This window comes from Cetorhinus maximus, chromosome 3 (genome assembly GCF_964194155.1).
Source record: "Cetorhinus maximus chromosome 3, sCetMax3.hap1.1, whole genome shotgun sequence".
In the NCBI taxonomy this organism is placed as follows: domain Eukaryota; kingdom Metazoa; phylum Chordata; class Chondrichthyes; order Lamniformes; family Cetorhinidae; genus Cetorhinus; species Cetorhinus maximus.
Window position 1 is genome coordinate 185,171,498 of NC_135881.1, and position 267,925 is coordinate 185,439,422.

At 44.7% G+C, this 267,925-nt stretch overlaps 1 protein-coding gene across 1 annotated transcript; it reads left to right on the forward strand.

The window, feature by feature from the left end:
• Positions 1–79,954: 79,954 nt before the first annotated feature.
• On the forward strand, positions 79,955–225,938 carry LOC144674385 (collagen alpha-6(VI) chain-like). The gene is made up of 43 exons (XM_078535786.1): positions 79,955–80,618; positions 86,864–87,484; positions 90,805–91,365; positions 93,222–93,782; positions 95,192–95,767; positions 99,571–100,137; positions 102,405–102,992; positions 105,161–105,781; positions 112,596–113,135; positions 123,275–123,829; positions 126,352–126,927; positions 128,824–129,375; positions 132,004–132,350; positions 140,315–140,393; positions 148,892–149,037; positions 149,343–149,435; positions 150,240–150,293; positions 151,465–151,536; positions 151,634–151,660; positions 151,770–151,814; positions 151,892–151,945; positions 152,660–152,722; positions 163,294–163,359; positions 168,785–168,838; positions 173,840–173,875; positions 175,752–175,814; positions 178,622–178,684; positions 191,695–191,757; positions 194,645–194,707; positions 195,271–195,321; positions 196,461–196,496; positions 196,593–196,655; positions 197,053–197,115; positions 198,608–198,643; positions 198,738–198,774; positions 201,841–201,855; positions 201,972–202,465; positions 206,415–206,496; positions 209,530–210,198; positions 216,467–216,566; positions 216,648–216,694; positions 221,853–221,906; positions 223,701–225,938. The coding sequence occupies exons 1-43, from the start codon at positions 79,955–79,957 to the stop codon at positions 223,880–223,882; spliced, it is 10,299 nt and encodes a 3,432-aa protein (XP_078391912.1). The 3' UTR covers positions 223,883–225,938.
• The last annotated feature ends 41,987 nt before the right edge of the window (positions 225,939–267,925 follow it).

Consider the following 267,925-nt stretch of genomic DNA (forward strand, 5'->3'; position numbering starts at 1 on the left):
GGCAAATTATTGATCTAGTTAGGAACTTGGCTGAGTGATGGAGAATAGGAATATTGGACAGGCACTCTAATTGGCAAGATGTGATTCTTGGTGTTCCACAGGATCTGTGTTTTGACTTCAACTATTCTGTGCATTTATTAACAACTTAGATGATGGGATACAAAGCCGCATATTCCATGACCTGGATTCCTTTCGTCACAGCCAGTCATTGTCTATCATTGATTTAGAATTGAAAACATTAGGGTTATTCAGGATGTTTGTAGAAACTATAGTGAAGTGTTCCTATGGTCCCTAGGGTAGAAATACAGCAACCAATAAGAGTTTGCAGTCTGGGCAAGTAAGCTGCTTGTGCAGTCATATTGCAAATGGAATTTGAACTTGGAGTTTGAACCCTATCCTTTCACATTAGAAAGAAAACATGGGGGAGAGGTTTTCTCTGTTCATTCTGCTTAAATAAATCATTATTATTTTTAAAGACCATAGGAACTGGCCTTTTCCATTCAGCTCTTTGAGCTTCTGCCATTGAATTATATCATAACTGATTAGTATCTCAACCATTTACCTGCCTTGGTTGGATATCCCTTGATATATTTACCGAACAAAGTTACCAATTTAAGTCTTGAAATTTATTTTAAAATGTACTTAGACAAGCTACTCATAGAGAACAGAGGAAATCTTCACCAAAACTAATGTGTATGCTTAGTATCATGCTCAGTAAAAGGTATGACTGTGCTTCTGGAAGCTTCTGGAACTACCCTTATTTATTTAAAACTGGACACTGATGAACTGTTAATATGGCTACCAAGGAAGTCAGGTGACCGTTGCAACTTCAACCTAGACATTCAGGCTCCCATAAAGTTCTGAATTGGATCACACTGAATTGAATCCTCCCTTGGCAGACATGCCTAGACAGCAACCCTTTGTGGAATTCACATCTGTCATTGTTCATAGCTTTTTCCAAAACACAGATGGACTCCTAGGCTCTGTCTAGACTCCAGGTTTGCAATGTAACCAAGGAAAGCTGACAAGGCAAGTAATCCACAAGTTAATTTTGAAAGGCCACCATCTACCTTCTATTGTATATCAATGGCCATTGATCATGTGACTGAAACTGATTCTCTGATACTAAAATCCTTCTATCCCAAAACTCAGAAGAGACCTGGGGCTGTGTGCAGAATAACACTGATGAGACATCAGCTGCAGGAGAAAGGTTATGTCACCTTTACCTTCTAAGAACCAAAAGGTTTACAGGTAGTCATCTGGTAATGCAGAATTTGAGTATTGCTGAAAAAAGAGACATGTAAAAACTTTTCATCTTGCATTCATCAGGCCACTTCACAAGGTTAGCAATGCAATTAATGTACATGCATTGTGCCTATTTCAGATAAACAAACTAAGTGACAGCCATTCACTGACTTATTCCTCAGAACAATGCCTTGACCAATCAGGGTCAAGCAGCTTGATTTAAATTTCAAACAACGCATGGCAGTTAACTATCAGTCACCATCACTGATGCATTCTCCATGGCAACACCTCTACCAATCAGAGTCTACTTTCCAACCAATCAGCAGTCTCTTCACATACAGTATAAACTGTTGTTTTCCCCTGATAGTAGTCTTCTTGCGAAGTATCCTGATGAGTGCAAGACAAAAAACTTCGACATGTCTCTTTTTTCAGCAATACTCAGGTTTACAGGTCTTTTTTTTAAAAAAGCCTCCCAGCTGATTCCAAAGCTTCAAGTTCACCTGCAAAGAAATTGGATCTCCCCAATAGCCATGAGTGCCTGGCTTCATAACCTGCTGAAAATTATTCTCTTCAAAGTAATCCTTGTATCTAACCCCCAGCCATCTGAACTTACCTGAACTACTATTGAAGGGTGGGAAAAGCTGCCTTCTTCACTGGACTCACAAAGACACATGAACTGTTAACTATTCTTTTGGCTTAATATTTGTAGAAATGCACTATCTTTTTTAATTGTATCTTGCTTGAGTGTGCGGCAAGTGACTGACATAGCACTTAGGTCTTTTGGGGTGATTGGGTGAATAAATAATCCTCTATTTAAACTCACTGAAGTCTGCTGTTGGTACTTTTAAATTGACCACACACTTACGGGGGCTTAGAGACACAAACATTTACATTTTCAAAAATAAATACACTGATTACGGACAGCAGGGAAGGGATTTGAGTTTATCTCTCCTCCCCTAGTCTATAACATTAGCAATAAACCTCTAATAAGTTTAACCTTCATGGGTATTTTAAAAAGGAAAGAAAAAAATAATTTGGTTAAAGTATCAGAGACCACAACATTCTGTAAATATGTTTACTGGTATTTGGGCCGAATTTTATGTCCCCCACACCCCCGCCGCCAGGTGGGTTATGGGTGGGGGTTGGTGGAGGCAGTGGTGGGGGGTGGGGGGGGGAGGGGGGACAAGTAAAATACAAGGATTGGCAAGCCTACTGCCTTCCTGCCCAACCCCAAACTGTTCCCCATAACATGGCAGATGGAAGAGCGCCAAAATGAGCAGCCTACACACCATATTAAAATAAATAATTAATGGCCAATTCAGCTTGTTAACAAACCAACTGAGCTGTATAATATGCTGTCCATGCCCTAATACGGTGGACATCGGCAGGCAGGCTGGAGTGGGCAGGCTGTTTTTAAAAGCATTTTTGTAAAGGTGGGAAGGAAGTGGGGAGGACATCATCGAGGGGTAATGCCCTTTGTGCGTTAGGGGTACCTCCCTGAAGGTATTACCATCCTCCCTTTATTCCTCCCCGCCTGACCTCCAAAATGCACCCTCCCATTGTCCTTGGACCCTTCCTGGGCTGACCGATCCCTTCCTGCCCATGACCACTGACTTATCTGGGTCCAGACACCATTGCTGCCTTCCTTATAGGCAGGTTTGGAGTCCCAGCAGCACCTTCTTCTCAGTTCTGGCACTGCTGGGAGTATTAGAGCTGCTGGCCAATCAGATTGACTGACAACTCTCGACGGGGGGACTTTCTGCCACTTCCTGCCCGTTATGGCTGTGGGCTGGGCTTCTTTTCCATGCTAAGATAAAAGCAAAATAGTGCAGATGCTGGAATTCTGAAATAAAAACAGAAAATGCTGGAAAAACTCAACAAGTCTGGCAGCATCTTTGGAGAGAGAAACAGGGTTAACGTTTCGAGTCTATATGACTCTTCTTCAGAGCTAAAGAGAAGTAGAAATGATCACATTGGCAGCAAGATTAAGTACAGCTATGGCATGGTGAACAGCCTTAGATCATGCTACATTGCAAGAGAAAGCCCTCGATGTTTTGGTTATACCGCAACAAAGTCGCAACGAAGACAAGCATTGAAGACACAGCACTGAGACAGTGCTCTAATAAAGCTCTGGTAAGCAGAAGGGTCCTTCGCGGTGAGACCGCAGTATATAGCCTGTCAGTTCCATGAGTGGGACAGAGCATCGAGAGGACCAGCACTGGGTCAGCTCAGTCGAGAAAGACGAGCGACCAGGGTGTGGACTGGATCGATAGTGAGCATGGGAGACTCCAACCAAAAAAAAAGTCATAAAAATTGGGCTAGAGAAGGTTGCAGTTATAACGGCTTTGGGAGTTTCTTAACAATAAATTGAACAAAAAGCAAAGATGCCGTTACTCTGTGGTGCGTTCCCACCATAACTATCCCTTGTGGGTGGAGCTTCAGAATGGTGCATGAAAGTGGCTTCAATGACACTCATTCCAGGTACTGCAGAAGAAGGAATGTTAAAGGGGTATTGTCAGAATGTCCACAAAATTCCCCAGTTTGAATTGGGATGCAGCTGACCTACTGTCCGTGTCCAAAATGTTTAAACAACATACAGAGCTATGCTTTCTTGATTCAAGTATGTTTGAATCAGGCAAGCAACCCATAAAAATTTGCCTAGTAATTGGGAATGACTACATAGGCTGACTGCATCAGGATTAACAGCTGAAGAGCTAAAGGATCCTCAGAAGATATGGACTACATTGGAAGACCGGTTAAACTTCCATATTCATTGACTAGAGTTTGTGTCATTTTGACAACAGTCAATAGAATCCAAAGACCATTTCATCAGTCGATGCAGAGAAAAGGGTTTGTACTGTGATTTTTCAAACGCAGGGCTAGCAGACAGAATTGTTGGCTTGGTGTTTGCATCCACTCCTACGGGAGTGTTCCAGAACAATCTGCTCGGCAAATCCAAAATGGATAGCATCTAGGATTGACATAAGTGCGAAGCAATCCTCATAGGTTGGCAATGCTTACAGGTCCTAAGTACAACCCTAATTGTAGAAGCATTCACTAAAGCACCCAAACTTAGCAAGACATATGGAAGGTGTGATCTACTACATGCAGCAAGGAAATGCCCAGCTTTTCACCAATCCTACAAGGCATGTGGTAGAAATGGCCATTGGCAGCGCAGTGTGCTAGAGCAAAGGATGATGCAGCTATAAAGAGCCATGCATTGATCCAAACGGACCATACACAATGGATACCTTAAAGCAATTAGAATGACCATTCAGTATCCCATCAGAAACATATTCATGAGGTGACTGTCAAGCCAGAAAATGACGATAATGTACACAATCAGACAAAGGACAGTGAACACATGTTTCACACCGTCAGCCTTGTGAAAAGCATAGGTCCATTATATCATTTGAAGTATTTGCCAAGATTTGAATTATCTGCCCCAAGAAAGTTGATAACTATTCATAATTGGCCAAGATTGACACAGGAGCAAGTGCCAAAATACTACTTCTGCAAATTATAAAAGACATGTGGCCACAGACGTGGAAGGCCATGGTGAAACCTACTACTGTGAAACTTTCAGTGTACAACATTTCATTATTGCATGTGCAATATCCATTGTCTTGGTGTGTAAGTGCAATCAATCCATCTGAGTGTCACAGATGTTCTACATCATGGATGCTGGCAGCGCAGCAGTTGCAGGTCTGCCAGAATGTCATGACCTCACATTAGTAACAACCCATGGAATCAAACATAACATGCCAGATAAGCCTCAGAAACTACTCCTATCACTTCAGTTCATGACCTAGCATTGAAATATCCAGAATGTTTTGACAAAATTGGCAGTTTCAAGACAACTGCAACATTACACTGGCAGGAGAATGCCAGTCCATGAATTGATCCACCACGTAAGTGCAGCATCCACACACAAGATAAATTGAAGGTCAAACTAGACAAAATGGAGAAAGATGAACCATTAGGAGAGTACAAGAGCACACAGACTAGTGCAGCTTAATCATATGTGCCCTAAAGAAGGATAGACCATTGAGAACATGCCTCAATCCATGACATTTAAATGCAGCTTTGAAACATTGTCCTTACAAAATACCCACATTAGAAGACTTAAATCGAAGATTTACAAGTGTAAAGCTTTTCTCGAAGTTTGTTTCCAAGCATGGTTGCTGGTCAGTGCATCTCACAGAGAAGTCCCAATAGCTTACTACGTTTTGTGCCCATTCAGACAATACTGTTTTCAATGACTTCCTTTCGGGCTACCTGTTAGCCAGGGTCTCCTTTAAGCGCACATGGACTGCATTACATGCACTGTGCAAGGATGCAGCTGTATTGCAGATGATATTGTTGTTGTGGGAAGAACAAAGCAAGAACATGACCATAATCTGCACACTTTGATGCAAGCTGCATATAATGGAGGATTGGTGTTCTACAGTCTGAGATGTGACATCAATATGCAGCAGATCAATTTATTCGGTTCTATTTATTCCAGTGCTGGCATATGTCCTGATCCAAGTAAAATAGAGGATATTAAAGCTATGCCTGCACCTCAAGATAAGGACGATCTTCAAAGATGTCTGGGTCTCTTTAATTTCTTGTCTCCATACATTCCCAATTTCTAAGGGAACTGTTGAGAAAGGTGTGCCTTTACTGTGGTACAAAGACTACCAATACCTCTTCAAAGCATTGAAATCATCATTATCAGAAGCACCAACATTGCAATTTTACCAACTTAGGGAGACAACAACCCTGCTTCACAGAAAGGTCTGGGAGCATGCTTACTACAAAACTAACTCCTGTCCATAACACAATCCAACTACTTCAATATTGAGTGGGAAACATTGGCTTTAGTAATTGGAATCATGCGTTTTCATATCTATCTATTTGGTGAAAGATTTGTGGTGGAGACTGACCACAAACCACTGGAGATGATTCGGCGAAAACCATTGGCCAGTGCACCGCTGTGATTGAAATGTGTCTTGATAACGATTCGAGGTTATGACTGTGAGATTAGGTCCAAGTCAGGTAACTTGATGGTCACATCTGATTGCCTAAGCCATTGAAAACATGTAGATGTAACCTTAGATCTACAAATTGACTTAATTCCCATTGAACTTGAAAATGTTCTCCAAATTGATCCGGTGCGTTTGTGCAATGCAAATGCCAGCAGTTACAAGAAGCAACGGCAGAAGGTTCTACACTGCAGAAACTGTGGAAAACCATCAACGGGTGGCCTGATTCAATTCAGCATGTCCACAAACATGTAAGGCCATTTTGGCCTTATCGAGATGAGCGAGGCATCTCCCGGGGAGTCATTTTTAAAGGCAGGCAGGTCATCATGCCAGAATCTTTGTGACCTGAAATTCTTCAATAACTTCATCACTCACACATGGGCATAGGCTGGATGAGAAAATTTGCAAGAGAGACAGTCTATTAGCGAGGTATGAACAAAGGTATTAAAGTCATTGTCAAGAAATATGAGGCATGTCAAGAACATATGCCAAGTCAGCACAAAGTATCACTGATTTCACATGAAGTTCCTACCCATCCCTGGCCCAAAATCACATCAGACCTCTTTCATGTCCATGGCACTGACTTTATCATCATTGTCAACTACTTTACCAAGCACCCCATTATTTGACAATTTCCCAACACATCAAGCACAACTGTTGTGCACCCTCAACGTGCTATTTTCAGTTTATTTGGTGTGCCTGAAGAGATCATTATGGATAATGGTCAGCAATTTATTGGTAGTCATTTCAGGATATGTGTGAGGAGTGGAATATCGATCACGCCACTTCTTCTGCCTGTTATCCTCAATCTAATAGCCTAGATACCTCTATACTGTTTACGGACACGGTGGGCCTCACCCCGGTTAACGCCCCACCCTCCCCCCACCCTCCGGGAATGAAAATTCAGGCCATAGTCTTCTCCCTAACCAGAGAGAACCTGGAGGAGTGGGCACATGATTAAGTCAGGGTAGCAGCATTCCAAATTGGGCAGGGAGCCATTGACAGATGCATGGCTCTGTGAGCACGACATGCTAATGGGGAGCTACATCAGAGCCTCAAGTGCTACCACTCCCTGAGCACACAGTTGGTGTGTGACCACACACAGAAAATCATGTTGATGAATGTCTGCCATCTGGACAGAAGCCATGCTACTTTCATCCCACCCCAGTCACCTATCCCTATGAGAAAATCTTTCCATAACAACTTCATCCATCAACACTTCCAATGATATATGCAAACCTCCACTATATACCCTCATGCAGAACATAAAAACAAAATATTGCAGGTGCTGGAAATCTGAGCTAACACCAGAAAGTGCTGGAAATACTCAGCAGATCTGGCAGTATCTGTGAAGAGGGAAAGAGAGTTAACATTTTGAGTCCAATATGATTGTTCTTCAGAACTGAAGAGAGGTAGAAATGAGCTAGGTTTATGCTATTGAAAAAGTGGGAAGGGAGAGGTAGGACAAAAGGGAAGGTGAGGGATAAGTTAGACGGTGGGAGAGATTAAGTAACAAAGTTTTCATGGAACAAGGTGCAAAGAGAGTGGCAACGGTTGTAGCAAAGAAACAAAACATGAGTTCAGAGTAAGTGTTAATGGCAGAATAAAGGACAGCTGTTCCTGAAAATAAAACATGGAAACAAGATAGGCTGGTGCTTGGCAAATAGAAATCAAAATGGAGTACAGGGTTCGCAGTCTGAAGCTGTTGAACTCAATGTTGAGTCCAGGGACTGTAAAGTGCCTAATCGGAAGATGAGGTGCTGTTCCTCAAGCTTGCATTGGGCTTCACTGGAACATTGCAGCAGGCCAAGGAAAGAAATGTGAGCATAAGAGCAAGGTGGTAAATTAAAATGGCAAGCAACTAGAAGATCGGAATCATGTTTGCAGATTGAGCAGAGGTGTTCCGCAAAGTGCTCACCCAGTTTGTGTTTGATCTCCCCAGTGTAGAGGAGATTGTGTTATGCGTAGTGAATACAGTAGACTAAATTGAAAGGAGTACAAGTAAATCACTGCTTCACCTAAAAGGAGTGTTTGGGGCCTTGGACAGTAAGGAGAGAGGAGGTGAAAGAGCAGATGTTACACCTCCTGCAATTACATGGGAAGGTGCCATGAGAAGGGATGAGGTGTTGGGGGTGATAGAGGAGTGGACCAGGGAGGGAACAGTCCCTTTGGAAAATCCAGGAACTCCCTCCCTAACAACACTGTGGGTATTCCTACACCACTTGGACTGCAGAGGTTCAAGCGGTGAGGTTCCTTGAAATTTCAGATCAGCAGTGCTTCAGGATGGTCAGGCTGCAGCCTCCTTGCAGGTCCTGATGGTCACACGGTACCAGTGATTGTCAAAGTGAACATTGCCCTCAACATTTTTATCTCTGGATCCTTTCAGGACTCTGCCAAAGACCTAACTAAGATCTCTGACTCAGCGGCCCACAAGTGTTAAAGTCAGGTCATGGATGGGTTGTTTGTCAATTGCAAACTTCGGTCCTTGGTCAGAATGAGCATCTCGGGCTTGCTTTTCTGGCTGGCTTCCTACAGGTATAAGGCTTTGTCGTCTGCATACACGTGGCAATCCGGCCACAGTCCAGATCAACCAGGATCATCAGTCACAAGGGCTTCCATTCCATCAATATGGAGCTGCAATGCAACCACAACAAGATATTTCTCTTGCTGATACTTCTGCTCTGAAGGAGAGTCATACGGACTCAAAACGTTAACTCCATGTTTGTCTCCACAGATGCTGTCAGACCTGCTGAGTTTTTCCAGCATTTTTTGTTTTTGTTTCAGATTTCCAGCACCCGCAGTATTTTGCCTTTATATTAAGATATTTCTGTGGGTGTGCACAAGATTACCAAGGCGTTACCGTGATGGTTTCATCCTGCAGCAGTTCGAGTTTTCTGAGGCCTTCATACCTACAAACAGGGGTGGCTGCTAGGAGATGCCAATTAACCAATTCGAACTTGGCTGATGACACTTGTAAGAAACTCAACCAATGACGTCCTACAGCATCCATGTTGAATGTCATATGGTCATCAGATACGTGACAAAAAAGTCATTGGCTACCAGCCCAGCCAAGGTGCCCAGAATGCTGCATTCTGCACCACATTGCACAGCAGTGAGGTTTGGATCTGCAGGATGAACCAGGCACATCGTCTGCAGATGATTCTGTGGAGGAGGAGGAGGAGGAGGCAGGTGCCAGCTATTCACCTTGCTGTCTGGGCTGCCGGGGTGCCTTTATCAATGCAAGATTCATTTAGCTTGCAGTGGAATGATGACAGATCCATGGGCAACAGCCATCCTTCCTACCCCCGTCTGTCTTAACGCCCCTGGCGCAAAACAGTCCTGCAAACAAACAACCGCCCCTTACCCCTTCCATTGGGCCCTATGAAATTACCTCTTCATCAAGCAAGTCAAAAGGTGACTTGTCACCCAACAACCAAGAACCAGGCAAGGAGAGAACATGTTACAAATAAAAATTATGTGATTCTACTAAAGAACAGAAACTTTACAACAGTACATTTTCTCCCACAACCATGTGTATAGCCTTATGCAACTACAAAGTCTTATTCTTCCTTTCTCTACTGCTCCACTCACCAGGGGCACAGACAGAATTCTCAGGTCCCTGCTCTGACTGTTGAGATGCTCTTAGCTGATAACCTTGAAATTTTGGAGCCTCTGAGGTACCCAGCAATGACAGTTCTACCTGCAACTGCGCAGAGGAAGACTAGGTAGTCAGGGCATGAGGAAGCATGCCAGGTACTGACTTAAGAGGTGGTGGGGGGCGGAATGTCTGGAGGGGCGGTGGATATTGGCAACTGTGAGAAGTGGAAACGTCTTGAGTGGACTTCCCGCTTACAGCTCCCCTTTCGCCATCACCCTCTCATGGACAAGCTGCCGTTCACTGCTGTCACTGTGCTGAACAACACTTCAGTGCAGATAGTGAGGCAGTTTAAGGTCATGGCTGAGGTATCGGTCATCCTATTTAGGGTGGCAAAATTGTTGGCATCCAGATGTGCATGGTCATGGTGGAGGCATACATGGAGTAATTTGATTGCAGCATTTGATGGTTCACAGTGCTGCCCACTCTACCCATGCAAGAAGACATCATCACAATTCCCTGTGGCACCAACCCACTCATGCTTGAGGCAAATCCTCCATTCTCTATGCAATCGTGGTCAGTGTACATAGTACACTCTCTGCTGTTATCAATAATTATCCATTTTATCGCCAGCTCCGGCATGCAGCATCCATGTCCTGCTGAGCAGAGCTGGGACAGGGTTGCACCCTCCAACACAAACTCTCCACTGCTGTCTCTACCAACACCATGTACCCTTGCTCATTGTGAAGTGTGAGTCACTCCTACCACCTCCCCAGTTATCCCCTCCCCCAAAATTGAAAATCTAGCTGCCTTCCACTGAAGTGTGAGTATCGGAACTGGTACATGGTACAATTCTGTGATCTCTAATGGTGCACCCTCAGAGTAAATTAGCTCTTCTGAGGGCTCAATACCCATAAGATCCCTGGACTTCTGCTGCAGACATAAAGACCCTAACAGGGAGAAAAGATAAGAGGCAAGGTGATTGCAACTTATCATTATGAAGATGATCATACCTCACTTGATTGTTGAAATCAAGTTAGGATGATTAACTGTTGTATGACATGGTGGGCCACTGATATTAACTGTTTCACCAGGTATCTGGGAGAACCCATCTCGCATGGCCATGAATGCTGAAATGCCAATCTTCTTCAGCACTTCCTCCTCTGCAGTTGTTAGCGGCAAAAGCTTAACTGTACCACCTCTCCCTCTCCCGCGTATTCTGTGCTCTTTCCTCCTGGAACAGGGATAAAACTAACCTATGTGACTGTATTGGCATATTTTCCCCCAGTGGATGCCATGCATTTGATGAGGATCATGAAGAGGCATGAAATTGCAGAGGAATCAGGATAAGTGCTGGATGGACAGATGGGGATGTGAGTGAGAAGTGCACGGATAGAGTAGTATGGGTGTAGGTGCAAGACAAGTGGGCGTGAGGAGTGATATGATGGAGTAGGACTGATGGGTAAAGTGAATGGCGGGGTAATGTGCAGGACAAGCTGTAGGTGAACGTGGAACTGCACTCACTCGTCCTGATCTGGTAAAGTCATTAAAGTGCTTCCTGCATTGAGCCCAGAAACATGGCACAATGCTCCTGCTGATGGCCTCCGGGGCACCTCCAGCCATGTCTTCATTGCAGTAGCAGCAGATTTGTTCCTGCTCTTGCTAAGAAATACTATCTCCATCCAGTTTCGCACAGCCCCAGCAGCACTTCAAATTGGACTGGTCCTTTAAATACTGGAGTTGATATTGTGCCACAAGGGTCCTGATCATGCCTGCTGCTGAACAATTGACACCAAACCCACAAATAAAATGATGATGAGCTGGCTATGTTCAAATGTCACTGACAGACATGTTTACCAAGTTTCCACAGTAATATCAGAGCCTCCCCACTCCCAAAGTGTCTGCAAGTTAATATTGACTTCAGTTTTGGGATCCATGCTTACATTTACAGTTGCTGAGGTAGTTCTGTAGCAAAATGAAAGATAAATGCAGTTGCATTCACCCAAATAGTAGAGGTTGGAGCAAGTTAATCCTTTACATAAGTGGCATAAACCTTTATGCCACTATCAGCACCTTCTTTAGCCTTTAACACTACCATTAACATATCCTTTGGTGATGTGTCCATGACCTCTTTGTCAAATTTCTCCTTAGCTCCCATCTATTCTACTCCTATTTTCTCTAGCTGCTCTACCCCTTCTTAAATAGTATAAAATCCATCACATTTCTATTTTTCTTCAGCTTTGAATACGGACTCGAAACATTAACTCTGTTTCTCTCTCTTCAGATGCTGTGAGACCTGCTGAGTTTTGCCAGTATTTTCTATTTTTATTTCAGTATAGCCAACGTGCAACTTCCAAGCTGTATGTGCGGAGAGACAAAAGAGATTTAAGGGCTTCAGGGTGATGGCCTGCTGAGTATTTCCAGCATTTTCCATGTTTATTTTTAGATTTCAATCGCAGTATTTTCTTTTTGAAGCAGCTGGGTTGTGTGAGTGCAGTCAAAGAGTCCATTTTTACACCACAAAAATCTTTCCTCATTTCACAATGATTCAGTCAGCTGTCACATTGTTCAGATTATAAACATGTTTTTTTTGTGTTAATAAGATTGTTTATGAGTTTTATGATGACATTTCCGCACCTACTGATTTGTTCAACCACACTCCTCACTTCCACCTTTGATGTCCTGGACCCCAGTAGCTGTTCTCCCTAAAATGGCCCTCTTCTCTGCCCCCTTAAGCCAAAGGGACACAGACTTGAAAGGATATGGCAAACAACTGGTTAAGCCATCTACTGCCAGATCCTGCTCTCATCTGCTAAAACTGATCACTATTGCTCCAGGGTTATCCTGGAATGCAAAGATAATCCCCAGCTGCTTTTCTCTACTGCAAACCATCTTCTTAAACCCCTTTTCCCTGATTCCTTCACCCTCACCTCCACAATAAGGGCAAGAAGCTCATGGATGTCTTTGTCACTAAGATCAAGACCATACAATCAGCTGCCTCTGCTTCATCCCTCCTTTTGACTAGTCCACCCGGACAAGCTTCCTTTAAAATTCTGCCCTACCCTTGCCCTGAAATCATTTCTTTCTCTGTTTTTTTCTCACTTCTCCTCTCATGCCCTCTCTGAACTCATCTTTTCCATGAGACCCACTTCCTACTCCCTCAACTAAATTCCCATTAAACTGCTGACCACCCAACTTCCCTTCCTGGTTCCCAAGTTAGCTGATATTGTTCGTGGTTCTCTCTCTTTTGTCTCTGCCTCCTTTAAAACTGCTGTTAACTCCCCTACTCATCAAAAAACCAACCCTTAACTCCACTGTTCTTGCAAACTACCATCCTATCTCCAACCTCGCTTTCCTTTCCCAAATCCTTGAACATATTTCCCTCCCAAATCCATGTCCATCTTTCTCAGGACTGAAAGTTTGAATTCACCAAACCAGATTTCCACCTCTGCAAAGATAGTGAATCAGTTCTTATCAATGTCACATTCTATGTGAATGTGACTACAAAGGTAAACTTACTTCTTTGTCCTTCTCAACCTGTCTAAAGCCTTTAATACGGTTGACAACACCATCCTCCTCCAAAGCCTCTCCATTGTCATCCACCTGGGTAGGACTATTCTCACCTGGTCTCGTTTTTTTCTATCCAGAGTATTACTTCTTGGTCCCATATCATTACCTCTGGTGTCGCCCAAGGATGTAACCGTGAACCCCTCCTATGTCTCATCTACATGTTGCCCATTGGTGATATTATCTGAAAACACGGGTTAGTTTTCACATGTGAGCTTACAACACCCAGCTCTACCTCACCTTCGCCTTGCTTGACTCCTCTGCTGTTGCTAAATTATAAGACTGCTTATCTGACATCTAGTACTGGATGAGCAGAAACTTTCTCCGATTAAATACTGGGAAGACTGGTGCTATTTTTTCAGTACCCACTCCAAACTCCATTCCCCTGCTATTGACTCCATCCCTCCCTGTGGCAACAGTCAGAGACTAAACCAGTCTGTACACAAACTTGAAGTTAAAAGGCACAGACAATATTTATATGTTCCTTTTTGTTGCCCATGATCAATATGTTTGTATGCAAAAGGTGTGTGTTTTCTTACCCTCAGTGTGATTGTCCCAATTTAAATAATCCCAGCAGCAAGCTGTGTGTGAGTTTAAAAATAAAGAAGGTTATTTATTATCACACACTTGCCCTGGATGTTTGAAACGCGACATCTCACTCACTCAACTCACATGCACAATCACACACACAAAGATTAGACACAGATGAAGGTAAACAATACAATTACAATTTAAGATTATCTCAGTCTCTTTCATGGTAGGCCTATAGTTTCTTAGGTGAAATTGATAGTTTATCTGAAGTGAAGGTCTTGTAAAGCAGAGGGTTCTCAGTAAGCCACGAGGCTTCTTGTTAAAGTTCCAGGATGTTGGTTCTCAGGTGAATTAAAAGTTGGAAAAGGTTGGGGGGAGTCCTTCTCCCACTTTTAAGGTATTGCTGTTTACTACCTTGGCTGCTTAGATGCCTCACAGCTGGCTCAATGGTTCTCCGATGGAACTCTGTCTGCAGAACAGCTTCTTGCTGTTATTTTAAAAGCTTGCTTTGGATGAGGGAAACAATCATAATACAATGAAAGGTCTATGGGATCCATTCAATTTTGAAGTAATGACTGAAAGTTTATAATATATAGAATGACACATATTAAACCCAGAGATCAGCTTCCAACCATATGTACCGCCATCACTAAGACTGTTTCCATCACTGTAACATCGCCTGACTTTGCCCCTGTCTCAGCTCATCTGCTACTGAAACTGTCAATCATGCCTTTGTTACCTCCAGACTCGATTACGCACTTGCTCCAATTCACTGGCTGGTCTCCCACATTCCACTTGTAAACTTGAGGTCATCAAAACTCTGCTGCCTGTGGCTTAACTTGTCCCTATCACCCCTGTGCTCACTGACCTACAATAGCCCCCAGTTAAGCAATACCTTGATGTTAAACTTCTCATCCTTGTTTGCAAATTCCTCCATGGCCTCACCCCTCCCTAATTCTATAATCTTTTCCAGCCAAACAATCCTCCATGATGTTTGTGCTTAACTAACTGTGGCCTCTTGAGCATCCCCAATTTTAATCATCCCACCATTGATCTCGCACCTTCAGTTTTCTAGGCCCTAATTTCTGGAATTCCCTCTCTGCCTCTCTACCTCACATTCTTCCTTTAAGGCACTCCTTAAAACCTACTGCTTTTGCCAAACTCTTGACCATCTGAGCGAATGAGATGAAATTTACAGCCCGCTGGGGCTGGTTGTTGGGGGGCGGGGAGCATAAAATTGGGAGCCATTTCATGGACGCTGTTCCCGGTACTTACCCAATCGTCCCCACCACATTGCAATTTTACCAGGGCAGGTATGGTATCAGAAGGCCTGCCCACCTACGGGCTAATTGAGCCCTTTAATTGTCCATTAATGGTCAACTGGGGGCCTTCCCCTGCTGCTGCTGTTATTTTACCAAGTGTCCAGATTGCCAGATTTCACTGGGCAGACTGGTGGCTGGTTAAAGGAAGGTTGGGGGGAGGGGGGGGTGACTCCATTACTGGTCTTCTGTGCCTGGCGGAGGCCCCCACCAAGTTATTCCCACCCCTATGCTTCCCTTCCCCACATGTATTATCCACCCCAGTCCCCCATTCCCCTGATCCCCCTCATCAAAGCCTACCAGCCTGGTCCTGGCAAGACTCTGGACTTACCTTAAAGTCCAGCTCCATCATAGCTCACTTTCCATTGGGAATGCAGCAGCGGCCACTGCTCCCAGTGTCTGAGACAAGAGGGGTACCGGCCATTAGATTGGTCGTTAAATGGCTGCAATGGTAGGATTGCCTCTGACACTTACGCTGGGTGGTGTGGGCCCCACTCTCTGCGTTAAATCCAGCCCAATATCTCCATATGTGACTCAGTGTCATATTTTGGTTGACAATGTTTCTGTGAAGCACCTTGAGATGTTTCATTATATTAAAGGCACTAGATAGATAGAGGCTGTATGCAACACTAGGGGGAGCACTTCCTGCACATGCACAGATGCAGTGTCAATCAGAGTAACCATTTTAACCACAATCCCTCCACCTAGACCCCTCCCTCTGGATTCTTACCTTCTCTTGATCTCCCCCCCGCCCCCAACCCTTAAACCAGCTTATATTTAACCTCTCTTCCATTTTTACTTAGTTCTGTTGAAGGGTCATTCGGACGCGAAGCATTAATTGTGTTCCTCTCCGCAGATGCTGCCAGACCTGCTGAGTTTTTCCAGGTATTTTTATCTTTGTTTTTGTTTGGATTTCCAGCATCTGCAGTTTTTTGTTTTTATCTTAGTGTTTAATTGACTGCCACTCTCTTCAAGGAATGCCTACCTTGAAGAAGTATTGCTCTTCTCTCCGTCAGGATATTCTCCCTCCACCTGGACCCCTCCCTCTGGATTTTTACTTTCTCTTGATCTTTTCCCCCTCTTAAACCAGCTTATAATTCACCTCGCTTCTATTTTTACTTAGTTCTGTTGAAGGGTCATTCGGACTCGAAACGTTAACTGTGTTCCTCTCCGCAGATGCTGCCAGGCCTGCTGAGTTTTTCCAGGTATTTTTGTTTTTGTTAAACATTTTAACTATTTTCCTTAGTTCTGTTGAAGAGTCATTCGGACTCGAAAAGTTAATTGTATCCTTCTCCACAGATACTGTCATACCTGCTGAGTTTTTCCAGGTATTTTTGTTTTTGTTAACCATTTTAACAGACATCTTATTGTGGCAAAAATAATGATTGTCATTTTTAAAAATTGTTTGTTTCAAAATCTTTCTTCGATGTTTATAATTTGCCTTGTTAAGTTGGGCCTTAATTTTGGAGATTTATTTATGATGAAAAGATTTATGATGTATGGGTAACCTCAAGTCAAATTATTAAATAAAGCAGTACTGCTTTTGAGAAAGTTATTCAAGTAGTGAATGCAAAATGCCTGGGAGTGACAGGTAGATACTGTAGAGTTTCAACATTGGTGAAAACCAATTAAAAATTATTTTAAAAAACAAACAAAAAATAAAATAATCATCCCCCAATGTCAGGCTCAAAACCATGTCCCTAGGATTATGACTCCCATCATCTACTAGCTGAGTTGTTAGAGCTCCTTGCACAAAGACCTTCCAACCTGTTCACTTATTATTGTAATGGTGGGTCTAAAGACAGGTGCAGAAGTAACACCTCTTAAGAAGGCTGCACTCATGTAGTGTAGACCAGGGCTGGGGTGCATCATCACCCCTGGAAATGACATTTTGATTTGATTTTGTAAGTTCCCTTTCACATTTTTGTTGAAGTTACAGTGCCCCACCAGGGGCTGTCACCTCGTCCGATTTATTGATTTTTAGTTTAATTTGTTGATTTTGTTCCTCAAAAGAGTCTATAATGTAGACATAATGGGTGGAATTGTCCCAGGTTTGCACTAAGTTCAGTGGCAGACAGGAAAAGGGATGTTTTACCCGGCGGCCACAATGGCAGCTTTTCACCCTGTATCATCCCAATCCTGCCTCATTAATCATGCATTCTTGGGAAACACGCTGTTTCCCTGGCGGGCGCCCTCCCATTCACCCACCATGCCATCACCTCAGCATTTCTTCATGCCGGGCACCATATTTAAAGTGCAGCCACGCGTACGCCTCTCAATGCTTCCAGCCCAGGACTGCTGCACAGAAGACATGGCCCCGAAAGGTAATCAGGCCCCCAATTCACTGATGTTCCCTGGGAACACATTTTGGACACCATGGAGGCCCATCATGATGTCCTTTACCCCTGCTCTGGGCGAAGGCTAGCAAACATGGTAACAAATCCAGCATGGCAGTGCCAGCACCCTGCAATAGACATCAGCCACCCAGCATCGAAAGAGGATGAATGATCTCCTCCATTGCGCCAGGGTAAATCAAACTTCTCATCACTCTCAACTCACACACTCACAAACCCATCACACATCCACAGGGATCTCACTCACTGCCAGTTTAATGGATATCACCATTCACTCGCTCACACACACTTTCATTGTCCTTATTCCGTCCGTGGGATCACTCATCACCCACCCATGCCAGGCATATTTATCATCTGGCCTGGCAGGCCTCCATCTTACACCCTCCCTGTCTGAATTCATGCAGGACAAGCTGGCACACAACAACAGGGAGAGACTGCAGACCGATGGAGGAATGCCTGAAATCAAGGTCCTCACGGACTTTGAAAATCGAGCCATCCAGCTGGCCTGCAAAGATCTGGATCATTCTAATGCTGACGGTGAGGTTGGCGTTGCTCTAACAAATAAGGATCCAGCAGTGCAACATTCATCAGACAACCATGCTGTGAGCGATGTCCTGTTTCGTAGGCCACTGGCCTGCACTAATTATCTCCCCTTGCTCTTGCAGGCACATCTGGGAAACAGCCAAGGGGATCCCCGACTCAGGTCCTCTACTCAAACCCCAAAGATACCTCAGAAGAGGAATCTGCTAAAACCTTGATTGAAGACCCGTCACAGCGCAGAGACACACACCTCGGTGGGACCAAGCTTTAAAGTAGCCTTGGGGTCACAATCTGGTGAGCACATCGCACTGTCTGATCCACAGCAGGTGGCAGCAGGGACTTCCCAGGTTTCCAGCACTTGGAGGGCTACACAGTAAGTCCAGCCATCCCTTCTTCCTGAGGGTGCTGCTCCTCCCTCTTCCCAGCTAGGAACCTCCACTGCTCTTTTCTCCTTCATCTCCACTCTCTGCAAGCCATGAGGCTTATACCTAGGTCACCAGGCTCCTGATGTGCTTGTCCAGCAGGATGAAAGAGAGAGGCGTGTGGGTTAGCTTGGGTGTTCTAAGAACCTTGTTTGGTTAACTCAGCTTAAGGCATCTTAACGCATCCCGGAGAGTGCTGGCCACCACTTGGATGGCAAGAGTTTAGTGCGCTGCATGGCTGCCCGAAACCCCACCCACCTCTGCCCCACTCCACTTGACCAAATGTGTGGCAGCTTTGCCCATTGGATTGCACGCTGTGCTCTCAGCTCGGGTGCAGTGCATTTTCCTAACCCGCACTGCAAAGCTGGACTGTTAGTCTGAACCATTGGGGAGACTGGTTCAAACCTGAAGGATCATATTGCAAGGGGCTGTGAGCACCTACACCAGTGACTGCACCATGGCCAGTTTTCACAAAGAGATTATACTATGTGCCCAGTCATCAAACTGTTCTGCAGTCCACTAAAACGCTCATTAGTTTGCAGTATGTGTCTGAGGGGTGAAAAGCTCTGGAGCATTTAGTGGCACTTTCAGGTCTCTGCATTACTTGTGTGGGTAGATAAGCTAGAGGCCTGACTCCAAATATGTTAATGTGGCTGCACCTGAACTGTCTTAGCTGCGGAGGAATGGTTATTATATACAAGGTTTCCTTAATGCATGGCTGTTTCCCTCCTTCCCCCCACACCGAATGCTTGTGCACTATATTAAATGCAGTGCAGTCCTTGCACCCCCCCAACTCACCTCAACCGCAGTGCAGCCCTTGCCCGGGCACCATACTGTCAGCCAGCTGGGAGAATGCGACTTGCATGTGCCCTAGCCTGAATGCCCGGCACCTCAACCTTGAGGTCCAGCAGGCAACCCTCGTGAGCGCTGCACATTACTGTGCACTCACCTCCAAGTTCCCCTTGAAGTGCAGCTCGCCAGGTGAACGCCTACTAAATGTTATAGTGAAACACATGCTCAGATGATCCAGCGTGGGGGGAATGATTCCGACAAGCAGGGATTATAATGATATGCAGATGTATTAAAATGGTGTTCCCGATGCGCGGTGGTGGGAAATGTGGCCCACCGTTGACAGGCAGAGAAGGCGATTGCAAACTGGTTTCATGACATCGTGAAACTGATTTTTGACCTTCCTGGCATATTGTCCTCTCGCGCCTGCCATGACACCTGACACCAATGGGCGCAGAAAATTCCATCCAATGTCTCATCAATTAAAGGAATATTTCTCTACTCTGCCACCAACCAGAAATGTGTTGGGAACAATATTGCTTGCGCTGGCAGCCACAGGAGTTACAGTGATAAATGTAAGTTGTTGTTGTTGTTGATTCAACATTGTAATAACTCAAACTCTCCAAACTGGGTCACCAATTTTCCAACAAATTCGACTCTGTACTCACAAATGGGCCAAAGGCTGCCACTTTCGGACCTGAAAAGTGCCTTGTATGTCTCAAATTACCTGGAAAGGCAAAGTATCTCAAAATATTTGAACAGGGTAAGGAAGTTGTTCCGTGCTATAACTCTGCAGTGGCTACCCGCATGGTATTTTCCACTAACAGGATGCTGTTGTCAGTCCTACCACACAATTAAGCAATCTTGTGTATGAATTTCAGTGCCGGTGCAGTGACAGGTGCATAGCCCATACATCCCAATGATCGGCTGATCAAATCAAGCAGCATGTTCCTTCAGTTGCTGAGGCAGAGAACAGGCTACCTTCAGCAGCCTGCACTTGCAAAACCCAAAACAAAATGTCGACTGTTAAATGTGTTTCCACAATTGGGCAGCACTTGCTGAACAATTCTGAGTGCGCTAATAGCTACATTAGCAATCAATTTAAAGGTTATCAGTATAGTTCGTAACATGGTTCATTTAGTCTTGCTAGAAGTGACATATATTCATATCCAGGGACCAATTTTCTACAAACAAAAGTAATATGTTCAAGTCTTGTGTCTTTTTCAAATTACCCAGGAGCTTGGGGAACCTGTAGTTCCTCATTGCTTTCTCCATGGTGAAGCTGCAACCAATCAGAGTTGATTTGTTAACCAATCAGCACCCTTTTCTCTTGTAGTATAAATTGTTGTGGATTATCTGAAATTTAGCATTCTTGCATTTGTCCTGATGAATGCAAGACAAAAACATGCCTCTTTTTCAGCAATAATGAAGTTCTTTACCACCAAAAAAACAATTAAATGTTACTTTAAAAAATATTTCTGGGAAAGGCAGTTTGACTGAAGTACAGGTAGGGTTAACAAACCTCCCAGATTGACTTGGAGTCTCCAGGAATTAAAGATAGATCCCCAGGACATTACTGTGTGCAAACCTGGAGAAAAATCATAGGGGCATTAAAAATATGGGGGTTTTCTTCATTTTCTTTGAACATTTCCCTTTACCAGATATAAAAATATTATAAATGGGGGAAAAACACTGTTTGGCTGACAGTCAAGAATCATTAAATTGGGTAATTAAGTCGTTTTACTTTCCAACTGCGTAGGAAGGCAGTGCATTGCAAGCATGGATGTGTAGGCTGACTAATGACTGGAGCATGTCATTTGGTGAAATGTCCAAGAAAAATTTAATCACAGTTGGCAACTCTAAATAAAAGCAGTAAGTAATATGCTTTTAAAATCAGCAGTGTTATAAAATAAATATGTATTGTCATGCTATATAATGATTTTTTAGCGTAACAAATTATTACCATCAAATTCTTTAAGCTGCAATGTGCAGTTTCATACATATAAGTTGTGGATCTATCCACTAGATTTCAGACTGCGCCGAGAGAAATGTTCGCCTTTAATTTACGCTTTGTCTAAGTTTTGTGGTAAACAGTGGTGAGTTAATGTCTTGCTAATTGCTTAGTGTCCAGTAACATTTTATCCATGCTCTGGGACTATATAATTCTAAGAAATCTAACAGAGAAATATCATAAAGTCTTCATTGTTGTCATGACTACTTGTGAACAAGCAATTCTAAAGAAATGTGCCTGTGGTCCTTTATTCCATTCCAAAAGTACTGTTTTTTTAAAAGCTGGGAATAAAATGCTTATAATCTCAGTAGGAAAGGGAGCAGGGGTCATTGGTTAAAAGCAAGTGGTTCCAGGAATTGTGCAGCAATGCAGTACACCCAGTTTATTAAGATTCTTATGCGAACAGACAGTGCCACTTGGCACTGCCTGAAAGGGTTTTGTTACGAACACTAAACTTGGCAAGACGATTATGTTTTAAAATGTTCCATTAACTCAAAGTAAACACTGAAAGGTGGTGGCGAATTCCTGGTAAACACCTCAACTCAGTGAGGCGAGAAGATTTGGCGTGAGTGGAGAAGTTGGAGATAGGCATTGGAAGATTTGGTAAAAGCAAAAAACTGCGGATGCTGGAAATCCAAAACAGAAACAAAGATAAAAATACCTGGAAAAACTCAGCAGGTTTGACAGCATCTGCGGAGAGGAGCACAGTTAACGTTTCGAGTCCGTATGACTCTTCAACAGAACTAAGGAAAAATAGAAGAGAGGTGAAATATAAGCTGGTTTAAGGGGGGGTGGGACAGGTAGAGCTGGATAGAGGGCCAGTGATAGGTGGAGATTGCTAAAAGATGTCATAGATAAAAGGACAAGGAGGTGTTGAAGGTGGTGATATTAGCTAAGAAATGTGATAATAGGTGACATTAAGGGTAGAAAGCAGGACGAGCAAGGTACAGATGGCCCTAGTGGGGGTGGGGTGGGGGGGAAGGGATCGAAATAGGCTAAAAGATAGAGATAAAACAATGGATGGGAATACATTTAAAAATAATGGAAATAGGTGGGAAAAGAAAAATCTATATAAATTATTGGAAAAAAGGGGATCGGAAAGGGGGTGGGGATGGAGACTGGAAGATTTGACTTGGTGTGGCAAGGGATAATAGAACTCTGTTGGAGAGATGGGAGAAGCTTTTGGACTGCCCTTTAATACTACATGCATGCCCAAAGCAGGGAGTAAAGTGAAAGAATTTTTCCTTTTATTTTTGCTGATGTCAATTTGTTTGTTTCAGTAAAAGCCTTAAAAAGTGAAATCTTGTCTTGTGGTTATTTCCGATGAGTTGTTTGCAAAAGTCATCTCTTCCAAAAGTTACCGATCTCTATGGGGAGCATAATGGTTTTGAAAGAAGATTCGGTGGTAACTTTCAAAAGAGAATTGAATATATACTTGTGAAGGAAAATATTTCAGGCCAATGGGAAAAAGCTGCTGAGTGGGACTAATTGGATAGTTCTTTCAAAGAGCTGGCACAGGGACCGTCGGCTGGATGTCTGTCGTCTGTGGCATATGTTTCTATAGGCCAGAATTTTGCCCTTGACAGGCGGGCGGGCAGGCCCGACCGACTTGGCGGCCGGCGGGTGGGCAGGCGATTACCACTGCTGAAACGGGCCACGCCGCTATTTTCCGCGGGCGTGCCAATTAAGGCCCGCTCAGCGGGTTAGCGACTCCCATGGAGAACAGGAAAATCGTTGCGGGGGCGGGCATGCTCAGACTGCCGGTTCCAATAGGGAACCAGCAGCCTGTATAAAGAGTGGCCAGGCAGCCTGCTTGAGGCAGTGCGCCATGGCCACTCGGGGAGAGAGAGAGGCAGCTGTGGTTGGACAGGAGCATGAGCAGGAGGAGGGGGGCAGGCTGCAGGAGAGGCCAGCGAGGGGCCACTGTGCCTCTCGATTCTCCCATGCATGCCTTGCTGTCCTCCTCCCAAGAGATTTCCAGCCGTCGGGATGTATTGTATCTGGATGACGGGAGGAGGAGGGCCCCCATGTCACCAGCCAGGCGTGGGAGGAGGTCGGTGATGCTGTGCAGCACATGATGCTGTGCGGCACATGATGCTGTGTGGCACATGGGCACCCAGTGCCGCAAGGGCTTCAATGATTTGTTGCGCTCTGGAAGGGTGAGTACCATGTCAGCCTTGGTCATTTGACCCAACAGGTAGCCTTAGCCTTTGAGACTGCCCCCCACCACCCCCACCTCCCTATGTCTTAGTGTCGTTACTGCACTGGGAATTTGGCGCACGCTGGGTGGGCAAACAGATAGTGACCATACTTACTTCAGCCTTTGTCGTTGAGGAGAAGATGGGTTCTCCCTGCAGCATATGTTGGTGTTTGTCACATTTGAATAGTCTGGGGGCAACCTGCAGGGGAGGCAGCTCGACACATACTCAGAACTCCAACACATATCTTATTGATGGTGATGAGATGGTGGAAGGGGAGCCTCAAGGTGTCATGGCCAAGAGCCATCTGCTGGCCTCGGCGCCACACCTAGTTGTACCTCCTTGCCATGGGTGCTAAGACCCGTGTGTTATTCAAAGTGATGGACGCCAAATGTGTCCAAGGTGGCCATTGGGGGAGGGGGTTGGGACCAGCCGTACTATCTTCTATGGACTGATCACCAGTAGTGTGGACAGAGTTGAAACTTACAGAATACTGAAAGGCCTGGATAGAGTGGACGTGGGGAAGATGTTTCCATTAGTAGGAGAGACTAGGACCCGAGGGCACAGCCTCAGAGTAAAGGGAAGACCTTTTAGAACAGAGATGAGGAGAAACTTCTTTAGCCAGAGAGTGGTGAATCTATGGAATTCATTGCCACAGAAGGCTGTGGAGGCCAGGTCATTGAGTGTATTTAAGACCGAGATAGATAGGTTCTTGATTGGTAAGGGGATCAAAGGTTACGGGGAGAAGGTGGGAGAACGGGGTTAAGAAGCTTATCAGTCATGATTGAATGACGGAGCAGACTTGATGGGTCGAATGGCCTAATTTCTGCTCCTATGTCTTATGGTTTTATGGTCTTATGGAGCTGCTGGAGGCCTCAGATGGGCCACTGTGGTTGGGGTGCGGCGTGCGCGTGCAGAGTACATGAGCGATCAGCCCCAATAAATCCTCTTCTTTGTTCTGCAGGCAAAAAGTGATCACAATCAGCGGGAGTGCCAGAGGCCCTGCTCCAGCGCCTCACGATATTCAAGGAGCAGGACATGGAGCTGGGGAGGAGACAGGCGGCCAGGGCGGCAGGTGGTGGTGAGGTTGGGTCCAGCGGCCAGGTATTTGAGGTCCACAGTCTCATCCACTCTGTCTCCCCACCATCCAAACCACTGATGGTTGCTGCAATCGTTAATGCAGCAATATTGCTCATTCACAGACTGATACACTCTGGCGTGTGGGTCATACACAAAGGTCCCTCAGCCCCTTGAGGATGTGCTTCTCTAGCACCTTCCAAAGTTGCCTTATCCCATTTGTGACCACTATTCCCATGGCCTAACATGCCATGGCATCGCTGCTGCACAGCCAAAGGCTTATTGCATCTTAGGGGGTTTGGAACTTTCACCACCCTTTCAGCCAGTGCGCCCCACATTACTCTGTCCAAAAGGTCCTCAGCACCTCAGCTGTGAACCTCATGGCGCTCAACTTAAATAAATGCCACCACATTACTCATCCCTGCGCCAAGGGGAAATGTCACCTTCTGCCCACCCGGTCTATGCCCCTCCTAATGGAATGAAGGTCAATAATGTCACCTGTCAATCTCCTGTGATCCACGGCAAATGTCACAACTGTTTGCGATGTTTCCTCAGCACCACAACTATCCAGGCCAGCATGCATCCAGGTCAGGTACCTCTGCACTCTCCCCACTCCAATGGCGCATAACATGCCATGTGGCATTCCTGAGGCCATCTGACCAGCCTGTCTGTATGCGCAACTAATGTTTGGGCCAACTCTTGACTCTTTTCCACTCCACCAATGTTTGTCTCCTTAGGGTCTTGAAAGGTGAGTGACTTATGAGGCTGGGGGGGAAAGGGATTAGAATAGTTAGGTACTTGTTTGACCGGCGCAGACTCGATGGGCCGAAGGGCCTTTTTCTGTGCTGTAGACCTCTATGACTCTATGGCACTAAGATTCAAACTGGACATTTAAACTTGCCATACGGCAACTAGTGCCGCAAAAATGAGCGTGTCCTGTCTTCCCCCGATTCTACTGCGATCCGATGGAGTTCTCCAAGGGACTGTGCTCCCCATTTCTGTCAAAGCTAGGCTTTGCCAAAGAAATGCACAGTAGTGTCCAGCTGAGCGAATTTATGGGTGCAGCAGCAATCTGATAATCATTGCCACTGCTTGGAAGATCCGGGTCAATATTTCATTTATTTCGTGATTTTCATGACCTCAGGTTGTGCTGAAACACTTTACTGCTAATCTAAATACTTTTGAAATGTAATCACTGTTCCAAAATAAAAACGCAACAGGAGCAGCAGTAGACCAAACTGTCTCCTGAGACTGCTCTGCTCCTGTTGTAGGAAACAGCAGATAATTTGCACACATTTGTTTTAATAAAATTGTCGACAGATAAATATTGACCAGCAGGTCAGCATTATGAATACTGCAAATTGGCAAAATGACAGACAAATCATTAACACTTAAAGTGCTGGGGCAGGATCCTCCGGTCGGCAAGTGGGGGCGGGGCCTGCTCGCCGACGTGTAAAATGACGCGGGATGATGTCGGGTGGAACTCCCAACGTCACCTCGCGTCATTTCCATTTTCAAGTCGGCGGGGGTGCAGCCAAGTCAGCTGCGCGCCCGCCGACCTGTCAATGGCCTTTTGAGGCCATTGAGAAACTAATTAAAATCATTAATGGACCTGCCCGCCCAACCTTAAGGTTGGCGGGCAGGCCGGGAGCCCTGATGGGCTTCAGAAAAAGCATGAAACCTCATCCACGGGCGGGATGAAGTTTCATGAGGGTATTTAAATTTTTAATGAAGGTTTCAATAAAAGTTTCGAACATGTCCCAACTCATGTGGCAGAGTCACATGAGGGGACATGTAAGGGAAATTTTTCTATCACTTATGTAACAATTTTTAACTTGGAGCTGATCTCCCTGAGGCAGCACTTAGCCTCAGGGAGATCAGTGTGCTCTTTCGCTCACATGCGCCAAAGAGCGCACTCCCGGCTGAGGGAATCCGCCCCCCCCCTCGCCTGCACAGGGAGAGCATAGCACTTCCTGCCGGACTTCACACTGGGCGGGCCTTAATTGGCCCGCCCATGTAAAATGGCGGTGCGCCCCCAATTGGGGGCGCGGATCAGAGGAGCGCCCACCCACGCCTGCTCCCGCATTCCCCCCCCCAATGGTGGGAAAATTTTTCCCCTGGTGTGGAAAAGAGGTATTCCTTCTCATGGGACACTGGGACAGGAATGAGCTGTATCACTGGGATGGGCTCAACCTGAACGGAAATGGGACCAGTGTCCAAGCGGAAATGTTAAATAGGAAGATGGCAAGAACTTTAAACTAGCCTGTAGGGAGCGATCTACAAGAGACATAAACAGCCTAAATGCAAACAAAACAAGAAAGGAGAGCAGAGGAAAGAATAAAGTAAGGGAAGACATTGATGGAAAGGGAATAAATACTCTTGGTATGGGTGAATGTCTAGTATAGCATATTCTTGGAGATGTGGCCATCTTCCATCCTGCGCTCAAGCCAGTGTAGATTTCTTTGCTAGCATGCTTGGCACAATACTGCTCATACATGCCCCCAGCAGAACACCAAGGCAGCCAGCATCATTGCAGGTGCCTGGACCTACACCACAATAATGGTAAGGAGGTGGCGGCACCAAATTTATCCACTACCCACTTCCAAAGCAGGCAAATTGTGAATCGCCGCCCTTGTGCCTGAAAAATAAGGTAAGCCAATTTTTAGGCTAATTGTTTTTCAATCTGTAAAATCTTTTAAAATGTGCCTTTTAATGTTTGGTGCCTTAAAGAATAAGCTTAATTTGAAGACCTCCCTTGAATGACAGCAAACGCACACAATCGTCAGAAACTCGCCTGCAAGTTCCACCATGCTTACTTCTGCAATGAAGGGTTATTAGTCCTTCAACTTTCAGGTGGCGCAAGTTCTAATTGTTTATTCAACAGCAAGCTTTCATATATTGATCAAATTAACAATGCTATAATACAACTTGGCAGGGGGGAAAATGTTAAGCAATAATACAAGCTGCTCCTAAGCCCAAAATGATCATTTGTCATTCTCTCAGCTGCCTGTGCAGCTGTGGACTTCTGACCATTCTGAAAATTCTAACTTTCAAAGGTTGGAGATATGTGCCTCCTTATCTTCCAGTCATAAATGGTGCCATCATTCTAGCTATGGAATAGTTATTGCCTCCTGTCTATTTTTTTGCTGGAGATGCAGTCAGTACCTGTCATGAATTTACACTGTCAAAGTGCTACAAGCGAGAACACTTCCCCACGTTGGGTATGTGGATCTCTTAATGATCAGCTTTCTATCTAAATATTCAGATTAAGCATTAACTCTGAGGTAGGTGTTATGCCCAAATGGAAACTCAGTATTTTCTGTTTCTACCCAGAACAACATTCTGTCAACACCCGCCTCTATCATATTTCTTTCTGGCTAAAATATTAACGCAAAATCCACCGGGATACCTGACTATTTAAACGACTTTAAAACATTTTAACATTCCTTCATTTAAGCCTAGGTGGAATCTGTTATGACCTTGGACCAGACCCCTATGTTTTTGATACAATCCAGTTAGAAAGCTTTCTGTTTGAAGCAGCCAAAGTTTAAGATCCAAAGTACTTACTGGGGAATAAAGCCACACCATGGTGTCTGAAGAAAAAAAAACTTTACTATACAAATGTGACCAAGACAGATTTCTCAGTGACTCACCAAGATGTCAGTAAACACTATGAGGGTCAACCAACCTCGTTGAAACTCTGTCTCCTTTATAAGGGATTGCAAGCCTTCACTTTTGCCTTTCAAACATCTAGCCTCAGAATTCTTTCCAAAAGCCGTACCAACTCAGACTTCCTAAGTGGCCGCTCAGAGAACCGGGGCGAGGCCCACTTGCCGAGGCGTAAAATGACGCGGGGTGACGCCAGGCGTGTGTCCCGACGTCACCCCGCATCATTTAGATTTTCAGTTCGGCAGACACGCAGCCAACTCGACTGCATGCCCACCAAACTGTCAAAGGCCTGTTAAGGCCATTTAAAAAGACAATTAAGCAATTACCTGAAGCTGCCCATCCAACCTTAAACCCAGGCGGCCTTCACATTTTTCATGGAACCTCATCCACGGGCGGGATGAGGTTTCATGAATGATTTTAAAGTTTCACACAAATTTTTATTAAAATTAATGCACATGCCCCAGCTCATGTGGTAGTTTCATATGAGGGGACATGTCATAAAAATTATTTCTCCACTTATAAAACTTAAAACTTATCTCCCTGAGGCACCTCTGTCCCTCGAGCACCTTTTCGATGCCTTGGAAGCCCGCTGGGATGTCCTTTACGCTGCTCTGGCCGCAAGACAGGCAGCAACAGCACTAACCTGGCTTGGGAGGTGGTGGCAGCAGTGGTCAGCACCAACGCCCTTCAAAGTGGACTGCCATCCAGTGCCTCAAAAGGATGAATGATCTCCACCATTCCAACTCACGTACTCTCAAACATTTCACACATCCACTGGGCCCTCACTCACTGCTGGTTCAAGGGAAATCACCATACACTCTCTCACGCTCACAGTAATTGTCCTCATCCCATCCATGGGACCACTCACCACCCACGCACCCAGGCATACTTACCATCTGGCCTGACTGGCGCCCTGCTTACACTTTCTCCTTCTCTATTCATGTAGCACAAGTTGGCACACAACCATGCTGTGAGTGATGTGTCCTGTTTCACAGGCCACTGCCAGGCACTAATTATCTCCCCTTGCTGCCAAACAGCCAACAGAGTCCATGACCCAGGGCCTCAAATCAAGCCCCAAAGGAGCCTCTGGAGAGGAATCTGGAGGCAACCTCCCTGAAGTCCTGTCACAGCGCTCACCAACACCCCCCATCAGCGCGGAGACACACACCTCGGTGGGACCTAGCTTTAGAATAGCACCAGGGTTACAATCTGTTGAGCACATTGCACCATCTGATCCACAGCAGGTGGAGGCAGGGCCTTCCCAGGTTTCTGGCACTCGGAGGACCGCTGGAGGCCAGAACTTTGTTGGGTTCAAGTCAGAAGAAGAGCCTCCTCACTCAGTCATGTCACAGTTGCTGGAGCTGCAAAGGCAGCCTTGGGAACATCAGGAAGGGATGTCCGCTGCACTCCTCTGATTGCAAGGCACGATGGAGGAGAAACATATGCATACTTAATCACTCTCAAAGTCTATCTCATACAGCTATGCTCTTTATCAATCCTGGTACCCAGGTAATTCTGACTGGAGTTAAATTCTGGACAAAGCATCTGCTACACCTAGTTTGTTCCTGCAATGTGGATGACCTTTAAATGATAGCGCTGTAATAGAAAACTCTACCAAAATAACCTGGCATCCTTGGTTTTCAATTTTTCCACAAAGGTTAGGGGTAGAATATTGCGCTTGTTGGGCGGGCGCGCACCTGACCTGAACGAGCGTAAAATGACGTGCGGTGATGTCGGACCAGGCTTTTAGATCTCTTTTCGGCAGGGACAAATGCCCTGTACACCTGCATGAGAAGAACCAATGTGAAAATCTGATCACAGGACCCCGGAGTGGGGTGCCATAATACCAAGGAGCCCCGGGAAAGGGGACAGGGAGAGATCCCAGAGAGAGAGGGAGAGAGAAAGAGAACCAGGGAAGGAGCCACTGAGAGGAAACCACCGATAGGAACCACCAGGGGGAGCAGTTGGCAGGTTTCAAGTAGTGAGGACTTTGGAAAAATTCAGCAGTGTTGGAAAAGCAGCAGAAAGTTGCTGACTCCACGCTGCAGGCCATTGAGGCAAAAGTACCCCTTTGGAGCAATGGTGTCCTCCTTGGCTTGGCTGAAAAGCTGGAATTACGCCTGTATATTGGTGCTGGAGTGAAGACTTGGGAATCCAGGGGAACGGAGTCTCAGGAGACAAGAGTGAAACTCTATGGGTAGAATCTTCCCCCTGTCGGTGGGGTTGTGCGGGGGTGGGCATGGGCGGGTGTGGGTGGGCGCGGACCCGATCGACGCACCTAATTGGGTCCGCGCTGCTATTTTATGTGGGCGGGCCAATTAAGGCCCGCCCGGTGTGACACGCACCCAGAAGCATTGCCCAGTCTCTGTGCGGGTGGGAGGTGCGGGGGGGGGGGGGGGGTGGGGGGTGGGGGGGGAGAGTGGTTCCCTGAGTTGGGAGCGTGCTCTTTCGCTGAACCTGAGGGCTTCAGTCCTCTTTGGTTTCAGGGCCATGTCTTCCATGCAGTAGTGGTGGTCTGGAAGCACTGAGGTGTGTGCTTGCGGCTGGACTTTTAATATGGTGCCCGATGTGATGCAGTGATAGGGTGATGGTGGGTGAATGAGAACCGCCATGGAAACGGTGCATTTCCTGGGAGTGGCAGGTTTGGGACGATACAGCATCGCCAGCTACCACACTCAGTGCCAATCGATTCGCCCAATGATTCCATGAGGATGACTATGTCAGGCTGTTGCTTGACTAGTCTGTGAGGCAGCTCTCCCAATTTTGGCACTGGCTCCCAGATGTTGGTAAGGAGGACTTTGCAGGGCCGACAGGGCTGAGTTTGCCATTGTCGTTTCCAGTGGCTAGGCCGATGTCGGGTGGTCCGTCTGGATTCATTCCTTTTTTTGAGACTTTGTAGCAGTTTGATACAACTGAGTGGCTTTCTAGGCCATTTCAGAGGACCTTTAAGAGTCAACCACATTGCCGTGGGTCTGGAGTCAATGTAGACCAGACCAGGTAAGGATGACAGGTTTCCTTCCCTAAAGGACATCAGTGAACCAGGTGGGTTTTTTTACAACAGTCGACAATGGTTTCATGGTCATCATTGGACTTGTAATTCCAGATCCTGGAACACAGGTCCCCAGAGCGTTACCCTGGGTTTCTGGATTTCTAGTCTAGTGACAATACCACTACGCCATTGAATCCCTTTCATTATTAGCTCAAAGAAAAGCAGGCCTGAATTTTGTAAGTGCAAATTAAATGTCCTTCTTTACTTTAATTTCAATTCCTCTGACGGACAGAGTGAGTTTAACTCTATCCTGATTGTTTCCTTAATCCCTCTTGGGGTGAACACTTTAATCACAGAAAATGGTTCATCTTCAAGGGTTAAGAACAGTCTGGAAGAATTCGTGTTTTAAAAGACACTGGTCAGAACTTTCCAGTCCCTCACGCCAGATGGACCTTCCAGTCTCGGGGATTTTGATGGCTCACCACAGCCGGGGGGGTTGGAAAATTCCAGTGACTGTTCCTTAAAGAGTTAGTGCAAGAACTCTTGGAAGAGGCGCCCATTTACAAGAAAAGGGAATTAAGCAGTTGTAAAGAAGCTAGAAAATCCTTGACTCTGCTGGACTGTGTACGTGGCAGTTTATGGCTCTGAGGGAAAAAAAGAAAATCCACGCCAGGAACTGAGTTTCAAAGTTTGGTTTTGGTTTTGCTTTGAGAAGAAGAGCTAACAGCTTGTGAAAAGAGGACAACAGCCTTTCTGCAGTCCAGAGCCAGTCGACAGCCGGAAGTGAGAATAAGCTGCTCCTAAGTTGCTATACGTGCTAGAATTGAGTACCTGCAAGTGTTCCTCAAGTTCGCCTGAAAAACAGTGCAAGAGTCATTGATTGTTTTGCAGATCAGTGCTGAGGGACCAACTGCATGACCCGGACGCCATTTCAAGGACTCCATCAACTTTTCTCTTAAACCATTGACTTTTAACCTTTGGCAGAATTCCTCCATTTTTAATTTATAATTTCTGTGTGTGCGTGTGTGGATATGTAAGAGAGACTTAGGGCATCTCAAAATAGTAATTGGTATACTTTCATATTTCATACTCTATCTGAAAAGCTGATTTTATAATAAACTAAGAAGTTTGTTGTTCATTGAAAGAAGTCCAGCTGAAGTCTTTTTTTATTCCTGATAACAGTATCGAAAATCGGTCATTTTGGTGAATGAATCAAACTTTTAAACTAATGCTGCAACCTGTGGAGTAGTGGAGCTAGTCAAAATGTGCTCTCCTCCCATCCCGGTCGTAACATACTTCTTAGGCAGACACTCAGGATCGAGGATGATTTGCTTCCACTCTGATTTGATGGGTTCTAAGATGGTTGATCGGTCTATTACGTGATCTGCAGACTCTGCTCCATGTAGGGCAGGTGGTGCTTGGAGCTTCAGGTAGATGAGTTGTGGGAGACCAGTGCTGTTATGGACAGGAGAGAGAGAAACTGAACTTCTTTATCGTCTCCCCATCTGTCCATAAACAGAGGTGCTTTTGACTTAGTTTTAAAGTAGGCTTTGGCGTGTTCCCCCAATCCCTCAGTTTGTTTGATCCAATTTACTAATAACTCACTGTAAATTGAAGTTGAAGGGTCAGTCACAAGGGGGCATAAGTTCAAGGTGAAGGACAGGAGGTTTAGTGGGGGATGTGAGGAAAATCTTTTTTACCCAAAGGGTGGTGACGGTCTGGAATGCGCTGCCTGGGAGGGTGGTGGAGGCGGGTTGCCTCACATCCTTTAAAAAGTACCTGGATGAGAACTCGGCATGTCATAACATTCAAGGCTATGGGCCAAGTGCTGGTAAATGGGATTAGGTAGGTAGGTCAGGTTTTTCTCACGTGTCGGTGCAGACTCGATGGGCCAAATGGCCTCTTTTGCACTGTGATTCTGTGAAATTCTGGTTATGATTAACTCAGGAGGTTAGTTTATTCACATGAATAGAAAAGGGGAAGATTTACAACTACAGGCAGCAACAGTAAAAGAACCAATGAAATGAATATTAATTCACATAATTTCCAGAGTCTGAGAAGTTGAAGTCCAGGGGGTGTTTTCTTCATGGTGGAGTTCAGTCAGATGAGTTTCTGAATGGAGACAACAACATGAAAATCCCTGAAATGAGTGATGCTGCAGCACGATGGGCTTCCTGTGTTTAGACTGCTTGGCAGGTGATGATCAGAGACTTTGAAAATCAAAGAGGCTTTAAGGAGTTGCGAGATGGTGGACGGCGCTTTGCTCAGCCGGAAGCTGCTGGATTTCTTTCCAGTTGGTGTTAAAGCAGCAGTCTGAGCAGTGAGGCTGGAAATATAAAACTAAAGGGCAAAATTTTTGGCTTGGCGGGTGGGCACACGCCCGACCCACTTGAGCGTAAAATGACGCACGTTGACATCAGGCGAGCGTCCCAACATCGACGGACAGTTGCGCGATATTTCTTGCAGCCGGCACACTGCTAACTCCTGGTAAGGCCATTAAAGGATCAATTGAATAGAATTTTTTGCTGCCTGTCCAACCTAACAGTTGACGGGCAGGCGAAAAGGCCAAGGGACCTTTGCACTTTTTAGGAAACCTCATCCACGGGCAGGATGAGGTTTCCTAAAGCAAATAAAAATAAAATTTAAAATTTAAAAATTATTTAATAAAATGTCATTGCTCGTGTATCAGAGCCACCCTAGGGGACATGTTTTATTACATTATTTATTTCATTTTTGTTATATACAACTCTTCATTTCCCTGAGACAGCTCTGTGCCTCAGGGAGATTATGAAGTGTGCACTTGCGCACCCGCCCACTCGCACGTCCCGCCCCCCCAGCCCGCACAAGCGCTGCCACTCACGTTTCACGCTGAGCGGACCTTAATTGGCCCGCCAGTGTGATATTGTCCTCCGGCCCTGATCCCGGGTGATGATCGGCTTCCTGACCGCCCCTGCCAAGCCTGCCCGACATGGGTGAAATTCTGCCCAAAATGATCCAAAAGGCTAGAGGCATGAGTACATGCATCATGGCACATTAATGAGTTAATTGCAGCTTCGCAAGCAGTTTCTGTGCTCCTGGCTAAAATCCATTGTTTCCAGTAGGAGCGAAATGGAGGCTGTTGACACTTCTTCAAGTATAACGAGTATCAATGTCTCTGTCTTTGATATCACCCCGGCTGGGGTAGTCAGTTTGTCTATTAGTCATCTAGTTTTGTTATTATAATGTGACCTTACAATGGGATGTGAGATTCCATGTCACGGAAATCGGAGTGAACACTCAGACCCAGGAGGTTTGTCTCGGAAGCCTTTATTAATCGTGATATCATGGAGAGCCCAGTAGCATACAAGGTAGCTAGCTGACACTCTGAGGAAGCATCAGAGCACACACGTATTTATAGTAGAAGTTGTACATATCAAAGAGCTTGAAGGTGATAAGGCTATCTAACTTTCAATGATCAATTACATTGAGAATCATTGTCACACAATTAGTCTATTCTAAGTTTATGACTATACAGGATATTGGGGGAAGCTCACGTAGTAATAAAAGTGAGACAGAGAATAGATGACCATTGCTTGATCCTGGGGGCAGACATCCCGTCTCAAGGACTCCAGGAAGCCTGCCCATGACACTCCCCTTTCTCCCCTCCTGCTCAATTAGCTGGCAGCTGCAGGTGTGCCTGCTAGAACAAAAGAGGGAACTGTGCTGTAGTATTCCACCATTGTGCTAACGAGAGAGGGAACTAGTATTCCACCATGGTGCTAACCCTTAGTTGACCTGTAGATGTATTTTATTCTTCCACATTCCACAAGGATGGAAGTGGAATTATTTTGTTATTCTGGTCTCTGCTGGAACTTTCGAGAACAGCTGGCCAATATTGTGAGTCATTTGACATGTAGCAGCCATTTTATGGTTCAGCAGATGTTCATTTTGAAACAGCAAAAATAAATATATTTTTGATGCATAGAGTTTTTATTTCTTTTCATGTCTTATTAACATAACAATGCGCTCTTTCTGATGCCTCGACTTTGCCTCTGTGTCTTCATGACAAAGACTCTCAATGTGTTTGGTGCCTTTCCAAATGAACCTTCTCCGTTAGGCAGTCACAAGCCAGGATCTCCTACGAGTCAATGGGGATGATTGACCTCTTCAGCAATGCTTTGAGGGCATCCCTAAAGCATTTCTGTTGTTCTCCTGGGAGCCCCTTACCAGGACCGAGCTCAGAGTAGAGCAGTTGCTTTCAGGAGTCTGGCGTAGGCATGTGAATGACATGTCCTGCCCAGAGGAGCTAAGTTAGAGTGATTAGCACTTCAATGCTGGGCATGTTGGCATGGGAGAGGACGCTGCTGTTGCCACCAGATTTGGAGGATCAACAATGACCATTTTTTGATATGCCTCCAAAAGCATATGTGGAGCTAGGATTGCAGATCAAAGTGGGAGGACCCCAGTGTATGGTGGTGGAGTTCTGATTGTGGGAAATGAAAGGATTGAAAATCTTACTGGTCATCAGTTCTCTGGAAGAAATCCATGGACACACATGTACACATCTCATCGCCTGCCTTATTTGCACAGGTAAATTGCTGGAATACCAATGGGTCTCATGCACCCAATATTCCTGCAACTGAAGAAGCAAAGGAGAGGATGCAACAAAGGAAGGCTCTTGCTGGTCAATCAACAACAGAGGCCACAACTCCAGCAGCAGGCAGCACCAGAGGGGGAGGTTGTTCAGGATGCAGTGCCAGGGAAGGCATTGTAGAAGATGGGCACTGGCATATTTCAGCAAAGTTGTGGCCATGATGCAGAGCCTCCCTTTCCCCCTGGAGGCTCTTTTATCACCTGCCCATATCCGCTGCATTGTCGGCTGGAAGCGGGTTGCACCAATGGAAAGCTTCCCTGGCCGTGTGATCGCACATGTCTCCCATGCAAGCTGCCGCACTTCAATTTTTATTTAGAATAGTGTGGGAAATGGGAAAGAGAAAGAGATCAGAGGTGGCGCACAGTTCCAGGTTTGCTGTCGGGAACACCACGCCACAGTTAAAATTCCGCCCATTCTGTTTGCTTATCTTACCTAACTGAACCTCTTCTTGTATCTTTTATTTCCCAAAATACATCAATATATATTGTTCCTGCTGCCAATTAATAATTTTAAAATTTCCCCAATTCCAAAGAATGTGACTGTTAGACTGATGGGGCTTGTCAATGTTCAGTTTTAGGGTCACAGAGTCATAGAGTCTTGGAGGTCAATAGCACAGAAAAAGGCCCTTCGGCCCATCGTGTCTGCACCAGTCAAACAAGTGTCGAGCTATTCTAATCCCATTTTCCAGCACTAGGCCTACAGCCTTGTATGCCATGGCATCACAAGTGCACATCCAACTACTCCTTAAATGTTATAAGGGTTTCTGCCTCTACCACGCTTTCAGGCAGTGAGTTCCAGAATCCCACCACCCTCTGGGTGAAAAAATTATTCCTCACATCCCCTCTAAGCCTCCTGCCCCTTGCCTTAAATCAAAGCCCCCTGGTTATTGATCCCTCCACCTAGAGGAAAAGTTCCTTTCTGTCTACCCTATCTATGCCCCGCATAATTTTATACACCTCAATCATGTCCCCCCTCAATCTCCTCTGCTCCAGGGAAAATAACCCCAGTATATCCAATCTCTCCTCATAACTAAAACTCTCCAGCATAGGCAACATCCTGACAAATCTCCTCTGCACTCTCTCGAGTGCAATCACATCCTTCCTATAATGTGGATTCCAGAACTGCACGCAATACTCAACTGTGGCCTAACCAGTGTTTTATACAGTTCCAGCATAACCTCTCTGCTCTTATATTCTATGCCTTGGTTAATAAAGGCAAATATCCCATATGCCTTCTTAACCACCTTATCCACCTGTCGTGCTACCTTAAAGGACAGATGGACATGCACATCAAGGTCCCTCTGATCCTCGGTACTTCCCAGGGTCTTACCATTCATCGTGTATTCCCATGCCTTGTTTGTCCTGTCCAAGTGCATCACCTCACACTTATCCAGATTAAATTCCATTTGCCACTGATCAGTCCATCTGACCAGCCTGTCTATATCCTCCTGTAATTTAAAGCTATCCTCCTCACTATTTACCACCCCACCAATTTTCGTGTCATCCGCGAACTTACTGATCAACCCTCCTACATTCAAGCCTAAATCGTTTATATATACCACAAACAGCAAGGGACCCAACACCGATCCCTGTGGAACCCCACGCGACACAGGCATCCAGTCACAAAATCACCCCTCGACCATCATCCTCTACTTCCTGCCACTCAGCCAATTCTGGATCCAATTTACCAAATTGCCTTGGATCCCATGGGCTCTTACCTTCGTTATCAGTTTTCCATGCGGGACCTTATCAAAAGCCTTGCTGAAGTCCAAGTAGACTGTGTCAAATGCATTGCCCCCTTCTACACATCTGGTCACCTCTTCGAAAAATTCAGTCAAATTGGTCAGACATGACCTCCCCTTAACAAAACCATGCTGACTGTCCTTGATTAATCCCTGCCTCTCCAAGTGTTGATTAATTCTGTCCCTCAGAATTGCTTCCAATAGTTTCCCCACCGCTGAGATTAGACTGACTGGCCTGTAGTTCCCTGGTTTATCCCTTCCTCCCTTCTTGAATAACGGTACCACATTGGCTGCCCTGCAGTCCTCTGGCACCTCTCCTGTGGGCAGAAAGGTATTGAAAATTAATGCCAGCGCCCCTGCTATCTCCTCTCTTGCCTTACTCAACAGCCTGGGATACATTTCATCTAGGCCTGGAGATTTATCTACTTTTAAGCCTGCCAGACCACTTAGAACCTCCTCCCTTTCTATGCTAATTTCTTTAATTATATCACAGTCCTTCTGCCTGATTTCCATACCCACGTTGTCCCTCTCACTTGTGAACACCGACACAAAGTATTCATTTAGAACCCTACCTACGTCTTCCAGCTCCACACACAAATTACCACTATGGTCCTTAATGGGCCCTACACTTTCCTTAGTTATCCTCTTACTCTTAATGTACTTGTAAAATAACTTTGGATTTTCCATTATCTTACCTGCCAATGTTTTTTAATGCCCCCTTTTTGCTCTCCTCATTTCATTTTTGAGCTCCCCCTACACATTCCATACTCCTCCAGGGCTTGTGCTGTTTTTAGCCCTCGGTATCTGCCATAAGCCTCCCTCTTTCTCTTTATCCAATCCTGTATGTCCCTCGACATCCAGGGCTCCCTGGGTTTGTTAGTCCCACCCTTTGGCTTTACTGGAATATGTTGGCCCTGTACTCTCCCTATTTCCTTCTTGAATGAGTCCCATTGCTCTGACTCAGATTTACCTAAAAGTAGCTGCTCCCAGTCCACTCTGGCCAAATCATATTTGATCTTTTAAAATTGGCCTTCCCCCCAATTTAGAACTCTGATTTCTAGCCCATCCTTGTCTTTTTCCATAACAACCCTGAATCTAACGGAGTTATGGTCACTGTCTGCAAAATGCTCCCCCACTGATACAGATAAAAGAAAATCCAAAGTTATTTTACAAGTGCATTAAAAGTAAGAGGATAACTAGGGAAAGAGTAGGGCCCATTAAGGAGCATAGTGGTAATTTGTGTGTGGAGCTTGCATGGCTTCACTCCCTAAAATTAAGTCCAGGACTCTCTTGTAGGACCTTCTATGTACTGGCTTAAAAAGCTCTCCTGGATGCATTTTAAGAATTCTGCTCCCTCTAAACCTATCACACTATAACTAACCCAGTTAATGTTGGGGAAGTTGAAATCCCCTGCTATTACTACCCTATTATTTTTACACTTCTCTGAAATTTGCTGACATATCTGCTCTTCTATTTAGCTCTGACTGTTTGGGGGCCTATAGTACACTCCCAGCAATGTGATTGCTCCTTTTTTGTTTTTCAGTTCTACCCATATGGCTTCATTTGAGGAGCCTTCTAAGATGTCATCCCTCCTCACGGCTGCAATTGATTCCTTGATCAATATTGCGATACCCCCACCTCTTTTACCTCCTTCCCTGTCTCTCCTGAAGACTTTATTTCTCCAAAAAACTTTATTCCTTGATATGCAACATTGGGGTTGGAATCACTGAGCCTGCTTTCCTCTCTTCTTTTAATGACAATTAGATTATCTTCATAAAGCTCTCAAATGTTTGAAACAACATGAGATATCAATTCATTTTATCAGTTTCAATTTCAGAAACAAATGATCCCAAGTTTGATAGTTTTGCATTAGACGCTATTGCTATTTCTTCTGGGGCTATCTCCCACATTTCCCTCCACGCAGACACTCTGCCTTGTAAGATAACAAATGATCTTGAATGGGTTAAGGCCATTCTTTTGAAAGGCAAAATCTCAATCATCACCAGGCTATTACATCTAATGCCTGTCAATGTCTGCAAAAAAGTATCAGATTCTTAAAACTTTTGGAGCTCTTGCTTTGTAACTCTATGAAACCACTTTTATATCAAAGAACTACTTTAATTGATCCTGCCCCATTAACATTCATGTGGTCCTGAAATACACGGTCCCTTGTTTAAATTAAAGAGAAACAGGGAATTCATTTTGCTCTTCTTGAAAATCAAAGGTCCATTTGTCAATTCAAGATATTCTTCTATCACTGTGGAGAAATATTCACTTAAATTTAATAATATCCAATAAATGTTAACATTCAGCAATACAAAAGTTGGGTGGTGAATTAAAAATTAGCTGTGGCAGAAAGGGTTAACTTCTTTGCATGGCTATTAGAATATATTAGACTAATTTGCATTACTTCATGTAAGTTTTTTAAAAATTTGCCAAAGAAATAGAACCAAACTTCATTTTACTTTTTTTTTTCCAGAAGTTTTGTACTTCTAAAACTTCCTTAAGAATTAACTCTTTGGTTAGTGAGTACCGTACAGTTACAAAATGTCTCTAGATTGTTGCTGTAGGGATAGGAACTTCCACTTCAAATCATTAAACAGGTTAGAAATTCAAAACTGTCAATTTTTACATGCGCTAGCTTCATGTCTGGAATTAGAAATCTCCACATAATTTAAATCAGCCAGCATTTTACTACGGTCACAATGGAAGTCAGGTTTCACAATTTAATAGGTTAACCAACCTCAATATATTCCGTCTAATTCAGATCAATATTTTATTAGTTAAGCACAAAACAGTGCTTAAAAAAAGCAAGTGCTAGCAAATTACAGCATCATTATTTTTATTCTTTTTGCATGCGCTTTCCAAATGGCTGCAAAAATATTGAATCTAACTGAAGGCAAAAATAGTCTTCACAACTCTTTGTAACATTCTTAAGCATTAAAAAAAAGGGCACTGAAATACAGAGAACTTTTAAAGAGCTGAAAACGAAAGAACTGCTGCCACTTCTGACAATAGAAAAGGGGCAGAATCTTCCCCTTCTACTTCTTTCATAGAATTACAGATCACAGTGCAAAAGAGGCCCTTCGGCCCATTGAGTCTGCACCGACACGTGAGAAACACCTGACCTACCTACCTAATCCCATTTACCACCACTTGGCCCATAGCCTTGAATGTTATGACGTGCCAAGTGCTCATCCAGGTACTTTTTAAAGGATGTGAGGCAACCCGCCTCCACCACCCTCCCAGGCAGCGCATTCCAGACCGTCACCACCCTCTGGGTAAAAAAGTTTTTTCTCACATCCCCCCTAAACCTCCTGCCCCTCACCTTGAACTTATGCCCCCTTGTGACTGGCCCTTCAACTAAGGGGAACAGCTGCTCCCTATCCAACCTGTCCATGCCCCTCATAATCTTGTACACCTCGATCAGGTTGCCCCTCAGTCTTCTCATCTCCAATGAAAACAACCCAAGTCTATCCAACCTCTCTTCATAACTTAAATGTTTCAGCCCAGGCAACATCCTGGTGAACCTCCTCTGCACCCAATCCAGTGCAATCACATCTTTCCTATAATGTGGCAACCAGAACTGCACACAGTACTCCAGCTGTGGCCTCACTAAGGTTCGATACAACTCCAACATGACCTCCCTACTTTTGTAATCTATGCCTCGATTGATAAAGGCAAGTGTCCCATATGCCTTTTTCACCACCCCACGAACATGCCCCTCTGCCTTCAAAGATCTATGGACACACAAGCCAAGGACCCTTTGTTCCTCAGAACTTCCTAGTGTCCTGCCATTCATTGAATACTTCCTTGTCAAATTACTCCTTCCAAAGTGTATCACCTCACAGTTTTCAGGGTTAAATTCCATCTGCCACTTATCTGCCCATTTGACCATCCCGTCTATATCTTCCTGTAGCCCAAGACACTCAACCTCACAGATAACCACCCGGCCAATCTTTGTGTCATCCGCAAACTAACTAATCCTACCCCCCACATAGTCATCTATGTCGTTTATATAAATGACAAATAAGAGGGGACCGAGCACAGATCCCTGTGGTACGCCATTGGACACTGGCTTCCAGTCACTAAAGCATCCTTCTGTCATCACACTCTGGCTCCTACAACTAAGCCAATTTTGAATCCACCTTATCAAATTACCCTGTACCCCATGTGCATTTGCCTTCTTTATAAGTTTCCCATTTGGGACCTTGTCAAAGACTTTGCTAAAATCCACATAAACTACATCAACTGCACTACCCTCATCTACACACCTGGTCACCTCCTCAAAAAATTGAATCAAATTTGTTAAGCATGACTTCCCTCTGACAAAGCCATGCTGGCTATCCCTGATCAAACCTTGCCTCTCCAGGTGGAGATAGACACTCTCCTTCAGAACTTTCTCCAATAGTTTCCCTACCACTGACGTGAGACTCACTGACCTGTAGTTCCCTGGATTATCTGTACAACCCTTCTTAAATAACCACATTAGCTGTTCTCCAGTCCTCTGGCACCTTCCCCGTGGCCAGAGAGGAATTAAAAATTTGGGTCAGAGCCCCTGCGATCTCCTCCCTTGCCTCCCTCAGCAGTCTGGGACACAAATCATTTGGACCTGGAGATTTCTCCACTTTTAAGCCTGCCAACACCTCCAATACCTTGTCACTCCCTATATCAATTTGTTTAAGAACCTCACAGCCTCTCTCCCTGAGTTCGATACCTTCATCCTCATTCTCTTGGGTGAAGATGGATGTGAAGTATTCATCCAACACTCTAGCGATGTCCTCTGGCTCCACCCATAGATTGCCCCATGGTCCCTTATGGGCCCTAATCTTTCCCTGGTTATCCTCTTCCCATTGATATACTTATAGAATATCTTGGGATTTTCCCTAATTTTACCAGCCAGAACTTTCTCATATCCCCTCTTTGCTCTCCTAATTGCTTTCTTAAGCTCCACCCTGCACTGTCTGTACTCCACTAATGCCTCTGCTGATTTGCTTCCCTTGTATCTGCCAAAAGCCTTTCATTTCCTTCTCATCGTAACCTGAATATCTCTGGTCATCCATGGTTCTCTGGGCTTGTTACTCCTTCCTATCATCCTAGAGGGAACACATAGAGCCTGTACCCTCCCCATTTCCTTTTTGAACACCCCCCACTGTTCCTCTGTAGATTTCCCAAGTAACTGTTCCCAATCTACCTTGGCCAGATCCTGCCTTATGTTACTAAAATCCACTCAACCCCAATCCAAAATATTTTTTTGCAACTTGTTGATTTCTTTGTCCATAACAAACTTAAACTGTACCATGTTGTGGTCGCTATCGCTAAAATGCTCCCCCACCACCACCTCAGCTACCTGTCCGGCTTCATTCCCCAGAATTAGGTCCAGCACTGCACCATCCCTTGTTGGACTCTCTGCATATTGACCTAAAAAGTTCTCCTGTACACATTTCAAGAAATCCACTCCATCCAAGCCCTTAACACTATGTCTATCCCAATTAATGTTGGGAAAGTTGAAATCACCTAATATAATTACCCTATTGTTATTGTTTTTACATACCTCCACAAATTGTGCACATATTTGCTCCTCAATTTCCCGCTGACTATCTGGGGGTCTATAATAAACACCTAATAATGTGGCTGCCCCTTTTTTATTCCTCAGCTCTACCCACAAAGCTTCATTCGATGCCCCCTCCAAGATATCATCTCTCTTTACTGCAGTAACTGACTCCTTAACTAATAATGCAACGCCTCCTCCTCTTTTACTGCCTCCCCTGTCGTGCCTGAAGATTCTATATCCCAGAAGGTTGAGCTGCCAATCCTGCCCTTTTCTCAACCACATCTCAGTGATTGCTATTATATCACAATTCCACGTGTCAATCCTCACTCTTAACTCATCTGTTTTACCCGTAATACTCCTGGCATTAAAGTAGAGGCCATCCAGCATTGCCTTACTCCCTTGAAGCTTACTACAGCTGTACTCCCTCTGACTTGATTGTTTTACATATTATGATGTGTCCCTATTCTGCTCTGCGTTGTTCCATCATATTTCATGAGTTTCCTCTCAAGCCAATTTACAATATCTGACGATTGCTACTTAGACCCATTTATAAAATAAATTATTATTTTATAGCTAACTGAGACATGCTGGTTATGCTTCCAGACCCTTTGAAGTAAGCCCATAGGCTGGGGAGCGGTGATGTCACTAGGGCAGCTAATGCTTTGGGGGCATGGGTTCAAATCCCACCACAGAAGCTGGTGGAATTTAAGTTCAATTAATAAAATCTGGAATTGAAAGTTAGTCTCAGTAATGGTGACCATGAAACTATTATTGATTGTCATAGAAACCGTTGTGGTTCACTGGTGCCCTGTAGAGAAGGAAACCTGTGATCCTTACCTGGTTTGGCCTACACATGACTCCAGATCCACTGCGATGTGATTGACTCTTAACTGGCCTCTGAAATGACTCAGCAAGCCACTTAATTCAAGGGCAATTAGAGTTGAGCAATAAATGCTGGCCTTGGCAGTGATGCCAAACCCCATGAAAGGATATTAAAAAAAAGTAATCAATCTGCAAAATTCCCCATGGAACATAGGTGCTGAGACATGGCCAAAGAGCTTTCAACTTTGAACCTAAGATAATGTTGGGCACACATGAGCCAATCATCTATTCACTGGCCTTTGCACCAGGTTGTAACCCTTCTAGTGCCCACTAGAAGTGTGGGCCAGCAGACCATTATGAAGTAAATGAATGATGACCGATTTGCACTATTAAAATAACCTCATCCTGTTTTTTTTGTGTTAAAGGCATCTTTGGGCTATGAATCCTCACTTTCAATGTCCTCACTCTGCACCCCAGCAAGATCTAAATGGGAGGTGACAGATGGTTCCCTCATTTCGAGAGCAATCCTAAACTTCTTGACGAGCTGATCTGACTTGCTGTTCCTACTGGTCCACGGGATGATTTAAGAAGCTGGTCTCAGACATTCCGCATCAAATTAAGAAAACTGTACATCGTGAATTTTTGAATTTACTTAAAACAAGACCATGCATCTTTAATTTAAGCTACATAAAACAATAACAATTTTTAGCTGTAATCAAAGTAAAAGAAAGTTGTGTAAAAATTCAAAAGCGCCAACCATCAGACACCATCACACTTCTAACTTGTAGTCCTTCAAGGCTGAACCTTATCCCCCTTTTTTAAAAATAAATTCCTTCTAGTTTTTCACAGCTGCAAGCGTAAACTTCTTTCATGGGCTGATGTTACATGTTTCCTTGTTGTCTCTTTTGAGATGTGGGGTGTATGTATTTTCTCACACTCAGAGTGATTATTCCAATTTAAATAACTTCAGCAGCAAGTTCTTGTGAGTTTAAAAGCAAATAGGTTTATTTATTATCCCATGCTTGCCCCAGAGGTTTAAAAACACAATGATTCACCTACTCCACCTACACACACACACACACACACACACACACACACAGACACACACACAAATACACTCTTATATAGATGAAAAAAATATATAATTACAATTTGGGAGTAGTTCAGCCTCTTTCATAGCAGGCCTGTAGTTTCTTAGATGAGTTGATGCTTTGGCTAGAGTGAAGGTTTTGAAAAGCATTGTTTGAAAGTTCACAATATACTGGAGCATGACACTACAGTCAAATAAATCCCCACCGGTGTCTTAAACTTCAATTGAAAATCACAAAATTGTCCCCAGTTCTGGATGCTGTTCAGATTGACCAACTCTTGTGAACTAAAATAAGGGATGCATTGAAAGTGGGACCAAGATGTTGGGTGGTGAGGGTTGATTTTATGTCTTGGGTAAATCAGTTCATTGGCCAACCGAACTCTAACTGCAAGCCTTCCTATGTTCTCCTCAATTGCTGCTTGCAATCAATAATGGGGAGAGATTGATATAAGAATAAATGGTTTGGTGATGGTTTATTGAGACAAAGGGCAGAGCACTCAGAAACCTCCTGAACTAGGCTTACCGTTCCCAGTTGCCCATGCTGTACAGTCATTCATCAGTGCTTTCACATGATCAGTACACTTGCATTCTCTTAAAGGCACAGTGTACCTCACTTTACCACATCCCTCCCCCTTTACTTAAAAGTACAGCTAAAAAGCTTAAGACACATTAACTATTTACACAATAACTATTTACAGGTCAAGTCTCTTAGGAGGCTGTCTTGGACGTTTTGAGCGTCTCAGTTCAACAACCTCCTCTGGTTTTTCCGGGACCTCCTTTTCAGGGGACAGTTGTCCACTAGGTTCCTTAGTGGAAATTGGCAGATTTGTCTCCCTGACCCCCTTGAGTCCCATAGGCCCTGCCAGTGCTTCCAAGCCATGTGACCTGTCCTCTACATGCAGCACAAACTCAAGCGTAGGTGAGGATTGCATTTCCTCTTGTGGGATTAGTGTTCATATGCGGAGATGATCCAAGTGTCATCTAATTATTCAGCTGCTTACCGATACATTATAAGAGAGGGGTCCAGTTACTGCACTCACCTCGCCTAACAGCCAATTGGGCCCATCTCCAAAATTTAGCACTAAGACCAGTTCTTTCGGAATTGGAGCCTCCCCGTTATTAGCTGTCAGCATTTGCAATTTGAGTTCCCGACCGGTGAACAAAAGTGTATTCATAGGCGGCTAATATTAGTGCCCATCTCTGGATGTGAGCCGATGCAATGGGTGCAATCGCTTTATCTTCTCCAAATAATCCCAGTCGGGGCTTGTGGTCAGTTATAATATGGAAATGGCAGCTGTGGAGATATTGATTAAACTTCTGGATGCCGAACACAATAGATAAGCCCTCCTTTTCAATCTGGGAATATCATCACTCTGTGACACTGTGTGCCCGTGATGTATGGGTCATTTGGAGCCATCCGCAATCCAATGTGAAAGGGCAACCCCTATTCCATAGGGAGACACATCACGTTAAAATTAATTCCTTCTTGAGGTCAAAGTGGACCAATAATGCTGACAATCTTAACAATCGCTTCACTTTCTGGAAGGCAACCTGGTGCAGGGCTTGCCAACTCCATTCCTGGTTCTTCTTAAGCAGGCCGTACAATGGGCCAGCACAGCCGAGAGGTTTGGGGAAATTGGCCAGGGTAGTTTATCATGCCTAAGGAGGCCTTAAGCTCTGTGGTATTTCTCATGGTAGGTGCCTCGTGAATGGCCTGGACTTATTCTCACACAGGATGCAAGCCCTGTGCATCAACCTTGTGGCCCAAGTAAACTATCTCCTTAGCTTGGAACAGACACTTCTCTCATTTTAAATGCTTGTGCGAAGCATTTGTGCACCTCTTCTAGATTTACTAAGTATTCATCATCGATCAGTCCTGTGACCAGTACATCATTCAAGTAAACGATAACATGGGGCAATCCTTGGAGCAAGTTTTCCATCACTCTTTGGGAAATAGCATGCCCAAGGGGTAGACGTGTGTATTGATACAATCCTTGGTGTGTATTAATGGTGACTAATTCCCTAGAGTCCTTTTCCAACTCTATCTGCTGGTAGGCATGGCTCATGTCTAATTTCGAATATGTGGTGACCCCTGCCAACTTCAAATACAATTCCTCAATCTTGTGTATTGGGTGTCTATCAAGTTTGGCCGCCTTATTGACAGTTAGCTTATAGTCAACGCATAAATGCATGCTTTGGTCCAGCTTCAGTACAGGTACAACGGGTGCCGCCCACTCAGAAAATTGCACTGATTGTAGGATGCCCAATTTTTCCAGCTTGTCCAGTTTGGTTTCAACCTTGCCTCATAGAGCATAAGGGACTGGCCTGGCTCTTATAAATCTGGGGGTTGCATTTGGGCCTACATGGGTCTTGGCCTGTTGCCCACGAATCCTCTATAACTCGTCATTGAAAATGGAAGCATGCTTTTGCAACAATCCCTGTAAGCCTTTCAATGTAATTTGAAGAAATTCAGCCCATTTCAATGTAATCTTTTCAAGCCAGTTACGGCCTATTAAGCTGGAGCCCTGCCCAGCTACCATTAACAAGGGCAACCTTTCAGATTGATCTCCATATGTTGCCGAGGCTCGACATAACCCTTGCATTCATATTTCTTTGCTCGTGTATGTCCTCAGTTTTGTTTCCAAAACTTCTAACTTCAAAGGATGGGTTCCTTACTTTGATATCTAATTGTAAGCTCTCCAATGACAGACATCGACGCTCCCGTAACAACTTCCATCTTAATGGATTGTCCGTTAACTGTAATGACTACTTGGATTGGCTTGGTTCTACCCGCTTTGAGGTTATATAACAAATGGATGTCTGATTCTATTTCTTCTGGCTCTTCCAAGGGGCATATTTCACGATGTTTCATTCTGCCTTTATAGCGTTGTTTTGGTCTTTCTCTGCGGTGCCAATTTATGTGGCCATAGCAGTGGCAGAAAAAGCACTTGATTTGTTTGAGTTGTCGTTCGCTCACTGGAGACCTGGATATATTTCTATCATTCTTTTTTGTGGGTTTTTTACTGTAGTACCATTGTTTTTCAATGGTCTGGGGCTGGAGAGTATTTCCCACCTTTCCGTGGAGTCCGAAGTTTTCACGCCTTTTGTTGCCAAATTGTCCCATTTGACTGGATAGACAGTGCCATTTTGTGTATCGTTTATAACTTCGGAATTTCTAACAGCACTCTACATCGTGATAGCTAATTCTAATGCCTTTCTGAAGTCTAGACTATGTTTGGCTAGCAAACACCTTTGGATGGTGTCATCTCCAATCCCGCATATCAGGCGGTCTCTCAACATATCGCTAATGGAGATCCCAAATTCGCAATGCTCAGTTAATACCTTTAAAGCAGCCACATAGTCAGCTATTGTCTCCTATGGAAGCCTGTTCCTTGAATTGAACTTGAAATGCTGCATAGTAACTGAGGACTTTGGTCTCAGGTGGCTCTGCACAATTTTTATTAACTCATCGAAAGTCTTCGAGTCTGGGGTGCTAGGTGACGTGAGGCTGCGGATCAGCCCGTACGTTTTGCCCCCGCATGAGGACAAAAGATTTGCCCACTTCTTCTCCTCCCCGCAATGTCGTTAGCTGTAAAAAAAGAACGCTAGGCGTCCGACATACTGAGACCAGTCATCTGAAATGGGGTCGAATGGGTCGACACACCCGAACTGCAGAATTGTGAATGGGTGCAAGGGGACTGCGCTTCCGATAAGCTTTCCAGGTGATGATGAATTTAGGTGTTCTGCTTTCCGCAGAGTCGGCCTCTCTCTGGGGTCTTTTATAATTTTCTGTCCATCGCCATTTTTCATGTATTTACCCTTTTAAATGTATTGCCGCTTTAAGAGCAGTCACCGTTTTTTTTAACTCTGTCTCTGCAGCCGTCGGCTTTTCTCTGCTGGGTTTCACACTCTTTTCGAGTTTTGGTGGGATTCCCGCGATTGCGATGCTTCAGGATTTAAATTTTTTTTTAAACTGCAGCGCTGCTTTCTGCTCCGATTGCCAGCTGTCACCTATTTTAGAAGATATGTACAGATGTTCTTTCCAATGCTTTGTTCACCCCTCTTGAAATTCATTTTCTTTTGTCATTTATCGTCGCCACTTTTATGTCCTGGGTAAATGAGTTTGTTGGCCAAGTGAACTCTAACTGCACACCTTCCTATGTTCTCCTCATTTGCTGCTTGCAATCAATAATGGGGAGAGGCTGCTGTAAGAATAAACAGTGATAGTTTATTGAGGCATAGGGCAGAGCACCTAATCATACGTGCTCACTCAGAAACCTCCAGAACTAGGCTTACAGTTCCCAGTTGTCCGCACTGTGCAGCGATTCATCAATGCTGTCACATGAACAGTACACTTGTAATTTCTTAAAGGGACAGGGCACTTTACTTTACCACAATTGGGCAGGGGGATTGCTGGTGAGCAATTGAGTGGGGTGGAGGGAAATAGGTGTTTTTCTGGTGGCCAAAAGAGCCAGGAGGTGGGGCAGGGTGGTTTAAAACAACTAAAACTTACAGCTTATTTTGTGGAGTCACTCTGTCCTGAGGAAAAGTCATGCTTGTCTCAAAACATTGACTCTGTCCCTCTCTCCAAGATGCTGCCAGGCTGCTGAGTATTTCTGTTTTTATTTCAGATTTCCAGCATCCACAGTACTTTTCTTTTATTATCATCTGTCCGCTGACCAACTCACAGATTTGCAGTCCCGCTGAAACCACTCAACTCTTAGGCTCATTCTCCTACAGGCTGTGCGAGAAATATGGGACTAAAGGTGTCCTTTAAGTGACGCAGAGCAAACAGTTCGAAATATTGGACAATCCCTTAAAATCCAGGATAGTTGGTCACCCTGGTGCACAGGAAAAAGAGACAGGTGGAAACTGCCTAATTCTACCTTCTCTCCATAATCAGTCTGGTTTAATTTAGATAATGCCAATGTGTGTTCCCAAACCCCTATTTGTGCGTGGTCAGTTTTTACAAAGTCACCAGCAGCAGCCATTCATAGATTATTAAACCAAGATCATTATTTATTCATACACACTTTTCACAGAAAAGTTTATCGTTACTTCACACACACCGCAGATAAACAAGAAATATACAATAAAAGAACGGAGTTTCACTTCTACAAATATAAAAGCCATACAGAATAATTAACAAATAGTCATTTGGTAGTACAGGACTTGAGTATTGCTGAAAAAAAAGCCATTTTTTTGCCGAAGCTTTTCATCTTGCACTCATCAGGACAATTCGCAACAAAATACAATGTCAGGGGAAACAACATATTTATACTGCATGAAAACAGAGTGCTGATTGGTTTGCAATGGACTCTGATTGGTAAAGGTGTTGCCATGGAGAATGCACCAATTGATGGTGACTGACAGTTAACTGACAAGCATTGTCTGAAATTTAACCAAGGCAGCTTGACTCTCAATGGTCAAGGCATTACCCTGGGGAATGAACCAGCGAATGGCTGTCACTTACTTTGTTTAGCTGAAACAGGCACTTTGTGTGTACATGTTCTTTCTGTCTACAAAGAACAGGGGCCTGTGTATTAACATATGTAGCTGCCAGTACATGCATATGCATCACACTGCGAGCCCGAATGACAATCTTACATTGGCTCTCAGTGCAATTCTTAGCACACTGAGCATTATTTCGCAAATGTTGTCCAATCACAGAGCCACATCTGATATTGGACACAGTGTTTTGAGTTTTGCAAGCATGGGCTGGTTGGGTACAGCCCACGCCCTGCCCACTGCAAATAGCAGAAGGGACATGCTGTTTGACATGATCTGCCAGTCTTTGGGACCTGTGGCCTACATAGCTAGCATCACACTGGCACTGAAATTCATACACCACGTTACTCATTTGTGTGATAGGCAGAATGTTTTTTTGGCTTGACAGCAGCATCCTGTTAGTGATACCACTCGTGTTGCTACTGCATAGTAGCAACATGAAACAGCTAGTTTAAACCTTGTGCTCAAATTTTTGAGGTACCTTGCTCTTTCAGGGTAATCTGAGGTTGACTGGGCACTTTTCAGGGCTGAAAGTGATGGCCCCTTGGGCCCATTCATGAGTTTGCGCTATATACAGCATGTAATGATCTGATCAGGGTTGCCATTATCCTGCAGTATGTCTTTGGTGCACCCTATTTCAGCATAAAGCTTGCATGGTGATCAAATGGCTGAGGCCCTAATTATGAGGTTGCCGATAAGGCTAATCTTATAGTGCGTGGAATTGTAGGAGTCCCAATGCATGTATTGACGAGTGAAGGTACAATTGTGGTAGTCCGTGATAGAGACCCCCCGGTAGATTTCACAACTAGTACGTCAAGGAAAGGGAGTTCATTTGACTGCTCCATTTCGAAGGTGAATTTGAGTGCAGGATAGAGCCCTTTAAGACATTTAAGGAAATTACATATTTCTGACCTGTGAATGATGCGTTTGCTATATTTAAATCTGCAGCTGCATGTAATAATTTCCTTGGACTCAGGGGTGATGCCAGAGGACTGGAGTATTGCAAACATGTTCAAAAAGGGGTGTAAAGATAGGCCTAGCAACTACAGGCCAGTAGGCTTAACTAAGGCGGTGTAGAAACTTCTAGAAACAATACTTAGGGACAAAATTAATAGTTCTGTGAAAAAATGTGGGTTAATTAAGGAAAGCCAGTATGGATTTCTTAAGGAAAAATTGTGTTTAACTAACTTGCTGGGGTTGTTTGAAGAGGTAACAGAAAGAGTTGATGAGGGCAATGCTCTTGATGTGGTGCTAATGTTCTTCCAAAAGGCATTTGATACAATGCTGCACAACGGACTTGTGACAAAAGTTATAGCTCATGGAATAAAAGGGAAAGTAGCAACTTGGATACAAGATTGTCTGAGTGACAGTAAACAGCGAGTAGTGGTTAATGGATGGTTTTCTAGCTGGAGGAAGTTTTGTAGTGGACTTCGCCAGGCATCAGGATTGAGACCCTTGCTTTTCCTGATATATATTATGACCTAGACCTTGATGTACAGTACGCAGTTTCAAACTTTGCGGATGATACGAAACTTGCAAGCATTGTGAACTATGAGGAGGATGAAGTAGAAGTGTAGAACTTCAAAATGACAAAGACAAATTGGTTAAATGGGCGGACAGGTAGCAGATGAAGTTCAATGCAGAGAAATGTGAAATGATTCATTTTGATATGAAAAACATGGAGAGACAATACAAATTAAAGTGTATACCTCTAAATGGGGTGGAGGAGCAGAGGGACATTGAAGCTAGCAGGATAGGTTAAGAGAGTGGTTAATAAAGCATACAGTGTTCTAGTCTTTATTTATAGGGGCATAGAGTACAAAAGCAAGGAAGCTATGTTGAACTTTTATAGAACACTGGTTTGGTCTCAGCTGAAGTATTGCATCCCGTTCTGGGTACCACACTTCAGGAAGGATTTTAAGGCACTAGGGAGAGTGCAGAAGAGATAGAAGAGATTCACAAGGGTGGTTCCAGGGATGAAGAACTTCAGTTATGTAGAAAAGAAGGTTGCCTGGAGGTTTGACAGAAGTATTCAAAATCATGAGTGGTCTGGAAAGGGTAAATAGGGAGAAACTGTTCCCACTCATGAAAGGATTGAAAACAAGAGGGCACCGATTTAAGTAATTTGCAAAAGAAGAACAATGGATATGATACAAAACTTCTTCACTCAGCAAGTTGTTAATGTTTTAAATTAATTGCCTGAGAGTGTGGTGGAGGCAGGTTCAATCGTGGCAGGGAATTGGATTGATATTTGAAGAGGAAGAATGCGCAGGGTAATGGGGAGAAGGTGGGAGAATGCAGTAAGTGAATTGTTCTTTTGGAGAGCTGGTGCAAACGCGATGGATCGGATGGCCTCCTTCTGTGCTGTAACAATCCTGTGATTCTGACAAAGGCAGTTGCAATATTCCACAAGAATGTGGTCTAGGCATGTTCATTATGATCCCCTTCTTATAAGCCTCCAGAAGCTTGGCCAACTTGCAGTTCCAAATGTCAAGTGACCTGTGGCAATCATCTTAAAGGTCAACAGTGTCCCTTTAAAAGACGGCATACGTGTTTTCAAAAAAATTGTAATGCCTCGGTGCCCTCTTGTTTTTAATCCTTTCATGAGTGGGAACCGTTTCTCCCTATCTGCTCTGCCCAGACCACTCATGATTTTGAATACCTCTATCAAACTTCCAGTCAACCTTTTCTTCTCCAAGGAAACAGACCAAACTTCTCTGATCTTAAGTTGAGGAAAAGATACTCAACAATCGTATTCACACCTTCATACACCTTAAAAATAATGAGCCCTGTAATGGGTTATAAAATCAAAGTGCCAAATTTTATGTAACGCTCCCTCGTTTTGAGCATAAGAACGGTTCACATAGTTTAAATCAATTCAAAATGAAAATTGTGACTAAAAGTATCTTAAAAATAATACATCTGTATATACATACATAGAGAAAGCTATTAGCAAACTTAAAATAACTTATGGTTAAAGAAAAGACATTGAGTAAAATGCTTAAAATGCTCAACTCCAAAAAAGGGTACAAGGATTAATTAAACTGTTTTTAACTTATTTGAACATTTGTAGGTCAGCATATGCACACATACTTTCACATGGGAAAGCCTAGGGTATGTCACAGAACTACATATCAATCAATGCCTGCCATGTCCTTTTCTGGTACAGTACACACAAGGATCTCATCAACACTTCAGGGGATTGGTGTGTGTCAGAAGGCTGTTTACACTGGTCTTTCTGCTCCCTGAGAACCCACCCATTTTGGCTCTGCTTCTAGCCCAGATATAACTGATCCTCTCTGAAATGGAAATGTGACATGTCTCCAGGAAGGCTGTGTAATTTTGGACTCAAAAATAGCAAGAAATGAGGGGTGTCAAATGGCTGCAATATGACCACAGAAGATGGAGCCGTGGTTGGATGGCAAATGAAAGTGGTCGCCTCATTTTGGGGGTAAATGCTCATGGAGTCCCATCCTGTCTCATCCTGAATCCTGGGACTACATCCACTTTCTGAACCTAACAAGAGATGTAAACTAAAAAGGATAGGAAAATACTGGAACCACTGACAAGTCCAAGAGAAAGATGAAGATCTCAAGGCTTTTATTGGACCGGGGCGGTAGTGCACCAGGCTTCTGTTATATGTATAGGTCTTTTTATACATTGATTTAAATTTATCTTAATATTTAATTATGCAATTATCAGACTTCAAATTAACCCAATAAAATCAATTAAATGTTTAGGTTTGAACAAGACATAACCATAAGGCAAGATGGAATCTTGAACAATAAGTTAAAAGGGAAGGTTTATTTTAGAAAGGAAAAAGTTTACTTAAAAACACAAAATAGAGTTACAGCTGCAAACTAGTGATCAGGTCACTGAAGAGTAAGGTTGTGTTCCTGTTCCTTCGTTGAGGAGAGGAGAGTGTGAGAGGAGGACCCTGGGACAGGCTGTCAGCAGCACCAAGAGGATCTAGTCCATCTGGAGGATCTAGCATCTAGTCTATACTCAAGTAGGAGTAAGGGTAAAAAAGAAGCAAGGGTCCATATTATATTTCATTAAGATATGTCCTGGGAGCTCAGTCCCGTGATTTGCACATGCTGTGCTATGTGGGAAATCCTAGATGCTCCTGGCAGTCTGGATGAGCATGTGCGCAGGAAGTGCCTTCGACTGGAGCAACTCGAGCTCCGGGTTTTGGAGCTTCAGCAGCAGCTATGCGCACTACGGTGCATTCACGAGGCTGAGAGGTTCGTTGACAGCACATTTCAGGACGTGGTCAACCCGCAGCTTAAGGAAGTGCAAGCAGAGAGGGAATGGGTGACTGCCAGACAGAAGAAGGGGACCAGGCAGGTAGTGAGGGAATCCCCTGAGTGCACCTCACTGGCAAACCATTTTTCGGCCTTGGAAAATGGTGAGAGAGACGGTTCCTCTGTGGAGGCCAACCAGAACCAAAGCCATGGCACTATGGGTGGCCTAGCTGCTCAGTGGGGGAGGAAGAAGTGTGAAAGAGCAATAGTGATAGGGGATTCATTAGTGAGGGGAGTAGACAGGCGCTTCTGCAGCCATAGACATGACTACAGGATAGTATGTTGTCTCCCTGGTGCCAGGGTCAAGGGTGTCATGGAACGGCTGCAGGGCATTCTGAAGGGGGAGGGTGAACAGCCAGAGGTCGTGGCCCATGTTGGGACCAATGACATAGGAAGAAAGAGAAATGAGGTCCTGCAAGCAGACTTCAGAGAGTTAGGTAGGAAATTGAAAAGCAGGGCTTCAAAGGTAGTAACCTCCAGATTACTCCCGGTGTCACACAGTAGTGAGTATCGGAACAGAAGGATAGGGCAGATGAATGCGTGGCTGGAGAGATGGTGCAGGAGGGAGGGCTTTCGATTCCTGGAGCATTGGGACCATTTCTGCAGGAGGTGGGACCTGTACAAGTTGGACACGTTACATCTGAACAGGAACGGAACCAACATCCTCGCAGGGAAATTTGCTAATGCTGTTGGGGTGGATTTAAACTAAGTTGGCAGGGTGGGGTGGGGGGGGTGGGTGAGGATCCTGAAAAGTAGTTCAGAGCGGGGAGAAGCTGAGATGGAATTAAAAGTTATAACGCTAGTAACTGAGCCTGAAAGGCAGAGGAAACATAGGCTAGATAAGAAAGAAGTGAGTTTAGCAAGGCTAAATGGAATATATTTTAATGCAAAGAGCCTGAGGAATAAGACAGATGAGCTGAGGGCACAGATAGGCATGTGAGAGCATGATATCATAGCTATGACCGAGATTTGGCTAAAAGGGCATGATTGGCAGCTCAACATTCTTGATTATAGGGTATTCAGACGAGATAGAGAGGGGGATAGAAGAAGAGGGGGTTTGCAATATTGATCAAGGAATCAATTATAGCAGTGAGGAGGGATGATATCTTAGAAGGATCATCAAATGAGGCCATATGGGTAGAAGTAAAAAACATGAAAGGGGCAAGCATGCTGTTGGGTGTGTGCCAAACAGTCAGGGAAAGATAGAGGATCAAATATGTAATCAAATTTCAGAGAACTTTAAGAATAATAAGGCAGTAATAGTAGGGGATTTTAACTACCCAAATATTAACTAGGATAGTTTTAGTGTGCAAGATAGGGAGAGAGCAAAGTTCTTAAATTGCATCCAGGAGAACTTTTCTAACCAGTATGTAGAAAGCCCAACAAGGGAGGGGGCAGTTCTGGACATAACATTCGGAAATAAGCCCGAGCTGGTGGAAGGCGTATCAGTAGGGGAACATTTTGGAGATAGTGACCATAACTCAGTTAGATTTAGCATAGTTATGGAAAAGGATAAGGTTGGGCCGGAAATAAAAGTTCTAAACTGGGGAAAGGCTAATTTTACTAAGATGAGATACGATTTGGCCCAAGTGGACTGGGAGCAGCTACTTGCAGATAAAACTGTGTCAGAGCAGTGGGAAGCATTCAAGGAGGAAATAGCGAGGGTATAGGGCAAATATGTTCCGGTAAAGACAAACTGGGAGATGAAGTCTGGCGAGCCCTGCATGTCAAGGGACATAAAGGTTAGGATTAAGAAAAAAAGAGAAGCTTATGCCATGTACCGAGGGCTCAATATGGCAGAGTCCCAAGAGGAGTATAAAAAGTCCAGGGGGGAACTTGAAAAGGAAATTTGAAAAGCTAAGAGGGTGCATGAGAAAGCATTGGTGGGTAGAATAAAGGAAAACCCAAAGTGTTTTTAAATATATAAAGAGCAAGAGAATAACTAGGGAAAAAGTAGGGCCAATTAGGGACCACAGAGGTAATCTGTGTGTGGACCTGGAAGACGTGGGTGCAGTCCTCAATGAATACTTTGCGTTGTTCTTCACAACGGAAAAGGACGACACAGGTATAGACATCAGAGTGGTGGACTGTGAAATATTGAAGGAAATTAACATAGAGAGGGAAGAGGTACTAGCGGGTTTAGTGGCCTTAAAAGTGGATAAATCCGCAGGCCCGGATGAGATGTATCTCAGACTGTTGGGGGAGGCAAGGGAAGAGATATCAGGGTCCCTGGCAGTAATTTTCAAATCCTCTCTGGCCACAGGTGAGGTGCCAGAGGACTGGAGGGTTGATAATATTGTCCCATTAATAAAAAAGGAAGGGATAGACCAGGAAATTACAGGCCAGTCTAACTTCGGTGGTGGGGAAGTTACTAGAAAGAATTACGAGGGACAGAATATATCTGCAGTTGGAGAGAAACAGATTAATCAGGGATAGTCAGCATGGATTTGTTAAGTGAAAGTCGTATTTGACAAATTTGATCAAATTGTTTGAGGAGGTAACCAGGAGCGCTGATGAGGGTAATGCATTTGATGTGGTCTACATGGGCTTTAGCAAGGCTTTTGATAAGGACCCTCATGGCAGACTGGTCAAGAAAGTAAGAACCGATGGGATCTAAGGCAAAGTGGCACATTGGATCCAAAATTGGCTAAGAGGCAGGAAGCAGAGTGTGATGGTAGAGAGATATTTCTGTGACTGGAAGTCTGCTTCCAGTGGGGTTCCACAGGGCTCGGTGCTGGGGCCCTTGCTGTTTGAGGTGTGCATAAATGATTTGGACTTAAATGTTGGGGGTATTATCCAGAAGTTCGTGGTAGACACAAAAATTGGTAGGGTGGTAAATAGTGAGGAGGATAGCCGTAAACTGCAGGAGGATATCAGTGGACTGGTGAGGTGGGCAGAGCTGTGGCAAATGGAATTCAACCTGGAAAAGTGTCAGGTAATGCACTTGGAGAGGGCTAACAAGGCAAGGGATCACACTATGAATGGCAGGCCCCTAGAAAATACTGAAGATCAGAGGGACCTTGGTGCGCATATCCATAGATCCCTGAAGGTAGCAGGGCAGATAGATAAGGTGGTTAAGAAGGCATATGGGATACTTGCCTTTATTAGCTGAGGCGTAGATTACACGAGCAGTGAGGTTATGCTGGAACTGTATAAAATGCTGGCTAGGCCGCAACTGGAGTACTGTGTGCAGTTCTGGTCACCACATTATAGGAAGGATGTGATTGCACTGGAGAGGGTGCAAAGGAGATTTACTAGGACGCTGCCTGGGCTGGAGGGTCTGAGCTGTGAGAAAAGATTGGATAGACTGGGGTTATTTTCCTTGGAGCAGCAAAGGTTGAGAGAGGACCTGATAGAGGCGTATAAGATTATGGGGGGCATAGATAGGGTGGATAGGAAGGCACTTTTTCCAATAGTAGAGAGGTTAATAACCAGGGGACATGGATATAAGATAAGAGGTAGAAGACTAAGAGATGAGTTGAGGAGAAATTTTTTTTACCCAGAAGGTGGTGGGAATCTGAAACTCACTGCCTGAAAGGGTGGTTGAGTCAGAAACTCTCGTAACATTTAAGAAGTATTTAGATATTCACTTGCATTGCCATAGCCTCCAGGACTATGGACCAAGCGCAGGAAAATGGGATTAAAGCAGTCAGATCTTTGTTGACCAGTGTGGACACGATGGGCTGAATGGCCTCCTTCTCTGCAGTAAACATCTATGAGACAGCAATTCTTTCAAATTGTGCCTCAGGTGTGTAAAAAAATATTATTTTTTGCAATATTACTGTGGGATACCGTGAAGCAGGCTTATGGGGGCTGAGTGCATGTTATGTGTATGTGTGTGTCTGTGTGTGGGCTAATTCAATTAAATTGAAGGCAGTCAGACGACAAGGTTTAAATCATCAAAGGGTTAGGTGTGAAGCAGGCATTTTGAAGTGGAAATGAACAAGCTAAGATGGGATAACAGTAGATACAACATGAATATGAATTTGCATTAGGAGATAGATAAGGAGTTGAATTTTTAGTTGTTGAATTTCAAAGGGACATAACAGGAAGTTTTACAACTGGCAAATATCATAAATAAATAAAGCAAAGTTATTAAGTTTATTTTGCTGAAAGGGGAGGCCATAAAGACAACATGAAAGATTTTTAGAATCTGGGAAATGTAATTTTCAAAATAAAGCTAAAAATAATGGGTTTAAAAATGAAGGGGGGAAAATAGATTTGAGGAAAGATTGAAAGCTGTATGAGGGGTGTCTGGCCATGTGATCTTGAAGAGTGTGTTGTGCGAATATTGTCCTGTGAAGTAAGCAGCTTCTAGCCACCCCAGAGAAGTGTTTGCTTGTTCCAGGAAGCAAGGTTTTGTTACAAACCTTGGATTTCCACTGTTGAGTGGGAGGGGCAGAGAAGCTTGTGAAATACCTCCCATATAGCAACAGTGGATGCCCTGCAGTAATATTACTGGATGTCTTATAGATTGAGAATCTATATGGATTGCTACCTGGGAGCAGGTGTTTATTTGTGAGTCTAGCTAAGTAGAAATCTTTTGAGAAATGTTATAAGACTACATTTAACTGTGTAACTGTAATCTTGGGGTGTTTAAATTTTCTTTTGTTAATAAATGTTTTAACTTAATATTTAAAATCTCCAAATGTGGTAGTGGAATCTTTACTTCCAACTTCAGTACACATACCTTCTCATGATAAAAATACAAACTGCAAATGATTTTGATAGCTTGGCCAAGTTTCCCTTTGGAATTTGGTCAGCCCACAATTATCACCTGCCATATCATAACAGGAGCATTCATTACATGGGTAGCTGGCAAAGATGCCATTAAAAGCTTTTACTTTTATCCTTTAAATTATCAATACCTCATCTCATAATTCTTTCATAATTGGTTGGTTTAAATGTTGGTTTGTTTTACTTGGAGTTTAACTACCTATGGACATTGTTTCTTGAAAGGACAATATTTCTTTCACAATGCCTTTTGTTATCTGACCTTGCACAATTGTCTATTGTCTATTTTGGTGATCACTTTTGCTGAGCACTTAGCACAACATATCTGATTGATACTCATCCAAAACCAGAAATAAGGTTTTAAATCCAGCTTTAACATAACTACATGATTAATTAGTATTCCAGTTACAGCTTAATTAAGGTACACTATTTGGTCAATCATGAGGTGTCAGCTGTGGCTCAGTTCATAGCACCCTCGCCTTTGAATCAGAGGGTTGTGGGTTCATGTCCCACTCCCGGAAACCAAGAACTGTGATTGTACTCAAAAGAGTTGCAATCTGTGACTGTTGATAACTCGAAAGAATCTGGTCAATCATCTGTTTCTGGCTGGTTACTAATTATGTAATAAGCCTTAATTAATGCATATGAGTGATTATAAAGTGCAGACACAAAATGGCTTCTTATCTCAGTGTTAGTATAAAATGGTGTTTGACCTTGTTAGCTTATTATAATTAATATAACATGCAATTCATCAAAAAATGCTTGAGTTACACTAAAATCTAGTACTCAAGCTTACTTACATCTGACCACCTAATAGTTGGTTCTGTTGAAGTCGATGGATGCATTTTGGGCTGGAGTTCAAGTCAAATTTCTATCCAACGTCAAGTTAATTTCACTTGACAGCAGATATGGAAAGAAGGAAGGAATGCTTCCAGTTTTTTTCCTTAACCCCTGGTGCTGGGCATAACTCGCTTGCTATTTGAGCTCAAGTACGTCTGGCGAATTAGACCATACATTATTTCAACGCAGGTGCGTCACGCCCAGTGCCTGTGTTATTAAGTATTGTATTGATTATTTATAACTGTTAGTAAATTATTAAATATTTGCAGCATTAAATATTGTCCTGCACAATACTTATCCATCAACCAACATCACTAAGATATCTGGCCAGTGATCATTTTGCTGTTCTGTTTGCTCTGTATCAAGCTGTCTGCACAGTTTGGTTTTACAGTGCAACAGTGACTGGACTTCATTGCTGTGCTTTGGGGTATCCTGAGGTCGTGAAAGATGTTATATAAGTGCAATCGTGTCTGACGCTCTTTGAAAGCCAGCCATTTGGCTCTGGTATCAGGCCATGTAACAGAAGCACGTCTTGAAGTCTCAATATTGTAAATGCTCATCTGCACCGTGAAATCCCGAGTGTCCATTGTGGTACATAACCAGAATTTGCACTCGGTTGCCTTCCCTCCAATGCGCCTAGTCTTTCTATCCACATGCACCATTTACAGTGAAAGTCTAATTGCAGGCGGACCCGGGCGATGCATTCCAACCCAGTGCATTGCCTGACTTCCATGGAAAAGGGTGGAGATAGACAGTTGTGGATTCGCTTGCCTCCTCCGCTCATATTCCAGGATTTGGGTCGTGGGATGCTGACCCATGCTGGGAAAACTGGATTAATTCTCGACATGGTTACGGTGGTGGGGGGGGGGTGGGGGGTGCTAATTGGGAGGCGGAGCATGCGAATACATTATTAAAATGTCAGTGTGCTGGATTTGGGATCCCAGACCTGCTCTCTTAATTAGACGCACGGACACCTTCATTTATGTGGTATGTGATATGCGATGCTTTGCTAAATAGATTATATTTTCAAATTAGAGCAAGATTTTCACGCAGTGATTAGATTTGAATTGTTTCGAGGTTAATATTAATATGCAAAGATTCATTATTAATAAAAAAAAAGTTATCAATAAAAATGCATTTAAACAAATCAGTATCCACAACGTTGAGTCCAGTGGGAGAGTGCAGTCCAGGTCGTGATCTTTGGGATATTCGAAGTGGAGAAATGTATTAAGACAGAATGCTGAATATTTAGATTAGGGAGTCACTGGATGAATTCATTCAATTTTGGCCAGAACAGAGTCTTAATGTAAAAAGGCATTAAAAGTATGTAGTACGGAAACAAATTAGTGGGATTTTTTTTAAAAAAATCAGTTATTTGGAAAGACGGAGAATATTTTAATTGCAGAGGTCATCTTAAAATCTAGAAACCAGGTGCTATTAAAAGATATATCATCGCCACTCTAAAGGGCGCTATGTTTTATTTATGTAACGTTTTCTGGCATTTTCTTGGATCTTCGTAACTATGGCAGGCAAAAATGTTTGAGGTTATCAGATAGGTTTGTGCATATATAATTATTCAGAATGCATGATAGTTGCTTTACAATTGCAAAGGTACGTGTTCCTCCTCAAAATGATGGGTAAACTTAACGAATCCGCGAATGGGAAGCTCTTGAACTCCCAGTGCACTTGTGTAATCGGGATGGGGCAAAAATAACTGCATTTACTGTTTTGTCTTGATCAATATTGGAAAACAATGGGATGAAGCTGAGGTGAAACAATCAGCTTGGTTCGGAACGTGTTACTTGGCTAACTTTCCAAAAGCTTTAAATCTAAGCCTTAAAATTCTCTCAGATTAAGAATTTATTCTATCAGTCCGGAGACATGGTTTGACAGTGTGGTGACCTAAACGTTTCTAAGGCATGCGATTGATGTGTTTTCTTGTGTTTTCCCAGCATGATTGATTGGAACTCAGGTCGAGATGAAGCTGTTCGAAGCGACGGCGACTTTCTTTGTCCTGATGAGCAATCTGTATTTGGTCATCTCTCAGCCAAATGGTATTTAACTCATTTCATTGACGTGACCTATGAATGTACTTGAAGTTTTTAAAATAATCTTAACTGCAACCGTGTATTTACTTTATAACCTTCAAAACCAGCGAAGCAGAAGGTCGTGCTCTGATTAGCGACTTGTCTTGGTAGATAGAATCGCGGCTCAAATTGCAGGCGGGTTACAGGTAGAATTGAAAAGGTCGTGCAGAATGTAAGAGATTGGTCTGAAACACACTTTAGTGCCAGCAGATAGCGAGCAGGACTCCAATGAAATTGGCTCGGAGTTTGCAATGAGAATGACCAAGAAGCAAACAGTGTAACAGAAAAAAAAAAATCACAGTAACTTTGGGGTTCCAAGGGGTGGATGAAATGGCAAAGCAAAAACAGAAATACCTGGAAAAACTCAGCAGGTCTGGCAGCATGGGCGGAGAAGAGCACAGTTGACGTTTCGAGTCCTCATGAACTCAACAGTTCTGTTGAAGGGTCATGAGGACTCGAAACGTCAACTGCGCTCTTCTCCCCCGATGCTGCCAGACCTGCTGAGTTTTTCCAGGTATTTCTGTTTCTGTTTTTGTTTTGGATTTCCAGCATCCGCAGTTTTTTTTTGCTTTTATCTCTGTGGGTGAAATGGCGTCTGCTCTCAAGCCTTTGTACATCAGTGGTGACATGACTATGGAAAGCCTCTGGCCACATTGCACAAAGGTACTTCTCCGAACAATGCACGTGCCCAGTTAAGAATGGAAATCCGGGAGCTGCTGTTAGAAATTTCCTGCTGCTCTCCAGGCGCACTGCGACAACACCTTGTCAACAAACTCAGCATTGAAATCACTATAATGGTGTGAACTTAGGGTGCTTGCCCACTGGTGTGTTCAGGAGGAAGTGAATTTTTCACAGTGTGAGAATTGATAATTACTGCCGAACACCCACTCTGACCCTGAAAATGTAGCTTTACAAGTGGGCAGCCTCATTCTTGCAGAAGTTAATTAGTGTTGGAAATTTTAAAAAGTTTTTTTTTAAAAATCTACTGGCAGTGAAGTGCAGAAGTCCAATTACCCATGGGAAAACGAGAAGTGCAGTGGGTTTTACAATGGCTTTTTAACTCAGCCACCTCATTATCATTTTTCTTCTAGGTTTTCCTTCCGATCATCAGCATTTGGGGGTGGTATGAGTTCACATGACACAATATCAATTCCAGTATTTAAAGGGACAAATCCAAGCATGCAATTTGTAACAGTTGAAATGACTGACAGAGAACTGGAAGTGTCAGAATGGAATCCAGGCTTGCAAAGGCAGGGCTCTGTTTCACTATCCCCTCTTTGGATGTGCTTGCTGCACTGGGAGGAGTAGGAAAGGGGCAGACTCTTCCCTAAAAGTGGGAAGAAGAAACCTGCTGGGACAAGGAAATTATGGTTGGAGGTTGCCCAGGAGATTAGCAGCAAGGGTGCGGTGTCATGTTCCTGGATTCAGTGCAGAATGTGATTGAGTGAGCTAAGCAGGTCAGGAAAGGTGAGTACAGTGGCATATTCACCTACTTTCAACCACTGTGTGCCACCCCCTCCCTCCTCACTCTGCCTTCTCGAACCTACACCATTTCATCACTCGTCACACCCACTTAACTTGCAGGTGCGCACACCCTTCTCTTTCTGTGCACTTCCTCCCATCTCCATCTATCCATCCACCATTCTCAATCATCCTTATCCTCATGCATCGTTATTACCTCTCCCTCGACGTCCCCCTCACTAAACTCATTCCAGCCAGTGGATGAGGACATGTCACGCAATCTCTTATAGGTATATTTTTTCCCCTCCTTGCAGGAAAGAAGGACACAGAACACCAGGGAGAGGGAAAGGATCAAAGGGGTCCTCCTCAGATCATGCAGCTGACACCTACAGGAGGAGGAAGTGCTGGAACTAAATGTCTTTTTGATGTCCCTGGCTGTTAGGGAAGTGGAGATGGGGAGCTCACAGCTACCTGCTGACACAGTTAAATAAAAACTGCCCACAAGTCATGAACCTCCCCCCGACTGCCCCCTGACCTCCCAACTCCCCCAACCCGACCTGATGAGCCTCTGACCTGGCTTGACTAGCCCCATCACCTGACTCCCCCTGAACCCCCATCTTCCCCCCCCAACCCGGCCTAACTATCCTCAATCTGACCTAACTACCCCCTGACCCATCTACCTGCTCGCCCATCTGCCAACCTACCCACCTACCTCTTACACTTTACCCCCTCACCTACTTATCTTACCCATCCTAGCCTCTTACCCACCCTTCCTACCTCCTTACCTACTTATCTTTCCCACCCAACACCCTTGCCCACCCTACCCCCGCACCCCCCTTACCCTCTGTAGTTTCTCAAAGAAACTTTGGGACATTTAAACTCTTTACTTACCGGAATACAGCAGCTAGTGCTATAAAAATGGGTTGTGCCTTGTCTTCCCTCAATGATCCAGCACTACAAATAAGCAGCTCCATTTGAGGTCCATTCCACATTTTTGGAAAAGCTGGGCTTAGAAGCCCCAGCCAGAAATGTGGAACTCTGGTGCAGCAGAGAAAAGTAGTAGCAGAGTGGCAATCTGACAGTGATTGTTGCACCTCAGCAGATTCAGGCCAATGTCTTCTTCCATGAATAAAATGGTCAGCACGTTTGGCCATCATATGTTTCAATCAGATGAGTCCATGAAGCTGCAAGAGACAGCAGCTGGGTCTTTTGATCAGGTAACAGGGAAGGTTGATGAGGATAATGCTGTTAATGTGGTGTACATAGACTTCCAGAAGGCGTTTGTTAAAGTGCCGCTCAACAGACTTGTGAGCAAAGCTTTAGCTCATGGAACAAAAGGGACAGTAACAACATGGATACAAAATTGACTGAGTGACAAGAAACAGAGAGTAGTAGTTAATGGATGATTTTCAGACTGGAAGAAGGTTTACAATGTGACTCCCCAGAGGTCAGTGTTAGGACCTCTGCTCTTCCTGATATATATATAAAAATGACCTGGACCTTGGTGTTAAGGGCATAATTTCAACATTTTTGGGTGATACAAAATTTGGAAGTATTGTGAACTGTTAGGAGGATAGTGTATAACTTCAAAAGGACATAGACAAGTTCATGAAATGGCAGATGAAATTTAATGCAGAGAAATGTGAAGTGATTCATTTTGGTAGAAAGAATGCAGAAAGACAATAAAGGGTACAATTCTAAAGAGGGTGCAGGAGCAGAGGGATCTGTATGTATATGTGCATAAATCATATAAGATGGCAGGACATGTTGAGAGAGTGGTTAATAAAGCATACAGCATCATAGGCTTTATTAATAGACACATAGAGTACAAAACCAAGGAAGTTATGTTAAACTTCTGGTTCAGCCTCAACTAGAGCATTGCATCCAGTTCTGAGCACCACACTTTAGGAAGCAATTGTTGGTATTAGAGAGAGTGCAGAGAAGATTCACAACAATGGGTCTGATTATGACAAACTTCAGCTACGTAGGTTGTTAAGACCCAGCAGTTGGTAAAGCAGATTTATTTAAAAATCCCAGAGGGAAACTTTAAACAACTGTGATAACCTATATTTTCAAGTGGTACGTTTGAGATGCAGTTCTAAATTCAGGAATCAGACCACCAGCTCTTGAGAGGTTTTTATATCAAACTACATGAGACATTTATTAATTTACACAAGTTAAACATATACACGTGGCTACAAATTACTACTATCATAACTTTTAACAAATTCCCAAACTAATCTCCACTAAGGCAACAGCAACCCATAGATTTTAAGCAGACACCAGGCAAAGCATTTTCACCTTATAAATTCAAAATGAGGTTCCTTTCATTTTAGTTCCTTTGCAGACACATTGGTAGGCTTACAGGCTTTGATCTTACATTGCCTCTGCCCTGCACACACAAAACTGCTGTCTGTTATACCCAACACAGTTCATCGAATGTAAATTCTCATTGTATCACCAGCCCCTTTGAACTGCACCTCTTCTAACAATAAAACCCCTTTCATAGTACCAATTTTATTAGTAATGTAAACATATTGCTTGGTCTCTGCTAGCTAGGTGTCAGATTTCACCCATCTTCTTGAATGCTCTATTCAAAAAAATGCAAGTACACTCTACCTCTCTTACATCTCAAAACTAATCTACATTAAAGCACCCAGACTAGCTGGTTTTAATCCAATTAAGGAACACCCACAGACTAAACCTCTATTTTAAAAGAAAAATATTTTCCAATAATATATACATTGATAGCTTCCTGACATAGGTAGATCAGAGAAGCTGGGGCTACTTTCCTTGGAGAAGAGAAGGTTGACTGGAGATTTGAGAGAGGTGTTCAAAATCATGAGTTGTCTGGGCAGAGGAGATAGGGAGAAACTATTTCCATTTACAGAGGGATTGAGAACCAGAAGGCACAGATTTAAAATAATTGGCAAATGAAGCAATGGTGACATGAGGAGAAACCTTTTTCATGCAGTGAGTGGGTAGGATCTGGAATGCTCTGCCAAAGAGTGTGGTTGAAGCAGGTTCAATCGAGGCATTCAAGAGGGAATTGGATTGATGTCTGAAAAGGAAGAATGCAGAGCTACAGGGAGAAGCCTGGCACCAGGTGAATTCCTCCTTGAGGAGCCAGCACAGATACAATGGACATAATGGCCTCCTTCTGTACTGTAACCAGTCTGTGATATCTTAGCCTTGATATTTTAGGGCTGTACCGATATGCATCAAAGAGTGCCTGATGGGTGTTTATTGGGTGAAGTCAGGGGCCAGGATGGTTGAATCGACCTTCCCATCACAATTTAGGCCTTCAGTGGCCATTTAAGGCCAGTAAAAGCTGGCCTCTATAGCTGCTCCATGTTTATGAAGTCCCAGCAGTGACCACCACTCCTGATGTCACTGTTGGGTCTGAAGATCTGCTCACTTCTGGCGGGCAGCTCTTTGTGGGGGGGATCTTCTTCCTGAAGGCCCCAGCAGCACCAATGGCAGGCAGGTTAAGTGCCTGTTTGGAAATGAAACCCTTAACGGCTCCTGGAAATGGCCATGGCAGGGTTGCAACTGGCTCTCTGGACGTTGGACAGGGCCACCATCATGGCCATTAAATTCAACCCAAAGTGTTCTCCAGCACATTGATAACAGTGAAATACAGCTGGGTCATGAAAGGAATGAAAGCAAAAGGAGATATGGTAGGGGAGGCTCCACTCAATACACTTGCACTTCTCAACCGCAGATCGTCTCTGTCAGTAGCTGACATGCTGCCTGATTTCCTGATGCCCAAGTCAGCTCCTGCACTGGTACAGGTGGAGCTGTTCTTGGCAGGGTCCTGTCAGATTCCAAAACTCCTAAGATGTTAGCTAAGAGCACCTCAGCTAGCAGAACACAGATCCGTGCTGCCTGTCTCTGCCTCTACTGAAGCCACACAGGATGCACCACCTAAGAGTGGAAGAAAAGAGAAGAATAAAACTTCATAGTTGCACAAGGCTATGCATCTGGCTATCTAAGAAAATTCTGTTTTGACAAGTTTCTGGCCTTTATTTGTAAATATTATCTAATTTTACCACTTCCTGCTTTGTCCATTCTCGGCCGCTGGGTGGTAATTGACCTTATAACTTGATAATGAAGGTGAAGACATGAATTGATGGGAACTAAGTAGAGTTGCTGGAGTGGAGGCCAAGGGATGGTTGATTGATTGCACGACTGTTTTGTGTCAGTTGCATTGAGGTGGAGAGATGGAAGATTGATTGCTTCATTTTCTGTTCACATGGGCCCAATGGTGCAACCTAAATGAACCTTGCATTAATAAGGGCACCCCAGGCAGCTGGGGTTCCTCCTCCTCTTCCTGCTCCCCCACCAAGTTGTCTAAGAAGGATCTGACTCTTTGTCTGGTTCCTCCTGCAAGTTCAAACTATGATATTTCTGGAGACCCTGGATGGTGCACACTGAAAGTTGCCTCCAGATCTGTCGAGGCACCTGAAACACATCTTCAACATTCCAATGACTGATGACACCCGATGGTGATATGGCATTCATTGTAGCACTGTTTGGTTTCAGTGTTGGGGTTTCTGATCAATGTGGTTAGCCAAGTTTGTATTGGACATCCCTTGTTGCTTTGTAACCGCCCTCAGGTTTGCTCTAGATCCAAAAAGATCAGGGAATTTGGGTTGCCGCAGGATGAAAGCATCCTGGCAGCACCCTGGGAATCTTGTGCACGCCTCCATAAACATCTATTCACGATTGTACTCTATGCCTCTATTTTAAAGTTCAGAATCCCGTATGCCTTTTTAATCACTTTCTCAACCCGCACTGCTGCCTTCATGGTTGTACACCAGCCGAATATTAATGGAATGGCATCCCTTGTGGATGACAAATATTCCTAGTTAGTCTGGGGGCGCCCAGATTGCCATGTGTGCGTGCCAACCTACATCTGTGCGTGTCAGCTGGTGTCACAAAGACAAGTGTCCACTCATTCTGACTGGCATAATTGCAGCCAAAGTTGATATAATAAAGGAAAGGCTGAGAGCCTCAGGACGAGACCTGCACCCCACTTCACCCACCAGTCCCTCCAAGCCTTAGGCAGAGGGGTGCAGTAAGAAAGGCAAGTCCTCTACCCTACGGATGGCTGCAGGAAGCACAGCAGTCTCATCTCTCTGGCCTGGGACTCCATGGCAGAGCAGGTTAGCGTGGCTGACACCCACGCCTGAGCTGCCACCCAGTGCAGGAAGAGGATGAATGATCTCATCCGCTCCGCCAGGGTAAGTCATTTTTCAACACCCTCCAATATCAAATTCTCATCATGGAATCATGCACGCAAGTGGCTACTCTCTTCAGAGGCCTTGCGCAACCATTAGCAGGGAACACATATCGACACCGAGACATTCACATCACCACCATCGCATCCATCGTGTTGCTCACACTTCATCCTCTGGCCTTTCTGGGGAGGGCTCACCACACACAGAGGACAGGCATCTCACCCAACCTCTGCTCCGTCTCTTCTCATCACGTGCCTTCCTTCTTCATACAACCAGGCGATAGTGCACCTGGCGTACAACAAGCATGAGAGAGTGCAGACCTGGGGACAATCTAACAACCTGGGGAGGGACGACCAACATCCTTGCCCTCAGTGAATTCGAGGAGGCTGCAGCCATGCTGGCTGGGGATGACACTGTAGGGAAGGGGAGATCGGCATCTCCAACTAACCTAGTACAGATCACAGCTCCATCACCTCATCAAGTCCTGACATTCACAGTGAGTCATGTGCAGTCTTACTGAGCTCATGCTCAGTAACTGAAACTCTGTTTTCTATTTTCTTGGCACAAGCACATTGAAGCTCCCAAGCTCAAGGTTTAACCTTCCTCCTGCTCAGTGATTGTGTTCCACTGTGAGATTCACATTCCTGTGACGTCAACCTCAGTTGGACTTGTCACCACACCCTTGTGCGATCTGAGAGGGATGTGTTTAAATCTTTATTGGATGTGTGTGATGTAAGCGTTTCTCACCCTTCTTCCTCTAAGACATCTTTGAGTGAGGGCAGCTCATCAGCATTGATAATCGAGCAGCATGTGCGTCTCCTTAGTGGTAGTGGCAGAAGAAAAGACATGCACGGGAGGAGGAGATCCCTGGGCATGTCCACATCTCAGTCGCAGCAGTGTTTGTATCATCGCAGCGAAGCTTCGAGGCTTCTCCAGCATCGCTCTTGTTCCTAGTGGACTCTCAGTTCCCAGAATGAGCTCACTCACAGGACCCCATGGACCAAAGCAAAAATCATGGCCTGGCAACTCATGAGGCAAGTGTGAATGTGGGATTCGTTCTCACTGCAAGTGGGTGGACATCCTCTGAATTGAAAGAAGATGGCATTGAGGGCTAGGAGAGAAGTGGCCATATTAACTCACATGCCTGTACTCTTCCTGGAACCTGTCAGCGATTAATGTATCACGGACAGGTCTCCCACGTCTTCCTCCATGTTGTGATCACGCTCATACTAACCCTCAGCAGCCTCCTGAGGTTTTTGGGCCTCTGGATCTTCATCTTCTGATGAGCTCTCATCCTCCTCCAGGTCATCCTCTGGCAGGGGATCACCTCTTTGCATAGCCAGGTTGTGAAGGTCGCAACACACTGTGATGATGCAGGAAACCCTGTCAGGAGTGTAATGGAGTGAGCCACCTGAGCAGTCCAAGCACATCTTCAGAAGTGCTATGGTCTGCTCTACAAGGGAGCATGTGGAACTGTGAGCAGTGTTGTACCTCTCCTCGGAACGACTCTGAGGGCGATGCACTGGTGTCATCAGTCAGCGTTTCAATGGGTACCCTTTATCCCCAAGCAGCCATGCCTGCAGACGTAATGGCCCCTCAAAAATCTCAGGCACCTGGGAGTGACTCAGGATGGAGGAGTCATGGCAACTCCCAGGTACCGTGCACAAATATGCAGTACGTGCTTCCAGTGATCACACACCAGTTGCATATTGATGGAATGATAGCCCTTGTGGTTTATAAACATTAGAGACTGTTGCCATGGAGCCGTATAGCCACATGGGTGCAGTCTATTGCACCCGGCACTCTAGCGAAGCCTGAGATGGCGGTGAAACTGGTGAATCTTGCAGCCTGGCTATCTTCATCCAGAGCAAACCTGACATAATGATGGGCCTTCCTGTAAAGGGCATCTGTGACCTCCTTTATGCAGTGATGTGTTGTGGACTGAGAGATGCTGCGTATGTCCCCTGTTGATCCTGGGAAAGATCTAGAGGCCAAGAAATTGAGTGCAGTGGTCACTTTCAAAGCCACTGGCAGGGGATACCCTCCAACTCCATGTGGCATCAGGTCTTCATGACGAATGTGGCATATGTGATGTACCAGATCGTGGGACAAGCACAGACGTGCATGGCATTGACTCTTGCTCATTTGTAAATAGGAAACTCTTGATAAACCCTAGGTCTGGCGATTTGCCCCCGCTGTCTGGATCACTCCTCCTGACCCTTCTGTTCATGCGGTGACTCCACTTCACCATGTCCCTCCTGCTGGAGCTGTGCGCAGAGTCGCCTCTCCCTCCTTCGCTTCCTCCAATGCATTCGGACCTTGACAAAGGCAGCGTTGAGCCCTACATCCATATCTGCTTTTGCCTTCGCTCTGAAAGGAAACATTGAAGACATTAATGATTTAAGGGGCAAGAAAGTGAGGCTCAGAGGATGACATGTTTGGAGGCTGTAAGTGTCCATTGTTTTTCTTGTGCTAGTTGCATGATGGCTGATGCCGCCTTGTCCCAGAGACACCAGCACACACATTGAGGTGACCAAGATGGCATCGCAGATATGTAACATCTTGAGCCCTGCGAGGGATGCTAAAATTTAAGTGAGATGAGTGACCCAACCTAGCTCTGTGTTCCAATCTCTGATACGGTATATTGATGACCAATCAGTTGCTCATGGTCAATGAATGGATGTCATTTGGCCCATTAGGAACGTCACATCTGGTAAACAAATGACAGGCCTTTGATGGGATGCCATTTATTATACAGCTGTGTCTCCCTCACTATTGCTTGCATTCTCAAATTCTGGTTTCCTATGTGTTTCACTTGAGATGCAGTGACTGTGATGTGTAGCCACTGAGTTCTGAGTAGCCCTTTAATAGTGTTAATGAAGCCATTGGCTTTAAGTAGCTTTCATTGCAAGGAGGTCTTCCTCCTTTCTTTCTAAGCAGACTCCTGCTCACTCCGGCGGCAACAAGAGGTTAGAGGGTGACCCCATAAAGGCCCCCCTCATGTTCACTGTTCCCTCTCACTGCCACTCCACAGCCTTCCCTCCCCATTGCCCCTATCGTGTTCGACCGCCTGACCCTCAGCTCACAGCCCAACCCCGGTTGAAGTGTTGGTCTCTGAAAGTGGAGGCCTGCATGAGTAGCACAGCACAGTGGTGTTCCTTGGGACAGTGAAAACAAAGAGAAGGAGCAGCCCAACCCTACAGCCCCAGCAGAGTGGCATTTATCGCAACAAGCGCTTTGGCAGGTATGTTCTACTCATCTTGAGGTTACCAGCGAACTGAGGTCCGATTTATGCATGCCATCCTTTTTCAAATGAGTTTGACACCAACATAACTTCCCTCTGGCATGGCGGAAGATTGGAAGGCGTGGCAAGATTCCCGCGAACAGCCGTTTTAACGAGCATTCATGACATGCTAATGAACGCAAATGGCGTACGTGCCACTCGTCGGCGGGATAACCGACCCGCCACAATAACACTGTGAGAGAGTTGCCACTTCCTTTTACGATGGCAGGTTTCTGACATTTTGCCTCCTGCTGTTTTCTCCGCTCCTGCCCACCACGAAACCCGCCGCAGGTGGGATGGGAGAATTCTGGCTTAAGGAATGTTGGCTGACGGAGTTGAGGTGGAAGATCAGTCATGATCTTGCTGAATGGTGGAGAAGGCTCAAAAGGGCCAAATGGCCTTCTCCAGCTCCAGCTCCTCTTTTCTATGTTCTTTTACATGTGTGGGAGGCCAACTGGATGTTCATGGATATGTCTTCGGCAATCTCTGGAAGGATCCAGAGGCAAAATCCTTATGGGTGGTGGTAAGTTTGACAGCCACCGGGTAACACATGACCACCCAGTCCGACAATGAGCAGGTCTTCTCGGAGGCCGCAGATGCCTGTCACCACCTAATGTGACACCCTCAGCCTCTTGAGACACTATTTTTTCAGATATATCAATGAAACTGAGGGGGGAATTTTCTGTGCTTAATCCCTAATGGAATGACAGGACTGTTTGCATGTAGGGAATTGGATTGACTAATTGATAGGCTTTGCTGAGGCTTTTTTCCAGAGCTGTGGCATTAGCCTTCTGGCACCAGGTTTGTTGACTAATCACGTAGGGGGTGGGGGGGTGGGTGGTGTTTGGATTGGAGCAGGCGGATGATGAGCTAGATCTGCCAAAGGAAGGATTTCTAATTAAAAGGACCAGAGCAAGAGTTACAGGGGCTCAAATGCACTTGGAATTTTGAGGCTGCAGCAACCATAGGAATGGAGAGGAGACCTGAAGAGCTGCTCCTCACTGGCAACCCCCACCCCCTCCCCTCTCACTGGCTCCCTCACTCTTGACTGGAGTCTCTGCTGCAGGATTTGAGAGGCTGCAGTGAGGTGAGGTCGCCCAAGGACGAGAGGAAGAGGACAATCTTTCCATCCAGCAGGCGTGGGAGGAAGTGACAGTAGGAGTGTGGTCCCTCTAGCTTTGAGACATTTCACCAAGAGGCTCCAACACCTCAGGAGGGTGGGAAAGGCGAGCAGCCTAATACCTTCAGGTGTCAAGCCCCACATTCAGCCCATCCCAGCATTCTTCTGTGAAGCAATCTTCAGCAGCTCCACCCATTTACTCTCTCTCCAGGCACCGCCTCATAGCCCCATCTGAGCAGCTAACGTTCACACTCCCCCTCATCCTATTGCCTTCTTGCATCCATGCTTCACAGTCACTCCCCACAAACGCTGTGTTTTCCCTCTTCTCCACACAAGCTATTACAAGCCATCACACCTCTCCACTTTCTCTCCTTGTAGGAGAAGAGAGAGCACCACTTGGCAAGAGGCAGACGCCTTGGCGATTGTTCCTCCATTGACCGGCACTTTGTCGGCCATTAGCAATGCATTCCCACCTGTACTGGGAGGGAGATCCTGTTTCAAGAGGTTGCCAATGTCGCAGAGAGTCCGAGCCTTCTGAGGCACCAATGCTCACACATGTTGAGAGAGCTGACGCTCTGCTTGTAGACCCTATGTTGGGGGTCAGGCATCCTTCCAACTGAATCTTGAGATAAATTCCCTCTGCCATGTGGAGGCCCATGCTGATGAGGTGAAGACAGCTTCTGTTGCTGCTGTTGTTGTTGCCTCTGCCCTTGTCCCTCATGAGAGGTTGAAGTTGAATAAGCTGCTCCCGTGGTGTGGTGAAGGCTGGCAGCAGGGAAATGCAGCGGAAGGTGAGTGAAGAGCCTTTCAAGCAGTTGGCAATCGCCTGTCAAGCAGTGATAACACTCTCTGAGAGAAGCAGTCTGTGAACAGGCAGCCTCTCACCTGGCCACAGCTGGACTCTTCGGTTCCATTGATCAAAGACTTTGCAGCTTGTCAGCCTCCGTGAAGAAGCTATTCCCGTTGTTTACTCACCGCTGTGACTCTGGCGAGTTGCAGACACATTGAGAAATAAGTCCCCTGCAGTTAAAATATACAGGTCCAAGCGTTGGTGGGTGGGGGGTTGGGGTGGGGTTCAGTGCTTAGCTTCAACCCTGCCCTGCAAAAACCAGAAAGAGGGCAGGAAGATCTCAGAATTCTGACGCAATGTCTACTTTTTGAGATTTAACTCCTGGCATACAAGCAAACCTACTTCCCCTTGCATAGAAAAATTCTTCCTGAGTCTCTGCCTATAGACTCTGTTTCATGGTTAGTGTCTCCTCTCTGCTGGTTGTTCTCTCTCTGCTGGCACTCCCCTCTTAGCAAAAAGGCTGTGAACAAACCATCTCCTACCAGCTGGTAAAGGAATAGCTGTGAGTATTGAATGGTTATTAGCAAATTTCTCTGAGATTAATTCACTCCCACTAAATCACCTTGCTTTCACTGATGAGTTCCAGGAAACCGTGAACCCAATGTTAAATTCAGAAGCTGAAGAGTCTCGCTCTTGCTTGCCCTGACTACAGATGCTGCTCCAATCTGAGTGAATAAGATCATGGGATTTGACAACCTGCCTCTCCCAGGGGTGTTGTCTATGTGTAGGCTAATGCTTTGAAGTGACATGTGCAATTCAGTGGTTGGAAGCAATTTTCCAACCCAATCAATTCTGTTGGTCAAAGAATGTGTCAGACTTCTGCCAGGACATTTCAATGATGCTTAAAGTGTAGAGCAGTGGCAAATTTGGTCCAAGTAATTTGGAAGTTAGGATTACTGCCACCTGTAATGCAAGCAGAGCTCTGGGAAGTTTCCAACCTTATATAAAAACTTTCTCATATTGCATGTTAGATGAATGTAGATGTAAATGAGAATGTAAAAATGGGCACAGTCAACTGTACTTTTTTTTAAAGGAGTTAATTATCTTGGCTCATGCTCCAAAACAATGCACAAATACAGTGTAGGCTTTTTTCTATTATTATTTGAGATTTCCAGCATCCACAGTATTATCATGATCAACAAGTACTTTCTGAAAAAACAAACGGGAGCAGTGGTTATGATCTGAAATTTTTTAACTCAACGAATCTGGAATACTGTGGATTAATCAAAAGATAATTTGCCATTCCATGTGCTTCTGTTGAGCTTCATTAGGACAGTATAGGGAGCCAAAACAGTGCTGAGAGTGGAACTGGGGCAAAGCATTAAAATGACAAGCTCAGGGTTGTACTTGTGGACTGAACAGAGATGTTCCATAAAGCGGTCATTCAATGTACATTTGGTCTTCCCAATGTAAAGGAGATTGCTTCGTGAATACTCTATATTAAATTGAAAAAAAAATAAGTAAATAGCTGTTTCATCTGGAAGGAGTGTTTGGGGTCCTGGAGGGGTGGGAAGCAAGGAGATGAGTGGACAGATGTTACTCTCTTGTGCTCACATGGTAAGATGCCATGGGAAGGGGAGGGGGTGTTGATGGAGATTGAGGAATGGACCAGAGTGCCATGGATGGAATGGTCCCTTCAGGATTCAGAAAGGGGAGGGACAGGAAAAATTGGTGGCAGCATCAGATGGTAGGGAAGGCACTCCTCAGTTGAGGAAAAAGGTAGACATATCGGAGGCACTGGTATGGAAGTTGGCATTGTCAGAACAGATGCAATGGAGAAGAGAAACTAGGAAAATGGAATAGAGTCCTTTATGGAAGATGGACTGGAGGAAGTGTGTTCAAGGTAGCTATGGGAGTTGGTGGACTTCTAATGATGTTGATCGACTGCCAGTCCCCAAAAATAGAGATGGAGAAGTTAAGGAAGGGAAGGGTTAAAGAGGGACATAACCAAATGTAATTACACATTGGCTAATAGAAGCAAACTATCTCATCCCCATAGGGACCAATGACCTGAAATGAAGAAAATCCCCAAGAGACCCTAACAAAGGAACCAATGGACAAGATTTCACTTCTTAAAAACTTTAACTGTAACAGTCAAACCCCAAATCAATGTAAAATTAAGCATGCATTAACAGGCAAATTGTATTTCAGTACAAACTATGAATTTTACTTTAAATAGTCGATACAGCAAAGATATGTCTCACAAATGTCTCAGCAACATTCCTAGGACAATTTTGGCACCACATGCAGTCTCAAAGTCTTTCAAACTCTGTCTCTGGTGCATAGGAACTCTCACTTTTCCCACTCACAGCATTTAGCTCTCTAGTCACTTTCACAGACAGCTTTATTTTATCTGACATTGCTAGATATGATTAACACTGACAAGGCATACTTCTATGAACTCTCTTTCACTTGAGTCACGACAGTCCTGATGGTTTAGCTTTTCAACTGACCAACTAACAATATCCTAGTTCAGAGTTTGGTCATCTCTAGTACAAATACCCAGCTCTTTAGTATGCCTAAGCTATCCTTACCACTTTTGAGTTTTAGTCCCTTTTAGCCAGCTTACACATTGCTTTTTCACCAAGAGCTCCAGAAGTTCTTCTTACTGCCAAACAGAAAACTGACCTTTGTCTTAGAGGGACTTTCTTCTTTGCCTGAGCAAGAGGAGGCCTGTGTCCCTGTGTTCTGTATACCACAAGCTGCAATTCGGGTCCCCTCCTCACCCCAATTAGCTCCTTTTTTACTTTTTCTTTGGATACTCAGCTCCATAGCAAAGTCAATGTCAAGTCACCAGGTTACTTCTCAGAAATAACCTCACAGCTAGGAAATCCAATTACTCATTCCTTTTGCAGAATTTGCTTAGTTTAGTTTCACTTTGGGGTAAGCGGATATCATACAAGTACAAGCTTTTTGCAAAATGCAGAGTCTGTCACATAATGATATCAAATATGGACTGCATTTCAGATGAAATGTCAAACCAACCTGACTGTTACATGTCACAGTCACAACTGTACTGTCTTATTTTTGTGCAATCTGACAACACCATTTCTTTAACCATGGGGATATTTTACATTGCTTGCTCTCAATTTGCAAATGCATTTAGTCTCATTTTCCAATAATGTACATTTAAATGATTGCTAACTCTAAAAACGTGTCCATATGACCTAGGCGATGCTTGAGTGCAGTTTTGGGAAAGTATTGCGCTTCAGGACATGCTGTCTTTTAGATGAGATGTTAAACTGAGGACCCGCCTGCCACCTCAGGTGGACATAAAATATTCAACAGCAGTATATAGGTAGCTGTCCTGGAGATTAACAGGTCAATATCACATCGCTGCTTGTGTGATATGTTTGTGTGATACTGCTGTGTGCAAAGTGACCACGTTACAACAAACACGTCAACGGTATTTCATTGGCTACAAAAATATTTGGGAGATACTGAGATCATGGAAGGCGCTAGATAAATGTAAGTTCTCCCCTCCTCTTTCAAATAGTGCAATCAGTTCTTTCATGTCCACCTGAGAGGGCAGATGAGACCTCAATTTAAATGTCTCATCCAAAAGGGGGCACCTCTGACAATGCAGCACTGCCTCAGTACTGCACTGGGAGAGTCAGCCTGCGTTATGTTCTCAAAACTCTGAAGTGGGACCTGAATCCACAACTCAGAGGCAAGACGCATAGCTGAGACTTTACATTGTTGAAGGCTGTATGCATTATGGAAATTTCTGAACTAATGCTGTGCTTTCGAAAGATATCACCAAGGGGAAGCGTGTAGATGAAAAATAGGAGGACAAGGATAAACCCTTGGGGCACACCAGAGGTAACATTGCAGAAGCATGAAGCGAAGTCTTTGCAAGTGATCCTCTGGCTACATTAGATAGATACGCATGGAACCACATGAGAGCAATCCCACCCATCTGGATAATAGTGAATAGGGGTTAGAGGAGGATGTGGTCAACTGTGTCAGAGGCTGTGGACAAGTCAAGAAGTCCGAGGAGGGATAGTTTATCCATGTCAGTCACATAAGATGTAATTTGTAATTTTGATAAGAGCCACACCAGTATATGATGGGGTTGGGAGGAACCTAATTGGAGGGATTCAAACATGAAGTTCCTGGAAAGGATACACAGATTTAAGAGATGGCAGCACGTTCAAGGACTTTGGACAGGAAAGGGAGATGGGGTGGCAGTTTGTAAGGATGATCAGGTCAAGGGCTGGTTTATTGAGGAGAGGGGTGATGACAGCAGATTTAAGTGTGAGAGAAGGACAACACCTGAAGAGAGAGAACAGTTCATAACTTTAGCTAACATGGGGACCAGAAAGGAAAATTGGATGGTCAGCAGTTTTGTGGGATTAGGGTCGAGGGAGCAAAAAGGTCTCATGGACAAGTTGAGCTCAGAGAGGGCAGCTATAAGACAAACTAACCCTTCTATCCCTCTTACTCTTTTGATTTATCCTTCAATCTATCTCTTCCTGCATCTCTCTGACTGGTTCTGTATTTTTTTATTTCTTTCTCCATCTTTCACTTTTCCTGCCTCCCTATATATGTATTTATCTCTTTCTATCCCTTCTAGCTTTCTATCTCTCCCTATTTCTATCTCTCTTTCTGCCTCTCTTCCCCCCTATTATTAAGTTGGGAAATGGGGACAATATAAATGACATTATATTCAGAAAGGAAGAGAGACTTGAATTTATATATCACCTCTCATGACCCCAGGATGTCTCAAAGCGCTTTACGGTATTGGATTACTTTTGAGATGTAGTCATTGTTCATGTAGTAATGTGATTCTAGCCAGGTATTCTGCTTTTTTTTTGGAGATGTTGATTGAGAATAAATATCCTCCAGGACACCAGTCATAACTCCTCTGCTCTTTTTCAAAATAAATGCCATGAGATCTCTTATGTGCACCTTGGAGAGCAGGTGCAGCCTTGGTTTAATGCTCTATCTGAAAGATAACACTTCCAGCACCCCACAGCGCTGCACTGGGATGTCAGCCAAGATTTGTAATTACATGTCTCTGGAGTGGGACTTGAACCCACAGCCTTCCGACTAGTGCTACCAACTGAGCCTATTCATGCCAAGATTGCCCAACCATCCATTGCTAGTTAAATAAATTATACTGGTTTGTTTTTTATTTCTCATTTTAATAATAAGACAATAATTCCAGGGGTAGGAATCTTGTACAATAAGTACCGTTACATCTTTCACCTAATTAGCCAACTGTAAAGCAATTGTCAATTTTTAAGAATTAAAATTTTTGATATTCTTTTGGTATCCGATCTGCATAATGATTATTGATGAATGAATGACACCAATAGCCACACAATAATACTGAGGATGCTATTCAAATGTACTTTTGTGTTGACTCAGATATTATCTCTGACCCTACACGACGTTATGCTGATGTTGTCTTTCTTGTTGATGGATCTCAAAATATGGCACGTCATGATTTTCAACAGGTCCGGTTCATGCTTATAAAAGTGCTCAACAAACTGGACATTGGCGCCGACAGATACCAGATTGGGCTGGCTCAGTACAATGAGCAGGCAAAAACGGAGTTCTTACTAAATAGGCATCAAGATAAGAACATGGTGCTTTCTTTCCTAAAGAAGAATTACCGATTTAAGCCTGAACCTGCTTTGAACACAGGGCGTGCGTTGGATCATCTACGCAAAAATTTCTTTACAGCATCTGCTGGAAGTCGAAAACTTGAAGGAGTTCCTCAGATTGCAGTAGTAATTACATCCATGAGATCGCAGGATGATGTTACAAAGGGTGCTGCTGCTTTGAGGAATGATGGCATCAAAATACTCTCTATTGGTATAAAGAATTCTGATCTCCAGGAGCTGGAAACAATGGCATTTTTGCCAACTTACCCATATGTTTTCCGGCTCCCCCCTTCACCTAATTTTAATCTTCTGATTACAACGATACCTAAGATGGTCCTTGATGCATCACAACATCACAACATCCGCATCACAACAACAGAAAAAATAAACAATGGGCATCAAGGTAAATTAAAACTCTTATTTTAAGGTGCCTTGTAGCTAAAGTTGTCAAATTTAATTCAACATATTCTGGGAGGTTTCATTGCATGACCTCCTTGCCCCCTTTCCACCCCGTTCCTCACTCCTACCTTTGGTCACTCAACATGTTCCTCCTTGCCGTGCTCCTCCTCCTTCCCATGCTAATGGGAAAGGGAACATGGGGCTGGATTTAATGAGGCACCATGGTCCCCTCACCCCCAGTGAAAAGTCAATGATGAGCCCGCCCACAATACTGCCACCTGCCCCGCGCAATTTAATCTTGGGAGCAACGTTACATGCTGCAAGGCGAGGCTTCCACACCCCCCCACCCCCCCCAATCTCGGAAGGAAGTCCCACCTTAGAGAGCTGCTGGCCAGTCGGATGGCCAGCAGTGCAGTGGTTCCAGCAGCGCCAGATTGGAGCGGTGGCCGCTACTGGGACTGCAGGCAGTCCCAAAGAAGAGGGGCCTATGGAGCCCGGACACCAAGGAGTGTTTGGGCTATCGCCAGGGCCTGCAAGCCTGGGAGTTGGTGTGGGGGGGGGGGGGGGGGGGTGGCGGGGGGATGAGGCGGCAGGTTTGTGAGGCTGGGCTGAAGAGCAAATGGGGGAAGGATGATCTTGGGGGAGGGGTGCCTCTGAAGGCCATGGGGACCCAAAGAAAGTCTCCAACCCCCCCTTGCCTGACATCAGCTCGCGGTCTACCCACTAGGCATGGGCCTCCCCATGCTAAGGGCAAAATAACAACGGGGGCTGGATGAGGCCCTTAAGTGGCCATTAACTGCCCATTTATGGGCCTCAGTAGGCCCAAGGATGGACAGGTCACCCGACAACTCCACTGGCTGCCGTAAACTTTGAGAGGGGTCAGGAATGGGTGGGGAGGCAGCGGGTGGGGTGGATGGTGGGCTGGCCATGTGCTGCATTTTACAGGCACCTCACCTTCAAACCCACTGGCAGGAGATCGAGCCTAAAATCCAGCCCATACTCTTTGCCTGGTTGACTCGACTCTCAGTCGACCATTCTTTTCCCCCCCAATCTCCAATATGTTTGGAAGTAAGAAAGCAAAAGCCTGGATCTTCCAAGCAGTGACAATGATCATTGGATTGCAGCTGCGCTCAAAAATTCCTTCAACTCAAAGCTGCTGCGCATTTCTACTGGGATCTTTTGAGCCTGGCTTTCACTGAGCGCAGCATCCATCGGGGAACTCCGTTAGAACGGTATAGAGTTGGGGGAAGACAGGAGGCACCCACTTTTTACGACACCATATGGTAAGTTTAAAGGTCCAGTCTGAATGTTAGTGAATGGATGAGTGGGTGAGTAAGTGAATGGGTAGGCAGGTGAGGTGGGTAAGTAGGTAGATGGGTAAGTGGGTAACTGGGTAGGAGGATAAGTGGGTAGATGGATACTTGAGTAAGTGGGTAGTGGGGTCGGGGGTAAGTTGGTAGGTGAGTGAGGTGGATGAGGTGGGTAAGTGGTTGAAGTCGGTAAATGGGTGAGTGGGTAGCTGGGTCGGTGGGGTCATCGGGTTAGGTCGGGTCAGGTCAGGAGGATAGTCGAGACAGGAGGGGTAGTCAGGTTAGGGGAGTAGTCGGGTGATTGGGAGAGTAGTCAGGTCAGGAAGAGTAGTCGGGGTAGTTGGATCAGGTCAGATGATCAGGAGGGTAGCCGGATGGTTGGGGAGTAGTCAGGTCAGGAAGATGGTTAGCTGGTCGGATCAGGAGGGTTATCCAGGTCAGGAGGTAGTTTGGTAGTTAGGAGGGTAGTCAGGTCAGGGGTGTAGTCAAGTCAGGGGTAGCTGGGTCGGACGTTAGTCGGGGTGTTAATCAGGTCGGATCAGGAGGGTAGTCGAGCAGTTGGGAGTATATTTGGGGTGCAGAGGGATAGTTGGGGGGTTTGGGGGGTTGACTGGGGGAACAGTTGTGTACTTACCAAGCTGTTAGACCAGGTTTTAACATTTCCTAGGTAGGTAATATTCAGGTAAGTACTGCAGAACTGTCCAAAGCCTCTGACTCTAACTCAGAGTCCGGGACATTCACGGAGGGTCCCGGGGAGCAGGGGAATTGCCTTTAGGAAGTTTAAACCTCTGGGGCAATCTCCACATAGATCTGTGTGTCAGGACCTCTCAGGGTCCCAACACCCATCCTGGGCTGTGCATCCAGTCTCCGATTATCCTGAGACCGAAAGACTTGGCCCATAATGTACGACACAAATAAAAAAAAAATGCACATTCATTTTAACATTCCTGAGGCTTTTATCCCGGGTTGCTTGATTAATCTTTAATTCTTGGAAGTCCCAGGACAACCCAGAGCTGTTGGTGCACCTACTTGCAGTGCATCCTACATGCTTTGGTTTTATCCAAATCCTGGAGTTAAACTCCAGAGAATTCTCTTTGCCGTTATCAATTTTATACCGCTTCTAAGCAAATTTGATAAAATGTCCTTTGACTCACGTTAGTTTGAGAGTTCTGGGTCTCCAACTGATGCACAGTGCATTCTCTGCACAGTGGAAGGGCATGATACATTTTACATTTTTATTACATGCACTTCATTGAGGTAATGCAGATTAAAAGTTAGGTGCTTCCCACAGCAGGGGTGTGTAAATCGAAAAGCAACATAGTCCTGAATTACCTGGGTAATTACCCAGGTGAGGGCTATAGAGGGCCTAAAATTTAAGGGGACAACTGGAGCGAAGTCCCAGAGAACCGAGGCGGGCTGTTTGAAAGGCCCTGTGCCTGCTTGTGACCTGTGTCCGGGGGATGACAGGCCTGACACCATCCTGCACCAGCCCTGGGAGCAAAAATCGTTTCTGATGGGTGCCTGTCAGGTGCAGTGAGCTGGGATATTTCCCAGCTCACACTTTCTGCACTCAGGAGCAGAAATCCTGCCGAATGTTCAGGCTGCACTTACGTTAGCTATTGATCTAATTCGTGCAAGAGATGATTTTAATTTCCTGCAATTCGGTGTAACTGCAGCAGATGCTGGTGCAATATGTCTGTTGAGTCCCCGCCCGCTAGCTTTGCCCTCCTCCCCCACTTCCTCCCCCTTCTCCCTCACTCCCGCCCCTCCCATCTGAGTTTTTTTTTAATGCATTTTAGCTTGAACTAGAGTATTTTAATCTGATATATGTTGGTGTTCAAATGTTGTTGTGTTTCTTCAAAGGTAACCCACTTCAGTACTGTTCAGATGTCAAAGAATTCTCCATGGGATTGTTGAATAGTTCTTTCAATTATGATTAACTGGCAAAAATAAAAGAGGAAACCTGGGATCTGGATAGTATATACCCACGCACATTCAAGGAAACTGGGGAAGAGATAGCAGGGGCACAGGCCCAGATCTTCTGAGGAGCAGCAGCCATTGTAGGGTTGCCTCTCCACTCGAAAATTCCCTTGACTCACGCTGCTCCGCATTTCTTCTGGGACTCTCTGAGCCCAGCTTTTCCAGAAATACGGAATACCGCATCCATTGGGGGAACTCCGTTAAAGCGAAGGAGAGTTGGCGGAAGACAGGACACACACCCTTTTTATGGCACTAGCTGCCTTATGGTACTTTAAACGTCCAGTCTTTGAATGATAGTGATGGTTGAGTGGATTAATGAGTGAATGGGTAAGGTGGTAGTGTGGGTAGATGGGAGAGGTGTGTAGGTGGGTAGGATGGATGAGGTAAGTGGGCAGGTGGGTAGAGTGGGTGAGGCGGGTAAGGGAGTAGGGCAGGTAGGTGGGTGAGTGGGTCATATGGTAGCCGGGTTGAATTGAGAGAGATAGTGAGGTCTGGTCGGGCGGGTAGTCTGGTGGTGGGGGTAGTCAGATCTGTTCGGGCATTATTTGAATAGTCGGGTGGGGGTTTGTCAGGTCAGGGGCAATAGGGTGAGGAGGGATAGTCGGATCTGGCTGGTGAGGTGGTGGGGGGGTAGTTGAGTCAGGTTGGGGAGGTAGTCAGGAAGTCAAGAGGGATAGTTGGTGGGGGGGTGGGGGGGAGGGGGGGGGGTTGGTTGGTGGTGGGGTAGTCAAGGGATCAGTGTAAGTGATTAGGGACACAGTTCTGGAGTTACCCAAGAGTTAGACTAGGTTTTAATCTCTCTAACATTCCATGGGTAATTACCCAGGTAAGTGTCGCAGAAATGTGCAAAGTCTCCAACTCAGAGACATTCATGAAGTGTCCTGGGGAACATGGAATTGCTCATCAGAAGTTGAAACTTCTTGGCCAATTTGCAAATAGGTCCACACGCCAAGACATCCACAAGGCCCCAACATGCATCTTCAATCGTATGCCCCGATCCGGATACCGGAAGATTTTGCCCACAAATTTATTTATGAAAGTTCCATCAGCACCGGAACAGTGCCAGAGGACAGACAGTTAGCTAATGTTACTCTTATATTCGAAAAAATAGAGTTAGACCAAAACATGGGTGGAATAGATTAGTTAACATAATGTCAGTGGTGCAATAAATACTAAACTCTAAACAAAAATACTAAACAAAGGAAGTGACAGATGAGGCAGAAGTAACAAGCCCACTACTACCTTTAGAGATTTTAAAGATTAAATTAAAACATTTATTAACTAAAGAAAAAAAAAACTTAAACACACAAGATTTCTGTTACACAGTTACATTTAAAATAGTTCTCACAAGATTTATATTTAACTAGACTCCCAACTACACCCCTTTCACGCAACAGTCCAAAATAGATTGTTAATCTATAAAACATCCAATAAGATTACCATAAGCACCCACTGTTACTGTAAGGGAAGTATTTCACAGCTTCTCTCTCTCTCTCACTGGACAATGGAACTGCAAAAACTGTTAACACAACCTTGGTTACTGGAACAGCAAACTTCCCCAGGGTGGCTAGAGGCTTTTTCCACAAGTCTGTTTCACATGGTGTACCTTTCTAGATCTCACACGGCCATACCCATAGAGCCTTCCATCCTTCTTTAAATACATTTGCTTCCTTTTCATCTGTAAATTCCATTGTTTCAGCCTGTCTTTGGAAGTTGCTTCTCCCAGAATATAAACATTTTTTATGTTGTCATTATGGCTAGCACTTTTGGGAAAAATAAACGTAGTAACTTTGCCTTATTTATCTTGCCAGTTGTAAACATCGCACCACGTCCCTTTGAAAAGCTAACAACCCCTCCATTTATCAAAAAATGCAAATTCCGTTTCGGATTTAGCTCAAAATTTAGCTCATCCATTAGTATTTCAAATACCCGTTTTGTACACTTAACCCCTTTGATGGTTCAAGCCTTGCAGTCTAACAGTCTGCAGTTTACTTAACTTATTCACACACATAGAAACATACACACACAAACATAAGCCTGCTTTAAAGTATCCCACAGTAATATCAGGAAAAATATGATAGTTCCTTTACACTGTTAACTATATTTCCGAATTCCATGTCATCTGCAGGCTTTGAAATTATGCCCTGTATACCAATGTCCAAATCATGAATAGATATTAAAAGAGACCAATGTTCTTAATACTGAGCCCTGGAGAACACCATATTAATATTTCTCTACAGCCTGAAAAACAACAGTTCACCAGTACTCCCTGCTTTCTGTTACTCAGCTATTCTGGATTCAGATTGCCACTGTCCCTTTAATCCCTTGGCCAATGATTTGCAGCGTAGACCTTGAGGTATAAAGGCGATTCTTATCAGCTCCTCCTTAAGAACTGAATGCTAATCATATGATTATGTCATTATATGGAACACAGCCCAGCCTCAGAAGGTATTCTTTAGTGTGGGTGAAGTGCTACTCAGTGTCAAAGCTGCCTCTTTGCTTAATCCCTGAATCATGCCCTTCATGGGCGCCTTTCCCTTTAGGTCTAAAACGGAATCCTTCTGTTTTAGCAACTCCCCAGTGGAAGAATCTTTTAATCTGCGGAGTTGGAATCCAGAGCAACACCAGCCTCACACACTACAAACACGTAATGAACCTTGACGCTTTCAGCTGCTGTAGCAGGATCAGATTTTTCCCAACTCCCACCTTCATTCCCCCAGATCTGTTTCATTTCCTTGCCCTGTATTCCTCTTATTCGTACATTCCCACCCTCATTTCCCTCACTTCATTCTGCCACCTCTCACTTTATTCCACCCATCTGCCCCAATAAGGGCACTAATAGGACCCTGAGCTTGCCAGCAATATGTAATGAGGAAAATAGGGCTGGTTCTGGGTGAAGTTACATTGACCAATAGGAGTGCAGTTTTATTGTTATGATTTGTTTATTTTTCTTTTCCAGTGTGCCACCCTACTTCAGTTGCTGATGTTGTTTTCATTGTGGATGAATCAAGTAGTATTGGAAAAATAAACTTCCAGCTGATCCTTAAATTCCTTTACAATTTTGCCAAAGTCCTGGATGTCGGGCCTGAAAAGATCCACGTTGGTCTGGTTCAGTACAGCACACACACAAATCCAGTGTTTCATCTAAACACATTTCAGAACAAGGCTGATATCCTGAAACGGATCCAAACGACACCTTACAGAGGAGGAGCAACTTACACGGGAGAAGCTATTAACTATGTCAGGGAGAGGTACTTTGCCCAGGGAGCTGGCAGCCGCATAAATGAAGGTGTTCCTCAGATTGCAGTGGTGATCACTGATGGCAAATCCCAGGATAATGTGACAGAGCCAGCCATTGCCCTCCGACGTTCTGGTGTTACCCTGTTTGCTCTTGGAATCAAAGATGCTGTTGAAAGTGAACTCCGTAAGATTGCCTCATATCCCCCAAAAAGATATGTTGATATAATCCAGAGCTTTGACCTATTAAAGAAATCGGAGGAACAATTTCAGAAGAAGATTTGCAATGAGATACATAAGCAGATTTCAGGAGTTCACGATCAAACGGAGCGACTTCATCAGGGTGAGACCTGTCATTTTATTTTCTGAGTTGGTGTATTGTTTAGTATGATCTGTGTGCTAAAATGGAGAAGGAGACTTTGAGATGAATTTTGCATTGAATTGAAGTGTCAGTGCCACTCAGTTGGCAGCACCTTCACCTCTGAGTCAGAAAGTTCAGGGTTCAACTCCCACTGCAGGACTTGAGCTCACAAATTTAGTCTGAAACTGCAGTGCAGTGCTGAGAAAGAAATGTATTGGAGGTCCCATCTTCTTGCTGGCTTGAAACAATAGGCCCTGCCTGCGCTCTTAGGTGAATGTAAGAGATCCCTTGGCACTATTTCAAAGAAGAGTAAGAGAGTCATCCCTAGTGTCCTCGCCAATATTTATCCTTCAATCAACATCACAAGACCATTATCACATTGCTGGTTATAGGAGCTTGCTGTATGCAGATTGGTGGCCACGCTTCCAACATTACAACACTGACTCCATTTCAAAAGTACTTTATTAAAAGCAAAATACTGCAGATGCTGGAAACCTGAAATAAAAACAGAAAATGCTGGAAAAGCTCAGCAGGTCTGGCGGCATCTGTAGAGAGAGAAACAGAGTTAACGTTTCGAGTCCGTATGAGTTCTAAAGAAGAGTCATACAGACCCAAGATGTTAACCCTGTTTCAATCTCCACAGATGCTGTCAGACCTACTGAATTTTTCCAGTACTTCTGTTTTTATTTCAAAAATACTTCTTTGGCTATAAAGCACTTTGAGACTTCCAGTGATCGTGAAATGTCCACCATGGCCATTCAGCTCCTGACCTCATTACAGACTTGGTGCAAACATGGACAAAAGTGCTGAACTCAAGAGGTCAGGTAAGAGTGCATGCCCTCAAGGCAACATTTAACCAAATGTGATATCAAGGAGCCCTAGCAAAACAGGAGTCAGTGGCAATCTGGGGAAAAACTCTGCATGGGTTGGAATCATACCTAGCAAAAAGGAAGATGGTTGGGATTGTTGGAGGCCAATTGTCTCAGCTGCAGGACATCACTGCAGGAGTTCCTCAGGGTTGTGTCCCAGGCCTAACCAAATTCACCTGTTTCATCAATGACCTTTCCTCTATCATAAGGTCAGAATTGTAGATGGTCACTGATGATTGCACAATGTTCAGCACCATTCGTGACTCCTCAGATACTGAAGCAGTCCATGTCCATACGCAGCAAGACTGGGGGGATAATTTTCTCCCCGTCTGGGGGGTTGTGCGGGGGTGGCCGCAGGCTGGCCCGCAGCCGATCGGCGCCGCCAATCAGCTGGGTGCTGCTATTTTACGTGGGCGGGCCAATTAAGGCCCGCCCAGTAAGACGCATGCCCGGAAGCACGGAGCGCTCCCTGTGCGGGCAGTCGTGGGGTGGTGGGGGGGCGGGGGGCGGGGAGTTGCCTGAATCGGGGAGTGCGCTCACCTTTCAGTGGTGTCTCAGGGAGATTACTTTCACTTATAAAACATTGAATAAAGGTTAAAAAAAATTTAAGGACATGCCTCCTCATGCGAAACTGTCACATGAGCTGGGACATGTCCATTAATTTTATTTAAAATTTTTCAAACACTTTAAAAACGTCCTTGAAACCTCATCCCGCCTGTGGATGAGGTTCCATGAAAAATGCAAAGGCCGCCTGGGGCCTTCGCCTGCCCCGCCAACCTTAAGGTTGGACGGGCAGCTCAGCTAATTGCTCTATTGGCTTTTTGAATGACCTTAATAGGCCTTTGACAGTTTGGCTTCGCGCCCGTCAAACTGAAAATCTAAATGACACGCGGTGACGTCAGGACGCACGCCCAACATCACCGTGCGTCATTTTACGCCTGGGCAAGCAGGCCCCGTGCCTACCCACAGAACCAAAGATTCTGCCCCTGGATAACATTCAGGATTCACTAGCCACTGAAAAGTGGCTAGTAAATATTCATGCCACATTAGTGCCAGGCAATGGCGATCTCCAACAAGCGAGAGTCTAACCATCTCACTTGATGTTAAATGGCTTTACCTTCGTTGATTCTCCCACCATCAACATCCTGGGGATTACCATTAACTAGAAACTTAACGGGACCAACCCATAACATCTACCATCTAGAAGAAGGGCAGCAGATGCATGGGAACACCACCGCCTCCAATTTCCCCTCTAAGCCTCACACCATCCTGACTTGGAACTGGATCAATGTTGCTTCACTTTCAGCCACAAACCTGCAACTCGCTCCCTAACAGCATTGTCAATGTACCTGTACCAGTTCAAGCTGGCAGTCCACCATCACTTTCTCAAGGGCAATGAGGAATGGGCAAGAAATGCTGGCCTTGCCAGCGACACTCACAGCCCGTGAAAGAATAAAGAAAGATATACAATGAACATGTGCTCCCTCTCAAAATAACTAGCACCAGGACTGTTAAGTATCTCTCTGATAGTCAGTGGGTAACATAAATATCGCTGTTATGGGTTCACAGAAATAGGTAGCAGTCAAGATCCCAACCCCAATTTTTAATGCCAGAGTTTGAAGGCAGTCCACTCACATTGCTGGACTTGATGGGTACAAGAGTTCACCCAAAGTATAAAAGAATACAATACAGCTCATCTCTGTTTGCTGAGATTTTACCTAAGGATACAAATATTGACCCACCATCCACTGCAAGTTAGAAAACATCTATGGATTCCTCCAAATGATGCTACATTTACAAAGAGGAACATTTTAGGTGTTGAGTTTGGACCTATCCTCTTCTGTTTTAGCAAAGTTGATTTGATTATTATCATCTAAGATTTATCTAAATTATTATTGTGTAATCATTGGTCGCTGCTGGAACTACAGATAGTCTCTCAGCTTGGTTAAACATAAGGAATTTTGCAGAACCATGGTACCATGCCCCAAGCGGCATTGGTGATTGTGGACTTCCATTGGATTGGTCCAATGGAAAGTACGGCAGTGGTTTGCCATGTGGACTGACCAGGAAACTCTCCCACTCTTACTGCCTGCCATCAGGCGTATTGGAAGGAATTACAGGCTGGTAGTCAGCCTATTTGGCCACATTATGAACACAGCTTCTGTGGCCATCAAGTCCTGAAGTGGGAGGAATGCCACAAGACCTACCACTACAGCAAGAATTTACTTTGTAAAAGTTCTAATCATAAAATTCTATTTTATATTGCAGATTTAGGTTTACATTGTCTATCTCTCGGATGTACCATTGCATTAAGATTAAGAAATTGTAACAATGTGGATTCTCCATTAAGCAGTCCAGATTAGCACCAGAGTGCTGGTGTATGTGTTCCAGCTGTTTGACACTAACTGAAGCAATGTCCCCTTCTCCTTTCAGGTTGTGCTGAAACTGAAGAAGCCGATATCTTTTTCCTAATTGATGGGTCAGGCAGCATAGGACATGAGAGCTTCCAAGATTTGAAAAGATTTGTGATCGAGATAATGAAAGTATTCAGTGTCGGCACAGACCGGGTTCGTGTTGGGGTTGTCCAGTACGCAGATAGTCCACGAACTGAATTTGGAATCATGAAATATACCCACAAAATGGGATTAAAGCAAGCGATTAAACAAATGATTCAAATTGGAGGAGGCACTAAAACAGGTCATGCATTAACCTACATGAAGAATTTCATAAGTGAAGCAGAAAGAAGCCGAAAAGCTAGAGTGCAGCGTTTCCTGATCACCATCACAGATGGACAGTCACAGGATGATGTAACAAGTCCTGCTGTAGAGCTACGGCAACAGGGGGTCACTGTCTATGCTGTTGGTGTGGGAGACGCAAACAAAAAAGAACTTGGGCTCATTGCAGGTGCTGATGAAAGAGTCCTCTACACGGACAGCTTTGACACTTTGATACAAATGAAAAACAGCATCTTATTGGATATCTGTTCAAGGGAAGGTAAGAGTTCCTACATCTTCCCTGAGTGATCACAGTTTTAAACATCAACACATGAATTAAAATCTTCCCTTTGAGCATATTTTCACCTCAATATTAGAAGTAGGCTAATTGTTGTCATTTTTGTTTAACCTGTTAATAAGCCAAACATCACAAATTCCAAGTTGAAATTGGTGAATGATTTACATGTTAACATTTTTGGAGTTAGATTTTTCAAAATATACTGTCTTTTTTCAGTGAAAGAGAGGAATTGTATATTGGGTTCCACACTAACAGCACGGAGTGTTGATGGTGGGACTACATATATGCAGTAATTTAGTACTTTGCCCACTTGCCAGTTGGAAAAGAATCGGAATGTGAACTCCAGATAATTTGGTCCCTGTTCAGCCCAGGGCAGTGAAGCTAGTTATAGTTTTCCAGGATGGTTGAGATCAGCTAATGTAAGACAGACAAGGAATCAACCCTGGAACATCCTGGTCTGTATAGCTCAGTGCCTTCATAGTTATCTTTTTGAAGCCTGCCACCATTGCAGCAACATGAGGTAATAAGCATAGAGACGAGAATTTGCCAAGTGTAATCAAGTGTAATCCAGGGCCTTGTTAGCTGTACAGGAGTCTTAGCGATTTCTCACAAACAGTGTTGGTTTGTTCTCTTTCCATCAAGAATTTTGGAAAGCTGAAGCTTCCTTTCTCTTCTTTGAATTGCAACTTGGTCTTGCCCCAGAGAGGGAGGGGTAGCTCCAATTCCTGGGGTGCTATTTGTGCCAAAAAATGCAAAATTCTCCAGTCGTGGAGGAGGCCCAGAAGGTCCATCCACAAAGAAGCTCCAAACCATTGGAATATGATTTACAGCATATTTGAATCTATCTTCAAGCTACAATGGGACACTGAACCGATACCTGTGCACAATTCATAATATGAGAATTAGCTGAGTTGTATTCTTGAGGATCGAAATAGAAATTCAAATTGGGATTTCACAGCGAATTCCCTCAGCACAGATCTCCCTGAGGTAAAGTGCTGCCTCAGGGAGATCAGCTCCGATTTAAAACTTTTAATAAACATGTTTAAAATTTTTCCCTGCCATGTCCCCTCATGTGACACTGTCACATGAGTTGGGACATGTCCGTAAGTTTTATTGAAACCTTTCTTAAAAATTGAAATACCCTCATGAAACCTCATGCCGCCCGTGGATGAGGTTTCATGCTTTATCCGAGGCCCGCCTGGGCTCCCGGCCTGCCCACCAACCTTAAGGTTGGACAGGCAGGTCCATCCATGAGGTTGATTAGTTGTTTAATGGCCTTAACAGGCCGTTGACAGTTCAGCGAGCGCGCAGCTGAATCAGTGCGCGCACCCGCCAAACTGAAAATCTAAAAGATGCAGGGTGACGTCGGGACGCATGCCGAAGTATCCCCGCGTCATTTTACGTGTTGGCGAGTGGGCCCCGCCCCCGCTCGCTGACTGGAAAAACCTGCCCCTGGTTCTGGCACGCAGAATTAAAATTCGAGTTTGAGACAAAAGATTTTTTATCCAATAGTTTTTTTTTCTGTTCTGTGTGTTATTGTCACCTTCATTCCTGCTGGCTCAATATTTGTGAACTCTTTATCATCCTGCCATATTTACTATAGAGTAGGGTTATCATCCTTTTTAGTGCAACAGCTACCAACATCTTAACCTTTTTAAAAAAAAAATACACAATCACATGGCAAGATGTTAAAAATGGCATTTTTCTCCATAACCTTGGAATTGTAGAGTTTCTCAGTCATCTCATTTCACTTTATTTCTTGTAAATCAGATCCCGACCAGGAATGGAATAATGATGAAGAACTTGAAATCTGATTTTTGTCAATGTTTTTTTTTCAGTCTGCAGTAAGCTTGGCCTAGCCGACATCATCTTCCTAATTGATGGATCAGGAAACATAAATGCCCAGCAGTTTATGAAAATGAAAGAGTTCATCAATGGTTTCGTTAAGAAAATCAACTTGGGATTAGATACTGTTCAAATTGGTTTGATCCAATTTAGCTCCAAGCCCAAAGCAGAGTTCCAGCTTAATGTACATTCAGTAAAAGTTGATCTACACAGAGCAATCAATAACATACAGCAGCTGACAGGGAACGCTTACACAGGCCAAGCGCTGAGCTTTACAGCGGACTATTTTGATAAAGCTAGAGGGGGTCGGCCTGATATCCCACAGTATCTCATAGTGATAACCGATGGAGAGGCACAGGATGCAGTCCTTCAACCAGCCAAAGCCATAAGGGATAAAGGAATCACTGTGTTTGCAGTGGGAGTTTTCAATGCTAACAGGGCTCAGCTTCTGGAAATTGGAGGAGCTTCAGATAAAGTCTACTATGTTGAGAATTTTGAACTACTGGAAGAAATAGAAAAGCAAGTTTTATGGGAGATTTGCAGCGGACGTAAAGGTGGGTAAAAGTTTACAAATACTTTAAAGACTATGCTTCCACTTGAGGTGCAAAAGTTCAAAGAATCCGGCTAAAGGAACCAATGGGACGATTTTATAATTAAATGGTAGAAAATCATAGAGGTAAACCTTGCATGTAATTTGTATGGGGAGTGGGCCTCACATCTGCTCTGTAGCAGGAGTAGACTGCTCTAAATGAGTAGGCCTTGCACTTGCTTTTCACTAGGAGTAAGCCTTGCACCTATTCTGCACCAAGGATAGACATATCACCTGATGTGCATGAGAAGTGGGCCATGCACCTGCTTTTGATCAAGAGTAGACCTTAAACCTACCAGCAGTGTGCCTTGCATCTGTTTTGCATGGGGAGTAGGAGTTTTCCCTGCTCTGCAATAAAATAAAGGAGCCCTTTATTACTGGAATCATTGGAGGCTCTCGCTGTTGAAATGAATAAGGCATATTTTAATCTTCAAGAATGATTTGTTACCAGGTAATGATCAAGCCCTCAGGTACAGTCACAGTTCAAGGGTGTTCTGTCTCCTTTGGGTATTTTGTTAAAGTTGGTTTGTGCCTTGCACATTGTCTCATATGTTGGTATTAAAATATCAGCATTAATTTAACTCTCTCATTAGCCAATGTATTTTTAAACAAGTTGTTGACCGTGGTAAACTAGGATTAGACCAGTCAGCCCTTGGGCCTGCTCCACTATTCAATCAGATCATGGCTGATCACGTACCTCAATTGCATTCTCCCAATGTTGTTCTGCATCCCTTCACACCCTCACCTAACAAAATTCTATTGATCTCAGCTTTGAAAGTTCCAAGTGACTTAGAATTCACAACATTTAGTGGAGATATTTCCAATTTTTCATTACCCTTTGTAGAAAAAGTGCAGCCTGACAATCTGAAGTGCAGATCACCTTTTATGAGAAGTTCAGAGATCATTTTGTTTGGTCTTAAGCTTACTTGCTGGAAGGAGAATCATCATCCACTCATGAATAAATGTGATCCATTTTTCTTTCTGTGCCTTCAGTTGTCTAGGTCTAAGCTCTGGAATTTCCCCCCTAAAACCTCTCTCCCTCTCTCTCCTCCTTTTAACTCATTCCTTAAAATCTATCTTTTTATTAAGCTTTCGGTCATGTGTCCTCACATGATTTGAGGTCAAATTTTGTCTGATGACACTTCTGTCGAGTGCCACTCTACTATGCTAGAGGCAATATAAAAATGAAAGTTGCTGTTTATTTTGTTTTCATTTCGTCTTACTTTGGAAAAGTAGACCAAACAAATGTATATTGAATGACAGTGCTTATAAAGTGAAGTCGTTGTGACAGCTTAAAATACCTGGTTCATTTAAATGTGCCTCGGATGCCTGTTTTTTTAAATGTTCTCTTTTTATGTTATTATATTCTTGCAGATTGCTGGAAAGCAGGAGTCACAGATTTTGTTTTCGTAATAGATGGAGCGCAGAGCATTTCCTCTGCTCAGTTTAACATTATGAAAAGCTTCATGACAGGATTGGTGAATGGTTCTGATGTTGCTGCAGACAAGGTTCAGTTTGGAGCTGTACTCTACGGCGATAGCCCTCAAACTGCCTTCCAACTCGATCAGTTCACAAAGAAAGATGATATCTATAATGCAATTTATGGAATGAATCCTGTGGGTGGATATACCTACACAGCAAAAGCCCTCAATTATGCAAAAGGCCTTTTTGATCCAACAAGAGGCGGTCGAAAGCAACTTGGAGTGCCGCAGATTCTTCTGCTCCTTACTGTTGGGAAGGCGACAGATAAGCAACAGTTAAATTCTGCAGCTGAGGCCATCAGGGCCTCTGGTATTAATATTTATGCAATTGGTGTAGCAAACGCAAATAAAAATGAACTTCTGCAGATTGCTGGATCTCAAGAAAACACCCGCTATTTCCCGGAGTTTGAAACCTTGGAACTCAAAACAAAATCCATGTCCCAGAAATTCTGTCATGACTCAAAGCCTGGTATGTGATTTTGGAAAAGCGAATTGGTTCTGTCAGTGGGATGGGCAATGGGCAAGCGGATGACCATTATCAGTGAGGGGGAAAGGAAATGTTGGCAGCTGAGGTAAGAGGTGGAGGAGAAGTAGGTTGCTAGGTCCCAGTTTCCTTAGAGCAACATTCCAGGAATGCTGGGAAATAGGCAGACCCCCAGGGGAAATCCACCCTGTACACTTTGGACTTACTCGTTTGAACATTCTGAATTTAACTGATTTAGGATAGGTTGGGGTCTATCCACCTCCCTCCACTCTAAAACCAAGAGGATCATCCAGAGTTAAGCTAATTAAAATAAATGTGCCCCAGCCCTAGGATCACATTGGCCCCATGCTTATGAAGAGAGGGGAGGAAAATACCTGATATTTTGCTGATTGAAGATAAGGCAAGAGTTATTTATTTCCGCACTATGTATTCAAACATTTTGCTTCCTTAGAAATGCTGGATGTAATGAGTTTTTAATTCATTCGTGCAATGTGGGCATATTGGCAAGGCTTATTACCCATCCCTAATTGCCCTAAAGAGAGTGAGCCATCTTCTTGAACCTCATCAGTCCTTGTGGTACAGATACATCCTATTAGGGAGCAAGTTCCAGGATTTTAACCCAGCAACAGTGAATGTTTCCAGGTCAGGATGGTGTGTAACTTGGAGGGGAACTTTCAGATGATAGTGTTCTCATGCACCAGCTGCCTTTGTTTTTTTGTGTGGTAGAGGTCACGGGTTTGGAAGGTGCTGTCGAAGGAACCTTGGCGAGTTACTGCAGTGCATATGATATATGGTACACAGTGCTGCGACTGTGCGCCAGTGGTGGAGAGAGTGAATGTTTAAGGTGGTGGATGGTGTGCCAGTCAAGCAGACTGCTTTGCCCTGGATGGTGTCAAGCTTTTTGAGTGCTGTTGGAACTACACTCATCCAAGCAGATGGGGAATATTCCATGACACTTCTGACTTGTGCCTTGGAAATGGTGGAAAGACTTTGGGGAGTCAGAGGCTGAGTTACACATTGCAGAATTCCTAGCATCTGACCTTCTCTTGTGGCCACAGTATTTATGTGGCTAGGCTAGTTTAGTTTCTGGTCAATGGCAACCACCAGGATGTTGATGGTGGGAGATTGAGCAATGGTAATACCATTGAATGTCATGGGGCGATGGTTAAACTCTCTCTTGTTGTACATGATCATTGCCTGTGGTATGAATACAATGGGTGTTCCTGATGGCCAATACTACAAAGGTAGTAATGGTGGAGAATCAGTTACATGACCCATTTCCATGGTTACCATTTCATCTGAATCTGCCTGTTCAAATCAGCATTCAGTATCCAACTTTGTACTCTGAGCTCCTTCCCCACCCCCACAACCAACTGCTCCTGGCAGGCAATCCTGGTGGTGGCACCAGAGGCTGGTGATCAGGTTGAATGGCTACCCAGTGTAGACCTGAAAATGGCTAGATAAAGCTTGGAAAGTTTAATGGGTAAGTTTTATGATTTATTTTCTCCCAACATAACACCAAAGGGCACCAAAGGGCTCTTAAAATTAGTTGCAATCAGATTCCCCAATATTTGCCAGTGAATCATGCACTACAAGATGGTCTCAGATCCAATCCATGGATTATAGTAAATTAGCCAATCTCATGCCCAATGGAAGATTTAACAACAAAGGCAAATAAGACCTTTTACGTTAAGCAGTTACTGATCTCCTATCATTACCAACCTGTGAGTTAAGCCTGTCCTTTACACAAACTCTATGCCTTTCCCACTTACTCTATCCTCCTTCCTTGGTCTCTGTCTCAGGCTGAACCAGATTGTTCACAAGCCCAGTGTCCTGCTTGACCTGGAGCAACCTTCCTCTCCAACATACTTAAGATCAACCACTTCATGACAGTTTCCTTAAATAGCAATAACTGCACTTCAACTGTACTTCATTGGCTGTGCAATTGAATTCATTCTCAGTATGTGGGCACCACTGGCAAGGCTGGCATTTTGTTGCCTCTCCCTGGTTGCTTAGGAGATATTGGTGGTGACCTTCATCTTGAGCTGTTGCTGCCTGTGTGGTGAAGATACTCCTGCAATGCTGTTAGTTAGGGAGCTCCAGTATTTCAGCCCAGTTACAATGAAGGAATGGTGATAAATATCAAAGTCAGGATGATGTGTGGCTTGGAGGGGAACTGGAAGATGGTAGTGTTCCCTTGCACATGCTGCCTTGTCCTTCTGGATGATGGAGGTTGTGGCTTGGGAGATGCTGTAGAACAATCATTGGTAAGTTGACCCACATCCTATAGATAGTACACAGTGCAGCCATCATGGGCCAGTGGAGAACGAATGGATGTATAAGCCACTGAATGGACTGCTGCTTTAGGATTCTCTGAGGACGTGAAAGGTGCTATCTAAAGTAAACAATTTTCTCACATTCACTTCCATAACATGGTCCACCTTTGAATCTAACACAGCCCAGCAGCCACTTCATTGCTTCCAGAATCCCTGGTTCTAAAGCTCACCTGACCACCTTCCCATACTCCACCTTCCAGAAACACTACTGCCTGTACCTTATCTCGCATCAAGTCCTGTTCACACTGAGCTACTTTTCCTCAAAGTTAAAATTCTCAGTCTTTTCACTATCATGTAGCCACTTCCACTTCGACGATCTCCTGCCAAATTCCTCTAACTCCGGTATCTTGAGCATCTCTCACTCCGTTGGCTCCACCATTTCTGGCCTAAATTGCTCAATTTCTGCATCTCTCTCTCTCTCTCTCTCTCCCCTATGGTAAGGCCTTCCCTAAAAGCCATCTCTCCAAACAAACTTTTAAAGTGATTCCTGATTGTGTCCACTTTGTCAGTGTCAATGGCTGCTCAGTGGTAGCGCCACTAATTGAGAAACTTGTGGTCTAGTGCCAGGACAGAGACTTGAACACAATACCTAGGCTGATGATCCAGTGCAGTACGGAGAGAGCACTACATTTTCACTCTCATTCAGTCTTTTGAGTGAGAGGCTAAATGGAGGCCCTGTATACCCTTTCAGGTAGGCATAGGCCTGAATTTTTCAAATGGTGGGGTCTTGCTTCCTGCCATCTGAAGTTCCCTGACTCTGAGTCCCCCGCAGCCATTTCATGCTCGAATGAGCATCGATTGGCTGCAAGCTGGACTTCTGCCCCTCCCTCGAGAGGAAGTCCCACCTTCCAGAGCTGCTGGCCAATCTGATTGGCTGGCAGCTCTTCAGTCCTGCAGCGACAACACTGCAGGGTGCAGGAGAAGAAATGCAAGCGGACTTTGGAGCCTGAGTCCAGGCACTGGAGGCCCAGGTAAGTTCAAGGGGTCCCAGGATGAGGAGGGTAGCGAAGGCCTAGGGGCAGGGCAGGGGTGGGGGGTGGGGTTGGTGTGGAGCAAAGGGGCGGTTGGGGTGTTGTGGGAGAGGCCTGGGGGAAGGGAGGTCCAGAGACCGCTGGACCTTAAGGAAGGAGGGGTGCCCCCAGTCAGAAGGGGGTTTCTGGTGGAGGCGTTCCCACCTCCCTTCCCACCTGGGATCTAACTCTGTTCTTTTTCAGGCTTCCCCCACGGATGTTCAATCTTACCGCCAGCCTAAAAATGGAGGCTAGGCAGGAAGCAGCCCTTAATTGGGGGGATGGGGATGAACATTATGCCTCCCTGTAAAAGTTCACCGCTTAGATTGTATTTGTGTTATGAAAGATATTGGAGAAAAAAAAAGAAAATTTCCCACTGCGTGGAGATTGAAATCAATAATATATTTCGTGTCCTGATTGGCTTTGTGTTTTCTTTTTGTAGAATGTGAAGTTCATGAAGCAGACATTGTTTTCCTGATTGATGGATCAGAAATGATCACCGCAAATGACGTCAAGCTTATGAAAGATTTCTTGAAATATATGGTAAAAATGTTCAATACTGGTCCAACAGAGTTTCAGTTTGCTGTCGCCCAGTTTAGCACGGACACAGTCACTGCTTTTCACCTGAATGACACCCATGTCCAAACAGAACTTGTTGATAAAATTGAGAACATCAAACAACTGCCTGCTGGAGAATTGACGGGGGAAGTATTTAAGCTTGTGAAGGATTTATTCCAACCATCTGTAGGCAGTCGAAAGCTGAAAGGGGTCCCTCAATACCTCCTGGTGATCACAGATGGAGTGTCCAAAGACAGCGTGGTTGCCCCCGCCAACGACTTGAGGAAGGAAAACATCAATGTTTTTGCCATTGGTATTGGGCAAGCGAATGAAAATCAGCTGGTTCAAATTAGTGGAGCACCGGAGAGAAAATTTTATATCGAGAACTTTGCTGAATTAGATAAAATTAAAAGAAGAATTGTTCGTAAACTCTGTACTGCACCCGCAGAAGGTCAGTGGACTTTGAATAGTTTCCTAAATTACAATTAATTTTAGTGCAACATTATAACAACATTCATTAACTATATGTTCAGTGTCTCTGCTTACCATGAAAGAAAATAAAATCCAGTTTGTAAATAGTGTTTATTAATAAATTTAAATTTTCTTCCCTTTTGGTTCTGTGCTAAGGGTCCTGACATATTTCAAGAGGAGCCCAGGGATGCCCTGAAAGCTCTCACATAGATATTGGAAACCTGAGATAAATCAGAAAATGCTGGAAATATTCAGCAGACCAGGCAGCACTTGTGAAGAGAGAAACAGAGTTCATGAGAATTTCACAGGGCTGGGTGGGAGGTTGGCATATTGCTCGCCATCCCCCCACTTCCCCATTGCAAAAGTCGGATGCCAACCAACTGCGCTTTAAAAAAAGCCCACCCCCGCAGCAATAACATTCTGCCAGCGGGTTAAACGAGGTGAGAGTGGGACTTCAGCCTCCCACCTTCAAGAGCTAACGCCAATCTGACTGACTGGCAGCCCTTGCAGTCCCAGCAGCGCCAGAACTGAGTAGTGGACGCTGCCGGGACTGCAGGTAAGCCCTCGAAACATGGATCCTGGAGGCAGGTAAGTTGGGGGGTATTGGAAAGGGAGGGCTTGGGGACCCTAGAGAGGGGGACAGGGAGGTAGGACAGGGAGGCGAGTTCTGGAGGCCAGGCAGGGAGGAAAAAAGGGAGGGTAACATTTTGGCGGACGGTTTGCCCTCAAAGCTCACAGAGCAACCCCTGAAGGACACTTTCCCCTTTCATTCTTGCCTTTTAACAACTCATGTTTAAAAAATAGCCTACCCACTCCTGTCCACCTGCCCTCGCCAACCAGGGGGCTTGGGGTGGGGAGGGGGGTGGGCGGTGTGCAGGAATGTAATATTCGGCTTAATTGGCTTAGCAACAAGCTCAATTGCCCGTTAATTATTTATTTAAATATGGAAGGCAGGCTTCTGATTTTGGCACCTGCCTGCCTACCATTTTATGGATACCATGACTCATCAAATTTTATAAGCCCCCCCAGACCAAAAACACGCCGGGGAGGGGAGGGGGTGGGGTGGCGGTGGGGCTGGACAATTCAGCCCCTTCTTTCAGGGGCTTTTTTTAGTTCTGTCTAAAAGATCCACCTGAAGATCCATGTCTGCCTCCCTCTTTTCCATGAAGTTTCCTGGATGTCCTGAGGACTCAGTGTCCAGTACGCACATCTGCTGCACTATAAAGCTACATCTTCCCAGAAGGAAAAAGCAGTTCAGACCAGTATTCTTATTCCCCAGTTTTTACTGTTTTTTCCTTCTGGGTTTCCCTGGTTCCTTAATGAAGCTCTCTTCTACTTCAGCTAGGAGCTTCCAACTTGACCTAGGCCTGACTGAAAATAGGCCCAAGGCTGAAATTAGGCAGCATTCTGGATTAATTGCTTGCTTTTTGAAGAAAAAAATTCTTTGCTTATTTAATTTCACATTCATCATCTCCAAAATGTTGACTTCATGCTGGGATATGAAGAGCAATTTTATGGATTTAAGAGTCTATAAAATATCTTTGAATGCAGTCACTGTTGTAATGTTGAAAATGCTGTAGGCCGTTTGTGCACAGCAGGGCCCCACAAACAGCAAGGTCCCTTTGCTGCGCTACTGTTGGTTGGAGGACCAACTGCTTGTTCAATCTTCCCATCTGCACCTGTGCTATTCCTATTGGTCAGAGCGCATGGCAGTCAGGCTCTGTCCAGAATCACGTGCTGCAGTTCAATACCCTCACAGCACCATACAATCAGCATGCTGGTAACATGTTGGAATGATGTGTCTTCACAACACCACAGAAGAGGTGCAAGATGCTGCACAAATCATGAATCCACTCTTTTTCAGAGCCCAAAGGCTTCAAACTATCGTGTTTGGGATCTTATCCTTTTTATTCTCTGTCCATCCCAACTCCCACACTTCCTTCTGCTGCTCCTGCATTAGCTTTCAATCCCACGTGAGAAAACTCACCTTCCGCCTGTAATCCGGACTCTCAACAGTCTCCGACTTTCCACAGAGTGCTCTGTGTGTGGTAAATGGGTAACAATCTGCAGCAAAAGGCTTGAACCCATGATTCATAACTGAAAGTGCTACAACTGAGCCATAAGTACACTCTATAATCCAATATTATGTGATATAAATAATGCTCTTAATATTTGGGCTATAAGAATTATCCATGAGGAATGTTGCTTGACTTGTTCATCTCCATACTTTTTTCTCTGAATTGGCAGATCTTGCTGCTGATGTGGTATTCCTGGTTGAAGGGAATCAAAATGCTGAAGCATTTAAACAGCTCCAGAGCTTTATAATGGGAATTATTACACAGTTGAATGTTGGACTACGTAAATACAGAATTGGACTTGCTCAGTTTGGTAAGGACCTAAAGACCGAATTCTTACTGAAACAGTTTGTAAATAAGAAGGACGTGTTGACTCACATCAAGAAGAGTTACAGCTTTCAGAGTGGAGTATCACTGGATATACAACATGCCTTTGATGACCTGAGAAAAACTCACTTTATTGCATCAGCTGGGAGTCGGCAAAATGAAGACATTCCCCAGATTGCAGTAATAATTACTAATAAATCATCACGGTCTGCTGTTAAAACACATTCCGAAGATTTATTAATCAAAAATGGTGTGACAGTTTTCTCCATTGCTGTATCAGAGTTTGATCAACCACAAAAAGCAATCGATTATTCATCATACCCATTTCTTTTCCAAAATTTTTACTTACATCATGCATACCAACATTCAATTGACGTGGCTCACACAATACGAAATATAACTAAACAAAATGGAACGCTCAAACAACCTGCAGGTAAAATCCAAATCTGTTTTCTTTGGAAGATGAGTTTTCTTTTACAGAGTATAATGTCTGTATATTTCTTATTTACTGTCTCACTGAATACATCTACTCATTATGTGCAATATGTTCATACAACGCATGTTAGCTTTCAGTAGAATCTCTTGATGGATTCCCCCAACACAGAGGGAAAAAACCCAAATCTCTGCTTGGAACATAATGGATAACATTCAAACAATAGTCAGCACCTCAGCTGCAATCCTTAGAGCAGGGAAGGCTGAGGGGGGACCTGATAGAGGTATGCAAAATTATGAGGGCCATAGGTAAGGTAGATAGGAAGAAACTTTCCCCCTTAGTGGAGGTGTCAATAACAAGGGGGCATAGATTTAAGGTAAGGGGCAAGAGGTTTAAAGGGGATTTGAGGAAAACATTTTTCACCCAGAGGGTGTTTGGAATCTGGAACACACTGCCTGAGGGGGTTGGTAGGGTCAGGAACCCTCACAACATTTAAGAAGTATTTAGGTGAGCACTTCAAATGCCATACTCCAAGTGCTGGAAAATAGGATTAGAATAGATAGGTGCTTGATGGCTGGCACGTGCACGATGGGCTGAAGGGGCTGTTTCTGTGGTGTATAATTCTATGACTCTATGACCTTGTCATCTGGTAACTGTTTTACCAGATTAAATAATGTTAAGATAACTAGAGTGCTGAGTGAGGTGAATTCCCACAGTGTCCTTTCAACTGTTGGACGTAAGTTCAGATTGATGAAATGGAAACCTCCTTTCTTTGCTGGCCATAGTGATCCAATATGAAGGGTTTGGATAGTCACAAGAAAACATCTGGGTGTAAGTCTACCATATAAAACCACTGATAATTTGAAACTCAGGTTAGAAATTCCTTTTCATCAGGTTGATTAATTTGTTCAAGTTCATTAATCCATTTATTTATTTTAAACTTGTTCTAGGGCAGAATCTTGCCCTTGTCGAGCAGGCTCAACGGGGGCAGGCGGGAAGCCAACCGTTGCTCACAATTAGGGCCGGACCGCTGTTTCATGCTGGTGAGCCAATTAAAACCCGCCCAGCATGAAACACGAACAGCAGTGCACAGCACTGCCTATGCGGGCGGTGGAGGAGGGCGAACGTGAGGCTCGTGCAGCAAAAAATTTAAGTTAGTTATCTTTCTAATGGCCTTAATAGGCCTTTTAATTGTCGGCAGGTGCACTGCTGACTCCCAAGCACGCCCGTCAACCAAAATATCACACGACTGCGCGTTGACGTCAGTACACTTGCCTGACGTCAACTCGTGTCATTTTACACTCGAGCGGGTCGGGCGCGTGCCCGCCCGCTGAGGTAAAAATTCTGTCCCTAGTTTCCAGAGGAATTTCTACCCATAGGTGGCAATAATTTAGCTATCATAGTCAAGGCTCGCTAATCTGATATCTGAGCCACAAAGCTCCAGAGCACTGATTGACCAGTTAGTCTGGTTTGCTGGTGGAGCCTCCAAGTTTTGGCCTATCACTGGGGCAGGGTTTCTTGTTGCTCGACCGCAGGTAACCCTTCGGGTTGATGATGTAATGTCTGGACAAGCGACAAAGTGTTTTTGTTGCTTTGTGTTTGCCAAAGTTCACTGAGACATTCTCCTCTGCCAGCCTTCCCCATCTGTGTCCTTCTATGTGAACCATTAACCTGTCTTGCTACATCACATAGATATTTATTGTTGAGGGTGGCCCATTCAGCCGTCTAGTTCACCCTTCCATAGAAATTCATTATCTCCCCAATATAGCGCCTAGCTGCCTCTTGAATGACTCTAGAGTTCTGGTTTAACTTGACCAATTTCCCCAGTTGAACCTTTCCCAATGCAATTTAATATCATATCCATAATAAGATCCCTGACATTCACTTTCAAGTTCTTTCAACTGTCCCTCGTAACTCAGTCCTTGGGAATTAGCCTTATGGCCTTTCTTTGCAAAGCTTCCAAGTGCTGGAGGATTCCTTTGTCCATCAAGGATAAGCACAGAACACCACCTCAAAGGAAGATGAGCTGGGGATGGATGGGTTACAAAAACTTGGTGATGTGGAAAGGTTATTCTGATATTATTGTTAAAGTGCATTTAAGTCTCTTTCTGAAGAATGAGTTTTTATTGCATCCTACAAGTTTATAATGTTCTGTATTTGTTTTACAGTGTGCCTATCAGCCTTAGTCGCTGATATTGTTTACATTGTGGACGAATCTGGCAGCATTGAGGACACAAACTTTGAACTGATCCGTAATTTTTTGGTCAGTGTTATCAGCTTAATGGATATAGGTCCAGAGAAAGTGCAAATTGGTTTGATTCAGTACAGTAATTATCCCACATCAGTTTTTTACCTTAACAGATTTCAAACGAAGAGTGACGTGCTTGACCGTGTACGAACAATACCTTATAGGAGGGGAAGTACAGCTACTGGGGCTGCCATTGATTATGCGATGCGCAATTACTTTATAGAAAGTCATGGTAGTAGGATAAAGCATGGAATCCCTCAGATTGCTGTGGTGATCACTGATGGCAAAGCCACTGATGTTGTGAAAGGTCCAGCCATTGCCCTCCGACGTCTTGGTGTTAAAGTCTATGCTCTTGGAATCAAAGATGCTATTGAAAGTGAACTCCAAACTATTGCCTCATACCCTCCAGAAAATTATGTTTTCAATATTGGGAGGTTTGACCTATTGAAGACAGTAAAAAGTCAAATACAGAAGAAGATTTGCAACGACATTAAAAAAATAGTCTCAACTGATCCAAATGAACAGGAGGATCTTGAGCAAGGTGAGACTTCTGAAATGTAATTTTGTGAATTCTGAATGCATTTGTTAATGTAGCTGCTTTCTTTGATGATCCAACACCTTTCATGTTTAACGGGTTCAACGTCAAACATTTTCTTCTTTGGCATCTGATCATTTTACAGTAATTTGGAAGTTTAATGAAGGCATGCAGTAGTTTGTTCTTTCAAGTGATTGTTGATAAGAAAGGCTGTAAAGAAAGAACTTGCATTTCTACCCTATCAACCTCAAAGACTCACATGGAGCAGGGCTTGAACCCAAAATGTTCAGAAGGAGAAGCAAAACAGAGGGACAGAATGCTGCAAGTGTTGGACATTGTGTTTGTTGGCTGTAAGATTGGGTATAAGTATAAATTGACAACTCTGCTTTATGAAGATCTCTAAACTAAAGGTTGATGTCTTCTCTACATCTGAGGAGGTATTATTTGAGGAGCTGTGGCCTGTGACACACCTGGTACCTAGAAAATTATATTAAAAAATACGGTGCTGAACTAAGAATAAAGTTTGCTGCATAATAACAGAAACTGTGGGCTAGATTTTACACTCTCCCGCTGGTGTGTTTGAAGCTGGGGGCGCATGTAAAATCCAGCGGGCACCATGCCAGCCACCTTCCTGCCTGTGCCTTTCCCCACTTCAATTAAAAGTTGGATGGGGGCAGGGGTCATTGGGCAGCCCGCTGGCCTTTGGTCCTATTGAGGCCCTTAAGTGGCCAGTTAATGGTTTCATCCTGCTGCCGCGGGTATAATACTGGCGGCGGCAGGAGACCCATGGCTGTCAGGAAGCCTGGCAGCTTTGGCTGCATGGGGTGGTGTCAGGCAGGGTGGCAGGGCCTCCTTTGAAGACCCCCTATATCCATCGGAGGCACCCCATCCACAAGATCATTCCCTCCCCTGGCCCTTTAACCCCCATCCCGGCTTCTCAAATCTGGCCCCCAGCACCCTCTCCCGCCCCCCACCAGGGCCTGCCAACCTCTCCCCAGCAAGACCCTGGAACCCAATCTTATTCATTCATGGGATGTAAGCATCATTATCATGGCCAGCATTTATTGCCTTTTTCTAATTCTTCTTGAGAAGATGGTCGTGAGCTGCCATCTTGAACCGCTGCAATCCATGTGATGAAGATGCCCCCACAGTGACCCAGTGACAATGAAGGAAAATCAATATACTCCTAAGTCCAGATGCTGTGTGACTTGGAGAGAATCTTGGAGATGATGATATTCACATGCACTTATTGCCCTTGCCCTTCTAGGTAGTAGAGGTTGCAGGTGTGAGCAATGCTGTTGATGCTCCCTTGGTGAGTTGCTGCAGTGCATATTGTGCATGGGATACACTGTAGATACTTTGCACAAGGTAGAGAGTGAATATTTAACATGGTCGATGAGGTGCCAATCAAACAGATTTGAACTCACATTGTAGGGAGGGGGCCTGAGAGTCTGCTCCTGAGTCTCACTTAGGTTCGGAGCCCTACACCGGACATAACAGGAATGAGTGTCTATGGCAAGTGATGTGTTAAAACAACAATTTTATTGAATATTGAATAACGATTATAATAACAATAATAATATGACAATTATAATTGATAATATATTAATATATAAAAAAGAAAAATAAGTAAAAGGAAAGAAAGATAATTTTACTGAAAGGAGAAAGCGCTTTATCAGAAGAAAAGAAGACAGATTTTTCTAAGGCACAAAGAATTTGGTCTGTTCCACGACAGCAGCCTAAATTGGTACATATGTTACCATCCCCTTGGTGCATGCATTACTAAGTCGCTGAGTAACCCCATGGGTGGGCACTATGGTCAGTCACTCCATTCCTGGCCCTTCCTTCCGTCTTCAGTGATGTCTATTCAACTATGGCTGCAGCAGCGAGTCCCCGAGACAACGTTCCTTTTAGTCAGATTTCTGGCTCCATTCCAGCCCTCCGAGGTATGCACAGTCCTTTCCCAAAACAAGTCTCAGTTCTTATCAATTCTTCTCACAAGCACTGCAAGATCGTACAGACTGCACAATATCCAATTTGCTAACGCATCTTTTGCTGGTGTCTTCCCATCTGTCATCCTTCAAGTGTTACATCCATCAAACAAACTTCATCTTCTGATGACCATACTAGGTGACCACCATAGTGTTACTCATTACCCTGGCCTGTAATCCAAGGGTCACTGAATACAGTAAGAGAAAGGACTTAGAAAAAGCAAAAGACAACTTATTTTAGTTTTCTAGCTTGAAAAATGGAAAACAACGATGTAGTCTACCAGCTGTGCATAACCAGTATGAAAAAAACAAGGTCTGGGAAAACAGGCCACTACTGATTATTATTGATTAATTAATCAAAGCACAGTCATAGCTTTGTTAAGATCAATGTCTACCAAGTAAGATTTAATACAAAATAACTTTAAATATTCACTATAGGCTTAAAATCAAGAGCAAAGTAGAAATAAAATGCAAAAATACAAAATAGTAAAATTAGTGGTTGCAGGCCTACAGACCTTATTCCTACAACGACTCTAGATTATTCCACATCTTAACTTGCCACACTAAAAAAATTCTCCTCATGTGGCCTTTGGTTCTTTTGTCAATTACTTGGAATTTGTGTCCTCTGGTTATCCACTCCAACAAATGGAAACGCTATTCACTTTATCAAAATCCTTCAGAATTTTGAACATCTATTTTAAACTTCAATTTTCTCTGTTCTAAGGAAAATAATCCCAATTTCTCTAGTCTCTCCACATAACTGAGTCCTTCATTCTCAGTACCATTCAAGTAAATCTCCCTAGCACCCTCTAGAGTTAAATTCGTTAGCCCTCAACAATGGGTGCAAGTGATTGCAAGGAGTTTTGCCCCAGCGCATTGAGTGGAATGCAGGAAACACACGAACTTTGGGCTGCCTGCCACTTAGTGATTTCTGCATTCAATCAGCACTCCTCATGCTATTGATTGGCAGCACACATCAACAGGGCACCCGTACTGATACTAACTTGTACTACTTAAAGCTAGCTTGCACCTCTTAAAGGGGCAGTGCATTATGGTTGGATCAGGTACTGGCATCGTCCTGCAACTAAATCTGAAAGAGAGAAAATCTGCTGATCATGAGAAAGCACAAACACCATGGTTTGCAAACGCTGCACTGGAGGACTTGGTGGAGGATGTAAAAAGGAGGAGGCGTATCTTGTATCCTCACGGAGAGTGGGCAGAAAGCCCTCTGGACACATGCTGAAAAGGAAGTGTATACAGATAGCCTTGGATGTTAATGCTAAGAATTAAGCCCAAGAATTCGGATGCCGTACCGGAAGAAATTTAATAACCTTGCACGAGTGGTCAAGGTCAGTGAATGCATTGTTAATCCTGCCAACTGCACTAACCACCTTCACCACTAATTCACCACACCATCATCATCCACCTACAGCAATCAATCTGGTCTCTTCCCTAACATTCATATTGTCACCTCACCCTCACATGCCTAGCACTGTTGTAGGCCTCATGCCCAAATATCATAGCATGCACACACTGCCAGCTTTTCAACCATAACAACCCTATCACCCAAACAGATTGCATGACACTCACTAACAGACTTCACTCTCTTTTACAGGAGAAGGTGATGCACCACAGAAGTCAGTAGGAACTAACTGGAGGGCAAGAGGCATGCCTGCATGCTCTCACCCCATGAGGAGATGGTGCTGGTCATTATGGGAAGGGCCACTGCTCCATGGTCAGCCCTCGGAGGTGGTATCCTGATACTTATCCTTCTTCTAACATCCCACTTCTTCCTCATCCCTATCTCTCTTCTGATTTACAAGTTGGAAATAATGTAAGCATACACTTCTTACTTTCTCCTCTCCCCTCAATTCTAGCATAGAGGCAGGATCTGCATGTGGTGAGACACCAGGCACAAGTGTGCTGCAGCCAGGAGAGGGAGAAAGGAAAGCATAGGTCTAGGCTCTGAGCTGCTCGGGTCGCAATTTCAGACTGCATCATCTGGCATGGGTGGCAGCAGTATGGGCTAACAAGCAGCAGCAAGGGTGTTGGTGGTCTGCCAGGGGTGTGACCATTGCCACCTTTCGAGGATGACACCTCAGCTATCCTATTAATCTATCGGAGAACAGAATGCTGAATTTCCATGGTGCCCTGGAAGCCACTTTGAACATTGTAATTCACAATCATGATGACAGCAGCCCAGGGTGTTGCATGCAGACATTGGTGGCTGCTGCGGGTGCTGCAGTGGAACCTGAGACATGACCATCTGGCACTGCATCATGGTAGGTTCCACAAGTGTGCTAATGCAATTGGCTACCCACTCCACGCTGGAAAGGATGGGCACCGAACTCTGCAAAAAGCCCTGTGCCAAGTTGATGCTGGACTCTTCCATGCTCCTTGACATTAAAGGCAGGCTTACTGGCAGGGTTCCGAATGCCCCCTCCCCTCAAGGGCATCGACAGTGTCCACCACTTAAAGTCATTGGGTGGAATTTTCCGTGCCCGCTGGCGTTGGGTTTGTTTGGCGGCGTGAGCGTACAATATGGTGAGAAGGCCATATTGTGTGGAGGCACAAGTTGATCTGTGCAAGTGGCTTCAAGATGGTGAGGGCTGAGGAGGCAGTCTTCAGAGGAGATGAGGTCAGATGGAGATGTGAGGGTGTGTGTGAGAGAGTGAGTGGTGATGTCCCTTGAGCTGGCAGTGAGTGAGATGCCAGTGAATGTGTGATGGGCTTGAGTGTGTGAGTTTAGAGTGATGAAATGTTTGCCATACCCTGTCTGCACGGATGAGATCATTCATCCTCTTTCTGCGTTGGATGTCCAACCTCTTCTGTGCAGCATCACTGCTGCCATCGCCTACCAAGCTGAAATGGTAATGTTACTGCCGCTTCTACAGCCAGATCAGGGGTAGAGAGCATTCACGGCGGGCCTCCACAGTGTCCAAATTGCGCTCAAGGGATGCGTCACTAAACCTGAGGGCATCAGTCTTCGTGCTTTTCCGAGCCATGTCTGATTTGAAGCAGTTCTGAGCTGAAAGCGCTGAGAGGTGTGCGCGTAGATGTATTTTAAATTGGCACCCGGCGCGATGAGGCGGTGACATGTTGGTGTGGCAGGTGAACCAGAGCCTGCCCGCCATGGAAACGGCGTGTTTCCCAGTAATGCATAATTAATGCGGCGGGTTTGGGACTATGTGGCGTGAGGAGCTGCCATTTTTGCCAGTGGGTGAAACGTTGTTACTCGCCCACTACCGCACTTAGTTCAAATCTGGGACGATTCCGCCCATTGCCTTCCACCAACCAATGCCGCAGTCACTGGGATAACAGCTCATAAGAGTGTGAGGGCAGGCAAAGGCACCCAGAAGACAAGTACTGAGGGATTGCACAAGGGTGATTGGTTATGGTTGTATGCAATATGGCATCATTCAAGTTAGAAATTTTAATTGGAATATGTACTTTGTTTTGGCTTTAATTTCTGCATTGCGGGCTTGAGGACAGACGTTCAGCAAGTGAAGGTAAGGAGTGTGGGATGGTTTGCTGAATGGGGGATTGAATTAGTTACAACCCAGGCAGAAAGAGCCTGGCTATCTTTCAGTTTCCTTTCCACTTCACTGTCTGCTACCTCCCCCTCTTCCTTGTGCTCCTGCTGCTCAGCTTATTGCCTCATAGGTGGTGGCAAGGATATTACAACCAGGTTAGTGGCTCTTGTCTTCTACTGGCTTTTCACACATATGCACTTTCCAGCTAGTGACCCTGGATTGGGCATCTGTACAGTATCCTTTCCCCAGCCTAACTGAGAATGTTACGCCAATGTCATTATTCTCTCAGGTGAGATTGGTAAATTCAACGTGGATTGGGAATTGAACATGGGGCCTTCCAAGCTAAACAATTGACTTTCAGGTTGATGCCATCAGCAGCATTATCCACTTGTCCTGGTTTAGAAGAATTCTGAATTATTGCTGTGTACCTAAATATATTTTAAGTGCAATTAATTTGTAAATTAATTTGCAAAATATATAATTGTATAAGGTTTACAGAAAAGTTATGATTTTGCAAATGGAAAAGGAAGAATAACAAACCATGAAAGCAGTATTTAGATTAAATTCTGCAAATTCTCCCAAATCCTGGGGCAGGAATTTTGGGTTGTTGGGCGGGCGTGGTGGGCGGGTCCGGGAGCGGCTGGGAAACGGCCCGCCACTCGCAATTGGCCCCTGAGCGCAATTTCACACTGGCTGGCCAGTTAATGGCCCACCAGCGTGAAAGGCACGCTGAAAGGCTCAGTGCTACCAGGGTGTGGCGAGCGGAGGGCGAGTGCTGAAGTCAGCGCAGGCACTGGGGAGCGCACAATGAAAGCCCCCTGAAGGCAGAGAGCTGCCTCAGGGAGCTGAAGAATTCAAAACCAAGAAATAAGGATATAAAAATGCAGGAAAAAATGTCCACACATCGAACTCGCTCACCTACACATACGGATAATAAAAATTCTGCCCAAACATTTTTTTTTTTAAATTCGATATCAGAAACCTCATCCAGCCCTTGGATGAGGTTTCCTCAAAAATCCGAAGGCCACCTGGCCGATTCGCCAGCTCGCCAACCGTAACATTGGACGGGCAGCGAAAAATAGGCCTCGTAACTATCGGCAGCCACGCGCGCGCGCCCGCCGACCGAAATATCGTGACTGTGCGATGATGTCAGGATGCTCACCCAACATCATCTTGCGCTATTTTACACCCGATCGAGTTGGGCATGTGCCTGCTTAAGGGATGTAAAATTCTGCCCCTGGTGTGTGTTCTGGTTGTTCAACACTAATTAAAGCAATGTCCCCTTTTTCTTTTCAGGCTGCGTTTTTATAGAAGCCGATATCTTTTTCCTAGTTCATGCGTCAACCAGCGAAAACTTCCAGGAAGTGAGAAAATATCTTCAAGATACGACGAGATTCTTCAGTATCGGCGAAGACCAGGTTCGGGTTGGAATTGTCCAGTACGCAGAAAATCCAGAAACTGAATTTAAAGCCACTCAATGCACCAGCAAAACAGAATTGGAGAGAGCAATTCAACGAATCAGTCAAATCACAGGAAATACTAACACAGGCCATGCATTAACCTATATGAAGCATTTCACTAATGAAGCAAAGAGAACCAGTGTGCCCCGTTTTCTAATCACCATCACGGACAGTCAGTCGCAAGATGATGTAACAACTCCTGCTGAAGAGTTAAGGCAACAGGGGGTCATTGTCTATGCTGTTGGTGTGGGAGACATAAAGAAAGATGAGCTTCAGCTCATTGCAGATGACAATGAAAGAGCCTTTCACATGAGAAACATTGATGCTTTGTCATATGTGAAAAACAGCATCGTAAGGGATATCTGTTCCAAGGAAGGTAAGGGAATAACATTCACTCTAATTGACGGGTTCTTCCAAAAGCTAACACCAAACATGACTTCCTCATCAATATTGTGAAAACTGGCAGTAATGTTTTTTACTATCTCCTTGTATCAGTAAAAATGACCTGCAAGGATAGAATTTTCACATTATGATGGTAATGCGTTAGCAATGGATCATTTCTCATTATTATGATAGTGAGTTAGTAATGCAGTCTACAAGATGCACCTTGCCTACCAATCATAAAGAGTGCAACAAAAGAGTTAGTGCAGAATCTTTAACAGTGGTTATTAGATGTCCAGGTTTGAATCTAAGACTTGCTCTAGTAACTTCTGTACATATGTGAGGATAAAAGTAAGAAATGTTTGTCAGTTCTGATGAAAGATCATCAACCTGAAACATCTCCACAGGTGCTGTCAGACCTGCTGAGTATTTCCAGCATTTACTGTTCTTATTATGGAAAGGATCAAGTGTTTGCTTAGAGAGATTCAGAAAAGTTAAAAGGCACAGGCACCTGCATTAATTCAGAGACACACTGGGAATGAGAGTTGGGTACATGGGTTTGATGCTCTGATCTTGCAGGGAAAACCTGGAAGTAAGTCCAGCCCATCTGTCAGAGACTTTTTTTTAATTCAACCACCTCTTTAGCATTTTACTCCCGGGTTCAGTGTCCAACCCACGGCAGCAAGGAGGCACCACATGACACCAGTTTTAAAAGGAGCAATCCGAAGTTGGAATTTAGAGGAGTTGGATCTGGAAATAAGAGAAGTGGGAGTTTAAGAATGGGTATTTGAGCTACACCATGCATGATAGACCAAATGATCTTCTGTGCTTTAAGATGTTACAGTTCTATGGCATGTGTGCATATAACTGGTACAGAGTGGGGAACCAATCATGGTTGCCCCAAGGAATTGCCCTGGAGCCATCAAGTTTCCATGGCGCACAGATGCACTCAAACATTGGTAGGCAGGTGCCCTTGGCAGTATACAGGAGGCTGACAGAGTGGGTCCTTAGTGCTCACGCAGTTTAGGGGGTTGTTGCACTCCTTGCATCAAGGAGGCAGGAGAGAAGGGGGCAAGGCTACCAAGAATAATTGGACAACCAGCTGAGCCCAAGGAAAGCAGCAACTGGCAATGGCCGAATGACTTTCGGATTTTGGACCCAATGGCGATGAGGGGCCACATCCTCTGCGGGAAGCCCTGGCATCAGGGGAGCACAGGAAAGGACCGAGGGGCTGAAAGAAGACAGAGGCCATGCCCATTCTGGTAGGATTGACCGTCGAAGAAGGAGCTGCCTGGAGATGACCAAGAGCCTAGTAGGACACAGTGAGTATCAATGCAGGTAGTCACAGAGCTCCTGGCCTCATCACCAAATACCTCACACCTTGCAGATTTGGCCACCATGCCCTGCCAATTGCTGTCAAAGTCACTGTGTCTTGACCTTCTCTGGCAACATCCTAGGATGAGCCGTGAACCTAGGTGGTATTTCAGTAATGGCTGTACACTGCAGCATCTCAGGATCATTGATGTTCTATATGTCATATCTGAACAGTACATTCACTTCACAATAGCTGAGACCTCGCAGGCAGTGAGGGTAGTGTGTTTCAACTCCATTGCTGGATTCCCCCAGGTGCAGGGCATCATCAGTTGAACCCCTGTGGCCATCAAGGCCCCCAGTGACCAGCCAGCCTGATTTACGAACTGGAGTGGTTTCCTTTTACCCATTATTCAGTGGATCTGCGACCACAACAAGAGCTCTCTCCATGTGTACACTCAAGTTCCTGGCAGCTGCCGTGGCTTGTTCACCTTCCACCAATCACTGCTGCTTCAGATCTTCGTTCCAGGCCCCAAAGTATGTGATGGATCCTAGGCCAGCATTTTCTGTTCGGCGCCTGAGGGCGGGCCCCGCACGCCGATGTGTAAAATGACGCACGGTGACATTGGGCGTGTGTCCCAATGTCACTGCACGTTATTCAGATCTTTTGTTCGGCAGGCACGCACTGGAGTCAGCTGTGCACCCGCCGAACTGAAAAAGGCCTGTTAAGGCCATTTACAAATCATTTACAAATTTTCATGAAACCACACCCACGGGCAGGATGAAGTCTCCTGAAGGTTTTATTAATTAAATAAAAATTTTAATGAAAATTCATAAACATGTCCCAGCTCATGTGACACTGCCACATGAGGGGACATGTGTAAATGATTTTTAACTTTTTTTATTTTGATGTTTCATAGTTGAATATAATCTCCCTGTGGCAGCTCCGTGCCTCTGGGAGATTTCTGCATGCGCGAAAGAGCGCAGGCCCCCGACTCTCCCTCCTCCCCCTGCCCACACAGGTAGCGCTGAGTGCTACCAGGCACACGTCACGCTGGGCAGGCCTTAACTAGCCCGCCCAGGTAAAATGGCAGCGTGCAGCCGATCACAGGCGGCGATCGGCTCCACACCTGGCCGCGCCCGCTCTCGACCGGCTAGCCTGATGGGGAGAAAATTCTCCCCCTAGGGAACAAAGGATATTTCTTGAAGACATGGATACTTACCCCTCGACCTGGAAATTTGTCAGCCTGCAGCCCCAACAATTTGCTCAATACCACTTCCCTGGTGGTTGTAATTTTTCCAAGTTCCTCCCTCCCTCCTATTTCCTGTTTTACAGCTATTTCTGGGATGTTACTTGTGCTCTCTATCATGAAGACCGAAGCAAAATACCTGTTTAATTCATCCGCCATCTCCCTACTTTCCATTATCAATTCCCTAGACGCCCTCTCTATAGGACTAATGCTCACTTTGTTAACTCTTCTCTTAGTTAAATATCTGTAGAAACTGTTACTATCCGTCTTTATGTTACTAGCTAGCCTTCTCTCATACTTTAATTTTTCACTCCTTATTAATCATTTTGTCATTCTTTGCTTTTGTTTATATTCTTTCCAATCTTCTGACTTGCCACATGTCTTTGCGTAATTATATGCTTTTTCTTACGTTTGATATTGTCTTTAACTTTTCTAGTTAACCACAGATGGTGGGCCCTGCCTATATACATTAGAATGTATAAATTCTGTGTATTCTGAAATATCCCTTTAAATGTCTGCCACTGAGTTTCTATTGACATATCCATTAACCTCATTTGCCAATTTACTTTAGCTAGCTCTGCTTTCATGCCCTCATAATTGCCCTTATTTAAGTTTAAAATGCTAGTCTTGGATGCACTCGTTTCTCCCTCAAAATGAATGTAGAATTCAAACATATTATGATCGCTGCTACCTAGGGATGCCTTCACTAGGAAGTCATCAATTAATCCTATCTCATTGCACAATACCAGACCTAGTTTAGCCTGCTGTCTGGTTGCTCCAGAATGTGCTGCTCTAAGAAACTATCCTGAAAACATTCAGTGCACTTCTGATCTACACTACCTTTTCCCATCTGATTTTTCCAGTAGTGGTAGTAGGAGACAGTATATTGAGGGGGGGTTGACACCGTTCTCTGCAGCAAAGAACGATAGTTCAGACGGCTATGTTGCCTGCCCAGTGCCAGGGTTCAGGACACCTGCTCAGTGCTGGAGAGGAACTTGCAGTTGAAGCGGGAAGATACAGTCATCATGGTCCATATAAGTACCAATGACAAGGAAAGGGGTTCTGTGAAGTCAGTATGAGAAGCTAGGTACCAAATTAAGAAGCAGAACCTCAAAGCTAATAATCTCTGGATTATTACCTGAGCCACATGCAAATTGGCATAGGGCAAATAAGATTAGAGAAATGAATGCGTGACTCAAAGACTGGTGTGGGAGAAGTGGGTTCCAGTTCATGAGGCATTGGCACATTGGCACCATTACTGGGGAAAGTGAGGGCTGTAACATTGGGACTGTTAACACCGGAGCCGTTCTGGGATGTGTATTCTTGCAAATCACATAACTAAGGAAGTAGAGAGAGCTTTAAACTAAACAAGGCCGGGGTGGGGGGGGTGGGGTGGGGTGCGGTGGTGAGGGATCAAGCTTGGGTAGATGTGACAAATCAAGGGGTAGATTCAAGGCAAGGACACCATAATAGTAATATGGGAAATGAGGGTCATAGAATAGCAGGAAGGGGCAGAGATAAAACCTCTTGACTAATAGTCAAGACTAGATGTTACAAAGATAACACCTTTGGAATGTTTCAAGATAAAATGATAAAGGCCCTGTATCTGAATGTGTATAGTATTCATAACAAAGTAAATGAATTGATAACACATTGAAGTAAATAAATATGATCTGATAGCCATTACAGAGATCTGGCCACAGGATGCCAAGTATTGGATCTTGAATATTGAGGGATATATAACATTCAAGAAGAATAGGGAGCTAGGTAAAGGTGGAGGGGTAGCACTCTTGATCAAGGATGGCATTGGTGCAACAGTTAGAGATGATCTTGGTTCAGGAGATCAGGATGTAGAATCGGTTTAGGTGGAGATGAGGAATAGTAGGGGAAAGAAGCCACTAGTGGGAGTGGTCTACAGGCCCCTTCAAAAGTAACCACAATGTTGGACAGAGTATACTGAAGAAATATTGGGTGCTTGTGATAAAGGGACAGCAATAATCATGGATTATTTTAATCTACGTATAAACTGGAAAAATCAGATTGGCAGTAGTAGCCTGGATGAGGAGTTCATAGAATGCTTTTGAGATAGATTTTAGAGCAGCACCTTCTGAAACCAACCAGAGAGCAAATCATATTGGACTTGTATTGTGTAATGTGACAGGATTAATTAATGACCTCAGAGTGAAGGCACCCCTAGATAGCAACAACTGCAATATGGTTGAATTTTACATTCAGTTTGAAAGGGAGAAGAGTGCATCTAAGACTAGTATTTTAAGCTTACATAAGGGAAACTATGTGGACATGAAAGCTGAGCTAGCTAAAGTAAACTGAGATACTAGGCTAGGGGATAGATCAATAGAAAATCAGATATTTAAGGGGATATTTCAGAATACTCAGAATAAGTATATTCCTACTATAAAGAAAAATTCTAAACCATCCATGGTTAACTAAAGAAGTAAAGGAAAGTATCATGCTAAAGGAAAAAGCATAGAACTGCGCAAAGATGAAAGGTCAGATGATTGGTCAGAATATAAAGAACAACAGAGAATAACTTAAAAGTTAAACGGCAGCTAGCTAGAAATGTAAAAATGGATAGCAAGAGTTTCTACAGGTATTTGAAAAGGAAAAGAGTAAGTAAAGTAAGTGTTGCTCCTCTAGGGAGTGACAGTGGGGAGTTAATAGTAGATGTTAAAGAAATGGCAGATGAAATGAACAAATTTTTTGCTTTTGTCTTCACTATAGAGGATACAAAAAACATCCCAGTAATAGCTGCAAGTCAGGAGGCGGATGGGAGAGGGGAACTTGGTGAAATTACAATCACTAGGGAAGCAGTACTGAGCAAACTGATGGAGCTGCGGGTTGATAAGTCTCTGGGTCCTGATGGACTTCATCCTAGGACCTTAAAAGAGGTGGCTAATGAGGCAGTAGATGTGTTGGTCTTAATTTTCCAAAATTCGCTAGGTTCTGGGAAGGTTCCAGCAGACTGGAAAGTAGCAAATATACCCTCTTTATTCAAGAAGGGAGTGAATCAGAAAACAGGGAACTATAGGCCAGTTAGCTTGATGTCTGCCGTGGGGAAGGTGTTGTAACCGGTCATTCAGGAGGTTATAGCTGGGCAGTTAGAAAAGCTCAAGGTAATTCCGAAGAGTCAGCATGGTTTTGCGAATGGGAAATCATATTTAACCAATTTATTGAAGTTCTTTGAAGGAGTAACATGAATGGCAGATAAAGGGGAACCTGTAGACGTGCTGTACTTGGATTTCCAGAAGGCATTTGATAGGGCACCACTTGAAAGGTTATTGTGGAAAATAAAAGTTCATGGAACGGAGTAACATATTAGCATAGACAGAAGATTGGATGGCTGGCAGAAAAAAGAGAGTATGCATAAATGGGTCTTTTTCTGATTGGCAGGATGTGATAAGTAAAGTCCCACAGGGCCCTGTGCTAGAGCGTCACTTTTTACGATGTATATCAATGGTTTGGATGAGGGGGTAAAGGCATGATGGCTAAATTTGCAGATAATCCAAAGATAGGTAGGAAAGTATGTTGTAAAGAGGACAGATGGAAGTTGCAGACGGATATAGATAATTGATTGAATGGGCCAAAATCTGGCAGATGGAGTATAATGTGGGAAAATATGAAGTTGTTCACTTTGGCAGGAAGAATAAAGAAGCTGAATATTACTTAAACCAAGAACGGCTGCAGAATTCAGAGGTACAGATTGTTATGACACAGCAGTTGGTAAAGGCTATTATTTAAAATCCCAGAGGGAAACTTTAAACAACTGTCATAACCTATCATTTCAAGTGGTATGTTTGAGCTGCAGCTCTAAATTCAGGAATAAGACCACCAGTTCTCGAGAGGATTTTATATCAAACAGCATGATACATTTATTAATTTATACAAGTGAAACATATACACATAGCTACAAATTATTACTATCATAACTTTTTAACAAATTCTGAAACTAACCTCAACTAAGGCAACAACAACCCATAGGCCTGAATTTTCCCGTCGGCGATTTGAGGGCGGGACCCGCTCGCCGATGGGAAAATGACGCGGGATGACGTCGGGAGGAACCCCAGACGCCATCCCGGTCCATTTAAATCTTTAGGAAGGAGGGCGGACAGCGAAATCAGCTGTCCGCCTGCGAACCTGTCAATGGCCAATTGAGGCCATTGACAGGGTAATTAAGATGATTAAAGACCCTGCCCGTCCAACCTTATGGCTGGCGGGCAGGCCAGGAGCCCCAGCGGGCTCCTGATAATACATGAAACCTCATCCACTGGCGGGATGAGGTTTCATGTCCGTTTTTAAAAACTTCAATAAATTTTATGTGATATTTATTAACATGTCCCATCTCGTGTTACATTGTCACATGAGGGGGACGTGTTAATAATTTTTTTATATTTCTATTTTTATAACTTTGTAACACTTTCACTGATCTCCCTGAGACAGCACTTAGTCTCAGGGAGCAGTGCGCTCTTTCACGTGCATGCGCGAAAGAGCGCACTTTGACAGATGGGGAATCCCTCCCCCCCTGCACAGGAAGCGCATAGCATAGCGCTTCCTGTCAGGCAGGCCGCTGGACGGTCCTTAATTGGCCTGCCCACTTAAAATGGCAGCGGGGCCCGCTTCAGGGGCAGAGTTCGGCTGCCCGCCTGCCGCCGAGCCGTTGGGGCCCGCCCGCCAACCGAGGGCAAAATTCTGCCCATAGACTTTAAGCAGACACCAGGCAAAGCATTTTCACCTTACAAATTCAAAATGAGGTTCCTTTCACTTTGGTTCCACAGCTGCTTTGATGTTCCATGCCCCTGCCCTGCACACACAAACTCCCCTCAGGTTATGTCCAGCACTTCTCTTTGAATGTAAATTTTCATTGTATTACCAGGCCCTTTGAACTCCACCTCTTCTAACAATAAAACCCATTTAATAGTACCAATTTTATTAGCAATATAGCTGGGGGCAAGATTTCACTCCCCTTCTTGAATGCTCTATTCAACAAAGTGCAAATGTACCTCTACCTCTCTGTTTACACCTCAAAACTATTATACATCAAAGCACCCAGACTAGCTGGTTTTTAATCCAATTAAGACACACAAAGACACACCCACATACTAAACCTATTTAAAAATAATTTCCAATAACATTATACACATTAGTAGCTTCATGATACAGAGACCTAGGTTTTATAGTGCACGAGTCACAAAAAGTTACTATGCAGGTACAACAAGTAATTAAGAAGGCTAATGGAATGCTATCCTTTATTACAAGACGAATGGAACATATAAGTAAGGATGTTAATGCTTCAGTTATACAGGACATTGGTGAGACCACATCTCAAATATTTTGTGCAGTTTTGGTCTCCTTATTTAAGGAAAGATGTAAATGCGTTGGAGGTGGTTCACAGGAGGTTTGCTAGATTGATACCTGGAACGAACGGGTTGTCTGATGAGGAAAGGCTGGACAAACTGGGCTTGTTTCCACTGGAGTTTAGAAGAGTGAGGGGTAACTTAATTGAAGTAGATAAGATTCTGAATGGCATTGACAATGTGGACGTGGGAAGGATAAATCCTCTTGTGGGTGAGTCCAGAACTAGGAGGCACTGTTTTAAAAGTAGGAGTTGCCCTTTTAGGACGGAGATGAGGAGAATTTTTTTCTCTCAGAGGGTTGTGCGACTTTGGAACTCTCTACTTCCGAAGGCGGCAGGGGCGGGGTCATTGAATATTTTTAAGGCAGAGGTCGATTGATACTGTTAGGCAAAGGATCAAAGGTTATCGAGGACAGATGGGAATGTGGAATTCGAAACACAAAAATATCAGCCATGATCTTATTGAATGGTGGTGCAGGCTTGCTCATTTTCTGCTCATTTTCATATGTTCGCATGTTCATTTGTATCAGAAATAAGGGAAGTTAGAGTCCAATAAAAAAAAGTTCAAATAATATATGGTTAAGTGGTTTTGCTTGTCTTTGAGGCATAGGTTGTTAAACATTGGAGTTGATTTGAGTTAGCTGGTTTCTTGGGCGCGGTCAGATGTAGAAAATTTTGCAATTATTACAAGATCTCAGTTTCCTGGTAGGGTTCTGATAATTGACTCCTTGAACTGGGTGACACACACCGTATCCAAAAGAGAGAGAGGGAGAGAGCATGACTTTTCATCCTGTTTTCTCTGCTGAAAACCTTCTTAACACTACCTGTGCCACAATTTCTCTGCAGTGTCTGTAGCCTGCCCTGTTATACTTCACCCATTGTGTATTTCCAGGGGGTTTTGGGTGGGTCTGTCCATGGCAGCCATTGTTTCAATATCCAGCACTTTGCATTTTAATGTCTCTTCCTTAGACTGTGATGACTTTCAATGGATCTTTGAATTATACGAAATGCCCCTCTCTTCGCCCTCCCTTGAGGGTGACTGGTTTGCTTTTTCACCTTTACCTTAGAAGGTGGCCATGCATAGTTTGTGCTGTATCACTTCAAATTGCAAAATTTCCAGTCAGTTAAAAGCTGAAAAATCATATTTCCAAAAATAAAGGGGCATAGCCTTGTGACAATTTGTATCAACCCTATTGAATCTTTTTTAACATTTGAAACACCACAATCAGATCACCCTCTGCACACTTCTATATTTAAGGGGAGAATTTTCTCCCCGTTAGGGGGGTTGGGTGTGAGCTGGCGTGGGCGGGCATGCAGCCAATTGCCGCCCACTGCATGCTGCCATTTTTCGTGGGCGGGCCAATTAAGGCCCGTCCAGCGTGACGCGCACCCGGAAGCGCTGAGCGCTCCCTGTGCGGACGGGGGGGAATAGGCTGAGTCGGAGCCTGCCCTGCGCAGATATCTCCCTGAGGCACAAAGCTGCCTCAAGGAGATCAGTTTGAATTTCAAAAATTTTAATAAAGAAAAAAGGAATTTAGGACATGTCCCCTCGTGTGAAAGTGTCACATCAGCTGGGACATGTCTATGAATTTTAATAAAAATCTTTATTTCACTTATAAATCACTCATGAATCCTCATCCCGCCCGTGGATGAGGTATCATGAAAAATGCAAAGGCCACCTGGGCTCTTCGCCTGCCCGCCAACCTTAAGGCTGGACGGACAGCTAGGTTAAGTGGTTTAATTAGTTTTTAAAAGGCCTTAATAGGCCTTTGAAAGTTCAGCGAGCTTGCAGCCGACTCCGATGCGTGCCCGCCAAACTGAAAATCGGAATGACGCATGGCAACGTCGGGACGCACACCCGCCATCACCGCACATCATTTTGCGTGTCAGCGCGCGAGCCCCGCCCCCGCTCGCCGAGCCGAAGATTCTGGCCCAAGGAAATAGAAGCAATATTTAAGCAACCTGTGTTGTAATTGAGCTCTCCAAACCCTGGTATCATTATAAAAGTTTACAAAGGAAAATTTCATGAAAACCTTGACATGAAAGTGTTACAGAAAGCAATCTTTGTGTAGAAAATCTGCCCACCATATGAGACATATATGCAAGTGTGGATAAAATGTATGTAATTGTTTCTTTGCTGCTTTATTTAAACTTATTGACACAGCATCTTAAAAATATTAATGCTGCTTTATCTTCCTTTAGCTTGCAGGCTAAAAGCTGACATCATCTTCCTAATTGATGGATCAGAAAGTATAAGTTCAGATGATTTTCAGAAAATGAAGGCGTTCATGATAACTTTTGTAAATCAAAGCAATATTGGATCAGATAATGTTCAAATTGGGGTACTGCAGTATTCCACAAATCCAAAACCAATGTTCCAGCTTAATAAGTACTCTTCAAGAACTGATCTACGCAGAGAGATCGATAACATACTGCAGCTGAAAGGGAGGACTCATACAGGTCAGGCGCTGAGTTTTACAGCGGACTACTTTGATGAACCCAAAGGGGGGCGGCCTGATATCCCACAGTACCTCATAGTGGTAACCGATGGAGAGGCACAGGATGAAGTCCTTCAACCAGCCAAAGCAATAAGGGACAAAGGAGTCATTGTGATGGCCCTCGGCGTGTTGGGAGCTAACTACAAGCAGCTTCAGGAAATTGGAGGATCCGACGATAATGTTCACTATATCAATAGCTTTGACCTGCTGAAAAAGGTGCAAAAGAAAATTTCATGGAGCATGTGCAAGCCACGTAGAGGTAAGTAAAAGTTTTTCTTCACTTCCTGCCATAAAGAGTTCCAGGAACCTGCTGATATTATCTTCACACGAGACACTCATTATCAGGCAAACCAAGAATAGCTTGTTCAGATAAAACTTAGCTAAATTGGACTCTTTGGGTGGAACCTTCCCTGTCCAATGGAGGCATGTTTGCAGGCGGAGCCGGGAGAAATTTTAAATATGAGAGAGTTGTATCAGCGGTTCAAAGGGAACTCTTGCCCAAGGTGGATCCTCACCAATAATGGCTATCTGCCCAGCCACAGCAAGTAATTAATGAATTAATATCTTGTATGTTGGTTGTGACTGGCTAAGGAATGGTTACAGAGACATAGATATGTCTCACTTATTGCATGAACATAACTGTTTACAGATATACCGCAGGGGAACCCGCTGGGGGAGGGCTGGAAAATTCCGGCCCTAGTGATGTGGCTCTCTCTTATATCATCATGTGGGCAATACTGTTTCTCCAGTCCCACACATTAACCCATTCAGCCCTGAACACCCTAATACTACATAATGAATAATCAAGTGCCCATTTGTAGGCTGATTGGGGATGTCACTGAGATCTTCCCTAAAACAGAGAGTCCCCTGCTGAGGCCAAAGCCCAGCAGGTGGCTGTATGTGACTTGCCAACAGCTGCATGGCTAGAGGGGTCCACGAGACCTCCAGTTCTTACCCCACCACCAGAGTAGCATGGGACACAACTGCAATCCTGCAGTGGCAGCATGCACCTCTGCCTGGTAGGGCTGCCATCCTTCAAGGCTGTGGGCCATTTGGCTGGGCCTATAGACCGAGGAACATGATGGTGGCGGCCTCTTAGTTTGTCACCTCCAGGAGGATCTCCCAGGTGGATGAGCCGAGAGAAGATGTGGGGTTGTGACCTGGAAATGGAGGCGACCCACAATTATTTTCAAAGCTCTTAGGTTTCTCCCCAATATTAACAGTGATGCACCAATGATTTCTTTCACAGATGTGAAAGGCCCATTTTGTAGCCAAAAGGAATGAACTGTGGTAATAACCATGTCACACTATCAATGGTATGCTTCCCCATCTGTTTCATGACTCATTGATTATAGGTTCCACTATTATGATGTTTGGCTCTTGTAATGCCACTATGTATTGGATACCTCCTCCTGGTGTTTTGAGGGGCTGAACTTGGAATCTTCCTTGGCACCCTGTGAATGAAGCTCTGCAATCCAATTTGCCCCGAGAGCCTACGGCCATGATTTTGGCGGTACTGGCAATTCCCACCCAAAGTCAATGGACCTTTGGCTGCTCTCCAAACTTTCCAGTCCCACCCATGCTGGTTCCCACTGCAGGCAGGACTGGAAAATTCCAGCTTATGTCCCTGAAGGAAAAGCCCAACCACGTGATCAGTTTGGAATGTGAAATTTTCAAGACCCATCTAAAACAGTTGCTGCATGGGATGCCCCTGACCCTAGTGAGGGGCCTTTATTCTGGAAACCATGCTGCTATTTTTCATAAATCAAGTATGGGAGAATTATCATTGTCATAGTATTAATTTATGTAGATTTACAGCACAGAAACAGACTATTCAGCCCTGCAGGCCTTTGTCACCATTTGTGCTGCACACGAACCTCCTCCCTACCCTAGTTTGTTGGACCTTATAAGCATTTCCTTCTATTCCCTTCACCCTTGTGTTCTATCTAGCTTCCCCGTAAATAAATCTAAACAATTTCCCTCAACTACATCAAATGGTTGCATGTTCCACATTCTAAACCACTCTCTGGGTAATTCCCTATTCACTGAGTATCTTCTATTTTCTAGTTTTGATTTCCATACAAGTGGAAATGTTCTCCTACTCTATCCTATCAAATGTTTTTATAATTTTAAAGGCCTCTATCAGGTGACCCCTCAAACTTCTCTTTACTAGAAAAAAGGGTCCCAGCCTTTTTTTTTCTGAAAGTTGTATCCACTCATTTCTGTAGAATATGTCACAGAGAGTATTGGCTGAATAGAATCCTCCTCCTCTATGATCATATTGTGTATTACATGAGCAACAGGTATCCTTTCTGTCCAGCCCTCTGTATCAGAAGGCACAAGTACAATCTACACCATCTGAAGCCATCGGTCTTCAGTGATTTTAACTATTCAGACATATTGTCCGGTCCGATGAAGACTTTGATGTGAAGAGAGCTCTGTAGGCTTCTCAAATGAGGGTCCCTCCAGACTTAATTTTGAGAAAACTAAGAGCTAGTTGGACTCTCGCTGTCATGGGCGACCACAAAAAAGTTCAACGTGTGGCTTCTACACTGCATGACACAAGGCATAAGACTGGAAGCGTCATACATGCACTGCTCCAACTCATCCCTCCTTACTCCTACTGGTGGAGTATATCATCAGCAATAGGGCTGGCATTAGTAACCCTACAAACTTACAGTATCTCCTCCACAGTTAAGGCAGGTGTGGCAAGGAATTTTAGTCCTTTGTTTCCTCAGACATGATACGACATTCATTATTTGTTTTTTCCTTCTTTTTCAGCTTGCAAAACGACTGAAGAGGTAGACATTTTATTTGTAATAGATGGTTCGAGTAGCATTGAGCACGATATGTTTGAAATCATGAAAAAGTTCATGGAGACCCTGGTGAACCAGACCAATGTTGGCACAAACAAAACTCAAATTGGAGCTATGATGTTTGCCGACGAACCCAAGATCCTATTTAAATTGAATAAACTGCGTACTAAAGCTGCCGTGCAGAAGGAAATCAGGAAATTAAACACTTTAGGGGGAAGCACTAATACAGTCAAAGCCCTTGAAAATGCAAAGACTCTTCTGAGTGGGGCCAATGGTGGACGAAAGGAAGCTGGAGTGCCTCAGTTCCTGTTACTCTTAACAGATGGGGAAGCGACAGAGAAAAAAGGACTAAATGATATAGCTGGAGCTATCAGGAATAACGGTGTTCATGTCCTCGCTATTGGTGTAGCTCCAGCCAATGAAAACGAACTTCGGATGATTGCAGGTTCTGACGAGCATTGGTTTTACGCTACTAATTTCTCTCGTTTGGAGTATTTATCCCAAAACATTTCTGATCGCATCTGTTTAGAAACCAAAGCAGGTGAGTTATTCAGAGTAAGATAATTGTCAATAATTTTGGGGAAGTTAAAGATCAGATTCAATTGGAAAGAATTAACAGATCTCCATGGTAGGTTCAGGGGTTATACAATTGTTCAGGGAGGCTGAAGACTTAATGATTGGGCTGATACAGCCCACCCCACTCTTCATACCCCCAACATGGGCCAATGTCCACCAGAGTTTTCAGTAGACATGAACCAGACAGGCAACCTGACCCGTGCAAATAAACTGTATTGTTGCACATCCAGTAAAATCTGGTAGAGTCAGTACCACAGGGAACATGGCAGGCATGACCCGGACTTACCTGCTGGGAACAATGCCCCACAGAATTTCAGAACTTTTATTTCAATTTATGAAGCTGAAAAATGGCTTTACCAACATGCATTCACAAGTTCAAGGAATTATGTTTTTGGACCATTGGGCCTCCCTGTTCACCTGCCCCCTTCAGTACCTTTCCAGGGAATGCATGCTTTCATTTTAAACAATCAAATGTCCACACATATGCACATTAAAGTGCATCTGAACAAATCTGCCCATTGTGCCAACTTATCTATGCCTTCTGGGAAGATTTTACAACCCTTCTTTGTTCTTTGCCAAACCCTATTACTGTGGAATCAGCAAATTTCAAGTAGCCAAGTCCAAATGATCTGTATACACCAAGTACTAAAGTGATCCCAAGCGCAAAAGAAATATTTACATTTATATAGCGCCTGTCACGACCTCAAAAAATCCAAAGCACTTTAAGGGAATGAAGTACTTTTGAAGTGCAGTCACGGCAACCAACTTGTGCACATCAGTGCGGTAATAGCCAAGTAACCTGTTTTGGGTGTTGCTTGAGGGACGAACATTGGCCAAAGCACCTGGGCCAGGATTTTTTGGATGATGGAGTTTCCCGCACCGCCACTGAAAAAGTCAGCAGGAACCCTATCCACCTGATCATGGGCTCCTTGCAGCCATTTAATTAATTAGCTGGAGGCGGGGCTTCGGCCACTCACTCGGGTAGCAGTCTCATCAAATTCCGTGCTGGAGCCCACACGACCTGGTAGGTGTGTGCTTGGCGGGAGGGATAGGAGGGGAGGCCCGGTAAGGTTGGGGGAGAGGGCGTCGGGGGTCCTGATGGCAAAGTGAGAAAGGAGCATGAGGATTGAGACAGGCCTTAGTAGGGGTGGTGGGGGCAAGGGGATGGGCGGCAGTTGCCCGATCTGGACAGGGGGCCAGTGATGGAGGCGCCACGCTCACCCAATCCCCACAAGGCCCGAGAAAGGTGATGCCTCCTGTTCCTGGACCCCTCTTCCCGGCCTCACAATTGAGGCCAGGCAGGCGAAGCAACCCTTAAATGGCCATGAATTGGTCACTTAAGGTAATCAATTGGGGTGAGGGCTGGCAGATTGCCCTAGGCCTCGCCTAACTCCCATAAAATTACAAACAGGTCAAGGTGGACGGTTAGATGGCAGGAAGGCCTCACAGAAACTTAACGGGCCCCAGTGCCTGCAAACCTGCCAGCGGGGGTCTGTAAAATTCTGCCCCTTTGCCTAATTTTGGTCCGATTTACAACTGTTAAAACAGGTCTTGGGACATTTATTTTACATTAATGGCAGTGCATGGATGTTATAGTTATTGTTATGTGTTACTGTTATTAACAATTTGAATCCAGAAAACCGGTCTCAAGAATTTAGCACTTAGATTTTGTCAGGTTTGTCAAAATAATACTTTTCTCACGATTAAAATCTCAAAGTTGTACCACAACTAGTCAGCATTCAAGAGTGAACTTACATTTATAAATTTATCTGCTCAGGGCTAAAACTTGTAAAATGTTTGAAGAAATTATACATAGAAATACTGATGCCATTAATTTGTGGTTTATGTTCTTCTGTTTCAGATTGCACAATTGAAGAAGCAGATGTTGTTTTTCTAGTTGATGGATCAGGAAGTATTACCTCAACTGACTTTAAATCTATGAAAGAGTTCTTGAAATATATAATTAAAACACTTATTATGGGTTCAAAAAACTTTCAGTTTGCATTAGTCCAATATAGCTCAGATCAAATCATTGAATTTAAACTGAGCGAGGCTAATGCACTCAATAAAATTGATAAAATCACCCAAATGAAGAAAAGCACCTTGACAGGGAAGGCACTTAGATTTGTGAAGGGCCTCTTTGAACCATCAGCAGGAAGTCGAAAGCTGAAAGGGGTCCCTCAGTCCCTCTTGGTGATTACAGATGGGAAATCCAGAGACAGCGTGGTTGCCCCCGCCAATGACTTGAGGAAGGAAAACATCAATGTTTTAGCCATTGGTATTGGAGATGTGAATGAAACTGAGCTGCTTCAAATCAGTGGAGCGCCGGAGAGAAAATTTGCTCTTGCAGGATTCAAGGAATTAGATGAAGTTAAACGAAGAATTACTCGTGATCTCTGCTCTAAATCTCAAGGTTAGTGGACTTTGCTCATTGATACAGGTTTCTAATTTGTAATCTTGCAGTAAAATTGCCTGTGACAATGTTGTTAACTGTGTACAGTGTCCCTGGTTACCATGAAGGGAAATAAATGTTATTTCCAATCAGGATCTTATTAATAAAATGAGGTAGAACTTTTCTTCCCACATGAGTCTGCAGTAACATCCCTGATGTATGTGAATAAGAAAGAAGGCAGAACTTTTTAATGATAGTAACAGAGCAGTAAGAGAATTAAATTACTTAATTATAGATCGGGGAAAAAAGCAGAGTAAAGGGAAAGGAGGGTGAAGAATTCCTAAAATGCGCCCAGGAGATCTGATCTTAATCAGTTTGTTTCTACTCCACTGATGGAGGAAGCAGTATCTAGTTCTGGGGAGTGATATAGGGCAAGTGAAATGTATTTCAGAGGAAGAATATTCCCCTTGTGAGCATAACATAATTAGTTATAGAACGGGCATCTAAAAGGATAGCTAAACATAAAGGAGAGGAAATCCTATTAAAAATGAGTTAAAATGTCTGTGCAGGAACACATGCGGTGTCTGTATTAAAGCAGGGGAGTTGGAGGCAATCATGTGTTGGGAGGAACCAGGGATTACTGAGACATGGCTACAGAAAAATCAGGACTGGGAATTAAATATTACAGTGTGGAACATAATTAGAAAAGATAGAGAGATGAAAGGGGGAGGTGTACTAGCTGTACTTGTTAGGGATAACATCATGGCAGAAGGTAAGAGGGGTGCAGTTTCTGAGCAGAGGTTTTTCACAGAGCAGATTACTGTTAAGGTCTGTAACATACTAAAAGATGGTAGAATCAGATTCCATAAGAACTTTCAAAAGGCAATCGGACATATACTTGAAGGGGACTAATTAATTTGCGGGACCTTTTGATAAGTGCTGGGGTGTAGAACTAAATTGGACAACTCATTCAAAAAAGGTCTAGCACAGACAGGCCGGGCTGACTAGCCTTCTTTAGTGCTGCAAGATTTTAGGATTCGGACTTGCATTTTCACAAACTGCATGGAAGTAACAATTGCATGGATAACCATGATACTTCTGGGGCCCTGGGGAGGGAACTGGAGCACAGTTTAGTAGTCAGAAAACCGATAAGTATGGGTTTCCTTCGGGGCCGGCCAAATTTTACGGCAGGACATGTTTACCATTTTTTTGAACCTGGTTCCCAGCTGCAACCAGCCAGATAAAGAGGCAGGCTGGCTGTCGACTGGCGGGCCTGCTGCAGTCAGTGAATGTAGAGGAGGAAGGGAGGAGTTGGGGGTGCATCAGCTGTGGGAACCCAGAGATTTTGGGGGTTGTGGAGAACATCGGCTGGTGGAGGGCCTGGAGAGATCAGAGCTGTGGTGGGGGGGGGGGCGGAGGGTTGGGCATCAGTTGGTGTAGGAGAGCGAAGAGATGGGGTGCATTGAGGCAATTGGGGGTCCTTCCAAGAGATTGGGGAATGTCCTTGGAGGAGAATGGGGAAGGTGCCATGGGGAGATTAGAAGGTGATCGGATTATGGGAAGGTGGGTGGCTTGGGGGCAGTCTTGGAGCATGGCCACATGAATGGTGGAGCTTAACAGTTTGTTTGGGGTGCTGGGGGAAGCAGAGAAATCCAGCTGGCCACTGTTAAAATTGGAGGACACACCGCCTTCATATAATATTTAAATGGGAGCACGTTTGTTGTCTGCCCCTCATCTCTTAAAACTGCAAATGGCAGGTTTGAGCTGGTTGGTTTTGGGTTTTAAATTGTTCACGTTTTAATTTCCCATGTGACCCAAACACACCCGTCTTTAGATGCGTTGCAGTTACCCTAGTGTTTCTGTCCGTGGTAGAGCTTAACCCACACCATGCTGTGCTGGAGATGAGAGAGTAACCAACTGAGCCAAACTGACACAAAGACCTGACACTTTACCCAGAAGAGCCAAAATGTCTATCTCCTTGCCCATCAATGAGTAACCGCCTCCCTCATATTGCCACTGCAGTTGACACCATCTTGGGAAAGGTCTTGTGATGGACGGCTAGAGAGCTGCCCCATTTCAGGTGGGAATTTCTATGATGTATGCAGGGCTCCAACTGCAATTTTGAAGTCCATTCCGGCATCCTCTACCCATCTGTACTAAATGGCAAGTGTCCGAACCAGCAGCCTTACAATACAAGAAATGTATTTTTTTAAAGGCGAGATTGAGAGGAATGCGATTGATTCTCCTGGGCCCACATAAAAACGCCGGACTACTGCCGGCCTATCTGAGGCCCTCCTGAGATTGCCTGCCCCGGCCCTCATCCCACTAACTTTCCTATCCTCCCAAAACCAGTGGACTGTAGCAACTTTGATGCTTTGATTGTAAATAAGGCCCGTACCTCACATTGGCAAGAAATAGACAGTTATTGGATCAACAGTGAATAGTTAAAAGCCAGCCGGTAGGCTTTTGACCTTAGCGCTTCAGATAGAAAGCTTCTGACACTGGATTCTTTTTGGGATTTTGGGCATTGCATCCTGTCAATAACTTAGACCACCATTTCCATCCTAATTTATTTGATTGTGATGACGTTAAGCAAACACTGTCAAATAATCCAGTTTTTAATTGCTGCCCCTTATTTTTGTTTTCCAGCCTGCTCCATAGATATTGCTGTGGGATTTGACAACTCAAATCAGAGACAATTTGAAAACATATATGCTGGCCAAGATAAACTACGAGTAAAGCTGGATGAAATCTTAAGGCAAATTACCTCTCTGACTAAGATCAGCTGCGTCTCAAATTCTAAAATGGAAATAAGAGTTGCATTGTATGTCCAAAATGAGAAGGGGCAGGTTGTCCATGAAACACGATTCGATAAAAGCATTTCAAAACTGGCAGATGGTCTGGAAGGTATCAAGATGGATAGCCGAGTTAGCTTAAATGCTAAGAATTTAGAATCATTTTCAAGGAAGTTTAATGAAGCAGCTTCAAAAGTCAAGGTAATGTTTCCCATTGGGGAATATATTTTTTTAACCAATGTTCTTTAATACGTTTACAGAATTGGTGGACTTTTAATGATCACATCAAAGCGGTTTTGTTTAAAGGAATTTGATAATGGATCATGATAAAACTGATAGAATATCCATTTGATATGAGAAAGTGACTCGTGAGCTTCATCTGGCCCAACATTAGAAAGAAAAAGAAAACGTTTACATTTATGTGGCACTTTTAATGTCCTTCAGTTGTTCTAAAATGCTTCAGAGCCAAGGAAATATTTCTGACATGTAGCCACTGCTGTGTTGTAGGTATATGTGCTGACAAGGCTCATATAAACAGCAAAGGATTAATCATAGTTTGGTGGTCTTGGATGAAGAATCGGTGTTGGCCAGGCTACAGTGAAACATTTCATGCAGACCATTTCAGCTTAGGAAATGAACATTTGATGTCTCGTTAAGATGCCATTTCCAAGTTACTTCACCATTGCTATCATCCACTGGTGCCTGGTATTTTACTTTAAGAAGCACAAGGCTCTGTTCCACTTTTGTACAATATCCGAGCAACCTGAAGAATTCTTTTTCTTTCCATTTCATTCTGTGTTGGTCGGTTCTGTTCTGTTAATAAAGCAAAATAGTTTAAGAGACTTTGGCATTCAGAGAGAACACTCCATTTGGTAGGACAAGAGCAAAATTATCTAAAACTTTCCTCAGTTCAGTTTTATTATTATATAAATAAAAGTACAATCCCAAATGTTTACAAGTAGGGAGGTTAATGCACTTAATGATTTTCAGACAAATAATTTTGGAGGGTGATCTTTTTCCATTATGCTTCCACTCCGTTTCCAAAGTTCCCATCTGGAAGAAATGGAAAGGAAATTTTCTTCATTCCTGTCTCATTTTTTGTTTCAACCATGCAAACAGGCCATCGACATTTTAACTGGACTAACTTTATTGATAAAATATTTTCCTAACATAAACACATATCTGCAGTTGCTGAATTCCATTAGGACAGGCTCCAACATGTGCTATCTGACCTCCAAACCCCAGGTCAAGTGACCCCCCCTATCTAGTACAGAGTACTGTATAGTATCTAATACCAGAGCCCACTTCCACAATCAACTATTATCATGACATTTCCCTTTTTTAAAAAAAAAATCTTTATACAACTCAAGTGCACAAAATCTCTTATCTATTCTTTCTCACTCTGTTTTGATCAGTCTGTTTTGCCTTTCACTCATCTCTGTATCTCTATGTTTTTTTCACAATTCTTCCACTGGATGTTCTGAACGGTGACAGAGGTGATTTTGAAGGACAAGGGGCCTTCTCCAGCTCTGTGTCACTATCACCCATTGGATAGTCTTCCGGACCCTCAGGCTTTGCCTGGCTATCTGTTTCTTCACTGGTGCATTCTGGATTTGGATCTTCAGCTACACTTTCTGGTTCAGAACAGGGTCGAGTTTCATTTGTTTTCCATAAGAATTTCCAGTTTCTCCTGTACTGTTGTCCATTTGGAGTCTGCGCTATGTAAGATCTTGGTTCTCCTGCGATTCCTGTGACAACAGCAATTTCAGATCCCTTCATGCTGAATCCTCACTGTCTCTCCCATGTTTAGGTCAGGCAGAGGTCAGGCGCCTCGATCAAAGTACTGTTTCTGCTTCTGCTGTCTCAGTTTCAGCAGGTCCTGCACACAGTAGCTCACTAGCTGTGGAAATAACAGTTGGAGCGCAGTTGGAAGCTTAGTTCTTAGTCTTCTCCCCATTAGGAGCTATGCTGGAGATGATCCAATGTCCTGTAATGGAGTATTCCTGAAATCCAGCAAATCCAGGTAGGGGTCTCTTCCATCTGCCTTTGCCTTCTTCAACAGGTGTTTTAAGGTCTGCATGGCACATTTCACCATTCCATTGGATTGTGGATATTTGGGACTTGATGTCATATGGAAAAATTCCCAGTCCTGTGCAAATTTACGAAACTCAGTGCCTGAGAATCACCTGACCATTATCTGAGATGAGCACTTCAGGTATGTCGTGGTGACAAAAAATTGAATTTAAACAATTTGTTACAGTGATGCTCGTACAATCATTTCTCAGCAGCACAGACTCAAAAATCTTTCAGTAATAATCTACTGCTAGTAGGTGCTCACTGTTGTCAAATGTAAACAAGTCCACTCCAATTTTCTGCCAGAGCCTCTCTGGAACACTGAGTGATTGAAGTGGCTCTTTTCATTGCGATTTACTGTACTTTTGGTACACTGCACACGCATTCACCATTTCATCATTAGCTTCCCATCCCAAGCCAATACATTACATCTCGAGCTCTTCTCCTGCATGTTTCCATGCCGAGGTGACTTTCATATATGTGCTGCAGCATTTCTTTCCTCAGTGTTGCAGGAATTATGATATTTTCTCCCTTGAAAAGTATTCCGGTTGCTACATGAAGTTCCTCACGAAAGTTCCAGTACTCTTGTACAGCAGAAGGGGCTCCGCTCCGATGTGTGGGCCAGCCAGTTTGCACAATCTGCTGCAGTTTTCGCAGGGTGGTGTCATTCTTGGCCGCTTCCCTGATCTCATCCAGTTTGGTTACAGCCACAGGTAAGTTCTTCGTCAGCATGTGAGCCTGTGCTTCCCTTTCTTTATCCTCTTCCTCTGTGAAGGGTAGGTATACATGTGACAGAGTGTTTGCGATGTACATTCCCTTGCCTGGTTTGTATTTAGCTCTAATCTGGTACTTCCGCAGACGCATTAATAATCTTTGGATTCCTGGTGCTGCACAGCTCAGGGGCTTTTTATATAGCTTCCAAAAGCTTATGATCAGACTCTACCTCCACGTCTTTGCCATTGACAAATTGGTGGAAATATTCTAGGCCAAACACAATTGCTAGCATTTCTTTCTCTATTTGGGCTGCTGTGTTTCAGTCATTGCCTTTGAAGCGTACGCCACTGGTGCCTCACTTTGCAAGAGGACAGCTCCCAGGCCAGTCTTTGAAGCATCCACTGAGATCTTGACTGGCTGACTGATATTGTAATACTTCAACACTGGTGCCTGGGTCAGTGTTCTCATCTGACTGGTGAAAGCTTCCTGGTGACTTTGTTCCCAGTGCCATTCCACTTCATCTTGCAGAAGTTCTCTGAGAGGTGCTGTCAGGTCTGACATGTTCGGAATGAATCTCCCAAGATAGGGCACCATTCCCAAAAACCTCTCCAAGTCTTTCTTACATTCTGAGGGTGGCATGTTCATGACTGCTTCGACTTTATGCGGGTCCGGCTTCAGTCCCTCGCTTGTTAGCACATGTCCCAAGTACTTGATTTCTTGAAGACCTAATTTGCACTTTTCCTTCTTCAACTTGAGGCTCCTTCCCCTAGCTCTGGCCAGCACCTGCCTCAGTCTGTGGTCATGTTCTTCTCATGAGGCTCCCCGGACCAGCATATCGTCGATATATGTTTCCACACCCTCTAACCCTTCAAACAGCCACTTCACTGTTCTGTGGAACACCTCTGGAGCTGAATTAATACCAAGAGGTAAGCATAAAAACCTGTATTGCCCATTTGGTGTGTTGATGGTACAGAGATAGGAGCTGCGTTCATCCAGCTTGACCTGCCAGCCGTCTGAACTCGCACCCAAGACTGAATAGTAGCATCAGCTAGCTTACACATGATCTCTTTTACTGTGGGCATCTGGTAATGCTCTCGTTGTACTGCCAGGTTTAGGTCTCTGGGATCCAGACAGACTCGTAGGTTCCCATCTGATTTTTCTACAGTTACAATTGGATTAACCCACTTTGTCAGTTCTCCAATTTTCTTTATGATGTGAAGTTTCTCCATTCTGTCCAACTCTGCTTTCAGTCGGTCTCTCAGCATTACTGGTATTTTCCTGGGTGGGCGTATTTTGGGGGTCACGGATTCGTCAATCTTGACGGTGTGTTCTCTTTTTACGCAGCCAAATCCCTGGAACACATCTTTATACTCGCTCAGGATGTCATCAGTGGTGACAGTCATTATTCTGTTGATTAGCTTCAGATTTTCACAAGCTCACAAGAATGGGTTTTGCATCAGTTTTCACCACTATGAATGGAACTGCTTGAGACTGTTTTTTGTAGTTCACTTTAAGTGTGCACTTGCCTTCTACTGCGACTTTTTCACCTGTATAAGTAGACAGCTTCACTTTTGTTTTAGTTAGCTGTTTTTCTTTGCTTACCTTATGATACAGGCTTATGAGAATGACATTTGCTTGTGCACCTGTGTCAAGCTTGAAATTCACCATCGCGTTGCTAATTTTTAAATCAACCATCCATTCGTCTTTGGAATTTGTTGTTACTGCGCCAACAAAAAGTTCAGTTTCAATGTCTGTGTCAGTTGTGTGCACTATCTTCAATTTACACATCTTAGTGAAGTGATTTAGTTTATCACAGTTCTTACACTGCTTTCCATAGGCTGGACAACTAGGTGGTAAATGCTCTGTTCCGTATCGGCTACATTTAAATGGCATAGCAGTTTTGTTCTTTTTATGTTCAGACTGTCTATTTGTTCTTTCCTGGGGCTGTTTCTTTTTAACTGCATCTAACTGCTTGATCGTGTGCGACTTATTATCTTCTGTTATCTGTTTAATCTGGCATTTCGCTGTCTCTGCTGCTCTGCAGATATTTATTACTTTCTCCGATGTCTCTCAAAAGCTGTTTGCGATTCCGCAAATGATTCTATCTCGGATGAGTGATTCTTCAAGCTCTCCAAGTTCACAGGATTTTGCTTGTTTTCTCAGATCAGTCACATACCGACTAATGTTGTCACTGCCTTGCGTGCATGTGAAAAATCGGTAAATCTCATACGTGATGTTTTCCTTAGGGCGGCAGTAGGCTTTGAATTTTCCCATTGTTTCTTTCAAGTCATTTTGTTTCTCATCACTTTCAAACGTGAGTGTGTTATAGACTTCTAGAATGTCTTTCCCTGCTATATGAAGAAAGACGGAAGGGTCTTTTGTGTCACTGCCTGTCTCTGTGATGTACAGCTCGAGTCGCTGCCGGAACCTCCTTCAGTTTTCGGCGAGATTGCCCTCCAAACTGAGCTCTGTCAATGGTTTCAGAACCTCCATTGTTGCACTTAGTTTACTTCTGACACTATGGGCAGAATCTTCGGCTCGGTGAGCGGGGGCGGGGCTCGTTCGTGGTTGCGCTCCCGCCGAACTGTCAAAGGCCTATTAAGGCCATTAAAAAACCAATTAAACGTGTTAGCAATGCTGCCCGTCCCACCTTAAGGCTGGCAGGCAGGCGAAGAGCCCAGGCGGCCTTCGCATTTTTCATGGAACCTCATCCACAGGTGGGATGAGGTTTCATGAACGTTTTTAAAGTGTTTTAAAAGATTTTAATCAAATTAGTGGACCTGTCCCAGGTCATGTGACAGTTTCACATGAGGGGACATGTCCTTAAATTTTTTTTTTTACCTTTAATCAATGTTTCATAAGTGAAAGTAATCTCCCTGAGGTACCTCTGCACATCAGGGAGATTTCTGCGCTCTTTCACGTGCATAGCACAGGCCCCGACTCAGGCAGCCCCCCGCCCACACAGGGAGCACTTCCAGATGTGCGTCACGCTGGGTGGGCCTTAATTGGCCCACCCACATAAAATGGCGGTGCCCAGCCAATCGGGGGCGCCGATCGGCTGCGCGCCCGCCCCCGCACAACCTCCCCGACAGGGAGAAAATTCTCCCCTATGTCTTGTTTTTTTTCAGTGATGCACACAGTTCATTGACATTGTAGCTGAGCTACCTTTATCAATAACACATTTTCCTAACATAAACACATATCTGCAGTAGCTGAATTCTATCAAGACAGGCTCCAACATGTGCTATCTGACCTTCAAACTCCAGATCAGGTGACCCCTATCTTGTAAAGTATCTAATACTGGAGTCCACTAACACAATCAACTATTATCATGACAATTCCCACCTATTAATTAGTAATACACATGTAAATGAAGTGGAATTGAAGAAACGACTTAAGCTGTCATTTTACTGTATTAAATGCTATTATGATCCCAGTGAGGTTACTCTGGACAAGCCTGATCCTAGAGTGGAACCTAGCTTGATAGATCCTAACTTTTATTTGCATGTTTAGATAATGGAGAGGAGAGTAGCTACTGAACAGAGTCACGGGAGTTAGTTGATGAACTTTTAACAAGAGAATAAAACATTTATTAAACATGAAAAGATGAACTATGTTACAATACTCCTTCACCCACAACTATACCTTTACAGATATATACAAATTTGTAAGGATAACACAAGATACAAAAACTATCTTATACTCTAATGCTCACAGTAGGCACATAGCCCATGTAAATCTATGGCACCTTGTGGTCAGACACAACAATACTCCGAAACCAAGTGACAGATGCCATCTCAAACAGATGCTATGGATCTCTCCTCAACTCCTCCCCCCAAGACGTTTGTCACACTGTGAACCGACCGGTCTCACTGCACTCCGTCTTTCACATGAGGGCTTCCAATCCCCACTCTTCAAGAACTCACTTTGGAATCTTCTCCCAAACCAATGCTTTCTCTCAGATGCCTTCCACAAGGGTTCGCCACCAGGGTTTCGAACTCTCCTTCCAAACTCCCTCTTCCCTGGGTCACCACATGCATTCAAGCTGCCTTCCACGAACTCCATCTACCAACTCAGTCATCAACAGTACCACTGCTTCACATGCCCTTAGCGAAGGTTTACATGCCTTCAGTTGTCCCTTTGGACCTTCTTGCCTCTTGCTAGCTGTTCTCACTTTAAATCTGCTTTCTGCATCTTTTGTCTCTTTAAATCTGAAGCTTGGAGCTTTTTCTCTCTGTCCCTTACTCTTAACTTCATTAACAGGACCTTTTCCAGGTTCCTGTCCTTCCTTTGACTAGAAGGTATGCTTGGGACTTTCCCCTGTTCCACTCCCCTGGATTTTTGTGGTTTTTCTTTAGCTTGGGACTTGCCATCTGTCCCCTTTGCTCCAGTGTCTCCTGGGAGCTACTTTCAAAACCAACTGAACTCAAACAGCTTCCAAAATCAAACTGTTGTTTCTCTTCTTCTGTGTGTCTGTGGGAGGGACCTGCTTCTCTGGACCATGTTGCTAGGCAACAGCCCAATTCTTCTGTTCTTGTTTGTTCACCATAGCTACAACAGTCATATAAACTTCATTAGAAATGCAGGCACCTTTTTAAAGTGAAACTAAAGCTCAATTTGACCTTTCTTAACACACAGATACAGAAATACAAATCAAACTTAAACTTTAAAGCTAAAACTCATTCCTAACACCTACAAATACCAACATTACTTAATTAAACTATCTCTATTTCCAAACAATGTGCAGTATAAATTTAAGCTGTTGCCGCTTCCCTCTCCATTCCTTTCAGAGCTTTAGTATTTTATATTCATTCTCCTCTGTTAAAGTCCCATTTATGATGAAGGGCCAATGACATCCTTTCACCTTACTGGTCATGGCACCATTGAGCTAGAAGGCCCATCAGAGCTGTCAAGAGTCAGTCATCCTCCAACTCTCCTTTATAATCTGTGGATGCAGGTCCTCTAGGCACAGACTGATCTCCTCCCCATTCATGGTACAATGGTTTAGAACATAACATTTACTGACCCCCTTGTTCCAATTGTACTCATTTTGGCGGAGTCCTCAGAATATTTTATCTCAGTGATTTCCTCAATACAAAACCATGATATAAAATGTGTAAAGGCTAGATTATTATTAAGCAATTTTTCCATTATCTTAGTGAAGAATTCATCTAAACTTAACAGAAAGTATTATTACTCAGGAATTTACATGTTGCCCTGCATTAGAACCTTACGTCTACAACTGTATGTATATTATTGTAATGGATTATAAGATGTGCCACAATGAAGAGAACATTCTTCTCTGTCTCTTAATCAACTGACTCTGTGAACTGCAGCTGATCAAAATAATATTCTGTTTACATATAATTGATTTGTAGGTGATTGTAATATTCACGGATGGATTAGATGACACCTTAGATCAACTCAAGGAATCGTCACAAATACTCAGAGAAAATGGTAAATATGTCTTTATCTTCACAGTGGCTTGTTTGGGAATTTTTGACCTGATGTTGGGTGGAATTTTAACCTGTCGAAATGACTGGGCTTCTGAGTAGGCAGGAGGTTAAAACACCAGAAACTGTCGGCATGTCGGGAAGTCATCAGGAACCCACTGACTTCTGCCTTTAACCTGAGCGTGTTCTTCAGCATATGGGAAACCCTTGGGCGGAATTTTCTGTGCCCGCTGACATCGGGCATGTTCAGCAGCATGAGCAGACAATATGGCGAGAAGGCCAAAAATCGGTTTCACGATGTTTTGAAACCAGGGGCTGAATTTTGCCCCCGTCTGGGGGGGTTGTGTGGGAGCGGACACGAACCTGATCGGCGCCCCTGATCAGGGAAGCACCGCCATTTTACTTGGGCGGGCCAATTAAAGCCTGTGCGGGCGTGGGGTGGGGGAATTCCCTGAGCCATTCCCTGTGCTCTTTCGCGCATGCAGAGATCTCCCTGAGGCATGGAGGTGCCTCAGGGAGATTGGTTTGACATGTGTACATTTAAATAAAGGGAAATAAAAACTTTTAAAACATGTCCCCTCATGTGACAATGCCACATGAGCTGGGAGATGTGAAAGAACTATTTTTAACATTTTTATTGACTTTTAAAGCACTTCATGAAACCTCATCCCGCCCGCGAATGAGGTTTCATGAAAAATGTGAAGGCTGCCTGGGCTCTTCGCCTGTCCAACAATCCTTAAGGTTAGACAGGCAGCTCAGCTAATTGAATTAATTAGTATTTAAATGGCCTTAACAGGCCTCTGACAGTTCGGCGGCCACGCAGCCGAATCGGCTGCACGCCCGCTGAACTGAAAATCTAAATGACATGCGGTGACTTCGGGACACCCGCTCGACATCACCGAGCAGAATCTTACACCTTGGCGAGCGGGCCCCACCCCCGCTCGCCAACCGGAGAATTCTGCTCTAGTTTGCAATCGTCCGCTCTGCCCGTCAATGGCGGGCCACGTTTCCCACCATCGGACGTCGGGAACCACATTGTAATACATCTGCATATCATTAAATGCCCAACCCGCCAGGAAAACATGCCAATGTGTTTCACAACAGCATAAATATATAAAACGTGCACTTCAATGTTTGTTGCCTACCTTACGTTGGTCAGCACTCGCAGTCATTGGTGCCAGGCTTCACAGACAGCACCACATCACAGCTAGGGGAGCTCACGGGGAGATCTCTACCTACTAGACCAACCATAAGGCGTGGCTGGCTTTTCAATGGCTGCAGGGCTAGAGCTTGATTGGGGAAGGGGGAGAGGTGGCCTCCCCCATTGGCACTAATCACCGCTGCCATCGCCTACCAAGCCGGGGTGGTAATGTTGCTCGCCCCTCCTGTGGCCAGAGCAGGGGTAGGGGACATCTTTACCTTTGACCTGCACCTCACCTCACGCGGACCTCCCCGGCATCCAAAAGCCGCTCGAGGGATGCATCTCTAAACCTGGGAGGCTACAGTATTCTTGCCTTTTGGGGCCTCGTCTTCTGTGCAGCAGTCCTGGGCTGGTATCACTGAGAGGCGTGCGTGCGGCTGTACTTTAAATCTGGCGCCCGGCATGATGAAGCGGTGAGGTGACAGTGTGGCAGAAGAATCGGAGCGCACCTACCATCGAAACGGCGTGTTTCCTGGGAATGCATAATTAATGCGGCAGGATTGGGACGATACGGCATGAGAAGCTGCCATTGCAGCCGGCAGGTAAAACGTTATGTTTCCTGCCTGTCACCACACTTAGTTAAAATCTGGGATGATTTTTGAGCCAGGTCTCCACTTAAATATATTACATCCTCCTTAACTGCTGTTTTATTACAGGATTTTGACTTTAACATTGTATGCATGAATTTTCTAGGCTTCCTGAAACTCAATCAGTGAAATAAGGTGAGAAGGCTGAGGTAATTGCTGGGGCTGAGCAATTGACAGGCAAGAAAGACTTTAAATCCTGCGTTCTGACAGCTCCTTCGTTGCCTAAGTGAAAGGCTTTTGCTCACAGGACTTGACCTGAGAGCATACTTTCACTGCCCTGGAGATGGCTTTTCAAGACTTTAAAGGTCTTCTCTACTATATTGGTGTTTCTTTACCGTTGACCTGCACTGTAAGCTTTCTCAGAAGCATGGCGGCAGTTTATGCAGTTCGACCTTGGACCTCAGATGAGAAACAGGGAGCAGCGGTAACCTTCTCCTCATCCATCTGTCACTCCGCAGAACAGGGAAGATGAGCACAGCTCCAGCTCAAAGGAGGCTATTCTCCCAACACAAAACATACAGGCAGAGGATTAGCTTTCTGGACAAGCTGAGCACTGAGCATCAGTGCCTCAGGAGACTCAGACTTTCCTGACATTCACAGCCTCCTGGAAGAAGGCCTCATGGCAAGTAGACGTGGTAGGTACACATTGGCTGTAGTGGTCAAGGTCACCATAGCCCTTAATTCTCTGCCTCCAGCCCCTTCCAGGGATATTCTGGTGACATTGGTCAAATCTCCCAATCTGATGCCCAAAAATGCATATCCCAGGTGACAGATGGCACGTTTGCCAGAGCTGGCACTTATCTGCACTTTGCTGTTGATGAAACCAGTCAGAATGAGAGGGCACTCAGATTTTTCACAGATCCAGGAAGTCATAGATTGCACTCAAGTGACAAACAAGGTGCTCCCAGTTCACCCGACAGTATTGATCAATTGAAAGGGATCCCACCCCATCAATGTTCAATTGGTATGCAACCATCGAATGATCGTCATCCCTGTGCATGCAAGACAGAGAGCTGCCACAGTGCATTCACCCTTGACCAAGTCTCCCACGTATATTTACACTTTCATGCAGAGTCAGCTCCATAGGGACAAGGGCTACCCTCTGAAGATGTGGCTGGTGACACCTATTAAAAGCCTTGCCACTGCTGTCCAGGAAAGGTACAAAGAGACCACACGAACACCAGGGTTGTAATTGAGAAAACAGTTGGGATGCTGAAGATGCAGTTCAGGTGCCTGGATAGATCTGGGGGAACTCTTCAATATGCACCTGCCACGGTTTCCAGAATGATGGTGGTGCCTTGCACTACATTGCACAGCAGCAAAGACTCACTGCAGGAGGAGGAAGACACTGAGTGCTCTGCACCTTTCGAGGGAGAGGAGGAAGAGCAGTGCGAGGAGACTGATGTAGTGAGAGCACCAGTTTCTGCTCAATCAGCTACCAGAGATACCCAAGAAGGACTGATTCAAGCATGTTTCAGTTAACCTGAGGCAGTGCAGCCATGTTAAACGAACTGTGAACTCATTCTGCGCCACCAGTCCCCTGCATAAAGCAACCCCACATTTAGCAATTTGTCCCTCTCACAGCCCCCCCAATTTCTCTTCTTTTAGTCTTAATTCTTCATTGGCAGGTGACAGGCAAAACATGGGAAGAAGGGACAATGGAACTTTGAAATAAAGTTGTTCCTAAACATTAAGTGTGACAATGTAGTAGTGTTAAACACCCAAGTGAACACTCATGTGCAACTACAAATCCCTTATCTTCCTTTTTCTACTACTCGTACATGGTGCATGCCCTGTGGCTTCAGCAGGGCAGGCTGCTTGTTTCCCAACTCTGACTTCTCAGATGCTCTTAGCCCACATCCTCTGGATTTTGGAGTTCATATGGGTTCTTGCCCTGATAGCATCTGTAGGACAGATTTGGCCATTTGGACATGAGGTAGCATGTGGGTCTCTGACCTGGGGGGAATGGAGTTAGGGACAAGGACTCAAGACAGAAAGCACTTTGAACAGAGTTTCCATTTCCATGTGCCCTTTCTCCATCAGCCCTCTCATGGTTCACCCACGCTTTCCTGCTAACCAAGGATCAGAGAGCACTTTGCTGCACTTTAGTGAGGCACTGAATGGCCAGGGCGAGGCTTTTAAGGTGGCAATCTGAATGTGCCATTGGTGTGGGCCAGCATGCACTCGGTTGCCTGCTGCATCTGATATTTCATGCAAGTGGCCACTTTTCCCATGAATGTTGACATCAGTATGGCCTGAGGCATCATGGCATTCATACTGGAGACTTATTCCTCCAGTCTTTCGCCAAGAGTATGTAGTGCCTCTGGATAGGCTGACAGAACCTCACACATTTTCTGATTCTACTCCAGAATAGTCCTCTTTGTCGATAGTCTTCCCCAGAAACTCAGCATCTGTGTCCAGCTGAACAGAGCTTGGAACCCTCTATGTCTTCTGATGGAGACTCCCCACTGCTGTATCTTGCTCCAGCACCTGCTCCTGCTCATTTGTAATTCACCATGTGACCCCCTCTAAGGAAACTTCATCCTTCTCTGACACCACATCCTGAGGGATGCTTGTAAAATTTTTGGGAATGAGAAGGAATTTCTCCATCTCAGAGAGTCATTAATGTTTGGAATTCTATTCCCCAGGAGGCTGGCTCATTGAATATATTCAAGTTTGAGTTAGACAGACTTTTGATTGACAGGTGAGTCAAAGGTTATGGGGGGACAGTATGAAGAGTGCTATGCAGGAGTAGACTGGGAAGGCAGAGATATGCAATGCCAATCATTATTCTTGCCCTGATCGGTTCATTAAATCTCTTGTATTATGTATCCAGGAGTGAGGCACCAAACTCTAGCTGCTGACCGCTTCAGCCGCTTCTAGCCTGCAGCATTACATCCAGGGACACGTTGGAGATCCTTGGCGGAGATCCTCACCACAGTGAGACGCCATCTGCAAAGTTCCTGGCCCTGTCTTGACACTTCCACAACACTTCAATGCTGTAAATGGCAGAGCTGAATGAGGCTGATGCAGATCATCATGATGCCCGCCCATGGGAAACCTGGAAATCAGAGGCAAATGTAGTAGCTGGGCTTAAAAGTGCTGAAAAATGCGCTGCAGAATCTTCTGGATTCCCGATGTGCAAGTCATATTTCAGCCCATTATCCCAGAGGAGTGTTCAGTGCAAGGGGAGGACTATGGATTTCCTGAACCTTCCGTTGTTTTTAATAGGATGGTGATGGTCGTCAAGGGAGCAATATCGTGGTTGGGGGATCCGATCATGGCGGGTGGGTTGGGAGAGCAGCTAAATCATGACGGGATTGAGATAGTGGCTGGTGGGGAGAAATCACGGGGGTGGTGGAGATGCTGTTCTAGGAGGTTCAGTTCTGAGGCCACAGCCGGGTTTACAAATTAGCTTGTTGGACCTGGAGAAAACACTCAGTAAAGCCATTTACATTATAGGCATAGCCGTTGCTTATTCCTCTTACCTGCTGGGTTTCCTCAGCACAACCTAGCTGCCTGCGGTTAAAAATAGAAACAGTATTACACTGAAGGCACACAGCCTCCTGAACAGGTTTCAATGACCCATCCACCCCCTGCAAGTGGATTGGCCACCCATTCTCATCTCCCCCACTCCATTAAAACTGGAAGCTGGTGGACCGAGGTAAAGGTGAGTTCCTGTTTTAGATTTTTAACTTGTTAAGCTCCCATACAACCCAAACCCACCTGCTTTTGGATTAAGATTATCTTCATTGTACCTTTTTACCTCCTCTCCCCCTTCTTTGGCCATACTGGGTCACATGTCATTCCATGAAGAAGCTTGAGGAGTAGCCAACATGTTGGGAGGCATCAGCCAACACCTAAGAGATCACTAGGTATGGTGCAAAAGTAAGCTGGGAAGACTGGTAATCCTACCTCATGAACAGGAGGATTCATAATTGAATCTCTACATGGAGCTTCTGATCATTTAATTACTGTGAATTTGGTGGAAGATCCAAGAAAACCCCAGAGATTGTGTTTCTGTGGATCCAGCGGAATTTCCAATGGATGACCTGGAGACCCCTCACAGTCATACAACTGCTTAGTATCTTCATAAAATTGTTGGTTACAAACTGCAAGATCACATTTTGAGCTACCACCAAAATGAATCCATCCCCTGGCACTCTATATGCCACTGGATCACACTGGCGCACTTGGTTAATGATTTGGGGGAGATGGTGGCGTGATGGTAATCGAGAGGCCGAGGCTAATGCTCTGGGGACATGGGTTCAAATCCACCATGGCAGTTGGTGGGATTTAAATTCAATTACTAAAACCTGGAATATAAAGCTAGTCTCAGTGATGGTGACCATGAAACTATCATCAACTGTTGTAAAAACCCATCTGGTTTACTTATGCCCTTTAGGGAAAGAAATCTGCCGTCCTTACGCAGTCTGACATACATGTGACTCCAGACCTGCAGCAATGTGGTTGACTCAACTGCCCTCTGAAGCGGCCTAGCAAGCCACTCTGTTCAAGGGCAATTAGGATTGGGCAACAAATGCTGGCTTTGCCAGTGATCCCCACATCTCATGAAAGAATAAAGAACAAATTCTGGTGAGCAGAACAATTAAAAATTCAAAATCAAAATACTGGGGATGCTGGAAATCTGAAGTAAATGCAGAAAATGCTGGAAATACTCAGCAGGTCTGGTAACATCTGTGGACAGAGAAACATTGTCAACATTTCCAAGGAAGAATTTTCTGGTCGGCGAGCAGGAGCGGGGCCCGCTCGCCAATGCGTAAAATGACGCGCAGTGACGTCAGGCGGGCGTCCCGACGTCACTGTGCGTCATTTAGATTTTCAGTTCGGCGGGGTGCACAGCCAAGTCAGCTGCACGCCCGCCGAACTGTCAAAGGCCTATTAAGGCCATTAAGAAAGTAATTAGAGTGATTAAGAATGCTGCCCGTCCAACCTTAAGGTTGGCGGGCAGGCGAAGAGCCCAGGCAGCCTTCACATTTTTCATGAAACTTCATCCACGGACAGGATGAGGTTTCATGAAGGGTTTATTAATTAAATAAAAAATGTTGAAAAAATTCATTGATATGTCCCAGCTCATGTGACACTGTCACATGAGGGGACATGTCTTTAACTATTTTCTTTTCTTCATTTAAATGTTTAAACCATAAACTAATCTCCCTGAGGCACCTCTGTGCCCGCCCCCTCCCACCCCCAAACAAGCCCCCACAACAGGAGGAAATTTCTGCCCCGAGTCTGTGACCTTTTATCATTTGGATGCTGCTGAATATTTCCAGCATTTTCTGCTTTTAATTAAAAAATTCAACTCAGGAGCGCATTAGTGAATGAATATTTTCAATCTTGTGTGCAGTGTTACCAGTATTGCTGTTCTTCCATTCCATTAGTATACGACCAATCTTTCCTTTTTGGATGAAAGTTTGACACCAACTTTGAAAAGGGAATAATGTATAATTACATTTTTGGTTGTTGTATTTAAGTTTAAACATAGATTAATTTTCAGTGGTTCTGATCACTTGGCTGCTTTGATTGGAGAGCATTGCACAGCAATCAGTCAATAATCATACACAGCGGCAATAAATTGTGTTGTTAGTATCGTCAGTGGCACTACCGACTGTAGCACTTAGCCATACAAAGCAGACGGTCCTTGTTTAAATTCCTACACTGTGTTTAGTTTGTTGATTTCAGGGAGGGAGCTGAAGGAAAGATTAATTGGGGCTCCTGTCCCTCCTCACTATCCCACTGCTCTAAAGGTTCTTTGCCTCTAGCATCACTTTAGGTTTGACAATTTTCTCTTCATTTTCACCAATTTACACTCAAAATTTAGTTAAATTAGCCAGCATAAATCTAGATTGTTCATGCCTACCTGCATTTAAAAGTCTTGGATCCCATCCCCTCATCTCTTCCTCAATCCATTTTTAGCAATGAAACAACTTCAGCCTCATTACTTTCTTCTGATCACAAAGTGCTAACTGAATCTAAGAAGGACATAAGAACAAGAAGTAGTCCATATAGCCCAAGTCTTCTCTGCCATTCAATAGGATCATGGCTGATCTGACCTTGGCCTGAACTTCATTTTCCTGCCTCTTCCCCATAATCCTTGACTCCCCTATAATTCAAAAGTCAGTTTGTCACAACCTTGAGTAGTTTCTATGACTCAGCCTCTACAGCTCGCTGCACTAGAGAATTCCAAAGATTCACGATCCTCTGAAAGAAGAAATTTCTCCTCATCTGCATTTAAGGAAACCCTTTATTCTGAAACTATGCCCCACGGTTTTCGATTCCTCTGAGAGGGGAAACACCTTCCCAGTATCTACCCCATCAAACCACCTCAGAATTTTAGATGTTTCAATAAGATACTCTCTCATTCTTTTTAACTTCAAAGAGTATAGGCCCAACCTACTCAACCTTCCCTCATTAGACAACCCTCCATCCAGGAATGAACCTAGCGAACCTTCTCTGAACTGCCTCCAATGCAGTTATCTCCCTCCTTAAGTGCGGAGACCAAAACAGTACGCATTACTCTAAGACTGGTCTCACCAATGCCACAGTTATAGCAAGATTCTCTACTCTTATACACCATCCCCCTTGTAATAAAGTTGCCATTACAGATTAATAACTACTGTCAGTCAGACACTTCAACTTCATTCAGTTGTCCATAGTAATGTGTGATAATAAATGGTCATTTTATAATTCCAGGAATCCATTCACTCATCCCTGTGGCTCTGGAAGGTGCCTTAAATGTTAGTGAGATTCCTTACATTGAGTTTGGAACTGGATTTGCACACAAAGAACAGTTATCCATTGGAATGAACGATATTGGAAATGTTTTGCTGTACAAAGTAGTAAGTGTCCTTTCAAAAAGCATGACAAGATTGTTCATTCTATCAGTTTCTATAAGAAAATGAAATTTGAGGCAGGAAACCCCAATCACACTCTAACATGAAGTTGATTGTTTTGTTGTTAATGATTGACCCAAATATTGGTGCATTAAACAGATATAATTTACTCTGGTGAAAAATTTGTTGTTCAGATAAGTTCCAAAACTTCAGTTATCCCTTCTTTCATGAATGGATCCATTTGCTTTTCCTGGAGTTGCATCAGGCAAATTAACTTCGCAATGCCAATAAAATCATTATTTTATTTTCAGAACGCAGTTGCAGAAAAGCAGTGTTGTGACGTGAATTGTTTGTGCACAGGAGAATTAGGAAGATCAGGCCATTTGGGAAGTCACGGGTTGAAGGTAAGATATAAAATTAATCAGATGCAATGTACGCTTTTACCAATTAAGTAGAAGGGTGATGGAATATGAATCTGGATATTTTGCCGCTTTTATTAATCAATCCAATGTGAATATTTTGCCCTGAAGCTCTCTACCACCTCACTTAACAGGTGGAAGTGCATCAGGAGTGGACTGTAGGTATACCCAATGGAGCAAGACCAGACACCATTCCAAAGCACTAGGGCAGGTTCAGTTACACCCTTGCGATGGGTATGATTTCTTGACATTTTCAGCTTCCAATGGAAACAACTGTGGCTTTCTTCTAAAGAAAGATAATTGATCCCCTCTGGGATAGGTTACTTCAGATTGAAAGAGCCTTTCCTGGGACCTAATCAGGACTAATGCCACCTCCCGGCTCTGAGCTGCTAGTAACTCCACTGAGGTGCTGAAAGAGCATGCTGGGGAGGTGTCCAGGAGCTACCCCCACCTCCATCCTCATAGAATCTCCATTGACGTGGGAGAGGGCAGGCAAAAGATCTGATAATTATCGTCCTTCATTGATTTTTCAGCTAAAGGTACAATGGGTTGGAATTATGGCAGAACTAAGTTACGGTCTGTTTTCCAATTCCTCTCTAGCCAACCCTGCCACTGGACACAAACCTCACATACACCTTGATCAGAATTTTAGACACTATTGAAATTTATACCAATGTAAAATTAATATTTGCAATAAAGAGCCAGTTTGCATGCCAATATTATATATCTAAGTTAAAATCATACATTTGTTGTTACATTAACTGCTTGATGCGTGTGTCATTATTACAGGGAAGCGATGGCCTGCGTGGATTACCTGGCCATCCAGGAACAGATGGAGAAGAGGTGAGTTTGCTCAATTTCAATGGTTAGTGAAGAATTTTAGTTGCTTTTAGTTTAGATCTGAATTCTGCTGGTTTACATCATAGAGGATGGTGATAACTCCAGTGTACAGATAGTAAACTAGTATAGGTTTATCAAACACTGCAAAGGTTAACATTATGAATTTAATGTCATTTTGAAAAGCCTTTTGGCCTTACACAGCATGCTAGTACATAAAATTTGCTCAAGCTTTTAAGTTTGGCCAATATAGGAACATAGCACTTAGGAGCAGGAATAGGCTACTCAGCCCTTCGAGCCTGCTCTGCCATTCAGTAAGATCATGGCTGATCTGGTTGTGGTCTCAACTCCACTTTCCTGTCTCCCCCCTCCCCATAATCCTTGACTTCCTTGTCTATCAAAAATCTGTCTAACTCTGCCTTGAATAAATTTAATGACCCAGCCTCCACTGCTCTCTGGAGAAGAGAATTCCACATACTGATGATCCTCGAGAGAAAAAATTCTCCTCGTCTCAGACTTAAAAGGGAGACCTCTTAATCTTAAACTGTGTCCCCTAGTTCTAGTCTCCCTCACAAGTGGAAGGATCCACCCTGTCAAGTCCCCTCAGAACCTTATATGTTTCAATAAGGTCATCCCTCATTCTTCTAAACTCCAATGGTTATAGGCGCAACCTGTTCAATTTCTCTTCATAGGATAAGCCCTCGGTCCCAGGAATGAGTCAAGTGAACCTTCCCTGTACTGCTTCTTATGAAATTATATATTTTTTCAAATAAATAGACAAAACAATTTTTTTTTGCACTTTTACTGATTGGAGCCTCTTTCTTTGCTCCTCTCTACAGTGATTCCTACTAGTGGTCTCTTCATCTCAGCGGTTCCTTTCCTGGCTGTCTCCCTCTCTCTCTCTCTCTCTCTGGGACCTCTCCCTGCCCCCTCTCCCTGGGCTCCTTCTGTGGGTTCCCTCTTGTATCAAACTTGTATTCTTACACCCCCTTCATTGACATCAAACTGGGGATTTTAATGAGCTTGGGAGCAGTGTTGTAAGAGCATCAAGCAGGCCCCAATCAACATTCTCATGTACACATTGCATGGGGTACAAAGTAAGCTTTATTGCATTGCATTATATTTTATAATCTATGAAATATAGAAACTGGAAATGAAATTTGAACATCTTTTACAGGGCAAGAGAGGCCCACCAGGTGTCACTGGTCCTCCAGGATTTATAGGGTGCTCAGGTAACAGAGGTAGTAAGGTAAGTGACTGTTGGATGTATCTCCTGTACACCAATAACAAACAAAATGCTCCTATTTTTGCTAACGGCATTCTTACAATTGTACAATATGTTTCAGGGAGATAGAGGTTATCGAGGAACAAAGGTAAACCCGGCTTATTTACTCTTCATTAATTCCAATAAAGTGTCAATATTTTCAGTTATCTAACACCTGATTTTACCAGTGCTAATACCTAACTTTACTGTTGTAACAGGGTTGTGATGGAGACCATGGTATTGATGGAATCGAGGGAGAACAGGTAATTAGAGATACATTTGTCACAGTTCACTTTTCACATTTATATACAAGTACTGATACAAGATTGTGGTCTCACAGGGAGAAAATGGAGAGCTTGGATCAGCTGGGGAGAAAGGGAAGCCAGGATATCTGGTAATGTTTATATCAGCATTTTCTAACAATCGAATGAAATTAGCTTTACACAAAATAATTTATACACATTGCATCTCTTCTGAACTGATCTTTCCATCCTTATCTGGTACAATTTTTCTTTATAGGAGTGACTTTCAATCAATCCTTTCTTAATTAAATAATAGCCCTAAAAAATAAAAATTATTCTAACCCATTGTCTATACTAATGTTCAATATACCTATAAAATATAGGGTGCTAATAGCATTATTTTATTGAGCGTGAAAGATTTGTGAGTATCCCAGGCATGCTAGAAATGGTTGTAATTTATCTCAAGGAGATAGTATCATTTTTTCATTTTGCATTTTATGGACTAGCGAAATGTTGTCACTCTATTAGAAACATTGTGTGGCTATAGTAAAATTAACTCAATATATAGTGAAACTGAGTGACTGTATAGTGAAATTCACCATATAGTGAAATTATGTGACTAAATGCATTAAATGAATGTAGAGTGAAATTATGTCATTTTATTGTGAACTTACCACTACATTGATAGTATACCATTCAAGTAATTTAACTGGTGAAATTACTTTGCTGTCTATTGAGATATGTGACTGTAGTGAAAGATGTCACTATGGAGTAAATTACTTTTCAGAGTTATGAAATATTATAGTTTGTTGCTAACTGTAGGGACGTTACAGATTGCATGAGAATAATAAATCTTCTTATCTTAGGGCAAGAAAGGCTTGAAAGGCAACGTGGGTGTGCGTGGTCAACTTGGAATACCTGGAGACCCTGTAAGTAAAATCACATGGCTCTGCATGGTAGAGAGGGAGATACTTAAACTCTTAAAATGCAGAGAGGATATCTTGGGAGCATTTTTCGGAAATTGTTCTCCTGGAGCACTACGGCCCATGATTTTCTAAAGGAATTGAGGCCAGAGTGCACTGGAATTTCCAAGTGATGCTATCAATAGGGGAAGTAGCACTGACTCATAAACATTCTGATCAACCTGTCTGAAAGTTTAATGGCCTGTCAGTAAAAGTTGTGTTTGTGCAAGTATTTGCGGTTGGCTGACACTACTGTCCTGGTGTGAATCACTCACCATGTAATAATACAATTGCTACTTTCTACATTGTGTTATCAACTTGTACTTCTCATGTCAAGAACTCCAGCTGGGGATCCTGTCTTTATAGTAATGGTGTTTGAGCTTCTCTGTGTGGAACGGCCTCCAAATATTGGTACATTCCCAATTCCCCAGCCAGAAAACATTGCCACACTCCCACCAGCCTCTGAAAAACTAAAGAAGCTTCACTCCAATACTGGCAGACTCGCTGGGACTATATGATCCAGCTTTCAAAAGGCAGGATTGGTTAATCAACAGATAAGTATTGTCTGCAGGAACTCATTGTTTTTGCTGTTTGTTTCATCTTCAGTTCGGGACTTGAATGGGTTTCTTTCACAAGTTATCCTAAGAATAGTACTGTAGGCTGTTTTTCGTATAAACTATTCCAGTATATTTACAGATCTATACATACATCTCAGTGTTATACACAAGGTTGTACTTCTTGCTTCCCACTAGTTCCCAGTTGCTTAGCCATGTGGCATTGCATCACAGTTACATTAGTATAAGGTGCTCCTGATGTTAACCCTTTATTCTACACTGTTGTACAAGAAAACGTACTTGCAACTGGAGGAAATAAATGAAGGTCTTATGTCTCCAAGAACACCTCACAGAGTGCTTTGTTAGAAGCAACGAAGGGCAAATGGCATGAAAAACAGGCCAGATGACCTTATATGGAGTGCCATTACCAAGCAGGTATCACAGGGAGCAGGACACGGGTCTTGAGAGAAGGTCCCAGAAGAAAATCCCAGGTAAGGGACAAAGTCAGGGATCGGGAATAGGTCCCATTAAATTAAGCAGAAGAAAAGGCTCCAAGCTGAAGAAAGAGCTGCAGTGAGCAGACTTGAAGTGAAGTGGGCTTGAGAGAAGCCCTGAAGATCTGAGAAGGCAGGCAAAGGCTGGTACCCCTTTGAAGCAGTGGTGTTCTGCTTGGCACAGCTGAAGGTCTGAAATTGTGCTTGGAAGTTGACACTTGAGTGTACTCGGAAATCCAGGTGAAAAGAAACTCGGGAGGCAAGATTGAAACCCTGCGGGGTAGGCTATTGTTGAAACCACCCAAATGGGAGTGACTTTTGAAAAGAATTCCAAAGCAAGATCTTCAAATGCGGAGAATGGAACGTGAGAAATACAAAATTTCAATGCGTTTGGTTGGCTCACAAAGTGACAAACATCTAGGTGGGTTGTTAAGAAATCCATGGAATCTGCTTTGGTCGCACCTGTCATTTATTGGGTTGTTATTCACTGTGTATCAGAAAGAGAAAACAGTGATTTTAAGCTTTCTGAGAAGAAAAACAACAAGGCTATTTGGACAGCAGTTAATCAAATAATCAGTTATAGGACTCAGTTAAGTTATAAGTTTAGCAGAGGTGCAACTGGAAGATTGAGTTTAAGGAACTCATTTGTTTGCTCTGCAGTTAAAGAAACAGTGGGCAGAATTTTTCCCTCGTCAGGCAGGTGCACGCGCGACCCGAACGGGCAAAAAATAGCCTGTGATGACGTCGGGCGAGCGTCCCGCCATCGTCGCACCCTCCGCGATATTTCGGTTGGCGGGCATGCGCGAGAGGTGACAGCGCAGCCGCTGACAATTAACAGGCCTATTAAGGCCCTTAATCAATTAATTAAATTGAATGTTTTGCTGCCCATCCAACCTTATGGTTGGCAGACGGGCGAATAGGCCGAGCACGCTTTTTATTTTTTGTGAAACCTCATCCACGGGCAGGATGAGGTTTCAACCAATGATTTAAAACAAAACTTTTAAAACTCATTTTTAACATGTCCTTGCTCATATGACGGAGCCATGTGAATGAGTCACATGAGGGGACATGTTTTCCTTTTTTTAAAACTTTATTTTTCATGTGAAAAATCTTCAGCTCCAAGAGGCAGTTCTGTGCCTACAGGGAGCTTTCTGTGAGTGCACCCACGCGCCTGCACTGACTTCCACACTCGCCCTCCTCCCCCACCCCCCTCACCAACCCAGGCACCGCTGCGCGTTTCAGGTTTCAGCGCACAATCCACGCTGGCTGGCCATTAATTGGCCAACCAGCGTGTAATGCGGCCGGGGCTCGATTGTGAACAGCAGACCGTTGCCCAACCGCTCCTGGGCCCTAATGCTGCGCCCGCACGATGAGGGAAAATCCTCCTCAGTGCGGTTTTGGGGAGAGATACAAGTTGGCTGAGAAGCATCAAGAGAATGCTCAGGAATTCACCAGAAGAAAACCATTTACAATTGTGCCAGTTCCAAGCGAGAAGCCTTTTTGTCAAGCTAATGGTAACTCTTCACTGAGCGATGTGTCTGTAGAGATATTGTTGGGGTAAAGGAATGGTAGGAATTTGAATCATCTTGTTGTGTTGGTATTGAGATCTTTCCAACTTTTAGGTCTGGTGCAATATATTTTTTTTTTCTTGTTTTAATAAATATTTTATTCTTTGTATTGAAAGTTCATCAGCAGACTCCTGTGAATTTGTTCAGTAATTTTCCTTCAGTTTCTGAAAGAAAAGTTAGGATCTATCAAGCCAGGTTTCACTCAGGGATCTCACTTGCCTAGTATTGACAGCAGCTGGGATTTTAATACTCAGTTATACAAAATGGAATGAAAATTTCAAACTAATTTCTTCTTATAATCTGTGTCAAAGCTTTTTCTGATTAATACACAGTGCAATACGTGCATCTTGAATTGGAATGATTGGACTAAACTTTCTTGGTCCAATGGTGCTGAGATTGAAAGTGGGAGCCAGGAAAGTAGGGGAGCTTCATTGGGATTGCTCCCCGATTCATTCCTGCCACCAGGGAACTTACCAAGGGCTGGGTTAGCTGGAAGACTGACTGCCCACTCCACAGGGGCAGGCAACAAATTAACATAATTGAGGCCTCAATCAAGGGTGATTTTGCGAACTCTCCAGCATTTTGCCGGCGGTGGAGTGGCCACCCGTTGTGCATGGATTGAGGCCAAGAGCTCAGTGGAGGCAGCCTCCCTGAGGTAAAACAAGCGACAATCAGAATGGAGCTCCATGCGCAAAGAGGGGGCTGCATTAATAGTAGGCCACAGTTGAGGCTGAGACTAATTCAGTGGGAGAGTTCCCCTCCAGCCCAATTCACCCACTTGTTTAAATGCTGGTCATATGATGTTTGACATGCAGACCACTGAGGGTGCTTTCATGTTGATACACCCTCTGATCTGCCTCAGTAGTCTCCACCTCTCCCAGTAGGGCTGCCGAGGCTCTAGAGCTGCTGTCCCTCCAATTGGTCCTGCAGCATTGGGAGCCTGCCCTTAATAGGAGGAAAGCTTGGAGACAACCAATTAGGAGGCCACCTCCAGGAAAGCTGTTCCCCCAATCCTGCTGTTGGCAAGAGCTGGACAATATCCAGGCTAGGGCTGGCAAGTGGCAAGTAACATTCTCACCACACAAGTGTCAGGCAATGACCATCTCCAACAAGAGAGAAACCAACCATCACCCCTTGATGTCCAATGGCATTACCATCATTGAATCCCCCACTAAGAACATCCTGGGAGTTACCATTGACCAGAAACTGAACTGGACTAGCTGTATAAATACTATGGCTACAAGAGCAGGTCAGAAGCTAGGAATCGTACGATGAGTAACTCACCTCCTGACTCCCCAAAGCCTGTTCACCATCTACAAGGCACAAGTCAGGAGTGTGATGGAATACTCCCCACTTGCCTGGATGAACGCAGTTCCCATAACACTTAAGAAGCTTGACACCATTCAGGACAAAGCAGCCCACTTGATTGGCAACCCATCCACAAACATTCACTCCCTCCACCACCGACGCACAGTAGCAACAGTGTGTACCACTTACAAGATGCAGTGCCGGAATTCACCAGGGCTCCTTCGACAGTACCTTCCAAACCCACGAACGCTACCATATAGAAGGACAAGGGCAGCAGATAGATGGGAATACCACCACCTGGAAGTTCCCCTCTAAGTCACTCACAGTCCTGACTTGGAAATTTATCACCGTTCCTTCGCCATCGCTGGGTCAAAATCCTGAAACTGCCTTTCTAAGAGCACTGTGGGTGTACCTACACCACATGGACTGCAGCGGTTCAAGAAGACAGCTCACCACCACCTTCTCAAGGGCACCTAGGGATGGGCAATAAATGCTGGCCCAGCCAGCGGAGCCCATATCCCGTGAATGAATAAAAATACAACTGAGAGTTCCAGATTCTCATTTGATCTTGATGTCAGTGTAGGATTTGGGTGTTCGGCAGAGTAAGGGTTAACGTGGGACTGGACAATAGTACTGTCCGCATAGTGATGTAGAGAGTCACATGATAGTAGGCTGTAGAGTAGAGTCTGGAAGGAGCAGGCATGAAGACAGCAGCCCTGCAATGCAGGATTACCATTAAATGGTTTACGTTTAACTGTACAAGCCTCCAGACCTCTCCATGAAACACCAATTGACCTTTACAATATGGTGGCAGTGAAGGATGGACCCTGAAACCCCAGGGAGGTTGGAGAAGGAGCCCAGAATTTCAAAGCATATAAAGCTAAAGAAACAGAAGCCTGACCTGGGAGGAGAGTGCCTACATTGAAAATACAGTTGGAGATCACCTAAAAAGAAGTTTAAGGCATTGGAAAGTGTCTAAATGAAAAACTCCATTACAGATGTGGAGGCTGAAGGGCTCCACCGAGGCATGTGGAGGCCCTTTGCCAGACCTGATCGAATGCAGAGTCAAGGAAGCTAGCTAAATCACAAAAAGGCTGAGCAAAATTCAAAAAAGGAAGAAAAGGCTGAAAAGCAGCAAAATAATCCACTGTGCAGACAAAAACCCAGACCTGATCAGATGTAGAGGCAGAGTCGAAGCACCTAGTCAAATCGCAAGAAGGCTGAGCAATATTCAAAAAAAAAGGGAAAAAAAAGAATAACCCACTGTGCCAACGAAAAGCCAGACCTGAGTGAAAGCAGAGAGAACCCAAAAGAAACAAAAGCTGCAAAAAGATAACTGAGCTATTTCAAAACAACAAGTTCATATCAATGCTGAGTTGAAGGGACTCGACTAGAAGTACAGCCAAGCACAACAGCAGGCAGGAAAGGTACTCAAAGAAGTCACTGCCCTGAAAGACTCTTTGAAGAATCAACGTGGGTAAACATGAGAAGCTAAAAACAATGTTGAATACTATTTCAGCAATGCACTGCACTAAAGCCCAGAGGGAGTTGGCAAGAGGTCAATAAGAAAATAAACAATTGAAAGAACAGCTGATTGTCCTTCAAGATCAAACCAAAAGATGTATGTAACCCTTCAGTAGGATAAAGGAATGAAGACCGTCCTAAACAGCAGAATAGAAGAACAGAAGAGAAAAATTGAAGAGATTGCTGTTGAATTACAAGAAAAATCAAGACAAAGCAATTGAACTTCGCAACGAAAAAGAAAATCTAATGAAGGACCTTCACACGCTACAAGGATCCCTCAGGTCAAAGTTTGTTCTTCTGGAAAATTATGAAGAGAAGCAAAATAATTTAATGTCACTCTGAACGAACTGAGGAACCAGTTGGCAGAGAAAACTCAGCCATGCTCTATATTCCAGGAGTAAGCCAAGAGGTACAAGAGAGAGCTTGAAGAGCTGAAGAACCAGCTAAATGGAAAAGAGGAGGCACTGAAAGGAAAAACTGTAAAACTTCCCAAGCTGCAAGCAGATAATGAGCTATGAGTAGCACAATTACAGACCTGAAACAAGTTAAGACTTCACTGGAGACAGACCTCACTAGCAGTGAAACCAAAATGAAGGACAAGGGCACAGCTTTGCTGCAGACAGAGAATGATAAGACAGAAGTAAGATTGGGAAATGTAAATCTGCTTCTGAAGCTCATGGAACTAGAAGAAAAAGCACAGGATGCCTCAAACTTACTGAGAACCTTTGAGTTACTGAAAAATGAAATGACTGAAATTGTGAAGCAAATGGAAATGAATGTTCCATTTTTGAAACGTCAACTTCCAGGAAGAACAAGGCAGTGAAAGAAAGTCCGAGTCCACTCCGGGAATGAATGGAGTGCACATTCCCTTCAGAAGGAATGGCATCAGCCCACAGTGCCTGAGCAGAGCAGACGGGTTGTTGATAAAGAGAAATGCAACTCGAAGGAGTGCAAAAAGCAAATCAAATAGAGACAACAAAGTGCCGGAAGCACAGCTAATACAATTTCAATGCCAAATCGACAAAGTCAACCCAAAGCACCTGAGACTACCATTCCTCAAAACGTGACAGAACAAGACCTGGATGAATGGCTAAACTTCCGGACTGTCTGAATTTATAGGGCAGATTTTTCAGTTTGACGTGCGGTGACGGGCGAGCGACCTGACATCACCGTGCGCCATCGCAATATTTCGCGATGAAGTCCGAATTAATTAATGGCGGGCGCGCGATGAAGTCCAACGCGCGCCCGCCATTAATTAACGGGCCAGTTAAGGCCCTTTAGTCTTCAATCGACGGTGATTTTTAGGCGCCCGTGCGATCTTCGGGTTGGTGCACGGGCGCAACGGGCAGGCGGGTAAAAGACTTTTCTATGAACCTCATCCACGGACGGGATAAGAGGGCTCAGTGGGGTCGTCAATCTGCCTTGTGGAGTATTTATTGGAGAAAGTATTTTAAACTTGCCTGTGTGATCTGCAGTAGTTCAGAACGCATTTCAGCAGCTTTCTGTTTACTGTTAACCTTCTGGTCAGCACTCTGCGGTCATGGATCTTTTGCAGGCCTGTAGCTTTCAGGAAGCCTCCCCTTAGCCTGGGAGTGGGAGCTGAACTGTCCACTGGAGGCAGCTCCTCTGAGGAGGAAGGGAGGGCTAGAAAGTGGAGGGGGCCAGGAGTGCACATTCAGCTTCCAGGGGAGCCACCTTTGGGAGGACAGGCCCAGGCACAAGGGGTGCAGGGCCAAGAGGTAGTCCATGGTGGAAGGGGCCACAGAAGATGCCACTATCCTGCTGCCAGGGTATACAGGCGGCAAAGCAGTTAACTCAATATGTCTGAGGTGCAGTGCAGAAGGAGGCTCCGACTGTCAAGGGAGACAGTCAACTATATCTGTCAGATGATTGGGCCTGAGATCTCCACTAACTGTGTGGGTGGACACCCCATGCAGGTAGCTCTAAAGGTCACAGCTGCCCTCAACTTCTATACCTCTGGCTCCTTCCAGGGCTCGATCGATGATCTTTGCTGTGTCTCCCAATCAGCTGTCCACACTTGTGTCAAGCAGGTTACAGACGCTCTGTTCAGGCGTGCATTGACCTTCATCCACTTCCGTTGGGACCAGGCAAGCCAGACACAGCGATTGCTGGCTTCCCCTGCATCCAGGGTGCAATAGACTTCACACATGTGGCCATCAAGGCGCCAGCAGGTGAGCCCGGTGCCTTCATCAACAGGAAGGGCTTCCACTCCATGAACGTACAGATAGTGTGTGATCACAGGATGCTGATTCTGCAAGTCTGTGCAAGGTACCCAGGCAGCTCCCACGACGCCTACATCCTCAGACACTCCCAGGTGCCGGGGCTCTTCAGTGCTCCAGCCCAGCTTTATGGATGGCTGCTGGGTGACAAGGGCTATCCCCTCAGAAGGTGGCTCATGACGCCTCTCTGCCATCCAAGATCAGAAGCTGAGCAGTGGTACAATAGGAGCCATACCTCCACAAGGGCTGTGGCGGAGGGAGCCATCAGTCTTCTCAAGATGTGCTTCCAATGCCTGGACCGCTTAGGGAACGCACTCCAGTACCCCCCAGATCGTGTCTCGGTGATAGTGGTTGCATGCTGCGCTCTACACAATCTTGCACTGGAAAGTGGGGACGCAGTGGATGATGAAGACGTCGACGCAGTGGCTGCAGCTGCACACGATGAGCCCAGCACTGATTCCGAGGATGAGCATGCACAGGGAAATGCTGAGGGGATAGACGCTGACCCTGGACTACACCAAGGAGGCAGGGAAACCCGGGAGGCTTTAATCCAATGAACCTTCAGCTAGCACAGCACAGATAGATCAGCAGGACCAGCCTTGCCTGGCGCATCCATACTCGACATCTAAGTGCAAAATCTGCCAGGTCATCAGTAGGAACTAAGGGCCTTGGACATAAATGTGAATGTCCAAACCAACACTCATGACAGTTTTCTTAAACATACACATGCAGAACAAACGAGCCACCTTCAGCCATGATCACACATCTGAATTTTAATTTTCAAATTTTCAAATCAGATGTTCTCCCAATTTTAAAACAATACTGTAAGCAAGCAAGAAGAAATTCTAAGCACCTAATCTCGGGCCAACACAAAAGCACCAGTGAGAAACCCGTGGTGTGCCTTACATTTCTGTTTGCAGGTGCTACGTCTTGGTGCTGCCCCATCGCTCGGAGTGGCATCTGAGACAGCCTGCTGACTCTGCTGTCCTGTTGGCTTCGATGACCTTGGCATCCGTCCTCTGGCCTGTGGAGCCTGTGCTGGCCCCGTCTGGGAGGGAGCTGCCAGTTCCACAGCTGTCATCTCCCCAGTCGTCGCAGCCTCACCGGATGATATGGTCACTGGGAGAGGGGCGGAGGAGCTAGTGCCCTCATCCAGAGCGCCCTGAGAGGAACCTGCAGAGATGACAGGCAGCTGCTGCGCCGACTTCGGACCTCCCTGCTCACTGTGGATGGATGGAGACCATCTCCCACACTGGCACTGACCAGCTGTGGTCAATGCCGCTGTGAGGGCTTGCAGGTCCGAGCGCATCCCCAGGAGGACCTGATTGTTCTCTGGAGGCGCCTCTCCATGAGAGGAAGCATGACACTCAGCCATGAGGCTCTTGCATCACTGATGCTCCGCATGGACTCCTCCACCATGGACACCAAGCGAAGCATCGTCTCATGTATCACACCCAGATGCTCGCGCACACCTGGCCGCATTTCCTGCAGCTGCTGTGTCCAGAGGCACATCATCAGCCCATTGAGTCAGCCAGCAATAATACGGAAAAGCCAATGTGTTGTCTGGCATTAGATTGTGAGCCACATCTATAATCATATGTTCCTCTTATTATCCTGAAAGCATTCTATCCTCATATGACAATTATTGCCTAATTATATGGTTTGATAATCAGTGAACAAAAGCAACATGGTTTTCATAGCTATCCTTAATTGCTAGTCCAAAAGTATTTCAATACATAAAATGAGATAATTAAGCCATGTGCTAGTATATTGTAACAGTCTATCTCATGAACCTGAGTTATTGAAATGACTTTCACTGCTCAACACCTCAGCTCTGTTCATTTGGTGCCAGGGCACAGTCATGGGAACATAAACAATTTGATAATGTACCAAATTAATTGGCCACTTGGCTGCACATGACAACATTTACAGAAACATCATTGCATAATCTGAGATCCAGTTCAAGCCCAAAGCCTTGTGTATGCTTTTGTTATGTTTACTTAGTACACCACTGGCAAAAGGGGGAGGGTGAATGTGAGAAAGGGAGAACAAATTGCTTCATTCTCAATCATTGCAAGAGATGTTTGATAGAGAGCAACCCAAATAGCTCTAGATCAAAAGAGTGATGGGTAAGGGATAATTCTGCTTGTTGATGATGGTGTAAACTGGGCCATATTGGTTCAGCCACCCGCTTTACATCTCCTTGCTTTTTCATTCCCATTGACTTCAACAGGGAAAGAAGATTTATGTTCAACTATTTTGGGCTGAATTCCAGCCAACTCAAAAATGATGAAAGGGAGTGCAAACACACTGAGACCTGAACGCACTCTTGATAATTTTCTTATAAACCTATTCAATACTTCAAACATATTCTTTAGTTTGAATTTTCAGAAGTGTTGCACAGTTTTCTGTCTCTACCTCAGTGTAATAGAAACAGGGATTCAATTTAGTTCTACTGGCCCTGTACAGAGTGGCACATATGATCTTTGTTTGCTTATGATTTGTCTTATTGATTTATAAATCCCTTACAGGGTTTCTGTGATCACGGCCCAATGCAGAATTCATGCTGCATTACAAATGGGAAATGATTGCAGATATGTAGGAGGGAGTAAGGCCACTTCTTGGCAGTGGGCTCGGATTGGCCATTGAGGATACAAACCTAGATTTTAAAAAGTAGAGGAAACCCTCAAACGCTTTTGCAACAAAATTGGTGAATGCTGGAAATATGTAACAGGTTTTCCACAACCTGTAAAGAGAAGGGAAAGGTTAATGTCAGAATCTGTTTTTGAGGAGTGGGAAGAATAATTTTCTTCTAAAAATTTTAACACTTCTCTCTGTTTTCTATTTAAGGGCACACCTGGTATCAATAAGAACACAGCAGGTGAAAAAGGCATCAAAGGAGCCCCAGGACATCAGGTATATTTTACCACCTTTCTATTTGACCCCATTGGCTGGATTTCATCCAGCCCATCACAGCAGGAATCATGGTGGCTGAGCCCAATTAATCATGGGAGAGGCCTTGTGTCAGTCTCACAAAGGCAGCAGAACCTCCCCTGATTATGCCCAAAGGCAGAAGGGGCGAAGAATGCTTGGCTGAGAGCCCAGAAATCCATTACTCTGATGAAACACCTGAGCCCCAGGGAAAACATTGCTCGATTGACAGATCTGGCTTTCTGATCTCTGCTGTTAATTGCAGCATGTTTATTTGCTTAATGTTAAGAGGTTTCAAGTGCTTGCAGTTTCTGTTGTTGATACTTTAAATGATCTGGATGATTGACATTTTATTGGGTTGTAGCAAGAGGCCTTTTTTAACATAGTGGAAAGTAATAAATGAATTACTTTTTTTAAAGCTTTTTTTTTTACAGATCCTCTTGTCAATATAGGGATCGTTGGTTCTGGACAATGTATGGTGGGTCAATTGTCATGGAAGTGCCATAGCATGGCATAGGGGCCATTGGGGTGGGTGGAGGGGCATAGCTTGGCATCAGGGGCATGAGGGGCCATGGGGCGGTGGGTGAGAAGATAATGCTTGGCATGGGTGCATGAGGGGCCATGGCGGGTGGCATAGCCTGATATGGGGACCATAAGGTGATATGGACGGGGCATTGAAGTGTGAGGAGGGCCTTTCTGTTTTACTTTAACTGGGATGAAGTCCAACAGCATGGAGCTGGGCCTTTTAAATAGCTTGCCGCAGCACCTGGCAGCCCCTGTGGCTGCCTCCGATCTCTTTCCCAGTATGGCCAGCCCGACTGCAGCCCCCACCCACTCCCTGGGAATGATGATCCTGCCTTTGTTGACACATTTTCCTGAGGCAGGCAGGCCGAGCTAGGAATTTTCCGAACTCCTGCTACCTGCCTCTGTGATGAAAATCCAGGCCTGTGAGTTCAGGCCCCACCATGACAGCTCAATTATTTGAATGTAGCTTAAAAAGCCTGGAAATAAGAAAGATGGTTTCAATCAAAAAGATTGTCATTAAAAAAAAAACCCTGCTTTTATCCCCAGTGTCTTTTAAAGAAGGAAACCTGCCTCCCTTTCCTGGTGACCCTTAACTGCCAACTAAAATGAGCTTCTGACCACCCATCTGTACCATTTCTAAGATGATCTATTTATACCTCCATATCATCACCCAACTCCATCCCCGCCTTAGCTCATCTGCTGCTGAATCCCTCATCCATGCTTTTGGGACTTCTAGACTTGACTATTCCAACCACTCCTCGACGGCCTCCCATGTTTAAACCTTTGTAATGCTGAGGTCATCTAAAACTTTGCTGCCCATGTCCTACCTTGCACCAATGCCTGTTCATGCATCACCCCTGTGCTTGCTGCCGTACATTGGCTCCAAGTCAAGCAACACCAAGATTTAAGAGTTCTCACCCTTGTTGTTAAATCCCTATGTGACCTTGCCGCTTGCTATCTCTGTAGTCAACTCCAGCACCACAATCTTCTGAGATATCTGTGCTTCTCTAATTCTGACCTCCTGAGCATGCCTGGTTTTAGTTGCTCCACCAATGGTAGCCTTCTGCTGCTTAGGCCCTTACCTCTGGAATTCCCTCCCTAACTCTCTCTGACTCTCTATCTGTTTTTCCTCCTTTAAGATGCTTCTTAAAACTCACCTTAAAATGACCATATTTTTGATCATCTGCCTTAATATCTGTGGCTCGGTGCCAAATTTTGCTTTAAAATGCTCCAGTGAAGCGCCTTGAGACATTTTATTATGCTAAAGACTCTATGACACCAGTTCCTCCTCAATATGGCTGAGTATTAAATGCTCTGATGCGGCCATTCTGTTACCTTCTCAGGGCAACCGGGGATGGGCAATAAATGTCGGTCTTGCCCGTGACGCCCACATCCTGAGAATGATCAATGAGGTCAAAGATTTTGTGGGGTATATTCTACAATTATAACATGGTCAAGAATTTGAGATGTCTGTATAAGGGCCAACAAAATCCGAAAATGTTGTCAAACCTCAAAACGTGAATTGATCTATTTATTTACAAGATGGACGATAGTTTGTTTGCTCCCCACCACCACCACCCACTGCCCCCTCCATCGACCATCAGCCTGATGCTTTTCCTGCCAGGTTTCTTGACCTTATCTTCCTGAAGATGTTGCCTAAATAAGGGTTCCACAGGTGGCGGTTCACCTTCCAGTGCCTTGTCCAACTGGAGAAATTGCTGCAACAAGGTGGAGTCACAGCCAAACCCAATTCTGCCTGAAAACCCACAGTCACACTTCCTGAAGGAGCTGTTCAAAAGCAATCAGTAGCAGAAACCCAGGATAATTTTCTTGCTTAAAACAGGACATTGCGGCTAGTAAAAATGCACCTATAAATTTTTGGATGAAATCAGCTTAACTCAGTACAAACTGTTGATCAAATTGATCTGTATGATTCACCTTCTGATTGAATCGCTCACTCTTCACAAAGAAGACAATTAATGATAAGGTCAGCACTATTATATGTGTTGTGTTTTATGCCTGGGAGATATGCAGAGATGATACACTCCAGGTAATGTGTGGGCAGCAGGAGTTAAATTTGATGCTTTTATAATGACTGATCTCATGCTTATAGCTGCTTGCCTACAGGAGGACCCCAGCATCACAGATGCCAGTCTTCAGCCAATTCAATTCACCCCATGTGATATCAAGAAACAGCTGAAAGCACTGGTTACTGAAAAGGCCACAGTCCCTGACAATATTCCGGCAATAGTACTGAAGACTTGTGCTTCAGAACTTGCCACACCCTTTGCCATGTACAGCTACAACACTGGCACCTACCCGGTAATGTGGAAAATTGCCCAGGTATGTCCTGTACACAAAAAGCAGGACAAATCAAACCCGGCCAATTACTGCTCCATCAGTCTACTCTTGATCATCAGTAAAGTGATGGAAGGAGTCATCAACAGTGCTATCAAGTGGCACTTGCTTAGCAATAACCTGCTCATTGAAGCTCAGTTTGGGTTCTGCCAGGGTCGCTGAGCTTCTGACCTCATTACAGCCTTGGTCCAAACATGGACAAAAGAACTGAGCTCCAGAGGTGAGATGAGAGTGACTGCCCTTGACATCAAGGCAGCATTTGACCAAGTGTAGCATCAGGGAGCCCTAGCAAAACTGGAGTCAATGGGAATCAGAGGTAAAACTCCCCTCTGGTTGGAGTCATACCTAGCACAAAGGAAGATGGTTGTGGTTGTTGGAGGTCAATCATCTCAGCTCCAGGACATTATTGCAGGAGTTCCTCAGGTAGTGTCTTAGGCCCAACCATCTTCAGCTGCTTCATCAATGACTTTCCTTCCACCATAATGTCAGAAGTGGGGATGTTCGCTGATGATTGCACAATGTTCAGCACCATTCATGACTCCTCAGAAACTGAAGCAGCCCATGTCCAAATGCAGCAAGACTTGGACAACATCCAGGCTTGGGCTAACAAGTGGCAAGTAACATTCACACCGCAGAAGTCCCAGCAAATGACTATCTCCAACAAGTGAGAATCTAACCATCGCTGTCTGACATTCAATGGCATTACCATCGCTGAATCCCCCAATATCAACGTCCTGGGGGTTACCATTGACCAGAAACTGAAATGGACTAGCCATATAAATACTGTTCCTACAAGAACAGGCCAGAGGCTAGGAATCCCGTGGTGAGTAACTCACCTCCTGACTTCTCAAAGCCTTTCCACCATCTACAAGGCACAAGTCAGGAGTGTGATGGAATACTCTCCACTTGCCTGTATGAGTGCAGCTCCAACGGCACTCAAGAAGCTTGACACCATCCATGAAAGCAGCCTGCTTGATTGGCATCCCATCCATAAACATTCACTCCCTTCACCATCGACAAACAGTGGCAACAGTGTGTACCACTTACCAGATGCACTGCAGAAACTCACGAAGGCTCCTTAGGCAGCACCTTCCAAACCCACGAACACTACTGTCTAGAAGGACAAGGGCAGCAGATACATGGGAACACCACCACCTGGAAGTTCAAGCTACTCACCATCCTAACTTGGAAATATATCACCGTTCCTTCACTGTTGCTGGGTCAAAACCCTGGGACTCCCTCCCTAACAGCACTATGGGTGTACCTACACCACATGGACTGCAGCGGTTTAAGAAGGCAGCTCACCACCACCTTCTCAAGGGCAATTAGGGATGGGCAATGGATACTGGGCCTAGCCAGCAACACCCACACCCCCTAAATGAATAAGTTTGTTTTTTTTTCAGCATTAACTAATCACAAACAGTGCAGAGAAGATTCAGCAGACACATGTAATCAAACCCCGAGTGATTGAACACTACGGTGTGCTCCTGTGACTTTAAATTGTCACAATTGCTAAGCAAAATAATTTTATGATTGTACACTCCTGGATTGGAGCATTATCCACTGGGAGGCCATATCAGGAACTTGAGTGTGGAGATCACCATTTTTGGTGGGACTTCTTGCTCCATGGTGTCATGCCAGGTGGAGCCTTGTACTGAAATCAAGATGTTGTAAACTCCACCCGATAGAGTCAACAGCAGTGGCCTTCTAATGCCAAGTCATTTGACACAACAAAGAGGTAGGGCAAGAGTGTGCCAAAATTCTTTGAGCACATCATGGCAAATGATTGAAAGGATCATTAAATAGCTGCCACAAGCTGGATTTTACAAATTGGTGCTCCATTGTTGAGCTTCAAGCGCTGAAGAAAGAAAGATTTGTATTTATATTTCATCTTTTACAATCTCAGGGAATAAAATTGTGCTTTACAACTAATGATGTGTAGTCACCATCGTAATATAAGAAACATAGTCAATGTGTGCTCAGTAATGCCCCAAAACATTAATGTGACCTCTAGAGAACAAATAATCTGTTTTAATGTCAGCCAAGAAACCAGGGAGGTCTCCCCTGATCTTTTTCAAATTAACCCCATGAAATCTTTTGTGTCAGCCTGAGAGGGCAGACAAATCCTCAGTTTAACATTTCATCCAAAGGACTCTGACAATGCAGCACTTTCTCAGTACTGAACTGAAGTGTACGCTTGGATTTTCTGCACAATTCTCTGGAGTGGGACTTAACCCACAAGCTTTTGACTCAGGGGCAAGAGAGCCACCAACAGCCGTCCCAACTGGGGACACATATGAGTAATTTGAACCTGAAGGTCAGCAGTACCAGGAGATTTCTCAGTACTGATTCTTCAAACATAACCTTGTACACAGTGAAGGAGATCACTATTGGTAAATTGCTGAATTAAGTTAAAGTGCTGGGAAAACTCCTCTACTTCTTTTCAAATAGAGGCTTTTCTTTAGCACTGAGGTAGAGTAAAGCTTTTAGATTGCAGTTCAAGTAATACTGATATTTTCTTTTGCAGGGTGAGATGGCAATTCATGGCGATGGAGGACCTATTGGATTACCAGGCAGCCGTGTAAGAAAAAGAGTCACTTAATGGGATAATGTCGCATGTATTCCTGAAATAATTAATTTGTTAGGGATGGACCAATGATCAAACAAAACAGAACCAAAAAATTTCTACTTTGCTTATTACTTTGTTGAAAATAGACAATTGCCAGAACGCTGGGAGCATGAAAGAAAGCAACGATGGATGACTGTTTTGTGTTTAGAGATTCCTTCATTTTCTTCAGCAATAGGTTAATGAACAAAAGTCACAAGATAGGAAAGAAAATGGATTTAAGCTCATCAATGCCTCCTCCATTTTGAACACCAATTGGAAGAAGCACTGAGGGTGGAAAGGGCACAAAATGTCGTGTGGGTGGAAGACTTCAATGTCCATCACCAAGAGTGGCTTGGTAGCACCAGTACAGACCAGGCTGACTGGGTCGTAAATGACATAGCTGCTAGATTGGGTCTGCGGCAGGTGGTGAGGGAACCAGCAAAAGGGGAAAAAAATACTTGACCCCGTCCTCACCAATCTACCAGTCATAGATGAATCTGTCCATGACCGCTGCACAGCCCTTGTGGAGACAAAGCCCAATTTCACATTGAGGATACCTTCCATTGTGCAGCACGACCACAATGCTAAATGGGATAGATTTTGAACAGACCTAACAACTCAGACTGGGCATTCATAAGGTGCTTTGGGCCATTAGCAGCAGCAGAATTGTGTTCAATCACAATCTATAACCTCATGACCTGGCACATTCCCCACCCTACCATTACCATTAAAGCTGGGTATCAACCCTGGTTCAATGAAGAGTGCAGGAGGGCATGCCAGGAGCAGCACCAGGCATACCTAAAAATGAGATATCAACCTGGTGAAGCTACAACACAGGACTACTAACATGCCAAATAATGGAAGCAGGATGCAATAGACAGAAACAAAAACAAAAATAGCTGGAAAAACTCAGCAGATCTGACAGCATCTGCGGAGAGGAATGCAGTTAATGTTACAAGTCTGACTCTTCATCAGAACTAAGGAAAAGTAGAAATGAGGTGAAATATAAGCTGGTTGAGGGGGGTGGGACAGGTAGAGCTGGATAGAGGGCCAGTGATAGGTGAAGGCAAAGAAGAGATTGCCAAAGATGTCATAGACAAAAGGACAAAGGGGTGTTGACGGTGGTGATATTAGCTAAGAAATGTGCTAATGGTGACACTAAGGTTAGAAAGCAGGATCAGCAAGTGACAGATGGCCCTAGTGGGGGTGAAGGGAAGGGATTGGAATAGGCTAAAAAGTGGAGATAAAACAATGGATGGAAATAAATTTAAAAATAATAGAAATAGGGTGGAAAAGAAAAATTTATTAAAAAAAATATTTTAAAAGTTATAAATTATTGGAAAAGGGAGGACCGGAAAGGGGGTGGGGATGGAGGAGAGAGTTCATGACCTGAAGTTGCTGAACTCAATTTTAAGCCTGGAAGGCTGTAAAGTGCCTAGTCGGAAGATGAGGTGCCGTTCCTCCAGTTTGCATTGCAATAGACAAAGCTAGGTGAACCCACAACCAAAGGATCAGATCAAAATTCTGCAGTCCTGCCACATCAATTTGAAACATTAGTGTTGGACAATTAAACAACCAACCAGATAAGGAGGCTCCATAAATATCCCCATCAATGTTGGGGGAGCCAGCACATCAGTGCAAAAGACAGGGCTAAAGCATTTGGAACCAACTTCAACCAGAAGTGCTGAGTGGATGACCCGTCTCAGCTCCTTTTGAGGTCCCCAGCATGACAGATACCAGTCTTAAGCCAATTCGATTAACGCCACGTGATAGAAAAAATTGGTGAGGGCACTGGATACTGCAAGAGCTTTGGGCCCTGACAACATTCCAATAATAGTACTGAAAACATATGCTCCTGTACGAGTCTTGCCCCTAACCAAACTGTTCCAGTACAGCTGCAACACTGGCATCCACCCAGCAATGGGAACAATTGCCCAGGTATGCCCTGTCCACAAAAAGCAGGACAAATCGAACCCGGCCAATTACAGCCCCATCAGTCTCCACTCGACCATCAGCAAAGTGATGGAAAGGGTCGTAGACAGTGCTATCAAGTGGCACTTACTCAACAATAACCTGCTCACTGGTGCTCAGTTTGGGATCCACTCAGCTCCTAACGTCATTACAGTATGATCCAAGATAGACAAAAAAGCTGAACTCAAGAGGTGAGGTGAGAGTGACTGTCCTTAACATCAAGGTAGAATTTGACTGAGTGTGGCATCAAGGAGCCCTAGCAAAACTGGAGTCAGTGAGAATCATGGGGAAATCTCTCCTCTGGTGGGAGTCATACCTAGTGCAAAGGTAGTGTCCCAGGCCCAACAATCTTCAGCTGCTTCATCCTTGACCTTCCCCCCATCATGAAGTCAGAAGTGGGGATGTTCGCTGATGATTGCACAATGTTCAGCACTATTCGTGACTCCTCAGTTACTGAAGCAGCCCATGTCCAAATGCAGCAAGACCTAGGCAACATTCAGGCTTGGGCAGATAAGTTGCAAGTAACATTCATGCCACACAAGTGCCAGGAAATGACCATCCCTAACAAGAGTGAATTTAACCATCTCCCTTTGACATTCAATTGGCTGGCAACTCTTGGGAGGTGGGATTTCCTCCCCTGGGTCCTTGATCCTGGGCAAGGCAGTGCCAGTGAGTGGGTGCAGCTGTTGGCAACACATCCCCAGAGGCCCAGGATCAGTGAGAGACCCCTGGTCACAGGTGAGTGGACACAGGATAGGGGTTGCGGGGTGGAAGTCACAGGTGAGAAGGGGTGGGGAGGCAACAAGGGCAGTGGATTGGCACTCAGGCACTGAACAGTTTAATGCTTTTGAATGAAGGAACACCCCCCACAAACAACCTCCTCCCAACCTTAGCGCCGTCCCCTCCCCATCACCTTGCAAGCACACAAGCAACCCCAGCAGGATTTGCTTATCAGGCATTTGGTGTGCAGGCTGCCCCACCAGCTGCTGCTTGCATACCGGTGGCAGTGGGCATTATTTGCCCACTTAGCGATCTCAATTGGTGGCGGGCGGGAAGGCTGTCCAGAGCTTTCCTGCCCCAGATTTAATCGGGGTAGAGGTGGAAAGGCAGCGGCACCCCCCCCCCCCCACCCACTTAAATGGCCCCCGCTTCCAAACTCGCCTCAGGGAAGGGCATTAAATTTCGCTAGGTGGAAATGTGAATGGTGAGGAGGATGCTAAGAGGCCTCAAGGCGATTTAGAAGTGGGAAAATACATGGCAGATGCAGTATAACATGGATAAGTGTGAAGTTATCCACTTTGGTAGGAAAAACAGAATGGCAGAGTATTATTTAAATGGTGATAAGTTGGGAAATGTTGATGTACAAAGGGACCTGGGTGCCCTTGTACAACAATCACTGAAAGCAAGCATTCAGGTGCAGCAAGTAATTAAGAAGGCAAGTGGCATGTTGGCCTTCATTGCAAGAGGACTTGAGTACAGGAGCAAGGGTGTCTTACTGCAGCTGTACAGAGACCACACCTGGAGTATTGTCTGCAGTTTTGGTCTCCTTACCTAAGAAAGGATATACTTGCCATAGCGGGAGCTCATCGAAGGTTCACTGAACTGATTTCTGTGATGGCAGGATTGTTATATGAGGAGAGATTGGGCCGGTTAGGCCTGTATTGACTGGAGTTTCGAAGAATGAGAGGGAATCTCATTGAAACGTATACAATTCTGACAGGAATGGACAGACTGGATGCAGGGATGATGTTCCCACTGGCTGGGGGGTCTAGAACAATGGGCCACAATCTCAGGATATGGGGTAGGCCATTTAGAACTGAGATGGGGCGAAACTTCTTTACTCAGAGGTTGGTGAACCTGTGGAATTCTCTACCACAGAAGGCTGTGGAGGCCAAGTCACTGAATATATTTAAGAAGGAAATAAATAGATTTCTAGACTCTAAAGGCATCAAGGGATGTGGGGAGAGAGCAGGAGTATGACACTGAGATAGAGGATCAGTCATGATCGTATTGAATGGCGGAGCAGACTCAAAGTGCCGAATGACCTACCCCTGCTTCTATTTTCTATGTTTCTATGCCCATTGAGCCAGCAAGGAGTTTGAGACTGATGTATGCACCTGGTCCCAAGAAGCCAGTCATTTGTATCAAACTGCCGATGGCAGAAGGTCACCATCTCCTCAACCTTTCTGACACATGCACATTCCAGGTCGCCAAAAAGGTCATTGTCACACCCAGCCACTTTGCTGCATACCACTCCATTAAGGGGCTCATTGAAACTTTATATAATCCTGGATCACATCTGCACATAGATCCCATCTGTATGCACTTAAGCAGTAGCAGAACAACCTACACCTTTGAACCATTGATGTTTGCAGCAGAAAATGAGCCCTCTCAGCTTCCCGGCTTTAGTTTGCCAGAGATCTGTATACGTTCCATTAAACGCTTACTTACATCCATCCATGCAGGAAAAGAAAGTTGCACAATTTAGTGAATATCGGCCACATTGCGCAGTGGTTGCTGTGCTTGGGGGGCAAATTCTTGCCTTCAGCAGTGATCTGGTGAAGCAAATCATAAGCCAATCTATTGATTTCGAATAGGATGAAAATCGGGCAGGTTCTGTAATAAACAGGCAATTGCTCCGCCATATATTGTAAGGTGGTGAAGATAAAACAAATTACCCCGTTATGTTTAACCAGTTTTCCCATTCACTTGCCCAGTGTGAGTTACTGAATTGTTGCAGCCTGTTTGTTTGCATATCTTATTACTACCTCCCCCTGTAGTTGAAGAATTAGAATGAGCTGCTGGCTTCATGTTGCTTGTTGTGCCGTTGTTTTGCTTGAACATCTTAATTTTGTCTCTGTTGAATTCCTCGTATGTTTCTGCTGGGGTTGGGATGAAACCGTGGAAATTACTTTTCTTTCCAAAAGTTTACTATCCACTAAAAGTGTTTTTTTTATACACCACATGTTAAATAACCTTGATAACATTTTTAAAATTCTTTAGGGTCCAAGAGGTTCAAGAGGAATGCTAGGCACAAAGGTGAATTTCTTCTTGCAGTTTTAAATTGTTTCAAAATTGTATCATACAAGTTTTGTTTGTATTTTATCACATGACCTGTAATGTAAACAGGAATGGTTAACATTGAATATGTTAGTGAATGTAACCCAGATTTTAACTCAATATTTTGTTAGGTCTCTTATTATGGTCTACAACTAAGATTCCTTCAGTAACTTTCTGCAGTGTAGTATTAGATATATTAGACGTTTATTAACTATGTTTTAAAAACCTGATGTTGTGCTGTCAGTGTTCCAAGGTACCTAAATCCAAAGGGATTTAAAAATATTAAATCTGAAATATGGAATAGGCCTGACTTGAACCAGCCTCACCTTTTCAAATGATTTTGGAGTCAAGAGTTCACCCATTGCAAAGACTGCATGGCCAGAAACTTACCTGTGTCGGGCAGGCTGGGCGGGGGCGGGCGTGGAGCTGATCGCCGCCCGCGGTCAGCTGCGCGCCGCCATTTTATGCGGGCGGGTTAATTAAGGTCCACCCAGTATGACACACGGCCGGTAGTGCTCAGTGCTACCTGTGTGGGCGGGGGGAGGAGGGAGAGTTGGGGCATGCGCGCGAAAGAGCGCAGAAATCTCCCTGAGGCATGGAGATGCCTCAGGGAGATTAAGTTGAGAGTGAAACTTTTTAATAAAGGAGGAAAAAAGTTATTTAAACATGCCCCTTCATATGACAGTGTCACATGAGCTGGGACACGTTTGTGAATTGTGCAAAAATTAATTAATAATTTTGTGAAACCTTCAGGAAACCTCATTCTGCCCATAGGGGTCTGGAAGAGGATGCAAAATGCATTTCTGGCCGCGATCGGCCCCCGAATGCAATTTCACATTGGCTGGCCAATTAACATCCAGCCAGCGTGAAACGTGCACAGAGAAAGCCACAGCTTTCTCTGCCAGGGGTGGGGGTGCGGGAAGAGGGCAGGTGCCGAGAAAATTGAAGGTGCAGGTGGGCGCTTCTAGCAAACTCCCTGAAAGCAGACAGCTGCTGCGGAGCTGCCTCAGGGAGCTGCAGACCAGGACAGATTGAATGGCAAGAAAAAAATGTAGCAAACTGTGTCTATGCAGCATATCCAAGTACCTTACAGCAGAACTCAAAAGACACCAGTCCCCAGATATTATTTTTTATTATGTTTCACCCCGGACATTTCACCCCACCCTAAATCAAGGTTGCAGCAAAAATGTGAAGGCCGCCTGGCCAATTGGCCTGTCCGCCAACCGTAAAAGTGGACAGGCCACATAAAACCGAATACAGTTACCTCCTTAATGGGCTTAATTGTTGGCAGGCGCGCTTCTGACTGTCGTGCACGCTCGCCGTGCGAGTGCGCAATGACCTCGGGATGTGCACCCGCCGTCTTCTCGCGCGATTTCACACGCTGTCAGGTCAGGCGTGCACCCGCACAACCAATGTAAAATTCTGGCCACGTTATGTTGCTTTAATTCTTCGTCTCATACCAGAACTCACAGTTTATGTGACCTCTTGTTGCTTATTAGCTTCCTAATCAGCACCTTTATTGTGTACAGTTTTAGTAATAATCAGCTGAATTATGTTTTAATTACCAGAGGCATGGTTTGCCTCTGTTGTGGTCTAGAGCTCTGATTTTAACTTGGGGCATGTGGGAACTGGGGTTGGATACACAAAACTTGCGGATCACAGTGGGTTAAAAAAAAAGCTGCCGTTTTAACCTCCCACGCTATTTTAACCTCCAGATATTTAGCAATCACAAGTTTCCCTTTGTTTCTAGTCCAGATTTAACTATGCTGCAGGATTGTGTATTTTTCCATAGAGAGGTTAACTCAAATCATCCATCAAAATTCACACCCTTAAAACTGGCCTTTATTTTGCAAAGGGAGAAAATGGAAGTAATGGGAAGCCAGGTCGTAAAGGAGATCCAGGAATCCAAGGACCACAGGTAACTGCAAGTAAAGATCAATATTTACTGACAATATTAGTGCTGCAGAAACTCACTGTTTCACTGGTTTCATTGCATGCAGTGGTTTTATTATAATTTCAAAGATTTAACTCAAAGTTAAAATAACATGATTTGGAAAGCACCCCAAACCTCCAAAAGCTTTCTATTGTTGTTTTATTTCTCGGTAAGTGTGTGCTTTATCTGGATATGTGGCTATGCTTGTGTACATATGGGCATCAACACATGCGTATCCATCTGTGTGCATGTGTATATTCGTGTGAGTGTCTGTCTGTGGGTGAAATCTTGTGGAAATGATGGGGTTCTCGACTCTGGTTGGAGACCCGGCAAGAGTCTTGCGTCACTTCTTTGAGGGAAGGCCCACTGTATCTTGTTCCACTCAGGCACTTGTGGAAGTGCTTTCCCCTGGGATCAAGGACTGGGGGAGGAGTCCTACCTGGCGTTCATCTTTCCTTAATTGGCTACTGCCGCTTGTAGGCTGGTAACCCTTCTGCCTCCGGGAAAGTGGCTCAGGGTTGGCATGGTGCCAGCAAACCAGTGAGCTGCATAAAATTCCGAGCCAGCCCAATGCGGTTTCACCCCATATTCACAAAAATTATAGTTTAACAAAAATGAAACTTGGATAGTGGGCACACTCAATGATGCGATTCATTCTGAAGTGTGATATTTGTTGATTTTTGGTTGGTCATTGGCCAACTTGAATTTGCCAGTTGGTCTGCATGGCAGACCAAAGGTTGGGTGCTCCAGGCAGTAGGTTTTCAGGCCCTTCCCACCTCCCTGGTTGCAGCTGCGACCAAAGACTGCTCCCGCTCCCCCTTCACTATGGTGGCCCAGCAGTGGCGGCTATTCTTAATTTTAACTTTTTTAAAGTTGCTGAGGGTAGTGCTCCAAGATGATGGTGCCCCCATCTCTCCCAAACCTGCATTGGCAGGCTTAGTGCCTTCCATACAGGAGAACCTCTTGTTGGCCCGCCAGCTTTGAGAGACCTCCCACCATCCTTAATTGCAGGATGAGAGTACCCTCTGGCATTTAATTGGCCAATCAAAAGAAAATCGCTGCTCACGACACAGTGTGGGGAGGGGTCAGGACCCCCATTTGACCCCAACTTCAGGATCCTGACCCAAAAGGCAAAATCCTGCCCTTAATTTCTAATCATTGTCTTTTTAACAAATTTATCTTAAAGTGGAACTAAGGTGGCAACTAGAAAATAAATTTGGTATAATTTAATTGGTTCTCCTTTTTCTTTGTCCTCCTTTCTTTGGTGTATTTATTGACAGCTTATGATTGAATCACATGTCCTTAGTAATCTTTCCTTGTCAGTTTTTCCATCCATTTTTTTCCTTATATTTTTCAGTAATTCCCTAGCACTTTGAATGTTGAGTTGAGGTCGAGAAGTGGGGTTTACAAGCATTGTGAATAGTGAGTTTTAGGCCCAGGTTTTTGTGGAGTCGGGGCAACTCTGGAGCCATTTCAAAATGACGGGCAGGATCCGATTCTGGGAATCCTGCTCTCATTCCCGGTGCCATCACTTTTTGCCAGTGCGGAATAAGAGTGCGGATATCAGGCCCTGCACTCCTGATCTGGCCAGTTGCATTGCAGAGGTAGTCAACTAATTTCCTTCCCCCCAAACCCACCCCCCCACCCCCCCCCAACGCCTCCCATACCCCCTGCAAATTTCATAGAGTCTGGCCAGCTTCTGGATTACTTGTGGTCCACAACCCTCAGAGGAGTTGTGAACCGTGCCCTGGATTCGGGAGCTTATTGAAAGCTAAGTTTTAAAGGGCTTGCTCATGTCCCAGGCCCTTTCCATTCTTCCTGTGCCAGCTCCATGCCCCCATGCCACTGCTATGCCCTCTCAAACCACCTCCATGGCCCTTCAATACCCATTCACCCAGCATGCACTATGTATAGAATGAATGAACCATGTAATAATAGTGGCGAGGGCTGTAATGCTGAGGAAAAAAAACACTCATTCAAAAATCTTCTTGAAAAAAGACTGCTGTTCCTACAACCCTATAAATGTGTCAATCAGACAGGGCCATTATAGTATTGGTAACAAAAGCTTTGCCCATTTTACATCTCTTAACCTTGTCCAAATAAATGTACAGACTTTAACAGAAGAGATTACTAAAAGAACAATGTATTATAACATCATAAAGATGTCAATCAAGCAAAGTAAAGACAACACTTCAGTTTGTCCAAATAGACCCTTGAGGGGCTAATGCATTTGTGAGTCTTAGAGCTCAGCCAAGCATTCATACTGAACACCTCTGGGGACTGTATCAGCAGATGCATGGAAACACCACCACCTGCAAGTTCCCCTCCATCACCCACCACCCTGACTTGGAATGATATCACTGCTCCTTCACTGTTGCTGGGTCAGTCCAGTCCCTCCATTATTGCATGAGTGCTGGATTTTCTGCCAGCCACTGAGATCTGACTATTTGTGCCTGAAAAGATTGTGAAATAAATCTTTGGTTCGCATGGTTGAGTTTCTATTTATTGGTGCATTTCCTCCCTGACTCGTTTTACAGAATCCTGATTTATTGCCGTTTCCCTGAGACAAAATTTGACGCCAAAGTTTTAAAACAGATGTGTTGCTTTAATCATTATAAACCACAAGCAGTGAGTGATCCATTGAGTGGGATTTTATTGTCAATACAGATAGCTACTGGAAACAGTAATATCTAAAAGCAGAATTTACTGCAGATCAGTTATTATTTGTAGACTTAACATCTAATAACTTAAAATTGACAAGCATCACCTGATTTATGTTTTCTTTGTCAAAGGGAGAATCTGGCAGTCCTGGATCCAAAGGTCAATACAGTGGGCGTGGATCCAGAGGTCAGCAGGTTTGTATTGGATCTTTAACTTGATAAATGGTCAAGAAATATTGTACAAAGAAGACATGCTGGAAAGACACAGCAGGTGGGTCAACTTCTGTAAGAGGATAAGGCAAGTGATGGCAGTTTAGGTGTGCAGCCTTCATCAAAACAGAAAGCTAGAATATAAACAGGCTGCTAGTAAGCTTAGAACAAAATAGAGAGGAGTGGGAGAGTTAACACCAGTTATACGAATTACAGAAAAGGAGCGAATGGGTTAAATGGCCTGCAAAATCAACTTAGTAGAAATCTGTTGGTGATGTAGAAGTTCATTGGTGGAATTGGCCTGCAAAATCAACTTAGTAGAAATCTGTTGGTGATGTAGAAGTTCATTGGTGGAATTGGCCTGCAAAATCAACTTAGTAGAAATCTGTTGGTGATGTAGAAGTTCATTGGTGGAATAATGGAAGTACAGAAAGGGACAAAACAAAGTACAAATAGTGACGGGTGATTCAGATCTACATAAAAAAGCTGAAGAAACAGGAAAAAATGGAGAAAGGGAGAAAAAGGCAAATGACAAATGCAGCAGTTCTGAAATTAAACCAAAAAAACTGCTGGCAAATCACAATGAGGCAAATTTTACCATTAAGCATTACTGAACATTACTGAACATGGAAAAACCAGATAGGGAGGATGACATGGCTGGAATGGGTTGGGGAGGACACAATTTACTATAGAGTCATGGATGGGAATTAAATTGGCTCCATTTTGAGGATGGATCCTCCTCTAATTTTCCTCTCTGTGCTCAGTCCAGTTGATGCTTCACATCCTCTCATTAGAGAAAGAAATCTGCCCCCAGTGGTCAAGAACAGGCAAAACAAGTCAACAACAGAGGCTCAGGCCCCCTGCCACTGTTGTTTTTTATTCAATAGCCTCCCTCTCAAATATCAAGGAAGTAGGTCCTGAAGAAGAGTCACATTCGACTGGAAACGTTAACTTAGTTTCTCTCTCCACAGATGCTGCCAGACATATTTTCAGCACTTCCTGTTTTTATTTCAAATCTCCCGCATCTGCAGTATTTTGCTTTATTTATTGAGGTTTGTTCCCATCCATGCAAATGACCAGTTATGCCCATGGTCATTCTTGCAAGTCACACTTTCCTTCCCTAAATGCATGCTTCGTATAGTACCAAAAAACACATCATTGGCAATGATTAATGCAACCCCCACCCCCCCTCCCCTTTTGATTGTAAGATCCTAAACCTTGTATCAATTCCACATCCTGGATTTGTGAATAGCTCATTAACATATGAAGGTGTTTTCATGAAGAACATTCTGAGTTTATCACTATCATCAGATTGGTGAATGAGTTTTACCCTCTGAAGCAGTTTTGGAATTAGCATTTCCAAGGAATGTGGGTTCTTCCTGTCCGACTCGGGAGACCACAGACTACGCCCGGAGGATATGTCACTTCTGTATTGAACATCGTCTGTTGTGGCTATAGAGGCCGATTCATGAGTGACAGTCCCTTCCACAGCTGGCACAGATAAATAGTGTTGGCCCGAGGTCAATTGATTTTTTTTCCCCCTTCTGACAGGCCTTATTTTCTGCCATCTGGTCATTTATTTTGTCCTCTGCTTTTTTCACGCCCTTCCTGACTGCCTATTTCCAGGGGTACTGACCCTGATATAATGGAACCACAGCTGTTAGCTTGTAAGTGCTTGGCCACAGGAGTTCAATAATCAAGACAGTCACTTAAACCTGGGCAAGCACATACCATTGTGTGGTCTGATTGCATCAGTTATCTCTTGGTTAACATATTCATGCAGTCACTTCATCATGGGCAGGTGCGCGCCTGTCCCGATCGGGCATAAAATTGCACGCGATATTTCAATTGGCGGGCACACATGGGTGCTGGAACTGCACGTGCCATTAATTAACAGGCCACTTAAGGCCTTAACAGACCAATTGAGGGCGATTTTTCCTTGCCCAATGCGATTTTGCAGGTGGCCAGCAGACATTTTCAAAATTCTCATCCACGGGCAAGATAAAAAGGGTCAGCAGCATTGCCAGTGTGAGTAATGAGGAGTTTTGGAGATAGTTTGCTGCTGGCTGCTTATTGGTACTTGGCAGCCTCATCTCTGTTCGGGGCTTCATTCTTAACATTTCCAGGCTTCATTTCAGGGCTTATTGGTGTCTGCAAGGCGCCTGGAGGATTCAAACCATATGGACCCTTCCAGGTATCTTAGAACCTTCCATTGCCCTGGTAATGGGGATTGTAGTCTCCACCGGAGGCACCTCCTCTGAGGAGGAAGAGAGGGGCAAAAGGGGGAGGAGGACAGGTGCCCCTATGCAGCTTCGAGGGGATTGACCTGTGGGAGGACAGGTGCAGGCACAAGGGATGCAGGGCCAGCAGGAAGTCCAAGGCGGAAGGGGCTGCAGAAGATGCCACTATCCTGCTGCCAGGGTTTACAGGCAACGATGCAGCTACCTCAATGTGTCTGAGGTGCAATGCCAGAGGAGGATCCATTTGCCAGATGATTGAGCCTGAGATCAGCTCTGACTGTGTGGGTGGGCACCCCATGCCAGTGGCTCTGAAGGTCACAGTGGCCCTCAACTTCTATGTCTCCAGCTCTTTCAAGGGGTCAGTGAGGGATCTGTGTGGAGTCTCCCAATCAGCTGTCCACAGTTGCTTCAAGCTGGTGATAGAAGCTCTGTTCAGGCAGGTCCTGAACTTTATTCTTTACCATACGGACAAGGCCAGCCAGACAGACAGAACCAGAGGCTTCACAGCAATTGCTTGCTTCCCCCGCGTCCAGGGTGCAATAGACTGTACACATGTGGCCATCAAGGCGCCAGCAGGTGAGCCCGGTGCCTTCGTCAACAGGAAGGGCTTCCACTCCATGAACGTGCAGATAGTGTGTGATCACAGGATGCAGATTCTGCAAGTCTGTGCAAGGTACCCAGGCAGTCCCCACGACACCTACATCCTCAGACACTGCCAGCTGCCGAGGCCCTTCAGTGCTCCAGCCCGACTGGATGGATGGCTGCTGGGTGACAAGGGCTATCCGTTAACACCTCTCCAACACCCAAGACCAGAGGCAGAGGAGCATTACAATACAAGTCATGCCCCCACAAGGGCAGTAGTAGAGAAGACCATATGTCTTCTCAAGATGCTATTCCGATGCCTTTACCTTTCAAGGGGAGCATAATACACCCAGATTGGGTGTCACTGATCGTGGTTGCATGCTGTGCTCTCCACAATCTGGCACTGGCAAGGAGGGACCCACTGGAGGAAGAGGATCTTGAAGCTGCTGCACAGGCCACAGATGATGAGCTCAGTAGTGAGTCAGAAGATGAGCACGGTGAGGAGAACGCTGAGGGCGTGGAGCCAGACTTCGGCAACCTGCAGGGAGGCAGGAACACCTTGATCCAACACTCCTTCAGCTAGGCTGCCAAAGGTCAGCTTCAATCCCATGCCAGGGCTGCCTCCTCCATCCCGGATGTCTGAAATAACCCTTTCATTTGAACACAAAGAACACTCAGTGGCTGTGCAATAAATTTCAGAGCGACCTACGTCCAGCATTACATACTGGTGTTCCCCACACCAATGAAATCAAAAGGTGAAGCATATTCAGGACATGACAACAAAAACACAATTTATCTCATTCTGATAGTTCAATAATATTTACATAAACTTTCTGGTCTTCAACCCCAGACCAGTCTACAAAAAGTCAACATAAATGAACATAAAATCACCCGTGACCTGTCCCTCTTGAGCTCATGGTGCCTTTAACTTATGTTTGCGAGTGCTACGTCTAGGTTTGCCCCCCCAGCTGGCATCAACTTTAGATACAGCCTACTGACTGTGCTGTCATGTTGGCCTTGATGACCTTGGCGGTCATCCTCTGGCCAGTGGAGCCTGTGCTGGCCCTGCCTGGGAGGCCAGTGCCACAGCTGGCATCTCCCCAGTCGCTGCAGCCTCATCAGATACCACAGTCACTGGCAGAGTGGCAGAGCAGCTGCGGCCGACATCCACAGTGCCATGAGAGGAGCTCACAGAGACGACAGGCAGCTCGTGCACCAATGTGAGGTCGCTCTGGACCTCCCTGCTCACCACTGATGGACTGGTATCTAGCTGGGATATTGGGTGCTCAATTCATCTCCCGCACGGACACTGACCACCTGAGGTCACTGCCTATGTGAGGGCTTGCAGGTCCGAGCGCAACCCCAGGAACCCCTGATTCTGTTCCTGGAGCTGCCTCTTCATGAGAGTCGCCACTCTCTCAATGGAGGAGGCAGTGCGCTCAGCCAAGAAGGTCAACGCAGTGCTGATGTTCCGCATGGAGTCCCCCATAACAGAGACCATTGCACGCATACCCTCATAGATCTCTGCCAGATCCTCCCGCACATCTCGCTGAACATCCAGCATCTACCGCCTAATGGACGACTTCAGAGGCTCATCATCTGCCTTTGACTGAGCATCGTCCTGGTCTCCAGCAGTCCTCTGACTGCCGGTGCCCTGGGCTCTCTCTGCCTCCACCTGCACCTCAAACGAATGTGGAGTGCCCTCACCAATGTGCACCGAGATACTAGCCGTCGACCTAATGTCCACTGAGGTGCTGGTATCTGCGCTGCCGCCTGCTTTAGCGAGCAGGTGCAACAGAAGCTCGGTGGTCCTCCGGTGTCAGGGGTGGCCCTTCAGGTCCACAAAGCGCACGCTTACTGGTGAACCTAAAAGGGAGAACAAGGACATGTCATTAGTTAAAGTCAACACGCTGTCACTGTGCATGCTAGACACCCTGGTGAGACCATGGATATCGGCATCACAGTGCCCTCATCTTCCATTGAACAATGAGGACTCCAGGTTCGAGGCTCACATTAATGAAGAGACTGCACTAGAATGGTTGCACAAGCCAAAAGTCTCACCTCTGTGCACTGTAGTCTTACCTTCGTCTGGCAGCCCCGCCTCTCCATACCTGGTTGCACAGAGCACATGCTGGCTCTCAAGCTCCAGGGCATCTTGCTCATATCTGGACAGGATTAGGAGGCTAGCAGGGCCTCTGTAGACCGCGACCTTTCAATATTGTTGTGGACCACTTTCTCCTGAAACAACAGAGGAGCATTGATTAGTCCACTCTGTACCTGCAGCTCCATTGCAGCCTGGCCAACCCCAGCTGAGGAGCACCTGGGAGGTCACATCCAAGTCATGGCCCGCGAGCTGCAAGGCACTCAGTCCAAGCAGCCAGGCCTCACCCCCTTGGCCAGCTCCGGCGTGATTGACAGTTGACACTCAGACTCTAGCATTCCTGAGGTCCACAAGGGATGGCCACACCTTAACATTGACCCATGCCAACATGGTATTCATCCTTCCTGAGCACGGCAGGTCATTGGAGCACTTCAGGTACTGGACCCAGGTGTGTCGTACATAATCATGGCCGCTCAGCATTGCTGCAACCTCCTCCCATGCCCTCTTGGCAAGGGGTGGTGGCCTCCTCCTGCTATCCCTGGGGACAAGGATGTCTGTCTTGGCTGCCACCTCCTCCAGGATGACGGTGAGGCACTCATCAGGAAAGCAGGGGGCCGAGCGCCCACTCGACCTACCCTCCGGCCTGCTGTGTCCAACTGCACTTGAATCCATGGCAAAAGTACAGGAGACGTCCTTCCAGGGGCTGTCTGGGCTACTTTTAAACCAACCACCGGATTGCCATGGGACCCGGGGGCTGACAGGCCCCTGTCCCCACTTGGCCATTCCCGGGCAGTGCGGAGCCATGTTTCACGCTGGGCAGGTCTTCATTGGCCAGCCAGCGTGAAATTGCAGTCAGGCCTGATTTGGGGGAGGTGGACCCGTTTCCCGGCCATTCCCGGGCCTGTCCTCCGCTTCCGCCCGACAACCTCTAAATTCTGGCCCAAATCAATGTCTCTGTTTGAATAATTGCATTTCGGCTACCAGCTTGTTTTTTTTTTAAAGTTCAAAATTAAAAGTCTAGCTGGTTCTTGGGATACAGAATTTGGCCCATTTCTGACAGTTGTCCACTTACAAACTGCCTTGTAGTCACTTGACATTTAACGTTGGTCCCCTTTAAATTAAATTGTTCATGCTTAAGGACTGACGACAGAGGCCAAGTGATTTCAAACCCCATCTAAGCTTGCCCTGGTCTCTTCAATGGCCTTTCAGCCCTCACATTCTTCAAAACAATCTCCACACTGACTCTTTCACCCATACACGTGGCCATCATTTTGACCTTGTGATCAAACCAGTTGTCAAAACTTCCGAGATCTCCTGGATTGATCTATGTCTTTTATTGTTCCTTACACACAGTCCCCTAAGGACCCAACCCACCTCTGTTTTCACCACCTGTCCTTGGAAAAATAAACCCTCGAACTCCCTGACTAGTAGTTAACAAGCTCCAACCTTCCCACAAATAAAAGCGAAATGCTGCAGATGCTGGAAATCGGAAATAAAAACAGAAAATGCTGTAAAAGCTCAGCAGGTCTGGCAGCATCTGTGGGAAGAGAAACAGAGTTAACGTTCCAAGTCTGTAGGACTCTTCTTCAGTACTGAAGAGAGATAGAAATATGGTGGGTTATATACTGTTGAAGAGAGTTGGAGCAGCTGGAGCAAAATAGAAGGTCAGGGATAGGTAGGAGTTCAGAAGAGATTTGACAAAGATGACAAAGGGAGTGGTAATGATAGTGTTAAAGACTAAGGCAGGTGCTAATAGTGGCATAAAAGTCAGTTAGCAGAATGTGTTAATAGCAGAACAAGGGTCAGCACTCCTACCTATCTCTCTAACAGTATAAAACTCATCACATTTCTACCTCTCTTCTGCTCTAGAAGAAGTCATACGGACTCGAAACACTATCTCTTTTTCTCTCTCCACAGATGCTGCAAAAGCTGCTGGGTTTTTCCAGCATTTTCTGTTTTTATTCCAACCTTCCAATTCTCTTGCCTCCATCTGTGAATATACGGATGATCTCCACAATTACCTCACTTCCACCTTCAATAATTCCAATTAGACTTTGAACACGCTCTCAAGCTTGTTGCTCTACATAACAACAGGCACCTCCATGACTTGAATCTAAGGGAAGTAAGAAACATCAAATGATGTGTGACCAGCCTTGGCAGTTTATCATTAGACCTGGCATCGACCAGCAAAGATTTTCATCACTCCCCCAGGCTATATGTCTCTACTACTTCAAAGTGATGTTGGAGAGTAAAATCACTTCCAAACCGCTAATTCCCACAACATCAGTTAATAGCTGTTTTAGCATGCCATTTCTTCAGCACTATTTCCGTTGGGTAAATTGCTGCTCATTACAGTTCATAGGTCATTGTCAAAATTACTGCTCCATCTGCTTCACTGGATGGCTTTCAGTGAAAGTCTAGTTTTTAATGCTGAGAAATCCCATAACATCGCTAAATCTATAAATAGCACAAAGTAATTACCTTGCAGTGGCATAGGCAATGTTCTGGTTTGGGAGCCCTATATTTCAGTAGTCAAATGTATCAGTGAAATTCCCAGGGGATCTCTGACTGGCTCAGGGCCCTGTGCAATTGCATGGGGTTGCACAGTTCTTACTCTGCCCCAGGCAGCACCTACACCACAATCAACACTAATCTTGAGGCTTGTATTTTCGGTTCCTTCACCATTACCAAGCTGGCACGGTGGCAAAGCTGATTTCACTTCTTTTCTATTCATGGGAGATTGGTGAGACTATAAAATCATCAATCACATGATAGAAAGTGTAACATTGCTTTAAGAGTAATGTAGAAGCTCGATATGCATATGAGCATGGATGTCATCATGTGGCTAGGAACCACGCTCTCTCTGCACTGTACTTCCCTAGACAACAGGATGTGTTTAGAGTTTTCTCTACTGCTTGTACCGATTTAGCTGTAGATAAACCCCACCAGAATTCCTCAAGCAAACGGAATCGATGTCCCTAATTTGTGTTACATATAGATAACACAAAGATACCATTACACGGTGTACAGCAATGATTGTTCTCTTTGAAATGAAAAGGCAGAACAAAGGATACAAGCTTGAAGACCAAGGAAGGAAACAGCAGACAAGGTTAAAAAAACACTCCAGAATTTCCTATGGTATAGAAAACAGACAAAAACAAGCACTGAAAATGGAAGGAGCAAGGCTCACTTACTTCACAAACTGTGAGTACCTTTGGGCCGGGCAAGTCCGGGCAAGCAGCCAGCTGCCTCAAGGTCGCGGCACCTAAAGTAAAGGCAGTCGGAACAGAGCTGAGGGTACAGAATTAAATGCAACACGAGAAATAGAAAAGGCACACCACATACAGTGCTGCAGGTACGCAAGGAGTGACAAAGTGAATCATAAAGCAAGAAAAAAAGCAGAGAGCACAACAAGAACACTGCTGGAGGTACATAAAACATTCCTGCATATCAATAGTATCTGAAAAGGCAAAAGAACAGCAGAAGGACATTCCTGCATACTAACAGTGTTTGAAAAAGGCTAAAGAACAGCAGAATGATGGATACCAAACCCACCCAGCATGAACTGGAAGGCCACTGATGTCCTATCTGAATTCAAACATTTAAAACAAAGAACGCAGCTATGCTTCATAGGTCAAACAGTTGCAGAACCAGTTAAGCAAGCCATGAAAGTACTGATAGCAGTTGGTAACAAGGGGTTACACAGAGTCAATACATCTGGTTTATCTGAAGAGGACCAAAAGATCCCACAAAGATATGGAAAGTGCTAGAGGATCACCTTCGGGTAAGAGTAAATTTTAGAACTCATCGCCTAGCATTGATGTCCTATAGGCAACAGCCACAGGAATCAATGGGCCAATTCATCAACAGATGCCATAGCAAGGGCAACAAATGTAACTTTTCAGAGACCAAATTGTCAGAGTGAATAATGGAGGTTGTGATTGTCTCAACACCTATTCAAGTGTTCCAGAAAGACTCTTGGAAAAAAAGAAAAGTCACAGCACTGATCCACTGCTAGAAGATGTCAGGAAGTATGAAGTCACTGTAGTTGGGCAACAGCATCTGCAAGCACTTGGTGCAGCTAACAGTATTGGCACGATAGGCCATAAAAAGTAAGCAAGCTCTATGGTAAGTGCGGTTTGTCACACCCATCAGGAAGCTGCCCTGCATTCCAAGATCTGTGCAAGGTATGCAATGCAAAAGGACACCGGACCCACCTCAGCAAGAAATCTGGCTTTATAGATGCAGCCAAAGGGCACAATAGGACACAAACAAACAGAAGACAGACACAACAGCATGGCAACGGCAACAAGGAGAGCGCCAGAGACCTCCGCAAACGCAAGTAGATACACAAAGTCCACAGCTAGACAGACCCAAGTCGAGACCCAGAGTGGAACAGCTTTTGACCAAAGGATGAAGAGGCTTTCCACATTGTAAATATAACACATTACGTGGATGAAGTCAGGCCACTGGAAGCTTTTGCCACTATCAACATCGTATGCCCAAAGAAAAAAATAAACTCAAGACCAAGATTGACATGAAGCTAGTGCAAATATCCTACCAGTCCAAATCCTGAAGAATCTGCACTGTTGGAAATCAATGGTACAACCAACAGTTGCTAAATTGACTTCATATAATGGGTCACCAATCCCTTGCGCTTGTTTACTAACAATGCAATTCAGCTACAGCAATTCAGCATGAAAAACACAAAAGATTTTACCTGGTAGACATGAGGTAGACCAGCAGTGGCAGGACTCCAGCATGTATGGATCTCAACATTGTGACTATCCACGATATCACCAAGGTGCCAATGGCAGCAGAAGGGACCAAGTACCCTCACATTGACATCGGTCCAGGAGCTACAACAATTGTACCCAGACAAGTTTGATGTCATGGGAGGTTTCAAAGGTGATGCTGTACTGCACCTCAGAGAAGACACAATTCTGTCAATCAACCCTCCCAGAAAGTGCAGCGTTCACATACAAGAAAATCTTAAGCGCAAGCTGGATGACATGGAACGTAATGGCATCATTCACCACGTGTATCACGACACAGACTGGTGTAGTTCAATAACACATGTTCTAATGAAGCACGATGCAACCAGGATATGTCTTGACTCGAGACATCTAAACCTCTCCCTAAAGAGATACCCACACAAGATTCCAATACTAGAGGAACTGAATGCCAGGTTCACAGGAGTCAAATTCTTTTCCAAGCTTGATGCCAAACATGGGTATTAGTCAGTCCACTTAGCTAAGGAATCCCAGGAAGTCACCACCTTCAGAACACCATTTGGAAGATATTGCTTTCAGGGATGACCTTCCGGCTTATCTGTCAGTGAAGATCTGTTCCAGCAGCGTATGGAGAGAATCACAGAAAGGACAAAGGCATAGAAAGATGAGAACTCCACCACCTGAAAGCTCCCCTCCAAGCCACTCACCAGCCTGATTTGGAAATATATCGCTGTTCCTTAACTATCGCTGGATCAAAATCCTGGAACTCCCTCCCTAACACCACTGTGGATGTACCTACATCACATGGACTGCAGCAGCTCAAGAAGGCAGCTCATTACTACCTTCTGAAGAGCAACTAGAGATGGGCAATAAATATTAGCCTAGCCAGCGACGCCCACATCCCATGAGTGAATTTTTAAAAATGGGAATATGGTTACTTGCAGAGGTATCCAAAGCGTGCAGTGAGCCCAGGTCTTACGAAGTCACGACATGCAATGGAACAATGTTGAAGAGGAATAGAAGCCAGCCAAGAGAAATGCGCAACACACCAATCGTGCAAGATCACACCCAAACAACGACAATGGGATGGAACACCAGCAAAATTACCAACATACCGACAACACGTCTGCAAATTAAGAACAGCCAAGGGCAAAACCCACATCTCCGGAAGGTTACAACGTAATAAGATCTGGAAGAGTTGTTAAACCCCCAAAGCAATATATGGACACCTAGACTTCCAAACTCATAAATGTTACAATCATTATTTCTGTACTCGTAAAGCTTACAATCTCTATCTCTGTGTAACTAAATTTGCTATTACTCAGTGTCTATGTCCATAACTTCCAACTAGCATCAGAAAGTGCTGGCCCACAGAAATTAGAAGAAATAAATGCACACTTAACTGGTCTTGAAAATTACGTTGCCACTTCCGTTCGAAGCTGCCTGGGGTCTGCATCGAAAGACTCCTCGCAGGCCCCAGCAAAGTCTAAATCCAGCGTATTCAGGGAGGCCACGCCCCTTTATTACAGATCTTGCTGCCGTAAAGCAGGTAAATTTAAAGGGCCAGGGAGATTGACAGGCCAGGGGAAGGTGTGTCTAAGATAGGTTGATAGGATTTGGGGGTGTTCGCGGGGATGGGGGTGTCCAGCAGTCGGGGGGTTGTCTGGAGGTCGGTGGGGGGGAGTTGTGGGTGTCCGGAGGTCGGGTTAGGTGTTGGGTGTGTCCGAAGGTCAGGGGGTGGAGGGGTCCAGAGGGGGGCACTGGGGGTGTCTGGAGGAGGGGTTGGGGGGGGTCTGGAGGATGGCGGTGAGGGATCCGGTGGAGGGGGGGTGGGGGTTCCAGAGGAGGGGTTGGAGGGGTCCAGAGGACAGTGGTGCGGAGGGGGGGGGTGGTGTCTGGTGGAGGGGGGATTCCAAGGGCATGGGGGGGTGTGAGGGTGAGGCTGAGGTCGCGGGGGGTGGGGATCCGAGGTCGGAGGTGTTGAGTTTAGTGTGGGGGTGAGGTGGGGTTGTCAGAGGTCAGGGGGGTGGTGGGGGTGGGTGGGGGGGGTGGTCCTGTGGGCTCGGTCTGGGTCTTTACAATAGTTACCCAGGAGTTAGTAGAGGTTTTAATTCTTCTAACTTTTTGCTATAATCCTGGTGGAACCATCCGAAATTTATGATTTAAACCACATTTTTGGATGAATCCCAGTGCAACGCAATCGTCCAGAAGAAGTTAGCATTTCTGGGCAATTGCTGTGCAAACCCTTACCTGGGAATTTGCCAGAGGGATTCCCCAGCACATCTTTGGGTTACGCCCATTTACAATCATTATTTATGTACTCGTAAAGCTTACAATCTCTACCTCTGTGCAACTACTCAGTGCCCCACTTGTAACATACGAGATTAATCTTTGGGGAAAAAAGGGGATGTTGTAATATCGTTTAAAGAGTGATGTCCCTTTAAGAAGCTCAACATGCAGATGAGCCAGGTACCTGAATGCCACCATGTGACCAGGAACCACGCTCTCTCTCTGCACCATAATACCCGAGACAACAGGATGTGTCTGGAGATTGCTCTACTGTTTGTTCTGATTTAGCTGTAAATAAACCCCACCAGTGCTCCTCAAGCAAATGGAATCCACATACCTCATTTGCATTACATATAGATTGCACAGGGATACCACTACAGGAAGTGAATGGATCAATAGACAGACAGGGACAGATAGACAGACAGAGAGATAGTGAAAGAAAAACAGAAAATGCTGGAAAAACTCAGCAGGTCTGACAGCATCTGCGGAGAGAAAGACAGTGTTAACGTTTCGAGCTCATATGACCCTTCTTCAGAGATAGATAATGAACATTGAGTTTTCAGGGTTTCAGTTCACCCTAAGATTATGCACAAACTAATTCTGAAGCCTGGGGAATACTTAGGAGTACCGTAAGAAAGGGTTAATCCAAGAATGGGGCTAATTTATTTTCAGATTATGGTTTGACATCATTTTAGAAGTTTTGCAAACTGCCTGATAACAGTTCAGTGTATACTATGAATTGTAACTTCAACAAGATTGAGGATGGTGAATATTAATTCTGGAGATCAGCAGGCAAGACATGAAGACCAGGCAGAGATCTCAGGATTAGACGTGAATGGCAATCCCTGAGATCTGACTGGGTCTTTCTCAAGCTCAGGCAGGAAGAATTGGGAAGATAGTATATCACATATCCCTTGTGTCTTTTCTAACTGCTCATAACAAAGCAAAGTTGGTGACAGTTGTGTGTTTCATTGAGTATTTCTGAGATAAAATGAAATAATATCATATTGAAGTTGTGACCAACATTTTTGTGTGTTAATTATATGACAGGGTCCGAAAGGAATTGCTGGTGCTGACGGAATAGATGGCAATCCTGGAGCAAAAGGACATACTGTAAGTGTGCCTTTCACGTTTAGTCCAGCCCATTGTTTCAGAAAAATAGGTTTTCTGACTCCGTACTCCCGTTGCAGAGCATTGCTTACCAAGAATGAATCTAGGAAATTTAGTCATGAAAATTGGTGTGCCATCCACCGGGATTGCTATTGGGTGACTTCCCAATGTACTGCTGGAGGTTGGAAAATCTAGCCTATAATAAAATTTATCTCATTGTGCAAGGTGTATCACCACAGATGTCCAATTATACCACTGGAAAGTGAAGCCTTCCTGCATACAGCATAAACTTGCACCCTAAAATCACATAGTGACTGGACTTCTATATGGAATAAAGACATGTCAATGGTACTTAAATATGGAAGGGAGTTTTAATCCTCAATGATGGGTGCTTTTTGATCACATGGGATATTAAAATTTTTTAAATCTCAAATCCGAACCCAACCTGTCTTGAATCCACTCCTTCTAGTTTTAACGGAGGCAGCACAGAGACCACAGGCAACCAATCCACTCCCTCAAGATGAGGGTTACCCATTTAAATATTTTAATGAGGTTGCGCTCCTCTTACTTTATCTCCCATCCAGGTTTAACCCTGACTTGTTAGATTTTCCAGAGCTCTACAAACCCATCAATTAAAAGGTGAGAGCTTCTAAGTGGAAGAGGTAAGCACTTCCCAGTATTGCCGCTGGGCCAGGATGAGCAGGAATGCTTCCTCCTGGTCCCCCAAGCAAACCTGCTTCCCCACCCACTCTGTGATCAGAGCCACCACTATGATCATCTATCCCAATCGCCATGATCAGTGACCTCTCATCCCAAGAGTGACCTCACCCGTGATCACCAACCAACCCTTGCTATCTCACCATTGACCCCATCTTATGATTGGATCCATTCCCATACCGAGCGAGCACACGGCTCTACTTGAGATCTGTATACAACACCCCATTACGATCACTCTCCGACCCTACAAACCATGCTGTACCTACCTCCCTACTCATAATCTACAACCCAGCAGCTGAAAACTTTCTGTGGCTTCTTATGCAATGTACCCTGCTTGACAAGAAGAAAAACCTACCACTCAGGCTAACCTCTGGGTGGAAACCCTGGTGTAAAAAAGAAGCTGTGGAGTTAATTCCTGTCAGGAAGATATAATAATTCTCTTAATGATATTAGATTTTATTGTAAAATAGTGTTATCAGAGTGTGTGTTTGGGTGTGTGTGTGTGTGTGTGTGTGTGTGTGTGTATGTGCGCGTGCATACATATGTGACTTAATTGGATTAAAGGCAGCTGGTCTGAAGACTTTGACATTTCAGGAGATGAGCTAGGTTTAAAATGTTATGTAGGTAAACATAGGTACAAAGAACATTTACATTTTTAAATAAACCACACTAGATTGTTTTCAAAGGAGGGGTGAAATGTGTCACCTAGCCAGGTGAAGTTTAGAAACAGTGTGTTTATTTTTCCCAAAGATTACTGGTAAAATAGGTATATGCTAAGTTTTTATGATCAGAAAGGTAAAGTCGAAAGACATAGTGAAACAATGGGAATTTACATTCAAAGGGGAAAATATGTAGAAAGGAGCGAAGGCTGTGTGTGAGGGTAGGCATTTTAGGATCTAACAAGTGTGAAACACCTTCAGCATTTATGCCTCAAGCTGCTGTCCACAATGAACTGAAGTTAAGGAAACTCACTTTGAATTCGACTGGTTTAGGGTATTCTGTGTCACCTTGCCTGGGTCTTTTAAAATCTATGGGCTGAATTTTGCCGTCGGCAAGCAGGGAGCAGGGCCCACTTGCCAAGGCGCAAAATGATGCGGGATGACGTCGGGGGGAAACCCCGACGTCATTCCGCCCCATTTAAATTTTCAGGAAGGCGGGTGGACAGCCAAATCAGCTGTGCGCCCACCGACCTGTCAATGGCCAATTGAGGCCATTGACAGGATCATTAAAACAATTAAAGGACCTGCCCGTCCAACCTTAAGATTGGCGGGCAGGCCAGGAGCCCCAGAGGGCTTCTGAAAAAACATGAAATCTCATCCACTGGTGGGATGAGGTTTCATGTGGGGTTTAAAAATCTTTAATAAACTTTTAGTGAAATTTATTAACATGCCCCATCTCGTGTGACATTGTCACATGAGGGGGACATGTTAAGGATTTTTTTATTTTTAATGATTCAACAACTTTCAGCGATCTCCCTGGGGCAGCACTTAGCCTCAGGGAGATGTGCGCTCTTTCGTGCGCATGCGTGAAAGAGCGCACTCTCGCATTTGGGGGATTCCCCCCCCCCCCCCCCCCCCCCCCCGCCTGCCCGCACAGGAAGCGCATAGCACTTCCTGCTGGGCGTCACACTGGGCGGGCCTTAAAATGGAGGCAGGGCCAGCTTCTCTGACGGGGATCGGCTCCCCACCTGCCGGAGATTGGGTTGGGCCCGCCTGCCCGACAGGCAGAAAATTGTGCCCATAAGACTTGGTGGTCTTATTACTACTGAATTCAAGGCACGCATCTCAAAATTTATACAAATTGCAAAACAAGTTGTGACAGTTCTTTCAAGGTTTCCTTTGTGATTTGAACAACTCAGCATTTACCGTTGACCACAGAGTTTTGGAATTGCTCGTCATGCATAAATAGACCAAGAATCTTTCTCTGCGTTAGCAAGCATTTAATAAGCATTAAAAAGTAAAGCATTGCTTACTCTGTTCCAGGCAGCCATGCATTCCTTCTGGCTGGAAACAATTCAAATTGGGTGTTTACTTACGCTATATGAGAATGACTGAGATGAGATGGGTTTTTGGATGTACTTACTGATTGGAATAAAATCATCAGTGTACATTTCTGTTCATGTGAATGGAATGGAAAGGGGTTTTTATTAACCAGCCTCTTTGCTATTCAATAGGGGCAACACGGAGAGCCTGGGATCAAAGGCAAAAAAGGACAGGCGGGACCTCGTGGGATCCCGGTGAGCTTCTTCTCATTTTAATTTCAGTATGCAAATTTTGTTAACATTTTCTTTTAAAAAAGAATCACAATTAAAAATTTGATCCAGAAGAGAAATGAGAAAGAGTCGTGCAGTTAAACAACTCCCCAACCCCACTTGCAACTGGCAAGAAGGCGTAATTAAAACACAACAAGTTTACTTAGGAAGGTTCAATTATTAATGTTGACACAGAAAATTATAATGTAAAAATAAGGACAAAAATTTAAAATATTCAAGTGTGATCTGGTCCAATTATCTTCTGCCCTCTACACTCAGCATGTAAAGATCGTACTGAATCTTGACTCCCTGGGGGTAATTTGACCTTTCTGCAACCGTGTTTGATGGGTGATAGTGAACTGAGAGCCAGCTCTACATCTCTGCTCATTGAAGTCAATGAAAATAAAGGTTAGGAGAAATGTAAGCAGATTGCTGACTTGCCTATTTAGTCTATGGCACAAAGTCAAGAATCTCATCACCTCTGCGCAGCAACATGGAGATTGACTGGTTACTGTTAAATTGTGAACAGTGTGTTCTTTGTCACACAGGGCATGGATGGTACAATTGGATTTGGTTCTCCAGGAATTAAGGGAAGAAAGGTAACAGACCACAATGTTGAAAAATATTATTTCTCTCACTGTAGATTGGGCTCCTAAACTTTGTTTTCAAAATTCAACCTGTAATTACTGAAGTGTTATTGGGATTCATTCCACATTCTCCTGTGATAACACCAGGGTTCATAGCTGGTGCACTGGACTGTAGCTGCCTGCCTGTTGCAGATATAAATGGATAGATTGTAATAGTTGAATAATTTCTTCTCCTTCCTTGGATGTTGGAGTGCAAGTTTCATTATCAGGCAGTGCTACAGAAGTGGATGGAGATGGTCTTAGCGATGGCACAAATATATGGTCAGAAGCTCGTCTCTGGGTCAGATATGACACCAAACGTGGAAGCAGCCTGATTTAGTCTCAGGTGGTTGACAGGGAGAGGGATGGAGTTGGTAGCTGAGGAACAGAGTTTGGACCAGGGACCAAAAACGATGGCATCATTGTTCCCAATTCTGTACATTGTCTCAAATCCGGCTGTCCAAAAACCAAAGTTGTCCGAAAACCAACCTTTTTTTAGAATGTGCCATGCACTGATTTTAATTAAGAAAACTATTTTTAAAAAATTTACTCAGACAATACAACTAGGCGCTGCATTGACTCTTTTTGGCTCCTAGCTAGTTATCCCCTTCACCATTTGCATGCCAGTCTGTTCCCACGCTCCAAGTGACCCTTGACCCCACCCAACCCGACTTGACCTGAACCGTCCATGGCCTGAACTACCCGACCAAAATCCAGCAAGATCTGAAATCCACTGCTGGTTTTGAGACACCGCACCTAGCTATTAATTCCAAAGATGGACTTGTATTATTTGACTGTGTGCCAGGTATCACAGATAATAATCCATTGGAAATGGATTCAGGATTTTTGCTAGCTTTTAAAGCAGCCCCACATTTTGTTGCTGTTGAATGTTTTAACCACAGTTTCTAATCACTTCTATGAATGTAGTGAAATACAATATTTCTACCCTTTAATATTTTGTCCTAAATCTTTTTGTTTCTTAATCCTTTTGCTAGTAATTCTGAAAACAAAGATACCTAACATACTTTTTGCTGTCACCTGTTTAATGATACTAGCTGTGAAAGCTTTAAAAATGATTTTTGACAGTGTTTGTATTGCTTTTAATCCTTCAGGGAGAGCAAGGAAACATTGGAAACCCTGGTCTTCAGGTATCTGCGATATTTCAAAGGAGTTCTACTTTTCCATATTGTTTAATAAGAAACATTCTGCTCTTCATTTTATTCTCATTTACTGCTTTTTTTTAGGGAGAAGCTGGGGAACCTGGTCAACTGGCCGAAGACGGACCCAAAGGAGCAAGAGGGCAGAGGGTATATGTTCCATTTAAACCATTTAATTGTTGAGTTTGAGTTTTAACCAAAGATGCTATATTGAGTCAGTTCTTTGCTGTCCCCAGCAATTTTAAAAATGGGCACGATTATTTCCATTTAATCAATAACGATGCCTAGTTCCATGTCAATATTTTGCAAAACCAGGTTTCAATGGCTAACGTTGTGAAAAGATGAGAATGAAGAGAATACAAAGGATGGAGACATTAAAAGGTTCCACACTAGGCCTTCAATAAATTGGTTAATTGAAGTTCAAAGCACGATGGTGAATTATAGGAACAATATAGAAGTAAAGCACAGCTACTAATCATTAATTGATCGACCAGGAGATCTAATGAGTCTCAAAGTGAAATAATTTGATGTATTTGCTCTTTTTTAGGGGAATGCTGGATTTCCTGGTGAACCAGGGATTCCAGGTGATTTTGGAGATCCCGGACCCAGTGTAAGTTGGGCAGAAATGTTGAGAGGTTTATTTTTGCTTCAACGTACATGCGCTTTGAGAAATTGAGAAACACACGTATTGATTGAATAGATGCCAAAAGACCATTTACAGCTTAACTGCTGACTTGTCCTGCTCCTGTCACATGAGGACTTCATGTTGTTATGAGCTGCAAAGTAGAAAGCTTTTACATCTGCACACCTTAATGGATATAAATTAAACCACAGTAGGTTGTGTGATGACACAGCTTGTTGGTGCTGCGGTGATGCATGTCGTGCTAGTGGTCAGACACTGACATTCACCCGCACTCTTTGTCAATGCCAATGGCCGCCCAGCATAAAGATCTAACTTTGTAAGGCTCAGCTCCCAGCATGGAGCCTCGCTAGGCTGCAGCACCAATCATATTACTGACCCTATGGGGGTCTTTTTAACTTTTATCGGCAGGCACAAAACCGATGGTAGGGAATTGGCTAACCTTTATACCTGCAACCACAATCTCCATGACAGAAGGGGAACTAAGCAAAATGAACCCTCTATTATCAGACTATCCCATCATGCCATGATGTTCATGCAGTTTAGTCCCTACACCCATCTCTATTACTGTTTCAAGAACATTGACTTAGTCCCTTTTTGCTTTCTGCGTTTCATCACTGATGACAGGGGCATATTTGTCAGCCCACCTTGTATATGTAACTCAGCCCAAAGAAAAGTCGGTGTTTTATCTGGCATCGTATCATTAACAACCACCTGGTGCTCATATTTACCCAAAAACATAGCATCAAAAAAACACAGAAGGAGCCCTTTTGGGGTGTGGCATCATGGCTGTGCCAACTCTTTGAATGAGCTATCCAATCAGCCCCACTCCCCTGCTCTTTCCACACAGTCCTGACCATCCGTGTCCTAATTTACTTCATCCTCTATTATATTTCCTTCTTTCTTTCCCCCGCTAACCTCTCCAGTTTCTCCCTTACTTCAAACTTTTATTGCATGTGTGATTACGCTTTCTGTTTGGTGTGGCCATTCTGGAGTGCCAACCTAATCTGTAGGCATCACAAGGGATCACAATCAAACATTGATACCACCCTTAGCATGGGGCACTGGATAGAGATTAAAAAGGAAAACTGCAGAACTGCCTTCTCATCCAATTACATCCTAGCTCATAAATCCCAGTGTAATCCCATCATCCTGACATCAGCTTTTGGCTCCCAGCTCTTTCCCTTCTACCTTTAGCTGAGAAGTACATCTCCATTGGTTGGATGATTGCGATGTGAATGAGTAGGACTGCTCACAGGGCTGTGAAGGTCAGTGTACTTGCACTTGGCACATGGATCTCCATCCAGCATTTGCTGGTGAGGGAACAAAGCTTTAAGTCGGGTCTCTATTTTATAACGTTTTACATTTGTACTTAATTTGGGAAAAAAAACTTGGAGCTCAGGTGATGAACTAGTATTTTTGAACCCTGCTTGATCAAATGTTTCATATCTCCTCATTTTAGGGCCCCAGAGGACCATCTGGCAGTACCTCTATGACAGTAAGTCAAGTTGTACATGTATGAAACGTGTTTACAGTTTACACACCATTTCATGTTTGTTTTAGAAACCAGACTTTTCTACTTTTTGTTACAGCAATGTGAATTCACGGCGTACATTCGAAACAATTGCCGTAAGTACACTGTTGAAATTGACTACAACCTCTTAACAAATGGACAGGCAGGCAGGGAGGTCAGAAAATCCATTGGCATGACGGGGCGCATGTGGCAATTGCTGGGATTTTACCAACAACAGGATTGGTGTCGAGCAGCCCACCTGCCCTTGGGCCAATTGAGGCCCTTAAGTAACGAATTAAGTGCCACGAAAAGGCCTCTTTCTGCTGCTGCTGGTATTTTTCCAGTGGCAATGGCAGGGTAGGCCCATGCCACATGGCAAGGCTGCTGGCCAAGTGGTGGTGGTGGTGGTGGTGTTGGGGGGGGGTGGGGGTGGGTAGTGGGTGATGGGGAGGGCGAGCAGGAGGAAGTGGGGAAGGCCCTCCTGTTAGAGCTGTACCTGCTTGTTCACCCCACCACATTGGCCTCGCGATCACCAGCCAAAGCCTGCCTGACTGGCCCCGGTGAAGCCATCCCACTTACTTGGTTATCCGGCCTACATCGCTGTTCCTCATTGGAGACTGGAAAGCTGCTGGCTCTCTGATTGGCTGGCAGTTCTTGGAGGCAGGACACCCTCCCACGTGGGAACGGAAGCCATGACCTCAAGCAATTAACTGCCTGACGACCATCCAGACCAGTCACGCATGGCTTCCTGAGCCAGTGAAGGCGAGCCCGCTCCCGTCTCTTTAGCCAGTGGGCAGGGCCACAACCTCCGCGAGTATCTTTGGCCTTAAAGTTCTACCACAGCATTTCTAAATGGAAACATTTTGAAAAGCTGGACGAACCTGACCATTGAAAATGAGTGATTCTCAAAAATACTCCAACAAATCAAGAAGCCAGATTTTGCTTTTTTCTCAGATGCAGTAAAGTCCCACCATGCGTGGGGGTTACGTTCCCACGAAACGTCGCAAACAGTGAAATCACGAAGGAGGAACATACTTTTGAATGGGACTCAATTAGATAGGTTCCAGCCATGTGGAGGCAGCATGGGTTTGGGCAGTTACTCTACAGAAAATGGTTCTCACTACAGTATATCTACTCACATGCACTTCTACCAGGGTTATTGGATAATGGTATGGAGCAGCAAAGCTGATTTCTAAGGCCAATTGAATAAACTCACAAAGATGTCAGTAAGTGAGATCGAGATGCACCGCCCCCCTCTCCCGTTGACACTGATGGATGTCTGCAAGTGTCTCAGTGATGGAGTGCAGCTCCTGCAGCAGTGCAGGACCAATATCCTGGACCAAGGTCTCCATGGTGGCCGCCATCCTACCAGTGTTGACCTCGGCGCATTGGTATGCCAGCACTATCACCTCAGACCGAAGCCGGACAGACTCCTCCATCGTGCCTTGCAATCTGAGGATTGCAGTGGACACCCCTTCCTGATGTTCCCGAGCTTACCTTTGAGCTCTAGCAACTGTGACATGACCAAGTCCAGAGGCTCCTCATCTGACTCGGACTCAGCAGATTTCTGGTCTCCAGCAACTCTCCAAGTGCCAGAAATCTGGGAAGTTACCGCTGCCTGGCACCTGCTGTGGATCAGACAGTGCGATGTGCTCACCAGATTGTGACCCCAAGGCTACTCTAGAACTAGGTCCCACTGAGGTTTATGTCTTTGCGCTGGTGGAGGGTGTGGGTATGCATTGTGATGGGTCTTCAACGTTGGTGTCTGCAAATTCCTCTTCTGTGGTGTCCTCGGGGCTAGAGTCGAGAACCTGGCTCGTGGATCTCCTCAGCTCCATGCTGGATGTGCCCTGCGAAAGCAAGGAGAGATAGTTAGTGCATGGCAGGGGACCTCAGACAGCTTGGTTGTCTGATGGATGTTGCACTGCTGGAACCTCACTTAATTGAGTGCCGCTGACCTCACTTCATAGTAACGGTCCAGATTGTTGTTGCCCAGCTGGATAGCTCTATTTTCAAAGTCTGTGAGGACCTTGATGGGGAGCATTCCTCTACCAGTTTGTGACCTCTCCCTTTTGTTGTGTGCCAGCTTGTCCTGCATGGATACAGATGGAGAGAGTATAAATAGGACGCCTGCCAGGCCAGATGAGAAGGAGGCCTGGCATGTGTGGGTGCTGAGTGGTGTCATGGACACGATGAGGACAATGAAGATGTGTGTGAAAGAGTGAATGATGATGTCCCTTAAACAGGCAATGAGTGAGGACCCTGGATGTGTGATGAGTTTGTGAGAGTGATGAGAAGCGTGACTTACCCTGACAAAATGGAAGAGATCATTCATCCTCTTTCGGCACTGGGTGGCTGTCCTCTTTTGTAGGTTGCACCGCTGCCACCGTCTCCCATGCTGGATTGGCAACCTTGCTTTACCCAGAGTAGGGGTAGAGAACTTCAAGGTGGGCCAGCACTGCATCCATTGTTTGAGGGAGACGTCACTAAATTTGGGTGCAACATGTTTCTTCCCTTTGACAGCCATGACTTCCCTGCAGCTTCCAATCCCTTAGAGGAGTTCTAGCTCTGTGCAGGGACCCCCTTTAAATATGGCGACCAGATTACTGAAGGCCTGAGGTGACAGCAGGGCGGGTGAATCAGAGCCACCCTGCCAGCGATCGGACATGAAATCCGTGCCTCTGCGTTTTATCAACACAGTGCCACACAATACGGCGGACAATGGCGCCATTGCCATCAGCGCATCAAACGCCACTTTCCCCGCCCAATATCGGACTTTGCCGATTTCTGGGACGATTCCGCCCACTGCCCCTAATTGGACAGGGCCCTTGGAGGCGGCTATTTAATTGGCCACCTCCAGGACAATTGCTGCAGGCGGGTGGGACACAGACGCCATCGTCGTCAGGACCTACATTTGGTCCCTACCCTGATTTAAAATCAATGTTGGTACAATTCTGCCTATGGTGTCTTAGCATCGAAAAATGTTGCAAGGCAGTTCACAAAGGTGCAATCCAAACAAAAAGTGCTGAGCCAAAGACAGAAATGTTAAAAAGGGTGAATAACACTTTGATCAAAAACAGAGGTTTTTAGAGAGTGTCTTAAAGGAGCACACAAATGAATTGAATTCCAGAATGACGATATTATCAAATATTAATGTCCTTGATTTTGTTTTGTACCTACAGCTTGTTGTTCGAAAAGTAAGTAATTCCTTTTTGGTTTTTTTAATAGGCAACTAGTCATTCCTTTGAATATTATCTCTTACTTACTTGAATAAATGACGTCTTTAAATATTTTGTTTTTTTCATTGTTTCAGGAAGGGGAGAATGCCCAGCGTATCCCACAGAGCTGGTGTTTGCTCTGGACACATCCTCAGATGTCACACCAGCTATATTTCAAAGGATGAAGAGAACTGTAATTAATTTCCTACAGGATATTAACATAGCCGAAAGCAACTGTCCCACTGGAGCTCGTGTGGCTGTTTTAACGTACAATGACGTAGCAAGGCCTTTCATTCGATTTTCAGACTTTAAGAAAAAAGCTTTACTTGTGAAGGAAATAGAGGGACTAGCACATGAACGGTCAAACAGAAGACGAAATATTGGTGTTGGTATGCAATTTGTTTCAAGAAATACTTTTAAACGAGTTCGTAATGGTGTCCTTGTAAGAAAAATAGCCGTGTTCATCACTAATGGAGGATCCCAAGACGCTGCAGCTATATATACAGCTGCCACTGAATTCAGTGCTTCAGCTATTATTCCAGTTATCATCTCCTTTAAGAACATCCCAAACATAAAAAACATTTTTAGGGTAAGAAAATTATATCATTTTTCATTATATTCTTTTGAAATGAGCATAGAGAATCAGAGAAATGTATAAGGAACAATCCCTTAATGTCTCAATAGTGTATTCCTTAATCCCTAGTGTGCATGAGATGTCTTGCTCTTAGGCAGGCCTTCGGCATCGAGGTTGCTTCCACTCCAGTTCAACGGCTTCTGAGATGGCAGATAAGTCCAATGTGCGATCTCCAGACCCTGCCACTTGCAGGGTAGATGCTTGGAGAGTTGGAAAGACGAGTTGTTGGGAGAATTGTGTGCTCTCTCCGACACCTCGACTTCACCTCTGTGTGTTCCCAACAAAGTGTCTCGATTGGTCAGTCAGAAGCCCGCAGCTCCCATGAGTTGGCGGGGAGGTTGACCTCTTCAGGGATGGTTTGAGGATATTTCTAAAGCATTTTTGCTGAACTCCTGGGAGTCACCTGCTACAATGAAGTTCTGCATTGCTTCTGGAGCCTGGTGTCAGGCATGTGAGCAACATATCCTGTGAGTGATTAGTGCTTCATTGCTGGGAAAATTAGCTTGGGAGAGGATGCTGCTGTTGGGCCGCCTTCTTGCCATCGGATTTGGAGAATCTTGCTGAGGCATCACTGGTGGTACTTCTCCAGTGCTTTGAGGTGCCTACTGAGGGTTATCTAAGTCTCCATAGCAAATAGGAGCACAGGGCTCATGAGAAGTAAGCTGGTTAAATCTGTGCAATGTCTTTATTAATAAGTGCTTTATATTCTATTTTAGCAGAGCTGCCAGAAGGCTTCATGGATAGAGTTTCTGATTTGAGTGCAATCGATGATTCCGACGCAAATTGTGCCCAAAATTACGCTTGTTGTGTAAAGTGGTTTTTCTCCTCACCCACAGAAACACACAAACACATTTGCATATTGCTGAGCACAAAATCAGCCAGGAACCTCCACAAATAGGTGGCGTTTTTAGACTTTTTTTTTAATTGCTGCTTTAAAAAATATTTCTTGAGATATGAAGATTGGTATCTTGGTAAAGTTTGACTAATGCAGCTGAAAATGGGTTTATCACAAGGAAAAAGATATTTCTATTCAGTGTCAATCCACCATCTGTAAATAACCTGATATTTGATTCCTGAAAATGACTTTTAAAATATATGCCAAGCTACTTTTGTTGCCAAGGCCAGAATTTAGCGTCCATCCCTAATTGCCCTTGAGAACGTAGTGGTGAGCCGCCTTCTTGAATATAACTGAGTCGCTTGCTAGGACATTTCACAAGACAGTGCAGAGTCAACCCCAATTTTGATAGTCTGGAGCGATGTATGATTCAGACCATATACAGATGGCAAATTTCCTTCCCTAAAGGATATTAGCAACCCATTTGGACCTTTGTGACAAACCAGTAGCTTCATGGTTACCATTGCTGATACTACAGATCCTTTTTATCTGGTTATGCTGATTTTGGCTGAATTACTTTAACATAAACACAGGCAATCAAATGGAAACTCCAGGCCCATAAGTTTAACAGTGTGAAACCTAGGTCTCCAAATTACCAGGCTTGATTCCTGGGCCAGAGTTCTACAGCCCTCCGGTAGGCTGTTCAGGTAGGGAACCATGCCCGCCACCTACCTGTCCCCGCCTCCCCCATTGCAATTTTACCGGCGCTGGGGGAGGTGTTGGGTACTTGCCCTTAGGCCAATCGAGGCCCTTAAGTGGCATCCCTCCCTTCAGGACTGCCGCAGTCCCAGCAAGAGCTGCCGTGATGGTGGGAAAAGAGAGGGCTGGCAGCTGTCAGAGGCGGGACTTTCTCCCAAATGGGGGCAGAAGTCCCACATTAAGCCGATTAGTGGCCCGTCAGCCATTGAATAGCTGTGGGGTGAGCCGGCCAAGCGGGGGTGAGCTCATGTCCGACTTTTACATGGGGCAGCAATTCAGCCTCTGGTCTGTGCTGAGTTAACTGGCCAGAGTTAGGACGTTGGGATGGCAGTAAAGGGCACTACAATTGCCCTTAGTGCCGTTAGATAATAGAGAAATATTCTGGAGCCACCCCTCCTCTCCGCAACCACCACCTGTGCAGACCACCATTCAGCAAACAGTGGTGGAAGGGTGCATGTGGATGATAAAGGGGGACAATTCACAACTTGAGGTTGTTAATCTCCTGGCACTGATTGAAAACCCCATTATAGAACCTGCCCGATTCTGTTCCACTGAAATCAATGTAATGAAAATCAGACTCGTTTTAGAATGGACAGGCTGTGTACTCCACCAGGTTACTGCCTGAGTGGTGAAAATGAAAAGCAGCTCCCGTGTAATCATCATATATAGTGCCGCAGGACCCTTGGGGTCACCATTACAGCGGCCTCCTCCGGTGGTGACATGCCTTCCCCTTGCTGCCGCTGGGTTGCCAACATTGTACTCAACCGGCCCATGGGAAATGGGTGGGAGCTCGTCTGCAAACTGGATCAATGCATGTTTTTCCAGTTTTCCCGGCATCCCATTAAGGGCCTGGGAAAATTCCTCACAGTGACTTGGTTTGTCCTCCTGGTTGCACGATACAAAGATGATGGAGTTGTTGACTGATTTTGGCAAATAATCTCAATCTATTCACTAGCCTGTAATAGACCCAGGCATGAGGGGCTAAATCTTCGCCGAGTTGGGGTGACTCGGGGGCCCTTCAAAAATGGGGATTCCCCGCCCCATTCCCAGGCTGTCTGATTTTCAGGAGTGCCTTTAAAGGGCATGGGCTGGTTCCTGTCAAAAGCTTATATCCGGCACTCCTGGCCTGGCTGGCTCCAATGTGGAGATGGGCACTCCGCAATTTTCATGGAGTTGGGCCAGGTTTTTAAAGGTTTGTGGTTCACGGCCCTTCAGATGAGCTGTGAACCCTAGGCTGCATGAGGAGGTCTTTTAAAAGGTAAGTTTCAAAGGTTCCCTTATGCCCCCTATGCCAAGGTAAGGTCCACCCGCCCCTATGGCTCCCCATGCCCCCTATGTCAAGGTAAGGCCCCTCACCCACTCTCTATGGTCCTTCATCTCTTTACCAATCTATAGCACTCCGTGGCCCCTCATATCCCCTGTGCTAAACTATGGCACTCCACCAATCAGCCAGGAGGCGAGTGCACAGTGGAGGTCAGAATAGCATGAAAGTGAGAGGTGGTCTGTATTTTAAATGGGGATAACAGCCAGCCTGAAGTCATGCATAGGCAGACACTTGCCACTGCAATCGTATCTCACTGAACTTCGATGCCATGGATAGTGCCGGAGGTGAAGAATAGCTGCCAGCCCCTTCAGGCTCACCTTGCTTCCTTTTTTTTGATTCCTTCATGGGATTTGGGCATCATTGGCAAGGGCAACATTTGTTGCCCATCCTTAATTGCCCCCTGAACTGAGTGGCTTGCTAGGCCATTTCAGAGTCAATCACATTGATGTGGGGCTGGAGTTATGTGTGGGCAGACTGGGTAAGGTTGGCAGATTTCCTTCCCTAATTAGTGAAGCAGATGAGTTTTTACAACAATCGATGACACTTGTCATGGTCACCCATTGCTGAGACTAGCTTTATATTCCAGATTCACTAATTGAATTTAAATTTCACCAGCTTCCGTGATGGGATTTGGTCCCATATCCTCTTCTGGCCCTGATTCCCCTTCCTGCTAGGTTGGCTTGGTGAAAAAGCTATGAATGTTTCCCTGCTCAGATCCAGGGTTAAAATAGCATTTGGGCCCCAGTGACTTCAGTGGAACCTGATTTGCATATTTAAAGAAGGGCCTGCCAGATTCCAGTGCGCCTCCTTCTTGCCTGCTTAGAAAGGCGTGTTTCACTCAGATTCTGTGGAAACCTGATAGGCAAGATTAAAATTGCTCCCTTTTTGTTTCTGTCGCTGAACTACGTATGTTGTTACATTTACAAATCTCAAATGTTTTTTAATAATTTCTAAATTTGGATTTTCATCTCATTCTTTTGCACAAGGATGCAGTGGTTGTATTGTCCAGGCAGCAGCAAACATCCCAAGAAATGTTACGCCGAGTTCAGTTATGCACACTGTGCTTTGGTATGATTTATCACATCTATAATATCATAAAATCCTTACAACTGCACGTACTTCTGATTTATTGTTTGCATTAAAGCTTTCTAAGTTTACAGATTTGAACATCTTTGGCAGATAAATGATTGAAGCATTCATCATCACATCTGGTTGGACCCACATAAAGCATTATCAGGACCTTGACAGAGTAGATGCTAAGAGGATGTTTCCCCCTCATGGGGGAATCTAGAAATAAAGGGCACAGCTTAAAGACTGAGATGAGGAGGAATTTCTTCTCTCAGAGGGTCGTTAAGTCTTTGGAATTCTCTACCACAGACAGCAGTGGTGCCTGCGGGTCACTGAATATATTCAGGGCTGAGTTAGACAGATTTTTGATCTACAAAGGAGTCAAGGGTTATGGGGGGCAGGCAGGAACGTGGAGTTAAGGCCACAATCAGATCAGCCATGATATTATTGAATGGCAGAGCAGGTTCAAGAGGCTGCTCCTCGCTCCTGTTTCTTCTTATGATCTTATCGGGTTCAAATGAAAGCTCTCAGACCTCAAAGCACTTGTTTCTCTCTCCACAGCTGCTGCCAGCTGCTGAGTATTTCCACTATTTTCTGTTTTTGTTTCAGCATCATCAGGTGCTGCTTGCGTCACTAACACTACGTACTATTCAAAGACAACCCAGGAATGCAAAGATAAGCCACAGCCTGTATTCTGCATTATAAAATCTCTTCATAAACTAACTTTCCACTGCTACCTCCATGCTCATCTCCAACAAGTGTGAGGGGCTCATGGACATTTTTGTCACAAAGATCAAGACCATCCATTCAGCTGTCTCTGCCGCTTCCCTCCTTTCCCTTAATGCACCAAGCTAATGTCCCCCGTTGCCTTAGCCATGAACTCACATCTCTCCCTAGACCCTACTCCATCATCTGCCTTGCTCAGTATGAACACACCTTATCCATGGGACCCATCACCTGCTCTCTCGATCCTATTCTGACCAAACTGTTGACCACACAACTTGCCTTCCTGGGCTCACACTGATATTGTTCACAGTTCCCTCTCCTCAGACACTATTCCCACAGTCTGCCTTCAAATCTGCCGTCATCACCCCTCTTGTCAAAAAAAAATCACCATTGATGTCTCTGCCCTTGCAAATGACCATCTTGCCTCCAATCTCTCTTTCCTCTCCAAAGTCCTTCAAAGTGTTGGCACAAATGACATTTTTTGGACTGTGACCAGGATAAACCATCCCTCCTCATCCTTCTCAACTTTGACACAGTTGACCACAACATCCTCCTCCAAAATCTCTCCTCTATCATCCTGCTGTTGGATCTACCTTTTTTTGGTTTCATTCTTATCTATCAATCAGAGCTAGAGAATCATCGTAAATGGCTACTCTTCCCACTCCAGCACCGTTACCTCTGGAGTCCTCTAAGGAGACACCATTCCCTATCACTATTTCCATCCCTGGCAAATGTGTGAAGTTGAGCTAGACCTTGGCAAGCTTGGCATTGTGTTTGACCTTAAGTTGAGCTTAAAACCACATATCTGCTCTATCACCAAGATTGCCTACTTCTACCTGCGTAACATTGCATAGCTCTGACCCTGCCTCAGCTCATCTGCTGCTGAAACCCTAAAAATGTAACTATTACACTGTTCTCCTGGCTGGCCTCCCATCTTCCACCTACATAAATTTGTGTTCACCCAAAACTCTGCTGCTCACAACTTTACTTGCTCCAGATCTCATTCACCCATTATTGGGTTGCTGGGTTACACTGGCTCTCAGTCCGACAGTGCCTCAATTTTAAAACCCTCATCCTTGTTTTGAAATCCCTCCAAGGGCTCACCCTATCTATGTAACTTCCTCCAGCCCTGCAAGCTTTCAGGATCACCATACTCCTTCAATTCTGGTCTCTTCCACAACCCTGATTTAATCGCTGCACAACTGGTGGCTGTGTTTCCAGTTGTCTAGGCTCTAAACTCTGGAATTTCCTCCCATCTCGCTTTCTCTCTTTTAAAATGCTGCTTAATACCAACATCTTTGACCAAGCTTTTGGTCATCCGTCTTAATATCTCCGTCTGTGACTCAGTATCAAAAATATTTTCAATGCTATTGCTTTTGTTAAGCACCTTTTGATATTTTGTTATATCAGAACACCATATATTGCTGTTGTCCAAATTCATAATGGAAACTCTCACGTAGACTTACCACAATGTAATTCAGAATTCCACCAGTGGAGGTGATGTACCAGTGAAAGGGTGAAATTATAAATATTGACATAGGGCAGAATTTTCAGCTCAGCGTGCAGGGGCGGACCCCATGAGATTCCATGAAGGGTTTATTAAATTAATTTTAAAATTTTAAACATTTCATAAACATGTCCCAGTTCATATGACACTGTCACATGAGGGGACATGTGTAAATGATTTTCAACTTTCTTTATTTTAAACTTTAAAACTGAAGTTAATCTCCCTAAGGCAGCTCCATGTGAAAGAGTGCAGGTCTCGACTCTCCCTCCTCCGCTCACCCGCACAGGTAGCGCTGAGCACTGAGCGCTACTGGGCACACGTCATGCTGGGCGGGCCTTAATTGGCCGGCCCACGTAAAATGGCGGCATGCAGCCAATCACGGGTGGCTCCGCACCCCCTACCCCCCCCCCCCCCCCCCACCTGCGTATGCTCCCAACCGGCCCGCCCGACGGAGAAAATCCTCCCATAGTGATTTATGATAGAAATAGGTTAAATGAAGACCAGAACATACAAGTTCAAAGAGGGAACTGAATTATGCTAACTTGCTCTGGATAAATTATCCCCTGACCTCAATCCACCTGAAAATTATACTTGGTCTTGACCACCCATGTGCAACACATTGAGAGATCAATGGGTTTTAAGCATATATTGTGACAGATGTGAAATTATTTGGTTCAAAATGTTGAATTCTTTCAAAATGTTGATTCCAATTGTATGAGATCCCTAAGCTAACAACAAAACAGCACAGGCACAAGTGTGCAGCAAAAAACAAACTAAGAACTTCTAATCTTCTTTAACAGATATATGTGAGTTACATGAAGAATGTCCAAGGATCGCCTCACCCATTCCTATTCCAGTAAACCTGGACATAGCTTTCATTGTTGATGACTTAGAGCAAATGGAAACTGCAGAATCTGAAACAGTTCAGCAATTCTTAAACTCGATGCTTAACCAGTTTATAAGTTCTACAGAACCAAAAGCCTCTGACCTTCATCCCCGGGTGGCGCTGGTACAACACACACCAAATTCCGCACCAAGATATGGGAAAGGTCCATTTAACCTGGAGTTTGGAGTTTTGGATTACACTGCAAAAACACTGAAGAAGAGACACATCCAAGACCCATTCATTCAATTAGAGGACTCCTCTGGCATCGGCAGTACCATTGAATGGAGCTTGAAGAATTTCTTCCCAAGTCTCACAAAGCAGCACATTTACAAGGTTATCTTTACAATATTCTCAGGGAGAACAACCACTGATGAGAAGAAATTGCTGGAAATATCACGAGAAGCCAAATGTAAAGGTTTCACAGTGTTTGCACTGGCCCTTGGGAAGGTAACTAATGTCACAGTCCTGGAGGAGTTTGTCAGTTTTCCTTTTGATCAACATTTAGTTCAACTGGACAGAGTCCTGGAGGCTGAAATGGAATATGCACAAAGGTTTTCTGTGGCTTTCCTGAAAAACCTGGCAAGTAAGTGCAGTAATAATCTAATGAAAATCTTAGAAATAAAGAATGACTGGACGATGTGTAATATTTATTCTTTATAACGCTACAGTACAAATACAATCCAGTTATGTTTCATTGTAAGTCAAATGAAAAGGAATAAATCCTTTAAGTGGATGCATGGCCAGTGTGAGCAAATGCTGTGAGAATAGAGCCGAGACATCTATTCACATCAACTTTATGTCACTGAAAATAACAAGGGCAGAAATGTTGCCCTATAACTTACTACATAGGGGTAAATGTTCCTTTGCTAATTTCAGCCTTAAGGCAACAACGAGGATAGAGCAGGCCATCCTGTGTATATTAATATGTACTTTACGGCTAAAGTTAGCAAATGGGTGCTGGAAATCTGAAATAAAAACCACCCAGCCCTATTAATCTATTAGATCCCTTAATTTTTCCTAGGGTAGAATATTCGGGATGGCGAGCGGGGGTGGGGCCCACTTGCCGACGTGTAAAATGATGCGTGGTGACATCGGGCGGGCGCCCAACTTCACCGCGTGTCATTTAGATTTTCAGTTCAATGGGCACGCAGCCGACTCGGGCCTATTAACACCTGTTAAAAACTAATCGAAGTAATTAAATGAGCTGCCCGTCCAACCTTAAGGTTGGCGGCCTTCGCATTTTTCAGGGGACCTCATGCACGGACGGGATGGGGTTTCATGAAATGTTTAAAAATTCAATAATTTTTTTTTTTAAAAATTCATTGACATGTCCCAGCTCATTTGACATTGTCACATGAGGGGACATGTTTTAAAAGTTTTTAATTTCTTTATTTGGATATCTAAAACTTAAACAAATCTGTGCCTCAGGGAGATTTCTGTGCTCTTTCGTGCGCAGAGTTGGCCTGCCCATGTAAAATGGCAGCACAGCCCTGGTCAGGGGCGCCGAACGGTTTTGCGCCCGCCCCCACACAACGCAACGAGGGAGATTTCTTCCCCTAGTTCTAATGAGAGGCCGTTGACCTGAAATGTTAACTCTTCCTCTTTCCACAGATGCGGCCTGACCTGCTGCTCATAAGGGATTGTGTAAACACGTGTGGTTTCATTTATCTAAACTAGGCACATGAGAACATATATATGCATGAATAGAAAGCTTGAAGACATCAGGAGCAAGGCTGTGTGTGCTGTGCTCTGCTCACAGACCAAAGTAAAACTGAGGCTGGATCACATGACACATTTCCCTTCTAATGATGGCATGCGGCTATCCCTTAAAGGCATATTACAACAAAGAGTGGCTAGCCCACCACCTTGCTGCCTATCCCCAACCTGTTTTCCATAACATGATGGGTGGATAAGGTGCCCATGAGGCCTACTGAGGCCCTTAATTGCTCGATTAAGTGGCAATTAAGGCCCTCATTCTGTCTGCACTGCCATAATATGCTGGGCAGTAGATGCAGATGAGAATGGGAACTCTGCTTGTTCATCATCTAAGGTGAAAAAGCAGGAAGGGAGGGGCTACCTCCTTCGGGCTGTGCCCTGTATGCATTAGGGCCACAATCCCCATCCCAAAGATGTGCCTGCTCCCCTGGCCTCCAAAACTTGACCCCCCCCACCTCCCGCCTTAATCCTACCCGAGGGTGCCCATCCCTCCCCACCAAAAAAGCACAGACTCACCACACTCTGGCATCCATGTTGTCTTCTTCGTGGAACTGCTTTCAGTCCCAGCAGCACCCACTAATGAGCCCTGGTGCTGCTGGGACTGCAAGAGCTACCGGCCAATCGGATTGGTTGGCAGCTCTCAAGGGTGGAGTTTCCTTCCACTGAGGGACAGAAGTCCCACTCGTAGCTTTTTAAGGCCGTCTGCAGAGCAATATCAATGCGGCGACCAATGTTTCTACTGAGGGTGGGGGCGAGCAATGCGTCCCCCATAAAATTCACCCCAAGAAATTTTAGTGACATTGGTTGAGGGATAAGCATTAGCCAGGACACTCCCATGGTTGTCTTCTAAATAGCGGCATGAGATCTTTTCTATCCAGCTACCGTTTAACATCTCATCTGAAAGACAGAACCTTCAACAGTGTAGCAGTCTCAATATTGCAGTGAGTGTCAACCTAGATTATTTGCTCAAGTCTCAAGTGAGACTTGCACCCATGACCTGATTCGGAGGGAAGAGTGCAATTCCTGAGTTTGAGGTCATAGTATTGCCATAGTAATCAGCATACAATGCTACTTAGCTCACAATATCTATCAACCATATAAACAACTCCCATTTTTGCTAAGACGCACATAGTTCTCAAGGTTTACCCACATTTTCAGTACAAGTAGAGACAGTGATACCTGCATTTTCTCTATTCTTTCCAACTTCTATCCTAACTCCAGCAGGGGTCTGCCAAAACTGACAAACTTCATTGCAGCTGGATTAACAGTTAGGGAATCCTATGACGTTAAGGGAGGGGTGGATTTACTTTCTACCCCTGGTAAAGCCTTTAAAATGAATTGAGCGGAACTAAGGCAGAGACTCCCGAGACCAGCAGTTCCTACTTCCTTGACCCACATATAGCTGGATGCTGGCAATGACCAATGAGGCGTGGCAGGCTGATATTCCAAAGCTTGCAGGTGCAGAATTATCAACAGGCCCAGATGACTGTCTCATCTATCTTCCATTCTGATTGCCCTTGAACAACGCTTTCCAAACTGTGGGTTGATGGACTTGTTGGGACTTACTTTCAGGGTCAAGGGCATTTTAAAAAATTCCTGTTGTTTGAGAGTCTCGTTATTGAAGCAAATTGTTTGATTTTCCAAAAATCAGTTTTAAATTTAACCACTGTTCATTTCTAAAATCATATTGCAATGATACAAGTGACCAGCCCTGGAGTTGCATTTGTGCTCAAAAATAATCTGGATAACTGGTGCTTCCATATTTGAGAGATTACAGTGTATTGCTTTGTTCAGATTCAAGACCCAAATTACAGACTTGACTAAATTACTCTCAAACTCAACAAAATATTATGATCACTCTTCCCTTGAGGCTTTTGACCTTGAAGGGGTCTTGACAGCGTGGTTGTGGAGAGGATGTTTCCTCTTATGGGAGAACCTAGGACAAGGGGTCACTGTTTAAAAATAAGGGATTGCTCATTTAAGACAGAGATGAGGAGAAATTTAATCTCTCAAAACGTTGTGAGCCTTTGGAACTCTCTTCCTCAAAAGGCAATGGAAGCAGATTCTTTGAATATTTTTAAGGCAGAGCTAGATAGATTCTTGATAAGCAAAGGGCTGAAAAATTATCGGGGCTAGGCGGGAATGTGGAGTTGAGGTTAAAATCAGATCAGCCACGATCTTATTAAATGATGGAGAAGGCTCGAGGGGCCGAGTGGCCTACTCCTGCTCCTAATTTGTACGTTTATGTGCTCCTTTACTACAGGATTATAAATTAACCCTTTATTAATGCACAATACTGTATCTAAAACAGAAAATTCACAATAATTGGTTCCCCAACATACCAATCTTGAAAACTCTCATACATTCCATGAACTCATCTTCCACACTATTACTGCAAGTTTGGTTCATCTACTCCATATGAGGATTAAAGTCACACACTATTACTATATACCCCTTGTTAATGCTCCTCTAATTTCCTGATCTATGCTTTTTCTGACACTCCAACTAGTGTTGTGGTGCCTATAAACCACCCATACCAGTGCTTTCTGCCTTTTGTTGTTTCTTAGCACTACCCAAACTGATTCTATATCCATATTTTCTGAGCTAAGGTCTATTCTCTCTTATGTCTTCTCCCCATCCTTTAATATCAAGGCTACCCCGTTCCTTTTCCACTTTGCCTCTCTTCTAAAAGTCAAGTATTTTGGAATATTTAGTTCCCAACCTTGATCACTCTGCAACCACAAATCTGTAATGGTTGTTAGATCAAATCCATTAACTTCTATCTGTGTTATTAAATCATCTATTTTGTTTCAAACGCTTTGCACATTCATATACGATGTCTTTAGCTTTAACTTTTCCCTACTTTCCATTAATGTCACCTTAATGATCAATGCCCTATTACCTTTATTCAGCTGTGCTTTCCTGACCCACTCCATTTATTTTTATCCAAGTCATTACTTTTCTCTACAGCCTTGCTATTTCTCTTGATGCCTTTGAATTTGCCCTCCCCTGAATTCTCCCACCTCCATCTTTATTTCTTTGAAGCCCTACCTACTGCCCTAGTTATTGATTCCCCAGGAAATTGGTTCCAGCCTGGTTTAAGTGGAGCTCATCCCAACAGAACAGCTCCTTCTTCACAGAATCACTGAATTTTAACAGCACAAAAGGAGGCCATTTTGCCCATCACGTCTGCACTGACTCTCCAAATGAGCATTATGACCCAGTGCCATTGCCCTGCCTTTTCCCTGGCCCCTGCACATTGTTTCTATTCAAATAATCATCTAATGCCCTCTTAAATGCCTGGATTGAAACTGCCTCCACCATATTTCCAGGCAGTGTATTCCAGACCCAAACCACTCACTGTATGTGAAAATGTTATTTCTTCATGTCACATTTGCTTCTTTTGCAAATCACTTTACATCTGTGACCTCTCGTTATTGATCCTTTTACAAGCGGAAACAGCTTCTCCCTATGTACTCTGCCCAGCCCCCTCATGATTTTGAACATCTCCAACATAGCCTTCTTCTCTCCAAGGAGAACAGTCCCAATCTCTCCAATCTATTTCTGTAACTGAAGTTTCTCATCCCTGGAACCACTCTTGTAAACTCTTTCTGCACTCTCTCCAATGTGTTCACATCCTTACTATAATGTGGTGCCCAGAACTGTACACAATACTCCAGCTGAGGTTTTCTTTTTTATATTTGTTCATGGGATGTGGGTGTTGCTGACTAGACCAGCATTTATTGCCCATCCCTAATTGCCCCTTGTTCAGAGAGCATTTTAAGAGCCAACCACATTGCTGTGGGCCAGGAATCACATGTAGGCAAGACCAGGTAAAAATGGCAGATTTCCTTCCCTAAAGGGCATTAGTGAACCAGATGGGTTTTTACAACAATCGGAAATGGTTTCATGGTCATCGTTTCCAGACTTTTATTGAATTCAAATTTCACCATCTGCCATGGTGGGATTCGAACCCAGGTGTCCAGAGCATTACCCTGGGTCTCTGGATTACCAGTCCAGTGAGAATACCACTATGTCACCACCTCCCCCAATACGACACTCTAACGAGTATCTTATATAAATTCAGCATAACCTCCTTGCTGTTGTGTTCTATGCCCCTATTAATAAAGCCCAGAATACCATATGTTTTATTTACTGCTCTCTCCACCTGCCCTGCCACCTTCAATGATCTATGCACATATACACCAAGTCTTTCTGCTCCTGCACCCCCTTCAAAATTTCACCCCTTTTTTATATTGTCTGTCCATGTTCTTCCTATCAAAATACATCACCTCACACTCCACATTGAGCTTCATTTGCCACCTATCTGCCCACTCCACCAACTTGTCTATGTCCTTTTGAACTTCTACACTGTCCTCCTCGCAGGTTACAACACTCCCAAGCTTCATATCATCCGCAGTACTGGTGCCAGTGGCCCATGAAGTGAAACCCCTGCCTCCCATAGCACTCTTTCAGCTACGCATTTAACTTTCTAATGCTTACTCCAATGCCATTGTGCATGTGGCTCAAGTAACAATCAGACTAATCACTGTGGTGGGACTGACAAAATCTGAAGCAGCATTATCCCTAAGTCACCTCATGGCAGAAGTACTTGGGTTGGTTTATATTTAAAATACATCCTTTTCATCCTGTTTTCTTTCTTAATTAAGACATTAATTGGAAACATAAATTGTCTGCCTGTCCTGGCTGCTTATCCTTCTTATTGTTCATGTGTTCCAATTCATTGTCCTGGTGATGTGCAGGGATAATTAACCATATAATGTGAATTAGAGAGCAGGTAAAAGTCACTCATTGACACTTCAGGCAACAGAAGGAAACTACTTTAATAACGGCGACCCAAACCTCTAAATCTCTCGCTTTCTTATTAATATTTAAATCATAACTGGAGTGCAGTAAACTTTCATTAAATGTTTCAAGAATCTTCTGTCCAATGGGAACTCAAAATTGTTAACAGTAGACCTTTGTGAAATAGAAAGTATCGCTTTCTGGGTCATCCCTTAATCTGCAGTTCTCTTGGAATGAAGCAATTCATGGAGTCCTATCTCAGGTTTTATTCTGAAACAGGCTGACTGACACGGTTCTAGTAAAGAGAGTGTTTGTTTTTAATTTGACAGCGGGAATCAACAATTATTCACCTGCGTCTCTGCAGAGGGAGTGTGGAGGAATAAAATCTCAGCGAGCAAGGGAAACCAGAGCCTCTGCAGATTTAGAGCGGTATGTCTTATAGATACTACCAGACATTGAACATTCACGTCAGTATTCCCCAGTGACTAATGTATGAACTCCTCATTACAGAGCAAATATGATGCAAAACATGGAAGGCCTAAAAGCCAATATTAATGGTAAGTAGTCAAGAAGATCATAGGGACATAGGAGGATGCCATTCAGCTCCACAGGCATGCTTCACCTTTTAATTATGACTGATATGTACCTTAAATCCATTTATCCACTTATGTTGCCTTATTAGCTTTACCTCTAAAAATCTATCGAAAGCTCCAATTATCCCTTAACACACACATTCTTTGAGGAAGTTCCACAAATGTTTGAATGTTTTCCTGAACGTGTTTTTATGATTTAGCATGTTAGAGTTTGAGAAATGAGTTGTATCCTAGGAAAGCTGATGTCTCAATGCATGATTATTCTCCTTTAATTGATTAAATACAGCCACATGCTCTCTACCCAAGCTAACTGACATATAAAAAAAAATTACAAATACAATAACATTCACTCCCCGTGACTATAAATATTACAAGTGGAATAATAATCCCTCACCCATGACTATAAATATTAACCCTGAAACATTTTATCATTTGTATTTTCCATTTGTGATGTTTAAAAATATTTTAGCAGCTTTATTACCTGACCTCAGCCCCACAAACTCCCTTATGAGCCATAATATGCTTGGCCCAGTTGCTAGCTCTCTGAGCCAGGAACTGGTTGATTCCAAAAGAATTTGTGTACATACATGAGGCTAATGCTCCAAGACAGTACTAAGGGAGAGCTACATTGTCCACATGCTATCGTTCAAATGACTACTAAAGGGTAAGGATTAAAATGGTAGGATTGTTGTTCTGGAAGGCTGAGATTAAACTGTGCTAGAGGGCTTTCTATCTCTGAATCTCTTACCTTTCATAATATTGGCACACTGTCACTTTGCAACTTCTCTTCATTTTCATTATGCTCATCTTTTCAGTGTGACCTATCTCTTACCTCTTTCATTCTCTCCTGCCCAACTCCTGAACACTAAACCTACTTTTCTCTCTGAGGAGCCGTGTTTTCATGTGTTTGCACACAAGGAAGACTGAAGCCTTTGCTTTTGGCTTCCATCCAAATCTCCTCACTTTTGGTATCTGCTCAAGCCCACTCCCTGGCTACTTGTTCAGGCTGAAATAGTTGTATTGTTCTGTTTGCCCAAATGTCTCATCCGCTACCTAGGTCGCTTACGTTCCAACTGCACCATTGCCCATCTCCACCACTGCTTAAACCTTTATCCACTAGCATCATTAGCTCTAGAATCAACCTCTCAATGTCCACGTTTCTGTACTCCCAACGTCTACCTTCTGTAGCGTTCGATTGTTCTGTTTTTGATTACATGAGTCTATTTATTAATGATGTTCACTGCGATCGATTGATTAAGCTTGGGTGTGGATTCAGGGAAAAGTGACGCTGGAGAAAAGTTTAAATTTACAGGCTCCTGTACCTTTCCTTTCTTCACGGGTGATCCACCCATGCCATGGGATTAATGGATTTCGGGGTTCAAGACCTATTTGCTTGCTACAGAGATGGACGATCCAGATGCAGCAGCGATCCACAAGGTGGTGATATTTTTGTACATTATCTTGGGGCAGAAGGCCAGTGAATATTCAAGCAGCTCACAGAAGACGCATTCATGTTTGATACAGCAGTAAGTGCTATCGAAAAATACTTGAGGCCAAAGAAAAATGTGATAATCGCACAATATAAATTCCACCAGAACCTATTAAGTAACACGTGGAATCATTGCAGCAATTGGTTTCTACATGTAAATTTGGAACACTAACCAATGAACTAATTTGTGACCAATTAATTGAAAAGACTTCAATTCCACGAATTAGGGAACATCTCCTCATGAAGGCTGATGATTTAACCTTGGAAAAGGGCACATCCTTGGCAGTCCAAATCAAATCTACCATATTTGATTCAAAGAGGTTACACAGGAAGGCACCAACAGAATTAGACACAACCAGCTCAAGCGCAAAGGTTATGGACAAAGAATCCTCAGCAGTCTTATCAACACCAGCTCCACCAGGGTCAGAATCCTTGAAAATTGTGCCTAAATTGTGGAAGTGCTCATCAATTTACAACACTATGTGCAGCTCAAGGGAAAAGGTGTAACTCCTGCTTAAAGTGAAACCATTTGGTGAAGTATGTAGGTCAAAGAAGAGGGCTTCATCAGTTCGACATATAGGAGTCTCTTCCTGAGAGTGAGATATAGCACGTGTATACCATCATGAATGGTAAAGCACTGGTTCATTTTAAGGAATGCTCAGTCGAGATTGTGGGACCTCAGCGTTGCTTCTCATCAATGTTGGCACGAAAGTAACTATTCTGAGGGACAAACTTTACCATTGGTATTTTCCACAGTTGTGTCTCCCTCCTGCAACAGACACTCTTCAAGCTTATAATAACTCAATCATCCCAGTTTTAGGAATGGTCACATTTCCATTACACTATAAAAATGTCACCCTAGGCAGGCTTATGTTCTGTGTAGGTAAAGGCAGAAACCTTATGGGGGTAAACTATTTCAATAAGAATCAGTTCAGAGGCTGCTGAATGTTGAAAAGGCCCACCTCGGTTCTCCGGGACTTTGTCCCAGTTGTGTTGTTTAATATTAAGCCCTCTAGCCTTCACCCCTCACATCCTCTCACTGCCAACTCACTCCTCATAAACCATCCATTGCAACTCATGACAACTCATGCCCCTCCAACTCCCCCAATGGCCTCTCATACCTTCCATGCCAACCCTTGCCCCTCCACCTACCCCCAAAAGCCCCCATACCCTCTATGACAACTTATGCTAACTTATGCCAAGCCATGCCAATGCCTGACCCCCACTCACCCTCATGTCCCCTTATAGCACTAATGCCAACTTAGTACCAACTCATGCTAACCCATGATCCCCCACTCACCTCCCTTGTCCCTTTATAGCCCCAGTGGCATCTTAATGAGAACTCATGCCAACCATGATCCCTCACATCCCCTTGGCCCCTTGTAGCCCCCATGCCATCTTGGTGCCAGTATATAACCATGCCCTGCCCCCCACCCACCACCCTTTGCCCTTACACCCTCCATGTCAACTCAACCAGTATCGAACATGGGCAAAGCTCAGTAGCCATGCCAAGATGAAATAAAATTAAGTTCTAAGTATCTATATCAGACTTCACAACATAAAAAACAATCTCATTAATAAAAACTAATTCAATACATTTAAACCCCCTTAAGTACTTAATCCCTTATAAAAATAAGCATTTGTATTCATAATCCCATATCACAGACAACTAATCCCTTAATGGGCTCTTGGAGCTGTCAATCAAAATGTGAATTTACATCCTCCCCCCCCCCCCACCACCCCTACTGTGATAAAGACAGTTTGTAAAAGCAGCAAGCAGTAATAATGCTACAATGAAAGCTCTTAGAATTATGTCAACAAACAGCTGTTGAAACTGGAAGCACCAATCCTTTTCAACTCAGAGGCACAGGCAGCTGTTTTTTTCAAAATTTAGAGGGCAGGGGATTCAAATAACTTTGCAATTTGACAGTTCCATAGATCTTATCCACCTTTTACAAGCATTTACGTCAACTCTAAAAAATCACAACTCACACACTATGGGATAAGCCCCTCAGTCCAGCGAAAATGGGTTCTGGTTGAACTTAGCACAGAGTTCAAATGGCCCTGCTGTTTTCGGATGTCTCCCATGGATTAATTAGACCCCACTCTGCAAAAATAGGATCTGTCAAAAATGGAAATGGGACTTCTGGAGCCAGGGTCCTGGCACCATTTTGGATAAACCATGGAGCCTCCATAATGCTGCAAAAATCTAGGCTTAAGTGCCATTGACTCACCAAATACCCACCTCCCACCCCCAATATCGAATGACTCACACGGGGCCCATTATATCCCAATAGATCAGATTTAAAGTATTCACCCCACATTACCTCTGTAACCTGCTCCAGCCTTACATTTCTTCCTCTGACTCTGGCCCCCAGTTCATCTGTTGATTCTGTCCTAGCAGAGTCATTGGCTGCCTCATCCATACGCTTTGAAACTCCTTCCCTAAGCACCTTCTGTACCTCCTTCCCCACTTATGAAAATACATGTCATAGTATAAATTTTCAGTCACCTCTCCTAACCATCCAACAAAACCTTGGCATCAACTTGTTTTGTTTCTTTTTGTAAGATTACAGTAGGACATTTCTCTGCATTAGCCACCTCCTGGCCCCTGTGAGTGGGATTTCCCTGTTATTTTCAGCAGGTGAGCCAGGCACACAAGGGGATCCAAATATGCTGTTCAAGCCCCTGATGATGTAATCTGAACCCAGAAGCAATTTTAGCCTGAGGCTTGAGCAGAAGAGCAGAGGTGTCTTGCCCACCAGGTCAAACCTTCCAGGAGTTGCATTGAGAGAAAGATGAGCTACTTTTTAAAAAAAAACTGTTATGTTTCCTGTGGACAGAAATGACTGGAATGTTCCATTGGCCCAACTCAATGAAACCTTGGGTCTTCTCTAGCTCGAGTTTTCATTACCTCCTCCTCTTCCCAGCCCACTTTGTACTTCCCTTCTGACACCAGTGCCTCAAATATCCTTGAGAGCCCCCAAAAACACATACTTTAGTGCCAGGACCCTTTCCCTCAGGTCCTCAGCAGCTGCCTCCTGCCACTGGATATCCCACTTCCATACCTTCCCCAGTTAGTAGATCTGGCTAGGATCGAGCGGGTGTTTAAACCAGCACCATGGAGATGGGACTGGTAAGTTGAAATGCCTTGGGCCTCTGGCAGGACAAGACTGGAAAACCTGTTGCATGTGCCAGCCCCCAGCCAGATGCACCAAGGTAAAATCAAGGCCCAGTGGTTTGAGTCAAACAAAGTGCCTTCATGAATGCCTGATAAGACTCCCAGCAATGATGACCTTCATTGCCATAGCTAATGCATTACAGAGGGTTGATTTTACCTGCAAGTGCTCATGGAGTAAGTAACTCATCTGGGTCGCAGCCTGTCCTTTCCTGAGCCTGTCATTTACTAGTATTAACACGTGGAAATAATCTGCCAGAGTAAAGAGAAAGGTTGCTTTCCTCAGCAGCAATCCTCACCATCAAAAACATAACAAAGACCTCAGGAGATATTTTTTCTTTAAAGGTGATGTTGTTTCCAGAGTCAATGAAGAAAACGAATAAAGCTTTATTTTCTTCTTGAAGAATCTGCTCATTCCACACAGCATTTTTATGAGTTCATTGTTTCTTCTCCAGGTGAAACTTTGATTGAACGCCAAGGAAACACTTCCTCCAGTGAGGACAATAAAGGTAAACAGAAAGATGAAGTTCTAGAAATCAAGGGTTAAATGTTGACGCTATGTGACAGCGTAACATGGGCAATGGTGAATCTGCCACCCATGTTACAACTCTCCTGATTGAAATAAAATTGGTGTAAAATTGATGTAAAGCAGGTTGCTGATTCACTATCACATTTTACAGTGTCACACAAAGCTAAGATCTAATCCCCAGAAATGAAAATGACTAATTTTGGTCGAGTAAAGGAATTGAAAGGAAAACTCTGTGGGTAATAACCACTTTGGGTGGTGAGTTAATGACTCATAGTACCCAGCCTACTATAGACCCTGAAACAAAAACAAAAATTGCTGGAAAAACTCAGCAGGTCTGACAGCACCTGTGGAGAGGAAGACAGAGTTAACGTTTCGAGTCCGTACGAGTTGAGTTCTGATGATGAGTCATACGGAATCAAAACGTTAACTCTGTCGTCCTCTCCACAGATGCTGTCAGACCTGCTGAGTTTTTCCAGCAATTTTTGTTTTTGTTTCAGGTTTCTAGCATAAGCAGTGTTTTGCTTTTACCACTGTAGACCCTGCCCAATTATCATTTCCTGTTGAAGTTGATGGACAGAAAAGTATATTCTATAATGGATGGAGAGCCTGTTCCATCAGCTCACTGCCTAGGGCAATGTAGGCCAACATCCACCTCTCTGAAATGAGCCAATTGTGCAGCACTCTGTGGTGCCATGCCCATTTGCATGCTGGCTAATTGACAGGAGACTTTCGTGGTAAAAACACACACGCAGATTTGGACCAGGAATGCATGACTCCTTGGGAAAATATGCAGGATGAAAAGCTGCTTTTGCCATATAAACCCTTGTAGATCAAGAAACCATTACTTTCCTATCATGAGCATAAGAATCATACAGCGTAGGATGACACCATTCAGCCTTTTGAAAGTTATCTAATTCATCCCATCCCTGCCCTTTCCCCATGGTGCTCAATGACAAGGTGATAAGAACATGAAACAAGAATCCATACTACATAATGTGCAGTTAAACAAGACCCTTGCAAGTTCTACGTGCTTCAGGTTATCTGGTATGGGGAGAGATTTGAAGCTGTCCTTCTCCATGGTGCTGAAAATTAATGAATCCCGAAGGATTTTCCCATTGGTGAACAGGTTTTCAGATTAAAATGTGCCATTTCTCTGGCACTGGTTTTGATGCTGATCAATCCTCTGATGATTACAGACCATAGAGTGCACAGGTCAACAATTCCATTAATTATTCCAGGATAATGACCACTGGCAACCTCCAGCACTGACCCTATGGATTCATTAGGAGATCACTTCATTTGGCTGGGCCAGGTTCGAACACATGTCACATCTTTGGTGCCCCACTGGCCAGTAACTCTGGTTCTAGGGTGTTCCCAAGCTCCCACCCTTTCACTTGGGCCTCAACCCCTCCTGTATCAATAGCCTTGCAAAGGACAGTAGCTCAGGCCTTTACCAGGCTTCATAGGAAGTCCCATCAAGTACCTATTTCCTGGTCCTTCCTTGGTCAGAATTGCAGTTGGAGTGTACTGGGAGGGCTAAGGATTTCTGACCCAATCACACATCAATAAATGCTTAGTATTGCATCTATTGAAACCATCCTAACTTACGGGAGGGCTATTAGTCTGGCTGTGAGTACAATGTGCAGTGTGTTCAAACAAAAGAGCTTTGGTGAAACCTATTTCTTTAAAGTATGACCTTTTTTTCCATACATTTCATTCCTGTGCATTCCATTAATTGCTTACTGATTTCTCTTTTACTTTTCATTCTTTTCAGTTCTGAATGTATGTGAATTAAATGTCGCAAGTGGGAGCTGTTACAGCTACAATTTAAAATGGTTCTTTGATGCAACAGAACAAGTCTGCAAAAGATTCTGGTATGGTGGGTGTGGAGGAAACAAGAACAGATTTGACACCCGGAAAGAATGTGAAGCCTTGTGTCTAAAATCTGCCTTCTAAACATTGATGTACATGGGTTGAGATTTTTGAATTTATGTCTCTGCAAAGAAGAATAAAATTAAAAACAACATCGAGAGAAGGCAAAAGCTCTATTGTGCTTTGCATTTGCAAGAGAAAAAGCCCACATGAACAGAAATTCAACCACAACCTTACCAAGGAACAATAATCCTCCATAATTGTGAATATGTTAGTCAATGTTTCTTTTTATATTTACTCTTAACTGTTTTATTCTACTCTGACAGTACCATTACCACGCTCCTAAACAGTTTTGAGTTCCCTTCAGATTTAACACTCTGGTTATTTTTGTAAACTGATCAGCAAAAGAATCCCAATATAGGAGCGTCACATCTCCATGTGAGAATGAATTACGCCCACCCTGGATCACCACTGACCTCTCCAAAGTTCACAGGGCTGGGGAAAGCACTGTGATCTAAATGCCTTCGGCTGGCCAGGGGCATCCATTCCCACCAAAGATCGCAGGAAGCCGAGCAGAGCGTGCTGGGCTGAAGAGGTTTAGACTGTTCCATTCATTGCACTCCAATATCAGCAATACAGGGCCTAAAACACTCCTGAGGCCCTATACTAGCTTATGTAAGGGGCTTAATGCTTATTTCAAGAGACCACCAGGGACACCTGCAAAAAGGGCATAACCTGCGATCAGGTCAGTCATCTTACAGGCAGGTGTTGGCTCACAATGTTGATCCCTGCAATTGGTTCTCAGTGTGCCCATAAAACAAGTGCAATGAGCCTCAATTTTCAACCTCATTATGTAAGTGCCTGTAGAGCAAAGGGTTAACTCTAATATTTTAATAATAGCTACTGGGCATGTGCATAAGGAGTTATGTCATAATGATGTTACTCTGAGAGCAGCAGTAGCTCAGTCCTGGTGTTCTGTCATCTTGTATCTAGTTAGTTATGTAAATATAAGTACTTTGAAGGAAAGACCTTTGCCTCCAGCCAGATCTCTTACTGGAGTAAGACACCCAAGGTCTCCTGAGACAACCCAACAATGAGACAGTGCCTGCAGCTGCCAAGGTATGTTCCTTATGGCCGCTGCTTTCCACTGTTAGAGCTGGATTATGGAGCCGGCCCTCATGTATGAGTATGTAAAGCTAAGCAACAGGCAGGTGGCACCCTCGCCTGTAATGCAGGTCGCCAAATTAAGGGATGCATTTTTGGAGAATCATGTGCAGGCTTTGCCCAAATTTCCAATTTGCATCACTGGTGTATGACCCTCACCTGAAATCTGCTGGATGAATGGATGCGAGCTTCCAGTCACATTGCAATATCGTGCACAGCACACGTCTAAATTACCACTATCTGTTCTGATTGTGAGATACCATGCTGGCAATGTGTAATCGGAAAATGGTGCCTGCTTCACATCAGCAGATTGTCCACTCTATTTCATTTTCCTGGCACCTCTCCGTCGAATTCCTAACCATGTGTCAGAGTATGTGCTATTTTATAAAGTTGGGAACATTAAAGGCAACAAGCAGTCAGACTCTCTGTGAAAAAATAGATGCAAATTTGTTATTACTCCAAGATTCATGGGGGTTGTGCCATAATGGTATTCTCACTGAACTAGTATTCCAGAGACCCAGGGTAATGCTCTGGGGACCTGGGTTCAAATCCCACCATGACAAGTGTTGAAATTTGAATTCAATAAAAAATCTGGAATTAAGTGACAACCACAAAACAATTGCCATAAAAAGCCATGTGGCTGCAGACCACAGCAATGCAATTGACACTTAAATGCCCTCTGAACAAAGGCAATTAGGGATGGGCAATAAATTCTGGCCCGGCCAATGACACCCATGAACAAATTAGTAAAGAAATATGCAGGAAGAAAAGTGAAGTATGGTAAGGGTAGAATTTTATGCCAGCGGGATGTTAAGTTCCCATCGAAGTCAGTGGAGTTTAGAATGTCTCACTGCATTTTAGGGCCCGATGCCTGTCCCGGCCACAATGGGGCTGCAAAATTCCAGCCTGAAAGATGCACAAAATAAGAATCTGAAAATGCCATTGGAAATGTGTAAATAAAGAATCTTCAACTTCAGTAGTGCAAACTACTTTTTTTGGGTTGTTGCTCTAGATTATCTAAGGTTCGGCATTATTGTTCAGTATCAGTGGACCTTGTGTCCTTTGCGTGTCCAGTTTTAAGTGAACGTAGCAAGGTCAAGGATCAGAGTATACAGTACATAATCTTTGAATGCTGGAAAGTCACTTTAGTAAATGAGGGTGAGGGCGGGGGAGCCACAGACTGGGTGTGGGTGCGGTGGGCTTAAAGGATGAAGGGGGTAAGCGTAAGGCAGTCCTGGGCAGTGCGCACCTTGTAGTCTAGCCAGAAATTAAAGGCCATCCGGGAACAGTGCACACTGTGTAGTCGGGAGGGAAATTAAAGGCAGTCCAGGGACAGTGCGCACCGTGTAGTCGGACAGGATATTAAAGGCACTCAGGGGACAGTACACCCCATGCTACAAAGCTGTTCCTTGCCCCATTCCAGGGTGGTGGAGAGCCTGTCTGAGCTGTCAATCAATGCCGCACACTGTGCATGGTCAGTCCCTCACATTTGTTTTCTGGGGGGTGGTGGTTTGGTACTGGGCGTGCGATGGCACAGTCAGGGGAGGCATCTGCAGCCTGTACATGGGGAACTGGTAAATAAGAGGTGAGTTGAAAGTGATTGCCCTTGACATCAAGGCAGCATTTGACTGAGTGTGGCATCAAGGATCCCTAGCCAAACTGGAGTCCATGAGAATCAGGGGGAAAACGCTCCGTGGTTGGAGTCACACCTAGCATAAAGAGATGTTTGTGGTTGTTGGAGGTCAATCGTCTTAGTTCCAGGACATCACTGCTGGAGTTTCACCGGGTAGTGTCCTAGGCCCAACCACCTTCAGCTGCTTCACCAATGATCTTCCTTCCAACATAAGGTCAGAAGTGGGGATGTTCGCCGATGATCGCACAATGTTCAGCATCATTCACAACTCCTCAGACACTGAAGCAGTCCATGCCCAAATGCAGCAAGACCTGGACAACATTCAAGAAGGCTGCTCACCACCAAGTGACAAGTGATATTTGCACACATGTGCCAGGCAATGACCATCTCCAACAATAGGGAACCTAACCATCACCCCTTGATGTTCAATAGCATTACCATCACTGAATCCCCCACTATCAACATCCTAATGGTTAACATTGACCAGAAACTGAACTGGACTAGCCATATAAATACTGTGGCTACAAGAGCAGGTCAGAGGCTAAGAATCCTGCAGCGAGTAACTCTCTTCCTGACTCCCCAAAGCCTGTCCACCATTTACAAGGCACAAGTCAGGAGTATGCTGGAATACTCTCCACTTGGCTGGATGAGTGCAGCTCTCACAACACTCAAGAAGCTTAACACTATCTCAGACAAAGCAGGCCACTTGATTGGCTCCCCATCCACAAACATTCACTCCCTCCACCACCGACGCACAGTAGCAGCAGTGTGTACCATCTACAAGATGCACCGCAGGAATTCACCAAGGCTCCTTCGACAACACCTGCAAACTCACGACCTCTACCATCTAGAAGGACAAGGGCAGCAGGCACATGGAAACACCACCACCTGGAAGTTTCCCTCCAAGCCGCTCACCATCCTGACTTGGAAATATTTCGCCATTCCTTCACTGTCGCTGGGCCAAAATCTTGGAACTCCTTCCCTAATAGCACTATCGGTGTTCCTACACCACGTGGACTACAACAGTTTACGAAGGCAGCTCACCACCACCTTCTCACAAGCAATAAGGAATGGGCAATAAATGCTGGCCTAGCCAGCAATGCCCACATCCCTTGAAAGAATAAGAGAAAAGATGGGGCTGTCAATGGTGTCATGGGGGTGGTGGGTCTCGGTAGGTCATTGTGCACAGGGCCTCAAGATGGGGAGGGTTGAGGTCCATATGGGACATGCACAGAAAACAGTTCGGGGAAGGACAGGGATATCCACGAGCAAAACGATGGGCTCCAGGGTTAAATGGGGAGGCAGGACAGTGATCATAAGGAAGGAAACTTGCACATGATGTTCTTACAGGATATAGGAGGGTCTTTTGATGGTTACAGGAGGGCTTTGGAACCTGGTCTCATAATACCAGCACCATTTTGACATCTGATGTAATGACGCAGTTGAAAAGTATTCTTGAAAAAAAATCGCCAGGGGACAGTCCGAGTGCTTCTGGGAGGAGTTGACTACTGCACTTTTGGGCCGATTGAAGGGGCACCATAATAATTATTGCTTCAGGACATGGAGAGCAAAGTTCAGCTGAGACATGTTAGGAAGACTCAATTGAAGGATTTGAGCACCTTAACTCATGGGGCACATTCTTGTGAGAATCCATTGGGGCTTGAGGCAGCATTTGATTTGGTGTGATAGACCATAAATTCCTCATAGAGGAGTGTGAAAAGGTCAGGATGAAACTATTAAGGGGCCACGAGTACATATGCAACATACTCCAGGCAACCCTACAACTTGCAGTTGGGAAGTTCAGGGTTTACACTGCTCAATAATTGCAGTCATTACGTTAGAGCAAGGCTGGGCTCTAATGTACTCCAAAGGAGGGAGCCTGACATTGCCCTGACTGAGGTTGATCGCGCCTGACTGTACTCTTCCAGATCTAACCCCCACAGTGTGAATGCGCTGTCACGCTGGAATGGTAGCAGAGGGAACTCAGCTACCTGTGATCCTTCTGGATGTGCTTCAGCTGCAAGGGAGGACCTGTGGATGGAATGTCTGGAATGAGTGCAGCCCAAGGGCTTCACAATGGCTCCCTAGCTTGGCCAGAGCAACGGGATTTGCAGTGATCTTAAGCTTCCCACGGGTGCAGGGTGCCATCCATTGCACACATGTGGCTTTAAGAGCTCCTTGGCAGCAGCTTTCTCAATGTGCAACTGATCCGTGATCACCAAAAGCAGGTTATGCAGGTTTGTGCGAGGTACCCTGGGAACGTGCATGGCTCTTAAACCTTGAGTCCCTTGCAGGTGCCACAGACCTTCGAGGGCCCTCAACACATTCAGGGCTAGCTCCTCGGTCATAAAGGGTACTCGCAAAAGACGTGGCCATTCGGTGGCCACAGGGTGCTTCAGAGGAGAGGTACAATATAGTTCATTCTTGTCATGAAAAGCCAATTACAGCCACAAATTATTTATGGGCATATTGAACTTTTTAAGGAAGACTCATATGTTTTTAAAGAAATACAAGCAAGGGCATGAGCAAAAGATGGCTGATAATGTAAAGTGACCAATTTCTGGAAAATTCCTTTATGGATTATACTGACAGATCTGTCCTGAGAGAACATGGAATGTCATACCTGGAAAGATGTCATGGCCTTCTTCAAGCAGTGACGCTTGAAAGGGAGATTAGAAAAATGCAAAAGACTGAACTTTAATCTCCTGTCGTTGCGGAGACAAAGACTGATTACCATGGAGAGAATTTTCCCCGTGTTGAGCAGGCCATGTGGGAATGGATGTGGGAGTGGGCACGGGCGGGTGCAGACTGAACCGCCACCCGCGATCGTGTCCGTGCCGCCATTTTACACAGGCGGGCCAACTAAGGCCTGCCCAGCATATTTCTCAACTCCCGACGATAGAGGGAGTGGGCAGGAGGCAGCGGGCATGCACAGACTTCCAGGTCCAGTGGCGACCCGGCGGCCTGTTTAAATGAAGGCCTGGCAGCCTTTGCGAGGCAGACCAGGCCAGAGAGCAGGGCAGCGGGGCAGCGTGCCCCTCATTTCTGCAACAAGTGCCTAGCTGCCCTCCTGGAGGAGGTGGCAGCGCGGTGGGAGGTCCTGCTTCCTAGGGACGGGAGGCGGAGGCCTCCCCACCTGACCAAACTTGCATGGGAGGTGATGGCCGAGAGTGTGAGTTCCCATGACGTGGTGCGACGCACATGGGTCCAGTGCCGCAAAAGGATCGGGAAGGGTGAGTACCATGTTGGCTCAGATCACATAATGCAGCCATCATCCTTTCCCTCCAGCTGCGCTCCCCCCCCCTCCCCCCCCCCCACCCCACAACTCTGAGTACAGTAACGACATTGAATCCTTCACGGCATGGATCCCTCACTGGGTCTGACAGCAGATATTGCCCATGCCTAGTTCACCCTGAGAGGGTGGAGCTGAGATGGCTTCTGCACCCGCAGCATGTGTGACACTGACACCCAGAGTATAGAATGGGGGTGAAAGTCAAGGATCTGCACCTAGGCAGAGTGCTGGAACTGTGAAGCATGTCAAAGTTAGGGTGCTAACATGCTGGGAGGGGAGATTCCAGTTGGCGGGGCACCAATCCGTCTGCTGGTCTTTGTGCTCCAAGTGCTTGTGTCTCCTTGCTTAGCAAAGTAACTAACACCTTGTGGTGCCACATGTGAAGGAGGCAACATTTGGGCAATGGTGGGGTGGTCTGCCCTGGCTTCTTTGTGTGAGTGTGCGGCAGCTGCAGGGTGACGAAGAACTGGAGCCCTGCAATGTCCCACTCTGGCTGGGTTGGCAGGGATGCGATGGGGATTCAGGTGCAGGCTGAACTAATCAATGCTCCTCTCTCCTTTTCAGGAGAAGACTGTGCACAATTCCGCAGAGTGGATGCGGACTGGCGGAGGCCAGGCCCAGTTGGCGATCCTGACATCTTTTGAGCAGCAGGCCATGTGTCGGAGAGACGCCATGCCCCCAGATTCACTGGTGGCGGTGAGGCTGGGGTGCCACGGGGAGGTATGTTTGGCCAGCACTCAGATCACTATGCGTGTCCCAAAAGCCATGGCACTGCTGAATGCTCAGTGATTGAAGTTAGCAACATGGGTTGTCCATTGATTATGGGAGGATGGGTGCATAATGATCTGGGGGAGAGGCATGCAAGTTGACATTGTCTGCACTGTAACTAATCAAATGTCCTTGTTTTTCCTTTCAGCATCACCGGAGCAGGGACGGGAGGAGGAGGCAGAGGGGCCACCTCTCACACCTGAGGGCCCAGAGGAAATCCACTCACCAGCATCACACCATCTCTGCCAGGCAGGCACCAGCGCAGATACTAGCACCTTGGTGGGAATTAGATCTTCGGCTAGTGTCCTGGGGCATGGCAATGAGGCCACTTCACACTCGCTTGAGGTGTGGGCAAAGACAGAGAGTGCCCAGGGCACCAGCAATTGGACCTGCTGGGGACCAGGTACATGCTCGGTCATTGGCTGAAGATGTGCCTCTGGAGTCGTCCGTGAGGGAGCAAACACTGGATGTGCAGCAGGGTATGCAGGAGGATCTGGTGGAGATACATGAGGCTATGCGTGGCATGGTGCCCATGCTTGAGGAGTCCACTTGGAGCATCACCAATGCAATGAACCTCATGGCCAAGCGCCATGCTTCCTCCATGGAGAGAGTGGTGACTCTCATGGAGAGGCTTCTTCAGGAGAACAATCAGGGCTTCCTAGGGTTGTGCTCAGACCAGCAAGCCCTCACAGTGGCATTGACCTCAGCTGGTCATTGCCCGTGTGGAAGATGGTTCGGGCACCAAGTATCCCAGCTCGATGCCCATCCATCTACGGTGAGCAGGGAGGTCCGAAGCGACCTCTCATCGGCACAGCAGCTGCCTGTCATGTCCACAGGCTCCTCTCAGGGCGCTCCAGATGAGGGCAGTAGCTCCTCCGCCCCTCTGCCAGTGACCGTGGCATCCGATGAGGCTGCAGCGACTGGGGAGAGGCCAGCCGTGGAACTGGCAGCTCCCTCCCAGGTGGGGCCATCAAAGGCTCCACGGGCCAGAGGACGTACGGCAATGTCATCGAGGCCAACAGGACAGCACAGTGAGCAGGCTGTCTCAGATGCCAGTGCCAACAAGGGGACAGCACCTAGACGAAGCACCCAGAAGCATAAATTTAAGGCACCTTAGGCGCACCACAGGTTTCTCACTGGTGCTTTTATGTTAGCCCAAAATAGTTTATTGAAGACTTGGTGTGATTGATAATTGTCCCTCTTGAGGTGCCTTGCAACGCTCCAGGCATACTGGCTTGAAAAGTTCACTTGGTTGGAATGACTCCAAGGTCATGCCTTTAAAACCTGGAACATCCACAAAGAATAGACTTCAGTGTAGCAGCATCAGGATATTAAAAAAACTCCAAAATATATACTCATGAGGCGACATTATATGATGCTCTGATGCAAGTGTTACATATAAATTGTCTAACCACCATGCTCACAGAGCAACTGACTTTGTTCATGTTGCTTCTGTGGACATAAAGGAGACTGACTGAACTGAGGCACCACAGATATGAGGAACACAATGGGAGGTAAGTGAGGAGAGGGGGCATCCATCACACAGGTGATATCAGAGCATTGCATCACATGGAAGAGCTATTCACTAGATGAGGCTTTGAGACAGAAAGGCAAAATATATTTACACATGTGTAAAGCATATGCAGTGAGTGAACACTCGGGCCACCATTGTGCTCTCAGTACTTCTTAATTTGTCTAACACTAACGCCACATCTAGGTGCATTCTCGACATCTGCAGCAAAGGTGGAGGCAGCCTGCTGACTGTTATGCTCTATTGTCTGAGATGACTTTAATGGCCTCCTCTGGAGACCCGAGTGTTATGACTGATGCAGTTGGTAAAGCGGAGTTATTTAAAATTCCCGGAGGGAAACTTCAAACAACTGTCATAACCTATAATTTCAAGTATTATATTTGAGATGCGACTCTAATTTCAGGAATCAGACCATCAGTTCTTGAGGTTTTATATTAAACTAATTAAACATTTTATTAACTTACACAGGTTAAAAATATATACACATGGCTACAAATTACTACTATCAGAACTTTTAACAAATTACCAAGCTAATCTCCACTGAGGCAATAGCAACCCATAGACTTAACCAGACACCAGGCAAAGCATTTTCACCTTACAAATTCAAAATGAGGTTCTTTTCACTGTGGCGCCAGTTGGAGGCTTACAGCCGCCTTTTGATCTTACATTGCCTCTGCCTGCACACCCGAAAGCTACTGAAGTTATACCTACCAGCCCCATTGAATGTTAATTCTCATTGTATCAACAACCTCTTTGAACTTCACCTTTTAACAATGAAACCCCTTTCATTGTACCAATTTTATTAGTAATAACAACATATTGCTTGGTAGCTGTTAGAAAGGCATCAAGTTTTCACCCCACTTCTTGAATGCTCTATTCAAAAAATGCAAATGCACGCTATCTCTCTTAGATATCAAAACTAGTACATATAAAAGCATGCAGACTAGCTGACTTTAATCCAATTAAGACACACCCGCAGTCTAAACCTCTATTTTAAAAGAAAAACATTTTCCAAAATATTATATACATTAATAGCTTCATGACACCTGCTAAGGGTCTCCTGCTATAGGGCAGTTGCACCCTCCTTAGCCTGAGCAGCTGGAGGGGATTTAGAGCAGCTAGGCTCACAAAATCTTAATGAGACAGAAGGAGGCCATTCGGCCCATCATGTCTGCACCGACTCTTCAAATGAGCATTATGACCTAGTGCCATTGCCTTGCCTTTTCCCCGAACCCTTGCACATTGTTTCTGTTCAAATAATCATCTAATGTCCTCCTGCATGCCTCAATTGAACCTGCCTCCACCACACTTCCAGGCAGTGCATTCCAGACCCAACCCACTCGTTGTGTGAAAAAGTTTTCTCTCATGTCACACTTGCTTCTTTTGCAAATCACGAAATCTGTGCCCTCTCATTCTTGATCCTTTTACGAGTGGGAAGAGCTTCTCCCCATCTACTCTGTCCAGCCCCCTCATGATTTCGAGCATCTCTATCAAATCTCCTCTCAGCTGCCTTCTCTCCAAGGAGAACAGTCCCAACCTCTCCAATCTATCTTTGTAACTGAAGTTTCTCATCCCTGGAACCATTCTTATAAATCTCTTCTGCACTCTCTCCAATGTGTTCACATCCTTCCTAGAATATGGTGCCCAGAACTGTACACAATATTCCAGCTGAGGTCTAATGAGTGTCTTATATAAATTCAGCATAACCTCCCTGCTCTTGTACTCTATGCCCCTATTAATAAAGCCCAGGATATGATATGCTTTATTAACTGCTGTCTCAAACCGCCCTGCCACCTTCAATGATCTATGCACATATACACCCAAGTCTTTCTGCTCTGCGCCCCCTTCAAAATTTCACCCCTTATTTTATATTGTCTGTCCATGTTCTTCCCACCAAAATACATCAATTCACACTTCTCCACATTCAACTTCATCTACCACCTATCTGCCCTCTCCACCAACTTGTCTATGTTCTCTTGAAGTTCCACACCATCCTCCTCGCAGTTCACAATACTCTGAAGCTCCATATCATTCGCAAATTTTGAAATTGTCCTCTGCACATCAAGATCTAGATCATTAATACATATCAGGAAAAGCGAGGGTGCCAATACCAACCCCTGGGGAACTCCACTACAAACTTCCCTCCAGCCTGAAAAATATCCATTGACAATTGCTCTCTGCTTCCTATTTTTCAGCTAATTTTGTATCCACATTAATACTATTCCTTTTATTCCATGAGCAATAACTTTTCTCACCAGTCGGTTGTGTGGCACTTTGTCAAATGCCTTTTTAAAGTCCATGTACACCACATCAACAGCATTATCCTCATCGACCTTTTCTGTTACCTCTTCAAAAAACTCCAACAAGTTAGTTGAACATGATTTCCCCTTTAGAAATCCATGCTGACTCTTCCTTATCAACCTATATTTTTCCATGTGACTACTAATTCTATCTTGAATAATTGTTTCTAGAATCTTGCCCACCACTGAAGTTAAACTGACTGGTCTGTAATTGCTGGGCTTATCCTTACAACCTTTTTTGAACAAGGGCGTAATGTTTACAATCCTCCAGTCCTCTGGCACCATTCCTGAGTCTAGGGAAGACTGAAAGATTTTGGCCAGTGCCCCTGTATTTTCTACTCTCACTTCCTTCAATATCCTTGGATGCATCTCATCTGGTCCTGGTACCTTGTCAACTTTAAGCACTGACAGTCTATTCAACATTTCCTCCTTAACAACTTTGAACCCTTCTAATGATAGAGTTTCCTCGCCTGTCACCATGGCCTGGGTAGCATCTACCTCCTTGGTAAAGAGGTTTGCAAAGTATTCATTTAATACTTCAGCCATGGCCCCTTCGTTCATGTGCAAATTCCCTTTTAGGTCCCTAATCGGCCCTATTCCTCCCTTTACCACCCTTTCACTATTTATATGCCTATAGAAGACTTTGCGATTCCCCTTTGTGTTGGCTGCCAGTCTTTTCTCATAACCCCTCTTCGCTTTTCTAATATGCTTTATCACCTCCCCTCTGAACCTTCTGTAATTCCCCTTGGTTCTCAATTGTATTTTCTACCTGACACCTGTCATAAGTGCACTTAATTTAACTCTCCTTTTTCATCCAGGGAGCTCTGGATTTGTTTGTCCTACCTTTCTCTTTCGACGGAATATACCTTGACTGTGCCCGAACCAAATCTTTTTTAAAGATAGCTCATTGTTCAGCTACAGTTTTGCCTGCCAATCTTTTGTTCCAGTCTATCTGGCCCAGCTCCGTTCTTGCCCCATTGAAGTTGGCTCTTGCCCAGTTAATTATTTTTACTCTGGATTGCCTATTGTACTTTTCTATCATCATTCTAAAATGTACACTACAACGATCACTGTCTCCTTAATGTTCCCCCGCTGACACTATCTACTTGGCCCACCTCATTTCCAAGAACCAGGTCCAACAGTGCATCTTTTCTTGTTGGACTGGACACATACTGCTGTAGAAAATTCTCCTGAACACAATCTAGGAACTTTTGCCCCTCTCCAACCTTTATACTACCACTGTCCCAGTCTACATTTGGTTAATTAAAGTCCCCCATTATAATTGCTCTATAATGCCTGCAGCTCTCTATAATTTCCCTCCAGATTTGTTCTTCTACATCCTTCTCACTATTTGGCCATCTATAGACTACACCGAGCAATGTAATTGCACTGTTTTTGTTCCTTAGCTCTAGCCAAATTGATTCTGCCCTTGAACCCTCTGGGACATCCTGTTTCTCAAGCACTGCAGTGCTCTCCTTAACCAATACTGTCCTCTTTTCTTTCCTGTCTCTCCTGAACACCTTGTACCTAGAAATATTTAACACCTAGTTCTGTCCTTCCTCGAGCCAGGTCTCTGTTATCGCCACAACATATTTCCACATGGCAATCTGCACCTATAACTCCTCAATCTTATTTACTGTACTTTGTGCATTCACATACATGCATAATAACCCTGATTTATATTTTGTTACTTTCTCCCTTACCCCGACTTTACCCATTAACTTACTATTCTCCATACTAGGGCTATCTGACCCTCCCAGTATTTTGTGCACCGTGGTATTCCTGCCTAGTATTTTTTCTTGGTTCCCACATGCCTGCCGAGTTAGTTTAAAGCCCTCCCAACAGCGCTAGCAAAACCCCCCGCAAGGAACTCAGTCCCAGCTCTGTTCAGGTGCAAACTGTCCGGCTTATACAGGTGCCATCTCCCCCAGAGCCAGTCCCAGTGTCCCAGGAATCTAAAGTCCTCCCTCCTGCACCACCTTTCCAGCCACGCATTCATCTGCCTTAACCTCCTATTTCTATACTCACTGACACGTGGCATTGGGAGCAATCTGGAGATTACTGCATTAGAGGTCCTGCTTGCTAATTTTCTACCTAGCTACCCAAGTTCTGATTGCAGGACCACATCCCCCTTCCTACCTAAGTTATTGGTACCAGTGTGGACCACGACCTCTGGATGATCACCCTCCCCCAGAAAAATGTCCCGCAGCCGCTCTGTGACATCCTTGACCCCGGCACCAGGGAGGCAACATACCATCCTGGAATCACGTCTACAGCCACAGAAACGCCTGTCAGTTCCTCTATCAAATGAATCCCCTATCACTATAGCTCTTCCTTTCTTCTGCCTTCCCTCCTGTACAGCCGAGCTGCTCGTGGTGCCACAAACTTGGCTCTGACTGCACTCCTCTGAGGAACCCAGCACCTTCACCAGCTTCCAAAACAGAAAACTGATTTGTGAGCAGGGCTCCAGGGGACTCTCGCACTACCTGCCTACTTCTCCTGGACTGCCACCCATTCCCTCTGTCTCTAGGCCCTTAAGCTGCGGTATGACTGCCTCCCTGAATGTGCTATCCAAGTAGCTCTCAGCCTCGCAGATGTGCCACAGTGCTCCAGCCGCCGCTCGAACACTGAAACCCGGAGCTCAGGTTTGTGCAGCTAACAGCACTTCCTGTACATGTGGTCAGCTAGGACACCGGTAGTATCCATGAATTTGCACATATTATAGGACACGCATTCCACTTGACTGAGATGCCCTGCCATATCTTAACTCTACTTCCCTTACGTTAACTTGATTCTACTTTGGATTATTTATATTGCTTATTATATTGGCCCTAAATTTCCCTGGTGCTTTGCAGTTAAATCCAAGTATAGCAACTTTAAAAATATTACACTTTTCTAATTTATTCACCAGTTCCTACTTACCAAGGCCATCGCTCTTCTTTCTGAGCAAAGGTAGAAAAAGAAAGCAGCACCTCCTCCCTTCTCACCGAACTCCCTCAGTCACCAAACTCCAACTGGAGCACGGAGCTGCCTCAGGGAGATTGAAACGATCTTTCGTGCGTATGCACGTACTGTGCGCCAGGCCCGCTCTCCCTCCTCCCCTTGCCCGCACACGTAGTACTGAGCGCTGCCACTCGCAATCCACACAGGGCGAGCCTGACTTGGCCCGCCCCATGTGAAATCGTGGTGTGGAGCGGATCACAGACAGCGGTCAGCTTCCCGACCGCCCTCACCCGCACTCGCCGCGCCCACCCGATGAGGGAAAAATTCTGACCACTCATCAAATTCACGCATCCCTTTGTTAAGCAGAACAGAAAAGACCATAACATTCCAGTCGACTCGTCTCTCTGCTTTCCCAAGGACAATATTGCGGTGGCCCCTCATTCCAAACACAAAGGCTTTGGCTGTCTGAAACTCTCAGGGTGTGAAAAGTCACAACACAGAGGCCTGGATTTTACCTTTGGTGGGCACGCATGGTTGGCGGGCCGGGGAGAGGCCAGGAAATGGACCGTCAAGCGTGATCAGCCCCCTACCACAATTTCATGCTGGCTGGCCAATTAACGGCCAGCCAGTGTGAAACACGCACAGAGAAGTTTCACGGTGCAGGAATGGGGGCAGGAAGGAGGCAGGTGATGATGTCACCGCGAGCGCAGGTGAGCGCTTTGAGAGAGCTCCCTGAAGGCAGAGAGCTGCCTCAGGGAATTGCAGCCCTTCAAATGATGAAATAAAGATTTAAAAAGCTGCCAAAGAATGTCCATGCGTCACAAGCAAGCACCTGAAAATATACCTGATAAAAATGCTGCCCATAGATATTTATTTTTTATTTTATTTCATTAACAGAGATTTCATCCCACCTTTGGATGAGGTTCGTTGAAAAATGTAAAGGCCGCCTGGCCGAATTGGCCCGTCCGCCAACCGTAAGTTTGGAATGGCGACGGAAAATCGGAGACAATTGTGCTGTTAATGGGTTTAATTGCCCTCTCAATTTTCGGCAGGCGCGCTTCTGACCTTTGCACGCGCCCGCCGAGAAAAATATCGCGCGAGTGCGTGATGATGCCGGGACGCTTGCCCGACTTCATCTCACGCCTGATTGGGTCAGGCACACACCCGCCTGCAGGATGTAAAATTCTGCCCTTGAAGTTGAGTCACTTGTGGTTTCGTGATATCTTAAAGATTGGAATCATCCAGATTACCCTTTGCCAAACACGGTCCGTGGAAATTAAGTACAGTTTAGCGTAACAATGAGGCTTCCTTACAATGTGATGTGGCTTTGCTGCTTTGCTGGTGAGAGTTGTCAACCCTCCCTGAATGGTCGGGAGCATATCAGAGTCAGCATCCATCTCCCAGTACTCAAAGAAATTACTACGGTAGATGTTAAAGTGATATTTTAAACAAATCAGCACCATAATTCATCATCAGCAACCGCCAAGAAGGGGAAAGAAACTATAACTCCCATCATGAGGCATTGCCACCTGGTGACATCACATACGGCGCAGCGTCATCCAATCACTTTCAAAACTTAAACCAGAAAAAAAAATGCCAGGAGGATTCTGATTGGCTGGGATTTTGGTGAGCTGTGATGGGATCAGTTTGAATTGCAGCGAGGGACCTGACACAAGCATCGAACATCAGTCCAACTGCGATTGGCACAAGTGGTCATTGAATTACTTCATTTCATTAAAAGCACAGCGATGGAGACTCCTGGTAATTTGATACAGATAATACATCAGAACTACTGCAATGCCTTTGTTTCAGTGCATGGCCAAAGTTTATTGTACAACTCTACCTTAAATGCCATCGAAGAAGCTGCCCTGATTATTCAGTTGACTGAAGAGTTGCTCAACGTACAAATGAGGTCAAGAGTAAAGGAACGCTCCAGACTAGATCTAAGATCGTGTAGTAAGTTAGTTGATTTCATCTGGCGAAGCAGAAGAGATGGTACTGATGGTTTTAGTGCTCCTGAACCAGAGGTTCAACCAGTGCTCGCACAACATGTGTAGATGGGTGGACATCTGGTGAGGTCTGGATCTGGTTTAACAGTGATGCTTCCACTCCCCATCATGCAAGGAAATTTTAACCCTACCACACTCCCCCCACCATCCGCTTGGTGCGAGCGGGCTGTTTGCAGGGCTAAAATCAGCCTGGCATACTTACCAGCCCGTTGTGCTTCCTGCTCAGTGCCCACTGCCATTTTAACTGCATACATTTCACAGTCAATCAAGGCTCCCATTACAGGCAGGCAGAAGGTCATGCAAATTGGAGTTCCTTAATGCAGCGAGGACCCAAAGGTTTCTTAATTGAAAAGCATAGGTGTCGCACCCATCACCCAGCCTGCCAGATAACGCCTAACTAGATTGATTCCAGACGGCATTGGAGAGAGAGAAAATTATTCTCTCCTCAGTTTTAGCAGCTTTTAACATCCCTGTTTGAAACCGTGGTGTCAGATCTCGCTGGTTAAGAGTAAGTAAAGCTTTTTTTCTCCTCTAAACTTTAATCATTATTCACACTTGCTGCAAATTTATCCCACATGCCTCATTAAAGTTGGTTTGTTTTCCTCTCTTGCATTCCCTCAGAACCCTCTCATGCCAGGCCACCAGCTTTCCGTAACATCACTTCCGCCAGCATCTCCTAGAATATGCCCAGCCGGAGTTGGAAAACCTAGCTAAAGTGTATTTTTTTCCATATTATAGTATTGCAGATGAAGTTCTTCACTATTTCTAGTGCTTTAGATGTGCATAGACAACACAGGAAAATCTGCTGAGAGTTATTTGCATCCTATTTTCATTCTTAAAACACTTACCCAAAGTTCTCTCAGTCTTTCCGAGCTTTATCAAGGCCTGTCCTTGTTTTTTTATTTGTTCATGGGATGTGATCATTGCTGGCTAGACCAGCATTTATCACCCAACCCTAATTGCCCTTGAGAAGGTGGTGAGCCGCCGCCACCTTGAACTACTGCAGTCCATGTGGTGTAGTTATGCCCACAGTAATGTTAGGGAGGGAGTTCCAGGATTTTGACCCAGCCACAGTGAAGGAATGACAATATAATTCCAAGTCAGGATGGTGTGTGACTTGGATGGGAACTTGCAGGTGGTGGTGTTTAACCATTGTCTGCTGCTCATGTCTTTCTAGATAGTAACAGTTGTGGGTTTGGACGGTGCTGTCGAAGGAGCCTTGGTGACTTGCTGCTGTGCACCTTGTAGATGGTACACACTGCGGCCACTGTGCATTGGTGGACACTGGGACACTACCTTGACGAACGCCTGCAGAGTTTTCCTGAGACTGACATGGGGAATATTCTCCCCAGTGAGTGTGTGAATAAATGGGTGAGAGAATGGGTGAGTGAATGTGTGGGTGAATGTGAGGGTGAATGGTTGAGTGAATGGGTAGTTGGGTGAGTGGCAGTCGAGTGAGGGGGGTAACCACATAGTTGAAGGGTATTGTGGTCTGGTCAGAGGGATAATCTCATGGGGGTGAGTCAGGTGGTCAGTGAAATAATTGGATCTGGTTGGTGGGGTAGCCCAGTGGTCAGGGGCGTGCGGGGTGAGGGGTGGGGGGCAGTTGTGGAGGGGTTACCCAGTTGTTGCATCAGGTTCGAAAGTGTCAAACATTTCCTGGGTAAGTGTCCGGGTAAGTCGCACGTATCTAGCCCAAGTCTCTGACTCTAACTGAGTCGGAGACATTCACAGAGAGTCCCAGGCATCAGGGAATCAGCCTATCGAAATATCCCGGGTAATTCCCATGTGTCTGCATGTCAGGCCTTCCACAGGCATCTTCTGAGTCGCATCTTCCATCATATGTGCAGACTCTGGCAATCCGGAGACCAGACAGTTTGGGCTGAATTGTCCAGCTTCTGAGGCAGCTCATACTTTCTGTATCTGCAGTTCTGGCTCTTCTGTACTTTTCTAGTCAGCAGAAGTGAGTAATTATTTGCCTTTAATGTGCAAGTATAAATCCTGCTTCATCACCTCCTTCCATTTCTGGGTGAATGTGCTAGACACCCATTTTAATTAACTGACCATTGAATGTATGAGATTATTAATGACAACAAAATCCATTTGTGAAAGACTTTATTATGCTAATATTTGCAATATTAAACAGCTGCAGACTTCCCACAGGTTCTGGAAATCCCCAATATTTAGAACATTTTCTCCCACAAATTATAAAGGAATTTAAATATTATTCCTAAATGTGCACAACTCAAAAGCACATTTCTATTTTAAGATATCGTTTGAACAATCCTGGGAGAGAAAGTTTTGTCTGTCTGGCATTTGTAGTGAAATCGTAAGCCTGTTTTTAAATGTTTGATTTATGGATTTGCAGCAACTAAATAATTATCAGAGGAAAGTACTCACCCTCTGTTAGCTACCAGATTTCCCATTAAATTCATTTTTTTTTCTGGCAGCTATTGGCCTGCAGTTTAACCTATAATCATAAGACAACTGTGTTTATGAAGAAACAATTTCCTCACACAAGGTTATTAAATGTCATGGTTTTGGAACCTATTACAATTCTTATATAGTCGCCAACTATTTTTTGATACAAATAGAAATGTGCATGATTTTCTACATGGAGACTGATAAAAGGCTTTAAATAGGATAAAATAGAATGTATAGGACAGGAACAGACCATTTGGCCTCACAAAACTATGCCAGTGTTTATACTCCGCATGGGCTTCCACTCACCCTCTTCTTCTAACACCATCAGCATAACCTTTTTAATTCCTTTCTCCCACATATGTTCATCTAGCTTCTCCTTAACTGCACCAATGCTATTCATCTCAACTGATCCTGTGCTAGCAAGTGTTAGCCATTCTCTGGGTAAAGGTTCTGCTGAAATCTCTACTGGGTTTATTGGTGACTATCTCATAATTATGGTCCCTAGTTTTGGTCTCCTCACAAGTGGAAACATCATTAGATATGTTAAAATTGTTCCAGACAGAAAATAATATAAATCGTTTAACTGATGTGCTGAAAGCCATGCATCTTCTCTGCGCCTAAATTATCAAATGACTTCATAATTTTAAAGACCTCCATTAGGTCACCCCACAATCTTCTCCCTTCCAAAGAAAGGAGCACCATCCTGTTCAATCTTTTCTAGGTATAATCCCTCAGTTGTGGTGTCATCCTTCTAAATTTTCTTGAATCACACAGTGCAACCAACAGGTCAGATCATTGCTCCGCAGTCGTGAATGGTGATGGACAACTAAATAACTAAGCAGAGAAGGAGGCTCCACAAACATCCTCACTGATGGTAGAGTCCAGCATGACAAGTCTGAAGCATTTGCAACCATCTTGATCCAGAAGTGCCAAGTGGGTGATCCATCTCAGTCTCCTTCTGAGGACCCCAGCAACACAGGTGCCAGTCTTCAAGCATTTTGATTCACCCCAGATGAAAGCCAACAGGTTCAGTTTGGGTTCTGCCAGGGCCACTCGGCTCCTGACCTCATTACAGCCTTGGTTAAAACATGGACAAAAGAACTGTGAGGTGAGAGTGACTACCCTTGACATCAAGGTCGTAGTTGACTGAATACGGCATCAAGGAGCCCTAGCAAAACTGGAATCAATGGGAATCATGGAAAAACTCTCTGCTGGTTGGAGTCATACTTAGGACAAAGGAAAATGAATGTGGTCGTTGGAGGGAAATCATCTCAGTTCCAGGACATCACTGCAAGAGTTCCTCAGGGTATTGTCCTTGGCCCAACCATCTTCAGCTGCTTCATCAATGACCTTCCTTCTACCATAAGGATCATTGCTAATGATTGCACAATATTCAGCACCATTCACAACTCCTCAGATACTGAAGTAGCCCATGTCCAAATGCAGCAAGACCTGCGCCTAATCCAGGCTTGGGCTGACAGGTGGCAAGTAATATTCATGCCACAGACGTGCCAGGCAATGACCATCTCCAACAAGGGAGAATCTAACCATCCCCCATTGACAATCAATGGCATTACCGTCGCTGAAACCCCCACTATCAACATCCTGGGGGTTACCATTGACCAGAAAGTGAACTGGACTAGCCATATAAATACTGTGGCTACAAGAGCAGGTTAGAGGCTAGGAATCCTGCAGCAGTTAACTCACCTTCTAATTCCCCAAAGGGTGTCCACCATCTACAAGGCACAAGTCAGGAGCGTGCTGGCATACTCTCTACTTCCAGTTCCAACAACACTCAAGGAGCTCAACGCCATCCAGGGCAATAAAAGCAAAATACTTCAGATGTTGGAAATCTGAAATAAAAAAACATAAAATTCTGGAAAAACTCAGTATGCCTGGCAGCATCTGTGGAGAGAGAAACAGAGTTAACATTTTGCATACATACGGCTCTTCTTCAGAGCTAAAGAGAGGTAGAAATGTGATGGATTTTACACTGTTTAAGAAGGGGTAGAGAAAAATAGAAGTTTGGGGATAGGTGGGAGCTCAGGAAAGATTTGACAAAGCTGCCATGGACACAAGTGAAAGGGAGTGTTAATGGTAGTGATAAAGACTAAAGAAGGTGTTGATAGTGGCATAAAAGTAAGATGGCAGAATGTGTTAATAGCAGAGCAAGGGTCAGCGCTCTGTGAAAGCAAAACATAAGAACAAGTGACAGATGGCCCTATGGATGGTTGGGGGGGATGGGGGGGCTGGGAAAATATAAATGGGACTAAAAAAGGAGTCAAGATGGAGGACAGGGTTCACAGTCTGAAATTGTTGAACTCCAGAATTGCAGAAGGCTATAAACTGCCTAATCAGAAGATGAGGTGCTGTTCCTCCAGTTTGCATTGGGCTTCACTGGAACATTGCAGCAGGCCAAGGACAGACATGTGGGCATGAGAGCAAGACCATCCTGGACAAAGCAGCCTGCTTGATTGGCACGCCATCCACAAACATTCACTCCCTCCACTACCAACACACAGTAGCAGCAGCGTGTACCATCTACAAGATGCACTGCAGAAATTCACCAAGGCTCCTTAGACAGCACCTTCCAACTCAAGACCACTACCATCTAAAAGGACAAGGGCAAGCAGATGCATGGGAACACCACCAGCTGGAAGTACTCCTCCAAGCCACATGTCACCCTGACTTGGAAATATATCAACGTTCCTTCACTGTCACTGGGTCAAAATCCTGAAGATCCCTCCTTAATAGCACTATGGGTGTACCTACACCACATGAACTGCAGTGGTTCAAGAAGGCAGCTCACTACTAACTTCTCAAGGCCAATTAGGGATGGGCAATAAATGCTGGCTTAGCCAGCGACGCCAACGTCCCATGAATGAATTTTTTTTTTAAGTCTACAGGCACTGGATACAGCAAAGGTTATCAGCCCTGACAACATTGTGATTGCAGTACTGAACTAGAACTAGCCATGCCTGTATCCGAGCTGTAGAATACAGCTAAAAAACTGGCATCTACCTGACAATGTAGAGAATTGCGCAGGTGTGTCAAGTCCACAAAAAAACAGGACAAATGCAATCCAGACAATTGCTGTCAATATTCTCAATCATCAGCAAAGTGATAGAAGGTGTTCTTGACTGTGCTGGTGTAGGAGAAGCGGGTTCCGGTTTGTTGGGCACTGTCACCAGTATTGGGGAAAGTGGGATCTGTACCATTGGGACGGTCTACACCTGAACCATGGTGGGGTTGGTGTCGTCACAAGCCACATAATTAGGAAAGTAGAGAGGGTTTTAAACTGAATAATGGGGGCAAAGGATCAAGTTTGGGAAGATATGGTAAACTAAAGAGTAGCGGCAAGGCAAGAGAGAAAGGTATTAATATGAGAAATGATAAACAGACTGTGACAGGAAGGGACAGAGAGTACAATTCTAAATCAGCAGATAAGGCTAGATGCTCCAGAAATAATGAAAGGACGAAACTAAAGGCTCTGTATCTAAACACATGTAGTATTAGAAACAAAACAAGATTAACTGATAGCGCAAATAGAAATAAATAAGTATGATCTGATAGCCATTATAGAGACATGGCTACAGGATAACATAGATTGGGACCTGAATATTGAAGGGTATGTGACATTTAGGAAGGACAGGAAGTTAGGAAAAGGTGGAGGGGGGGCTCTGTTAATTAATGATGATATTAGCACATTAGAGAGGGATGACCTGTAATGGAGGAAACCAGGATGTAGAAGTGGTTTGGGTTGAGATGAGGAATGATGAAGGCAAGAAGTCACTTGTGGGAGTGGTGTACAGGCCCTATAATTGTAACTTCATGGTAGGACAGAGTATAAAAGAAAAGATAATGGGAGCTTGCCAGAAAGGTACAGAAATAATCACGTGGGGTTTTAATCTACATAGAGACTTGAAAGATCAGATGGGCAAAGGTAGCATAGATGAAGAGTGCATAGAATGTTTTTGGGATATTTTCTTAGAACAGCAAGTTCTGGAGTCAACCAGAGAGCAGCCTATACTCAAACTGATGTTGAGCAATGAGATAGGATTAATTGATAACCTCATAGTGAAGGCACCTCAATGTAGCAGTGATCATATGATTGAATTTTACATTCATTTTGAGGGAGAAATGAGTGTGTCCAAAACTAGTATTTTGAACTTAAATAAGGGCAATTATAAGGGCATGAAAGCGGAGCTAACTAAAGTGAACTGACAAATGAGGTTAAGGGATAGGTCAATAGAAGTTCAGTGGCAGACATTTAAAGGGCTATTTCAGGATACACAGAATAGATACATTCCGATGAGAAAGAAAAATTCCAAGGGGAGGGCCCACCATCCATGGTTAACTAAAAAAGTTAAAGATAGTATCAAACTTAAAGAAAAAGCATGTAATTACACAAAGACGGATGACAGGTCAGAAGATTGGAAAGAATATAAAGAGCAGCAAAGAATTTAAGAAGATTAATGAGGAGGGAAAAATTAAAGTATGAGAGAAGGCTAGCTAGTAACATAAAGACGAATAGTAAGAGCTTCTATAGCTAGTTAAATATGAAAAGAGTTTACAAAGTGAGCATTGGTCCAATAATAAATGTGTCCAGGGAATTGATAATGGAAAATAGGGAGATGGCGGATGAATTAAACAGCTATTTTGCTTCGGTATTCACTATAGAGGGTGCAAGTAACATCCTGGAAATAACTGTAAATCAGGAAATGAAAGGGAGGGAGGAATTCAGGAAAATTACAATCACCAGGGAAGTGATATTGAGCAAATTGTTGGGGCTGAGGACTGACAAATCCCCAGGTCCAGATGGACTTCATCCCAAGGTCTTGAAACAAGTGGCTAGTGAGATAGTTGATGCATTGGTTTTAATTTTCCAAAATTCCCTAGATTTGGGGAAGGTTCCATTAGATTGGAAAATAGTGAATGTAACTCCTTTAATCAAAAAGGAAGACAGAAAACGAGAAACTACAGGACAGGTAGTCTAATATCTGTCATAGGGAAAATGTTAGAAGTTATTATTAAAGATATTATAGCAGGGCACTTGGAAAATTCAAGGCAATCAGGCAGAGTCAACATGTTTTTGTAAAAGAAAAATCATGTTTAACCAATTTATTGGAGTTCTTTGAAGAAGTCACATGTGTTGTGGATAAAGGGGGATGTACTGTACTTAGATTTCCTGAAGCCGTTTGATAAAGTGTCACATCAAAGATTTTTTTTTATTTATTCATGGGATGTGGGCATTGCTGGCTAAGCCAGCATTTATTGCCCATCCCTAATTGCTCTTGAGAAGGTGGTGGTGAGCTGCCTTCTTGAACCGCTGCAGTCCATGTGGTGTAGGTACATCCACAGTGCTGTTAGAAAGGGAGTTCCAGGATTTTGACCCAGCGACAGTGAAGGAACGGCGCTATATTTTCAAGCCAGGCTGGTGAATGGCTTGGAAGGGAACTTCCTGGTGGTGGTTTTCCCATCCATCTGCTGCCCTTTTCCTTCTAGGTGGTAGTGGTCGCGGGTTTGGAAGGTGCTGTCAAAGGAGCCTTGGTGAATTCCTACAGTGCATCTTGTAGATGGCACACACTCCTGCTACTGTGTGTCAGCGGTGGAGGGAGTGAATGTTTGTGGATGGGGTGCCAATCAAGCGGGTTGTTTTGTTCTGGACAGTGTCAAGCTTCTTGAGTGTTATGGGAGCTGCACTCACACAGGCAAGTGGGGAGTATTCCATAACACTCCTGACTTGTGCCTTGTAGATAGTGGACAAGATCTGGGGAGTAGGGAGGTGGGTTACTCATCCCAATATTCCTAGCCTCTGACCTGCTCTTGTAGCCACAGTAATTATATGGCTAGTCCAGTTCAGTTTCTGGTCAATGGTAACCCCCAGGATGTTGATAGTGGGGGATTCAGTGTTGGTAATGCCATTGAGCATCAAGGGACGATGGTTGGATTCTCTCTTGTTGGAGATGGTCATTGCCTGACACTTGTGTGGCATGAACGTTACTTACCGCTTGTCAGCCCAAGCCCAGATATTGTCCAGGTCTTGCTGCATTTCGACATGGCTTGCTTCAGTACCTGAGGAGTTGCCAATGGTGCTGAACATTGTGCAATCATCAGCGAACATCCCCACTTCTGACCTTATGATGGGAGGAAGGTCATTGATGAAGCACCTGAGGATGGTTGGGCCAAGGACACTACCCTGAGGAACTCCTGCGATGATGACCTGGAGCTGTGATGACTGACCTCCAACAACCACATTCATGTTCCTTTTGCTAAGTACGACTCCAACCATCGGCAAGTTGACTCCAGTTTTGCTAGGGCTCCTTGATGCCACACTCGGTCAAATGCAGCCTTGCTGTCAAGGGCAGTCACTCGCACCTCACCTCGGCAGTTCAGCTCTTCAGTCCAAGTTTGAACCAAGGCTGTAATGATGTCAGGAGCTGAGTGGCCCTGGTGGAACCCAAACTGGGCATCATTGAGCAGGTTATCGCTCAGCAAATGCCGCTTGATAGCACTGTTGATGACCGCTTCCATTACTTTACTGATGGTGGAGAGTAGACTGATGGGGCGGTAATTGGCCGGGTTGGATTTGTCCTGCTTCTTGTGTACAGGACATACCTGGGCAATTTTCCACATAGCCGGGTAGATGCCAGTGTTGTAGCTGTACTGGAATATCTTGGCTAGCAGCGTGGCAATTTCTGGAGCACAAGTCTTCAGTACTATTGTCGGAATATTGTCAGGGCCCTTAGCCTTTGCAGTATCCGGTGCCTTCAGCCATTCCTTGATATCACATGGAGTGAATCGAATTGGCTGAAGACTGACATCTGTGATGCTGAGGACATCCGGAGGAGGCCGAGTTGGATCATCCACTTGGCAGTTCTGGCTGAAGATTGTAGCAAATTCTTCAGCCTTATCTTTTGCACTGATGTGCTGGGCTCCTCCATCATTGAGGATGGGGATATTTGTGCAGTCTCCTCCTCCAGTGAGTTGTTTACATGTCCACTACCATTCATGCCGAATGTGGCAGGGCTGCAGAGCTTAGATCTGATCTGTTGGTTGTGGAATTGTTTAGCTCTGTCTACCATTTGCTGCTTATGCTGTTTGGCACACAAGTAGTCCTGTGTTATAGCTTCACCAGGTTGACACTTCATTTTCAGGTATGCCTGGTGCTGCTCCTAGCTTGTCCTCCTGCACTCTTCATTGAACCAGGGTTGATCCCCTGGCTTGATGGTAATGGTAGAGTGGGGGATATGCTGGGCTATGAGGTTACAGATTGTGTTTGAGTAGAATTCTGCTGCTGCTGATGTCTCATGGATGCCAGGTCTTGAGTTGCTAGATCTGTTCGAAATCTATCCCATTTAGCATGGTGGTAGTGCCACACAACTAACTAAAAGAAAATAAAAGTTCATGGTGCAGGGGGTAACATATTGGTATGGATAGAAATTTGGTTAGCTAACAGGAAGCAGAGAGTAGGCAGAAATTGATCTTTTTCTGGCTGGCAGGATGTGACAAGTGGTATGCCACAGAGATCAGTTCTGCGGCCTCAACTTTTTATATAAATGGCTTGGATAAAGGGACCGAAGGAATGGTTGCTAAATTTGCTGATGACACAAAGGTAGGAAAGTAAATTGTGAAGAGGATGTAAGGAGGTTACAAAGTGATATAGATAAGTTAAGTGAGTGGGCAAAGATCTGGCAAATTGAGTATAATGTGGGCAAATGTGAAATCGTTCAATTTGGCAGGAAGAATAAAAAAGATTATCTAAATGGTGAGAGGTTGCAGGGCTCTGAGATTCAGAGGGATCTGGGTGTCTTAGTGCATGAATCACAAAAGGTTAGTATGCAGGTCCAGCAGGTAATTCAGAAAGCTAATTGAATGTTATCATTTATTGTGAGGGGAATTGATTACTGTTATGCCTCAGTTGTACAGGGCATTGGTGAGACCGCATCTGGAGTATTGTGCACAGTACTGGTCTCTATATTTAAGGAAAGATGTAAATGCATTACAAGCAGTTCAGAGAAGGTTTACTAGACTAATGCGAGGAATGGGTGGGTTGTCTTATGAGGAAAGGCTGGACAAGTTAAGCTTGTATCCACTTGAATTTAGAAGAGTAAGAGGCAACTTTGAAACCTTTAGGATCCTGAGGAATCTTGACAGGTTGCATGTGGAGAGGATGTTTGTTCTTGTGGGGGAATCCATAACTAGGGATCACTGCTTACAAATAAGATGTCACTCATTTAAGACAGAGGTGAGGAGAAATTATTTCTTTCAGAGGGTTGTGAGTCTTTGAAACTCTCTTCCTCAAAAGGTGGTGGAAGCAGAGTCTTTGAAATTTTTTAAGGCAGAGCTAGATAGATTCTTGATTAACATGGGTGTGAAAGGTTAACAGGGATAGGCAGGAATGTGGAGTTGAGGTTACATTCAGATCAGCCATGATCTTATTGAATGGCGGAGCAGGCTCGAGGGGCTAAGTGACCTACTCCTGCTCCTAATTTGTATGTTCGCATGTAACCATCTTCCCTTGACATTCAATGACATTACCATCACTGAATCCCCCACTATCAACATCCTGGGAGTTACCATTGACCAGAAACTGAATTGGGCTAGCCATATAAATACTGTGGCTACAAAAACAGGTCAGAGGATGGGAATTCTGCAGGAAGTAACTCACCTTCTGACTCCCCAAAGCCTGTGCACCATCTACAAGGCAAAAGTCAGGAGCGTGATGGAATAATCTCCACTTGCCAGAATGAGTGCAGTTGCAACAACACTCAAGCAGCTCAAAACCATCCAACACAAAACAGCCTGTTTGATCAGCACCCCATCCACCACCTTAAACATTAACTCCCTCCCCCACTAACACACTGTGGCAGCGGTGTGTAGCATCTACAAGATGCACCACAACAACTCACCAAGACTAACTTGCAGCACCTTCCAAATCCACAATCTCTACTACATAGAAGGACAAGGGCAGCAGCTGCATGGGAACACCAGCACCATCAAGTTCCCCTTCAAGTCACACAGCATCTTGACTTGAAATTATATTGCTGTTTGTTCACTGTCACTGGATTTAAATCCAGGAACTCCCCTCCTAGCAGCACTGTGGGTGTAACTACAGCAGGTAGACTGCAGCAGTTACATGAAGGTGGTCAAGGGCAATTTGGGATGAGCAATGAGAGTTGGCCTTGCCAACGATGCCCACATTCCATGAAAGAATTTAAATAAAAAGGAGTTGATGGTGGGATTATCTATAGGGCACACACAAGCTAACACTGCAATATATCATTGCTGCTCTTAATATTAATGACCCATGCCGCATATATATAACGGATGATATTTGGATGCCAACAGTGGGCATTATTATTTTACTAGGACCTTTCTGTGATTGTTTTGTGAATTGATTGATGAATCTTGAAAGGGGAAAATAATAACATGGACGATTGAGGTGGAGGGTTCCAGGGGAGGGTGTGGGGAAAGGGCCCAGAAACAGTAGAAGTTCCAGGGCCCATGATTTCTCTCCCGGGCCCTGGCCAGCAACTCTTAGCGGGTGTGACTTCCACCCCTAGGGTCCATGGTCAAGGGGAAGACCTGCCTCTGCCCAGTTAAGTGCCTGATTGGCACTTAATTCAGCTGGCCTTCCTGAAAAGCAGCATGCAGGGCTCTCCAGCCAGAGGCCAAGACACTTGTCACCTATATTATTTCCTTCCCCTTTCTCACTGATGTTTGATCCACATATACAGCATGAAAAAACCAGCTTTTGTACGTTCCTGAATCAAAATGTCGTTGATAAATATTTGTCATTGGGATTTGAGATTTCCCTTCCTCGAATTATAAAAGATTCGTTACAACACCTAAGAGTGAGGTTCTTGCATGTAAAGGTTTACATTATTCCGCATTTGCTAACTTTAGTCTAAAGAACATGTTAATGTAAAACAGGCTGTAGCCTCACTGCTGCCTTTGGTGCTGAAAAATTAGCAAAGAAAATCTTAATCACAAGTTTGTCAGTTACAGGATAAAATTTCTGCCTTTGTTATTTTCAATGATATATGTAGTGTTATGAAGAATAAACATTGTTCCTTCTTTTATTTCTAAACTTCCCATTACTGTTTCTGCACTTACTTTCCAGGCTTTTCAGAAAAGCCACTGAAAACTTTTGTGCATATTCCATTTCAGCCTCCAGGGCTCTGTCCAGTTGAACTAAATGTTGATCAAAAGGAAAACTGACAAACTCCTCCAGGACTGTGACATTAGTTACCTCCCCAAGGAGCCAATGCAAACATTGTGAAACCTTTATATTTGGCTTCTTGTGATATTTCCAGCAATTTATTCTCATCAATACTTGTTTCCCCTGTATATTGTAAAGATAAACTTGTAAGTTTGCTGCTTTGTGAGATTTGGGAAGAAATTCTTCAAGCTCCATTCAATGGTACTGCCAATGCCGGAGGAGTCCTCTAATTGAATGAACGAGTCTTGGATGTGTCACTTCTTCAGTGTTTTTGCAGTGTAATCCAAAACTCCAAACTCCAGGTTAAATGGATCTTTCCCATACCTTGGTGTGGAATTTGGTGTGTGTTGTGCCACAGTTGAAGGTCAGAGGCTTTTTGTTGAGGAACTTACAAACTGGTTAAGCATCAAGTGTAAGAATTGCTGAACTGTTTCAGATTGTGCAGTTTCCATTTGTTCTAAGTCATCAACAATTTACTGGAATAGCAATTGGCGAGATGATCCTTGTACATTCTTCATGTGGTTCACGACATCTGCCAAAGAAGATTAGAAGTTTCTGGTTTATTTTTTTGCTGAACAACATGTTTTGTGCGTGGACTATTTTGCTGTTAGCTTAAGGTTTTTATACAAACAGAATTAACATTTTGAAAGAAGTTGGAAGATGGGAGGCCAGGCATTAGAGCACTGCAATGGTCAAGTCTAGAGGTAAGAATGCTTTTGGGTTTCAGCAACAGATAACCGAGACGGGATCAGAGCTAAACAATGGGGAGAATTTTCTCCCCACTGGGGGAGCTGGGTTGGAGAGGGCGCGGGGGGGGGCATGCAGACAATTGGATGCGCGCTGCTATTTTTTGCGGGTGGGCCAATTAAGGCCTGCCCAGCGTACTTCACAACTCCCGTGCATAGTGAGAGTGGACAGCTGACAGTGGGCGCTTTCAGCCCACCGGGTCCCATGGCGACCCAGCTGCCTGAATAAAGGAAGGCCTGGCAGCCTTGGAAAGGCTGCTCGCAGTGGCTGGGTGAAAGGTGCTGCAGTGGGGCAATGGAGGTGACGCAAGTCCGGAGGGTAGACCATCGGGGCGGGGCAGGCCAGGCCGGCAGGTAGGGCCAGTGTGCCCTTCGTTTTTCTGATGATTACCTTGTTACCCTCCTCAAGGTGGTGGCAGCACGGCGGGAGGTGCTGGTTCCCCAGGACAGGAGGAGGAGGCCCCCCACCCACATGTTGAAACGTGCCTGGGAGGAGGTGGCGGAGGTGGTGAGCTCCCGTGACATGGTGCGGCGCACCTGGATCCAGTGTCGCAAGCGCTTCAATGACTTGTTGCGCTCTGGAAGGGTGAGAACAATGTTGGCATTGGGCATTTAACTCAGCAGGTTGGCTTTCTCCCCTGCTGCCCCCCCCTCAAGTCTGAGTGTAGTGACTGCATTGAATCATTGACGTCATGTGTCCTTCACTGGGTGGGCCAGCAGATATTGCCCATGCTGAGGTCACCCTGAGAGGGTGGTGAAGAGATGGGTTCTGCACCCGCAGCATGTGTTACACTGAGGCCCACATGACTGTTTTGGGGGCAACCTGGAGGAGCTACACCTAGGCGCAGTGCTGGAACTCCAGGACATGTCAAAGTCAGAGTGATGACATGCTGGGAGGGGAGCTTCAAGGTGGCATGGCAATAAACCATCTGCTGCGCTCTGTGCCCCACGTGCTTGCGCCTCCTTGCTATGGAAGGATATACCACATGGTGCCTAATGTGATGTAGGCAGCGTATGGCCAGTGGGGGGCGGGGTGGTGGTGGGGGAATAGGCCTAGCACCTTTGTATGAGTGTTCGGCAGCAGCAGGGTGAGGAGGCACTGGAGACCTGATATGCCCCACTCTGGTTGGGGTGGGCCGTGCACGAAGAGAGTCCATGTACAATTTGCACAAATCAACGCTCTTCTCTCATTTTCAGTAGAAGAATGCTCATAATGCTGCAGAGCGTGTGAGGACTGGCGGCGGCCAGGCACAGTTAGCCATTCTCAGCCGGTTTGAGCAGGAGGCCCTAGATTTGGAGAGGTGCCATGCGCCCAGGTCCACTGGTATTGGTGAGGCTAGGGTGCCACGGCCAGGTATGTTTGCCTAGCAGTGAGGTCAGCATTGTTCTCCCAACGGCCATGGCAGTGCTGAACGTTAAGCGATTTAATTTTGCAACATGGCTTGACCATTGTTTATGGAAGGATGAGCGCATAATGATCCAGGTGACAGGGATGCACTTTGTCATTGTCTCCACGTGATCCAATGTCCTTGTTCTTCGTTTCAGCATCAGCAGAGCAGGGCCGGGAGGAGGAGCAGCAGAGGCCCCCTCCCCATCTGAGGGCCCAGAAGTCTCACCAGCGTCACACCATCTCTGCCAGGCAGGCAGCGGCGCAGATACTAGCGCCTCAGTGGGAGTTAGAACATCAGCTACTGTCCTGGGGCACAGCTGTGCAGGCACTTCACAGTCGCTGGAGGAGCTGGCAGAGATAGAGCGTGCCCATGGCGCCAGCAGTCGGAGGACTGGAGGGGACCAGGCACATGCTCAGTTGGTGCCTGATGATGTGCCTCTGGAGTCATCCGCAACACAGCAAGGGCAGGAAATCCAGCCAGGTGTGCGGGAGCATCTGGGGGAGATACATGAGGCTATGTTTGGCTTGGTCTCTGTGGTGGAGGAGTCTACATGGACGATCACCAAAGCAATGAGCCACATGTCCGAGCGCCATGCGTCCTCCATGGAGAGAGTGGTGACTCTCGTGGAGAGGTTCCTCCAGGATACCCATCAGGGCTTCCTGGGGATGCGCTCTGACCAGCAAGCCCTCACATCGGCATTGACCTCAGCTGGTCAGTGCCAGTGTGGGAGATGGTTTGGGCACCAAGTTTCCCAACTCGGTGCCCATCCATCCACGGTGAGCAGGGAGGTCCGAAGCGACCTCACGTCGGTGCAGCAGCTGCCTGTCTCTGCGGGCACCTCTCAGGGCACTCCGGAGGAGGGCGACAGCTCCTCCACCCCTTTCCCAGTGACTGTAGCATCCGGTGAGGCTGCGATGACTGGGGAGATGCCAGCTGTGGAACTGGCATCACCCTCCCAGGCGAGGCCAGCACAGGTTCCACGGGCCAGAGGACGACTGCCAAGGTAATTGAGGCCAACAGGACAGAAGAGTCAGCAGGCTGTCTCAGATGCCACTCACAGCTATGGGGTAGCACCAAGACGTAGCACGCGTAAACGTGAACATAAGGCACCTTAGGCACACCATGGGTTTATGACTGGTGCTTTTGTGTTGGCCCGAGATGAGGTCCTTATGGTTTGCTTGGAATTGGAACACCATTATCATTTTTTTGGCTTAAGTTAAATTCGGACATATGACCATGGCTGAGGGTGCCTCTGTGTGCATGTGCATGTGCATGGTTTCGAAAAATGTTATGAGTGCTTTGTGGGAAATTCAGCTTTATTAACAAGGCTCTTAATTACTACTCCTAACCTGGAAAACTTGGCACTTAGATATCGAGTATGGAGCCTACTGCCCAGGCTTTGTCTCATCAACAAGATGAGCTCAGAGAGAGCAAGGCAGGAGATGGGGTAAATCCAGAGAAAGATGGGAGTTCAGGACGATAAGGCAGTGGCGAACATTAGGACAAGTTTGGCTCAGTGGGCTAGGGGAAGAGAGGGATGCGGCAGAGGCAGTTCAACTGATGGTCTCAATCTTTGTGACAATAAGGTCCATGAGCTGCTCGCAATGGATGATCTTTGAGCAGTATGCAGTTTTAGCAATGGACAGCAGGACCCAATAATGCTTTATGTGTTCCAGCCAGATTTGCTGATGAATGGCTTAAGCAGTCATGCGTCAAATCTTTAGGTATGGAAATTTTAATGCATAATGTAAACTGGAAGTGGATTCGGCTGTAAGAATTTTATAACATTACATTGATAAATGTGAAATCACGCCAACGCACAACTGGACTCAGCTAACAGCTCTTGAGATATTCGCTGCTGTCTTGGCAACACAACCACTGCATTCTTGAGCAAAAGAATATAAAGAAAATTAAAATGTAAAATCAATTTTTTAAAAAGCCTTAAGATTTGTAAAAGTAACAATGTAGTTCAGTTACGGTAACAAGAAAGGAGCGATTTTAACCTTGCCTATCAGGTGGAGAATGGTTGGAGTCACGGTTATCATTGCCTGAGGGACTTGCCCAGAGGCATCTTTCAACAGAATCTGAGTGAAACACGCCTTTCTAAGCAGAACACCCACTGGAAACTGGCAGGTCCTTCCTTAAAAATGCAAACCTGGTTCCAGTGTGGTCACTGGGGCCTAACTGCTATTTTAACCATGGGTCTGAGCAGGGAAATGGCTGTGGCTTTGTAATGAAGGCGAACGCTGACAGTTTGCTGTTCATATCCCCACAAATTCTGGGCCAATGTATCATGAAACCACCATTGTGCCCTCAACAGACTCCCCTCTCAGACACTTAAGAACTACAGCACCACCCACAGGTCACACATACCCACTGCAGCTGATAACAATAACAACATTGGCTGAAAGAGTACACAGTGCCATATCTCACCTTCCAAATACAACACACAATGCTCCAATCATATCCCTGCCACGAACACAATACAGTTTACACAGTGCCCAAATAAAGACCCACTAAACTACTCTTCTCTTCTTCGTCTTATGCAGTCCCTTGGCATTGAAGGTGATTTGCTTCCACTCCAGCTCGATGGGTTCTGAGATGGTTGATAAGTCCAATGTGCAATCTGCAGATGGTGCCACATGCAGGGCAGATGATGCCTGAAGGGTCAGGTAGATCAGGTGTTTGTGGGTTTGTGCACTCCCCCGATGCTTCGACTTCACCTCTGCACATTCCTGACGAAGTCTCTCGATGTGTTTGGTGCCTTCCTGAATGTGCCTTCTCTATTTTGGTCAGTCACAAGCCAGGGTCTCCTGTTGTTAGGCGGGCATGCTTGACCTCTTTGGGGATGTTTTGAGGACATCCCTATAACGTTCCTGTTGTACTCCTGGGGGTGTCCTGCCACGACCGAGTACTGAGTAGAGCACTTGCTTCAGGAGTCTGGTGTCAGGCATATGAACGACATCTCCTGCCCAGTGAAATTGGTTTTGAGTGATTAGCACCTCGACACTGTGCAATTTAGCTTGAGAGAAGATACTGCCATTGGGCTAACTTTCTTGCCACCAGGTTTGGAGATCTTGTGAAGGCACCACTGATTCCTCCAGTGCTATTGAAGTGCCTGCTTTAGGTCATTCCAGCATATAGGAGTGCAGGGATCACTGCTGCTAGTAAACTATGATTTTAGTCTCAGGTTTGAGATCATGGTCCTGAAGTAATCGTTTCCTCAGTCAGCCAATGGCTGAGCTGGCACATTGGAGACAATGATGAATTTTGTAATTTATGGCTGCCTGACTAACCCACAACTTAAACTCAGTGGCCCTTTGCATGCTCCTGTATCCTAATGCTCATTAAATATAACTCCTTCCTCACTTTGCCCAATTCTTTTCCTTCACATCCACCTTCTTTAACACCTGGATCCTAACAATTTCCTCTCATCTAATCATTCTCCATCCTCCCATAAATCCTGACTTTTTCAAACCCTAATTTTTCCCTGCCCACCACTCAAATTATCTATTATTCCTCATCTGTTGTACTCCAAATAACACACAAACAGTGGCCTTGCCTTTGGCTTGGTGCTCAAAGTCCTTCCTCTGAGTCAAGGACTGTAGGTTTCAAACCCCACTCCAAATAGTCTTGGTGAGTGAATACTAGCCTTGAATTCTGGGTTGACATCCAGTGGAATACTTGCATCCAGTGGGCACAGCAGGTACCCCTTATGGTGCAGCTTGTGGGAGTCCACAAAACTCTTCTCTCCATCTTCATATAGGACACCCAATCAATTGGGATAAAGATAGTTTCGACCATGGAAGCGGTGTTCACAGTGCACCCTGTCAAACTGTCAAGTAGCCTACGAATCCTTTCACTACTTTACACTGTTCCCCAGGGGAGGATTGCGAAGAATGAAATCACCAGCAGTGGGTAGTGCTATGGGAATCTAATACATTAAACCAGTCCAGCTAGCCCACTTCACTGCTCATTAAACATCATATCAAATATCACATTTCAATGATTCATGCTAAGCTCAAGTTTTATAAAACAGCAACAAGTCACAATTTAACCATTCTCCACATGACAAAATACTCCAAATCACATTTAACATGTTCCATCACCACCTTTTCCTTCCAGAACCTCCGTTTCCCAGGGAGGCATACCCCAGAGGTACCCCAGAAGATGCGTTGGGGAACCCCCAGGAAGTCCTCACACAAGGACTGCACAGGAATTGCCCTGGAAGTTTAAACTTTGATAGGCAATTACCCTGTACTGGAAACTATCCAATACTCATTTAAATCAGAGACTTCAGATGGTTCCCACTTTCTCAGCAAAATAGTTAGCCTGGAAAAGTTAAAATAATTAAAACCACTTCTATCTCCTGGGTAAATATAGTCCAGTCCCAAGCCCCCAACGGTCCGCTGACTACCACCCAACCACCGCCCCTGCCTCCCGACTAATCCCACACACGTCCGAATACCCTCCATCCCCGACTACCCGAACCCCACCCCCCACCACTCAACACCCCCGTGACCACCTGACCCCCCCCCGACCAACCAATCCCCCTGACACGCCTCAACCACCCAAACCCCCTCCCTGTGACCAGCCGATATCCTCTCTCCCTGACCATCCAATCCCCCCGACCACCCAATTTCCCTCCCCCCCACAGAACAAGCCCCCTTCTCAACAATGCCCTCCCCCCACCACCCCAACTACCCTACCCCCTCACCCACTTACATTACATACTCACCTTCTTCCTGGCTACTCAAAGTGGCTAGGACCTTTAAACTTACCTGCTTTACAGCAGCTAGTGCCATAAAAAGGGGATGTGGCTTCACTTACCCTGACGCTGTTGCCCTACACAAGAAGGAATCTGGAGCTGCTGCACTGCACATTTCTCACCAGGCCCAGGATGGGAGATTGGGCAAGAAATGTGCAATCCGACAGTGATTGCCACTCCATGGAAGCTCTGGGCCAAAATTTCTACTTCATCTACTAATCCTGGAGGGGTAGGCCACAACCTCACAACTCTCTGTGAAAAAATTCCTTTCTCTCAGTTTTCATCTTGTATTTATGGCCCCTTGACCCCATAACTACTGCGCACAGTCTATTTCTCTCTGCCCTGTCCCATCTTTTGTTATATGCACTTAAAGTGATAGCATGCTGCTATCCCTTAGAAGCATCTTACAGCACCATCCTTTCCTACTTTTTAAAAAAGTTCCGCCTCATCACTCTATCCTGTGCAATTTTATAGAGAAAAAAGACACAATTTTCCAAGGTAACAAGTAAAAAGTAGTTCATTCAACAAGTTAAAGGCCGAATGAAAACCATCAATCACGAAAGACAATAAAACGGAGTTAGAACTAGATAGTCAGCAAGCGCTGCCAGTAAAAGAAAGGAAGTGCAGATTTGTAACTGCACCTTGAAGCTAAAACGAAAGATGAGCAGCTTGTCATGAATGACACGGGCAGCAGCCAACGTGTTGAAACTAAAGAATTGTTCCAAATGCTTGATGAAGTTAGCTTGTGGTGTAATTTTGTACATTCCTTCAGATGAAATTTTGCAGATAAAAGTAACATTGATAATGATAAACTTAAAAAATTAACCTGTTCTGCATACGGCCTTACGCTCAATGACAGAGTTGCACGATGGTCATTGTAAATCTCTGGAGTATGTTTTACTGGAGCGACCTATTCCTGTATCTCAAGGCTCACAGCCACTCTGACTGGAATATGAATTGAGCTTTGATGGGTTTTATTTTCCTACACCTCGCCCACTTTTTAATAAAAATATTAACCAAACATTGTACTCCAGTATAGTTTACACCATCATGGCATTTTTGCTAAGCTATAACTAATTTTCATCAGTGTAATCATTTTAACATCGGCTCATTGTCTTTCTTGAAATTTATCATAAAGTGGAACTAAGACAGAGCAGCGGAGAGTGAGCGGCCAAAGGCCTGCAGAAAGGGCAGCTGAGGGGTACAGCTCACAGCAGGCACTAAGCAAAAGACAAAGGCCTACAGGCAGAAGATCAGTTTGACACGTCTGAACAGCAGTGTCTCAGGAGGCTGAGGTGATGGCAGACATCTCAGCTTCCTGGGAGGCCTGCTGCCTGCTGGACTTGGTGGTCACACATTACTGGTGGTCATCAAAGTCACCACTGCCCTCAACCATTTTTTTTTTTGCCTCCAGGTTCTTCCCTGCTCTGCTGGAGACTTATTCAGAATCTTCCAGTTGGCCATCCATAAATACGCAAGGCATTTGAGAGGGAAATCATTTTAAAATGATGGAATGAAGATGGGGAAAGATTCTGTTCCTTTTCCATTGGCTGCAGGAGTCCTTTTGTTTTCAGTGTGCTGCATCTTTAAAAGTCCTGTGTGAGAGTTTGAGTGCCACTCCTGTTCTACCTCTTTTCAATGTGTAAAAAACGTCACAAGATTTAGTTTAAGCATGAAAACTAAGTTTTTGTTCAGATATATATGGCATTTTTTTTTACAGTCATTTGGAAAGGTACCTGCAGGAAAAGCAAAATAATTGATGCTGTAGTTTACTGGGTTTTAAAAGCATAAATATCTTGATAATTTGAGGAGGTGTTGGTGTAGTGATGTCAGTGGGCTGGTAATCCTGAGGCCTGGGGTACTTGGTTCCAATCCCACCAAAGTAGCTGGTGAAATTTAAATTCAGTTAATTAATTTGTAATTGAAAACTTGTCTTAGTAATGTTGACCATGGCAACTATCATTGATTGTCATAAAAAGCTATCTGGTTCACTGATGTCCTTTAGGGAAGGAAATCTGGTCATCCTTACCTGGTCTGTCCTACATTTAAGGTGAATGGCCAAAGGACATGAGGAAAAGCTATTTTCACATAGCAGATGGGTAGAACCTGGAATGCATTTCTTGAGGATGTGGTGGAAGTGGATTGAATCGTAGATTTCAAAAGGGAATTGGATAATTACTTGACAAGAAAAGGTTTGCAAGGCTTCAGGGAAATAAAAGGGGTAGTGGGGCCAGCTGAGTAGCTCTTGCAAAGAACCGTTACAGACAGGATGGGCTGAATGGCTTCCTTCTGTCTGTAACCATACTACGATTTTACATTTCAAGTCCACCACTCCAAGTAATAATAAATCACACATCACAGTAGTCATTCTAAATCTGACACTTCCAAGTATTTGGAAGACCATGAACTTAATTTGAACATGGAATGTGCAAATATAAGTAGGGTAGAAGTACAAAGGGATTTCAGAGTACAAATACACCAATCACTAAAAGTTGCACCAGAGTTAGCAAGGCCATAAACAAGGCAAAGCAAGTATTAGGCTTTATTTCTAAAGGGACAGAATTGAAAATTTAGGGAAGTTATACTGAACCTATGAGGTGAAAATGACTGCCCTTGACATCAAGGCCACATTTGACTGAGTGTGGCATCAAGGAACCCTAGCAAAATTGGAGTCAATGGGAATCAGGAGGAAAACTCTCTGCTGGTTGGAGTGATACCTAGCACAAAGGAAGATGGTTGTGGTTGTTGGAGGACAATCATCTCAATTCCAGGGCATCACTGCAGGAGTTCCTCAGGGTAGTGTCCTCAGCCCAACCATCTTCAGCTGCTTCATCAATGACCTTCCTTCCACCATAAGGTCAGAAGTTGGGATGTTCGCTGATGATTGCACAATGTTCAGCACCATTTGCAACTCCTCGGATACTGAAGCAGTCCATATACAAATGCAGCTTGACCTGGACAATATCCATGCTTAGTCTGACAAGTGGCAAGTAACATTCGTACCACACAAGTGCCAGGCTATGGTCATCTCCAACAAGAAAGAACCTAACCATCGACCCTTGACATTCAATGGTATTACCATTGCTGAATTCCTCACTGTCAAGATCCTGGGGGTTACCATTGACCAGAAACTGAACTGGACTAGCCATATAAATACTGTGGCTACAAGAGCAGTAAAGAGGCTAGGAATCCTGTGGTGACTAACTCACCTTCTGACTCCCCAAAGCCTGTCCACCGTCTGCAAGCCACAAGTCAGGAGTGTGATGGAATACTCTCCGCTTGCCTGGATGAGTGCAGCTCCAACAACTCAAGAAGCTTGACATCGTCCAGGACAAAGCAGCCTGCTTGATTGGCACCACATCCACAAACATTCACTCCCTCCACCACTGACACACAGTGGCAGCAGTGTGTACCATCTTCAACAGTACCTTCCAAACCCACAACCACTACCATCTAGAAGGACAAGGGCAGCAGATATTTGGGAACACCACGACCTGGAAGTTCCCCTCCAAGCCACACACCATCCTGACTTGGAAATATATCACCGTTCCTTCATTGCCACTAGGTCAAAATCCTAGAACTCCCTCCTTAATAGCAATGTGGGTGTACCTACACCACATGGACTGCAGTGGTTCAAGAAGGAAGCTCACCGCCACTTTTTCAAATGCAATTAGGGATGGGCAATAAATGCTGGCCTAGCCAGCAATTCCCACATCCCACGAATGATTAACAGAAAACCTGCATCAAACCTTAGTTAGGCCACACTTAAAGAACCATGTGTATTTCTGGTTGCCATATTATAAATTGGATATAGAGGCACTGGAGAAAGTGCAGAGGAGATTTACAAGGAAGATACCAGAAATGCTTGAGTATACATATCAGGAAAAGGTTGACAAACCGGGTCCCTCATCTCTTGAAAAAAAGGAAGAGGGGTGACCTAATAGAGGTTTTTAAAATTATGAAAGGCTTTTATAGAGTGGACACAGAAAGGATGTTCCTTGGGGAGGGAAGAGCATAACTAGAGGTCATTAATATAAGATAGTCGCCAAGAAATCCCATTGTGAATTCAGAAGAAACTTCTTTGCCCAAAGAGTGCCGAGGATGTGGAACTCACTACCACAGGAAATATAGATGCATTTAAGAGAAAGCTAGACAAGAATTTGAGGGAGATGCTTGATGATTACGGTGGTAAATTTAAAAGAGGAGAGATGGAAGGAGGCTCAAATGCAGCATAAACGCTGGCATAGACTGATTAGGCCAAATGGCCTCTTTCTGTGCCATATATCCCATGTAATCCTCTGTGTGAACTTTAAAACATTTACTTTTGGTACTCAGCATGAAAAATCTGAGGTATGCTGTTCCTCCCTTTTTATATCTACAGTTTAGCGCATTGTAAACTATAAAATTCAACAAGCATGTAATAAGTACTAGAGAAATTTTATGAACAGTTCTGTACCAACTAAGCTCTTGGTATTACTTTACAGACACAAGGCCAGTTGGCATTGTCAACTCAATTTTTAAACAGTTATTTCCTGGTTGGAAGGTTTACAAACCTATCAATTATACTATCTGCAGTAAACTTTCCATTGGGAACATTCAACTTTCAGAATACTTCATTTCTGTTCATACTCTAGTGCCGACATGGCTGATATTGGGGGAATGAATTTTGACTTGTGCTTTGGCATCTGGTGAGCGAAGTCATCAGGTCATTGGCCATCATTTGATTGTGATTGGCCTGCTGCCCACACTTTCCACCATGGTGACAGGGAGCTGGCTAATGAAGAGGGTTGATTGTCCAGTCAGCCCAGCTCCTATTAAAGGTAGACTGTGAGATGTGCCTCTGTTTAGTGTGGATACAAGGGCCCCAGGTTTCTTTGACACCGGTGATGTTAGGAGAGATCAGGGGTGACAAGGAGATATCGTTCCTCATGGAAGGGAGAAGAGACTTCAGAAAAATCCTACAAAAGGCCTAGAGGGAGATATCAGGCTGGGCAAATAATGTCAGCATTAACCCTCGGTACAGTTCAGAAAAAAGTTCAATATCTTACATGATCAGTCAAGGCATGAATCACTTTGGGGAGGATTTTCCCCTCATCGGGCGAGTGGGCCTGTGAGCAGCTGTGCAACGGTCCACCACCCGCATTCAGGCCCCGGCCGCAATTTCACACTGGCTAGTCAATTAACGGCCAGCCAACGTGAATCACACACTGGAACGCCCAGCGCTGCCTGGGTGGGGAAGGGAGGAGGGCAAGCTTGGAAGACAGCACATGCACACGGGTGCACTTACAGAAAGCTCCCTGAAGGCACAGAGCTGCCTCAGGGAGCTGAAGATTTTTAACTTTACAAATAAAGATGGTAAAATTAAAGAAAACATCCCCTCATGTGACTCACTTCACATGAGCAGGGACAGGTAAGGAATGACATTGAAACATTTTTATTTTGTTTTTAATTAACATCAGAAACCTCATCCTGCCTGTGGATAAGGTTTCCTCAAAATCCAAAGGCCGCTTGGCCTTTTCGCCCACCTGCCAACTGTAAGGTTGGACGGGCAGGGAAAAATTCCATTTAATTAATGAATTCGTGGGCTTAACAGCCCTTTTAATTGTCGGTGGTCGTGCTGCTGACTCCTGCATCTGTCTGCCGACTGAAATATCACGCGAGTGCGCGATGACATCGGGATGCTCGTCCGCCGTCATTGCGCGCCATTTCACACTCGTGCTTGTTGGCACACCTAGGCGAAAATTCAGCCTTTTGTGTTCCAACTCGTTCCATGCATCACTCCCCTCCCCCATTCACTATTGCACACTGCACCACTCTCCTCATTATAATCACTCTCAAATGCTGTCATTGTCTTCATATCAGACATGGGACATTCTGCTGTCACCTGGTAGCAAAGCCTGTCCATGCTTCTAACTGTTTTCACATGTCACACTGCAGCCACATTCTTAGCTGATCCCAAAGTTCAAGAAAACATGTTTATCATTCATAGCCTCAAAATACGGAAATATTATTTATTCTCCACACAGTCCCTGTGGAGACAAAGTTCCATCTTCACATTGAGGATACCCTCCACTGTGTTGTGTGGCACTACCATCATGCCGGATGGCATAGATTTCGAACAGATCTAGCAACTCAAGAGTGGGCATCCATGAGGTGGGCCATCAGCAGCAACAAGATTGTACTTAACCACCATCTGTAACTTCATGGCACAACACATCCCCCACTCTACCATTACCACCAAGCCAAGGGATCGACCCTGGTTCAATGAAGAGTGCAGGAGGGCATACCAGGAGCTGCACCAGGCACACCTAAAAATGAGGTGTCAACCTGGTGAAGCCATAACACAGCACTACTTGCATGCCAAACAAGATAAGCAACAAATGATAGTGCTATGCAATTCCACAACCAACGGATCAAATCTAAGCTCATCCAGTCATCAGTGGTGGTGGACAATTAAACAATTCACTGGAGGAGGAGGTTCCAAAATATCCCCATCCTCAATGATGGAGGAGTCCAGCACATCAGTGCAAAAAATAAGGCTGAAGCATTTGCAACAATCTTCAGCCAGAAGTGCCAAGTGGATGATCCAACTCAGCTTCCTCCAGAGATCCCTAGCCTCACAGATTCCAGACTTCAGCCAATTTGATTCACTCTACATGATATCAAGAAACAACTGAAGGCACTGGATACTGCAAAGGCCATGGGCTCTGACAATATTCCAGCAATAATATTTAAGACTTATGCTCCAGAACTTGCCACGCTTCTATCTCAGCTGTTCCAGTACAGCTACAACACTGACATCTACCCGGCTATGTGGAAAATCGCCCAGGTATATCCTGTGCACAAAAAGCAGGACAAATCCACCCCAGCCAATTACCACTCGATCAGTCTACTCTTGATCATCAGTAAAGTGATGGAAGGGGTCATCAACAGTGCTATCAAGCAGCACTTGCTTAGCAATAACCTGCTCATTAACACTCAGTTTGGATTCCGCCAGGGTCATTTAGCTTCTGACCTCATTACACCATTGGTTCAAACATGGACAAAAGAGCTGAACTCCAGAGGTGAGATGAGAGCGACTGCCCTTGACATCAAAGCAGCATTTGATTGAGTGTGGCATGAGGGAACCCTAGCAATACTGGAGTCAAAGGGAATCGGGGGAAAACTCTCCACTGGTTGAATTCATACCTAGCACAAAGGAAGATGGTTGTGGCTGTTGGAAGCCAATCATCTCAATCCCAGGACAACACTGCAGGAGTTCCTCAAGGTAGTGTCCTAGGCTTGATACCATCCAGGACAAAGCAGCCCGCTTAATTTGCACCCCTTCCACAAACATTCACTCCCTCCGCCATCGACACACAGTGGCAGCAGTGTGTACCATCTACAAGGTGCACTGCAAAAATTCACCAGGGCTCCTTAGTCAGCACCTTCCAAATCCACAACCGCCACCACCTAGAAGGATAAGGGCAACAGATATTTGGGAACACCACCATCTGCAAGGTCCCTCGAAGCCACTCACCATCCTGACTTGGAAATATATCGCTGTTCCTTCGCTGTCGCTGGGTCAAAATCCTGGAACTCCCTCCCTAACAACACTGTGGGAGTACCTGCACCACAGGGACAGCAGTGGTTCAAAAAGGCAGCTCACCACCACCTTCTCAAGGGCAATTAGGGATGGGCAATAAATGCTGGCCTAGCCTGCAATACCCACATCCCATAAATGAATTTTAAAAAATCATGCCTTTCCATTTCTCAGCAAGGTATTGCATTAATCTGAGCACCCAACAGCAGAGGCTGCAACACTGTTAGTTGCAGAATAGCTATACATCAGAGATACGCAATCTCAAAGCACTCCTCATATAACATCAGTTTTGTTGGGGTATGTGCAGGAAAAGATAAATTACAAATGAAATGGCAGTTGCAGTGATTTTTTTTAATTCAAGTCAAAAAGCAACATCTTGCAGCTGGAAATGATGGGTGACAGAAACTGAGAAAGAAAACATATGTCAACAAAGAAAGCTAAGTAATCCAACCACGATACTGCTCACATGTTTCAATTAAATGAGACTCTCCTTGTTACCTGCAATGCTCTCTCCTTGTCCTGACTCAGACTCTACTTGCCTAAAGATTTGTAACAAGAGCATGGGTCAAATAATAAATGGTTAGACATATGGCTTTTCAGGTGTCAAACACAAAAGACACAGCACTCATACTATGAACACCAACACTGTAAGAACGCACGTACAATTTTAATTAGACAATTTGATGAGTTCTGCACAAATATATATATATATATATATATATATGCTTAGTAGACTTATTCCTCATCTGCTTATCCACTCCTCGCTCTCCCTCCTTTCCAGAAGCTGTGTTAGGTAATGCCCCTGGTGGCCATTATTCATGTCTGAGCTTTGACAGTAAGTGTAGCAGGCTAATCCCATACAGAAGTTTTCACAGCAATGTTATGTTATTCTTTCCTCTCCAAACATCTACACAAGTAACAAAACAAAAACAGAATTACCTGGAAAAACTCAGCAGGTCTGGCAGCATCAGTGGAGAAGAAAAGAGTTGACGTTTCGAGTCCACATGACCCTTCAACAGAACTGAGTGTAGTTAGGAGAGGGGTGAAATATAAGCTGGTTTAAGGTGGGGGGGCGGGGGGAGTGAAGTTGAGGGTGGGGTGGTTGTAGGGACAAGCAAGCAGTGATAGGAGCAGATAATCAAAAGATGTCACATTATCTTATATCATTATCTTGATTATCTGCTCCTATCACTGCTTGCTTGTCCCTACAACCACCCCACCCTCAGCTTCTCTCCCCCCGCCCCCCACCGCAAACCAACTTATCTCCTAACTACACTCAGTTCTGTTGAAGGGTCATGTGGACTCGAAACGTCAACTCTTTTCTTCTCCACCGATGCTGCCAGACCCGCTG

Excerpts from the sequence above, each read along its gene's own strand:
- LOC144674385 (XM_078535786.1), top strand. The coding sequence starts at position 79,955 with ATGTACTTTTGTGTTGACTCAGATATTATCTCTGACCCTACACGACGT. Across the intron at positions 123,830-126,351 it reads CATGTGCAAGCCACGTAGAG|CTTGCAAAACGACTGAAGAG; the intron begins GTAAGTAAAAGT and ends CTTCTTTTTCAG. Across the intron at positions 151,537-151,633 it reads CAGGTAACAGAGGTAGTAAG|GGAGATAGAGGTTATCGAGG; the intron begins GTAAGTGACTGT and ends AATATGTTTCAG.